General features: G+C 40.8%; 3 protein-coding genes and 1 pseudogene across 9 annotated transcripts in view; 2 read left to right on the top strand and 2 right to left on the bottom strand.

Annotated features, from left to right (window-relative positions):
- The window catches only part of PROSER2 (proline and serine rich 2), a 44796-nt gene extending 31317 nt beyond the window's left edge, over positions 1 to 13479 (top strand). Inside the window, exons 3-4 of the mRNA XM_080679411.1 lie at positions 8706 to 8958; positions 10601 to 13479. Of these exons, the coding sequence (XP_080535537.1) occupies positions 8706 to 8958; positions 10601 to 11631 (1284 nt within the window). The 3' untranslated portion in view covers positions 11632 to 13479. The remainder of the gene's footprint in view (positions 1 to 8705; positions 8959 to 10600) is intronic.
- Positions 13480 to 69669: 56190 nt separating this feature from the next.
- On the bottom strand, positions 69670 to 202507 carry UPF2 (UPF2 regulator of nonsense mediated mRNA decay; the record flags this gene model as incomplete). 6 transcript variants are annotated; one of them, XM_080643569.1, is made up of 22 exons in its annotated part: positions 201824 to 202507; positions 197833 to 198212; positions 191297 to 192076; positions 181010 to 181170; positions 174081 to 174278; positions 164207 to 164359; positions 161334 to 161437; positions 151791 to 151876; positions 130287 to 130395; positions 123724 to 123837; positions 121474 to 121590; positions 117457 to 117642; positions 115403 to 115606; positions 114280 to 114555; positions 111789 to 111972; positions 105751 to 105890; positions 102902 to 103006; positions 102518 to 102616; positions 97695 to 97862; positions 87177 to 87318; positions 84943 to 85063; positions 69670 to 71883 (listed from the first exon to the last, which is right to left on the bottom strand). In XM_080643569.1, exons 2-22 carry the CDS (start codon positions 198192 to 198194, stop codon positions 71874 to 71876), a joined length of 3819 nt encoding a protein of 1272 aa, XP_080499695.1. In that variant the 5' UTR covers positions 198195 to 198212; positions 201824 to 202507. The 6 variants fall into 6 exon arrangements, with proteins under 6 accessions (XP_080499695.1, XP_080499694.1, XP_080499696.1 ...); XM_080643568.1 differs by having other exon boundaries at positions 202372 to 202507; XM_080643570.1 differs by having other exon boundaries at positions 164207 to 164356; positions 202372 to 202507.
- On the top strand, positions 139845 to 140420 carry LOC308254332 (peptidyl-prolyl cis-trans isomerase A-like; annotated as a pseudogene). Its single transcript has one exon. The product of its transcript is annotated as a peptidyl-prolyl cis-trans isomerase A-like (transcript).
- Positions 202508 to 202984: 477 nt separating the features above from the next.
- LOC308240618 (D-3-phosphoglycerate dehydrogenase-like) lies at positions 202985 to 215061 on the bottom strand (the record flags this gene model as incomplete). Its single annotated transcript, XM_080653945.1, is given in 4 exon segments — positions 202985 to 203061; positions 213537 to 214302; positions 214306 to 214656; positions 214660 to 215061. Coding segments are annotated over 4 exon segments (1596 nt in total).
- Between the last annotated feature and the right edge of the window lie 17583 nt (positions 215062 to 232644).

Here is a 232644-nt window from a genome sequence, read left to right as displayed (position 1 = left end):
AGCTTCATTGATATATAATTCACATACCGTACAGTATGTATGCCACTCAATGGTTTTTAGTAATTCAGAGTTGTGCAACCATCATCACATTTAGAACATTAGAACATGTCCATCACCCCCAAAGAAACCCAGGGCCAGTTAGCAGTCACTCCCCATTTCCCTCCAGCTCTCTGGCTCTGTAGATTTGTCTGTTCTCACAGACTTGCTTTCCGTGCTCTAACTCTTCTCCAGGGCCTTCCTTTTTAATGACTTGATGAGAAGGGCAGTGCCAGCATCTCCAGGGAATGGGAGGAGTAGGTAGGGACTTTATTGGACAAGGGCCAGCTGCCCCTTTTCTGGCCTTAAATCTCCTGGTTCCCTCCCCTTGGTACCAGGATTTTTCTGTTCCCGCTTTTTTCCCTCTACCAGGTGCAAGCAGAGTCTGGGTTCATTTGGAGGGCTGCTTCATAGCTGGGGAACTAGGCAACAGGCTGAGCCCACAGCATTTTTGGCCCTGCTGCTTAGGTCAAGGCTCAAGGGTAGACTGAAGGTATCTGGGGATACATTCCAGTCACCCCGCGTATTTTCCAGCCTCTAACCTTAGAGAGAGAGGCTTTGAATAGGTTGAGGATGCAGGAATCTGCCTTCCAGGACCCGGGACTCTGATCACAGAGCAGTCTGGTTAGAACTGACTGGTATCTCATGTTGCACAAGAACACTGAGGTAAAACTGTGAGCTTTCGGGAAAATGCCAGGATACGATGTATGCGACCTGTGTGGGTGTCCAAGCGTGGGTCTTGGATTAGTATGTGATTAGAAAGGGAAATAAGTAGAATAAAACAAAAAGCAAGCATAGTACTAGTTCTGGTCTTGGCCGCTCTATGAAATAGTCTGCAGCCCTTGGGAAGTCATTCACTGCCTCTGAATCCAGTTTTCATATCTTCAGATGACGGAGCTGGACCGATTGATCTGTGTGTTGCGTCTCTCAGCCTGTGAGTCCTACACTTTGTCACAGAACATAAAACGGTTGTGTAGGACCTCCCCTTCCTAAGCCTATTTTCCAAATGAAATCTTAGGTTGGGATTCCTTGCTTCTTTAGGTTGGATTAGATGTGTGAGTTATATGCTCGCTTCTTATTTGCGTCCCTTCCTTAATGTGAGAAGTTGGCATGTGTCTTAAGTTGTAGGTCTATTATAGGCCAATTGCCCATTGAATTCTACTGTCTAATACAACAAAGGGAAATTAATACCTAACCAAGGTAGATTATAAAATACTTGTCAGTAGCCCTATTGAAACACTGAATTGGGAAGTCACAGTAGGAGGAAAAAGGCAGAGAGCATTATTTCCCTAGTGGTTGGCAAACTGCGTGGCTCGCGAGCCGCGGTTTGCCGCTCTGTTGACTAATGAGTTTGCTGACCACTGCCTTAGGGAAAAACACTTAAAAAACATTTTAATAATGTACTAATGTCTTTAACCTGAAGTCAAAACTTCTGGGTAAGGGTAATGCCTTAACTCATTAGTCAACAGAGCGGCAAGCCAAGGCTCGCGAGACGCATGTGGCTCGCGAGCCGCAGTTTGCCGACCACTGCCCTAGACTTTTAATTCAACAAATAATTGTGGTTACAGAGTTGTTGTTTTTTTAATTTATTTGTGGGTTTTTTTTGTTATGGTTGTTATTATCATGTTATCCTAACAACATCCATGATGGTTGTAGTTGTTGACTACAAGGATATGTTATGCCAACAGCCCTAATAATTTTTAGTTGCAAGGATTTTTTGTTGAATCACTGTGGTAAACTACTCCGCACGGAAAGAAGAAAAGGTGAAATGAATCTGGGAGAGCAGCAGAGTTAGGAGCAGTGCGCTGAGTGGGTGGGGGACAGCAAGAATAAGTTACGCGGAGAAAAGATAAGGCAGGAATCCTCTGCACCGCACAATGTGACCCTCCAGGTAATCCCACCAATCTGCAAGAAAATCTAGAAAAATCACTAAATGAATAGTGTCGCTTAATTTCTTACGGAAGTTTCATGCTCTGGTCATCAGAGGGCCAAAACAGACAGACATAGTGAGGTGGAGGTTAACATTTTGGTTACAGTGACAGCCGTGCAGAAAGGACTGTAAATTGGTACAGCCTCTCAGAGAACTATTAGGTTGTATCTACCAAAACATACACGTATCTTATGACCCAGCGATTATATACAGATTTATATCCAATGGATATATATTGCTTATCCGTTCTATCTGCTTACCTAACCCATGCTGTAGAGAATTTCCTAAGTCATCATTCCTTCAGCTCATATGACCAGGCTAGTTTGAGAAATGTGCATGTATTTTTGTGTTCATCATCTCCCAAACAAATGTATACTATGCTTTAAACTAAAGAAAAGCCACTCGCCCTAGCCGGTTTGGCTCAGTGGATAGCGTGTCTGCCTGCAGACTGAAGGGTACCAGGTTTGATTCCGGTCAAGGGCATGTACCTCGATTGCAAGCTTGCTCACATGCAGGAGGCAACCAATCGATGTGTCTCTATCACATAGATGTGTCTCTCCCTCTCCCTTCCACTCTGTCTAAAAATCAATGGAAAAATATCCTTGGGTGAGCATTAACAACAAAAACAAAAAGACCTCAAATTGTGAAGATTACAGACCCTGGAATTTAGATGCTTGGGTAGGAGGGCATGTGAGTGCCTCTGGATCACAGCAGGTAAAGCATTGCTCTGTACCAGGTGGAGCAGCTCTTAGTCGCCTTTGCTTCCACCATAGTTTTTGCTGTTATATCAAAGTTCATGAGCACAGTATAGAGTCTAATAGTTTCATAAGGTTTATGAAATGCATCAGTCTTCCATGAATACTTCTACCATCTCCCACTCACCATAAGCAATGACTTTTAATTCATACCTGTTTCTTTGTAATTTACCTTCCTTTCCCCTCATTTTTGACATTTGACTATATATCCTTTAAGTATCCTTAAAGTATCCTTTAAGTATGTGTGTTCATATTAAGTATGCATACATTTAAATTAAATCATCAAAACAACTCTTTTTTCTGTATGCATCACTTTCACTAAACATTGTATTCTTGAATTTGTAAAAACCAACTAATAAATATAACTATCACAGTCAGTAGTTACTAAGAGAAGACTACATATAAAAGTAATCATAATAACTATACAGGTAAAAAGCAAAATAATAATAACTTGTACATGTTATCTATGCAAAATATATATGCATGTGGGCAAGGACTTGAAGGGAACAATGAAACATGAAAATTATTTTTTTGGGGGGGAAAACATTATATTCTTTTGAAAAGACCATTTTAAATGGCTATATAATATTCCATCTGTGAATGTGCCACGATCTACTTAATCATAGTACCTAATTATTGGACATTTTAGTTGTTTCTTGTTTTGTTTTCTTGCTACTATAAATACTAATAGAATTAATATATCTGTGTGTTCCTGTGAGTGTGTGTTGCTACAGGTAAATTGACTCGTAGATATATGCTTTCTCTCATAGCTTTAAATGTTTTTCTATGGTTCATAATTGTTTCCATTTTATTTGCTATCTTCACGTTCTTTGTAGCCCTCTGGCCTCCTCTGAACTAGACTGGTTATTCACTGCACAGCTGACATCCTGGGGATGCCACCATTGTCCAGGGATTCCCTCTCATTCTCCTGTTTCCTGGCTCCTTTATCTTTTCCTTGGTTTCCTCCTTTGTCTAGGGCAGTGGTCGGCAAACTGCAGCTTGTGAGCCACATGCGGCTCACGAGCCGTGGTTTGCCACTCTGTTGACTAATGAGTTTGCCGACCACTGACCTAGACTCTCGATTCCAGTAATTCCAATGTTGTTGTTCCTTATGATTAAGCCCCTAACCCAGTGGTCGGCAAACTCATTAGTCAACAGAGCCGCAGTTTGCCGACCACTGGTCTAGGAGAACAACCTTACTCCCCACTCCTTGCAGTAGCTTCTTGACAAAGGCCTGGCATTTCTTAAAAACATCTTCATTCAAACCTAACCTAAATTTGGTTAGGCATAAAATTTTAGTTCTGAATTCATTTGGAATTTTTAAAAATTCTAAGTCATTTTTTTTCAATTACAGTTGATATATAATATTATATTAGTTTCAGGTGTGTACCCCAGTGATTAGACATTATATAACTTACTAAGTGATCATCTTGATAAATTTTGTACCCATCTGACACCATACAGTTTTTACAATATTATACTGTACTTTACATCCCTATGACTATCCTGTAACTACCAATTTGTACTTCTTAATCCTTTCACGTTTTTCACCCATCCTCACAGCCCTCCCCCCAATCTGGCAACTGTCAAAATGTTCTCTGTATCTATGAGTCTGTTACTGGTCTGCTTGTTCATTTATTTTATTTTTTCGATTCAATTGTTGATAAATATGTATTTATTAACATATTATTGTTCATATTTTGATTTTTTTTGTTCTTAAAGAAGGCCTTTTAACATTTTATGTAACAGTAGTTTGGTGGTGATGAACTCCTTCAGCTTTTCTTGTCTGGGAAGCTCTTTATTTCTCCTTTAATTTTAAATTAGAGTCTTGCTGGGTAAAGTAGCCTTGGTTATAGGTCCTTGCTGTTCATCACTTTGAATATTTCTTGCCAATCCCTTCTGGCCTGCAAAGTTTCTGTTGAGAAATTATCTGACAGTCTTATGAGAGTTCCCTTGTAGATAACTAACTGCTTTCATCTTACTACTTTTAAGATTCTCTCTTTGTCATTAACCTTTTGCATTTTAATTATGATGTGTCTTGGTGTGAACCTTTTTGGTTTCATCTTGTTTGGAACTCTGTGCTTCTTAGACTTGTATATCTATTTCCTTCACCAGGTTAGGGAAGTTTTTCAAATAGGTTTTCAATTTCTTGTTCCCTCTCCTCTCTGTCCAGCATCCCCATGATGAGAAGGTTGGCACACTTGAAGTTGTCCCAGAGGCTCCTTACACTATGCTCATTTATTTTTTTTTTATTTTTTTGCTGTTCTGATTGAACGTTTTCTGCTTCAAAATCATTTATTTGATCCTTTACTTCATCTACTCTAATGACTCCCTATAATGTATTCTACATTTCAGTTATTGTATTCTTCATTTCTGACTGGTTTTATTTTTATGTTTTCTATCTCTGTTCTTATGTTTTCTATATCTTCTTGTTTTGTTTTCTTTCCTATATTTTTGATGAAGTTCTCACTGAGTTCTTTCCCTAAGTTCATTGAGCATCCTTATAACCAGTGTTTTGAACTTTACATCTTGTAGATTGTTTGTCTCCATTTCATTTAGTTCTTTTTCTGGAGTTTTGTTCTGTTCTTTCATTTGGGTCATGTCTCCTCATTTTGGCAGCCTTCCTGTGTTTGTTTCTATGTGTTAGGTAGAGTTACAACATCTCTGGGTGGCAGAGTGACCTATTGTAGTAGGGGTCCTGTAGGATCCAGTGGCACAACCTCCCCGTTTGCTCAAGTTGGGTACTCCAAGTGAGCACCCCTATCTGTGGGCTATGTAAACCCTCCTGTTGTAGTTCAGCCTTGATTGCTGTTGGCAATCAATTGGAGGGATTTATCCCCAGGCCAATTGGCTGCAAAGACTGGCTGTGACCATCAACCACTGTGGAGGATCAACTGTGCTAGGGGCTCACCCCACGGAGCAGGATTTACTTCAGCAGGACTCTGGTGCCCACTGAGTCCGCCTCTTCAGTGTGCTGCTTATGGAAGTGGTTAGATGGTGACACTTTGACTCAGTCTGAAGCTTTCTACTGGGTGTGCTGGCTCTGGGGCCTCCCAGGAGATACAAGCCAGGGTCAGCTACCACCTGTGTTCTGCCCAGGGCCACTGAGCATGAGCTACAAAGCGGTCTGCAGGTGGCTGTTACTTGTGCTGGGCTTGGAAGTGCCCAGGAGGGGCCAAGCTGCAAACCAAGGTGGGCTGCCACTTCATGAGAGGTACAGGGCACACTGAGACCAGCTGCTGCTTATTTGAGAGATTTTAGGAAAGTCTGAAGCATGAGCCACAACAATCCATTTGTATGGAAAAAAAAAAAAAAACACTGGAAACAATGTGGGTGGGCCCACAGGCTGGGTGGTGACCGGGTTTCAGGGAATCACCAGGGCAGGACAGTGATGGCCAGGTTGATGGGGTCTCAGATATGGTGCCCACCTGCCAGCACTGTGAGTGAAGGGCTCAGAAAAGGAACAATGGCCTCTGCCAGCACTTCTGTCTGGGAGAAAGCTGCCCCTCCAGCTCTCACCCTGATGCCAGACACTTCAGTCTCTCCCTGTAAGTCCCTTTCAAGCTGCTGCCCCAGTGCTGGAGCTCAGAGAGAGTGAGTTCAAGTAAGTCTGTTTGTGGGCCCTTTAAGAGGAACTCCTGGGGCCCTGGCCAGGTAGTTCAGTTGGTTAGAGCATCATCCCCCAAGGTTGTAGGTTTGATCCCCGGTCAGGGCACATATAAGATCAACCAATGAATGCATGAATAAGTGGAACAACAAATCAATGTTTCTCCCTCCCTCCCCTCTCTTTTTCCCTCCCTCTCCTTCTCTCACTCTAAAAATCAATCAATAAATAAAGTAAGAAAAATTTTAAAAAGAGACACTCCTCATACTCCAGCACCACTCCCCTCACTCAGCCTCACTTCCTGCTGGTTTTTACAGCCAGCAGTTATGGGGACTTCTCTACCGGGCACTGGAACCCTGGGCTGGAGGGGGCTGGTGTGGGGCTGGGACCTCTGGCTCCTCAGCGGGGACCTCGCCTGGCAAGATATCCTTCCCCATTTTTACCCATCACACATGGGTGTGCAACCAGCCCATACCACATTCCACCCCTCCTGTCAGCCTCAATGTGGCTTCTTCTTTATATCCTTAGATGTAGAATTCTGTTTGGCTATATTTCAGGCAGTTTTGAATGATGGTTCTGTAGTTTAGCTGTAATTTTGATTTGGTTGCGGGAGGATGTGAGTACGACATTTACCTACACTGCCATCTTGACCGGAAGCTCTATAGATCATTCAGAATTTTGAAGGAATGACAATATTATCTTCTGGTTTCCAATACTGCTGCTGAGAAGTCTGGTGCTGTTTTGATTCCTGATCTCTTGTTATGTGGCCTCTTTTTTCACTGAGAAGCTTTTAGGATCTTTTCTTAGTCTTTGGTGTAGTGAAATGTCACAATGTTATTCTATGTTATTCTTGTTCTTTAGTTTATTCTGATGGCCCCTTTTGATCCTTCTGTTTGGGAATATTTTCTTGCATTATTTTACTTATTTATTTTGATAATTCTTTCCCCTCTTTTTTTTTTCTGATTTCTTTTTCTGGAACTTTCATTACGTGGATGTTGGCCCTCTCACACTTACCCTCTAGTTTTCTTTTCTTCTCTATTTAAAAAGATTTTTTTTTTTTTTTACTTTTGTACTTTGCCAGTGTCTCTATTTTCTAGGCTTTTATTTAGTTTTCCATTTCTGCTGTCATAATTTTAATTTCTAAGAACTCTTTTTTGTTTTTTACTTTTTAATAGCATTATATTTTTATCTCTCAGGATATTAATGATCATCTTTTTGAAATTTTCATCATTCTGCATAGTTTGTTTCTTATAATTTGCTTTATGTTTTTTGTTTTGTTTTGATATTGTCTCTCATGTTAGAGGTTTTTCTCAGCTGCTTGCAAATATTTAAGAGTAGAATGTTAAGAACCTGACTAAAAATTCCCTTTCAGGTTTTGTTGACTGGTCTGCACTGTAGAGCAATCTGGCTGAGCTATTTCATTGAGGACCTGTGGTCTTAGCATCTTTTGGCCCTTGCATCATTCAAATCCCCAGAGAAGACTCTTCCAATCTTTTGTGTAGAGTATTAATTTGGCTTCATTTACTCCCCATTTTCAGTACAGTCCTTCACTCTCAACTCTGCTTCATGTTTCCCACTTCAAATCCCTCTTTTATCTTATTTAAGAAAAAATATTTAGTTTTCTACCTGGGAAACATAATTACTTCTCTTTCAGCCTTTTAACCTGTTCTGCTCTTGACAATGTCATCTTGGCCATACTTCCAGAACCGCTCAGCACCCCAGTGCCTGGGCTTCAGAGGATCCCCAGGCTGAGGGAAGCCCTCCGGTACTCAGCAGGTTGAGTATTGGCTTTCCCTGCTGCTGACTAAAATTAATCTTTCTGAGTCGGTTACACCTGTCCTGCTATCTAACTTCCCATGTGGGTGTTGCTGTCACAACCTTTCCTATTATTTTTGTGTTTGTGATTTGTGCCTTCTTAAAGAAATAAATCCCATTTTTGTTTTCTTAAGGTTTTCAGAGGAAGACATAAATATGTGAGTTCATCACCTTTAACCAGAGATGACCCACATTGCTATTAGGGAGAAGCAGGTGTGTCTGAAAGCAGTACGTGCTAACAGCGTTCCCAAGGAAGCACTGGAGAAGAATTGTTTTCTCGTCATTAATTCACTAGGAACCACAGGACTAGAGGGTCTAAGATCTTTTGTTTCTGTACCTTTTTGGCAGCCTCCTTTTTCATATAGGTAAAAGGGTGAGGGACATAGAGGCACAGGTTTGTCAGTGAGCTCATCTGAATGGCAGACTCTTCCCAAGTGGGAGATGTTAGAGTGCTGTGCATCTACCCTAGGCCCTGTACTGACCTAGACTTGGTCCTGGTTTTCTCCTTCACTGAAACCACTGTTTGTTTTCTCTTCCATTCCCAACCCCCACACCTATTCTATAGGATGACGAGAGCCTGAAGTACCTCACACATGAGGAAAAGGATGTCATCCTGTTTTTTGAAGAGACTATTGATTCCCTGGAGGACGACTTTGAGGAGCAAGTCCCGTGTGACAGTGGGGTACACTGCCAACCCCCAAAGTCTCTGGAAGGGAGCACTCCCGGTCACTTGGAACCAGAAGATGTCATTGACTTAGTGCAGCCAGCATATGCAGGTGGGGAACCTGAGCGCCTCCCGGATGTGACTGAAACAGCAGGTGAGGAGTGAAGCGCCAGTCCCCAGACTCTGGCTTGCTCTGTTAGTGTTTTACAGGACACAGGCACGGCTTTCTGTGTCTGCCAGCGTGGAGCTGTTGGGACTTACCAGATCTTTGTAGGTTAGAAGCATCATCTTCATAGTTTGTACAACTAAGTAGATGTTTTCTTAGCACATTAGGATGACAACACATGAAGGGAAATTCCAAAAGGGCTAGAGTTAAGGTTGAAACTATTTGTCATACAGATAAACTTTATATATATAAAGAAAATCGAAAATGGCTTCAGGTAACAATTCATTATAGAAAGAAAACATACCATAGGAGGTACTTGTATTTTAGCCCTTGAAGTTTGATCTCAATTTTTGTGCAAGATTATATCCCTACAGCTGTAGCATGGATGCCGAGGTGGGAGTGTTTAAACTGAAAAGTCAGCTGGTTCAGGAAAATAGGAAATGATCAGAAGGAAAATTCAGCTCGCCATCCTCTTTGTACCTTGCCTAACTCAGGGCGGCATCGAAAGGGAGTTCTGTTCACCAAGTCCTGTGGTAGAACCAGAGGCACAAGGAGAAAATTTTCTTCCATTTTCCTTCCTAATTGGAAAAAATATTGGAAATAAATGTGGTCAAGGGGGTAAGGATTAGTGATGATGAGGGAAAAAAAAGAAGAGAAAATTATTTTGCTCGGCTACCTACAAAAGACTGCCATTTGTCACGAGCCTCTAGAAGTATTTTTCCCTTTTTTTATTTGTAAGCAGGGCTGCGTGTTACACAAAATTTTACACACTACGGTTATAGATTCCAAAGATGGAGCTTAGTTTGCAGCCATCTCTTCAAAGAAGAGACTTAATATGAATTCCCCATTTTTATCACACTTCTTTGAAGTATAGTTCCTAAAATAAATTTGAACTAGCTGTTCCTTTAAACATGTCAGATCAGAGGTTGGCACCAAGGAAAACACATTTTGAAAATAAGCCACCTTGCCCATCAATTCCCTAACATGACATTTTCATAGCAATTTTAAGGGCCTCCTCTTTGGCAGGCATTGTGTGAGACTCTGCAGTACCAAGGTAAATAAGGTGGCCTACGGTTTTGCAGCTGGAGACAGGGGTAGAAACCTAAGTTCAGAAAAGTATTAGGTGATCTGTGACGAATGTATGTTCAGGATCTAGTCAAGGCTCCAAGGCTGGCATATTAAGCTCTACCTGGGGCTGTCATGAAACATTTCTATTTCATGGAGGAAAGCGATGGGGTTGTTGATGTGCCACATCACCTCCCCTTCTTCATTTCCCCTTTGTAAAAATCCCTGCTAAGGCAAGTTACTATTTCTTCCTATGAATGGCTCAGGCGGATGGGTCATAAGGAGCTTGCTTTTATGGTATACATCCCAGGCACTGGCCATTTCTGCCTTGGCAGTCTTTCACCATCACTGGTTCATTCTTCTCATCCTGTGGTTATGAGAACCATGTATTCCGTTCTCTCTTGTTAGTCCAGGGGACAGGGATAGAGGAAGTTCAGTTTACAGGAGGCAATGTTGAAGTTGGTATTATGTCCCTTTGAGACCCTTTTCAATTCAGGGAGAAATGCAATGTGTTTATTTTTACATAAGGTTACGTAAACTTATGAGGATTCTGCCTACTTCTCAGGGGCTGGACCTGTTGGAAAGGAAGACATTGCTGTCCTGGAATGCGGGGCCCAGGATGTGGAGGCTTCTCCCCCACCAGGGTGCACAGGTCCAGAGGCCCTTCCTCGGCCACCCTCCCTGCCTGTCACCACAGCGCCAGCCCACCCCAGGAAAGAGCAGCTCTCTTCTTCTCCTCCAGCGGAGCACCCAAAACTGCCCCGTTCAGTTCCTACTCCGCTTGTTATCGCCCAGAAAATTTCTGAGAAGTTGGCAGGAAATGAAGCACTTTCACCCACCTCCCCCTCCAAGGAGGGCAGGCCTGGAGAATGGAGGACCCTGACTTCCGTGGCCCCTCGAAATGGAGACCACTTGTTGTGGCACAGACATACGGCACAGCCTGCACCCAAGATCCACCGCTTCCCGAGCAACATCAGTGTGACCAACAGCGCTGGGAAGGAGTTCAACAAGACCATCTCCAAGGCCGCGGTCAACGTGCAGGAGCGGAAGGCCCAGGTCCTGGCCAACATTAATGGAGTCTCTTTCTTCTCCATGGGAGAATCGGAAGATAGGGCCCAAAAGGGTGATCTCCCTGAGCAGAAGAGAAGCGTCTCTCCAGAGCAGGGGACGTGTGGCCAGAGGAGGCCAGGCCCCGTCCCGGAAGCTGTGTCCACACAGGCAGGAGGACAGACCAGCAGTCAGCAGTCCAGAGGCGTGCAGACAGAGCAGACCCCACCACTGGAGAATGGCTTCCAGAACATCCATGATGTCCTAAAGAGTGAGCCCGGTGCCTTTTTCTCTACTGGGAAAACTGTCACTTTCCGCCCGGACCCGGCTCTTACCAATAAACTTGCACGCCAGAATGCCAGCAAGAGCTTGTATGAGCACCGGCAGCCGGACTGCAGCCAGGATGCTAGGAAGCGATCGGGTTCGCTGCCCAGGGCCGTGGGGTTTAGACCCCAAGGCATCACCGTCCAGTTTGCTGGTCGAGGCTCCACTGAGGAAGCTCGCCGGGAGGCCCTGCGGAAGCTCGGCCTGCTGAAAGAGAACTTGTGATGGAGAATGAGTGGGGGCTGGAGGCTGTGGATGGCCAGGTTTGTTTGGCCTAAAATGGCTGTGCATCGTAAAGAGCAATCACAACAGTCCCAACAGCTCTGCCCTGCTGCAGTCTAACAATGACGGGTACCAGGACACAGCAGTCCAGGCTGGGTGCCCGACCCCTCCCATCCCACCTTTGAACTGGGATTTCCTTCTATAAACAAGGGCCAGCACTAGAGCTTCCTTTTTCTAAGAACTCAGATAATAACCTTGAAGACCTATAGGTTTCTATGATTTGTAACTGCCATCTATTTTGTAGATTCAGGAGAAGGGGGATTGGGTCCAATTTGCTATTCTTGAGTCTCTAACCTAGTCTTTGATCCCAAGCAAATGGACGTGAAGGCCAGTTTAGATCTCTTATACTCAATTCTCTAAGCTAGGGATTTCCTCTCCTTTTCTAAGAAAATATTAAAACTGAGTGTTCAATTTTCATAGTGTCTTACAATACATGTTTGGTTTTTTCTTTTTGAAGGGCATAGGGTAATATGTTAGCCCTAAAAATGCTTTTGTTTCTTGATATAATTTGGTTTGCCTAGTTTTTTTTATTGAAAATTGAAATGAAACCTTTAGAGAATGATGCACTATAAGTTTGAGTTATGTGAGTGGAATAGAAAGATTGAGTGTGGAAAAGGTGGTAATTTCAAGGAAGCAAGTCTCATCACGCTGAAGGGTCTCTGTTGTTGGGGGATATGTGCATGAGCATCTATTGTGTATATACATGTATAAAATACGTTTATAGAAACATGTTAACATATACATATATAGGTATTGTGTTGGCACATATACATTTATCATTACTTATATATAAACTTCTTAAAACCCTATACTCTTGATAGACACTCAGCATGGGGATAGATGACATAGAAATTGTTACTTCCTAACATGGAAGTCTTTTAAGGACACAATTCCAGGATATTTCGGTGAATCCAAGTGCTTTTTCCTCCGCAATGTGTGTCCTGTTCCCAATTAAAGTAATATCCCGAGTAAGGTTGCAGATAAGCAAGATAGTTTTTAAAAAATTTTAATGAGCATTTTCAAAGATTTAATTTATCACCTGGTTTTAACCTAATTTTAATTTATGACTTAATTTTAGTTCTGCATGTTCCAAGGTAGCTAGTAAACAGGAGGAAACAAAAGATTCTTCAGATCCCCTGTGTTCTGTGGGCAAGGTCTCAGGATTAATTTAAAAGGGAAAAGACAGTGAACTAGATGACAGCATGAAAAGAGCTGGTTTACTCCCAGACTGTCTTACATGCTGAGTTGTAACCACAAGCATTATTATCAAACTATTTAAGGCTGGCGTCTTTAACCTCTAAAAATAGGCTGGGAAGGGCCACACTTAGATATCACGCCCTTTTGTTATTATGGCTCAGCCACTGTCACAGAATCTGTTTCTTTCCTGGTGAGTATTATTTAAATTCAAATGTGATGTGAAAGACATTTTTTCATAGTGTTCAATTTATTTGCCTTGTAAGTTACAGAAAATGATTGTAATTTCTTTTCCTTAGAATTACAGTATTTAGTATCTCAGCCAGTTTCTTGATGGTCTTATTTTAAATAGGTATTAAAGTAGTTTTTATTTTACTTGTTTATATTGGATATGGTTAAAGGATTATTGAAGGCTATATTATCTTTTTACAAAGTGAGATGCCATACACAGTGTTTAAAATAGAGAGTCTTGATATGGCTGATTTATTTTTATCTTATCCTATAATGTCATTTGATTAAGGTGAACTTGACTATATGTAGTATATTTGTTTTCATAATGATAATTTTGAAAAATAAATTTAGATTTATCTTATATACAAACAACTTTTGTTTTGCATTTTATACTTATTTTCAATTATTTTCTTTTAAATGTTATATCCTTTCCTTATATTTATTCATAATTTCTTGTATTTACTTCTACCTATTGCTCTGGTCATTTCTTGTGTTCAAACCCTAGAAATTAAAGCCATACATTTTGTTCGAGGTTCAAATTATAGTTGCCAATGAAGTAACTAACCTGTCTGTGTATGTATCGTGTTAACAAAAACAACTAATTTGCTGAAGGACATTCATTTTCTTGCCATACTACATGATAGGACACTCTTAAAGGGTCACCTTCAAAGAAATTTTAAGAACCATAATTCAAAGCAAAATTGTAATCAAAAAGAAAGATGAATTTTAAGTGCCCAGTTTTTTTTCAAGTGATATTTGTAAATCAGTCTTTGAAACTCTTTATCTTAAAATGAGGGGGGAAATTCTTCTGCCTTTAGAAAGGTATGTGTAAATGGCCCAACTAGAGTCTCCTCTGCAGACTGTAATACTTTGCAGTTGCCAGGGTAACAGGGTCTGTTCAGTCTCTCCTCCTCCTCCCCCTCCTATGTTTGGTTCTTGGTGTGCATACTTACTTTCACAAAACGAGCAGAAATGTGGATTTGTGCTGTTCTCTCCAGCCCACATTCTCCTTCTGTGGCCCCTTGGCTGCATGTCTCTGAGTCTCAGGATGTGCACAGCCCAGGCCCCACCCGAGCTGTGTGCTGGCTCCTTGTCCTGACTTTGACAATATAGGCTTCTTCCCTCAGAATCCCTGATGGGAGGTGAGCTCCCCACTTGAAATGAGCTTTCATGAAGAGCTCCATGTAGTTGATAAACAAGGCCTTATGGAGCCCTTAGGATTGACGTTTTTATTTGTAAAAAATCAGAAAAGTATTCTCTTTATTAAATTCCTACATCTCTAGCTATGTGAAATTTGACCTTTCAGAGGATTTGATGGTGATGTATTTGTACAGAGGACCTAAAAAATCAGTTCTTTATGTTTATTCAAGAGTAATGAAGAGAGCCGAAACCGGTTTGGCTCAGTGGACAGAGCTTCGGCCTGCGGACTGAAGGGTCCCGGGTTCGATTCCGGTCAAGGGCACGTACCTTGGTTGCGGGCATATCCCCAGTAGGGGGTGTGCAGGAGGCAGCTGGTCGATGTTTCTCTCTCATCGATGTTTCTAGCTCTCTATTCCTCTCCCTTCCTCTCTGTAAAATATCAATAAAAATATATTTAAAAAAATAAAAAGAGTAATGAAGAGAGAGAACTAAGATAAATATGAAAACAATTTATTGTTATCAAGAAACTTGTAACTGCTATGCCATTTCCCTAGTGGAAGTGGCAGAATGAGGCACTGCTTTGGTTTTATTTTAAATTTATCTCTATTGTTGAAAGTTTACAGATGTCCCCTTCCCCCCCCTTCCCCGCCCCCCCCCCCCCGCCCCGCTCCATTGCCCCTCTCTACCCTGCTCTTGCCCCTTCCCCAGGCCTTCCCCCGACTATTGTCTATCCAGGGGCTATGCATATATGCCCTCCCTTCACCCCCCTTCCCTCTGAGAATCATTGGTCTGTTTCATGCTTCAATGTTTCTGGATCTTTTTTGTTTGTCAGTTTATTTTGTGTATTAGATGGAACCTAAAAAAACAAGATCTGACTGGCTTATTTCACTTAGCATAATACTCTCCAGGTCCCTCCATGATGTTTCAAAGACAAAGAAATCCTTCTTTTTGCCCTAGCTGCTTTGGCTCAGTGGATAGAGCATGAGCCACACTTAGATATCACGCCCTTTTGTTATTATGCAGACTGAAGGGACCCTGGTTCAATTCTGGTCATTGCTTCCGGTCATTGTGGGCGCAGTCCCCAGTAGGGGGCATGCAGGAGGCCGCCAATCAATGATTCCGCCATCATTGATGTTTCTATCTCTCTCTTCCTCTCCCTTCCTCTCTGAAATCAATAAAAATATTTTTTAAAAAATAAAATCCTTTTATAATGCTGCATAATATTCCATAGTGTAAATGTACCACAGTTCTTTAATCCATTCATCTACTGATGGGCACTTGGGCTGTTTACAGATCTTAGCTATTGTAAATAACGTTGCTATAAACATAGGGGTGCATATATTCTTTCTGATTGGTGTTTCTGGCTTCTTAGGATATATTGCTAGAAGTGAGGTCACTGGATCAAGTGGCAGTTCCATTTTTAAATTTTTGAGGAAATCACACTGTTTTCCATAGTGGTTGTACCAGTCTGCATTCCCACCAGCAAGAGTACCACAGTTCCAGTTCCTTTTTCTCCTCGCCAGTACTTGTTTGTTGATTTATTAATCATAGCTATTCTGGCTGGTGTGAGGTTATATCTCATTGTCATTTTAATTTGCATCTCTCTGATGATCAGTGACCTTGAGCATTTTTCATGTTCCCCGGCTATTTGTATGTCCCCTTTGGAGCAGTGTCTATTCAGGTCTTCTGCCCATTTTTAAATTGGGTTGTTTGTCTCTTTTATTGAGTTGTATGAGTACTTTACATATTCTGGAAATTAACCCCTTATCAGATATTTCATTGGCAAATATGTTCTCCCATAGAGTGGGTTCTCTTTTCTTCTTCTTTTTTTTTTTTTTTTGAGTGGGTTCTCTTTTCATTTTGATGCTGGTTTCTTTTGCTGTGCTGAAGCTTTTTATTTTTATGTAATCCCATTTGTTTATTTTTTTTTCCTTGTTCCTCTTGCCCTACGTGATATATTGATGAAAATTCTGAGATTTTGCCACCTATGTTTTCTTTTAGGATTTTTATGGTTTTATTGCTTACATTTAAGTGTTTTATGCATTTTGAGTTTATTCTTGTGTATGGTGTAAGTTGATGGTCTATTTTTACTTTTTTGCATTATCTGTCCAATTTTCCCAACACTGTTTATTGAAGAGATAGCTTTTACTCCATTGTATGCTCTTGCCTCCTTTGTCAAATATTAATTGAGGATAAGGGTTTAGGTCAATTTTTGGGTTCTCGATTCTGTTCCATTGGTGTATATGCCTGTTCTTGTGCCAGTACCAGGCTGTTTTGATTACAATGTCTTTGTAGTATAGCTTGATATCTGGTATTGTGATTCCTTCAACTTTATTCTTCTTTCTCAAGATTGCTGTGGCTATTTAGTTACATATACATTTTTGGAGTATTTGTTCTAGATCTGTGAAATATGCTATTGGTATTTTGATAGGAATTGCATTGAATCTATAGATTGCCTTCGGTAGTATGGACATTTTAATGATGTTAATTCTACCAATCCATGAACATGGTATATTCTTCCACTTGTTTATGTCTTCTTCTATCTTCTTTTTCAACGTCCTGTAGTTTTCCAAGTATAGGTCTTTTACCTCCTTGGTTAAGTTTATTCCTTTGTATCTTAATTTTTTTGTTAAAATGGTAAATGGGATTTTTTTTAGTCTCTTTCTGAGAGTTTATTATTGGTGTATAAAAATGCCATCGATTTCTGGGTGTTAATTTGTATCCTGCTACATTGCCAAATTCATTTATTAAATTTAATAGTTTTTTGTGTGGAATCTTTAGAGTTTTCTATGTACAGTATCATGTCATCTGAGAACAATCACAATTTTACATCCTTCTCTCCAATTTGGAAAATCACATGATCCTATCAGTAGATGCAGGAAAAGCATTAGACAAAATCAAACACCCATTTTTGATAAAATTTTCAGCAGAGTGGGAATAGACTTGGGGGTGGGGAAACTTTTCTCTGCCAAGGGCCATTTGGGTATTTATAACATAATTCAGGAGCCATACAAAATTATCAGCTTAAAAATTAGCCTGCAATATTTGGTCAGACATTTCATTAACTCACCCCTAATGCCTTGGCAGGGCCAGACCAAATGACTTCTTGGGCCTTCTACTGCCCGCGGGCCAGATGTTCCCCACCCCTGGAATAGAGGAATCATACCTCAACATAATAAAGGCCATATATGACAAACCTAAGCCAACATTACATGGGCGGGGGTGAGGGGGTCCATAAATTTGCCCATCAATGGCCAAAACTAAAATGATTTTCCCTAAGAACAGGAACAAGACAGGGTTCACCACTTTTATTCAGCATAGTACTGGAAGTCCTAGCCACAGTGGCCAGACAAGAAGAAAACATAAAAGGCCTCTCTGAGTGTATTTTATCCCCCTGACAAGACAAGCTTAATAAACTGCTCCCTTGGGTTCTTAAATGTTTGCACCAAATCCTTGTGTCCTCTGAAGGAGCAGGACTTGTTTTCTGTTTTTCTTCCTGCCCCCCCCCCCCGCCCCCGCCGTGACCTGTGCTCCCCAGCTCCTCGGCGGCAGGAGGAAGGGGAGGAGCATGGGGAATGCTCACCTGTGAAAGGTTTGTGTTTTCGTTGAAATGACAAGTCACCAAACAGGTTTTGTTTCTTCTCTTCACAACAAGGCTTTTTCCCTGCTTTAAAGTATGGGGAACAAGTTCCATATCTTTTTCTAATCTACTCGCTGGACAAGCCCTGTATTCAGATATCTGAGAAAAGAGAAAGCCGAGCTCTGTGGTGCCTTATCCTGGGAAAACTGGAGCTCTGTGACTGAATGTGAAACAGAGGACTGCCTGGGCGCGGGCACCACTGACCCAGTCCCTCCCCAGCTCCTGCCTTCCTTCCTGAGCCAAAAATGCCACAATCACCCTCTTCTCTGATAGTAAGAGCTCGGGGGCGGGGGCGGTGAGGTGGTAAACACCCACCTGTCTACACAAGTAAAGTTTAATAACCAAAGTGCACTCCCTGTCCTACACTTTTCAACATAAAAATAACTAGCCTTTGTGTGTCTCTTTATTCAAAGAAAGATAAATTGTATACATTCCAAATTCATAGGACTTAAGAAATGCCAGTCACTGCTGTCACTGGCAGGCTCACTCTCCCTCCTGGTTATTGTCCTGCTAGGGGGTCACCAATGACCCTAGGAGCAAGGTAGGGCCTGCCCCATAGGGTACCATCACTTCAATCCTGGTCACCTTGCTCTGTAAAGATTTACTTCAGGCTTGCTTCTTATCTAAACAACATGAACTTTCTGTTCAACAATGAGCTAAAAAGGGGGAACATGGTGGTTTCTAGAAATGACCTGGAAAGCTTAAGTGACAAATGCAGTAATTATCTGACCTGGGCGGGAGCTTGGGGGTCCATAAATCGCCCTAAGGAGCAGGAGGTGGGAGCAGCACCCATCCCCTGCAAGAGAATTGAGCAATCCTCCCAGGATGCTTTTCACCTCCTGGTTCCTTGGCAGTCCCCTAGGCCTGTCTGCCATGGCCCCACAGGCCCTTCTGCTCTGGACACACTGGGATCTAGAGCAAAGCCGAGTCAGGAGGAATCCCCGGCCTCACTGGTTGAGTTTAATGTAGGTTTTCCTGATTCCCCCTGCTCTCAAAGATCATTGAGGCCAGCTATTTCCCCAGCAGAACATGGCTTCTGAGTGCGGGTCAGCGAGCATTTCCAGTTTTTTGTTTTTGTTTTGTTTTTTTTTTTTTTAATTGATTTCAGAGAGGAAGGGAGAGGGAGAAAGAGAAACATCAATGCTGAGACAGAATCATTGATTGGCTGCCTCCTGCATGCCCCCCACTGGGGATTGAGCCTGCAACCCGGGTATGTGCCCCTAACTGGAATCAAACCCAGGACCGTTCAGTCCGCAGGCTGACGCTCTATCCACTGAGCTAAACCAGCCAGGGTCATTTCCAGTTTTGAGGAGGGCCTGGGGTCTCCTTTCTGGGTGCTGGAGCTCCCAGTTTGGTGACGTAGTTCTGTTTCGGTGATCACCTGTACTCCTCCTCCCGCCTCCAGAAAAGGTGGCAGCTGTGCTGGTCTGACTGGGCGGGAAGCTGAGGTTAATGGAGCGCAGTCATTGATAAACAGATCACACTTCATAAACTTCAGGTATTTGTGTGTGAAGCAGAGCTGCCAAGGGGAGTAACCTAAGTTCTGGAAATACTTGTAAGGGGTGGGGCTAAGTGAACAAGGAATCCATGTGTCAGGCGTAAAGGGCTCCAGAGAACAGGCAGCTCTGTGCACGTGTCTGTGTGCTTGCACGTGTTACACACTTGCACATTCCCGCACACTGCCTCCTTCAGAGACTGGCTGGTTTCTGGCCTTGGCATTCTGATTTGTTGTTGTTTGCTCACCCTGAGCATTGAGACCTGCAGCAGAAGCCTGTCCTTGTCACTAACAACAGGCCCAGGTCTCTGGCTGTTACAGAATTAGGTAATTGCTCATAGAACCCACACCCCTGACAAGTTTTCATTTTCATAATGTAAAAAAGTTGTTTGAAACTTGTCTGCATTTGTGAAGCTACATGGTCTCTTGGACATCCAACCAGCTCTCCTGTTGTACAACAATTTCCTGGGCCATGAATTAGGACCAAATTTATCCTTTTGCTTGGCCATTTGTTTGGTGTCTAAGCATTTTAAATTTTGGGGAAATAACTCTGTCATATAAAGACCATTTCAAAGAGTTGGGAGGCTCAGGAGGGCCCCTCCCTTCCCGGGTGGGATATACTGACAGCTGTGAGGGCTCTGATGGCCCAGGCACCTGGTTTGGAAAGTCAACTCAGAGCTCGGGGTGCGCTTGGTCATGCTCTTCCAAACTCACAACCCGGTAAACCTAGTAAAGCTCTTTATTTTTCAGTCCAACCCTAAAAGCCAAATGAACTGAATTAAGATATTCATAACGTAAAAAAGTTGTTTGAAACTTGTCTTCATTTATGAAGCTTAGGAGATGAAACTGAAATGACATTTATTCATTCACTCAGCCCATTGTTTCCATCTGCTGTGAGTGGTGCTGAATGCTGCCTCATGACTGCCTGCGAGGCGGGGCTGTAACACCCATCACGATGAGGAAATGCAGGCTTCTCTCCTCTTCCTAAGCGTGTGGGGCTGAGCTCCTCAGTGTCATCCAGACTGCCATCTTGTCTCTTCCACGGAGCCTTTCTCATCTCCCATGGAGTCATTTCTGGACTATCCTCACACTCTACCCGCCACTCACTATGACTCTTCCCTGATTTGTACTTACGTTTCCTGCTGATAGGGACTGGGGACTTGTGTTTAGGGATAAGAAGGAAAGACAGGTGAAGAATGGCTGCAAAGTCAGGCTTGGTGGGAAGAGCATTCCAGTGGGCAGCACAGAACTAGAAAGAGGAAGGGAGCAGTTCCCGGGGGAAGTCGCCCAGCCTGCTCCTTGGCAGCCCTCCGAAGCTGTGCATGTTACTGCAAAGGCAAGCAGGCTTCAGTGGGAAGCCCAGGGCCTGGCCAACTGAGCAGGAGTGCTCCGGGCAGGGCAAGCAGAGCAACCACTGCCCATGCCAGGCCCCAGCCTCACCCCCACAGAGGCCACAGCTCAGGCAAACACCTCAGCACGGTGCTGGCTAGCCTTGCTTTCACCATTTTAAATCTCGAGCCACAGCCTAGCCATGACACAATTGCAATACAAACTGGTGCGCTCACTCCAGTCATGTCATAAATTATTACAACTCTGCTAATATTTGTAAGTGGCACTGTTGAAATTTTTGTCTATGTTGTACCAGGAATGTGCCTGCTTTCAGAGAATAAGCATCTCCTTGCCTTGCAATGTTCTACACTTCATCTAGTAATATTGCTATTGTTTAAATGATGGTTTTGAAAAATTCTTCAAGGAATTTCAGTGCCAGTTTGCTCAACTTTATCTTTTCAACTAAGTTTTTTCTCAGTTCAGTCATCCAATTCAGTCTTATTTCCAAATGACCATTTGCTCTTTCTAGAAAACAGATCCACCTTCAAAGCTTTATTTTGCTCTAAGTGTAGTCTGCTCGATCCCAGGCTCACTGAGACCTGTGGCGCTTTAGAAGGAGCAGGGACAGCCGAAAGGACTAGCTTCTCAAACCTGCAAATAGAATGTTTCAGAGGCTCTGAGAGCCGCCTCCAGAGGCTTAAAGGGCTGTCGTAAATAGATAATTCCGTGTGGCCACAGAGATGACGTGGAGAAGTTTCAGCTCCATGTGGGAATTGTATAGCATTTAAAGCTGGCTGAAAATTGAAGAGCTGCTCACCAGATGTGAGCTCCCACCTCCTCCCGGGCGGTGGGAGGGGGGGGGGGCGGGGGGGAGGAGGGGGGGTGGTGCAAGCAGACTGGTGAGTGCTCTGCAAGAGGAAAGCAGCCAGAATTGGACTCAGGGTCACCTCTTCCAGTTCTGGTATTTTCTCATGGGTTCATACAGAGCAGGCTTTGTTGTTATCCCGACCTGAGTTTGAATCCCAGTCCTACAATTGTGAGTTATGTGACTTAACCTCTTTGAGACTCACTTTCTTCATCTGAAAAAATGGGGACAAACCATACTTGCCTCCTAGGAAGTAGTAAGGACTGAATGCGACCAATATGTCAAGTGTATGCCTGGCACACACCTTCACTATCATCTCCTCATCACCACGATTATCATCACTATCGTCATCACCATCACTGTTATCAACACCATCGTCACCATTATCTCCATCACTATCATCATTACCACCATCATCACCATCACCCTCACCGTTCCACCACCAGGAACACCATAATTCCTATACAGCCTCATAAGGCTCCACGGATCACACAGCCCGTTCTTACATGCCGTCCAGTGGTCACTTCAATTACTTCAGCAAGAAGTAAGTTTTAGATTTAAGTTCCACTGCCTAGTGGGAAGCAGGGTTTTGCCACTTTCTAAAAATAGGTCTTCAGAGCTTATTTTCCTTCCCTGAGGCTGGCCAGGTCTGGCTTCCTGCTTAGATACACAACATTGGAGGACTCCCCCATCCAAGCTCACTTTGCCATGTCTGTTTCCTCTGTCCTCTCAGAGCTGGGCCCTTCCTCTCCAGCCTCCTCCCAGATGAGGAAGTGCCCAGCCCAGCCTAGCGCCCCAAAGGCTCCAGGGAACACTGGAGGATTGTCCGGCCAGAGCCACTTGGCCGCCTTGAGGCTGCCGAGGAGGAAGTATTTATTTTGAGTTGCTGGGCTGGCCGGGCTGCGGCCCTCAGACTTTCCACCCCATCCAGCACACTCTGAGCCAGCCCTTGGGAGAAGGTGCTGGGGCAGTACCTGGAGGAGGAGAGTGGCCTTGTCAGCCAGAACTCAGAGAGGTCTCTGAGAAGCAGGTGGAATAACCCAGGCCCCAATTAAACCTGCCTTGGGTCAGTAGGTCCCCCAGCATGCCCCCTTCCTTTGCAGCATCATCTCCACCCTCCTCGCCTCCGTGATCTAGGTAAAGGGACCTATAGCTCTTCCTCCAAGTGGCTGCTTCTCAACCCATATCCAGTTCTCCCTCCAGGATGGAGCAACAGACTCTGCCTCCCTCCCTCCCCAGAAATGCCCTCCTGGAGCCTTCCGAGCAGACTGTTCAGAGGCCACCTGGGACCACTCCGAGCAGACAGCATTCCATGGGAAGCCTCAGGCTTAAGATTTGACCTTATCTCTCACCACTTGTGTGCAATTTAGGTGCTTGGGTGAGAGATTCAAAGACTAAATGAAACAATGGATGTGCAAAATTTCTGGAAACAGAAAGAGCGGTAGGGTCTAGAGGGCAATAGTTCGCATGGTGCAGTCCCCTAGTAGGCAAAATAAACATCATTAGGACATTTTTATAAAAGAAAGTTAGCAGACTCACTCCAGATCCATGGAATGAGAAACTCTGGAGCAGGAACTCAGGAATACAGTTTTAACAAATTTCCCAGGTGATTCTGATGCACGGACTAGTAAACAGAAAACTGGTCCTTTCTTCTAAGGTGCACAGTTGGGCAGAGTAGTCTAAGATGCAGAATAGGTGCTGCACTATAATCTCTGGGAGGGTAGGGACCAGGTCCTACCTATCTTTGCTTCCCCAGTGCCTAGTGTGGCATCTGGCACACAGTAGGTATTCAATTAATAGCTCTTCTATTGAATAGGTGTGTGAATAGTAAAAGAAAAAAGTAGTTCATGAGTCTTATAAAGATACTAGAGACCTGGTGCACAAATTCGTGCATGGGTGGGGTCCCTTGGCCTGGCTGGCGATCAGGGCCAATCGGGGCCATGGGAGGTTGGCCGGCCAGGGGGAGGGGCCACAGAAGGTTGGTCAGCTGCAGGAGGTTGGCTGTGGGAGCACACTGACCACCAGGAGGCAGCTCCTTCATTGAACGTCTGACCCCTCATGGTCAGTGCGCATCATAGCAACCGGTTGTCTGGTCATTCGGTCATTCAGTTGTTTAGGCTTTTATATACTAGTATACAGATATGTTACATTTATAATTTAGAAAGCAGATAATGCTATCTGAAGAAGGGGATAGGGAAAGAGAAAAAATAAACTTGGGCCACTTTCTTAGTCCTGGGATAGATGATCAGGGGAACCTTCAACTAGACTAGGGCCTGCATCCCCCACTGCATTCCTGGGTCTCGCTGAATGGATGAAGACATCATATGTTATCTGTGGTTGCCATCCATTGATTCATACTGCGAGTATTTGAGCACCTATTATGTGTGCTCCAGGGGCTGAGGATATAGTGGTGACCAGGGAACACATGGTCCCATCCTCCCAAGCTGGCAGTAGAGGGAGAAAATAGACAAATAAAGTATTTGCAAGAAGGCATGACTATACCATAAAGGGGAAATACAGGGGACAGAGGAGTGGGGAGCAATCAGGGAAGACTTCTGGTCAGAGAAGGTAGCCAAGCTGACTTAGAGGGTATGCAGGAGTTAATGGGACTAAAAGTGAGGAGAGTGTTCTAGGCAGATGGCATGGCCTGTGCAAAGACCCAAAGACAAGTTGGAACTAACGCAATTAGGATGGGCTGCATCTGTTAGGTGCAGTCACTGGTATAAACCCTGTGTGAGGTAGGGCCAAGAGCGAAAGGTGCAGTCCCTGATCACCTGCAATCTGGCTATCACTCAACAAACACTCGGGTACCTTTCCAGACATTGAGATACAGCACAACAGAAACAAAGACAAAATAGGCCTACTCTTAAGGAGCTTACATCCTAGAGATGAAGACAGAAATAATAGCAAAGCCAAGAACAGTGCTTGGGAGAGAGATGTGAATGAAATGCAGGATGGGTGGGCCCAGCACGGGGAAGGCCATGTCATCACCAGGTAGGTAGAAGTCAGGAATGAGCCAGCTCACCCCTCATTTCACCCCACCATTCAGGGCTTCAGCCAGATGGTTCTAGCATCACAGTTTGCAATCAAAGAAATGGAAAATCACCACATTTGGCGGGAGGAAGGAACAAGACAAAAAGGGTGCTATGCTATGCTGTGCTGTGCTATGCTAAACTAATACTATATTAGTAACATTATTATATTAGTACTAGAGGCCTGGTGCACAAAATTCATGCACGGGGGGTGGGGACTGTCCCTCAGCCCAGCCTGCACCCTCTCCAGTCTGGGACCCCTCTCACAATTCAGGACTGCTGGCTCCCAACTGCTCACCTGCCTGCCTTCCTGATTGCCCCTAACCACTTCTGCCTGTCAGCCTGATCACCCCCTAACCACTCCCCTGCCAGCCTGATTGCCCCTAACTGCCCTCCCCTGCAGGCCTGGTCACTCCTAACTGCCCTCCCCTGCTGGCCTGGTCCCCCCCAACTGCCCTCCCCTGCAGGCCTGGGTCCCCTCCAACTGCCCTTCCCTGCCAGCCTCATCATCCCTAACTGTTCTCCCCTGCTGGTCTGGTCCCCCCCACCCCAACTGCTCTCCCCTGCAGGCCTGGGTCCCCCCAAACTTCCCTCCCCTGTAGGCCTGGTCACCCCCAACTTCCCTCTTCTGCAGGCCTGGTCCCCCTCAACTGCCCTTCCTTGCAGGCCTGGTCCCCCGCAACTTCCCTTCCCTGAAGGCCCAGTCACCCCCAACTTCCCTCCTCTGCCAGCCTGGCCACCCCTAACTGCCCTCCCCTGCTGGCTTGATCACCCCAACTGCCCTCCCTTTCAGGCCTGGTCCCTCCCAACTGCCCTCCCCTGTTGGCCATCTTGTGGTGGCCATCTTGTGTCCACATGGGGGTGGCCATCTTTGACCACATGGGGGCAGCCATCTTGTGTGTTGGAGTGATGGTCAATTTGCACATTACTCTTTTATTAGATAGAATAATATACACATTATACTATACGTACTACACTATGCTATACTAATACTATACTACCACACTATGCTAATACTATATTATGCTACCTGTATTACACTACATGTACTATATTACACTATACATATACTATATGTGCTTGCTATACTATGCCATACATATTATACTATACAAAATAGCCTAGGCCTGACTCAAAATCCACACTCAATAAATGTTTGTGGAACTGAGCTAAGTTTCTCCAGCTGTGAATGGGGCCCTCTCTCTTCTGCTTGGCCTTTGAGGCCTGTGACAGAAGAGAAAGTACATATATTGGCCTCAGCATTTGGTTCCTGGCACAGAGTTCCCAAAAAAGAGCACTAGGAGCATCTCTTGTTCTGAAGTTTGCTCTTCGATTCTGTCCCTGACATGGCACTCCCAGACCCTTACAAATCCCTAAGTGGTGAGAGCACCAGGAGATCTCCCAGACCTCGTCCTGTATTTCTCTTCACCTGGCTGTCCATCTGTGTCCTTTATCATGTCCTTCAATAAACTAGTAAAATGTTTCCCCGAGTTCTGTGAGTCACTCTAGCAAATTAATCAAAGCCAAGGAGGGGGCTATAGAAACCTCCAATTTATAGCCAAGTCAGACAGAAGTTGTGAGTGGCCTGGGGCCCTACTCCTCACTATTGGCATCTAAATGGGGGTCAGTCTCTTGGATGGGACCCTTAACCTGTGGGGTCTGACGTGGCCTCCGGGTAGATCTAAGTGTCAGAATTGAATTAAATTGTAGGACACCCAGCTGCTGTCACAGAGTTGCTCAGTGTAAGGAAAACTCACACCCATCTGGTGTCAGAAGTGCTGTGTGTATGGTAGCAGTGTGAGGGCAAAGGGCAGACATTGCAGGAAAGAACTGAGTTTTTCTAAGAGAGGCCCCAAGCGCTGTGCTCTGAGAGTGTCACTTCCAAAGCTGGGTCTCTCTCCATCAGAGAACCAGACCTACCCCAGTAAGTTGAGAGCAGTGATAAATGACAGGGCAAGGGAGGGGTGCTTGTGGAAGAAACCACAGCCAGGCTAATGACAGTTAATGGTAGATTTATTTCCCAGCACCAGCTGTACCTGCTGATCTTCTAATCAGAAGATGTTTGGTGGGTTTGCCTGCTGGCTGGTACCTCTGAAGGACTCACTATGATTGGGCCCCAACCAGTTATTCTCTGAAATGGGGCGTTAAACAAAACCCACCTCAAAGTCACACTTTATTTCTGAAAAACTGTAGGGGGAGCCAGTATGTATGGGGAAAATGAAGATCGGATCTTGGCCTGGCCCTGCCACCAACAAGCTATGCAACCTGGCCCACGTCACCTCCCACATCTCAGTTTCCTCACTGAATTAGTCAGCATAGCTGAGGCTATGCTGTGGTAACAAGTAAAACCCATGATCTCAGTGACTTCATGAAATAACAGTCTATTTTACTCAAAGGCACCTTGTGGGTCAGGCACCTCTCTATCATGACCACACTCCCAGGAACACGTGGCTTCCAGGGTCCCTGCTGCTGCCGAAGAAAGAGGTATCTGGAGGGTCTTGTCTGAAAGTGGCCAACATCCCTCCTACACACATCACATGACTGAACTCATCACACGCCACACCTCACCATGAGAGGGCCAAAGTGCAGTCCCTGCCTAGGAGAATGTGCCATGTCACCTTCACCCACTCAGCTGTTAAATCCATGAATTCATTCATTACATTTGAGGAGGGGCACCTAATCTCTGCCAGGTATTGTGCTAAGTGTGGAGCTACAAAGATTCCCCTGTCCTCAAGAAGTTCAGTAGGTGAGACAGACAGAAGGATGTAATGCTACAGTTCTGTGGGAGCAGCAAAGGAGGTACCTGACCAACCTGGACAAGGTGGTGGGCAGTGTTATGCAGGCTAGTGTTTAACAACTGACTGAATAACCATGTATATATGCTTATACGTGCATGTGTTTTCTATGAAATTTACAGGCATAAAGCATGTGTAACACACAATTTACAAATAATGCTGAAATATACAATACTCTATACTGTAAATTCCACATAGCCATTGGTTCTCACAGAATGCATTCAATTTTTGCCAAACCTAGGATTTAACAAATGGACTTGCATCACCATCAGCTTTTCCCCAATAAATGTATTGTCCTTAAATCTTGGATGTGATCTGCAGGTAAACTATTTCTCACTTTAAATGAAACCTCTTTTGGGTTCAGCATTGTGAATTTCATAATTTCACTTATTTGTTAATGACATTAGCAACTTCTTTGCTGATTCTGATAACAGTTTCCAATGCCAGGAAATATTCCATTTATTGCTCATGTTATTCACAATGTAATGACTACAGAAACAATATGCTTTTAAGTTTAATCTGCATTATTAACATTTTCTGTCTTACATGTATAGACAATTATCAGAACAATAAATCAAGCCCCATTGTAAAGCATTTGCCAATGGTCTGACTCCTCACTGTGGCCAATTTCCAGCTACCAACCTGACGTCACTGAACACACAGTTGGGAAGACAAGCAAAGTAGTCAATCAGTCTGTGCTATTTCCACCAGACAGACACAGGGGACATAAATAAGTAACACCAAGAACATGAAAGTAGCAATGAAATTAGAAAATGATTAATTGAGAGCATTTATTACCATATTTAATTATAAGTTCATCTCATCTAATTTTAAGATGATGGCTGTGCTGAACAGCTGGCCTGTAAAGTTCCTGAAAATGTAATAATTGGTCTAGCCAGCCAAGATAACCTGGCTCAAGTGACTAGGAGAGGTCAGAGGAGGCAGGAGCTCTGCCTGCGCTGAGTGGAAGCAAGTGTTGCAGTTATTCCAGAAGGAAAAGGGAGAAAGACCGTGCAGGCTGGTGAGAGCATTCACTGAGTGGTGCTGGAGCGGGGTGACCAGATAGCCTAGTGTGGCTGGGCAGTCCCTATCTGTGCTGGTTGGTCCACAGTTCCTTTTATTTTCAAAAGTACCTCATTTTGGATGAAAATTATAGGACTTCCCCCTACTAGTTGAAGAGCCACAGATCTTCTGGTTCCCTCGGCTTGAAGCAGGAGTGGGGGAAGAGAGTCTGATGGGTGGGCAGAGAAGCTAGGCTGGGGGTGAGGAGACATGGAGAAGGAACAGACGTGCAGGAAATGGCGGTGGGGAGCCTGGAGGGCACGCATGGGGAAAGGGGGATGAAAAGAGAAGGCACTGGGGATGACAGGCTGGCACCTAGAGAGGCTTTCTTTCCAGGAGGAGCTGAGCTTGTGGGCCCTGCCAGGGCCTGAGGTAGGTGGCCTCCGCCAACGATGTCTGTTGCTCATTCTTGGTGTCACTAGGCTGGCCCAGGAAGAAGGCAGAAATGCGCATGCAGTTCAAGTGCTTGAGCACTCAGCTTCTGGCCGCAGGGAAGAGGTGGCAAGGTGGCCCGGTTGGGGCGGAGGGGCGGGGGGGGGGGGGGGGGGGGGGGGGCGCTGGGGTGGGGGGGAGGGCGGGAACAGGAGGGGTCAGAATTCTCAATGGTAGGCAGCTTCAAATTCCCAGGCTAAAGCCAGAGCCACCTCCCAGCTAAGAGTCTTCTGAGGCTGGTGTTTGAGGCTTTTCCACAAGCCGATTCACAACCACCCCACTTTCCCAGCCAGCAAACATTCCTAAATCCTTATCCCTAAACCCTAATCCTAATCCCTTCCAAGTCATCCCAACCTCTCCTTCCCCCTCTCCAATTTGGCCTCCCCCGGCCACACACACTTCTGTGTGCACATCAGGGCTGGGCCTGTGCTGCTCCTGGCTCTCAGCTCCAGAGCCAGGAAGGGCCACCTATGCCTCCCGCAAAAAAGGTGTGTGGCCTGGGGAGGCCAAATTGCTCCCTGGAAAAGCAGCCCAGGACAAATGATCCTAGAATTGAAATGGTCTGAATCCCTTATAAGTCTTTCAAACCTTCCCTAAATAAGGCAAAAAACTTAGAGAACAATCTTTGGCCTTGAGGAATGAGGGGAAGAGCAAGAGCTGCAGGACATGTGACTTTCATGGCAGCATTTCATAAAGAGGGCTAAGTGGATAGAGAATATGTCTGAGTGCTGTTCTGGGGATGCCTTCTGTGTTTCCTTCAGTGTTTCAGATAGATGGATGATAAGTATGTAGGTAGATAGATGGTAGATAGATAGATAGATAGATAGATAGATAGATAGATAATAGATGACAGAGTTCATATATATAGATGCATGTATTTAATCCTCACATCAGCCCTTGACTGGAGGAAACTGAGGCACAGAGAGATTAGATACCTTCAAGTTCCACACTGGTAAATGTCAGAGCTGAGAGTGAACCCATCAGCTTTGCCTACTGTGACACTGAGCTGCTTTCCCACACACAGGGTCCTGTCACTGGGTCCTTTCCCTTCGGGACTCAGAGGGGTGGGAGTCATTAGGTCCAGGGCTGGCCCAGATTGTGGGGCCTGCAGCTTAGACAATTTTTTTTTTGGGGGGGGGGCCTTCTTTAAGACAAAGACTACAAAATTGTGACTCCTATTGGCACGGGCTTTGGAAGTGCCCATGTCAGCAAGGGGCCCTGAATTTTAAGCTTCATTGGCCTCATGGAAATGGGCCCCTGACTTGGTGACCTCCAGGGCTGCCAGTCTCCATCAGTCTCAGATTATCTCTACATGATCTTCCTGGAGTCTTTTCTGTCCTCTGGCACCTGGTTTATCTCCCTCCTCTGGGAAAGAGAAACTATATCCCAGAAGGGCAAACTGTAAGAGGATCTGAGGGAAATCCTAAAACAACCCAGCCCTCCCAGCCCCCTGTGGCGACCAGCACTGGAATCTGGATTCCTGGGAGCCCGTGCTGCAAACGTGAAGAAGCTTAGATGATTCAGACTAGAAACTGCTGGCACCAGGCCTGCTTTCAGAAAGCATGAATAACCAGGGGAAGACATGGAAAATTTCCTGACTAGCCCTGAAGCTGGTAGATCATAAAGTGTAACGAGACCTGAAGCTAAAGTGAAAGCACAGAAGGAGAAAAAGACCTGTTCCTTTCCTGAGTGCGTACAAGGCTATTCTTTTTCGGAAGCACAGGCAGGGCCGAAGATGAACCCAGCCATAAAGCCTCCGTCCCAGAGGGGCAGCCGCGTGAGGTGTCACCACAGGTTTCTGGTTTCACCCCTGACTAGCATGTTCTGTGCTATCAAAGGCACTCATAGACTCTTCCACCCTCTCCCTTCCCTCACCACGTTGTCCAAAAACCATAGGTGGGGGCCAAGGAAAGTTAGGCATCCGTGGGGCTGGGGGCACGATGTCTAACAGGGAAGGGGGTTAGGAGAGCTGTTGTGGAGCAGGTGGCCTATGACAGGTGTCAGAGCCTGGGGAGGGCAGGTGTAGGGATGGCATCCTCATGGAGGAGGGAGCAGCATAATGAGAAGTTAGTCACATACAGAGGGAGTGATAAAATAAGTCGACCTATTAAGAATAATGGGAGCCAGCTTTCTCCCTACCTGAGCAGTGGGCTACAACATGGCAAGGAGACAACTAAAATGACCCTTTGGTGTTGGGTTGGAAATGAAGATGTTGATATACACTCAAGGTTTTCGATCTACATTGATAGAAGTAGTAATAAACATGGATGCAAATGTGTGTAGATGCATGTTCCCAAGCTCAATCCACTGACAATGCAATATCCATGAGCACACTTGGTGCCCAGATACTGGCTTCTGAATATCATTGTGAAAGAAAAAATGATTCGTGACTCTTGTTGGGGATAGTAAGGCAGACCATTCAAGGAGAGCTCCTACAATGGAGATGTATAAAAGGGGAGAGAAATCAGACTCAAGTCCAATTCCAACAGGGTTAAGTGGGGGTTTATAATCCAGGAGCAGGGTGGAGGTCAGAGGATGGAAAATTACTAACAAAAATACCAAGGGGAAGGGGCATTCCTGCTGGACCAACTCAGTTCGGTCCTTGCTGAAGGCATGCCAGGAAATAAGGGAGAAGGAATCTGATCAGATATCGAAGGTGGTCAGATACCGAGGGGGGTAGGCTTTTGACATTCTGACTTAGCAGGGTTCTTGCTCAAATTGCATTCTATAAGGATAGAGTGGGGAGTCCAAGCACTGAGGAAGGAGCCTGATTAAGTCAGACCACTGGTGCTTCACTAAAAAGAACCAGCGCTCCTAAGAGAGATGACCTGTTCCAGGGCTTGCACAAGGAACCTACAAGATGAGCCTAGGACATTTTTGTGCCAGAGAGTCAGGAAATGTTCAAAGAATGATAGGGAGATGTCAAAAGCATACAGATGCCAGCTTAAATGGGCTCTGCCAACTAAATCTGGAACAATTTGGGCATCAAGATAAATAATAATAATAATGAGTCATGACCCATGGGATGAAATAGAAAACTATGAGTCCACACATATGTTAATTGATTAATTATGTTAATTAGATATATTTAGAATTATAGTTAGAATTAATTAACTGTACTTATTTGATGAGTAACTGTGCATTCACAGAGTTTCAATGTACCTCCTCACAAAATACTTAATAATTACAAATAAAAACTTGCTTCATTTGAGAACCTAGCAGACAGACTTTAATGAGGGGATCACTTACATGAGTGATAGAACCAATGGAAACCATGCACCAGCTGAGAGGACCCCATGGGAGCACAGCACCATGTCTGAGCTATTCCTACCCAAGATTCACAACCTGAGTCTAAGTCAATGTCAGAAAGCTCAAACTCTATTAACAACTGAGTTTGCAATGCTCTGAAGTGTAAAGATTAATAACTTTCCATCAATAAAAGACCCAGGAATACATCTCAGATTGAAGGAGACTAAAGAGATGTGACAAATAAATGGGACACATGATTCTGTGCTGTATCCTTTTGCTAAAGAAGGACATTATTGGGAAGACAGGAAACTTGAGTAGGAAACCATGGTTGCATGGTAGGAATGGAGCAACATTAACTTTTTTATTTGATGGTTGTGTTGTGGTCATGTAGAGGAATGTCCTTGTGTGTAGAAAATACAAGCCAAAATATTCAGGGATCTTGGGGCATCATGTCAATAATATATTCCCAAATGGCTCTGGAAAAATTCTTACATCCTACATGCAACTTTTCTGTAGAAGTTTGAGGTTGTCTCTAAGTGAATAAGCCAAGAGAACTGCCATCCTCAAATGGCAGGGAACTCAAGAATCAAACAGCCTGGAAGGGTTTTATTAACCTCCTTTCACAGAAGAGGGAGCTGAAACAGAGCAGGTGTTGTAATGGGCCTTTGCTCATGCATGTCGTACATGGGGCAGAGGAGGAGACAGTGGGGAGCTCCTTCCACTCTGACCCTCCCTTGGCCAGGAAATTCCACAATGAAAGCAGAAAAGGGAAAGTAATAGGATTTTGGCATGGACTTGACGGTCAGGGCTAAACCTGGGTGAATGAGAACCTTCCACCTATTTTTCAGGTCCTCTGGGCAAGAAAAGCCCTTATACAGCCTGTTTAGTCACTCTGGAGGAAAGGTCAGGTGTAGCAGGAACTCATCAGGAAAAGCCTTCTCCTGGAGAGAGGTAAACATTACTTATGAAAGGACAATGAGACAAAGACATCCATTTTAGGGTAGGGTGGTCTCTCAGAGAAGCTAACATGAAGTGGGAGGAAGGAAGGCCACCCACTCTGTGAAAAGCAAGAGGAGACACATGTGGCTGTCAGAGGGAGGTCATCTGCTCTGGCCCTTGACCATAAGAGATTGTTTATACCATTTTCCTTTTCCTATTCTTTATTCTTATATTTTCTCTCCCTTCTTTTCTTTTATATTCCTTTTTCTCTCTCCCCCCCTTTTATTCTTCTTATACATACTTTTTCTTTTATTATTTTTTTTCTCTTTTCTCTTTCTTTTGTGGTTGTTATTGTTGTTTTTGTAGGGGCCTTGTATATGTTTTTGTTTTGTTTTGTTTTGTTTTGTTCTGTCAGCACCTGCATGACAGCTCGTACTATGTGGTCAGGGTTGAGCCTCACAGTCAGCCAGCCTGAGGGGAGATCCCACCCACAAATGGGACAACAACAATCAAGACCCAGTTACAACCAGAGAGCTGAAATAAACCACACATGGGACATTCCTAGAGCATCCAGCTTAGAAGATCAAAGAGACTGCACCACTGGGTTCCATAGGTTACTTATGATATATGGCCACCCCACAAAGACTGCGGGGCATAGAAGTTCTATCTAATACATAGAAACAAATACAAAGGGATGCTAAAAATGGGGAGACACAGAAATAACCCCCAAGTGAAAGAAAGGAGGAAACTGCAAAGAAAGAGCTGAATGAAATGGAGGCAAAAGATATAGAGCTCAAAATAATGGTTATAAGGATCCTCAAGGAACTTCCTGATCATTACAAGAAACTTAGTAGGAACTACAACAGCATGAAAAAGGAAATAGAAACTATGAACAAGAACCAGTCAGAAATGAAGAATACCATATCTGATATCTAGAATACACTGGAAGAATCAAAAGTAGATGAAATGAAGCAGAGGATCAAATCAGTGATTTGGAAGACAAGGTAGAAGAAAAAAAACAATTAGAGCAGCAAAAAGAAAAAAGAATTAAAAAGCAAGAGGATAGTTTAAGGGAACTTTAGGACAACATGAAATGTAACAACATTCCTATCATAAGGGTATCAGAAGGAGAACATGAGCAAGGAATAGAGAACCTGTTTAAGAAAATAATGACAAAACTTCCCTAACCTGGTGAAGGAAAATGTCATACAAGTTCAGGAAGCACAGAGAGTCTCAATCAAGATGAAGAGACTCACTCCAAGATACATCATAACTAAAATGACAAAGGTTAAAAACCAGGAGAGAATCTTAAAAGCAACAAGAGAGAGACAAAGTTAACTACAAGGGAATTCCCATTAGAATGTCAGCTGATTTATCAACAGAAACACTTCAGGCCTGAAGTAATGAAAAGCAAGGACCTGAGTCCAAGACTACTGTATCCAACAAGGCTATCATTTAAAATTGAAAGCAAATTAAAGAGCTTCCCAGACAAATTAAAAAACAGGGGGTGGGGGTGGCTAAAGGAGTATATTACCACCAAACCAGCATTGCAAGAAACGTTAAAGGAAGTGCTTTAAGAAGAAGAATTCGAGAATGAGAGGAATATAGGTATAAAGAAAAATGTGGCAATAAATAAGTACCTATCAACAATAGCCTTAAATGTAAATGGACTAAAGTCATAGTAGGGGACTTGAACACCCCACTGACATCACTGGATAGATCTTTCAGATAAAAAAAATCAACAAGGAAACAGAGACCTTAAATGACATGCTAGATCAGATGGATTTAATTTATATTTACAGAATATTTCATCCCAAAACTGTAGAATGTATATTCTTCTCAAATGCACATGGAACATTCTCAAAGATTGACCACATGTTAGGACATAAGATAAGTCTAAACAAATTCAAGAATATTGGAATTATATCAAACATCTTCTCGGATCACAATGGCATGAAACTAGAAATCAACTACAATTTAAAAACTCAAAAACATTCAAACACACAGAGACTAAATAGCATGTTATTAAACAATGAATGGAATACCAATGATATCAAGGAAGAAATAAAAAAACTTCCTGAAAACAAACGAAAATGAACACACAACCACCCAAAATGTATGGGACACAGCCAAAGCAGTCCTGAGAGGGAAGTTCATAGCATTATGGGCCTACCGCAAGAAAAAAGTAAAAGCTCAAATTAAAAATTTAACCCTACAACTAAATGAATTAGAAACAGAACAAGAAAAGCACAGAGTGAGTGAAAGGAAGGAAAAATAAAGCTCAGAGTATAAATAAATGACATAGAAACTAAATAATAATAATAATAATCATAATCATAATCATAATAATAATACAAATGATCAATGAAACCAAGAGCTGGTTCTTTGAAAAGATGAACAAGATTAATAAACCTTTTTTAAAATCTTCACTCAAAGATATTTTTTTCATTGATTTTTAGAGAGAGTGGAAGGAAGGGAGGAGGAAGAGAGTGAGAGAGAAATGAATGTGAGAGAGACACATCAATTGATTGCCTCCTGCAACCAGGGCTGGGGAGAGAACCTGCAACCCAGGTAAGTGCTCTTGACTGAGAATCGTACCCAGGACCCTTTGGTCCATGGGTCGATGTACTAGCCACTGAGCAATGCCAGCCAGGGCAAGATGATGAACCTTTAACTAGACTTAACAAGAAACAAAGAGAGAGGACCCAAATAAATAAAATCAGAAATGAAAGAGGCAAAGTAACAACTGACATCACAGAAATACAAAGGTCTGTAAGAAAATACTATGAACAAATATATGTCAACAATTTGGACAACCTGTGTGAAATGGACAAATTCCGAGAAATACACAATCTTCCAAAACTTAATCAGGAAGAATCAGAAAACCTAAATAGGCTAATAACAACTAATAAAATTGAAGCAGTAATAAAAAAAAAAAAAAAAAAAAAACTTCCAGTAAACAAAAGCCCTAGACCAGATGGCTTCACAAGCAAGTATTACCAAACATTCAAAGAATAACTAACATGTATCCTCTCAAACTATTTCAAAAAAATTCAAGAAGAGGGAAAACACTACAAAGAAAGAAAATTACAGGCCAATAATCCTGATGAACATAGATGCTAAAATCCTCAACAAAACATTAACAAATCAGATCTGGCAATACATTAAAAAGATCAAACACGCCCTGACTGGTTTGGCTCAGTGGATAAAGCGTCAGCCTGCAGACTGAAAGGTCCCAGGTTCGATTCTGGTCAAGGGCATGTACGTTGGTTGCGGGCACATCCCCAGTAGGAGGTATGCAAGAGGCAGCTGATCGATGTTTCTCTCTCATCAATGTTTCTAACTCTCTATCCCTCTCCCTTTCTCTATGTAAAAAATCAATAAAATATATTTATGATAAATAAATAAATAAAATAAATAAATAAATAAAATAAAAAGATCAAACGCCATGACCAAGTGGGATTTATTCCAGGGATGCAAGGCTAGTACAATATTCACAAATCAATTAACATGATATATCATATAAACAAAATGAAGCATAAGAATCACATGGTCATATCAATAGACACAGAAAAAGCATTCAACAAAATCCAGCACCCATTTTTTATAAAAACTCTCAGCAAAATGGGAATAGAGGCCATATACGACAAACCTACAGCCCATATCATATTCAATGGGTAAAAACTAAAAGCATTTCCCTTAAAAAAAAAAAAGGAAAAAAAAAAAAAGGAAAAAGCCCTAGCTGGTGTGGCTCAGTGGATAGAGCGTCGGCCTGCAGACGGAAGGGTTCCAGTTTTGATTCCAGTCAAGGGCACATGCCTGGGTTGCAGGCTCAATCCCCAGTCGGGGGCGTGCAGGAGGCAGCCAATCAATGGTCTCTCTCATCATTGATGTTTCTATCTCTCTCTCCCTCTCTCTTCCTCTCTTAAATCAATAAAAATATGTATATTAGTACTACTATTTGTAATACCTTAAACAATAAAATTTTTTTAAAAACCTAAAAAAAAAATATATATATATATATATATATATTAAAAAACAGGAACAAGACAGGGATTTCCACTTCACCACTTTTATTTAACACTAGAGGCCCAGTGCATGAAAATTCATGCACTGGAAGGCGGGGGTCCCTCAGCCCAGCCTGCCCCCTCTCACAATCCGGGAGCCCTCAGGGGCAGGAGGCGACCCGGTGATCAGGGGAAGGTGATGCCCCCATCACACCTCTGCTGCTGCCACTGCCGGCAGCGCAAGCCTCGGCTGGCCCTGGTTACCTGAGCCTCAGGCAGCCCTGGGCAGCTGGGCAGCCACCATCTGAGGCTTGCCTGCACCTCGGGCTGGCCCTGGGGGGCTGGGGGGCTGAGGGGACTAGGGGACTCCAGAGGCAAGCGTGCGGAGCGGCTGGACCTACTGGGGGCCAAGCCCAGCCGTACCACATGCCTGCCACCCCAGCAGGGCTGAGGGGATTGGGTGCCACCATCTTGTGGCTGTGGGTGCCGCCATCGTTTAGGGCGTGGCAGTCAATTAGCATATCCCCTCCTTATTGGCTGTGGGTGCCACCATCTCTGTGAGGCCATGATGGTCAATTAGCATATTCCCTGTTTATTAGATAGGACTAGAGGCCCAGTGCACAAATTCGTGCATGGATGGGGTCCCTTGGCCTGGCCAGTGATCAGGGCTGATGGGGGGTCTGGCCAGCCTGGGGGAGGTACCATGGGAGGTACCAATGGCCAATTCCAAGAAGAATTGGGCTTCCTCATCCTTCCTGTCTGTGTCTGGGGTGTGGGTGAACCAGATTCATGGCTGTCCGGGCCCCAGCAGCAAGGTCTGGGTCAGTGCGCATCATAATTAACGGCCGGTGGTCCAGTTGTTCCAGTCATTTGGTCATAACAGTTGCTCAGGCTTTTACATATATAGATAGTACTGGGAGTGCTAGCCACAGTGATCAGAAAAGAAGAAGAAAAAAAGGCATCCAAATTGGAAAGGAGGAAGTAAAACTGCCATTATTCACAGATGACATGATATTGTACATAGAAAACATTAAAGACTCCATCAAAAAACTACTAGATTTAATAAATGAATTTGGCAAAGTAGCAGGATACAAAATTAACACCCAGAAATCAATGGCATTTTTATACACCAATAATAAACTCACAGAAAAAGAAACTAAAAAAACTAATCCCATTTAGCACTGGAACAACAACAAAAGATATTTAGGAATAAACTTAACCAAGGAAGTAAAAGACCTGTACTCAGAAAACTATAGGACATTATAAAAGGAAATAGAGGAAGATACAAATGGAAGTATATATCGTATTCATGGATTGGTAGAATTAACATCATTAAAATGTCCATACTACCCAAAGCAATCTACAGATTCAGTGCAATCCATATTAAAATACCAATGGTATATTTCACAGGTCTAGAACAAATATTCCAAAAATGTGTATGGAACCAAAAAAGACCCTGAGTAGCCTCAGCAACATTGAAAATGAAGAACAAAGTTGGAGAGATCACAATACCAGATATCAAGTTATACTTCAAAGCTACTGTAATCAGAACAGCCTGGTACTGGCAAGAGAACAGGCATATAGATCAATGGAACAGAACAGAGAACCCAGAAATCAACCCAAGCCCTGATGCTCAATTAATTTTTTACAAAGGAGGCAAGAGCATATAATGGAGTAAAGACAATCTCTTCAATAAATGGTACTAGGAAAACTGAACAAGTACATAAAAAAAATGAAACTACTAGTAGACCACTAACTTACACCATACACAAGAATAACTTCAAAATGGATAAAAGACTTGAATGTAAGTTGTGAAACCGGAAAAATCCTAGAAGAAAATATAGGCAGTAAAATCTCAGACATCTCATGTAGCAGAATTTTCACCAGCACATCTCCTAGGGAAAGGGAAACAGGAAAAAAAATAAGCAAATGGGACTATATCAAAATAAAAAACTTGTACACAGCAAAAGAAACCACCACCAAAAAAAAAAATGAGTTGTGGAAAAATGGCGGCGGAATAGACAGACGTGTCCTGAGCCTTGTCCCAGAGCAGAAAGAAAGAACAGCTGAGGGTTGCACGGGGAGTGTCTGTTGGAGAGTTAAGGGACAGCTATACTCCAGGAGAAGGTGGTGGACTGCTGGACGGGGGTCCCCTGACCGGTCAGCCCCCACTGTTGCTGGGTTCCTTTCCGGAGCCACTGGCTCGGACGTGGAGAGCGCACCATCTTGAAGGGGAAAGTGGATGTTATCTGAAGCCCGAAAATCTACAACTTTGGCACCCACCGAACAGCTGCGAACCCCAGAGCACCAGTCCCCAATTGGCGCAAACACGCAGATTCAGAGGAGCTCTACACTCCACCACAGAAAGGTCAGATTTCACCTGGGATAAGGTGAGGTCTCTGGTCCCGGCAGGACAGAGAAACATGCGCACTGCGGGAGCTGGAGGACCGGGGGGAGTCTGCACCTAGAAAAATCCATGGCTGTTGGGGCTGGCGTGATCCGTGAATGTGGAAGGGGGTCCTCAGAGCTGCTAACAGAGGGGATCTCTAAATAGCAACCCATTTTGATCTGATGCAGAAGGACAGCTTAAAAATTTTGGGAGTGTGCCGGCTGCTTGGACACAAGGGGGAAAAGGGGATTGCGCAGGCTTGTGCTCAGACCCGGAGTTCGCACACTTGCGCTTTCTCCTCTTTGAATCCTTGCTTCTGATTACTGAGCCCAATACATAGGATCACCCAGTTGGGGACACCCTAGGAGACTCCAGGGGAATGTTTTTCTGGAACCTGGGGATTAGAGCGGGAAGTGACCATCAGAGAACCAGCTCTGGGGCAGCCCACTCCCACAAACTGGTACTGAGTGCCACAGGGAAAGCAGGATAGAGAGGACCTATAGACCTGGAGGTCAACCCAGAAACACTGCCACCCAGGGGCTGAATCACAAATTGACTCTTGTGTAATCACAAATTAAGGAATACAAGAAAGTAAGACACACCGCCTGCTTAAAAATCAGAGCTGGCTTACAACAGGAGCAGTGGAACACAGGGAACTGCAATACTGTCCTGACTGGGAAACAGGTGTGCCAAACAGAACAATAGAGGAAGTGAATGACCTTCAATACTGCACATTTTATTTTATTTATTTATTTATTTTTATTGTTTTATTGTTTTTTTCTTTTTCATCTTTTACTTAAGAAACTAATTTTTTTCTTTTTTCCTCACTTGATTTTACCTTTTTAATGATTACATTTTTATTTTCAATCAATATTATTACTACTACTACTTTACCTTTTTTAAAAAAAGTGTCATTTTATTTTCTCTTTATTTGACTTTGAGATTAGTGTTCTACATTCTATTTTTATCTTTCCTTTAGCATCATTCTACTCTATCTCAACTCTACCTTTATGCCATCACTCTCTTCCTAACTTTTGCCCTTTTGTTGTCCTCTTTCTTTTACCCTTTTCCTGCTTTAGATTTTCCCTATTTTTTCTTTTTACCCCTGTTAAAATTTCACCCTACTTATATATCTAATTTCCAATCCCCTGCTCCGAGTTCATACACACCTCTCTCTTCTCTGTCTTCACTATCCAAAAATTGTTTTTCTCTCTGTCCTTTTGTTGTTGTTTGCTTGAATGTTGATTATATCGATTTTTTATGCTTGTTTGTGAGATTGTTTTGATTATTCTTGTTTTGTTTTGTTTTGTTTGTTTGCTTTGTTTTTGTTTGTTTGTTTGCATCTGTTTTTCCTTGCCTCACTCGATATTAATTGTTGTTTGTAGTTTGTATTCATCTCCAGGTACTTTTGCTGGCATTTGCTGGGATTAGTGGCTGTTCTATTGGAGTTTTCCCCCCATATATATAGTTTGTTCCCCTTTTCTTTCTTATTCTCTTTCCTTCCTCTCTTACTACATTTTTCCTTTTCCCAATTTCATTTTGGCACTCCTTTCTTTCTTTGTTTTTTCTTTTTCTTTTTTTTTTCTCTTCTTCTTTCTCTCCTATCCCCTAATTTGCCTTTCTGTGGTGGTCACCTTTATTTGGGGTTATTAATAACGTGAATACATTTCTGTTCAGTGCCTGTGTGTTGTACCTGGTTGTGTTGTATTTTGTGCCTTTAAATCAGTGCAGGAGAGAGAGAACTGCATAACCAGACACCCGGAGAAGAGAGACCATGGGGAGACAAAGAAACAGCCCGCATATGAAAGAAAAGCAGGCATTCACCAGAAAAGGAAGTAAACGAAATGGAGGCAAGTAACCTGCCAGAGAAGAATTCAGAGAAATGGTCATAAGGTGGCTGAAAAGAATGGAAGACAAATTCGACAATATGAGTAAGAACCAAGAGGAAATGAAGAAGAACTAAGAAGAAATGAAAAATGACATCGCTGCTATAAAGAACTCAATAGAAAGCATCAAAAGTAGACTAGAAGAAGCAGAAGACCGCATGAGTGAGCTAGAAGACAAGGTAGGAAAAAATACCCAAGTAGAGCAGCTTCTAGAAAAAAAATTAAAAAGCAGGAGGAAAGCCTAAGGGAACTTTGGGACAACATGAAACAAAACAACATATGCATAATAAGGGTTCCAGGAGGAGAGGAAACTGAGCAAGGAATAGAAAACCTGTTTGAAGAAATAATGACAGAAAACTTACCTGACATAGGGGAGAAAAAACCCATACTAATCCAAGAAGCTCACAGAGTCCCAAGCAAAATGAACCCCAAAAGACCGATGCCAAGGCACATTATAATTAAACTGGCAAACACCAATGAAAAAGTAAGAATCTTAAAAGCGGCCAGAGAGAGACAAAAAGTTATCTACAAAGGAACCCCCATCAGACTAGCAACTTATTTCTCAACAGAAACTCATCAGGCCAGAAGGGAATGGAATGAAATATACAAAGTCATGCAAAGGAAGGGACTGAATCCAAGAATACTGTACCAAGCAAGGCTATCAATCAAAATTGAAGGTGAAATCAGGAGCTTCACAGACAAAAAAGGGCTAAAGGAATTTATTACCACCAAACCAGCAATGCAAGAAATGCTAAAGGGTCTGCTGTAAAAGAAAGAAATAGGAAGCCAAGAAGAAACACAGGGGTAAAGAATAAAAATGGCAACAAATAAGTACCTATCAATAATAACTTTAAATGTAAATGATTTAATGCCCCAATCAAAAGACATAGGGTAACGGATTGGATAAGAAAACAAGACCCATATATCTGCTGTCTACAAGAAACCCACCTCAGAAAAAAAGACGCACACAGACTGAGGGTGAAGAGATGGAAAAAGGTTTTTCAGGCGAATGGAAATGAAAAAAAAGATGGGATAGCAATACTTATATCTGACAAATTAGATCTCAAAGTGAAGGACATAACAAGAGACAAGGAAGGCCACTTCATAATACTAAAGGGAGCAATCCAACAAGAAGAAATAACTCTGGTAAACATATACGCACCCAATACAGGAGCACCCAAATACATAAAAATACTCCTGGAGGATATCAAAGGAGAGATCGACAGCAATAAAATCATAGTAGGAGACTTTAATAGCCCACTATCACCATTGGACAAATCCTCTAAACAAAAAATCAGCAAAGAAACATCAATCCTAAATGACTCACTAGACCAGATGGAATTAATTGACATCTTCAGAACATTTCACCCCAAGCCACAGAATATACATTCTTCTCAAGTGCACATGGATCATTTTCAAAGATAGACCATATGTTGGGTCATAGGCAAAGTCTCTTCAATTTCAAGAAGATAGAAATCATATCAAGCATCTTCTCACATCACAGTGGCATAAAACTGGAAATCAACTACAATAAAAACTATCCAAAAAAATCAAACACATGGAGACTAAGCAGCATGCTATTAAACAATGACTGGGTTACCAGAGAGATCAAGGAAGAAATAAAAAAACATCATGGCAACAAATGACAATGAAAACACAATAATCCAAAATCTATGGGACACAGCGAAAGCAGTCTTGAGAGGGAAGTTCATAGCTCTACAAGCCTACTTCAAAAAACAAGAAACAATGGTAATAAATTACCTAACCCTACAACTCAAAGAATTAGAAAGAGAGCAACAAGAAAAGCCCAGTGTAAGCAGAAGGAAGGAAATAATAAAGATCAGAGGGGCGATAAACAACATTGAGACCAAAAAAAAAAAATACAAAAGATCAACAAAACCAAGAGCTGGTTCTTTCAAAGGATAAACAAGATTGATGAACCTCTAGCCAGGCTCACCAAAAAGCAAAGAGAGAGGACCCAAATAAACAAAATCAGAAATGAAAGAGGTGAAATAACAACAGACCCCACAAAATATGAAGGATTGTTAAAAAATACTATGAACAATGCTATTCCAACAAACTGGAAAACCTGGAGGAAATGGACATATTCCTAGAAAAATATAACCTTCCAAAACTCAATCAGGAAGAATCTAAACATCTCAATGGGCCAATAACTATGGAAGAAATTGAAGCAGTCATCAAAGAGCTTCCAGCAAACAAAAGCCTGGGGCCAGACGGCTTCACAGGAGAGTTTTACCAAACATTCAAGGAAGAACTAAAACCTATCCTCCTCAGACTATTCCAAAAATTCAAGAGGAAGGAACACTTCCAAGCTCCTTCTATGAAGCCAGTATCACCCTAATACAAAAACCAGATAAAGACAACACAATGAAACAGAATTACGGGCCAATATCCCTCATGAACATAGATGCCAAAATCCTCAACAAAATTCTAGCAAATCGGATCCAGCCCTACATCAGAAAGATAATACACCATGACCAAGTAGGATTTATCCAAGAATGCAAGGATGGTACAATATCCACAAATCAATAAATGTGATACATCACATAAACAAAATTGAGAGATAAAAATCACATAGTCATATCAATTGATGCAGAAAAAGCCTTTGACAAAATCCAACACCCTTTCTTGATAAAAACTCTCAACAAGGAGGGAATAGAAGGATCATACCTCAACATAATAAAAGCTATATATGATAAACCCACAGCTAACATCATACTCAACGGGCAAAAACTAAAACCATTTCCCCTAAGAACAGGAACAAGACAGGGATGCCCACTCTCACCACTCCTGTTCGACATAGTACTGGAAGTATTAGCCATTGCAATTAGACAAGAAGGAGAAATAAAAGGCATTCAAATTGGAAAAGAAGAAGTAAAGCTTGTCCTTATTTGCAGATGACATGATATTGTACATAAAAAACCCAAAAGACTCCATCAAAAAACTAATAGACTTAATAAATGAATTCGGCAATGTAGCAGGATACAAAATTAACGCCAAGAAATCTATGGCATTTCTATACACCAATAGTGAACTTACAGAAAGAGAGACTAAAAAAGCAATCCCATTTACCATCACACCAAAAAAATTAAGATACCTAGGAATAAACTTAACTAAGGAGGTAAAAGACCTATACACAAAAAACTACAGGACACTGAAAAAAGATATAGAGGAAGACGTAAACAGATGGAAGAACATACCATGTTCATGGATTGGGAAAATAAACATCATTAAAATGTCCATACTACCCAAAGCAATCTATAGATTCAATGCACTCCCCATTAAAATACCAACGGCATATTTCACAGACCTAGAAAGAACTCTCCAAAAATTCACCTGGAATAAAAAAAGACCCCGAATAGCCACAGCAATCCTGAGAAAGAAAAACAAAGTGGGTGGGATCTCAATACCAGATTTCAAGCTGTATTACAAAGCCACTGTTCTCAAAACTGCCTGGTACTGGCACAAGAACAGACATATAGATCAATGGAATAGAATAGAGAACCCAGAAATCGACCCAAATCACTATGCTCAATTAATATTTGACAAAGGAGGCACGAACATAAAATGGAGTCAAGACAGTCTCTTCAATAAATGGTGTTGGGAAAATTGGACAGATACATGCAAAAAAATGAAACTAGACCACCAACTTACACCATACACAAAAATAAACTCAAAATGGATCAAGGACTTAAACATACGATGATAAACCATAAAAATACTAGAGGAATCCACAGGCAGAAAAATCTCTGACATATGCCGAAGCAATTTCTTCACTGATACTGCTCCTAGGGCAATGGAAACTAAACAGAAAATAAACAAATGAGACTACATCAAAATAAAAAGCTTTTGCACAGCAAAGGAGACTATCAATAAAACAACAAGAAAGCCCACTGTATGGGAGAACATATATGCCAATGATATCAACGATAAGGGTTTAATCTCCAACATTTACAGGGAACTCATGCAGCTTAACAAAAAGAAGATAAACAGTCAAAAAATTAAAATTTAAAGTCATCAAGACTGCATTATAAAATTTACAAAAGCCTCCATTAATCAAAAAAGGGGGGATAGAAGGGTAATATCATGTAAGGAAAAATATCCTATAAGTAAATTACATCTAGAAAACTTTTACTTTACAAAATTAGTTTTCATTTGTAATGCTAACAGCAAGACACCCATGAAAAACACACATGGTGTCTAAATAAGACAAAGGAAAATCGTTTGGGCAAAAATAAAAAGGATCCCAAATCAATTATATAGAAAAGATTCCTTTATTAACTTTTGGTCGAGAATATGTTTGTATATTTTCAGAAAACAACTCCAAGACCATGTGGATTCCTGCAACAGAGAGGAATTGACAGGTCTGCTCCAACCACGAAGACAAGAGGAGAAACAGTCCAGAGATGGAAGACGTTGACGACGCCTTGCCACGCTAGCAGTCAGCAGCTGTGCGACGCAGCAGGTTGCCTAGGACCAAACCAGAGAGGGTCGGACCTGCATTGCCACCATGTGCCCACCATCCAGATATCATTGCTGACATGTACACATAAGGAACTGTTTGACATTGAAATGGGGACTCAGAACTGTTGTACATGGAAATTGGGACTCAAACATTTTTTGTTATTATATATTTATTTCTAGTCTGCAGAGGCAAGATTTTTTAAAGGAATGAAATGGGGAAAAAATAGATACAGAGGCAAAGAAGCATTGAACAGACTGTCAAACTACAGTGGGAAGGCAGGGGAGGTTGCGGGGGGGGGGGGCTGTAGGAGATCAACTGAAGGACTTGTACACATGCATATAAGCATAACCAATGGATAAAAAACACTGGGGGAGGGGGCAGGTAAAGGCATGTACTGGGGGGAAGGGGAGACCAGGGGAAGGTCAATGGGGAAGGAAAAAAAAAAGGAGACATATGTACTACTATTTGTAATACTTCAAACAATTAAAAATAGTAATAATAAAAAAATAAATAAAAAATAAAAAAAAATTTTAAAAAAAGAAGATAAACAACCCAATCAAAAAATGGGCAACTGATCTAAATAGACACTTTTCGAAAGAAGACAGAAGGAAGACCAAGAGACATATGAAAATCTGCTCAAAGTCACTAATCATCAGAGAGATGCAAATCAAAACAACAATGCAGTACCATCTCACACCTGTCAGAATGGCTATCATCAACAAATCAACAAATGACAAGTGCTGGTGAGGATGCAGAGAAAAAGAAACCCTCGTGCACTGCTGGTGGGAATGCAGACTGGTGCAGCCACTGTGGAGAACAGTATGGAGTTTCCTCAAAAAACTAAAAATGGAACTCCCATTTGACCCAGTGATCCCACTTCTAGGAATATATCCCAAGAAACTGGAAACACGAATCAGAATGGTTATATGTTCATAGCAGCACAATTCACCATAGCTAAGATTTGGAAACAGCCTAAGTGTCCATCAGCAGATGAGAGGATTAAAAAACTGTGGTACATCTACACAATGGAATACTACGCTGTGGTAAAAAAGGAGTTCTTACCATTTGCAACAACATGGTTGGAGATGGAGAGCATTATGCTAAGTGAAATAAGCCAGACAGAGAAAGATAAATATCACATGACCTCACTCATTTGTGGAATATAATGAACAACATAAACTGGTGAACAAAAATAGATCCAGAGACAGAGAAACATCAATCAGAACGTCAAACCTTAAGGGAGGTAGGGGAGGGTGGGGGTAAGGGAGAGAGATCAATCAAAGGACTTATATGCATGCATGTAAGCCTAATCAATGGAAACAGACAACAGGGGGGTGGGGGCATGAATGGGAGGTGAGGGGTAATGGGGGAATAAGGACATGTATGTAATACCTTAATCAATAAAGAAATTAAAAATAAATAAATAAATAAATAAATAAATGAAATAAATAAATGAAAAGGGAACCCACTGTATGGAAGAAAAACTTATTCACCGATGATATATCTGATAAGGGTTTAATTTCCAAAATATACAAAGAACTCATACAATTCAACACCAGGAAGACAAACAATCCAATTGAAAAATGAGAAAAGGACCTAAATAGACACTTCTCCAAAGTGGACATGCAGATGGTCAAGAAACATGAAAAAAATGCTCAAAATCACTAATCATCAGAAAGATGCAAATTAAAACAACAATGAAGTATAACCTCACACCTGCCACAATAGCTACTATTAATAACTCAACAAATGACAAATGCTGCCTTTTTTTTTTTTTTAAGCGCTGGTACATTAACACAATGGAATACTATGCAGCTGTAAAAAAGAAGGATCTCTTTCCCTTTTCGACAGCATGGATGGACCTGGAGATTATTATGCTAAGTGAAATAAGCCAGTTAGAGGAAGGCAAATGTCAAATGCTCTCATTTATATGTGGAATCTAATGAACAAAATAAACTGACAAACAAAATAGGTCCAGAGGCATGGAACAGAATGATAGATCTCAAAGGAGAGAGGGATGTAGGTGAGAAAAAGAGATTAACCAAAGAACACATATGCATAACCCATGGACACAGACAATAGTGTGGGGAAGGCCTGGGGTGGGGTGGGGGCTGGGTGGAGGTGGGTAAAGGGGGTGATGAGGGTCATCTGTAATACCATACTGCCAACAATAAATAAATAAATAAATAAATAAATAAATAAATAAATAAGAATATTGGGGTGTCGACTAGCAATTCTGCTGTACCAGTAGTGCATTTTAGCTGCTCAGAATGAGCAGGAAAGTATTTTTCTCCAGCCTTAGCACTTTCAGGTCTCAACTGGACCCAATTTTCTCTGCTCAGAATTGCAATCTGGATCCAAGCCAGACTGGACTAGTGTCCCCCTGCTCCCAGAACCTCTCAGGAGTCGGCCTTAATATTTCACACCCTCCCTGTTGTCTAGTTCACATCTATTCTTCTTTGGGTTCGGCCCCTGGGGCTTCCTGCTCTGCCATCTGGGAGAAAAGCTGACCTGGCACCTCCTTCTGCACACAGAGACACTACCTGCCCCCATCTGGCCAGGGAGGGGTGATGACAGAGGGGTGGCCCCCCCAGGAGAACCAAGCCTGTGTTGGCCAAGGGTGACTTCCCAAGCTCATCATCCAGCCCTCATGGCAGCCTAGGCTGTAGGCAGGAGCCTGAGCCAGCCCCACTGGCAGGTAGAGAAAGATCAAGATGCCCAGGTGTGGATCCAGTGTCAGTGGCAGATGCCCAAGAACAGTGGGGACACCGTCCTCAGAGGCCAGGCTGAGGAGCCTGCTGTACTCGTGGCTGGCAGCTGCATTATGCGTTTTCTTTTTTTTTAATGCAACCAGTCTGAAGCATCCTTCCAGACTTAGGGAGGCCCCATTTGGCCTCAGACCTTGGTCGTTCATGATCTGTCAGTAGGAGACAGACCCAGGAACTCGGAGTCCTGTGTTTGCTGACTCCCTGATCTGCAAAGCAGTACAGCACAGCAGTGAAACACATGGACTTTGGAGTCAGCATTCCTAGATTCCAGTCCTGGCTCCAATGTTGATTGGCTTGGAACTATGGGTAAGTTCCCGGGTGTCTCCAGTCTTGGTTTCCCATCTATAGAACTGAGATCCCTGTGCTTCTGTGATGGCATTGGTGAGTAATAAATGGGCTAACACATGGCACTGCCTGGCCTGTAGTAAGCTCCTGATGGACATTAGCCACTCCTTTCCTTGATCTCTCAGCCTCAGTTTCTTCATGATAGAAATAAGGACCTACTTCTGCGCTAGGCACAGGACATTAATAATTAACTCTTGCATCAAGAGAAGGTTCTCCGTATATGCATGTTTTCCTTCTTTTTTCTTCTTGGCTCTCCTGTGTCTGGCTTTTCTATAAACAAGGGGGAGAAAAATTATTATCCCCGCATGCCCCCTCACCTCCCCGAGAATTCACAGTCACTCAATCCAGAGAGGGGTCCTACGAGTACCTGGCTGGTCCATTTTGCTTTTCTTCCCATCGTGCTATGTTCTGGCCAACTTGTGACCACAGGAGTGACAGCACAGCCAGAGCCAGAGGAGTGGAAGGCAGGGCGCTGCTGTGGGCTAGAATCAGATGCTTCGGGTGGGCAGTGTGAAGCCCTCTAGGCATCACAAAGAAACGTTGTCACCATCAGCCCTGGAGCGGGGGTGCTGAGGGGACGCTGGGTGGGGGGTGCTGGGGATTTCAGGAGGAAAAAGGAGTACTTCCAAAGGATGGTTCCAGTCACCCTGCAGGGGTTGATTCCGTCCTTGTTCCAGTTCCAGGAATGGGCTCCAGAAGTGAAATCAGAGGGAGTCCTTAACAAAACCTTAGTGTGTTTGTATTTACTTATCTCACCATAAATGCAATTAATCTCATTCTTCCAGTATCCATTACTAATTATAATATTAGAAATCTTGAGAGCAATACATAGTCATCTGAGAGTAAATAGAAGCTTTGGGAAATAAAAGCAGATTCTGTCAAAAGTCAGTCACTGTGGCTTTGACTTTGAAACACTAGGGAACTTTCTCCTTTCAAAGATGCACCGTGTTTGCAGCAGATGTGGGTGTAGAATGAGGACAGGTCCTGGGTCCCTATGGAACCCCCGTCACGACAGGCTCCTGACAGCCTTGATTGCAGCTTCCTGACTCTTCACACCCTGCTGTTTGACCTGTCTGGTGGTGGCCCTCTCTCTTGGTTGCCAAGCATCCTTCTTTTGCTTTAATATTCGTAGTCCATCTTTGTGATCCTTGTAGTCTTATTTGTCCTTGTAGCCTATGCTCTCCACTTAGGGTTCATTAACAGTTTTTCCCTGTGATTTCTCAGTTTTACACCTGGCTCAGTCACGTTTGCACCTCTTAAAACTTTTAAGTCTTTAAGGAAACACATGCTCAAAAATGCAGAACATTCTTGTGACTGCCCTTTAAGCTCTGTGTTAGGTTCAGAATGGATGATATGAGTTTACACTTATAGAAGGTCTAACCTTAATTTTTAAAATATTTCATAAATGTTCAGAAAGGCAGATAAGTCTTGTATACCAGCAGTCACTACCAACCCATCATCTGCCAACAAGATTGGCAATGACAGGAGGGGGTTGTCTTGCCATCACAGAATGTTTCTACAGTCAGTGGCCGGAGTGGTCATGTGGGAACTATGCTTTTCTGAGTCTTGAGGAAAATAAATTTAACTGCTGTCTATGGAGTTAAGATTTTTTTATTTGTCTATATAATTCAGGCAACTTTTTTCTACTCTATAACATATTTGTAACTATTTCAAGAGATAATTGTTTTCTCATCACCTAATAAAATTGATGAGAAAGGTGTCCCAGGTTATCCTACAGCTTTGTTTACCTCCTGGCACATTACCAATATCCCCAGAGATTCATTATCCCAGTTTCAGAAACCCAAGACTAAGGTCATGTCAAGGTTGCAGAAAAGATAGAAAGGGAAATAGAAAAACACTGAAGTGCGGCCAGTCGTTTACACTATGTGTAAATGCACCCCCACCCTCACTCCTGCCGCCTTTCCTGAGGAAAAGTTTCAAGGTCAGGAGAGAGGAGAAAGCAAGAGGATCATGCTGGGTAAGGGCAGCAGAAGGGACAAAGAGGAGGAAGGGAAGCTGGGATTAGCAGTCAGCCTTCACCTCTGCATCTGGCCTGGGGCCAGCCTGAGCCTCTGACATCACTGAGCAAGCATTTGTAGCATTTGTTACACACCTGCTGGTCCCAGAACATTCCATTCTGAGTCCCCTTGCCAGGAGAAGGCATGGAAGCCCCAGGGAGACCAAGACCCAGCTGGGACCTGGCTGGGAGTTCAGGCCACAGTAATGGTCAGCCTGGGCTGCTTCCCCTGGAAATCCTTTCACCTCCAGGCACCAATCCTCCTCATTAAGCCTCAGCACCTGGGCTGCCTGGGCCCCACCCTCAGGGAGGAAGCGGCCTTGGTACAGGTGGCCAGGCCACGCAAAAGGTGACTTACAGGCCGGGCCAGAAATGACATCACAGCTCCTGGTCTTGTGGATTTAAACACAGGACCCAGAGGACGGATGCTGGAAAGCCCCTCTCCTGCCACCTGCACTGTCTCCACTTGTGGCTGCTGCATCCATCCAGGTGGGGCTGCATTTCCATTTCTCAGGGGTCTGGGAAGGGATCAAGCTGGCTCCTTTGAAATTAGAGCAGCCTGTCGAGTGTATCACTGGGACCCCAGGAGCCCTTCAAGATGTCTTTGGGCCTGTTGGAAAGTGATGGGGTCTTACTAACGCCCCTAGGCCTCAGTCTGCAAAGGGGGCAGGCAAGGAGTCCACTTGTTCAAGCCAAGTTTATGGTTTAGGGCCAACAAAGCCCCCTCCAAGGTAAGACTGTGCCAAAGTCCCTAAGACTCCATCTGACAAAGCCCTCCAGAACCCCCTACATTCAGATGTAGACTCCCTGTCTTCCTTGCCCAGTGATACTGCAGACATCTCAGACCCAGTCTTGAGTCCACCTGGACCGGTGATTAATAGGCGCTGCACTAAGGCTTTACATGGGTCACCTGAATTCCTTCCCATGACAAGCATGTGACACTGGTTGGAAGTTAAAGTATAGAGAGACCAAGGTCCAAGGTCAGCAAGTAACCAAGCAGGACTGGGCACAGAACCTGTCATCTGACACCAGCTTCCCCCACCCCACCCAACACCCTGTGGGTGGGGATCAAGATACCCTGGGGGACATAATGGGCTGGTGAGGCTGCATCTACAGATCTAAGGTCAAAGGGCTGGGCGGGGGGCACCCTCCAGATAACCTGCCCCATCTGGGTAACATGTTGGTCAAAGGCATACAAGAGCTCATTCAAAGAGGTTACGTTCTCCATTCCTGCAGCTCTGAGATCCAGGTCACACACAGGATGGAACCTGGGGGGCGGGGGCGTGGCAAAGTCACAGCTGTGCTCGCAGGGGCACACAGACCCCAGTCAACAAAGCAGCCCTAAGGATGGAAACATTCTGCCACTTCAGCAGGAAGCTGGCCGACCCCTGCAGAGGCCATTCTGCTCATTGCACTCACTTCTTTGGTAAACCAAACCCTGTGGAATGAGCACTGCGCACCCTTGACCACCTTTCCCAAATCAACAGTCTTTACCTGGAGCTGCCTCCCGGGACAATAAGGCTGAGTAAAATCCAAAACCTGGTCCTGCATCACTAGACATCATGCCCCCCCCACTCTCCTCCATCCCCCCCGCCCTGTGTCAGTTCTTCATCTGCCAGCTGGTGAAAGGCAACCCTTCCATTGAAGATGTGGTGTGGGGTTGGGCGTGGGGTCCCACAGAACATGACTTTCTCTCAACCCCATAAGCAGGCTCTGAGAGAACTGATTTGTGTTCTGCAAAAAAGTCTTTTTGAATCTCTTTATAAAGCGAGAATGTGATCTATGTTAGCTGTGCCCTCACAGGTGTGTGTGTGGTGTGGGGTCCAGCGATGCCCTTCCTGACTCTGCCTGTCTTTCCTAGTCTTCTCAAGGGAGGCAAAGGTTTTGTTACACTGAGTTAGCAAATACTGAGCACAGGTCATAACAAGGCTGTACCAAGAACAGACCGAGTGATTCTTAGATCTTGAGGTGACCTCTCCAGAGACCATGCTCTCCCCTGCAAGTCAGGGGTGATGATGTTCTGAATGGCAGTCACTCTCATTACCCAACAAGTCAGAATTTCCTATATTCTTGAAAATGGCATTTGTGGGTCTGAAAGGGATTACCCAGGTTCGTTTTCTAATGAAAATATTTTCTTATCCACAACAAGAAGTCTTTTGGGCCTGGGTCAGTGCAGAACTTTGCTGTCAGGGGTGTGTTGTGAGGATAGAGGGGCAGAAGGAGAGAGAGAACATTTAAAAGAGGAAGTTAAGGGTTGACACACAAAGAGAAGTCCAGGAGAGCACAGAGCAGACAGAAAAAGGACGCCTGGATGCCTGCAGTGGAAATAGGGCTCTTAGCTGGACTGTGGCTGCTCCTCCCTCTTTACCCCTGGCCCCAGTGGAGGACCCTGACCTGGTCCCAGCTCCTCCTGCCTGCTCTGGCCTGGCCTTGCCCACCCAAACATTAGCTCCATCTACAAATACTAACAGGACAACTTATCTGCATTGCCTAACCAAGGTAAACAGCCCTACATATGCCCAGTCACTGCCTTCACCCCAAAGGGCAGTTGCTGGGCCAAAGGTATGCACAGGGACATTTTTTTCAGTAACTATTTCCTCCTGGCAAGACTTCTGGATTTAGATGGTTTCGGTTGAGTAGTTAGTTAATGTCGTCATAGAAACCTGAATCTAGAAGGATTTTTTAAAATATATTTTTATTGATTCATTTCAAAGAGGAAGTGAAAGGGAGAGAGAGATAGAAACATCAATGATGAGAGAATCATTGATCGGCTGCCTCCTGCACATCCCCTACTGGGGATCGAACCCACAACCCAGGCATGTGCCCTGAGCAGGAATTGAACTGTGACCTCCTGGTTCATAGGTTGATGTTCAAACACTGAGCCACGCTGGCGGGGCTAGAAGGATCTTTAAGCAGTTATGAAGTCTATTCCCTGCCCCTTTCCCAAACTTTCTGCCATTTTTGGAGGAAGAAACCCCGTAATTGCTGCTGCCCACACAGTGATTCACCCCTTTTTCAAACAGGAAGTCTTCCTGAGGTTTAAGCTAAATCCTCCAAGTTTCAGGGTGGGCCTGTCCCCCTCTGCTCTTGTCTCTCACATAATCACCCATAGCAGGCTTCACTACATACAGCCCAGCAGGGCACACCCATAGCAGGACTAACCAGCTGTGTGACCTTGAGCAAACCTCTCTGAGCCTCAGTTTCCTCATCAGTAAAATGAGGAAGGAGGCTGGATTAGAAAGTCTCTTGGGCCCTGTTACAAACTGAATGGATCCCCCAAAAAATATAATTCATATTGAAACCCTAAATAAACCCCCAATGTGACTCTATTTAGAGATGGGGCCTCCTAGGACATAATTAAAGTTAAATGAGGTGGTTTGGGTGGGGTTCTAATCCACTGGCTGGGATCTTTATAAGATGAGAGACACCAGATTTCTCCCTGCTACACACACACACACACACACACACACACACACACACACACACACACACACACAGAGGAGAGGCCATCTACAAGACCAGCAGAAAGGCCTCACCAGGGCCCAGCCCCACAGGCACCTTGATTCTGGACTTCCAGCCTCCAGAACTGTAAGAACTAAATGTCTATGAGACTTGATTATAGCAGCCCAGGTAGACAGGCCCTTCTCCTCTGTCATTCTGGAGTCGTTGAGATGGCTTGAACCCTGGCGGGAAAATCAGCAACCCCCAGCCCCTCCAGAGATTCTGAGCAGGAGCTCTGTTTTTGATATTGTCTATGTCAGTGAGTTTCTTCTGCAGTGTCCTTTCAGGTATAGATCAACTGCCGTCCTTCACCAGCCCCTACTCACCACCCCAATCTCTCCACTGACAAAGGGACCCTGACCCGGAGACATGAAGAACTGAAGGGCTAGGGTACCAGAGCGAGAAGAAAAGCGAGAGACTAGTGTGTGTGTGTGTAAGGGTGGTTCACTGCATGCTTCATCAGTGCCCCTCCCCGGGAGGTCTTTCCTGTCCCCCAATCCATACCTCAAAGTCATCTCTATGACAAGCACTATGGCCATGTCAGTTTGGTGATCTCCTTCAAAACCTTGCTGGTTACATCTTTTGGCCCAAAGCAACTACCAAGGCTTTTAGCTAACAGAGGCCCATCCCCCAGTTATGACCTTGAGTACCACTCCCTTGGTCCACAGCTGACCTGGCCCCTCCCTTTTTATTCTCCCTGAGTGGTTTATGAACCTGGGCTCTGGAGAGCAGCTGACTTAACTTCTATCAAGGCCCCAGAACCTGGTAGCTGGACAATGTCAGGCCAACTACAGACCCTCTTGAAGTCTTGTTTCCTCATCTTAATGTAGGGTCCCCTGCTAAGGTTACTGGGAGAATTCCCTATAATTACATGTGTAAAGCACTTAGCACAGTGCCTCTATAAATGTTCTATAGATTCTATAAATGTTCTGTAGATTCTATAAATCTATAAATGTTCTATAGATTCTATTTACCATTATGACTTCCAAAAATAGGCACTGTGATTTTAGTTGACCATTAATTTTAAGTATAAAATTTCCTTACTCACTCAGAGATGTGGGGACGGGGCCTGACTTTGGGTGCCTACCTAAGCTGGGTTCTCCAACTTTCCAGTCAGTCCTATGAGCCTCCAGTACACTGACATAACCAGAGCTGGTCCCTGCTGTTTGTGACTACACCTCTGGAGCCCTCACTGGCCTCAAACTCCTTCAGCCCCAAACTCCCATATGCATTGTGCTGCTGCCACTGGCTTTTACCCAAGGTCTCTCTAACTGTGCTCTTCTTTATCCAAATAATTCTCACTTACTCGTTGAAAGCTCTCAAGGGTCCTCTCCTTCAGGAAGCCCCTTGCCTGCTCCCTTCTTCTGAGCTCCTGTAGAACCTGCACACATAATATGGGGTTTATCAATCCCACTAGGCTCTGGGGTCCCTGGGGAGTGTGGAATGAAATTGGGTTTTCTTTATCCTTTCCTAGCATCTGGAGCACAATATTTACTTAATAAATGTTAGTGGATGGTGGACAGATGATGGATGGATGGACAGATAGATAAAAAATAACTGTGTCTCTAGTTGTCCCTGCTTTGTCTCTCCTTTGAGTGATTTTCAGCTAAAGTCTGACTTGGCTCACTTCATGGCCCAAATACCTTCAGAGCTTGTGCACTGCCTGCCAAATACAGTTCAATCTCCTCAGTCTGGAATCTGGCCTCCAACTACTTTTTCAGTTCTTCTCTCCTCTCCCCCTATTCTCCAGCCAAATCATATAAGCTGTTCTCTACATCCTTGCTACTTAGAGTGACCCTCCAACCTGCAGCATCAGCTTTACCTGGGAGCTTGTCGACACTCTCAAGCCCTATCCCAGACCCATTGTTCAGAATCTGTATTTAACAACATCTCAAGTGGCTCATGTCCAATGAGAGTTTGAGAATCACTGCTCTAAGGTATCCCCAAAGTTCCTGCCAGTTGTCTGTCAAAATCCTATACAACTTTCAGTGCTCAGCTTGCCTGTGCTCCACTACCTGTAACCCACCCCATCCCACCTGCCCCAACCAAGCCCACCTACACAGACTTACACAGGCGGGTACACACACATACTGTTTCCTTCCCTGGAACTATCATAGTACTTGATTTATGCCTCTCTTATCACAGAGCTCACATTGTCCAGGGGTTTAAGTACCTAGTATTTGAAACTCATCCCTCTGTTGTAAATTACAAAGGTCTGAATAAGGACCTTGTTAGTCTATTTTTTCCCATATCATGCCTCAAAAGATACCTTGCACCTAGCTGGCTTGGATAAGTGCATTAAAAATGTGAACAGATTGTTGGAGTTAGGAACAAATGAAGGTCAGGTTCTTAATACAGAAAGATCCACAGAATCCCCATTGGTGGCAGTTGCCCCAAGCACCTGAGGACAAGAGTTTTACATGCTTTCTCCTGGGCATCCTTCCCTGGAACAATGGGGAGTTTTCCCATCTGCTTCATCCTGGAGTGAAGGGGAGTGAGATACAGCCTATGGTGGCAAAGGACCCTTTGGAGGCTGCCTGGCTTCCCATTCATGGGGACAGGGTTGGGGGGAGATAGAGAGGAGAGCTACCTTGTTGGAGAAGCACAGCAAACCTGCACTTTATCAGCAGTACTGAGTTCAACCTCTTCTGTTGTCAGTTCCAGTACTGAAATGTCAGGACACTCACAGACTTCCTGGCCTCAGTGAGTTCATGCACCTCCCAACTCATCTCTTTGGGAAGGCTTCCCAATGCCCTCACCCAACCACTGCCAGGGCTGACCAGCAGACTCTGAGCGATGGATGAACAGATTACTCCGACACAGGTTTCTGTGAAAGAGAGGCTAAGGGACTATTTTACTTGAGAAGTAAAAGCAGCCCTGTTCGCCTGCCTCGTTGGCTTTTTATTGTAACAACAGCTTGAACTCAAATTAACCTCTAATATAATCAGCAGGGTAAGTATCCTTGAGAAAGTATATGCTTCTACAAGGTCGGGTCTTTAAACATAGAGATTCTAGCAAAACACCCGGGAGATTGGACTTGTTTGGAAAAGTCAAAGTAGGGGCTGCCGCCTTCGATAAGGTCCCCTCAGAGGCCCCTGACCTTTCAGAGAATCCTCCTTACAGACATTCCAACCAAGTCCTGCGCTTCCCCACAAACCACCCCTTTTTGTTTTGCTGGCCTGTAGAAGACAGAGGGAGGCAGCGAACTTTCTGCTTTGGAAGGTTGGGGTCTGCAAAGCGAATTCACTGCTCGAGTTCTGATTTTGTAGACTATAAGAAAAACAAATAGAATCACAATAACAGCAATGGTTAGTCTGATCAGATACCAATTGGTTTTAGGAAACCATGTGGTGGGGTCTATCTACTCTAAATGCTCCTTTCCGTATTCCAAGTAGTAGGCTGCTTTTTATGTTCATTGATAGCAAGTAAGGACTCTCTAATTTGCCTTTGCAACGTGTTTACTTCTTTAGTAAGGTTATCATGAAAGACTCCCTATAGATGCCTTTTAACATCAATCCAGTGATGGTGACTATTCTTCTATTTTAAAGGGGTGACACATATGTGTTTATGCTCCTAATCACAATTAAGCACTTGCCTGTATACTATAGGGTCCTGTATTTTCCCTAGATATTCAACGACTGCCTCTATTGCCTGTAGTCTAGCTAATATTTTTTTATTTATATGCTGTTGTATAGTGAATTCCTTAGTTATATCATAGGCCATCTTGTCTATAAATGTGGCCATCTGCATAGACTCAGAAAGGGCTGCTCCGGTGACGCTGGCAGTAGTAAGAATAACATCAGCTGAGATGATGGCTGCAATGAGCATTCCCAAAAACCTTTTGGGCGGTAATTGGCTCAATGCTCTTTCTAAGACTTTGATAGCTGATGAGCCTTGCCATTCCCTGGTGAGATTAACAGGTATCAGGATTTCTGCTTGTCTTCTAAGTACCATAATAGTGCTGATGTTCAATGAAGTAATACTCTGGGTGGTAATAGAAGATGCAAAAAGATAAGCTCCTTCTCCAACCTGTATTAGAAAAAATGAACTATGGTTTATTAGTAGATTGGGGCCCATAACAAAGACATAGGGGTGAGTGGTGCAAGTCAGGCTATTGTCAGTAAGATTATTAGCAAAAGTTATACTATCGTGGCCAGAGGAGTTCTGGGAGTCACCGTGCCACAATTTCAAAGGGCTGAAAACATGGCCTAATCTCTACAAAGTTTCCTGAACTGGAACACCTGGTATTTGAGGTCGTGGGGAGCTCATCCCTCCCTCAGTCCAAACCTCAGGTATGCCTGCATAACCGATGTAAATAACTAGCATTGGACGTATGGTATACCAGAATGTCAATGTGGTTGGCTTGCAAATGACCATGTAGGCTCCAACCTGTTGGTCTCCTGGACCGTCATGGGTATGATTTCCTTGACAAACTTCCCAATGGGACACCTCAGCAGAGGGGTCCCACCCCTTATTTTGCTTACACAGAGGGATGGGAGGCACAGTAGCATTAGTCAGATTACCACAGGCCAGACTGCCTGCTGAGAGAAATATTTAATTTACTAAATTGTTTTAAAAATGCTTCCTTATATCTGAAAAACTAAAAGTTTAAGAATTAGTAATATTTTTAATAAAAGTTTCAAAAACTAATCATTTTCTATTTATTTAGTTCTATAATAAAATTGTTTATTCTTGCAAAACACAATATTTCATAATATCATAACTTATAACAATAGGTATAAATGAAAGCCAGCGACCGGACGCCAGAACGACCGAAACGACTGGTCACTATGGCGCCCACTGCAGCCAGTGAACCAGCCCGACTGGGGGACGGGACCAGCGGCCAACCTCCCCACGGCCCTTCCCCACCCCCCCCCACTGGCCCCACCCTTGATCACCTCCCCACCCCAACAGGGGGCAGGGCCAGCTGGCCGACCACCTGCAGCCCCTCCTCCAGCCAGCCCCACCCCCAAGGGGCCCCCACCACCCTGATCAGCCTGCAGCCCCTCCCCCTGGCCGGCCCTGCCCCTGATCGCCCCCCTCTGCCCCAATAGGGGGCGGGGCCAGCCAGCCAACCACTCATGGCCCCACCCCAGGCTGCTGGTCCCCAATCAGCCCCCCATCCCATTTGGGGGCGGGGCTGGCCAGCCAACCTCCTGCAGCCCCTCCCCCCACCTGGCCCCACCCTAGATTGCCCCCCCCACCCTGATCAGAGGCAGGGCCGGCCGGATAACTGCCTGCAGCCCCTCCCCCTGGCCGGCCCACCCATGATCGGCCTGCCCCTGATCGCCCCCCCCACTCCGATCAGGGGCAGGGCTGGCCGGCCAACCACCCATGGCCCCTCCCCCAGGCTGCTGGCTCCCGATTGGCCCACTGCCCACAGCCCCTCCCCATGACCAGCCCCAACCCTGATCAGCCCCCCCCCACCCTAATCAGCCCATGGCCCCTCCCCCCAGCCAGCCTGGCCCTGATTGGGCCGATTGAGGCAGGCTGGCCAGCCAACCTCCCGCTGTCTCCTCCTCCCAACAGGCCTGGCCTCGATCCACCCCGATCGGGGCCAGGCTGGCCGGACCCCACCCCTGCACGAATTTGTGCACTGAGCCCCTAGTATACATATAAAACCTTTGCTTCTGAGGTAAATACAGGAAAACCCTTCTTTTTTTCCTTTACTTTTAGAAATAGGCTTATTTTTCTAATGGAAAACATACTCATATTCTTAAGAAGCATCAGAGATAGCATGACCTTGACAACTTTCAGGAGGCTGGAGAAAGGGAGGGTGTGTATGGGGGGAGATAGCAGGTCCTGGGGTTTGTTCCCAGGACTGCAGTAACTCCTGGGCCTTTAACCACTTTAGTGTAAAAGTAGCTTTTTTTTTTTCTTTACAAGGGGAGTCCTCCCCCACCCCCACCTTACTGCTGCTGCCACTTCTGCAGCTATTCAAGGGTATTTCTGTAGCTCTAGCCTTCTAGGATAAATTTTTGGGGAGTTTAAATAATTATTTCCCATATTTTTTTCTCTTTTTGAATAGATTAACAATATGAAATTTTGAATATAAGGAGAGATTTTAAAAACAGAAACAAAAAAACATACAGTAAATAAAGTACTCACAAAAGGGTGGACTGGAACATTAGTCTTAGAATTTTATTTTATATGAATCTAGTATATTAAATAACATCAATCAGTAACCAAGTTATATTACAGACAGACAAGAACTTCTACTAACTAAGAGTTTCTAACTGATGTCTTGAGAGGGAGAGCAGGAAGGTCCCCAACAATAAGAGTTCTCGGCAGTTGCTGGGAAGTTCTTGTAATCCCTATCATGAGTTCAGCTTGTTACAAGTAGCTGGGGCCTCTAGCAAAGTGAAATATGCCTCATTTTTAAACAAATTAAACCAAACAACAAAGACACAAACCAACAATTAACAAAGACACTCTATGAGCAATATTAATAGACACGCACAACCTAACAAACCAGAGTCCTTTCCATGGATTTTTCAGAAGATGTCTTTTAGTGCCTGGGAATTACAGCTAGAATGCAGCCCAGAGGCTCCTGGGTGGGTGGCTAGTGAACACCTACAAACAGCCTGCTGTGCACAGATCTCATTATATTCTGTTCTCCATAAGAGATGTTGACTGGCGTTGTGAGTTGTTTTTGCTAAAGTCTGCCGGTCCCAAGGAGTCATGTGATAATTTTCAGACAAGGCATTAAGGAGTCCTTTTGTAAATGGACTGGTAGCCCCATTTTCTCTAACACTTTTCCTTATTTCTTTAAAGGTATTAAAGGAGAGCGGCTCATAAATTCTATTACCTTGTTGATCTTGCATAAACTGAGCAAGCCAAAAGCTCTCCTTCTAACATGGCTTGCCTGGCACAGGACCCCATAATTGAGGATTCAGTTGATGAGCCTTCCCACACCGGAGGCGGAGGATCAGGAAATATTTCCTCCAGTGGCAGGGCTTTGGATATTACAGGCTCTGCTTCAGGAGGAGAGGGCAGTGGTAAATCCTCCTGTTGCTCTGTAGGTTTTTGATCCTCCATATGAAGTGGGCATAATGCAGCTCGAACAAGATCTCACATAGTTAATGATGATAAGGGCACTCGTTTTCCCTGAGCCTAATTTATTTTTAAATTCCTGCCCACTTGTTTCCAGAGATTAAGGTCTAGCATTCCAGCATCAGGGAACCAAGGATTATAAATCATAACAAATTTTAATAACTTTTTTAGTTGTTCTTCTGTAACACAGGCACCACCTGCTTTTAATAACTGTTTCAGCACTGTGATATATTGCTGCTGTTCTGTGGACAACTGTTGTCCCATTATGAAACCTTAGCTGAGAAAGAATTCCCTTGAACTTGGAAATCCAAAGCAGGCTCCAATGACTTACTGCACAGTTACATTCCTTTTCTTCCTCTTCATTTTCGAGGTTTTCACCGCGTTTCATTGTGTCCCTGGCCTCCTCACACAGGGCACCAGCTGCCGGGGCTGACCAGGTCCTGAGCGATGGATGAACAGATTACTCTGACACAGGCTTCTGTGAAAGAGAGGCTAAGGGACTGTTTTACTTGAGAAGTAAAAGCAGCCCTGTGCACCTGCCTCATTGGCTTTTTATTGTAACAACAGCTTGAACTCAAATTAACCTCTAGATACAACCAGCAGGTTAAGTATCCTTGAGAAAGTATATGCTTCTACAAGGTCGGGTCTTTAAAGACTAAACATAGATTCTAGCAAAACACCCCAGGGAATCAGACTTGTATGGAAAAGTCAAGGTAGGGGCTGCCACCTTCGGTAAGGTCCCCTCAGAGACCCCTGACCTTTCAGAGAATCCTCCTTACAGACATTCCAATCAAGTCCTGTGCTTCCCCACAAACCATCCCTTCTCAGGACCCTCGTACTGAGTACTTGGTTTTCTCTGTGTTAGCACTTGAATTAATAGAGTAAAGAATATCTATTGCCCTTCCCAATGTGGACATCTTGCAATTTGTTGAGGGCCTAAATAGAACAAGACGGTGGAGAAGGGCAAATTTGTTCTTTGCTTCACCTGAGACATAAATCTTCTCCTGTCCTCAGACATGGTGCTCCCAGTTCCAGGGCCTCCAGATTCAGACTGAAATATACCACTTGCTTTCCAATATCTCCAGTTTGCAGAAGGCAGATTATGAGACTTCTTGGCCTACATCATTGAATAAACCAATTCCTATAAATCTATCTATCTATCTATAGCCTATTCTTTCTGTTTCTCTAGGACCTCGAATATTCCAGGTAACAAAGGATAGCACATCACAGCTCCTCTCTGGCAATGAAACAGTTCTGTATCTAGATTGTAATGGGGTTATATGACTATACATGGGATCATATTATGTAGAAACACAAACATACTTCTAGCCTGATGCAGGTGAGCAAGGATCACAGACACCTTCAGCTTGGGCCGCTTCTGTTATGTCTCCAGAGTCTCTCAGGAAAAGAGGCAAAGCAAACAAACAAAAGTCAAATTAAAGGAAAAGGAAAATCCAGGTCAGGCCCAACAGAGTGAGAGATCAGTTTACAGTCAGCCCCTTTCTCACCAGTGACCCAGCATTACCCTCACTCCTCAGGCCCGGGCTCAAAGAGGACAGGCAGGGCCTAAGCTCTAAAGGCTTCACATAGAACAGTAGTTCTAAAAAAGAGCACTCCCACCCCCTTCTTGTACCTCCTTTCCCTTTCCCAGAGCAATGTCATCTCAGCTCTCTGGCCAAGACCTTTGCCTGCCCACCTGCAGGCGAGGATGTCTCTAGGAACCAGGTCCATTTAACCATGGCCATTTTCACTGGCAGCTTGTAAAAACATTAGGTATGGAGCCAGGCTATGCAAATTACTCAAATGGAGGAAGCGGGGGCCTCCTGACAGCTCTCCCTTTCAATAAGTGACACCACCTGGGGACTGTCTGTGTGCACTCCTTCTCAATACCCCATCCACTCAATTGCTCAGGCCAGGAGCCCAACAATCCCTTCATACCAACCCTGCTACACAGACTGCATCATCAAGTCCTCTCAGCTCTACTTGGGAAATATATCTTGAATCTGTCTCCTTCTCTCTACCATCATACCCATTGTCTCTGGTTGTTCCCTCCTCATAGGTCTCCCCAATCCTACTAGCTCCTTCAATTTCCCTCTCCACTCAGCAGCCAGAGTGATCCTTTAAAATCAGATCAAATCAATTGTATCACACCTAGAAAATCCAACTTTCTCATCCTGGCTAAGTCCACTCTGATAAGGGCCCTGCCTCTCAAAGCTCTTCCGATTCTTTCTTCCACCTTTCACTTTTCCCTCAGTTACTCAAACAAGCCATGCTCTTCCTTTTCTCCCTCATCTTGCCTGGGATGTGCTTCCCCATCTTCAAGACAGTCCAGCCTGTCTTTGCAGAGAGGACTCTTTCTCTACAGGCCCAATCTCAGGAAGCCAAGCAGTCACAGCACCTCACCCAACAGAGCACTTGTGTTGCAGTCTGGGTCTCAGGAAAGCAGATCCTGAGAGAAGTTGAGAGCACAGGATGCTCTTTAGGGAGCTCTTGTGGGGATCAACAACTGTGGAAGGGGAGCAGGAAGGGGGTCAGAGGGGCAAGTTGGCTGTGATATAGGCTCAACACAGCTCCCGTGTGGAGCTCTGCAGTTGGAATGACCCTGGACTTGGATCCAGGATGGCTAGGTCTTTGTACTTCTATACTGATCAGTCTTTGCATGTGGGCCTTCCCAGGCCATCTCCAGCAACATCTGTGGCTGAGCCCATCCCAGAAGGAACTGACAGCTCAAGGCTGCTTGCCAACAGTGCTCCCAGAACAAGGCCTTCAGAGAAGACAGTCTGGGTGGCACATCACAGTACCCATCATAGCTTATCTCTACTTGCTATTTTTCTGAATTTTTCATTATGTATGTCTCCCTCTCCTAGAGTTTAAGTGCCATAGAAGCAAGATTTTGCCTTGTATATCGCTGTGACCTCATGAGTGATGAATGAATGCTTCCCATTTAATTTTCACAACCACCTAGAAAATTCATAATTCTCTTCTCATGGTACAAATGAGTTAAACAAGGCTTAGGTTAAGAAATTTACCCAGTAAGTGGCAGGACTAATCAGCTCTGTCTAGCTCACAGCCAGCACCCCACCATACTGGGATCATGGTATGGGGCAGTGTGGTAGCTGGTCTTGTGTTGATGTGGGAGGGTACACGTTCCCTGTGTGGCTTTGAACAAGATTATAAATTACTAAAGGATTTGGATCATTCCCTACAATTCCTCCTAGTCTCAATGCTTAATCAATGGCCCCTCTGCACACAGAAATCCTAGTAAATGTGGGTTCACTGATTTCAAAACCAATCCCCTCAGGCCCTTGTGCTAAACACACAAGCAAGGGGTCAAATTGATTAAATTGAAAAACAATTCTGCTTTCTTATGTCAAAACTGCTTCCTGGTTGGCTCCTTTCACTTCCTGTTCTTTGCCAATGCCCTCAAGAAGCCCAGCAAAAATCCACCTCAATCTGAAGATGACTTTGGGGCATTTTCCTGGCCCTCTCTGTCTGTTAATAGACAAGTCACCAGCCTATATGGTTTTGAGGATCCCCATCTCTTCCAAAGGGCATTCTGGAATTTTGTCCATCTGACCACCATCCATGATGTATCTTAGAAAAACCCTCAGGGTGGTTTGACCCAATAGCTCACTCTTATTGGAGATACTGGACTCAGAAACTGCCATGATACTTTTAGAGTCATATGAACTAGGATTACCATGCATTTTTCTTTAATATTCAAATCAAGCACCAACCCCTGTTATTGAAGAAGAAACATACAGGAAAAAATTCATGAGAAAATAAAAGGTTTATGCTTGAATCTAAGTGGTCAGTGATTTCTGGGGAATGGGGACATTATATCTCTATTTGGCAAGGACACAGGACTCGGTCCAGTTCAGAGTGACCTGAAAGGTGGCATTCCTGCTGCTTGCTGTTCAGGAACATTTTTCTGTGGGCAATCAAGTATTGTTTACTGGAAATTATTATTATTTTTTTAAATATATATTTTATGATTTTTTACAGAGAGGAAGGGAGGATAGAGAATTAGAAACACTGATGAGAGAGAAACACCAATCAGCTGCCTCCTGCACAACCCCTACTGGGGATGTGCCCACAACCAAGGTACATGCCCTTGACCAGAATCGAACCTGGGACCTTTCAGTCCGCAGGCCGACGCTCTATCCACTGAGCCAAACTGGTTAGGGCTGGAAATTATTATTGAAGTTCATATTCACTCTTTGCACACCTGAATGGTTTATGAATTCTTCAAGGGCATGTACCTTCAAGGGCAAAGTCGGCTTGGTCAACTTTGTATCCAACACTGTATCTGGTACATAGAAGCTGTGGTAGTAATACTACCACTACTATCAGTTAACCTTTACTGAGCACTCACTATACAACAGCCACTGTATTAGGGCCCTCATGTCCATTATCCCATTGATTCCTCACACAACTCTAATAACTTATCCTCTTTTTACAGAAAACTGTGGTCTATAGGTTAATAACTACCCAAGGTCATACAGGCAGGAAATACTGCAGCTGGTGCTCAATAGACATCTATAAGTGAGTGAATGACCATAGTTAGCCTGGTGCCTTCACTGCCCCTCAGAACCTAATAGGTATCTCTTGCCTCTGGGCCTCTACTGAAAAAAATGTAGCAGACCTGAGTGCTCCCTAATAGCAAGTGTATACAGGTGCCCAGAGCTCTGGGGGAAATACATGAAGCTCACTTGTTCACCTCTTCCATTACAAAGCAAACAGTTCATGAAACTAGAATGACATTCTCTACCCATCAATCCAGATGAGAAATCTCCTGCCAGCACTGACCCGGAAGTTGCCTTGCTACCATCCAGAATCAGTGAGAACCTGGAAATGGCAGACTAGTGGGACCTGTTACCACTTTCCAAATTCCTGAACTCAACTGATGAAGCCAGACAAGGCAAGTAAGAGCAAAGGTCAGGCAGAATTTGGGTCAAGGGCAAAAGTCCTGTTCTGAATGTGGCAGGGGTAGGTGGTTCAAAACATGGCCACGCGCGTTTCCTGGGGGTTGAGCAGATACTTCAGAATTCCCATCGTTTGGAGGGAAGCATTTGCTGAGCACTTCACAGGGATCCTCCATTCCTAGCCTTGTACTCCCAAATAAAGGGCTCTGCTTGTCTCTTCTGCAAAACAGCAGCAGAGCAACCACACTTCATTAAACCTCATCTACTCCCTCCCTGGGGTGGGCAGGCAGGCAGAGAGGCATTTTTAATAAAGCTCAAGTAAAGCACCTAAATCAAATGGTGACTAGTGAGGACATAGCAAGGTTTCCTAGAAGAGGCAAAGTCTGGACTGAATTTTGAGAGGCAAGTAGCATGAGCCAAGTAATACAGAACAGGGTATTCCCAGCAGAGGACATAGCAGATGCAAATGTGTAATAATAACAGTAGCTATCATCAAACAAATCCTTCCTATGTGCCACTCCTTGCAATAAGCACTTCACAGGTATCATCACTAATTTAACTGAGTGTTTCATGTTTTGTCTGTTTCCCCCATTAGAATGTCAGTTCCATGAGGACAGGGATTTTTTCCCCACCAGTGTATCCCCAGTGCTTATATCAGTCTCTGATACAGAATGTACCAATAAGTATTTGTCAACAAATCTTTCTCTTCCAATGGTTGCCAACTATTTATATAAATATTTTGGTCTTATTTTATTCTTAATTAAATTTATTGAAGGTAATGTTGGTTAATAAGATTATAGTGTACATTCCTATGATACATGATCTATACATATTACACTATATGCCCATGCATCCCAAATAAAAATGACTATACAGTATCATGTAGGAAGCCAAAAAAAAGGGTAAAACCATGAGTCCTTATACACATACATGCACACACTCAACAGAATTTGAAATGCTTTTCCAATAACTATAAAGTAGAAACACTTCCAAGGAAACAAACATTTGAAAAGTAATCCAACCATTTTCAGTTACTCCTCCAGAAAGAAGCATATTTAAGAGATAACAGAAGATGGTCAAGTTTCCTTTGGACTTACAAAGTAAAACACACACACATACATGCACGCGCACACACACTTAAATAAAAATACCAAAAATATGATTTTACTTGTAACATGCTAAGGATTTCTAAATTTACTTTACATTGACTCCACCTCCATTTTGTTTTAATGTCTAGGGAAGAACACCAGATTGAAAGCCGGGACAACTACACGCAGCGGCCAGCCATAGAGTAAAAGGGATGTTTTAATGAGAGCTTGTACTGATAAAAAAATTCAGGATTCTTTAAAAACCAAGCTTGAGAAAGCTTACAGCTATGTGGAAAATCCACATTTAAAACCTGAGAGAGTCCCAATTTTGCATAGTGAGTGTAGGAAGTGGCCCTCCCCAGGTAATTATGAAGGATCCTGGAGAGTGGCCATACCACCCCCTTGACCACAGATCACTGGTCCAAGGACAGACACCTATGCCAAGTGGGACGAGCAGTTCTGTGGGTATGCAGATTTTGCTGCAGAGCACCTGTCACTTCTGTACCTGCAAGACATAAAAGTCAGGGACATTTGGCAGCCAAGTTTACAGTTAGTGTTATGAACTGAATTGTGTCCCCCCTCCCCTTGCTTTAATTCACTGGTTGAAGCTCCACCCTCCAGTGTGGCTATATTTGGAGATGGGGCTTTTGAGGAAGTAACCAAGGTTAAATGAAGTTATGACGGTGGGTCCCTGACCCGATGGGACTGGTGTCCTTTGCAGAGAGAAAAGGCCATATGAGGACACAGTTGAGGAAACAGCCAATTGCAGGCCAAGGCTTCACCAGAAACTGATAATGCTGGCACCTTGATCTCGAGCTTCCTGCCTCCAAAACTGTGAGAAATTAAATGCCTGCTGTTTAAGCTGGCCAGTCTGTGGTATTGTTATGGCAGCTAGAACAGACTAAGACAGTGAGGAAGAATAAAGCTGAGAAACAGAAAGCACACATGAGAGTTCAGACTGCATTTAGTCATTTCTAAAGCCCAACAATATTCTTGTCTTGGTTTCAAACTTTAGGATTCTTACAATAACCTCCCATGAGTTTAATAGAATTTAAATTGGGCATCTTTCATTTGCAACTAAATAACATACTTGATTCTGGATAGTTGGAAGTAAAAAACTGAATGTAAAAAACTTTAAAGCCATTTTGGAAGGGAACCTGAGATATATTTCCTCTCTGCCTTTTATTTTAAAATATATTTTTTAAAAAAGAAAAAAACAGCCCTAGCCTGTTTGGCTCAGTGGATAGAGCATCGGCCTGCGGACTGAAGGGTACTGGGTTCGATTCGGTCAAGGACACATGCCTGGGTTGCAGGCTCAATCCCCAGTGAGGGGTGTGCAGGAGGCAGCTGATCAATGATTCTCTCTCATCATTGTTTTTTTTTTTTCTCTCTCTCTCTCCCTCTCCTTTCCTCTCTGAAATCAATAAACACAAAAACAAAAAAAAAAAAACACAAAAAAAACCACCAACCATTACCTCAGGTTTTCCAGTATGAGTAATATAAAGGTATTTTATGACATGGCTGTAGTTATTAAGAAATCTGAGGTCTGCTTTTCTTTGCTGGTGGCCTCACCACTCTAGGCCTATTTCCTTCTTTTAATGAAGTTATTTCTATTAATTACAAAAAACTCTGACATCACCCATGACTGATCTCACAGCACTGAAAGGAGTTAAGCCCTCACACCTCTGCAAACTGAGGGTTTCTTCTAATGCTAACATTCCACCCGTTCCAGGACCACCACCCCAGGGCCTGGCAAGGTCTGGGCCAGGATCTCTCCTCTTTATATTTCTGTGTTTTGCTTATGTGTTCACTTTGCTAGTCTTGCTTCTTGTTTGGCTCTTCCAGGTACTGTGTGCTATGTGTATCCATTCTTCTGTCTAGCCACCAGGTTTTTTCCATGGGTCAAGTATAGAGACTAAGAATATGCAAGGGCCTGGGCAGCTTTCACTGGGACAGACTCTTAGGTTCCCAGAGGTCTTTTTAGCTTTGCCCTTTAATCCTTTTGGAATCAAAGGATTAAAGAGCAGTCCAAAAGACTGGCAAAATTATGAGAATAGCAATATTTTCTAAAAATCAGGCGGCTTTCCCCTCATTTTTTTTTTTTTTTTTTTTTAATATAAGCAAGCTTCTTGGTGGTTAACACAGAATCTACCTTACATATCACTACTCTTTTGGTCACCAGTAAGCTATTTTTGTTATAGTAATCTAATTGAATAATGTACCATCTTATTTGATCTTTCTTTATGGTTCCCAAAACACACTACACTTGTTCTTTCTAGATGACATATGAAAGGCAAATGAAGGTGAATTACAGCTGACTTTCACATATCCTCTGAGTTGTGCATAATATATAGTATAATTATCTCTGGCTCCCCCAAACAATTTAAAACAGAAATGACAAAACTTGTCAACCATTTTCCCCAACACAAAATAGTAACAAATAGCATGTAGGTCAGCAATGAAGCTGGTGAGAAGTGTTGGAGAATAGGGTTAACAGTTGTTAAGGACTTTAGAAACTTTCTTTTAAAATTAAAATTCTATTTCTTTTCAAACTCTAATGACTCTCAGCTGAATTTAAAAATTTTTAGCAATAGTGATTACAGGCACTCCTTTGGATCATGTAAGTCAGCCCTGGAATGAAAACCTAGAAAGAAATGGAAAACAATGGTTCTTGTGATTTCTTTCTGAGTTGCCTGCCTTACAAAGGCTTTTATCACCCAGGTTTGCACACATTCTGGTAAAAACATAAACACTCCTCATGTTAGACGTGCTGTGCCAACGTTTTCTAATTAGCTTTAAGCCTATTTATTCCACTGGACTCCACAGACTACTTTTTGTACTGACCCAAAGGTAAGCTAATAACTCAGGCACCCAGGAAAACAATGGAAATACAGAATGCTAAAGTGAGAGCAACAATACTAGTGACATGCTAAAGAAATCATCTCTGAGACAACTTTATAAAGGATAAAGATGACCTTGGAAGATACTGATTTATCCATTTAGTAGGTTTCCAAAACCAAAACCAAATAAAACCCAACTACAGCATATCTAAATTACAACACTTTATTGCAGCATCGGCAAAGGTCAGATTTCTGAAGCTGGTGAAGATTGGGCAGCATTTCCATGTGAAATGTTACAACTTTACAAGTTTTGTTTCTTATTTAATTCTACATGCAGAAACTGAAACATGGTAAAAGAAAAAATGCAAAACAGCTAGAAAAAAGATGGAATCAAGTTGTAGCATACAGATGTGCTCTTTAACTAAATTTACTATGCCTATTGAAAAGCAAACGAAAGACAACTATCCTAATAAATTAACAGATTGCCAGAAACAGACTAAGAACCCTCATTTCTATTTGGGGGGAGGGAGAAGGAACAAAACTAAACAAAAACAAAAGCAAAATAAAAGCTCTACTGTTTCCATACTTTGTTTAGAGACAGAGGCTGTAAACCCATGAAGGTCAACAAAATCTTCTGATCCACTTCTTGCTGTCCTTCGTCCATTTTCTGTGACATGCTGACTGGCACATTTGTTTTCAATGATACTTACAATGGGCTCAGAATCCCTCTTCTCAGACTGGTGTGACTTCCCTAAGTCATCTGAATCCATGCTCTTTGTAATACTAACAGTCTTTCACATTTTTCTTTTACCCAAATAGGCAATTTTATATCACTGACTCTGATGGATAAAACTGATTTTTGTCCCTCATCCCTTGTTCCTCTTGAAACAAATTCCTAAACAAAAGCCTTCCTGGTGGATTATCTGGCACTTTGATATTTTTCATCATTTTGTTGTCCTGCATGTAAGTTTTTACTAGAAGATTTTACTGCTTGCGCTATACTTTCCTACTGTAGTTCTGGAGCCCCCAAATGTATCTTCTTCCAACATGGGATGTTCAATTCAGAGACACTGTAACTCAAATCAAGTTTAAAACTCAAGTTCATTTCCCCCTTACCATTACTATTACAATCACTTCTTCTCAGGCCCAGTCATCTCACTGACGCTCTTCTGGGTGTAACTGCTCAGTAGTCAAGTTAACCATCTCATTTCTTGACTGCCATTCTCAGAGAAGATTAACCCTCACGTGATTTCCATTACAAAAGGCCGTTTATGCCTTATCTGGAAGCGGCTTGTTCCGGTGTTGGCAGAGGCTGCTGTTTCTGCCTCATGGCCCCAGCCTGTCCCAGGTTGTTCAGATTCGCAACTCTCTAGACCGACATGCTGAGATGTGTCCACTGCTCTCATTCAATTGCTGGAGGACTCCACTATCCACAACATCAGATACAGGACCTAATGAAATGACACGTGCTGCTGGATCAACGTCTCCTAGAAGCACAAACAGGGCAACGTTAAAGAACTAGAACTGAGGACAAACCTCTGGTAAGAAAAGAACCCTTAAATACCACCAGCCATTGATTACTGCAAATTAATCAGTGCTTTTTAAAGATTAAGACAATAGAAGCCTGAAAAGGGGCACTAAAAAAAAGCAATTCTGACAGTGATCAGGGTATCTTTCCTACAACTACTTTCTAAGATGCTGAAAATTCGTGATTTTTGTTATGGTTGAATTGTGTACTCCAAAGTCATGTTGAGGTCTAAATTCCTGGCACCTCAGGATGTGACCTTCTTTGGAAACAGGGTCATTGCAGATGTAATCAGTTAAGAAGAGGCCATATCAGAGTAGGATGGGCCCCTAATCCAGTATAACCAAGTCCTTAGTACAGTGGTCGGCAAACTGCGGCTCGCATGCCACATGCGGTTCTTTGGCCCCTTGAGTGTGGCTCTTCCACAAAATACCACGGCCTGGGCGAGTCTATTTTGAAGAAGTGGTGTTAGAAGAAGTTTAAGTTTAAAAAATTTGGCTCTCAAAAGAAATTTCAATCGTTGTACTGTTGATATTTGGCTCTGTTGACTAATGAATTTGCTGACCACTGCTGTAGTACAAGGGGGGTTTTGGACACACACACAAGCATAATGCCACATGAAGATGAAGGCAGAGATCAGATGATGATGGAGAAGCCAAGGGGCACCAAAGATTGCTGGCAAGACATCAGAAGCTAGGAGAGAGGCATGGAACAATTCTCCCTCACAGCCCTCAGTAGGAACCAATTATGTAGATACCCTGACTTTGGATTTCCAGCCTCCAGAACTGTGAGGCAAACAGTTCTGTTGTTTAAGTCACCTAGTTTGTAGTACTTTCTTATGGCCGCTCTAGCAAACTATTAGTTTTCCACAAGACAAGTACATTAGCAAGAAACTTTCCAAGGGAGGAGGATCCAAGATGGCGGCGTAGGTAAACACCTAAACTGCTGCCTTGCACAACAATTTCAAAACTAAAACTAAAAGACAAAACGTCTATCACCCAGAACCACGGGAAAGCTGGCTGAGTAGAAGTTCTACAACTAGAAGGAAAAAGAAAAGAGCATTGAGACAGGCACAAGCGCTGAAAAGCTGAGGTACGGAGACGCGCGAATCGGGCTGGCGACGGGTGACTGGGAGCGCTGCTGTTTTCAACCTGAAGGGAGATAAGCTCCCGATTACTCCGAACTCTAGTTTCTGGGAAGACGCGGGGGACCCAAACTCCTACGGGGAGAAACTGGACTGTCTGCCATGGGGTCGGAAAGTGAGGAAGGCTTGCTTGCAGGGCTGCGCACAGAAATAATTGTTTATTGTGCTGAGGCGCGGGACAGGGGGACGCGGTTGGAGACGCAGAGCCGGCTTATTGGCAGCCATCGCTGTTTGCCACACCCTAGCCTAGTGACACCCTGAGACCCTGCCCACACAACCTACAAACCCACCCAAGCTCCAAGCAGCGGCTTTAGCATATGAATGGCCTGCCCTATCGCAGCTTAACATAGCAAACTTGCAGCCCGGGTCAGACAGCTCCAAAACCTCCAAACCACAAGCAAAGAGGAGAAAACTGTAGTTCTCACTGTAGCGCCTGCTGGGTGGCCTCAGACAGTAGCTGACCTGCACCCCATTGGAGATCCAGAAGCCAGTGTACCTAGTGGTCAGTGTGAGACACCAGATTTCAACTCCTCACATCCATAAGTGACACATTCAAGAGGCAGACTCAGTGAGCACCAAAGCCCCACTGAAACAAGTCCTGCACCATAAGCGTGTCTCCAGCACAGCAGTTCTTCCATTACAGACACCGCGGGTCCTCAAAGCCAAGTGGCCTGGAGGTCAATTCCTCCCAATGTACCAACAGCAATCAAGGCTTAACTACACCAAGACTTTGCACTCAGCCCACAAAGGGGTGTACCAAAGGCGTCCACCTCAGGTGATTGGGGAGGCTGAGCTACTGGCCCCCATAGGTCACCTGCCACACAAAGCAACTCCATCAACACAAGGAAGCAGCAAAATGCAGAGACAAAGAAACATGTCACGAAAGAGAGAAATGGAGAAAAGCAAACTACTGGACGACATAGAGTTCAGAACCACATTTATAAGGTTACTCAAGAATCTTCTAAAAACCGCTGAGGAACTTAGTGAGACCTTTAAGGATCTTAATGAGAATGCCAAAAAAATGGAAAAGGAGCAGTCAGAAATTAAGCATACACTGTCTGAAATAAAGAATATACAGAAACTCAACTGTAGATCAACATACCCCAAGAATCAAACCAAAGATCTGAAATATGAGGAAACAAAAAACACCCAGCCAGAAAAACAAAAAGAAAAAAGAATCCAAAAATATGAAGATAGTGTAAGGAGCCTCTGGGACAACTTTAAGCGTACCAACATCCGAATTTTTGGGGTGCCAGAAGAAGAGAGAGAGCAAAATATTGAAAACCTATTAGAAGAAATAATGACCGAAAACTTTCCCTACCTGGTGAAAGAAATAGACTTACAAGTTCAGGAAGCACACAGAACCCCATACAAGAGGAATCCAAAGAGGACCACACCAAGACAATCATAATTAAAATGCCAAGAGCAAAAGACAAAGAGAGAATCTTGAAAGCAGCAAGAGAAACACGGTTAGTTACCTACAAGGGAGCACCCATACGACTGTCAGCTGATTTCTCGGCAGAAACTATGCAGGCCAGAAGGGAGTGGCAAGAAATATTCAAAGTGATCAATAGCAAGAACTTACAGCCAAGATTACTCTACCCAGCAAAGCTATCATTCAGAGTTGAAGGTCAGATAAAGAGCTTCACAGACAAGAAAAAGCTAAAGGAGTTCATCACCACCAAACCAGGATTACATGAAATGCTAAAGGGTGTTCTTTAAGAAGAGGAAGAAAAAGAAAAAGGTGAAGATAAAAATTATGAACAACAAAATGACATCAAATACATACCTACCAACAAGTGAATCTAAAAATCAAGTGAATAGCCGAAACCGGTTTGGCTCAGTGGATAGAGCGTCAGCCTGTGGACTGAAGGGTCCCGGGTTCGATTCCGGTTAAGGGCATGTACCTTGGTTGCGGGCACATCCCCAGTGGGAGGTGTGCAGGAGGCAGCTGATCGATGTTTCTCTCTCATCGATGTTTCTAGCTCTCTATCCCTCTCCCTTCCTCTCTCTGTAAAATATCAATAAAATATATTTAAAAAAAAAAAAATAAAAAATAAAAATAAAAATAAAAATCAAGTGAATAAAAAATCTGAAGAACAGAATGGACTGGTGAATATAACAGAATCAGGGACATAGAAAGGGAGTGGACTGACAATTCTCAGCGGGGAGGGGGTGTGAGGGGTGCGGGAAGAGATTGGACAAAAAGCTTACACCTATGGATCAAGACAGTGGTGGGGGGTAAGGGCATGAGGTGGGGTGGGGAATCAGGTGGAGGGGAGCTATGGGGGAAAAAAAGAGGAACACCTGTAATAAGCTGAACAATAAAGAGTTATTTAAAAAAAAAAAAGAAACTTTCCAAGAATAAAATCCAAATATAAAAAAGTACATATTCTTCTGGATATATCCATAATTCATGCAGAACTGAACTAAATGGTAAAAAGGACAATTAACACAAGTATTCCCTGAGAGAAAGAGAAGATAAAATTCTCCTGAAATCAAGAGAAAGCAATGGTATAAAATAGAATATACTTTAAGTACAGGAAGAGGAACAGAGTTAGAAAACCTATTTGAAGAAATAATGTCAGAAAACTTCCCTGATGTGAGGAAGAAAAAAGTCACACAAGCACAGAGAGTCCCAAACAAGATGAACCCGAAAAGACCCACACCAAGACACATCATAATTAAAATGGCAAACGTTCAGGACAAAGAGAGAATCTTAAAGGCTGCAAGAGAGAGGCACAAAGTTACATACAAGGTATTTCCCACTAGATTATCAAATGATTTCTCAACAGAAACACAACAGGCCAGAAAAGAATGGAAGGAAATTTACAAAGTGATGCAAAGCAAGGGACTGAATCCAAGAATATTCTATCCAGCAAGACTATCATTCAAAATTGAAGGGGAAATAAGGAGCTTCACAAACAAGAAAAGGCTAAGTAAGTTTATCACTACTAAGCCAGCAATCCAAGAAATGCTAAAGGGACTGGTGTAAAAAGAAGAAATAAAAAGGTAAGGAACACAGGAACAAAAAATAAAAATGGCTACAAACAAGTACCTATATACACTAATAAAAGAGAAATATGCAAATTGTCCGTACTCCGCGATGCCCACCAGCTAATCAGGAGTGAATATGCAAATTAACCCAACAAAGATGGCGGGTTAATTTGCATATGCCGGCCTGGAGCAGCCGGGTGGGGCAGGACGCCTGCAATGAGGGGGGTGGCGGGGGGCAGAGGGAGCTACAGGAGCGGCACTCCAGCCAGGCGTGAAGACTTGCAGGTTCCTGGGCGGCCAGGAGCACGGACTTGCAGGATCCTGGGCGGCCAGGGGCGAGGACTTGAAGGCTCCCGGGCGACTGGGAGCGAAGCCAGGGGAAGGAAGCCCTATTCTTGCACAAATCTTCGTGCAACGGGCCTCTAGTCAATAATAACTTTAAACGTAAATAGACTAAATGCTCCAATCAAAAGATATCAAGTGGATGAATGGATTAAAAAAATGACCCATATATATGCTGTCTACAAGAGACCCACCTCAGAACAAGGGACTCACACAGACTGAAAGTGAAGGGATGGAAAAATATCTTTCAGCCAAATGGAAATGAAAAAAAAAAAGCTGGGGTAGCAATACTTATATCTGACAAAATAGACCTCAAAGTGAAGGCCATAACATGAGATAAGGAAGGCCACTTCATAATACTAAAGGGATCGATACAACAGGATATAACCCTGACAAACATATATGCACCCAATGCAGGAGCACCCAAATACATTAAAAAAAACTCCTGAAAGAGATAAAGGGAGAGATAGACAACAATACAATCATAGTAGGAGACTTTAATACACCACTGACATCACTGGATAAATCCTCTAGACAAAAAAATCAGCAAAGAAACAGCAATCCTAAATGACTCACTACAGCAGATGGATTTAATTGACATCTTCAGAACATTTCACCCCAAAGCCACGGAATATAAATTCTTCTCAAGTGCACATGGGACATTTTCAAAAATAGACCACATATTGGATCACAAGCAAAGTCTCCCCAAATTCAAGAAGATTGAAATCATATCAAGCATCTTCGCAGACCACAATGACATAATAATACTAGAAATAAACTACAATAAAAACAATCCAAAAATTCAAACACTTGGAAGCTGAACAGCATGCTATTAAACAATGATTGGGTTACCAAAGAGATCAAAGAAGAAATTAAAAACATCCTGGAAACTAATGACAATAAAAACACAACAATCCAAAATCTATGAGACACAATGAAAGCAGTCCTGAGAGAGAAGTTTATAGCTCTACAGGCCTACCTCAAAAAAACAAGAAAAAATGATAGTAAATCATCTAAACTCCACAACTTACAGAATTAGAAAGAGTGCAGCAAGAAAAGCCCAGAGTGAGCATAAGGAAGGAGATAATAAAGAACAGAGCTGAAATAAATGATAGAGACAAAAAAATAAAAATAAATGAACAATACAAAAGATAAATGAAACCAAGAGCTGGTTCTTTGAAAGGATAAACAAGATTGATGAACCTCTAGCCAGGCTCACCAAAAAGCAAAGAGAGAGGACCCAAATAAACAAAATCAGAAATGAAAGAGGTGAAATAACAACAGACCCCACAAAAATACAAAGGATTGTTAAAAAAATAATATGAACTATTCTATTCCAACAAACTGGACAACCTGGAGGAAATGGACATATTCCTAGAAAAATACAAACTTCCAAAACTCAATCAGGAAGATTCTAAAAATCTCAATAGGCCGATAACTATGGAAGAAATTGAAGCAGTCATCAAAAAGCTACCAGCAAACAAAAGCCCGGGGCCAGACGGCTTCACAGGGGAGTTTTACCAAACATTCAAGGAAGAACTAAAACCTATCCTCCTCAGACTATTCCAAAAATTCAAGAGGAAGAAACACTTCCAAGCTCCTTCTATGAAGCCAGTATCACCCTAATACAAAAACCAGATAAAGACAACACAATGAAAGAGAATTATGGGCCAATATCCCTCATGAACATAGATGCCAAAATCCTCAACAAAATTCTAGCAAATTGGATCCAGCAACACATCAGAAAGGTCATACACCATGACCAAGTAGGATTTATCTCGGGGATGCAAGGACGGTACAATATCCACAAATCAATAAATGTGATACATCACATAAACAACATTGAGATAAAAATCACAGTCATATCAATTGATGCAGAAAAAGCATTTGACAAAATCCAACACCCTTTCTTGATAAAAACTCTCAGCAAATTGGGAATAGAAAGATCATACCTCAACATAATAAAAGCCATATATGACAAACCTACAGCCAACTTCATACTCAATGGGCAAAAACTAAAACCATTTCCCCTAAGAACAGGAACAAGACAGGGATGCCCACTCTCACCATTCCTGTCAACATAATACTGGAAGTACTAGCCATTGTGATTAGACAAGAAGAAGAAATAAAAGGCATCCAAATTGGAAAAGAAGAAGTAAAACTGTTCTTATTCGCAGATGACATGATACTATACATAGAAAACCCTAAAGACGCCATCAAAAATTATTAGGCTTAATAAATGAATTCGGCAATGTAGCAGGATACAAATTAATGCCAAGAAATCTATGGCATTTCTATACACCAATAGTGAATTTACAGAAAGAGAGACTAAAAAAGTAATCTCATTTACCATTGCACCAAAAAAATTAGGATACCTAGGAATAAACTTAACTAAGGAGGTAAAAGACCTATACGGGGAAAACTATAGGACACTGAAAAAAGAGATAGAGGAGACATAAACAGATGGAAGAAGATACCGTGTACATGGATTGGCAGAATCAACATCATTAAAATGTCCATACTACCCAAAGCAATCTATAGATTCAATGCACTTCCCATTAAAATACCAACCGCGTATTTCACAGACCTGGAACGAACTTTCCAAAAATTCATCTGGAATAAAAAAAAAAGACCCTGAATAGTTGCAGCAATCCTGAGAAAGAAGAACAAAGTAGGTGGGATTTCAATACGAGATATCAAGCTGTATTACAAAGCCACTATTCTCAAAACAGCCTGGTACTGGCACAGAAACAGACATATAAATCAATGGAATAGAATAGAGAACCCAGAAATCGACCCAAACCACTATGCTCAATTAATGTTTGACAAAGGAGGCATGAACATAAAATAGAGTCAAGACAATCTCTTCAATAAATGGTGTTGGGGAAACTGGACAGATACATGCAAAAAAATGAAACTAGACCACCAACTTACACCATACACAAAAATAAACTCAAAATGGATAAAGGACTTAAACATAAGATGGGAAACCATAAAAATACTAGAGGAATGCACAGGCAGCAAAATCTCAGACATATGCTGAAGCAAATTTTCACCGATACCGCTCCTAGGGCAATGGGAACTAAAGAGAAAATAAACAAATGGGACTACATCAAAATAAAAAGCTTTTGCACAGCAAAAGAAACCATCAACAAAACAACAAGAAAGCCCACTGCATGGGAGAATATATTTGCCAATGTTATCACCAATAAGGGTTTAATCTCCAACATTTACAGGGAACTCATGCAGCTTAACAAAAAGGAAGATGAACAACCCAATCAAAAAATGGGCAACGGACCTATATAGACACTTTTCAAAAGAAGACAGAAGAAAGGCCAAGAGACATATGAAAACATGCTCAAAGTCACTGATTATCCGAGAGATGCAAATCTAAACGACAATGCATTACCATCTCACACCTGTCAGAATGGCTATCATCAACAAACGACAAGTGCTGGTGAGGATGTGGAGAAAAAGGAACCCTCGTGCACTGCCGGTGGGAATGCAGACTGGTGCAGCCACTATGGAGAACAGTATGGAGTTTCCTCAAAAAAACTAAAAATGGAACTCCCATTTGACCCAGTGATCCCACTTCTAGGAATATATCCCAAGAAACTAGAAACACGAATCAGAAAGGACATATGCACCTCTATGTTCATAGCGGCACAATTCACCATAGCTAACATTTGGAAACAACTTAAGTGTCCCATCAGCAGATGAGTGGATTAAAAAACTGTGGTACATCTACACAATGGAATACTATGCTACGGTAAAAAAGAAGGAATTCTTACCATTTACAACAGCATGGATGGAACTGGAGAGCATTATGCTAAGTGAAATAGGCCAGTCAGAGAAAGATAAATACCACATGATCTCACTCATTTGTGGAATATAATGAACAACATAAAGTGATGAACAAAAGAAGATCCAGTGACAGAAAAGCATTGATCATACCATCAAACCTCAGAGGGAAGGTAGGGGAGGGTGGGGGTAAGGGGGAGAGATCAAGCAAAGGACTTGTATGCATGCATATAAAGCCTAACCAATGGACACAGACAACAGGGGTGTGAGGGCATGAGTGTGGGGGGGGGGGGGCGGAATGGGGGATAAGGACAGATATGTAATACCTTAATCAATAAAGAAATTTTTTTAAAAAGATCATAAAAAAGAATACTTTAAGTAAATTCAATGAATGATAGGCAAAAAATGTTTCTGGTCCTTGGTAAATAAGACATACTTATATCATTTATAGTATAGGGGGTGCCACTTGACTAGTATATAAGCAAACAATGATTCTGAGAGATTTAAAAATATAAGAGCCCAAAAAGTACTTACAATTTACACTCTGGATTCCAGAGGGACTCTATTTTTAACAAAACTATCACTTACTTAATCTTACAATAAGAACATAAAGAGAGTATCTAATAACATATGCACACTCTCCTTAAGATGGGTTAAAAAAAGTCTGATAGTGTGTAACCCTTTGCTACTCAGTTTTGCTATTACCTGGGAGCTTGTTAGAAACTAATCAGAACCAGAAGTTTAATAAAAGATTATTAAAATACATATTTTAAAGTTTAAGGAGCAGGGATGTAATCCATATGAATTTGCAGCATATAAACCACATTAGTACTAACACCTACTAAAGATGCTAAGTTGCAGTTTTTTCAACACTAGCAGAGTGGAAAACAACCTTGTTCTGCACTATAAGATACCCAGATAATTGTTTACTTAGAGCATTTCTGCTATTTTAACTTGTTATAAACAAATGCTTATAAAAAAATGTTAGAGCATTACTACCCCATGAGAAAGACTGAGATTTTAACTTATAGCCCCTTTCAATCCTTATTAGAAAATGAAAAAAACTATAACACCTCAGAGCCTTATCAAAATCCACAGGTAAGAAAAACATTAAGCTGCTTTGATAACCAGTTTCTAAATAAACTTCCCTTTATCTGCCATATAACATCAACAATATTAATAACGTTTTTTAAAAGCACTAGCCAAGTTAGGAGCCAAATTGAAAACAGTTTTTGAGACCTCATTCACAGAATTTTCTTTTCACTCCTTTGTATAGGAATTCCCCACTCAGCATGTTCTCCTGAAGACATCTGGTGAACCACTGCTCTACATATACATCTTTCTGCTAAGTCTGGCCCAGCGTTAAAAATAAAACAAAGAGGTGCCAAACTACCAGGAAAATCCACCCCATCAGTTAGTATTACTACATTTGTTCACTTAAAAACAAGTTTAAAAAACTTTTGGTGCTCAACAGACTAAAAAAACTCATATTTATATGTCTGCTTGTTCCTCTACGCTGCTATCACAAGGACACTGTAACATCAGCACTGGCTTTGAAAATATCACAATAGTTGGCAGAGAGCCATTTTCAAGAGTAATGGACAAGTTAGGATTTTGTTTTTTGAGTTATGATTTTAAAAAGATATTTAAACCATGTACAGAGGGTAGCTCAAGAGTTGGGATTCTCACAAAATCAGGAAATAAGAGGGAGAAGAGCTAGGGAGCAGAACATGTGGAACAAGTTTATTAAATGACTACACATAGACTTGTAAAAGGCCCTTTGTCCATTCAACAAGTATTTACTAAGCATCTATGTGCTAGGCACTAAAAGTTTTGCCTTTGCCCCCATTCTTCAACCTCACGGGGAACACAGGCAAGCTAGCAAGTGATTGGCAGTGTCTTTGGAAAGACTGAGCCAGCGCAGCAAATACATACTGACCTATGTCAGACTTTAGAATACCAAGGAGACACCTGCTAGAGGAGCAGTGTTGCCCAGGGATAAAGCATGAGAGGAGGTGAAAAGATGATAAAAGAACCAAAAGGCCAGCTTGGTTGGGAGTGGGGGCGGGGGGGGGGGGGGGTGGAAATAGCAAGAGATAAAACCAATAAGGTAGTACACTCTCAACATGATAACCAAGTGGAGGAGTTTGGACTTTATCATACAAGCCATGAGGACCCACTGAAGAGCTCACATAATCAGACAGAAGATTTCATTTTAGAAAGAACACTATGGGTACAGCAGAGACAATAAAATAGAAGGGGTTGAAATTGAAGACTGAGAAGTCGATCAGGAGGCTGCTGGCAATAATGCAGTGGTGATGGTAGCTAGATCTAGGATCTTCAGTAGAAGTGGAATAAAATTGGGAAGTGTAAGAGCCATACAGCAGTAGAATTAGAGAATTTGTTAATTAACTAGATACGGAAATTGAGGGAGAGAGGAATCTAAACTAAAAACCTCCATTTGTAGTCTGGACAACTGGATGGGCAGTGTTTCTATTCACTAAGCCAGAGAACAGGGAAGCAGAGTGGCTTGGGGGTTGGGGACACACTGAGGTTTATGTTCCTATGAGACATCTAGGTGGCTATCTAGAAGATAGTTGGATATATAGTCAGAAAATAAAGACACAGCATCTCTAGGTAGAGGCAAGTCCAGAAAGGAGTAAGGAGATAGAAGTAGGATGAGTCAGTGAAAGAAAAGGAAGACCAGAAGACAGCAGAGCCAAGTGAAGTGAAGAGAGTGTGCCAAGAAGAAAAGGTCCATATGCTAAGTGCTCTGACAGCCTAAAACACTCCTGAATGAAGCATTCAGAGGCAGCTTGGTGGCTGAAAGGCAGTTTCAGTGAAAAGGCAGGAAGACAGCAGACTTTAGTTAGCCTCACAATGTGAGGTGAGAAAGAACAAATGTGGCCAATTCTTCCAAGTTTGCCTAACTAGGGGCAGGCAGAACTGGAGGGAGGAAAGAAAAACAAATTTTAACAAAAAATTTTGAAAAATGACTGAAAAACTGGTGCCAAATTAAGAAAGGCATGCCTTTGTGCTCATATATACATCCATTATAACATATAAGTTTACACTACTGTTTTCCAATATTTTTGTTCCCTACTGCATAAGAAATGTTTGGTACTTAACAGACTTTCAATCAATGATTTTTTAAAGAAATATATGACTAGGGCAGAATTAGCTCTCTCAAGTTACCTGTACTTGGTTTTCCCAGTGGACTATATAAATAGACTGAGGGTTAACACGTTTTTTCCCCCTGACTTTTCAATTTTCCATAGTGCAGGACTGAATCCCTGGTAGGTGCTGGATGCATGTAAGTTGAGAGGAGCAAACCCTACTGCAGATATCAATTGTGTATCACCCAATGCATTTAGAAATTAGGAAGATGCTACACTTGCAATATGGACAGGTGAACTTAATAGAGAACATCAAGATAAGAATATTCTAACAGTTCTTTCCTCCAATCACAAGACAAAAAAGGAAACAGGTATTATCAAGAATACTATGGTATATATTTAAAGCTACTCTAAAAATAATAAAAGCAGGAAACTAATATTTCCATGGCATGTTAACCTAGCTAGCTGCTTCTACATTTTGGCAGCAATAAAAGGTTTTATTAAAGAACTTCAGTGAAATTTGGATAATTAAATATAACCTAGTATCTTATTATGCTTAATTAGATGGGTTTGTATAGCATTTCTTTTCCTTCCCCCAACCCCAGCATTTCTAACTTGAATTTCTAAAAACATTACAGCTAGTAGACGTTAAAAACAGATCCCTAAACAGTCATGACAAACCAATTTTCTAAATTTCAATTTGATTCAAGTTGCCTGAACATACAGTTCAAAGAAAACCATCATCAGGAACACACAAGTATATTAGTGAGTAAAAGATATAGGCTTAAAGAACATCTGCATTTTCGAGACTCTCCTCAACAATGAGCTACTCCTACTACTACTCCCAGCACACTTCCTTCTACACCTGTTCATCTGGCCCCCAAAACAAGGTGACATCTTGGGTCTGTTGTATATCCTCAGCCTCAACACTAATACTCAAGAGCAGCAAAGCCAATGGCACTTTGGGTCATAACCCAACAACAAGAAAGAAAAATGAGTTGATGGTATAAGTTTTAGATGAGGTCCCAGAAAGTCTTTAAATAATTTTATTCTTTAAAAGTAGATTTAAAAAAGAGGCTTTATTAGGGAACATGTTCTATGTGAAATTCCTTATAGTGTTTTAATTATTTAAGGTTTAGCAATTCAAGTTCAAGTAGAAATGACATAAATCCCAGCAGGACATTTCATCATTTAACAAACAAACAAAATAACTCAAAACAAACTCAACCTGCTTGCTTGAAAGTATAGCAAGCAGGTTTTGAGTTTTTATAAACATTAAGATGACTAAACAGTGACCTGAGAGATCCTAACACAAAGCCTGTGATTTCTCTCAGACTAATCTATAAACCAGTCTTCTCTATAAATGCGAAAGAAAAAAACTTAAAAACAGAAAAGACCCCTTGGGAGAGTGAAAGCCAACATCAGTATGGCTGAAATCAAGACTTAAGAAAAAACCAAAAACCTGTAACTATTTTATAAATAGGATTTCTTTTCTCAAATACTTACAACACAAAGACTTTTCTATTTTGCTAATAATTAGGTCTTTATCATGAACTATAATCCAGAATTACCTAACTTACTCACAGAAGAGCTAAGGGAGAAATGAGAGAGATGGTCCTACCTCCCACCAGTCTTAAAGATTAGATCCGCATTAGGCGCTCCCTTTGGATGTTGGTAACGGGGCCTCCGCTCACGATTGGTGTTTGCTGGAGCTGGGCGCTGGGCAAGAGACTGCAGCATTTCTATCATGAGGAGCAAAACAGAAAAGGTGGTGAACTCTGGTAAATGTTCTCTCCCATGAAGCATATAACACCCTAGAGAGATCAAGTGTATTAGTTCAGTCAGGTTGCTGACTAAAGAAAAATGACCATTAAACAGATTAAAATGATTAAATACTGAAAGATCACATCAAGAAATGAGATGCGCTCTTTAAAAACCAATGTCTCCCTTACTGTCAATTTGGCCTCTATGTAAGTATCTTGTGAGGCAGTAAAACAGTATGAGATGCAGTATAATACAGTAATTACAAGCATAGTGTTTTTGGAACAGGATATTGGTTCAACTCCCAGTTCTGCTGTTAATTAGTTGTGGGACTTTGGGTTCAGTTTCCCTAAATATAAAATCTGGATAATAATCGTTTATAGAATTGTGAGGATTAAATGCTTTGAAAAAGTACATAAAACAGTATCTGGCCCATAGTTATACTGAGTATTAGCTATTATTGTTTACTAGAGGCCTGGTGGGGTCCCTCGGCCTGGCCTGCGGGGATCAGGCCAAAACCAGCTCTCTGACATCCCCCAAGGGGTCCCAGATTGCAAAAGGGTGCAGGCCAGGCTGAGGAACCCCGCCAGTGCACGAATCCGTGCACCAGGCCTCCAACATCCCCCGATGGGTCCAGGATGCAGGTGAAGCAGATTCGGGGCCGACAGTGCCCCAGAAGCAACCTAACCCACAGCCGATTCCGCAAGGAATTGGGCTCCCTCCTCTACTGGTCAGAGCATCTGCTCCCTGGAGGTCATTGTGCATCATAGCTACTGGGCAAATGGCCAAATGGTCACTTAGGCTTTTATATGTATAGATTATTAAGAATGCTGTCTATCCAGACAATGGGGGGGGGGGGGGGTAAAGGTCTGGGGTGAGGGTGGGCCTGAGCTGGAGGGGATCAATGGGAGAAAAAAGGGGACATATGCAATACTTTCAACAATAAAGAATTATATTATTGAAAAAAAGAATGCTGTCCATCAACTGGAAGAGGAGATGCTAGAAGTGGGATTTAAAGACAGAAAACTGAGTATTTATTTACACAACAATCTCTTGCACAAAAAAGCATTTTGTCAGCCTGGCCAGTGTGGGTCAGTTGTTGAGTATCAACCTATGAACCAAGGAGGGCACAGTTTGATTCAAGTTAGGGCATATCCCTGGATTGTGGGCTCAGCTCGCCAGTAGGGGGCATGCAGGAGGTAGCCAATCCATGATTATCTCTCATCATTGATGTTTCTATCTCTTTCCCCCCTCCCTTCCTCTCTGAAATCAATAATAAAAAAAATTCTTTTAAAAAGCAGTTTGTCGGTACAATATTATATAAACAATCATATTATGACTCTAAAATCTGGGTGCCACAGAGATGCCAAAAAGATGGCTTATGACGTATTCCATGGATTCTTTGCATAAGGTTCCAGTTAATCCAAGAATGTTAAGTATCTATAATAATAAAAGCATAATATGCTAATTAGACCAGACATCCTTCCAGACAACTTTCCAGGTGAAACTGAGCTGACAGGGAAGCCCAGGTCCTGGGTGCCTACTGGTGGCTGGAAGGAAGCTCAGGTCCCAGTTGCTGAAGGTAAGCCCAGGTCCCAGGTGTCAGAGGAAAGCGGTGCCAGCAGACAGGGGAAGGAAGGCCTACTCTTGCATGAATTTCGTGCATTGGGCCTCTAGTGTCTACATAAAAGTAGAGCCCTAATTTGAGCATACCCTCAAAAATGAAGGAACATGGGTTCCTCAAGACCAGGATTCCCAAACAGGCAAAAAAAGGTAATAAATATTGGTTGAGTTAATCTGCTCATAGTTTGGCTGACATGATTAAAAATTGATTATCTCACTTGCAAACATAGCTCTATTGATATGGAATCTAATTGAATTATGGAATTAGCAAATTATGATGACAATTATTTTTATTTTACAAATAGGTGAGAAAAAAATGAAGATAGAATGGGCTACAAAAAACATTCAACTTCTCAGACTAAATATATATAAACACGGTATGAAAAGGTCAACATAACATTTATATTCTATATTTTAAAAGACCTAAAAGAATCAAATTTTTCTACTTCTGTCCTATAAATGATTTTATACCTTGATAATCTTCTTGTTCTTGTCGTTCATTGATATCTAGAGTGAGCTTTTTCATTCTCATCCTTTCTTCTTGTTCTGCCTGTTGCTGGTTCCAATGATTTGCAGCAAGTTGGGAAGACATGGGTACATTAAGGATCTTAAACTGAGGGGGGGAAAAAAGGAAATCACAAATGACTTGAGAAAATCAAGAGGGAAAAAAAAGATTTCAAATAAAATAACAAAAAGAATTCAATGAATTTAGAAAAAAATGTCTTTCCTTTCCCGTAAGTCAGTAAAGACAGTAAAATCTAAGAACATATACAGAAAATAGTACTACTTTATTAGAGACAAACCTATTAGATTTGGATGGGAAGTGGAGGCCATCAAGTTCAACCTCCATGAAAAGCAGAAGCTCCTCTTCCCTGCACCCTGCTTGGCAGCACACACCTAGCAATGAGAGCATTTCCATTTTGTAGACCTTCTCATATAATAGTCAGAAAGGCTTTATGTAGCAAACTGTAATATGTATCCTTTTCATTTCTATTCTCTGGAACCAGTTTTGCCCTCCTGAACCATACTGAACAAATCTAGTCCAACTTCAGTATTAACAGACCATCATAGTTCTCAAGATAGCTGTGATGTTGGAAAGAAGAAAGAGTTAAGGAACTGACATACAATATCTATTTCTGTTATGGAAGAGAGTCCTTATCTATGGGATGCTTTTGTTTTTAGCAGGATGTCCTTGGTTTAAAATTACGCAAGGTAAACAAAATAAGATAAAACCTATGAATTTATGGGCTCCCTGGAAATTGTTAAGTAAGCTATGCAACTACCTGAGTAATAAATGGAAATGTTTTGTAAACTAAATTCTCTCTGCTGTGTATAATTTGCACCCCTCAATATAAAGACTTCCTCTAACACTCTGAACCAAAGGCATGTCTGATGCAGAAAGGAAGGGCATGGAGAGCTGTGCTCAGTATCCCGGACTTCTGCCTGCGTGACCTATGCCTTTTAAATGCCTGCATCCTTAAAATTATTAGTAAAGCTTAAAACTGCATAAGAATGCTAATTCATGCCCTAACTGGTTTGGCTCAGTGGATAGAGTGTTGGCCTGCGGACTCAAGGGTCCCAGGTTCGATTCCGGTCAAGGGCATGTACCTTGGTTGCGGGCACATCCCCAGTAGGGGGTGTGCATGAGGCTGCTGATTGATGTTTCTCTCTCATTGATGTTTCTAACTCTCTCTCCCTTCCTCTCTGTAAAAAAAAAAAAAATCAATAAAATATATTAAAAAAGAAAAAGAATGCTAATTCATTTGAATCTGAGTTGACAATTCGATTCTCTGTAATATCTCAGATGTCTTTTCTTAGTATTTATTCTCTTTTATGATGTACATAGTCAATGTTTTTTTTTTAAATGTTAATACCCAGAACACTAAGGCCAGATACAATGAAGTGAAAAATATTAAGTGCAGTCGTGAAACTATAAACCCAACTAACTACATTTTGTATTTATCACAATATAGACAATTAAGTATCCCACATAGCGAAACAAAAATATATTTAAGGTAGTCCATTTAGCTACCAGCATAGACCTCATCCCTTCTCCCCAATGAACTAAGTTTGATAAAACGAACTCTTTGCAACTATTACTCTCTATTATGAGCTCAAATCATCTTTTTAAAAAAACTTTAGCCGAAACCGGTTTGGCTCAGTGGATAGAGCGTCGGTCTGCGGACTGAAGGGTCCCAGGTTCGATTCCGGTCAAGGGCATGTACCTTGGTTGTGGGCACATCCCCAGTGGGAGGTGTGCAGGAGGCAGCTGATCGATGTTTCTCTCTCATCAATGTTTCTAGCTCTCTATCCCTCTCCCTTCTCTCTGTAAAATATCAATAAAATATATTTTAAAAAAAAAACTTTAGTGAGTTATACTTAACATACAGTAAACTGTACATATTTTAAATGTACACTTTGATGAGTTTTGACATAGGCATACACATGAGATAATGAGCATATTCATCACTTCTAAATGTCCCTCTTGCCCCCCTTTATAACCCACCTCTTCCTCTATCCTACCCCCAGGTAACTGCTGACCTGCTGTCACTATTGATTAGTTTGCACTTTCTAAAATTTTACATACATTATACAATCTATATTGTTTTATCCAGCTTCTTTTTTTCCTTTTTTTGTTAATCCTCACCTGATGATATTTTTTCCATTGCTTGTCAGAGAGTGGAAGGGAGGGAGGGGAAGACAGAAAGAGAGACAGACAGACAGACATCAACTGATTGTCTCCTGCACGCGCCCTGACCAGGACAAGGGGCGAATCCACAACCCAGGTACATGCCCTTGACTGGGAACTGAATCTGAGATGCTTCAGTGCACACACCAGCTCTCTAACGACTAAACCACGCTGGTCAGGGCTATCCAGCTTCTTTTACTTAGCACAATGATTCTGAGATGCATCCATGTTGTTGTATGTATCAACAGTTCATTTCTTTTTATTGTAGAATAGTATTCCCTAGTATAAATATACGACAATTTGTTTATCCATTTGCTTGTTTGATAGCATTTGGTGTTTCTAGTTTTGGGTTATTACAAATACAGTTGCACATTCACGTACAAATGTTTATTGTACACATTTATTTTCTTTTAAATGAAAAATGCTGGAACAAGCTAGTGTGTTTTACTTTTTAAGAAACTGTAAAAATGTTTTCCAAAGTGGCTGCACCCTTTTACATTCTACTAGCAGTGGAAGAGGGTTCTGGTTCCTGCACATCCTTGTCAACACTTAGTTATTTTAGCCATTCTAGTGAGTATACAGTAATATTTTCAGTTTTAATTTTCTTTGCCTAATCACCCAAATCATCTATTTTAAAACTCAATCTAGAATTATGCTAAAAGTTGACATTAACTTTATTGGACGGTATAGTTCTCATAATTTATTTTTCCTGCCTTTTGCAAAAGAAAATATTTGTCCACTATGAATCTTTCAGTCCTTGAGAATATAATTTGTTTATGCCTGATAACTGGGACTCATTTAAAGCAAATAAATTATCCCTTTTGACACTATGTGATTGTACTCAATCTTTAATTTGCCCTTTCAAGTTGAAATCTTTGTTCTTGATAAAAAAGGAAAGTGAATGGTGTTTTTCCCACACCCTCTCCACAAGCAGTGGGATTTACCCTTACTTGTCCCCATGATCCTGGACACAGCTTTTTAAGAAAGCACCTCATTTTCTTGAATCATATCACCTTTAAAAATTGCTGGTTGTAGGCTGCTTATTTCCCAATTCTAGTGTATATGGTCTGATGATAATCAATTTTTCCTTCTTTCACAGTTATGAATTGTATACTTTCTTTTTTTTCTGTCCCTTCTCCAACTTTCCTTTCATTTCTACATTACAATCAGTTTTCATGAAATACATACTTGCCAGGCAGTGCTGGATTTTTGTAGTCAGACTGGGTTCATACCTCTGCCCTATCACTTATTAGTGTAACCTAGTTAATCAGTTAAGAATGTTCTTTCTCTCATAGGTAAAATGAGGAGATCAATACTACCTTTTAGGGTTGCTGTGAGAATTAAATGAGTATGTAAAAAATATGTAAAGTGCACAACATAGTGCCTAGGACATAATGGGTACTCCATAAATATTACCTATTAGTAATGCATTTAAATGTATTAAAGTTCAGAATAACAGTACCCCTCACTATTTCCTATACATTCTAAAAATAAAACTACTAGCAAAATAAACCCACAAATCACTTTTTAAAAATCACTTTCTTAGCAAAATGAGATTGACAACCAACAAGCAGAAGCTGAAATTCTTAACTAGGTCCATACGCCTGTCCTTAGGTCTGTGTAGTGATCTATAGTAGAATGCACTGTATCTGACAGAAGTTGCCCAAGTTAATGAAAAAGTTCAGCTCAGAATGAATTGTTTTCAGCACTATTTGTGTGGAAAGCATTCTGTTGCACCTGTATTTCAAATTCAGATGCTATAAACTATTGTTAGAAAAAAAGCCTCATTAAAGTAGACATTGTAAAGAGAGCTAGGCCAAATTACTATAACACAAGAGGGAATAATGTCAAATTCTAAAAAGGAAGACTATAACTATGAGAACAATTTCCAGAATGTGGACTTGAAGTAATTTCTTAATAGAACCATTGAGAAATCTGGTTAGCAGATATATCCGAGGTACAGGTAAATAAAACGTAGCTTGTTAGTATAAGTCAATAAAGACAGAGCTACATAAATATATTAATTTTAATGATTGCATATAAAAGAACATCTAAAGTATAGTATGAAATCAATAAATTTTAACTTACTGTTCTTATCACAATTACTTTGTTTTTATTATGGTAGAAATTCTAGGCAATGTTGAGTATTGACTCAGTAAAATATAAAATATCTATTAATCAATAAGCTTTTAAGACATTCTCTGTTCCTAGTATCAAATGACTTATTTGAGATGGCAAGGGTAAATATATGTAAACACAGAGCAAGTGACAGAGTACTGTTTTACAAAATAATCATACCACCCCAATAAGATGTGTAGATGGATAATTTCTTGATCACCATGAAATCACAAGCTGCAATTCTAATATGCTTTTATCTGTTATATTAACACACTCAGAAAGAAAATAGAGTGGCCATTTTCCCCCCTTATTAGGTTCCTGATAACAACATTTAAAATATCCTTCATAAATGAGTAATGTCAAGCCTAATGATGATGGTACCAAGCATACTAATGAAACAGCATAAAATACTGCAAAACAATTCTGGAATGATCTGATAAAAAATGTGAAAAATATAGGCTTTCTATTCATTTCTAAGACTAACAATTTCTTCTAGAAAGTTAAGTATCTTCTAAAGGGAAATAATCCTATATAATAAAAGGATAATATGCAAATAGACCGAATGGCAGAACAACCGAACAACCAATCAAAGTGTAATATGCTAATGATATGCTAAGGCTGCTCAACCACTCGCTATGATATGCACTGACCACCTGGGGCAGACAGTCGACTGGTCAACCAGTCACTATGACGTGCACTGACCACCAGGGGACAGATACTCCGACCAGTAGGTTAGCTTGCTGCTGGGGTCCAGCTGATCGGGAGTGAGCGAGATGCCCTGGAGCCCTCCCATGGTCCCTCCCCAGCCCAGTTGTGCACAGGTGAGGTCCCTCAGCCTGGCCTGTGCTTTCTCGCAATCTGAGACCCCTTGGGGGATGTCGGAGAGCCGGTTTCAGCCCGATCCCGCAGGCCATTCCCCTTAGGAGGGCACCAGATGCAGGGCTCATGACTGGCGAGTGCTGCTATGGCAGCACGAGCCTCTCCCGATCAGGAGCAGCAGTAGGAGTTACAGGCAGCATTATACTGCGGGTTTCGGCCCGATCACTGTAGGCCACCCAGAGGGACCCCACCTGTGCACGAATTCGTGCACCAGGCCTCTAGTCCTATATAATCCTATATAATAAAAGCCTAATATGCTAAGTGTATGGTCAGCCATTAAACCAATCAAAGCGTAATATGCTAATGAAATGCTAAGGCTGCTCAACAACTCGCTATGACGTGCACTGACCACCAGGGGGCAGACAGTCGACTGGTCGACCATGATGTGCACTGACCACCAGGGGAGAGACACTCTCCAACCAGTAGGTTAGCTTGCTGCTGGGGTCCAGCTGATCGGGACTGAGCGAGACAGGCTGAACATGCCCTGGAGTCCTCCCGCGGTCCCTTCCCAGCTGGGCAACCTCCGTGTCCCTCCCTGGCCCCGATCGTGCACTGGTGGGGTCCCTCGGCCTGGCCTGCACCCTCTTGCAATCCAGGACTCCTCAGGAGATGTCGGTTTTGGCCTGAGCCTGCAGGCCAGGCCGAGGGACTCCACTAGTGCACAAATTCATGCATCGGGCCTCTAGTTATAAATAAAAGACAAAAACACTTTATGACCTGACACAAGTTTTACAAAAGGGAAAGTTCTCAAGTAGTATGTGCTTTAAAAGAATAGAAAAGAGACAGTAATAAATACAGGGAGCACAAGAGACAAATTTCCTGATGCCACCCTCTCCAGTGCCTTTACCATAAAGCTGCTAAGATACTTTTATTTTTTTTTTTTAATATATTTTATTGATTTTTTACAGAGAGGAAGAGAGAGGGATAGAGAGTTAGAAACATCGATGAGAGAGAGACATCGATCAGCTGCCTCCTGCACACCCCCCACTGGGGATGTGCCCGCAACCAAGGTACGTGCCCTTGACCAGAATCGAACCTGGGACCTTTCAGTCCGCAGGCCGACGCTCTATCCACTGAGCCAAACCGGTTAGGGCTGCTAAGATACTTTTAAAAGAGAGGTTCTACTTTATAGCAAATTAAATGGCAAAAACTATAGTCATTCAACTAGATTTCCTGGAATATGATAATGGGTAATGGTGATTTACACTGTATTTTAAAGCTACTTCAATTAATAAAATAAACTGATGAACAAAACAGGTCCAGAGTATGGATGCATGGAACAGACTGATTTATCTCAGAGGGGAGGTAGGTGGAGGGGACAGAAACAGATTAGCCAAAGAACTTATATGCATATCTGTATAGCCCATGGGTATAGATAGCAGTGTGGTGAAGGCCTGGGGTGGGGAAGGGGGCTGGGTGGAAGAGGAAAAGTGGGGGGAAATGGGGAACACCTGTAAAACTGTCAAAATAAAAAATAAATTTAGCCCAGTTGGCGTGGCTGAGTGGCTGAGCATCAACCTATGAACCAGTAGGTCACAGTTCAATTCCCAGTCAGGGCACATGCCCAGGTTGCAGGCTCGATCCGCAGTGTGGGGCATGCAGGAAGCAGCCGATCAATGATCAATGATTCTCTCATCACTTATGTTTCTATCTCTCTCTCCCCCCTCCCTTCCTCTCTATAATCAATACACATATATTAAAAATAAATAAATTTAAAAATAAAGCTACTTCATAACTGTAGCTGAAATGGGAAAAAATTCATATATGTATCCAAACACATATATATAATCCCAAGTTACTATGACAGATAGTATCAGTTACTCCAGTCAAAAGATACGTAAAACAAATAATGATTCCTTATAAATATTAACTGAAAAAAGGGTTGTTTACAAGTATTAAACTATAATAAATATAGTGTGCATTTGTTTAAAATAATTAAATAGTTTTAAAATGTCATGATTTTATTCATTTAAAACATTTAAGTAATCAAAACATTTTATTTCAACTCAGTATTCTAATTTATAAATATTTAAACCTAGAAATAAATTACAAATAGAATTATCCTTCTTTCTTTCTACCTACTTACCTCAGTGGTATAAATTTTTATTTTCCTAATGACTACAGGAGAAAGTTATTTCTGAGCACAAATTTGTACACAAAGAGATCTTTCACTTAAGAACCAAAGATTCCTATAAAGGCAACACATTTCACATTTCTAGAAAAAACGTTGCACCAAAAGGGCCAACACCCAAAACTCAAATAAAGAAATAAAAACCTGAACAAAATATATTTTCTTTTTCAGACCACAAAAGACCAGTGATGTATCTTCAAATAATGTTCATAAAGTTGAACCTTTTCCAAAATTCCAAATAAAGTTTGAGTTGAAAATGTACTTAATAACCAAGTATTCTGAACTCTCATTTCATGTTTGAGAATGTTTTTTAATAAAGTTCAATAAAACTGTTTTCTTAAAAATTAAACAAAATTTCACATTTTAAGAAGGACTTCTACTCATTTTGTATAAAGTTACATGGGTTACACAGTATATAATCTACCCACTTTAAACTAAAAATATTCCTTTTAAGAAATAAGCACACTGTCTTATTTTGAACCATATGAGTTAGAATTTAAGTCTGCTGAAATAAACTTATTGTTCAAAGCTCAAAAGTATTTTTAAGAGAGGTTTTTATTTCATTTATGCCTATCCATTCTGAAAAGGTCATATGGCGTAAACAAGTTAACAAAGGTATAATGAATTTTCATGTGTGCCTCACAAAAGGGAGGGACAAATGAAAAACTTATTTACTCTGTGTAATTATATTCCTTCAGTAGCTGCAAGAGCTACAAGGGAATAGGAACCAAGGTACTGCTAACTGAAGTTGTCACGTATTGCCCTTCACAATAAAAAACACACCTTTTTAACAGCAATGATACATTTATACAATGGAAAACTACTCAGCCATAAAAAGGAAGCAAATTTTACTCTTTGCAACAACATGGATGGACCTGGACAGTATTATGCTAAGTGAAATAAACCAGGCAGAGAAAGATAAGCAACATATGATTTCACTCATATGTGGAATTTAATGAACTGAACTAACAAGCAAAATAGAGACAGACTCACAAAAAGCAGACAGACAGTTCTGCTGGGTGGCAAGGGTGTTGGGGAGATAGAGGTATTGAGCAAAAAAGAAAAAAATAGAAAAAGAACTCATGGACACAACAGTGTGGTGATTGGGGGTGAGGATAGGTGGAGGTGGAAGAGGGTATAGGGGATAAATAGTGATGGGGATGGAGGTGGAAGGTGGGTATAGGGGATAAAAGAGGGGAGGGGAAGGGAGGGGAGGGGAGGGGAGGGTAAGGGAAGAAACACCCTTTTTTTGGCGCCCAAACATCTGATATTAAGAACTGAAAGCTTTTAAAGAAAAATAAAATGAAGCAGACCTAAAATGTGATGATAGAAATAGAAAAGTCAATCACAGAGAACTTAGTCCCAAGAAAAGCAAGAAGTCTGAACTTTGAGTATCCTGGTAACTGTGGTAAACTAGCGGTTCCATGTGCACTGAGGACAGCAATTGTGCAAAGTTCAAAGAATTCCTAATTTTTCCAGAGAATGAGTGGAGGACAAGCGAGAGTTTAACCTTGACCTGAGGGTGAGATAGGGTGAAACTTTCCTGAACGCACCATAACTGAAGAATGAAGAAAGACCTTATGACTGGAAAGGAATTATGAACACAGTGTCTGAAAAAGTTACAGCAGGGCTCTGAACCTAAGTCAAAGTTAACTATTAAAATGAGTCATGATGTAAATCCTTTCCAGTGTTCATTCCACATTCTAATTAACATATAGTTCTTGAATCACAAGATTTACCTGCACTACAGCAAAATAATGGTTAACTGTGCAACTTCGATCCTTTGTGTAAATATGAAATTAGATAACAAAAGCAGAGATAAAATTTAGGCAATCATCTCTTTGAGGGTGCACTGGTAGGGAGGGAACAGAATATCCCTTCCATCACAGGTGATACCTTATTAGAGGTCTTCCCTGATCATCCACCTAAAATAGCTATCTCCCTCTCAAGGCCCAACCCAGTCAATTTCTATCCTCTTATCTTGCTTTATTTTTCTTCATAGCAATTTACCAAACTGACATTATGTATTTTATTGTCTGCCTTCCACAAATAGAATGCAATCTCCCAAAGAGAGGAGGGACTTTGTTTGCCTGCTGTATGTCCTGCACATAGAATAGTGCATGGTGTGTAGCAAGTAAACAATAAATATCTGTTAAATGACTATTTGAATGAGTGTGGGAGCCAGGTATTGGACTCTAAGAGAAGCTGTGGTAGCTACCCTATTTCATAGAATCTAAGATTCTTATTATAAGATTATTTTACATACCACTAAACAGGAAAATGCTGTCAATTATCACAAGATTCTATCAACTCTAAGCAGCAACTTGATTTCAAAAATGTTCTTACAGCATTGGTAATGCATGATATATCTTAGAGTTGTGTCTGAGAGCTGGGCTTTATTTTCTTTATAGCACTTTTCACTATCTGCAAGTATATGATGTTTGTCTATCTCCCTCAACAAGATGTAAGCTGTCAATGTATGAATCCCTGAAGTAACAGCTTAATAGTCAGGAAAATGATTCTGAGGGCCATCTGTGAAGTACAGGAAAGAAGAGGGAAGCAATCTAAGGAGAATGGAGAAGCATTCAGGGTCAAAAAACAATTATTTTTAAGAAAAACTGTAACAATTGAGCATTTTCCTTTTTTTCATTATCAACATATTTCATTTTTTAAAATTTTTACTCATTTTTTTCTTAGAGGAAGGAAGAGGGTGTGTGTGGGGGGGGGGAGCGAGAGAGCGAGAGCGAGAGAGAGAGAGAAACATCAATTTGTTGTCCCACTTATTTATGCATTCATTGGCTGATTATTGTATATGCCCTAACTGGGGATGGAACCCGCAACCTTGGTGTATAGACAACGCTCTAACCAACTTAGCTACCTGGGCAGGGCCTGAGCATTTTCTTGAGATGTATCTGTCATCTTTTCCTTTCCCACTATGAGCATACTTAGGAACCTTTCCTACTGAAATAAATGTCCTTTCCATTCAAAAATACCATTCTGTACAAGTCAGAGATGTGTCTTACGAATATATACTAGATGAAATTATTTCTACCACTGAATACTTGCAACTCTTTTCTCCTTGTAGGCAAAAAACAATTTAGAACCTAAAAAATATAGTTATTCCTTATACTTGATAACTATCAATTATGGAAACAGTGGGCAGTTTTCTTACCTGTTGTTTATTGCCTTTTCTAGTTAACATGACAAATGGCATTGTATCTGCAGACTCTGCCTCTCCTTCTCCACCACCAAGTGGGGGCCCTTTCCTCAGCTGACTTTTGAGATGCAAGGGAATAGCAACATCAAGTTGGTGCACCTTAACAGATTCGCCACTTCGTTGCTTAAAGACAGAAATGAAAAAATATAAATAATGCAAGGCACACTGATATATGTCAATATAAAAATGCAAACAATTCATTCAGTGTTATATTTCTTCAAACACAATCATTAGAGTCTGAGTAATCTTTGTGAAATGCAGATGAAACCACTGGCCCCCAAACCTTTAACCCGTGAAGAACTGTGACTTGGCTCCTGGTTATCACTCCAGCCCCTCCATGCCAAATACTCAATGTTGTTGCTTCTACTAAATTTCCCTGTTCCTCTAATGTACTGTGCCCTTTCATTCATAATCACAGCATACACCTTCCCTCATAATTTTCGTATGTCATAACTGCCTGTTTGTCTGTTGAGTCTCCCCCCAAGACTGGTGGGTTTCATCACTGTATATGCCCTTTTCCTGAGTGTTCTATAGTGATGCTTTACACACAGCAAGTACTAAATTCAAATTTACAAATAAATGGAATCTATTAATGCTCAGATTAAGTTCCTATTTGTTAATATCAATTATTTTTAATATTTACACTAGATTTATCAACCAATTTATTTAAACAAATCTTCACTGAAGACTTAGTGTGGTAGGCTTGGAGATATTAATAGAACAGTCTCTACTCTCAAAGAACTCATTAATTAAATATGATTCATCCAAGTTATATAATCTGTGCTGGAGATGGAGTTGACTGATTGGGAATGGATAGGTGCTGAGATGTCACAAAAAGTTGAATAAAAATGGGACATTTGACAACATTAAAGACCTCATACGACTTCTTCTGAGCAGATGGGATATAGAGGAAATTTAGGCACCGAAAAAACAGGTACAAAAGTAAGGATATGAAACAGCACAGTGCCGTTTAGGGAACTCCAAATAAACCTCTATGTCTGATGAATGGAGCACAAATGAGGAAAAAGCTAAATATGATTATTAAAAGCTAAGCGGGTAATGCTGAAAGGCCATGAAGGTTTTCAAATGGCTTTACTACAATTTAAATAGTCTTTTAATAAAGGCTCAATATTTGCAAGAGACTTGCAAATCAAGCAAAATGATAATAAAGACTATTGTTTTTTTATTTCTAAGTTCTAATTTGTTAGATTTTCTTGAAGTTCTCCTAGGTCAGTGGTCGGCAAACTCATTAATTAGTCAACAGAGCCAAATATCAACAGTACAACGACTGAAATTTCTTTTGAGAGCCAAATTTTTTAAACTTAAACTTCTTCTAATGCCACTTCTTCAAAATAGACTTGCCCAGGGCGTGGTATTTTGTGGAAGAGCCACACTCAAGGGGCCAAAGAGCCGCATGTGGCTCTCGAGCCGCAGTTTGCCGACCACTGTCCTAGGTTCATAAGATTTATAAACTTTTTTACTTAAAATTTGAAAGGATCATGTTAGATGAATCTTGATTTGTAAATTATCTATAAACTAGAGGCCCTGTGCATGAAAATCCATGCACTCGGGAGGGGATGGTGTGTCTCAGCCCAGTCTGCACGCTCTCACAATCCGGGACCCCTCAGATAGGGTCCAGTCCCATCGCAGCATGGCTCTGGTTCCCCAGGCCTGCGGGGCGGGGCGTGGGGGGCAGCCGGGGCCCACAGATCCCTCCCACTGCCACACGTGGGCGGCCGGGACCCAGGACTGACTCCCACCACGGGTGGCTGAGACCCAGGACTGACTTCCGCCACAGGCAGCTGGAACCGTAGCCTGGTGTTCGGTCGTCCATCTGGACGTTTAGATTGTGATGGACCCTGAGTCTATATATTAGGATTACACATTGGGGTTCCTGAGGGCTCAACTCTGAATCTGCATCTCTCTACTACTCTCCACACTTTACACCTGAGTGATTCATTCATTGCCATGGCTTTAAATATGCTCTCACAATCACTCCATTTATGTTTCTCTTCTGATCTCCAGACATCTCCATAGGCTTCTCAAACTTACCATGGCCAAGTGGAATGCCTGCTCACTCTGCCCTTGTTGACTGTCAGAGAGACTAGCAAGTGGCCCAAGCTAAAAAAAAACTGAGTGTCATCCTTGAATCCCCATCCCCTACACCACTATCCAATCAAGCACCAAATAAATCTAGCTCAAATCCAGACTTCTCTCCAGGTGCCCTGGCACTATCAAACAGATGACCATCATGTCACACACCACAACAGCTTCCCTGATCAGTTTCCCTGCTTTTAGTTTGTCGAAGGCACCTCCATATAGGGCTAGACCACTCCAAAGGTGTCCCATTCAATAATCCATTCTTATGCTGTGCCACCCTTCCACAGATTGACGATGTTCCATTAATACTGACCTTCTGGTTCTTTTCTGCCTCAGGAACTTCAACAAATCATTCCCTTATTTCACCTACATGACTCCATTTTACCTTTCTTTTCTAAAAGTCATGATCTCAGCCCTAGCCGGTTTGGCTCAGTAGATAGAGCGTCAGCCTGTACTGAAGGGTCCCAGGCTCGATCCCCAGTAGGGGGCATGCAGGAGGCAGCTGATCAATGATTCTCTCTCATCATTGATGGTTCTATCTCTCCCTCTCCCTTCCTCTCTGAAATCAATAGAAATATATTTTTTAAAAGAAAATATCCTATAAATAACCAATAAAATTATTTTAAAAAAATAGAAGTCATGATCTCAGAGATGCCTTCCCCGATTATCTTATCTAAAGAAGGCCCTTTCCCTTACTTTCTACCAAAACACTGTTCTTTTAATTCTTGAATATTTATCACAATTTGAAAGTATGTGTTTGTTTAGTTGTTAAATATCTGCCTTGCCCATAAAACTACATTCTAAGAGTAGAAAGCAGGTCTGTTTTTTTTTTTTTTACGTACTACTTTATAGTAAACCTGTTGCTGCACAGTGTTAAGCACACAGTAGGTGCTCAATAAATACTTGCTAGACAAATGAATAAGTAAGTGGCTTCTGACTCATGTAAGACAGGAAAAGTTACTTTATAAAGTAAATTGTTTTATTATCTTATCACATGGAGTATCCTATATAATAAAGAGGTAATATGCAAATTAACCCTCACAAGATGGCTGTCTACGACCAGGCTGGCAGGGGGATTAATGAGGGATGACCAAATGATTGAACAAGCAGACTGCTTGGGGCAACCAGGTCGGCAGGGGGGTTAGTGAAGGACAACCAAATGACTGAACAAGCAGGCTGTGTGGGGTGATCAGGCCAGCGGGGGGGGCTGTGAGAGGCGACCAGGCCTGCAGGGGAGGCAGTTGGAGGCAATCAGGCCGACATGGGGGGCAGTAAGAGGTGACCAGGCCGGCGGGGGGGGAGGGGAGCAGTTAGGGGCAACCAGGCCGGCAGAGGGGGGGCAGCTGGGGGCGATTAGGCTGGCAGGGGGGGCAGTGAGGGTGATTAGGCTGGCGGGGGGCACTAGGCCGGCGGGGGGGCAGTAAGGGGTGACCAGGCCGGTGGGGGGAGGGGGGCAGTTAGGAGCAACCAGGCAGGCAGGGAGGGGGCAGTTGGGGGTGACCTGGCCAGCAGTGGGGGGGCAGTTAGGGGCGACCAGGCAAGCAGGCAGGTGAGCGATTAGAAGCCTGCGGTCCAGGATTGTGAGAGGAATGTCCGACTGCCGTTTAGGCCCGATCCCCGGGATCGGGTCTAAACCAGCAGTCGGACATCCCCCAAGGGGTCCCGGACTGGAGAGGGTGCAAGCTAGGCTGAGAGGACCCCCCACCCGTGCATGAATTTCGTGCACCGGGCCTCTAGATTATAATGATTGTTTTATTTGATTTGTGCTCCTAAGTGACATGAATAAGATTTATTTAATAAATTAAGAGCTTTCTAGATATATGAACAAATTTTTATATAGGTAGCAAGAAGCAAATTGGCCTACTATACCTTTAATAGTAATTTGTACATTATCATAACTTTCAGCCTTAGTAGCATCAATATAAGTAAAATCCATTACTTTTTCTCTAAAGGATTATTCCCCACCAATATACAGACTCTAATATTTTTTTCCTAATATCTTTAATCTCAATAATAATCCTCCTCTTTTAACTCTGGCCTTCTTTAGCTACCTCCCCATTTCTCTTCCCTTTCTAGTAAAACTCCTTAAGAGTTAGCTACATCTGTTAGCCATCATTTTCACCTCGTCCCTTCTCATTTTCCATTAAACCCACCCCAAGTAGCTTTCATCCCACCAGTCCAACAAAGGCACTCTTGTCAAGTCACTAAAGTGTTTAACAACAGCTAGTATGTATAGGGCTCAACAGTCTATGAGATTTCAACTCTATAGGAAAACATAATTACTCTAAATTACTGGCATAATGGAGCTTTTTCTAAAATCCAGTGTATTAATGTCATGAATACATTAAACAATTAACACTTCTTTAAGCATCAAATAACTAATATTCCTCTAAATATTTGTTATTCAAATTATATATCAAACTTAGGAATTTACAAAAGTTGTTACAATGAAATTACTCTATTCCAAGTCTTATATTTACTACATTTATTCCCACACCATCTTAAAGGTACGAATCAGAACATGAAATCCAAGTACTGGCAGCTGCAAACTGTACAAATAAGGAAAATGCTGCAGAGGCAAATGTTTAGATAGTAGAGCCCTTCCTATTAACCAGAACTGAATGTGCTGCAATGTTTTATATTGATAAGATATTTTGAACTAGAACAACATTTCATACCTGAAGATTTTCTAACATCATTTTATCCAGAGCTTGAATGAAGTCCTCATCTTCTACACAAGGTACATGCTTAAGTCCACCTCCTTTGATCATCACCTCCTTATTAAAACAAAACAAAAATAAGAAATCAGACCAGAAATTGTAACATTAATGTTTTATATAACAAAGACTTTTGTATTGATAACTTGTTTAATATACTTAAGGAATGCATGAGTAAAATATATAACATTATTAAATATTAAAAGAACTTGTTAAAGAAAAGTATTTAAAAAAACAAACTGAAAATAAACACCTAAAGAAAGTTTTCAATAAATATAAGAAATAAACTGAAATATTATGAAAGTGTTGCACAATTTGAAGAAGCAAATTTTCAGCCATACATACAGTATTTTCTTCATCAGTTTCATTCTCCTTATTTGAATCTGTAAGATAATCTGTATTCTCTTCCTCTTCTTCCTCTCCTTCTTCCTCATCATTATCAGAACCCTCCTAAAATTTAACATTAGATGATTAAAACATTTTGAAAGGCTTATTACATTTTACATGCCTTAAAATGATTTTGAAACGTCTGTATAATTGTTTATTATTCCCAAATGTAGGGCAAAGTCAGCGGGAAACAGTTACTACATACCAGCAGCTGAAATCCCATTTCACTATCTTCCACTGATCTAATAATACAAAGATCCTTTGTAGAATCTCTTCCATGAATTCCACAAAGAATGGGTTTCCTGAACCTTGTGTATTTTTCTCCTCCCTAACTAACTTAAGAGCCTGAATTTGTCATAATTGGTTTTTAATATCCATCCAATTCTGCAAAGAAAAGCAATAATTCATTTTAACATCATTACCAGTTGAAAGCAGTGACTCAATTTTATAAAGCACTACACTGTATAAAAGCATCTCAGTTTGGAAGGTGCTCTCACATACTTCATTTTGTTTTTGTTTTACCCAATTCTAAAGAAGGAAGGATAAGCTTTACTGTCCCCATTTTTATACGTGAAAAACCCAAGGCTCAGAAAAGTTTAAATAACACTTCTAAATTATCATACTCTCCTAAATGCTTTAAGCACCCAAGAAACACACACACACAAAAAATACACCTTAATATTAACCTTAATAATTATAAATTTATGCTTATACTAAAACAAATGAAAAAGTGCTAATTCCAAGGTTTAAATTTTATTTTCATTATTTTTTATTCTTATGCATCCTGCTTTTTATTTTTTTTAACTTTCTAATTTAAGTATATATAATAGAGACAGAATACTTAATGAACCCTTAGTTATGCATTTCACAACTGAACAACTATTTGCTCATGATCAGTTTCTAGTTTCTTCCATACCCCTAACATTCCCCAGTCTACCTCCAGATGATGAAGCAAATCTCAGACATTCTATTATTTTAGCTGAAACTTTTAAAACCTAAGCAGGTTTAGAAGTAAAAAGGAAAGGATTAAAACTATTAGCTTAACCTATATAAAAAATGACATTTTGGTAGGTCCAAATGGTAGAAGATCAATTTCATATGGTTTAGCCTAATAGAGTCATAAAAACAACAGGGCATGTTATCATAGTGCATGATGAATTTCAGATTTCATATACCATTATATCTGAGAGAAAAAAAGCAAAGTTCATTAATATGTAGTCAGTAAATTTTTTTTATAAAACCCACAGGTTAAAAGTTCATATTCAAAAGTGAGATTAAGATACATAGGAGAACAACATTTTACTTCAAATTGCTTACTAAATAAAAATCCTAACCATCACCGAAACCGGTTTGGCTCAGTGGATAGAGCGTCGGCCTGCGGACTGAAAGGACCCGGGTTCGATTCCGGTCAAGGGCATGTACCTTGGTTGCGGGCACATCCTCAGTGGGAGGTGTGCAGGAGGCAGCTAATAGATGTTTCTCTCTCATCGATGTTTCTAGCTCTCTATCCCTCTCCCTTCCTCTCTGTGAAATATCAATAAAAAAAAAAAAATCCTAACCATAATAATACATGTCCATAGACTGTACAACACCAAGAATGAACCCTAATGTAAACTAAAGACTTTGGGTGGTAATGATGTGTCAATATAGGTTCATCAATGTGCGAAATGTACCACTCTGGTGAAGATTGAAGGAAGAGGCTGTGCATGTATGGGATACTGCATGGAGTACATAGGAAGTCTCCTTACCTACCCCTCAATTTTGCTATAAATCTAAAACTACTCTAAAAAGATAAGTCTTAATAAAAACAGCCCAGCTGGTGTGGCTCAGTGGTTGAGCATCGACCTATGAACTAGAAGGTCACAGTTCAATTCCTGGTCAGGCCACATGCCTGGGTTGTGGGCTTGATCCTCAGTGTGGCAGTTGATCAATGATTCTCTCTCATCATTGATGTTTCTATCTATCTCTCCTTCTCCCTTCCTCTCTGATTAAATAATAATAATAAAAATAATCCTATGATCAGTATTTACTTCTTTAAAAACCCTTAATTAATCCAGAGATTTTATATCAGAGATACTATTAATTACATCCTATATAATAAAGAGGTAATATACAAATTAACCCTCACGCCCTCACAAGATGGTTGCCTATGACCAGGCTGGCAGAGGGGTTAGTGAGGGACAACCAAACGACTGAACGAGCAGGCTGTGTGGGGCGACCAGGCCGGCAGGGGGGTTAGTGAGGGATGACCAAACGACTGAACAGCAGGCTGCGTGGGGGTGGGGGGGCGGTGTGAGGGGCGGCCAGGCTGGCAGAGGGGGGCAATTGGGGGAGACCAGGCCAGCGGGGGGAAGGGGGGGAAGGGGCAGTTAGGGGTGACCAGTGACCAGGCCGGCAGGGGGGGGGGGGGTGGGCAGTAAGGGGTGACCAGGCCGGCGGGGATGGGGGTGGGGGCGCAGTTAGGAACAACCAGGTTGGCAGGGAGGGGGCAGTTGGGGGTGACCTGGCCTGCAGCGCGAGGCAGTGAGGGGCGATCAGGCCAGCAAGGGCGGGGGCGGGGGGGCAGTTAGGGGCGACCAGGCAGGCAGGCAGGCGAGCAATTATGAGCCAGCCGTCCCAGATTGGAGAGGGTGCAGGCTGGGCTGAGGGGACCCCCTCTCCCCCGTTCATGAATTTCGTGCACCAGGCCTCTAGTTTATTATAATACAACTGAGGGGTAGATTTTATTTTATAAAGGAAATTTTTGCTCATATAGTCAAAATACTCTAGTACAAATGTACCTATTTGCTATAAATAAAAGTCATCACCTCTTCTTCTGGTTCATTTACTTCACTTTCATTTCCAGATTGTTCTTCTGTTTCAGCTCCTCCTTCTTCTTCTTCTTCATCCTCTTCAAGATTTTCTCCTTCTGTCATAGAATCTTTTGAATCTTTGTCATTTACTAGGCCTTGCAGTGAGAAGAAAGTAGAAAAATACATTTTAAAAAGATAAAGGCAAGTTTTCAATACCACTTTATTTAAAAGTATGTATTAAGAAAATTCAATAGCCATTTTTTTTCAAAACAACAGTAAAATAGGAACAGAATTTAAAACTATCTTGATAAACATTTTAAAAATTAAACAGAACTTCATTTCAGCTGATATATTTCTTAGTCACCCCTTTTCTAGGGCTTCAAACTGTTTATCTCAGTCTCAAAAAAAAACAAAAGCAAAATGTAGCAGCACATAAGATGCCACCTCAGCCATATAAAATGTACCTCGATTCCACTTACTTTTTCCGTTCCACATTTTAATCAAATATTTCAAGAATCTCTAAAAACTCAGATATAAAATTGTCACTTTAATGGAGAAATCACATTTGACGATCTATTTGAATGTCTGCAAATTAAGACTAAGGAAAGGCAAAGCAATATGGTGACACACCTAGCAGCTGTTTCACCACAGAACTTAGTTTTTTCGTTCAGTAACAGCATTCTCCTCCTGAGGGAACTCCCTGGCTTGAATTTGCTTCTACCTCCCCATGTTCATCCACATTTTACTATCTACTCAATTCCTCTTATCATCTGAATGCCAAACTACCTCTCTACTTTCAAGAGGCACATAATATGGCTTCATCGGATCTCTTTCCCATTGTTTCTCCCATTATAGCCTTCTGCTATAGTGAGGTCAGATTCTTGTCATTAAAAAGCACACTACCTTGCAATCTTGCTCATCAATCCTCTTCTCAATATAAAATCCATTACTTTCCCCCCTACTTGCTTTTACAGCACTTGGAGAGTTTCTCAGAGCACTTTACATTTAAGAATATATGTACTATGTAATATTTTTTAAAATTTCAGAAGTGTTACATTAAATTAGAAGATCCTTAAAAACAAAGAACTTCTTTTATACGTACGTTCAAAACTTATCAGAGGCCATATATTGATAAATACACAGTAGGTGTTTAGTAAATAGTTGTTTACTCACAGAATCTTAGCCAATTAGCACAGAAAGAATGATGTGATTTAACCCTTTCATTTTATGAGGAATACTGAAGCCCAGAGTTTTAATAACCCAACCAATAAAAGTAAAAAAATTACTCCGATGTCCTAAGTCTAAGCAATTAATTAAACACTGACAAAGCCCGGCCATTGTGGCTCAGTGATTGAGCATGGACCTATGAACCAGGAGGTCATGGTTCAATTCCCAGTCAAGGCACATGCTCGATTGCTGGGTCAATCCCCAGTAGAATCTGTGCAGGAGGCAGCCAATCAATGATTCTCTCTCATCATTGAGGTTTCTAGCTCTCACTCACTCTCCCTTCCTTTCTGAAATCAATTTAAAAAATAATTTTTTAAAAAAAGCAGAAAAATATAGAAGTACAGTGTGATTAAAGTAGATACATTCAAGTTTGGAAATTTAAAAAAAAAAATTGAGAAGATGGATGAAGCTCAGTGAGATCTACTTTACATGAAAAATAATACTCAGATTTAAATTCCATTTAACTTAAATATTTTCTACCTAGTACTTTTTAGTTTTCATAGAAAGAAATAGACTTTATATGTAAATTTTATTTGTTTATAGGGACATGAAGAAGCAAAATATTGGAAAAGTTATCAGGGACAAAAGTTATCAGGACTGTATAAAGCTAAGCATTCTCAATAAAAATATCACAGTGGTGATAAACTCACATACCATCACACACTTGTTATATCCATTTAAAACAGGCATCCTCAAACTACAGCCCGCAGGCCACATGCGGCCCGCCAAGGACATTTATCCGCCAAGGACATTTATCTGGCCCGCCGGGTGCCGCTGCCTGTCCTGCTTAGCAGCTGACTCGTCCTGGGCCCGCAGTGCGCATAGGAATTTGTTCATAGTTTTTTTTTTAAACTATAGTCTGGCCCTCCAACGGTCTGAGGAACAGTGAACTGGCCCCCTGTTTAAAAAGTTTGAGGACCCCTGATTTAAAATGTGTCATGGGAAGAACTATATTGTGTAAGTCTTTGTTTTGATAGCCACACTTCTAATTTGTAAGGAAAATACATCATACTATTTAATAACATTTTTATTTTCATTGCAAGTTAGTTTCAAAAACAATTTATAAATATTATATTCTGCATTTGCTAAACTATGTAATGGTCCAGTTGCTGAACCATAAGTCACTACAATCTAAAGTAAACAATGTAGATTAAAATGTATATATAAAAAACAGAGATGACAAAATGCAAACTCTAGACAGTAAAATATTTAAATGTGTGTCAGAATTAAGTGTACTTGGAGATAGAAAACAAATACTGTCCTCTTAAATTTGAGCTGCTTGGTGCCTCCATTTTCATGCTCATAACAGAGATGGTAATAAACTATAGTACTTCCTTTCAGATTGTGTTTTAATTTACATTTCTCTGTTTACTAGACATGCTGAGCATTTCCCCCATATACTTAACATGTCAGAAAGAGCAGAGTTGACTTGATTGCTTAACCTAGTATTTTGATTTGGGCTTTACTTAAAACTCTTGTCAAAAATCAGTAGCATTATCTTCCTCTATCATTCTGACAATCAGGCAGTACTCAATAAAAACACCAACTCTTCCCTGCTCTCCCTTATTTGATTATGCCCTGTTCATTTTTCTATTGGGGTATTCTATTTTATTACCAATTTACCTGTGTTCTTTATGTAAGTGCTAACAACCTAGCAAGAAAACTATTTTCATATTAATTTTTTATTGTATACTAGTGGCCGATCAAGCCCCACCTCTTTGATCAGGCCCAGAGATAGGCCTGGAGATGCTGACTGGCATAGAAACCGACCAATCAGAACCAAATCTGGGTGAAGTGCCAAGAGCCAATGGCTGCCTAGGAGGTGGAGCTTTTGACACTGACTGGCATAGAAACTGACCAATCAGAACCTAATCTGAGTGAACTGCGAAGGCAGAACTCTCTGGTTCCGAGGTGTCTCACCTGAGAACTGCAGCTGCCACGTCATTGCAGCTCGGCAGCTCCTTTGTTGAGCGTCTGCCCCCTGGTGGTCAGTGCGTGTCATATGTACCAGCTGGTCGGGTGGTTGGATACTTAGCCTTTTATATATATAGATGTTTTAAAAACCTAAATCTATACGTATGCTTTCTTCTATCATTTTAAATTTGAGAAAATTAACTTCAGAAAATATTTGATAATCAGATCTATTTTTAACTTTGAAAAAGTAAATATTTAACTCTTTAATCCATACCTAGAGTTTGGTGATATAAGATGTGGCTCTCTATCAATTTTCCTCCCAAATGCTCACCTGTTACCCTCATCCTATCTTTAACATTCCTGGCTCACCATAAATTATTGTTCTGTATTTAACTGGAAAACTTCTGGGCCTTTTATCTATCCTACTTATTTTATTTCTAATTTATGAAATACACTCTTTAAATTTATAATATAATTTATTCTATGGCTTTCCTATTTTACTTTTATTTTCCTCTTTTTTGTTTAATTTATTATAATACTAGTTAGAACTTCCAAACCAGAATTAAACAATATTGCTTATTACCATCTTAATTTTGTTCTTAAATTTAAAGAGAATGTCCTTGCCAATAATTCCGTCTATACTAAGAAATCAAGATGCACAAGAAAAATAACTCAAGTGTGTTATTTATAGTGGTGCAAAATTTGAAATAATCTAAGTGTCAACAGGAATTAAACAAAGTATGGTACATTTATAAGAAGAAATATAGCCAGTTTTTAAAAAATATAATAAAGATTTAGAGAAATACTTCTTGTAAGGAAGAAATTTCATAATGTATTATGTGGGGGAAATCCACTTACAAAACTGAATAAACATGAGGAAAAAATTTAAATAAAAGAAAATATATCAAAATGTTAATACATATTTATCCTTTAAGTATGGAGTATCAGTGATTTTTGACTTCTTGGTATTTTTCAAAATTTCTGCCATGAACATATATTACTTTTAATAATATTAAAAATTATTTAAAACTAACATTAAGCATAATAATAAGAGAAATTTTTAGTGTTTTCCCATTAACTATTATGCTAGAATTTTGTTGCTATAAAACTGAGATAATGAATTTGCTAAGTGCTTGAACCAAAAAAACTAGCAAAGGCTCTTGATACTGTATTATCTTCTGGATTTAATTAACAGGAAATAGATTTAATGTAGATTTATTCCTGTAGCTCTTCTTCCTGATACTTAGACTGTTTAAAACAGAATTAAATTGGGACAACTCCATAGCATAATTTCCAGTTGCAACCATCTTTAGAGTTTCACTTACAAACGTTGACCTATTTTTCCCGTTCCATATTCTAAACAGACTCCTCAGGAGAGTCTGAAGTCCTTTAATTTAACCTTCAGTCAATAAAGGATAAAACACATTGCTCTCTTTACTGCTACCAAACTGGGTGTCAAACTAGTATTCCCTCATGCCCACTATACAGAGCATCATTCATAAAGGTCTTTGAGAAACAAGACTAAGACTCAACTATTTCAAAGCATAAAAAGTAAATGAAATAAATAGATAAATAAGCACTTTGCTTAAAATGATAATTTTATACAACTACAAGTCTAAAAAGGAAAAGAAAGTAGATAATTTGGGACAAAGTACAAAAAGATGCACATATGTCTTTATGGGTTGAGTAGTAAGAAAAGTTAATAGTTGCATAATCAGAAGCACCTTTAAAATTAATGCTCACATAGGTAACAGCAATCATATTCTCCAAAAGAGGGTTTACCTATGGAAAAAGAAACCCTACTAATATGCTGGATGTAATATAAAAAAATAGTTTTAGAGGGGAAAAAGTACCAAATGCTTTCACCATGAAAAGTAGTTTATCAGATATGCAATGTAGTAAATTTATACAATTAATATAATTGGTAAAGGTAAGAATCTCCTAATGACAGACTTATAGGTCCCAAGTGCTAGCAGGAAATAAAATACTAGCTTAACAGCCTCAAAACATGTCACTTTAAAATGACTAAAATGAAACCTGCTAACAACTATCTGCAAGTAAATCAGAGTAGTAGGTTACATGTTCCAGTTATTTCCACTGACAAAGTTAGTTAGCTCTTACAGTCCCTCGTGAGAGTTATTAAAGAGCTAACTCCTACTCAGCCAGTGTGGGTCAGTAGTTGAACATCCACCCATGAACCCACAGGTCCTCAGTTCTATTCCTGGTCAGAGCACATGCCGGCTTGTGGGCTGGATCCCCAGTAGGGGGCATGCAGGAGGCAGCCAACTGAGTTTCTCATTGATATTTCTACCTCTCTCCCATCCTCTCTCTTTAAAATCAGTAAGCATGTTGTTGTTTTTTAAAGAGCTACCTCTTCTTCTACAACAATCTCAAAAGGACACAGAGAAAGTAAATAGACCAATTCTCCTGTAGCACATTTCTCACATTTTCTCCAGTCCTTAGAAATAGAGACAACTCTCCCAGTGAATAAGGTCTGAAATTCTGTAGGGTAGTTCCAAACTTCTAACAGGTATTCCCCTTCTATAGTTTCTAGCCTACAATGTCTTAAGAAATAATGCTTGTTACAATTACATACTGTATTGTAAGAGGTGCTCTAATTAAAATTAGATTTTATATTAGCAACCAAAAATTCTAAAATTAAGAGAGGCCAACAGGATTGTATTTATTCATCACTACCACTGGCTTCAATTCTTACATAAGTATTTACCTCCAATTTGGGATTATTTAATGAAATAAAAAAATGTCACCCATATGTCTTACCTAATATTATGTAACACTCAATATAAAACTGAAAAGTATACAAAGGTAAACTCTGATAACATTATAAAGCAAATTCTAAAAACAATCTGCCAAATATCACCTTCATTGTCTCTCTGTAATTAATTGCTTACCTAGTTTTATTAAGAATTCTCGTTCCAAGTCTTGTACCTGCCTGATGGATTCTTCCAGAGAATTACAAAGTTTGATCTTTGGTCTTAGCAGTTCTAGTGTATCACTGATCATGTAATCTATGTCAATAGGAAATGGATGATCTTTTGTCCAAACCTCCAAACTTTTCTTCCACCAAACATAACGCTGATGACAAATAAAAAATAAATTTAGCTATAAAATATTAATAACAAAAATATTTTAAATAATAATCTGTAATGTGATGTTAACTAACTATAACAACTAAGCTAAAAAGTTGTACAAGACACCTACCATTTTCATTAATGGTCGACAGCAATGACCCTAATTCCAATTATTTCCCTCCATCTACAGTTTCTAAGCCATTTGGTGCCTTGAATCTAAATATTGTTTTATTATAATTGTCATAATCTTTTTAAAGACAAGGAAAAATTGTGAATAAAATACCAAATGAATTTTCAGATAATGAAACAAGTCAGAAACCCCACTCCCAAACTGGGTTTAAATGTTAAGTTTACAAAAACCACCAGATAAATGTTCATTTTCCCTATAATACCTGCTTTGATTTTTAAAAAGGTCAATTAAAGTATCTAAATGTATGGGTGTTTTAAATATAAAAATTAATCAACAATCATTTATTGAACACCTACTGTGTATATGGCACTGTTTGGATATTTTCCCTCTCTTCTCCTACCCTGGGTCCCTCGTTCTGTTTCATACTTTGTAAAGTTAACAATAATTGAAGTGCACAACCCAGGAATTTACTTATGTATAAACAGGTAATCCTCTGGGTGCTTCACTCTTCTTCCCCAGTTTGTTCTAGTTCCTTGCTACTCAAAATTGCAGACCTCAACTGGAGCTTGTTAGAAATGCATAATCTCAAGTCCCCACCCCAGACCAATTTAATAATAATCTGCATTTTAATACTATTCCCAGGTAATGTGTATGCACATTAAAGTTTAGAAGCACTGCTATGGGTGATCCTTTCTACGTGGCCTTCCAATACATAACTGTTCACTCTATATTCTAGGCAGAACACACTGACCTCATCACCAGACCTCACTTCTTACTCCATCCCCTCAGGTTTAATCCTGCTGCATATTTCTGCTGCCTGTTAATCAATGTGGAAAATGCCTCTCTCTTTGTCTCTTGGATATTTTGGGATAGCTCTTTTCTCTCCACCTGGGATGTCAGATTAAATGCAAATAAGGATTCTCTTCTGAAAGAGATTCTACTTTGGATGCTGACAATTACAGATAACACTGCAGCAAAACTGGATTTCAATATAGCCAGTCTCCAACCTAAGACAGTCCTTAGAGACAAAGGATTCTGATTCTCAAATGTGCAATCCCCTTCCTCATAGTAGGATAAAGTTAATAAACTGCTCTTCCCCAAGAACATTTACCCTCCCCCCTTAACACCAGCCATTATGTAGATGTTATTTTTTATACCTCCAGTTTTAGTTTTAAATATATTTTCTTCATCAATGGATGAATGAAAACAATACTAGAAATAGAGATCATATAGACTTTAATGGTACTATTGATACCTTCTTTCAATAACATCTGGACAATTCAACAGTGAATTGTTCACCCTACTCAGTATTTTATGGGAAATAGTGATTGGGTTCCAAACAACCAACCTACAAAGTTAACTTCTGGAACAGCTACTTTAAAGGAATTGTAGAAACATCTCCGTTTTTGTACCTGAATTCAATTTATACTATACTTGCTCTAAATCATAAGCTTACATAATTAACTAAAATTAAGATATGAAAAGCACAACTCAAGAGTTTCTTCCTGTGTTAAAAACATTTTTCCCAGAGTGACAGTTTTTCTTTAAAAAAAAAAAAAGTTAATCATTTAAAAATAAGAATTTTAGATGTAAAACCAAAACACAGATGAGTGATAAAAATGTATATATAAAAATCACAAGTTTTTTAATTCATAAGTTACTGTACCAAATATAATTCATAAATTACCATTCCCAATTTATAAAGTATACCAAAATAACTTTCAAAATTAACAGTCAATCATATGAAAGTTACAATGCAATTAGAATGTTTATATGATAAAATTCATCAATTTTTTTAAATCTCTAAAGCAGCCGAAACCGGTTTGGCTCAGTGGATAGAGCGTCGGCCTGCGGACTGAAGGGTCCCGAGTTCGATTCCGGTCAAGGGCATGTACCTTCGTTGCGGGCACATCCCCAGTGGGAGGTGTGCAGGAGGCAGCTGATCGATGTTTCTCTCTCATCGATGTTTCTAGCTCTCTATCCCTCTCCGTAAAATATCAATAAAATATATTTTTAAAAAAATCTCTAAAGCATCCCTGCAGGAAGAATAAATCAAATTTAGTCTAATTATGAACATATCTCATATGTGATATGTGAATGCTATAATGTTTCTGCTTGAATATTTTTGTAACACAACCAATGTATTAAATGGTGTCAAACTGCATATTTCAGCTTATATACCTGAAAATATACAAGGAAGCAATCAAGTTTTCGTTTACTGGAACCTCTGTCAAAGTACTGGCCACAAGTATCCAAAATAGTACACACTAGTCTAATTCTGAAAAGGTGCTCAGGAGGGTCCAGTGAACTTGGAGAGCCATCAGGATTAACACCAAATGAAGTAAAAGAATAAAGAGTTCTAAAAATAACAGCTGATTCCACCATGCGGTAATTATAAAGTTCCCCTAAGAACTTGGCACTGCTGATACGTCTCTGATTAAATTTAGGTTGATTAACCTAAAAGAAAAAAAACAACAAGATTTGCATTAAAGAATAGTAATGTGGTTGAAAAGAGGCAAAATTCCCCTCTGTCACTTGACAGTATCAATTACTGAAGAAACACTAAACAGAGAAAAATGAACGGGTTCTTTGCTTCTTTTCTAATAAGATGGTCACTTGTGAGTATCTTTTTCTCTCTTTAGGAAATGGGTATCTAAAAAACGTTAAAAAAAAAGTTGCCCTGATTGGTGTAGTTCAGTTGATCCCATGCACAAAAGGGTGGCAGGTTTGATTCCTGGTTGGGGCACATGTGGAAGGCAGCCAATCAATGTTATTCAAATAAATATTTTTTAAAGTTTAATAAAAAATATGTTAAATATTAAACTTATTAAGCTATCATTAAGTGAATTGATTTGATAGTCTATTAAACAATTAAGATGTAATTCTCCCTTATCAGCCCCATATAACTTATTTTCTCTATAATCCATGAATTAACAATAAGCCTACAAAAAAAAAAGGGATCTGCTTACAGGAAATTTTACCAAATGATTAAAATTCTTATAATTAATAAATTTATTTTCCCAATAGTAACCCAGAAATAATAAAAATGTACTATATTCTTCCCAAATAAGCTTAACTGTACTTGAGAAAAAGAGGCAAAATAAACCCCAGGGTTAGCCTGAGAGAAGCATAGTAAATCTAGTACAGCAGGGTTTAAGAAACCACTAATTCTGAAGAGATAACAGTAAAAGATACCATATAGATAAAAGAAGGTCTTCAAATTATTTTTCAATAATAGAATTTAAAAGTTATTTAAATTCTTCCAAAACTCCAATTTGACAACTTTAAAGAAAGTCTATGTTACCTCCATTCCTAATCGAATATCTTCTAAAACTCCATCCACAACATGGATTCCAACATCCTCTTGGTAGAGCACTAGTCCTGCTAAGAGGTTTGCCACACAATGAATACTATTATATTTCACATTCCAGATGTTTATCATACAACAAATAACATAATCTTTCACTTCTTGGTCCTGCCAGGGCAACTTTCGCATCTGTCTCAAAACCTAAACAAAGAGAATTTTGTTTAAATTACTAGACAAGTATATAATCCAATATACCCAATAGTATAGATATGGTATTATGATTATGCAGATAAAGACTTTTGAAATGGGAAATACTTCAGAGATCCTCTATCAGCTTTTTCAAGGTAGGATTAAACATGAGATTTTTCTAATTATTGACAAAAGGTATTCACATCTTTCCTCCATCTTTCTATAATGTCCCTATATTTCCTGAGTTTCTAGGTCTTCAATCAAGCTAACAGTATACACTCATACACTAAGGTCACTGAAAGAAATTCCCAAGATTCACCAAAAATAATGTTTCTTTTGTGCTTCATTTAATCTAAATAATCTTAGATACTTCTTTTATAAATCAAAAATTTCCAATAAATAAATAAACCCAAGGCAAATTGGTTAAAAGATCACTTAAAATGGAGACATAACATCAAGACTGACATTAGAGTGTCCTGTTTCCTCATATGTAAAAGGGGGGATAATAAAACCACTTACTAGTTTGTTGTAAGGATTAGACAACTTAAAAACATGTGAAGTATGTAGGAAAGTGTCTGCCACATTGTAAATACCCCATAAAAGTTAGGTATTACAATTTCAAAGACCCTACTGTCAATAAGATAATTAGCAGAGCTCTACCTATCATCAAGTTCTATCCATTTTGATTCTGAAAGAATATAGATATTATTCGCAGACTGCAAAATATTCCTTTCATTTCTATATCCACAATCGATCTTTTAAACACTAAATATTTTCTCCTATCAGCTTCACTGGCAATTTTAATGTCATCTCAACTTCATAAGCATTCTATATTTTTCAACTTCTAGTCAATTCTAAAGAGCTATCAAAATCCTTTTGGTTCAAACAACGATTTTTCAAACTCTCTGAAAGTTGGTTTCAATTTTCAAAGCTGCACTATCATTCCTATTACCTCTTATCCCACCCATGTATTATTTCATGCCTTTTATCCTCCCCAGATGTGTTCTCTTTCCAGAAGTTAATTTCCATTACTTTATCTCCTAAAAAGAAAAAAGTTCTACATTGTATTGTTTCAACTTGCAGAATAAACCAAGAAATGTTTTGCTCAACTTATCTTCCTTAAAAGTGAAGTTTCTAGCAAGGTAACTACAATAATTCAATTAATAGATCAGTGGTTCTTAAACTTTTCTGGAAAGTGACTCCTGCTGAGAATCTAAAGAAAGCCACAGACTTTATCTCCAGAAAAATACAGACAGCCCCAGAATTCAAAACTATTAAATTTCAGAGGGCCATGGGCTTCCTAACACCCATTCAAGGTTAAGATCCCCTGCTCTCAAGAAAAATATGTAAAGGCAAATTAATTACAGAATATGAATATATATACACAACATCAAAATTCAATTTAGAAGAATGGCCCTTTTAATTAGAGTAAGAAGTTATTATCATAATAGAAAAATAAAACATTGTCCCATATATTATGTATCACCATATGAATTATTTCTTAGCGTGATTTGGATAGAGTCAATCATAATGGAACTTGGGATCTAATCCCAACTCTCCTAAACTTCACTCTTGAGACTTGAACAGCTCTGCTTTAATTTCTCCATTTACAAAATGTGAACAATGCAAAGTACTTGCATTTCTTATCTATAATTTATGAGACACTGAAGCAATTTATAAATAAACTGATCTAGGAAAACTGAAATATATGTCCCTGACCTAAAATTTCAGGCACAGGCTAGAAGGAAAGTGCACTGCTTTTAAAACTATTATCATTAGGATGAAAAAGAATTTAGTTGAATATTACATAACTACCACAAATCTCAAGTTGACCATTATTCCATGATTCCATTAAGATTTACCTTCTCAGTGGTGACCTTGGAGAGATCCTTGTACAAAAGTTTCCGGATATATTCCTGGAGAGGAGGACGTTTCTTTTTCACTGTTTTTTCGGCTGGAGGTGGGTTGCAGTAGTAATATGCATTCTCTACCATTGTGACATATCTTGCATCAAGATGCATTGCTTGTTTCTTTCTCATCATTTGTTCCTAAAATAAAAAGTCTACACTAGTCAAAATACTTTCATTCTAAGGTTTCTTTATTCCTAACAAAACTACTATTCTCAGTATTAAGATTTTAGGATAAAGGTCTAGAAAAAGAAAAAAACAACTAGTTGGTATTTCTAAGTGTGTGCAAGCAGACTAATTATTACACCACTGATCAATTGTTTATAACAAATTAGCTAATAACTGCTTGGTCTTAGGCCTTTACTCAGAGAACTTTTGCTACAAATGTAATTTATAACTCTGCCAAACTACATGAACTCTAAGTATGACAAGTTTCATATATATGAGTGATTGAAATTAAGAACCAAAAATATGAATAAACGGGTGCTGGCTGTCCCACATACAAATGAGGAAAAAAAAAAAATTATTCTCAGAGCTTGTGCCATTCAATACTGTACCAGATAAATCTGACATGTCTCTATAGACAAGAAAACTAAAAGCCTCCAAGGTCTTATAAACACAGATCTAGTCAATAATCATCTACTTTAGGCTTTCTGAACTTGACAATTTGGACTGGATAATTCTTTGCTGTGGGGGAATGGGGGCTGTCCTGTGCATTGTAGGATGTTTTGTGCAACCTTGACCTCTACCCACTAGATGCCTGTTGAGAACCACTGACTAGCTGAAGATCTTAAAATAGCACTAATTCTTAAAATAGCATCATACTAAGCACTAAGATTACTGAATTTGTTCAGTCATTCAACAAACATTTTACTTAGTGCTAGACACTATTCCAGGTGCTGGAACTTACCAGTGCATAAGACAGACATGATTCCTACCTTCATGAAGCCTAACAGTCTGGCGTAAGAAGACAGAATAAACAATTCAACAAGAAAACTAACCATCTTTTAAATAATAATTGTAATCAGTGGTATGAAGGAAAATAATACAGCACTAAGATGAGTACCTATGAGCCTACTTTATACTTTAGGTAGAGGGGGTTAGGGACGGCCTCTCTAAGAAATTGAGATCTAAGTTATGACCTGAAAGATGACAAAAGATTGAGAAGAGCCATGGATAGAGCATTCACAACAGAAGCAATAGCAAGATCAGAGGCTCTGAGGCAATGGAACTAAAAGAAGGCCATTGAGGTGCCCACATGAAATTAGATATGAGAGGTAGAGAGGGCCAAGTAATAACAGACTCTGCTGACATGGTAAGAACTCTGGGTTTTAAGTATGTAGAGGGAAATGGCTGGTAAAGGACTCAGGGCTCTTTTAAACTCTAGTTTGTTGCTTGCCTCTCCAGTTTTATCCGCAACTGCTTGACTAGATGTGTCTTTTCTTCTCTGCCTTGAAGACTCAGATTAGTCTCTAAAATAAACACCACTTTTCCAGGAAACTTACCCTGACATACCAAGACTAGATTAAGTGCCTCTTTTATCTACGCCCTATATTGCTTTTACACCATATATTCCAATTGCCTATTTACTCCTCTGTCTGACTTAGTAGACTCCAGGAGAGCATGGACTATCTTTTCATCTTTATACCCTACTAGAGGCCCGGTGCAGGAAATTCGTGCACAGCGGTGGGGGGTGTCACTCAGCCCAGCCTGCACCCTCTCCAATCTAAGACCCCTCTGGGTTCAGGCCTAAACGGGCAGTTGGACATCCCTCTCACAATCCAGGACTGCTGGCTCCCAATTGCTCACCTGCCTGCCTGCCTGATTGCCCCTAACCACTCCCCTGCCAGCCTGATCAATGCCTAACTGCCTTTCCCTGCTGGCCTGGTCACCCCTAACTGCCCTTCCCTGCTGGCCTGGTCACCCCTAACTGCCCTCCCCTGCCAGCCTGGACACCCTAACTATCCTCCCCTGCAGGCCTGGTCACCCCTAATTGCCCTCCCCTGCTGTCCTGGTCACCCCTAACTGCCCTTCCCTGCAGGCCTGGTCACTCCCAACTGCCCTCCCCTGTAGGCCTGGTTCCCCCCAACTGCCCTCTCCTGCAGGCCTGGTCACCCCTAACTGCCCTCCCCTGCCAGCTTGGTCGCCCCTAACTGTCCTCCCCTGCAGGCCTGGTCCCCCACAACTGCCCTCCCCTGCAGGCCTGGTCCCTCCCAACTGCCCTCACCTGCTGGCCTGATCGCCCACAACTGCCCTCCCCTGCTGGCCATCTTGTGGTGGACATCTTGTGTCCACATGGGGTGGCCATTTTGACCGCATGGGGGCGGCCATCTTGTGTGTTGGAGTGATGGTCAATTTGCATATTACCTCTTTATTATATAGGAGGATGTGTCTGACATAAGAGTTTGTACTCAGTGAATACCATGAAGCTGTTAGGGAAGATATTTCTTGATTCATCAGTCGAGCTTAAGTATCCCCTCCATGAGCCCATAATGTTCTCTGCATAGCTCTATTAAAGCACTTACAACATTGTATTCAAATTAGCACTAGATATGGACCACTTTGGCAATTGTATTCTTTGTACCACTTCTCCTAACCATGCCTGACACATAGGCCTCACAAAAATGTTAAATGATAAATAAGGTTCCTATCCAGAAAGCAAGAGACTCACTAATAAAGGCTAGCTTCTTTTGCTGTAAGAGGGGAAAAGGTCCACTGAGCCAAGAAAACCAGTCAGACAGGAAGGACTCTGCTTTTCAGTAACGTGACGTTCATCCATACTACCACAATTAGTAAATATTTTCCCCAGCAAAAAGTAAATATTGAGGATTCAATGTTATAAATAAAAAGTAGATAATAAAAACTAAGCTTCCCTAACATCTCTATTACATTTTTATTTAATTAAATATATTGGGTAACATTGATTAATAACAACATGTTTCAATTAATACAGTTTTATTTGCAGTGTCTCATTTAACCTTATGAGTATGAGCCAAAGAGGAGGAAGAATTTTCTCCTTGTTACAATTAAATTTGAACTTGGAATAACTATTATATGATTAATATGATATAAACTTAAAGAGAATTTGGAAATCAATTCTATTTGATGGCCTTCACATTAATATTTTTGTTTAGGAGAAATAAATTCTCATGTTTCTTCATTTTTAAATATTATTGGCAGAGAATTCAGGCTTACAACTGGATTCTAAAAAAATAGGTAACCTAGAGAAAATGACACAATCAAGACTTTTATAACAGCAACAGTGATATAATGACAGTGTATGCCCAGAGCTCTCTTGAACACTAATACCAACCCTGCAAAAGGCTATCAGCAAATTGCATGAATATTACCAATAAGCATAATAACTTAATTGATTAATAAACTTGATAGTCATTAGGCATTCTAATTAACTTAAGAAATAACTTCTCCCACGAGGTAATTTTTTAAAATTAGACTTATATTTTATGTTTTTTAATTTTTAAATTTAATTATATATGTTAAGTTTATAATTTATGTGCTTATGGCACGCCAATCTAACGTAATAATATTAAGAGTACCTGCTCATTTGTATCATTTGTCAAAAGTTATTTTTGATTAGAACTTGTATGCATATGTGCATAACCCATGAACACAGATAATAATGTGGTGAAGGCCTGGGGCAGGGGCGGGCAAGAAGGGGTTGATGGGGGAAAAAGGGGATATCTACATCTGTAATAATTTCAACAATAAAGATTTTTTTAAAAGTTATCTTTGGTTAAACTTAACCCTCATTCACAATATTGTTAACTCACTAAGAGCCAAGTGAGAAAAATACCAACGGCTGTCCAGAAATGGCAGCTCATATATATAGGATGTTCTAGTTAAGGTAGAAAACTTTATGTTTCTATGACAGAGCAAGATAACAGGCAATGTTTTTAACCCCTGAAGTAAATCAACAACCTCAAGGTCTTACTAGGATTCTCAAACCCTTACCAAAAGCACACTGGTCCTCAAGTGAGATTCTGGAGATCTGAAAAGAAATCTTCCACATGTTTCCAATAGGGTACATGCCATTTCAATATGGTGATGGGAAAAGTCTGATAGAAGCATCTGTAATAATAATAATGATGAAAAACCACAAAGACAATACTTCAAGCCTATTAGAGAAAAAAAATATATTTCTAATGTGTGTAACAATTTTTAAAATGTCAGTATAAAAAACAAAAGCTAGTCTTTTAGTTTAATAGTCCTCATCGATGGACATCTTTTGTGGTTTGCCATAAAAATCTTTTCTAAAACCTTCAATATATTTAATGTTTTTTGTTCTAGATAGATATATGGAAATTAGTATCAAAGCCCTTTCTAAATGTACTATTAAATGCCACATATTTAAACACATCACATACATAGCTTACATTCTCTAAATTATTTTTTTTGTTTAAATAACATTTATTTTTGAAGTTCTGACTACAAAAGACTTATTGTATAAAATTTATAAACACAACACATTACCACAACATTTTAGTAGTATTTATTCTCCTAACCTATTTCTATGCATATTTTCTAAACCAAAATAGATTCAGACATATCACATCATTTGATATCTTGTTTTTTGTTTGTTTTGACTAACATGAATATTTTTCCATGTAAATTCTGAATCTCTTGGGTATAGTGCCAAATACATCAAGACTGTTAATTGTGCTGTTCAATTCTGTATATATAGTACTTACAGATTTTATCTGCCTGTTCTTTCAGCTCTTAAAGTGTTTTCAAGTCTCTATGATTGTGGATTTTTTTATTTCTCTTTTATTTCTTTACTAGAGGCCAAATGCATGAAATTCGTGTACGATAGGCCTTCCATCCCCTGGCTGCCAGCATCGGCTTCCCTCTGGCACCCAGGACCCAGGCTTCCCTTGCAGCCCCAGCTTCGTCCGGAAGGACATCCAGTCTAACTAGCATATTACGCTTTTATTATTATAGATTTCTTTTGTCAATTGTTTCTTTATATATTTTGAAGCTACATTACTGATTCAGGAAGTAACACTTTCGTATTAAAATGACCTCTTCGTTGCTATCAACTAACCTTCTTTATTCGTTTTTTTAAAAATATGTTTTTGTTGATTTAAGGGTGGAAGAAAAGGGGGGGAGGAGTGAGAGAGAAACATTGATGTAATTGGCTGCCTCTTGCTCGACCCTACTGGGGACTGAGCCCACACCTGAGCATGTGCCATGATGGGGAATCAAACTAGCAACCTTTTGGTACATGGGACAACACTCAGCTAACTGAGCCACACAGGCCAGGGCCAACTAACCTTTATTTCTAATACAGCTTCATCCCTTAAAGTCTACTTTGTCTGATAATAATGAAACCAGGTGTCTTTTAAAAAGTGCTTCCACGGTACATTTCCCCCATCTTTTTACTTTAGCCTTTCTGATTTTTATAAAGGGGTGGGCAAAATAGGTTTACAGTTATACAAATAAATAATACAATAATTAATAAATAATACAAAGATAAACTCTGTGTTTCTCATATTCAAACTGTAAATATACTTTTGCCCAACATTATATTTAAGAGTATGTCTCGCCCTGACTGGTTTGGCTCAGTGGATGGAGCGTCGGCCTGCGCACTCAAAGGTCCTGGGTTCGATTCAGGTCAAGGGCATGTACCTTGGTTGCGGGCACATACCCAGTAGGGAGTGTGCAGGAGGCGGCTGATAGATGTTTCTCTCTCATCGGTGTTTCTGACTATCCCTCTCCCTTCCTCTCTGTAAAAAAATCAATAAAATATATTATAAAAAAAAAAAAAGAGTATGTCTCATAGGTAGCATACAGTGGTGGTGGCGTTTTTTAATTTTTTTTTAAGCAAATACCTTTGTAAAAAATACATTTTTTTATTGATTTCAGACAGGAAGAGAGAGGGAGAGACAGAAACATCAATGATGAGAATCATTGATCAGCTGCCACCTAAATGCCCCACACTGGGAATTGAGCCTGCAACCAGGACATGTGCCCTGACCAGGAATCGAACAGTGACCTCCTGGTTCATAGGTCAACCACTGAGATAAGTCAGTCGGGCTATTATTTGTTTTCTATTTTGCTGACCTGTTTAATGTTCCTTTTTACCCCCTTCTTGCCTTCCTTTGGGTAAATAAAATATTTCTTAATTATTTCACTTTTTCTAGCATCTGTAACAAAAACTTTAAATTTGTCTATTAAAAATAATTCAAATAATTCAGCACTAACCTTTAAACAATGCAGTGTATCATTTTTTGTGAACATCTTAAATTTAGTTAGTTCTCCAATAAAACGAACAGTTTTGTTCTTTGTTTCAATATTGATCTGGTCCTTTTTTCGTACCTACAAATTAAAAGAGATACTGCTTAGATAATTAACACTTTGAAATCTCTGGTAAGAACTGTTATTTTAATGAGACTAAACTCACTCTAAATAGTTTAAATAAATTTGGTATAATTTCCTGCTATATTCAAATTGTTTTACATTAAGGCAAAATAAGCTCTGTATAACACCAGTGCCAGAATGTGCTTTGCAAAAACAGTTCCATGGTCAAATAATGCATTTTGTAAGGCTAAAAGGGATCACAAAATAAGAAATCTGTTTAACTTAATTTAATTAAATGTTTCTCAAATTTATTTGGCAACATAAATCCCCCTTTTGAAATGTTAACAATGACTAGTTAAGATTCCATTATATTAATATCATAAGGAACACACTTTAGGAGATGCTGCTTTATAAATAATGAACATCAAAAGCTCATTTAAGCAAAAATATTATTAAGGCTCAGTTAGTGTATTATAGTGACAAACTATATATTGCATTTTTTATTATAAGTTCATTATAATGAAATTTCCAATATAATAACTATTCACTTTTATCACTAGTCACAGCCATATATCAAAGTTCAACTCCTTTGCAAATACAACCTCCTACTTAGGCACACATTTGAAGAAATACTAAATATGACAAAACCCTATTACAGCAATACAATGTGAAGAGACACCTTGGATTTAACCACAGAATTACATTTTCATCAGAAAACCAAACCTAGTTTGGTTTCTATTTTCTAATATTAAACAAAATTATACTGAATAAACTTGACTGTTTTAGCCTTGCAATTTAGAAAAGAGTACAGCCTTCATAAAGACCCTTTCACAAATATGTCTGATCAAATTTTTAATTTTTCTTACTTTGTGAACTCCTAGGAATTACAAATGTGGACCCTGGGCAAGATTTGCTGGGTTTAAATCCAAGTTCCATAATTTACTAGCTGTTATTTAAATTCTATGCCTCCATTTCCTCATTTGTGTAATGGAAATAATAAAAGTAACATGCCTAGTAGGGGTGTTGTGAGTCTTAAGTGAATTGGTACATGTACAGCACATGCAACAGTACTTACAAAGACCAAGAAGAGTCCAATAACTATTAGCTACTATTAATTTTATCTATATTTGTATATTTTTATCACTAATACATGGACATTAAATGTTTACTGAGTAAACAAATAAATGAAAATGCTTAATGTTTATGCATATATTGCAGAAATGAAAGAACAAAATATCTATGGTCAGAACATCTCAGCCTTTATGGTCACTCTATGCCATTTTTTGAGGGTATATGATCTTAGACAATTCACATAAACCCCCTGAACCTGTTGGTTCACTTGGTAAAATAAGGATAAAAATAAGGATGATGATGATGATGGTAGTGGTGGTGGTGGTAATGATAACTACATTTCACTTGATAATAAGCAAGCAATATACAGGACAAAAGATTATACAACCTTTAAAATGATACATAAGAAGTGTTTTAAATGACACTGTAAAATGTTTCTGCGTGAGAAATAAAGAATGGAAAATTGTACATACAATATAAATTCATCCATGAAAAACTAAGGAGAAATAAAGGTAAAGAAAATGTACTAAAATATTACTGGGGTTTGCTTTTAAGTGATGAAATTATGTGGTTTTTCTACCTTCTTTCTACTTTATATGTTTATATTTTCTAAATCATGAACACTGAGCATGTGTTTATTTTAGAGTTAAAACAATATAGAAATTAAAAAAAGCGTGTAAAAAAGCATTTCAAAAATGATACACTGACGCTGAATATTTAGGGGGAGTGGGGCTGGGAAATACATATATGTTTTTAAAAATCTCCTTGGGTGATTCTGGATGCACAAGCTCTTAACAACTGCAGTGGAGTATCATACAATTTTAAGTATTACTGAGCATTACAGCTTTCAAAACATGTAACATAGTGTATTTTCCACAATTACTCTTAAACATTATTGAAGTTAATGAGATACAATCTCACTAACATAACAAAATTATAGAATTTTTAAATGAAGTATTAGAAATCAATTATCTCATTCCCTCATTTTCAGATGGAAAAAAAAAAAGGCTTTTCAACAGACTGTAACTTATAAAAAAAGACTAACTCATTCTGAATCCTCATTCAATATTTTCCGGTCTCATTTGTTGACTCCTTTAGATCAAAAAGTATGTCAAAGCACTTCTGCAAAAGTACAGATGAATTAACAACATATAATTTTTATATATATTTTAGCTCAATGTCGCATAAAATTTTACTTATATAATTAATCATCTTTAACAAAAATGGTGCTTACAGTTCATTTATTAATGACAGATGAAACTGAGATTGAGTAACTAAAGTCATATGCAATATTAATAAAAACTCTTCAGATATGTCAACATATAAAAAGAATTTCCAAGGCCTATCATTCATTATTCTCCTATAGAAAGAATACTCGCACCCCTAAACGTCATCTTAAGTAGACATTATAATTTCTATTCACCATAATTTGCTCATTTTGTTTTATATAAACTTTACTTTTGCAATGACTCAACTAACTTTTTGGACAATCTACTATAGGCCAAACACTAAGTAGGCACTAAGTCTATAAGTACATTTTCCTTTAAAAAAAATTTATTCTGTGGACCACTAATCTACAAAGTAGGAAGGGCAAGACTCTTGATCTACTAGGGTATGGCATATTGGAACTTCTATTTATATTTTTGTTTTTTATATAATAATTTTCAGTGTACTTTTATATGTTTTAGAAAGTACATAAAATATTTGGTACAATTGTAAAGGCATACTAGTTTATAAATAAATATACCTATACTGGAATATGTGGTTAACTTATTCTACCGAGAGGCTTACTTAAAAAGCTAAGAGAACACTAATTTTAAAAATGTCAAGCAGTCAAACAACAGTGTGGTGATTGCAGGGGTGGAGGTGGAATAGGGTATAGGAGAGATTAATGGTGATGGGGGAAAATTTAAAATTTTTTAAAATGCCTATCAGTGAGGGTGATATGTTTATATTTATGTAAAAGTTGTCCCCTCCGTTATCAAAGAAGCAGACTCTGCTAAAAACTTAGAGAACTAGAAAAGAAAAAATATTTCTCACTATTCAAAGACAGTCATTGCTAACATATTGATAACACATCTTAACATAACTGTAAGTTTATTATGTGTAAGATTTTATAGCTTGCTTCCCGCCCCCCCCCCGCCCCCCAAAAGTGCTTTCTCTATGAGATGAAAACTTTTTGGTAAATACCACTTTCAATGGCTCTATGTCATTTTCTTAATCCATTGTTTGGCTTTTATGTTATTTTCTGTTTTCTTTTTCCTATTACAATTCATAATGTGAATAAAGCTTTGGGAGTATATAGAATTTTTAGGACAGATTCTCAGAGTTGTCCAATGTATGAATACCTCTAAGGATTTTGAAACATAGTGCCAAATTCGTTCTCCAAATTTCGATCACAGTATATGTGAATGGTTTCATTTCTATTAGCTTTACTATTCTATTAGTCAAATTAGCAAATCTGTGGTTTTAACTAGAATACTAGAATTTCTTTGACTACTATATGTATTTCATAAAGTTTTGCTAACCAGCTTTATTTCTTAGGCGAGATTCTTTAGCTAGGTCAAATAAAATCAGATGTGACAATATGATGGAGCTAGGTAGAAGGCAGAGATGGGGACACCTGGTTAAAAAGCTATTCTCATATTTCAAGCTCTGGAAAATGAAAAGCAGTGGCAGTGGGTATGAATAGGAGACCATAAATTTGAGGAGGTGTTTTAGAAAATAGTATCAATAGAATTTGGTGACTACTGGCTCCTAAATGTCAGAGGAGCAAAAATTGAGGTATTTCCCTTAGTGATCAGATAAAATATATTACAAATTTACAGGGAGAATATAGAAGTTGATGTAAGGAAGAGAAGGATAAAGACATTTTTTAGAAGAAATGAATGAGTTTATGAACATATTTAGCTAGACGTACATGAGAACTTACTAAGCACCAGGAGAGAGGTTCTGGCAAGAGATATGTATTGGAGGTTGCTGGGAAATAGATGTTAACTGAACCCCAGGTAAAATGTGTTCCATCAAAAAGGAGGGTGAAGGAAGAAAGTCTGGGGAACACCAACACATAAACTCAGCTGGAAAAAAGAGCAAAGGACATTGAGAATGGTAGTCATAAGTAAGAACTAGGAGAAAGTGGTGGCAGAGAAGAATTATTATTATAATGATATTTATGTCCCGGCACTGTGGGATCAACTTTATATGCATTATCTCATTTAATCCACAAAAACAATTGTTTTAAAAGATATAACTATTATCCCCATTTAATAGGCAAGGAAACTGAAGTTTTGAACACTTAAGTAACTTGGCCAAAGTTACAATACTAGCATGTGGTAGAGCCAGAATGACAGTTTCCTAAAAAGCAGAAGAGTCCAGCAGTTTAGAATTTGCAGAGATATCGACTAACATAAGGCAATTAGGAAGACACTGGTGGTCTGTGCCAGGGTGCTATGATAGAACAAAGGATAAATGTCAGTAGTAGAAGAGACAAGTATACTTTAAAAAACTTGAACAAGAGGGAAATGAAAGAGAATGGGGGGAGGGAGATTGTTTGAGGTAAGTTTACTTGTTGCTATTATTTTATTTTCATTTAAGGATATTAGTGTTAAGCATATTTATAGCCTAATAAAAAGTCATTGGCAAAGTGTGCAGATTTGGGGGTAGGGAACAAACAGATCTTGGAAAAAGTAGGTGTTTCTTCTCTTGCCCCAAATACCCCCAAGAGCAGTGGTTACCAAAGTATATTCCTAACACTGATATTCTTCTAGTGACAAAAGTATGCCAGTTCCTTCAACTCTCTTCCCAATTTTTAAAGGTGAGAGGGGAAGTATACATGAATAGAATTTTCTTAATTTTAAGTTTCTCACCAAAAGCACTAATTATGCTTGGTATAGCAACTTGCATTTTATTTAATTTTGGATTTGGTTAAGGGTGTATGCATATAACTCAATACAATACAATCATACTATCTGCTAGTAAAAGTTTCTTATTTGTATGATGAGATTAAGTATATCAACAAGAATATCATGAATTCTGATGTATCTGTCCTTGAACTAGCAGCATTTATCAAAGTGTGTTCTTTGAGTGACTACCTATTTAACACCCCCAGAAGGTTCACAATGCACATTACCCTATCAAAGCTTTCAGTCTTATAATGAAACAAAAACAAAATAATTTAACTTTCTTGATCTCAGTGTTTCCAAACTTCTTTAAACATAGAAACATGCCATTACTTAATACTATGAAAATATGAAATATACTTTAGCAGAAGCGGCCCAAAAATACCTTAACCACAAATATCCTATTAACAGGTTAACTCCTAGAACAAGAAGCCCATCACTGACACTTGCTCCTTCCTCTGAACTCAAGGTAATGACTCTCAAACAAGTCATTTGGCAATTAAGCATGCAATTCCTTATAATATCAAATATATTTAGGGTTTACATTTTTATTTCTCTCTTGCTTCTGTGAGTGCTTAGTCTTATCTCCCCAACTACAGGTGATATTCCTGACCTCAGGAATTGTTCTCTAAGTGCTCAGCAATAGTGAATTGTGCAAAGCAAGTGCAATAAAGTGCATACTGAGCATAGCAAACATTTATTTGCATTCCAAGCAACTCACTATAAAGCTAAATTTTGTAAACACAATTTTTTCCATTGGTGAACAACATAAACACTTGAATTTCACGTCGTTTCAAAGCCTACCAATGCTCACTTTCAGTCACCTCTAACATATCAATTTACTCTTTTCAGGACTATATTTGAAACTTTATCACCTCCACAAGATGACTACGTAATAGGAGTTTTTAAGAACCACTAACAGGCAGATTCCTGGGACGAGAAAGGGAAGGAAGGTGGCTACTAACAGGTCCCTAGTACTTTACCAGGGTACTTTTTAAAGAATTCACCACTATCTAAGGTAAAGATTCTTAAGGCAAGAATCAATAAAAACATGGGCTACAACAGCATTCACTGAGGTCATATCCTCTGTTGAACCTCATGTGCCCCAAATATTTGGACCCCCAATACCTAAACATGCATCCTATAGGCACTGTGCCCTGACTGGTAATGGCCAATCCTATGTTTCTTCTGGGAAAACCTGCTGGCTCTCTTGAAAATGTTTACTTTACAAAAGCAAAAAGGGCAGTACCTACAATGGAGAAATAAGACAGCAGCAGCAGCTCAACCCCAAATTGTAATATCACTTAATCATTTCAGGCTTTGTTGAGTAAATTTATATTAAAAAATTTAGACCTATATTCTGAACTGTTAGGCCACTATCAGATTTCAAAAATATGCTTACCAATAATAAATCATACTCTTAAACTAAAGAATCCTCACTCAACTTTTAAGTATATGTATCTATGTAAATTATAAAATAAATGCTTAAATACATACATGAAATCTGAAATCCCCCCTCAGCATGGAACAAAGATCCTCTGCTACATCAGACATGCAGGGATGCAATGTAGCAACCAATCTTGCATAAAATGGTAGCAAATCCAACCTGCAAAAGTTATATGTGATAAGTGTAAAAAGAAAGACAGAAGAAATAATTCATTAAAAAATTTAAACTTCCTCAGATATATTCACAAATAATTAAAAAACTAATAATCATACAGACATTCTTATTTATTGCCATCATAATGAAGTACACATTTACTTTGCTTTGTGAAAGCTTATTAACAATATAGTATTTTCCACCCAGTGCTTTAATCACACATTTGCAATTTTACTTAGTATGCAATTTTGATAGAATATCAAGTGAAGAAAATACTTAGTTTTTACATAGGCTAAATTTTTAACCACATAATTACTAAGTAAACAAAGCTAACTTAAATAGTGCAAAGCAGAATCCTTTTAAACCATTTACTTTACTTATCCATTGATAAGTTATTTGGAAACCTCAATGTCTAAAGTAAAAGGGTAACCAATAACCCAAAAGGCATCTAAGGCAGTGGTTCTCAACCTTTCTAATGCCGCGACCCTTTAATACAGTTCCTCATGTTGTGGTGACCCCCAACCATGAAATTATTTTCATTGCTACTTCGTAACTGTAATTGTGCTACTGTTATGAATCGTAATGTAAATATCTATGTTTTCCCACGGTCTTAGATGACCCTGCTAGCGGTTCTCAACCTGTGGGTCTCGAGCCTAAGACCATGGGAAAACACTGCTGCTGTAGAGCCTAAGACCATGGGAAAACACAAATATTTACATTACGATTCATTAACAGTAGCAAAATTACAGTTACGAAGTAGAAATGAAAATAATTTCATGATTGGGGGTCACCACAACATGAGGAACTGTATTAAAGGGTCGCGGCATTAGAAAGGTTGAGAACCACTGATCTAAGGGTCAAAACCATATCACAACCCACATACTAACTTATGTATTTTAATCACTATAGAACCCTCTCAAACTCTTGTGCAGTGCCTATTTATTCTTACTTTAGACAATAAATGGCAAATATGTAGTTATCAGTGCTGCCACCCCATTTTATTATCAGAGCACTTTCTCATCAAACTTGGATGCAGCTCCATAATCCTGCTTAACACAACACTCCAGGCAACCACCACCAATCAAAACCAAACATGAGCTAAAATTTAGTTTTCATTCCTGCCATAAACATCCTATCTAATAAAAGAGTAATATGCAAATTGACCATACCTCTGCTACACCCACAAGCCATGCCCACCAGCCAATCAGGAGTGAGTATGCAAATTAACCCAACCAAGATGGCTGTGGCCACAGAGAGAGCAGGAGGCTTGAGTTTCCCTGGCAATGGAGGAAGCCAAGCTTTCCACCTGCCCTGGCCTGTCTTGGCCTCCGCTTAAGGCTACAAAGTTTCCATTATAGAAGATGAATAAATCCCATCAAAAATGGCTGCGGCCACGGAGCAAGCAGGAGGCTTGGCTCCACTCAAGGCTACAAAGTTTCAATTATAGAAGATAAATAAATCCCAGATACCAGGGCCTCCGCTTGGGTCACCAGGGGGCGTGGCCAGCCTGCAAACCACCACAGGCCCCTCACCCAGGCCACCCCAAGCCCCAAGGGAACCCCCACCCTGATCCGGGACACCCTTCAGGGCAAACCAGCTGGCCCCCACCCGTCACCAGGCCTCTATAATATCTAATCCTATCTAATAAAAGAATAATATGCAAATTGACCATCACTCCAACACACAAGATGGCTGCCCCCATGTGGTCAAAGATGACTGCCCCCATGTGTATACAAGATGGCCACCACAAGATGGCCAGCAGGGGAGGGCAGTTAGGAGGGACCAGGTCTGCAATGGAGGGCATTTGTGGTTGATCAGGCCAGCAGGGGAGGACAGTTGGGAGGGACCAGGCCTGCAAGGGAGAGCAGTTGGGGGGACCAGGCCTGCAGGGGAGGGCAGTTAGGGGTGACCAGTCCTGCAGGGGAGGGCAGTTAGGGGTGACCAGGCCTGCAGGGGAGGGCAGTTAGGGGCAAACAGGCTGGCAGGGGAGGGCAGGTAGGGGCAAACAGGCTGGCAGGGGAGCAGTTAGGCATCAATCAGGCTGGCAGGGGAGTGGTTAGGGGGTGATCAGGCTGGCAGGCAGAAGCGGTTAGGGGCAATCAGGAAGGCAGGCAGGCGAGCAGTTGGGAGCCAGCAGTCCTGGATTGGAGAGGGTGCAGGCTGGGCTGAGGGACACCCACCCCCCATGCACGAATTTTGTGCATTGGGCCTCTAGTTATTTTATAAAACTTGATTTTCCAATGAATCAACACTCACCAGATTAGACACTGAAAATTAGAAGCAGCCAGAAACTAATCCTATATAATAAAAGCCTAATATGCTAATTGATCGGTCAGCCATTCAACCAAAGCATAATATGCTAATGATATGCTAAGGTTACTCAACTGCTCACTATGACATGCACTGACCACCAGGGACAGACAGATGACCAGTTGCTATAATGTGCACTGACCACCAGGGGGCAGACGCTCCGACCAGTAGATTAGCTTGCTGCTGGGGTCTGGCCAATCAGGACTGAGGAAGATGGGCTGGACATGCCCTGGAGCCCTCCTCCCATGGTCCCTCCCCAGCTGGCTAACCTCCCTTGTCTATCCCCAGCCCTAACTGTGCACCGGTGGGATCCCTCGGCCTGGCCTGTGCCCTCTAACAATCCGGGACCCCTTGGGGGATGTCTGAGAGCCAGTTTCAGCCCGATTCTGAAGGCCAGGCCGAGGGACCCCTCTGGTGCATGAATTTGTGCACCGGGCCTCTAGTAAACAAACAAACAAACAAACAAACAAACAACTGCACTGACAGCAGCAAGTAATGGGAGCTGACAGTGAAGGAAGCTGAAAACTATAAAAATTCAACAAAACAGCCCCAAAATGACAACAGCCTAAAGCCACTTAGACCATAAACAAATAATCCTATGTTGTAATTATCCCGGAATCTATCACTATAGAGTATTACATGAAAATGGTTTGGTCATCAGAGAAAAGTCTGAATAACATGAAAGGCTTAGAATTAGATTTTGAAAACTCCCAGCATGGACAGATTAAGCTTTAGCTGGAAGAAGGGACAATAGTGAAGGAAGAAAGACTGCAGATAAAATTTGAAAGGTGAATACTCTGGTTTCTCTTCATATCGCATAGCTCTTTTGCCTTTTACTAAAGATTTCTGTGGGGGGAACAATTAAAAAAATTTGGGGGCGGGGGGAGATGGGGTAAAGAAAAGGAAAGTGCTCAAATTCATGCCTACGAGCCTCAAAAACTTTATATTTCTTTTACCATTAAAATTTCTTTTAAAAATTAATATTTATTTAATTCTTACTAATCTGCCAGGTCCTGTCTTAGGTATCTAACACACATTATTTAACTTGTTCATTCTATGAGGTGGACACATTATTAATTACTATTTTAGAAAGGAACAGGTATTGAAAGAAGTAAACAACATGGTGGCTTTGTAGTAGGTAACTCAATAAGCTTTTTAAATGCATCATAAGAAACAATGAAAAATACAATCCATTATGTAAAATTCTGAATCAAAACATTTAATGGTAAATTCTATTTAAAATGTTTTCTAAAAATTATTTTAAAAGTTTTATCAATTTATGAGGTCACAGAAGTACTATTTGAGAGATTTAGAACCCAAGTCTCCTAACTCCTAGCGCATTGCTCGTCACAGAAAATGCACATATGTGGGTCACATTATTCCTTGATATTACAGAAATGAGATATTACTGTAAGATACTCTCATAAATATGTAATCATTTTCTGAATGTCTACTGCTACCAAAAAAAAGCCTGCCTGAGGCAAATATTTACTTTTCTTGCATAATAAAGTGATACATACTAATACCAAATCTACTTTCTAAATTTTCAAACTTTAGTTAGAATGTCATATTATAATATATTCTATCCGTTAGAATATTAGGTTTTACTTTTTTTCTTTTTCACATTATCAATTGCCAAATACAAATATAGGCTTTAAATGTATGCTTAGGTTCATCACTTCTAACTGCCACAACTACAGGTAAGAAAAATTAAGATGACTTAAAGTCATGGGATAACAAAGAGTAATGTGCTAGGAGTTAGGAGACTTGGATTCTAAATCTCTCAAATAGCACTTCTGTGACCTGATAAACTAATCTGACTTCGACTATTATCTCCTGCTCAATGCTCTCACCAGCCCCTCACTAATTCTCAACACAGCAGGCAAGCCCTTACCTCGGAGCCATCACACTGGCTGTTCTCAGTTAGCTGCAGTACAGTTGTAATTCCCCAAATAACTATTCATGCTGCTTACTCCCCTAGGAAGCAAGTCAGCCCTAATAACACCTCCTCATTGAGACCCACTGTGAATGCTCCCTTGAAACTGGAAATTCACCCAACCCAATCCCTGTACCCTGCACTGTTTTTTAAAAATAAAATTTATCACCTTCTAACATCTATATATATAAAAGCCTAAGTGACCGTTCAACCGTTAGCTATGATGCGCACTGACCACTGGAGGCAGATGCTCAACGCACAGGCATGGAAACATGGAACAGACTGATGAATCTCAGAGGGAAGTGGGGAAAGGGGACAGGAAGAGATTAACCAAAGATCTTATTATATACATACTAAAGGCCTGGTGCATAGATTCATACACCAGTGGGGTCCCTCGGCCTGGCCTGTGGGGATCCGGCCGAATTCGTGCACCGGGCCTCCAACATCCCCCGAGGGGTCCCAGATTGCTTTTGAGAGAAACATCAGAGCACGGGCCAGGCCAAGGGACCCCACCAATGTACCCGGTGTATTAAGTAATTTACTTACTTGTTATGTTTATTGTTATCTTGTTTGTCAACCTTCCCCATTAGAATGTAAGCTCCATAAGAGACAGTTTACCAGCTCTCAAAACAGTGCCTAGATCATAGTAGGTGCTTAATAGACACTTGTTAGATAAATGAGTTTCTCACAATTAAGTATATTGTTAACTTTAGTCTCTTCTTCACTATGTTATAAAACATCATCCTATTTTTGTAAGAATATTAAACTTGATCAAGTTTCATATTTTGTCAGATAAAAGCTCATTTATCAAATACCTTTTATGCAATTAATGGGGGAACTAATTATAGGCCCTGACCGAGTAGCTCAGTTGGTTAGAGCATGTCTCATCCTGATATGTCAAGACTGAAAGTTCAATCCCTGGTCAGAGCACATACAAGAATCAACCAATAAATCAATAAATAAGTGCAACAACAAACTGATGTTTCTCTCTCTCAAAATCAATACAAAAAAATTTTTAATAAAATAGTCACACAGTTCTCACTACTGGTATTATATAGATCAGGGGTGGGCAAACTTTTTGACTCGAGGGCCACAATGGGTTCTTAAACTGGACCGGAGGGCCGGAACAAAAGCATGGATGGAGTGTTTGTGTGAACTAATATAAATTCAAAGTAAACATCATTACATAAAAGGGTACGGTCTTTTTTTTTTTTTATTATTTCAATAGTTTTATTCATTTCAAACATTTTAACAAGAAGAATGTAAACACTAATTATTATAATCTGAAACTTCAAAAAATGGAGGAATCATAACACAATAACATACCTTATATTGAAGATGGCAAAAGCAAAATAAAATTGCCTAACAAAGGAAAGGTACAAAAGCCTTTCTAATTAAACTTAAATATAATAAAATAATTTAAAACTAAAACAAATAGAAAAGAACAAAATGTGTAAACAGTAAATTAAACATTTTCTTTAGTGCAACTTCCAAATTATGCCCGGGACGTAGATGTAGATGGCAATGTAGACTGGGTTGAAAGGTTTTTGGTCTTTAAAACATCAACTTCAGTGGGAACAGTGTTGTTGGTCTCCTTTTTAGCTAATGCTCTGATACTGTGCTCTCCAGGGGCGTGTCTCCCTACATCACCACGATAACGTGTCTACGCATTCCCAGGGTGATGTCGGGGGACGCGTCCGCGGGCATTACAAGGAGCCTCTGGAAGATTGAGAGGTTGTTTCTTCTACTGAATGGACGGATATAAATCCGCCCACTCAGAAGAAGAAGCTGCGGCTGTGTTTCCTGACGTTGCCATGTTAACACTGCTGCTGGTGAAGGAGCGGAGGGGAGAGCAAGAGAACCCTCCGCTCTTTTGGCTCCCCGGGCTGGATAGAACAGCTGAACGGGCTGGATCCGGCCCGCGGGCGTAGTTTGCCCACGGCTGATATAGATTAATAGGTTTCCTATTTAAATATCTTTTCATTCCTAAAGTCAATCCTCTTTGATCATGCTAGATTTATTTATTTACTTACTTACTTTAGTCCTTATGTGAGGATATGTTTTTATTGGTTTTAGAAAGAGAGCAAGGCGACAGAAAAATCGACGTGAGAGAAACATGGATTGCCTCCCGTATGCACCTGATCCAGGATCAAGCCCACAAGCTAGGTATGTGCCCTGACCTGGAACTGAAACTGCAACCTTTTGGTGTACAGATGACAATCCAACCAACTAAGCCACCAGGTCAGGGCTAGATTTTTATTTTTAATATACTATTAAATATGATGTTAGTGGTTTACTTAGGATTTTTATAACAAAATTCAAAAGTGAGATTGGTCAATACTTTTAACTTCCTGGCTCTTTTTTTGTTATAAATTTTGCCTGTTTCTTCATATTATAATATGACAAGTTTTCTTTTTCATGCTCTGGAATGAACAATATAGCAAAATTACTTGTTCATAAAGGCTAAAAAAAAAAATCAATAAAAGCTATCTAGTCTTAATCTATTCAAGACAAAATTAACTAATAATTTTTTACATTTTTCCCCATGATGATTCATCTATTTTGTCTTGAATCATTCTAAAAATGTGTATTTATTCCAAACAATTATCTGTTTCACTAAGATTTTCAAGTGGTTTTTAAATATCTCTAGCATATCATCTGGCTCATTTCTTCAACTTTTAATGTTCTTTTCTTTTATGTTTTCTAAATGCTTCTATATTTAGATTTTTTGAAGAACTAGCTCAAGTTTTTAAATTTTAAAATTAATCGTGGTTGTCTTTACAATGTATTTGTCAATAAAATTTCAGATTATAACTTAGCATCAAAATTTTTTTTACCTAGGTCATTTCCTTTTTCTTCTTTTCCTGGGCAAGACACTTACACTTTGCTTCATTTTTTTTTTTTCCAATTAGCTGAATCAACTTCAAAGTTTTTTCCCAGCCCCAAAAGAAAGGTAGGTATAGCTATTTATTTTAAAGTAAAGCAGTGTATGCTATCCCTTCAGGCTACCATCAGTACACTAACAACACAGGTAAGTGGTTTCAGCTTCAGTAGGGATTTAAAACATAGTTTAAGGATTCCCTAGACAGTGGTCGGCAAACTCATTAGTCAACAGAGTCAAATATCAACAGTACGATTGAAGTTTCTTTTGAGAGCCAAATTTTTTAAATTTAAACTTCTTCTTACGCCACTTCTTCAAAATAGACTTGCCCAGGCCGTGGTATTTTGTGGAAGAGCCACACTCAAGGGGTCAAAGAGCCGCATGTGGCTCGAGAGCCGCAGTTTGCCAACCACTGCCCTAGAAGATCTGAACTGTTTTAAGCCTTTCCAGCTAGTTAGTAATCCTGGGTTTTGTTTCTATTGGAATTGGCTACATGTAAGTTCCATTCTCTCAGAAACCTCTACCCCCTGTTAAACTCAACAAGTTCTCAAACTAACAAGTTCCTAATATCCCTCTTTTTCCATTCCGCTTTCACAAATAGTTGAAACTAAATGTCATCCTGCCCTATTTAAATCTTCAACTTTTATGATTCTTCATTCATTACTTCACAAAATAAAATTCCTAATATCATAAATAATATATTGTTTAATGTTAATCCTGCACAAGTGTACTTTTCTGTCTTTTATACAAATATGAGCCTGAAAGAAAATGGAGTGCCAAATTCTATATCGAGCACATTAAAGTTATTTAAACATAAATAGAACATTTTAATCAATTTAAAGAGCAAATTTCTGTTAAAATTTAAGCTAGATTTATTATTTAATTTGACTCTTCTGAAAGTCAATTAGAAACTAAACTTACATCCTTTCTTTGAAAATTGAATTTTATAATCTTGTGAGACTGATAATTATTTTACCAAGAGTTAATGAGTGAATCTTTTAAAAGGATGTTTTTCCTTATAAAACCTTGCTTATACTGTCAAGGTCTCCTGAATCATACATTTAAGTATCCTCCTAGCAGTTAATGATCATCAAGTTAGTAAACATCCAGTCAAGTAATAGTACCAGTAACAATAAGAATGTAGAAACAAACACACACGTTACTGAGAGGGGAAAAGGCATTCTTAAAGGTTTTTATCTCAAAAACAGTTTTCTAAAAGAAATTTCCAGTTTTTTTTCTTTTTAAAATCTAAAGAATTTCCCTATGCCCATCAGCAGATGAATGGATTAAAAAAACTGTGGTACATCTACACAATGGAATACTACGCTGCGGTAAAAAAGAAGGAGTTCTTACCATTTGCAACAACATGGATGGAGATGGAGAGCATTATGCTAAGTGAAATAAGCCAGGCAGAGAAAGATAAATATCACATGATCTCACTCATTTGTGGAATATAATGAACAACATAAACTGATGAACAAAAATAGATCCAGAGACAGAGAAACATCAATCAGAACGTGAAACCTCAGGGAAGGTAGGGGAGGGTGGGGGTAAGGGGGAGAGATCAACCAAAGGACTTATATGCATGCATGTAAGCCTAACCAATGGACACAGACAACAGGGGGGTGGGGGCATGAATGGGAGGTGGGGGGTAATGGGGGAACAAGGACACGTATGTAATACCTTAATCAATAAAGAAATTTTAAAAAAAGTATTTCCCTGGCTGGGTGTTGCTCAGTGGATTGGGCACTGTGTGTGCAATAAAAGTTTGCCAGTTTGATTCCCAGTCAGGGCATTTGCCTGGCTTTCAAGCTCCATCTCCAATAGAGGGCATGCAGGAAGCAGCTTATCCAGTCTTAATTTCACATCGATATCTCTCTCCCCCTCTCTCCCTTTTTCTCTCTCTAAAAAAAAAGAAAGAAAGAAATTAAATCAAATCAATGCAATCTAAAGAATTTAACTGTTGGAATTATGAATTTTATGTGTTCAAAATGTCTGGGAAAAAATAAGAGACAACACTGTTACCAGTCAATTAGGAAACACTAAAGCATGAGATGATTCAAAAAAACATGAAATATAATATACAAAAGATTGGAGTCATTTACTCTGAAATCAATATCCAAATGCTGAGACTTTTTTCAGAATGTTGATGTTCCCAGAGCAACAGCGCCATCAAGTGACATAACATACTAATAGATTTCCCACAAACTCAGTTTTTTTCATATTTCCGAATTGAGCAAGAGGGAGGGGAGGTTCAATTAGAATGTCTCTCATAAAAACTCCAGCAAAATGGCTTTGCAAACGCCGCCGCCCCGGAGCTGCCTGTGACCAACCCTGGTGAACCCCACAGTTTCTTCAACATCGCCATCAACAGTGAGCCCTTGGGCCGCATCTCCTTCGAGCTGTTTGCAGACAAAGTTCCAAAGCAGAAAACTTCCGTGCTCTGAGCACTGGGGAGAAAGAATTTGGTTATAAAGCTTCCTGCTTTCACAGAATTATTCCGGGATTTATGTGCCAGGGTGGTGACTTCACACGCCATAATGACACAGGCGGCAAGTCCATCTATGGGGAGAAATCTGAGGATGAGAACTTCATCCTGAAACATATAGGTCCTGGCATCTTGTCCTTGGCAAAAGCTGGACCCAAAAAAAAAGGTTCCGTTTTTTATCTGCACTGCCAAGGCTGAGTGGTTAGATGGCAAACGTGTTCTTCGGCCAGGTGAAAGAAGGCATGGATATTGTGACAGCCATGGAGCACTTTGGGTCCAGGAATGGCAAGACCAGCAAGAAGATCACCACTCCTGACTGTGGGACAGCTCTAATAAATTTGACTTGTGTTTTATCTTTAAAAAAAAAAAAAAAAAACTCTCCTAAAAAAAAAGTTGGATCAGGAAAAACTGTTTAAGAATCAAGGGGGAACAAAAGAAAAAAAAAGAAAAAAAGAAGAATCAAGGGAAGCATTCCACCTCTGAAGAGTATTGTTTATATTAATCTAAAGAAAGTCTGAATGTCCATCTGCTAAAATCTGGTTAAATCTATATGGCTTCAAAGTAACTAAACCAATACCTGAGGTTTGCCTATATTTAAAACAAGGAACTAAGAGATTCTTAGGTACTTTCTCTGATTCTGATTGACTTTATACACAGAAGTTCGCTTAGGTGAGGGAGCTTTCTGAGGTGCTAGGAGTGGTTCTAATCTTTATACATTTATGATATAAACACTTCTGAGAAATTTCAATTATGTATGTGTATAAATTAACTATAAAATAATATCCAATTAAGGGAAATTCTAGATTTCATTTCTGTGGAGTCCTTCAAATTAATAGGCTGAGAAATAAAATGCCAGCCTTTTGAGATTATTTTAACCACTTTTTTTTATTATTATTCTAGAGAGGGAGGAACAGGAGGGAGGGATTGAGAGAGGGAGGGAGAAAAAAAGGGAGAGAAGGAAGGAGAGAGGGAGGGAGAAAAAAAGAGAGAGAAGGCAAGAGAGAGGGAGGGAGAGAGGGAGGGAGGGAGGGAGGGAGGGAAAGAGAGAAAGAGACAGACAGAAGGACAGATATTGATGTGAGAGACACTGATCTATTGCCTCACGTACATGCCCCAAGAGGGAATCAAACCTGAAATCTAGGTATGTGCCCTGACCAGAAATTGAACTCATAGCCCATCACTGCACAGAACGACACTCCAACCAACTCAACCAAACCGGCCACGGCTAACCACTATTTCTTTAATGAAGGAAGAACACAATTGAAAGTTAAAAACCTTTAAAAATTGTAAAGATGGATTAAATCAAATTTTAAAACTTGTAATGTAACTGATACCAAGAAAGTAAAAGATAACTCATAAAATGGGAGAAATATTTGCAAATTATGTCTGATAAGGGACAGGTACAAAATATAAAGAACTCATAACTTAACTAAAAAAGGCAACGTAACTAAAAAGGGGGGCAAAGGATTTAAAGACATTTCTCCAATTAAGATGGCCAATAAGCACATGAAAAGATGCTCAATATCATTAGCCATTAGTGAAATGCAAATCAAAACCATAATGAGATACCACTTCACACATAGTAGGATTGCTATAAGCTAAAAGAGACAACAGGCAGTGGTGAAAAATTGGAATCCTCAATCATAGCTGTTAGGAATGTAAAATGGTGCAGCCACTGTGAAAAGTTTGGCAGTTACAAAAATATTAAACACTGAGTTACCAAGACACAGAAATTCCACCCCTAGGTATATGTACCCAAGAGAATTGAAAACATAAAATGTACACAAAAACTTGTACACAAATAGTCACTGCAGCATTATTCACATAGCTAAATAGAAACAACCCAAATGTCCAATAACTGATAAATGAATGGGTAAACAAAATACAGTATAACTATACAATGAAATATTATTCAGCCTTAAATAGGAAGGAAATTCTAATCAAGGCTACAACATGAATGAATCTTGAAAACATATTAAATGAAAGAAGCCTGGCACAAAAGGCCACATACTATATGATTTCATTTATATCCAGAATAAGCAAATCCATGGAGACCGAAAGTAGATTAGTGATTTCTTAGGGCAGAAGAAAGGATGGGCAGAGAGAGAATGATTGACTGCTAATAGATATAAGGTTTCTTTTAGGGGGACAAAAATATTTTACAATTTGATTATAGTTATGGTTGCATATATTTAGAACACTTAATTGTATACTTCAAATGGTGAATTGTATGATATGTGAATTATACCTCAATAAAGCCTTTTTTTCCAAAACAACCTATAAAGAACATTATGAGTTATACTAGAGGCCCAGTGCATGAAATTTGATAGGTGTCCCATCAGCCCAACCTGCACCCTCTCCAATCTGGGAACCCTCGGGGGATGTCCGACTGCCGGTTTAGGCCCAATCCCCAGGATTGGGCCTAAACCGGCAGTCGGACATCCCTCTCACAATCCTGGACCACTGGCTCCTAATCGCTCACCTGCCTGGTCGCCCCTAACTGTCCCCCCCGGTCGACCCTAACTGCCCCCCGCTACCGGCCAGGTTGCCCCCAACTGTTCCCTCCCTGCCAGCCTGGTTGCTCCTAACTGCCTTCCCCCAGCCGGCCTGGTCACCCCTTACTGCCTCCCCTGCCGGCCTGGTCGCCCCTCACTGCCCCCCCTGCCAGCCTAATCACCCCCAACTGCCCCCTCTGCCAGCCTGGTTGCCCCATGCAGCCTGCTTGCTCAGTCATTTGGTCGTTTCTCACTGCCGTCCCCTGCTGGCCTGGTCGCCCCACAGAGCCTTCTGTTCAGTCGTTTAGTCGTCCCTCACTAACCCCCCCTGCCGGCCTGGTCGAAGGCAGCCATCTTGTGAGGATGTGACAATCAATTTGCATATTACCTCTTTATTATATAGGACTAGAGGCCCGGTGCATGAAAATTCATGCACTGGGGGGGGGGGGGGGGGTCCCTCAGCCCGGCCTGTCCCCTCTTACAGTCTGGGAGCCCTCAGGGATGGGAGGCAACCGGCAATCAGGGGAAGGTGACGCCCCCATCACACCTCTGCTGCTGCTGCCACTGCTGGCAGTGCAAGCCTCAGCTGGCCCTGGTTACTTGAGCCTCAGGTGGTCCTGGGCGGCTGGGCAGCCGCCATCCAAGCCTTGCTTGTGCCTCGGGCATTGGCTGGGCAGCCGCCATCCGAGGCCTGCCTGTGCCTCAGGCATCGGCTGGGCAGCTGAAATCTGAGGCTTGCCTGTGCCTCGGGCCAGCCCTGGGCGGCTGAGGGGACTGGATATAATAGGATAGTTTAGTGCTTCCTAAACCAAACTACCAGTACACACACTAGGTAAGATAGCTAAATTCTCTACCACAGACTATTTATAGACATCCTATCCTATCTGATAAAGAGGGAATATGCTAATTGACCCTCACGCCATCACAAAGACGGCAGAGCCCAGCCAATAAGGAGGGAATATGCCAATTGACTGTCACGCCCTCAAAGATGGCGGTGCCCAGTCCCCTCAGCCCCGCCGAGGCAGCAGGTTTGCAGCAAGGCCTCCAGAGTCCCCCAGTTCCCTCAGCCCCCCAGGCGCACAAGGCCAGCCCAAGGCGCAGGCAAGCCTTGGATGGCGGCTGCCCAGCCGACGCCCGAGGCACATGCAAGCCTCAGATGTCAGCTGCCCGGCCACCCAGGGCCGGCCAAGGCTTGCACTGCCAGCAGTGGCAGCAGCAGAGGTGTGATGGGGCGTCGCCTTCCCCTGATCACCAGGTCGCCTCCCGCCCCTGAGGGCTCCCGGACTGTGAAAGTGGGCAGGCTGGGCTGGGGCATCCCCTTCCAGTGCATAAATTTTCATGCACCAGGCCTCTAGTCCTATGTAATAAAAGGGTGATATGCAAATTGACCAACAGCAGAACAAACAGTCGCTATGGCACGCACTGACCACCAGGGGGCAGACGCTCACCGCAAGAGCTGCCCCCTGGTTGTCAGTGTGCTCCCACAGGGGGGAGCGCTGCTCAGTGAGAAGCTGGGCTCATAGCTGGCGAGTGCAGCAGTGGTGGCAGGAGCCTCTCCCACCTCCGTGGCAGCGCTAAGGATGTCTGACTACAGGCTTAGGCCCGCTCCCCAGCTCCCAGACTGTGAGAGGGTGCAGGCCAGGCTGAGGGAGCCCCTGAGGGTATGAATTTCGTGCACCAGGCCTCTAGTACAAATATAAGACTTTTGGTTTCTCATACTCCTAGGCACTCAAATAACTATTAAATAATTCATTCTTGTTTTGTTAGCACATGTTTTTGTCAACTCAAGCTGAAGGAGCTGGATGGATAAAGGAGGAAATCCTGGCCACAAAAAAGAATAAAGATATTCAACAGGATTCATGTCATTTAGGGAGGGTGTGGGAGAGAAAATGCCACACACAGAGGGAGGCACAGTTTACTAAAAGGTCCTTCCTACAGAGACTAGGTGGGCCTGGGAGGAAAATGAAGCTAAGTGGAAGCAGGAGCTAAAAGAAGTTTTCCCTTGCCTCTCTCTTCCCAAAGTGTCCCAGCTTGCCCCTAAGTCCAGAGGCTCACAGAGTAACCTGCTACTACCCCTAATACCACCTAACTGGCTACCCAGGAGAATATTCTAGGCCTGTTCACTCTAGGCCTATTTTGTTCCCTTCTTACCTCTCCCCCTGAAGACTATCAGTCTTCTCTTGTATTCAAAGAATGGAGAAAGGTCTATGAGTATATGGGGGTGTGGAAAAAGGGAATGAGAAATAGAATGAGAAGAGACTTAGTAGCAGTTGACTACTATCTTACCATTCCAGCCTCCCTAAGGCAGTGGTCGGCAAACCGCGGCTCGTGAGCCACATGCGGCTCTTTGGCCCTTGAGTGTGGCTCTTCCACAAAATACCATGGCCTGGGCGAGTCTATTTTGAAGAAGTGGCGTTAGATGAAGTTTTAAGTTTAAAAAATTTGGCTCTCAAAAGAAATTTCGATCGTTGTACTGTTGATATTTGGCTCTGTTGACTAATGAGTTTGCCGACCACTGCCCTAAGGGTACAAGTTATAATCCTCAGTGTCAAGCCAAATTTTATAGGCAAGGTAGAAAGACACCTGAGGATCAAGGACAAAAGATGATCTTCAAAATTAAAGACTTTTCTGACCAAGCAAAAAGTCCACAGATATATCATTCTGAACATACAAAAACTCAAGGGTTATTTCTTCTTGAGAAAATTACTAGGAGATGAACTTCAGCACAACAACAGATAACTGGGGAAACCAGAGAAAGAGGACTGACAGAGAGCATAAAATGTTTTAAACTTTAGAACTGAGATAAAAACAAATGAGAGAGTTAGAGTGACAAATTAGAATGTAAATGCTATGTTCCAATCAGGATATGTAATCAACATAGAAATAAAACGAAGGGAAGGAAAATGAAAGAGATGGGAAGTCAGTAAGTCTGCCATGCCTACTTGTAATGCAGTAAAGTTCAATATCATTCAAAGCTGACAAATAATACAAGTAGAAGCACATTTAAGAGTAAAAAAATAGCCCTAGCTGTTTTCCCAGTGGTTAAGAGCATTAGCCTGTGGACTGAAGGGTCTCAGATTCTATTTCAGTCAAGGACATGTACCTTGGTTGCAGGCTTGATCTCCAGCCCAAGTCAGGGCACCTGCAGGAGGCAACCAATCAATGCGTCTCTCTCACATTGATGTTTCTCTCTCTCTGTCTCTGCCCCTCCCTTCCACTCTCTCTAAAAATCTATGGAAAACATATCCTCAGATGAGGATTAACAAAAAAAACAAAAAACAAAACAAAAGAGTAAAAAGAATATTAAGGAAGATAACATTATTAATTAAAATCAGATGGGTGAGGAGAGAAAGTGAGAAGAGAAGGAAGGGAACATAGGCTATTTTATCATCATACTCATGGTGGCAAACAGTAAGACTGTATAAATCATCATTAAGCAAACCTATAATCATGGAAGTAACTACTAAAACAAATATACAAAAACCATCCTAAAATCAGAAAACATATAAACCTACATGTAAGACAATACAAACAGATCACATGACTTTAAAAAATTAAATTGAAAAGACAAATAATATAAAAGAACTCAATTCTTATGTGTCTTAGTAAAAATATAAAATAGTCTAACTTATAAGAAACATTTTCAGAATGGATCTCAAAGTAAAATTCAATTCAATAATATACAAGAGACTCAACTAAAATAAAGTGATTCTAAAAGACTGAATATAAAAGGGCAAAAGCATACAGGAATAAATGAAAAAAAAAGGGCAGAAAATCATAACCTTAATACCAGGTAAATTAGTGTTCAGGCCCAAAAAAGCATTAAACAAGACAAAGAACACTTTATAATGAAAAAAATATGAGATATGTTTTATCTTCATATAGCAGTTACCAGAAAAAACAACACATATCAATTGTATTCGTCTTCTATTCATCTCTCTCAGCCCATAACCCAGCAAGTGGACAAAAAAAACAGTCAAGAAAACACAAGACCTTAATAAAAGTTTTTTAATAATGTAAACCTGCCTGATAAATCCATTTTAACTCAACAACATTAAAAAAAAGAATGTAACCTTTTAAAAATGTGCTCAGAGTATTGATAACAACTGACTATATAATAGGCCACGAAGAAATTTCAAAAAATTCAAAAAAAGTAAAAATAATTAGAGAATAATACTAATTAGAGAATTAGTATTCTCTAATTGAAGTGCAAAAAGTATATAAATTATTAACCAAGTCAGAAAACAAAACAAAAAGTCCCACTATCTGGAAATTTCAATTCTCTCTCAAACATCTCATTAGGTAACCAAAATAAATAGGCAAATAAAAATTTTTTAAAAAAAGAAACTAAAATTGGAGAATTTCTAGAAAACAAACATAGAAATCACCCCATGTCAAAACTAAGAGATACAGCTAAAACCATGCTCAGAGGACAACAATATATTAAATATCAAAAAAGGAATAAAAAAATGAAAGAAACTAAAAAAGAAATTAACCAAGACAAAGGCCAAAAATAATGAGTAAGAAAACAGTAAAATAGTAGAGTAAGTACATAAACAATAAACTCAGAAACTGTTTTTCTTTATTTCTTTTGGTTAACAAAAATCTAAAATGAATAAGCTACTAGCTAACATAAAATCAAGAAGAGAAAAAAAGAAAGGGGAAGTACAAAGACAACATTGTAATGGTAAAGATTGGAATGTCCAAAATAGTTAAATATAGTACATACATAAAAAGAAGCAATGTATCTTTAAAAGAACAAGGGAAATTATGTATTGATCTAAAAAGATCTCCAAGCTATGTTGTTAGGTGGAAACAGTAAAGTTCAGACTAATAGGTACAACAAGTTGCCCCTGTGTAAAAATCAGGAAATATAAAAATCTATAATTGCATTTTCTTGTCCTAGCTGCAAAAGAAACTTTGGAAGGATACAAAAGAATCAAGATAGTGGTTTCCTATTGGGAGGAGTAGAAATTAGGTAGATGGGGAGACAAGGACAGAAATAACACTTTTCAGCATGTAATGTTTTATACTTCTGGGTTTTGAGCCCTGTGGATGATTACTTATTTTTCCAAATAACTAACATAAACTCACCAAATATCTTCAAGCACTTAACCTGGTACCAAACACTACAATTGGTGTTGGGGATGTACAAAATGAAAAGGTCTAGTCTTCCCTTTTAAAGAGCTTATAGTTTTTACAGTTTGGTAGGGATATAGGCGGCAAACCAACATTGTGGTATTTCTTCATATGAAGACATGATGGAAGTGCTATAAAAGAGCACCTATATATACATAAAAGAAATAAGGACAATTATTCAGCGAAGATGAATATTATTTAGCTCTGATGCTAAATAAGACTTAAAGGCTGAGCCAGAGATTTTCAGAAAAATAATAAAGGATATCCCACAGATAGAATAGAGAACAGATTCTTGGAAGTAGAGAGAGCAAAGGGTAGTCAAATCATTACAGATCAGGATTTTACAAGATCAAGAGTGGCTAGAATTAAGACTGAAGAAGTTGAAATGGGGCATTAAATATCATCTTCTAGCTGTCAGGCAATGTGCTACATGCTGGAGATAAAGAAGTAAACAGGGCCAAAAAAATAAAATAAAATAAATAAACAGGGCCTATTTCCTGCAGCTTATTCCAGATGTCAATGTCCAGAGAAACCAAGAAAGAGGTTTTGCAGTAGTTTGATACCAAGTCTCTGGCTTTTGCACATACTGTTGCCTCTATCAGAAATGCTCTTTCAACATTTCCTTTCCTCACCCACCCATTCCTTTCTCAGAACTCAGATTAAATGCCCTTGTTCCGGCCAAGCTGATGTGGCTCAGTGGTTGAGCATCAACCTATGAACCAGGAGATCACAGTTTGATTTCCGGTCAGGGCACATGCCCAAGTTGTGGGCTCAATCCCCAAGAGAGGGCATGCAGGAGGCAGCCTATCAATGATTCTCTCTCATCACTGATGTTTCTATATCTCTCTCCCTCTCTCCCTTCCTCTCTGCCCTTGCTCCAGGCAGCTTTCTCTCACCCAAGAATAAATCAATCAGTTCCACTTGCTATGTACTTGAAAGCACACTGTGATTCTTCTTGGTAATTATACTTAGGCATCTTTATCTTTCTATCCAAACTATAGTCTGCATGAATACAAGAGTCAAGCCTCTCTCGTTCACCACTGTACCTAAGCACTCATCATGGTATACAGCAAACCCTTAATGCAGCGATTTTTCAACATTTTTCATCTCATGGTGCACATAAACTACTAAAATTTTGCGACACACCAAAAAATGTATTTTTTGCCAATCTGTTAAAAAAAATTGGTATAATTCTGATTGATTTACACCAGACAGCTATTATGTTGGCTGTTGTCATCTTGTTATTTGACAATCTAAGGCAGTAGTCGGCAAACTCATTAGTCAACAGAGCCAAATATCAACAGTACAATGACTGAAATTTCTTTTGAGAGTCAAATTTTTTAAACTTAAACTTCTTCTAACGCCACTTCTTCAAAATAGACTCGCCCAGGCCGTGGTATTTTGTGGAAGAGCCACACTCAAGGGGCCAAAGAGCCGCATGTGGCTCGCGAGCCACGGTTTGCCGACCACTGATCTAAGGGAAAAGAGGTCAGTGTCCCTGACTAGTCAGATATTGCATGTTTTGTTTTAAAAATTCTTGCAACACAGCAGTTGAAAATCACTGTCTTAATGAATTAATCAATGAGTGAAAAAATTTTAGAACACAACCCTGCTGGTATGGCTCAGTGGCTGAGTGTCAACCCAGGAACCAAGAGGTCACAGGTTTGAGTCCAGGTTAGGGCACATGCCGGGGACTGCAGGCCCAAACCTCAGAGTGGGACATGCTGGAGGCACCAGATCGATGGATGATGTTCCTGTCTCATCGATGTTTCTACCTCTCTACCCCTCTCTCTCCCTTCCTCTCTCTCTAAAAACCAATTTTAAAAATATTTTTTAAAAAATTTAGAACATAATCTTTCCTGATCACTTAGGCCAGTGGTCGGCAAACTGCGGCTCGCGAGCCACATGCGGCTCTTTGGCCCCTTGAGTGTGGCTCTTCCACAAAATACCATGGCCTGGGCGAGTCTATTTTGAAGAAGTGGCGTTAGAAGTTTAAAAAATTTGGCTCTCAAAAGAAATTTCAATCGTTGTACTGTTGATATTTGACTCTGTTGACTAATGAGTTGGCCGACCACTGACTTAGGCTGATTTATAAGAAACCTAACTTAGTGCTGTCTGGATTGCTCAGTATCGTCCAGTACACCAAAAAGGTTATGGGTTTGATTCCTGGTTGGGGCACACACGGGAGGCAACTGATCAATGTTTCTCTCTCACATCGATTTTTTCTCTTTCTCCTTCCTCTCTCTCTAAAATCAATCAATCAATAAAAAAAAATTCTCAGGTAAGGATGTAAAAAAAACCACCAAATTATTATATGTATACATTTCAGATATGTAAGATTATGTGGTTTCTTCCTCGTGGCTCCAGAATGTTATACATTTCATTTTAAGTACTTGTATCTTTATTTTTTTCTCCTCTCAAACTATAAATTGTCACTTCCTATTACTTTCAAGTCTATGTTTTCTAGCAGATTCCAACTATTCCTAATTTGCAGAAATCTTCTAAGCTAAAAGCACATAAATTCAGCTATAAAGAAATAACTGGCATAAGAACCAAATAGTAGCACATAGCTTTTGAGAACTTTTTCTTTTGGAGACAGGAGCAGGCAATGGTGGAGTAGAATGAAATGGGGATACAAAGAAGCAAGATACTCTTTTATAAGTAAACTACTTAAATATCATTGCATGATTTCTTTTGTTAACAAAGCCTTTTATTTTTGCTAACTTTGGTTTATTCTCTGTTAAATAATTCCAGACAATTGTTATACATGTTTCTGCATTCAAATAAACAGTTGAGCAGAAAAATATGAAAGTAAACATTCTATTGTATAAGGTAAAAAGAAAAAAAGCATTATTTGAAAAAATTTGGTCCAAGATAATGGGGAAAAAAATATTGAGTTCTCATCAATTCAAGGTGCACTTTTTCCCATTTAAAAATACAGGGTGGGGCAAAAGAAGGTTTACAGTTGTTCATATGGAAAATAATACAATAATAACACAAGAATAAACGAGGTGTTTCTTGTACTCATAACTATAAACCTACATTTGTGTGTAAGAAAGTGAAATATGCTTCTTAATCAAAGCCTTAAAATGGCAATATTTTTCTCTCTTAGTTGCACATAAAATAATGGTACACTTTATAACTAATAACATCTTGCATTTAATGAAATATATAATTTTATGCAATAAAAACATTGATCTTTTTTACTTTCTAACTAGATAACTGTTATCTACTCATGATATTAGCACATTCCATCTCCCTTTCCCCACTAAAATAAAAAACCTAATGCTCATATTAATGATGCTGAGAAGAGATTAAAAACCAATACAAAAGAAAAAAGAAAAGCAGTGATTTGGTTTCACTGAGAAATCTTACCATTAAAAGATAATGGGCCCCTATTAATGAATGAACCAAATTAAAATCTTGCTTAAAAAACCTTTAATAAAATCCCTTAGAATTCTTATCTTTTGTATCTATCTTGGCTATGTTATATGTAGTCATCATTATAGTTAACAAAATTCTTTAATAATTTATTGTTGAATAAACAGAAATAAATCTTCTCCAGGTTCCTAAGGTGAATAATATATAAGTAGCCCTGAAATTTGCAGATGAAGTAAGGCATTAAATTTAGTGTAATTTAGAGCATTAGAATTCTCTAAAAGCATAACACACACAACTGAATATACTACTTGACTTCTCAGCAACACATGCTAATGTGACTTCCAATTCTAAACTATCATAATTACAAAATAACTTGAAATTTTTCATTTAAATACAAAGCAAGAACTGAACACACTCAATTAGTGTAATCTTTACACAAAATAAAACTCTCCAAAAAACTTATATACCATTTATTATTTTTTTCTCCTCAGAAGCAAAAATGTAAACCAACTGCTTCTAGCAAAGATTATCATTTCTCTTAAAATAGGTTATATTTTCTCTTAAAATAATAGGAAAGCATCAGAAGAAATATTTCCACTTAGAGCTAATGACAAAAAGAACAAAAATCAATGAGAAACAAGTTACAGTAATAATGTCTGTTGACAAGGAATATTTTTAAAGTAACTAAATAAAAACTTTGACCTTACAATCATCACTCAAGTAAAAACACTAACAAATTACTCTTCATTTAAAAAAAAAAAAAATACCTACCTTTGTCTGGGAACTATAAAGAGTGCCCGTACCAACTTCTTCCTATTTGCTTTTGTGTTCATGTTCATGCAAAAATCCATTGCTGCCTATAGGAGAAAGAGCAAACTTCTTCTTAAAAAAAAAAAAATCTTTATTTAGCTACTAAAAACAGAAACCCTGGATACTACAACGGATTTCCACTTGTTCCTAAACATTTCAAATGGTTTTTAAAACACTAGTATTGTAAGCATATCCAAACTAAAAGATCACTGAGCTTAAACTCCTCTGTCCTTATGTTATCTCAAAATACATGTTTCATAAACTTTTAAATTGCAACCTAGTGTTAGAAAAAGAACTTTGAGTGGGTAGATTGATGATCATGCAATGTTTGGCAAATAATTACATTAAATGCACAATCAATGTTTTAACCTCATTCAAGTTAAAAAAATCAATGTTGATATCAAGAAAAGTTTTCTGCAAGAACAGTTACTAGGAGCCAAATAAATTACTAATACTAAACCAGATAATCAAAAAGGAAAAAACAGCCGAAACCGGTTTGGCTCAGTGGATAGAGCGTCGGCCTGCGGACTGAAGGGTCCCGGGTTCGATTCCGGTCAAGGGCATGTACCTTGGCTGCGGGCACATCCCCAGTGGGGGGTGTGCAGGAGGCAGCTGATCGATGTTTCTCTCTCATCGATGTTTCTAGCTTTCTATCCCTCTCCCTTCCTCTCTGTAAAAATATCAATAAAATATATTAAAAAAAAAAAAAAAAAGGAAAAAAGATAAAGTAGGTAAGAGAGATAGGCATAGATTATTCCAAGGAACATGTAAGAGTAAGTGCCTCAACAATGACTGAAAGGTTCAGGGTCAGCAATCAGATTTAGTAACTTAATTAAACAAACCATATCACAGTACTATAATACCCACAACTGTTATTTAGTATAGTACTCCACTGTTCTATATTTTAATAACAAAAATACGTTCAATATTTCATCAACATGTCTAACATCTAATATTTGTGTAAAAGAACAAAATAAATCCAAAGACAGAAACATGAACAGACAAGAATCTAGAGGAGCCCTAGCTGGTTTGGCTCAGTGGATAGAGTGTCGGCCTGGGGACTGAAGGGTCCCGGGTTCGATTCCGGTCAAGGGCATGTACCTTGGTTGCGGGCACATCCCCAGTAGGGGGCGTGCAGGAGGCAGCTGATTGATGCTTCTCTCTCATCGATGTTTCCATCTCTCTATCCCTCTCCCTTCCTCTCTGTAAAAAATCAATAAAATATATTAAAAAAAAAAAAAAAAAGAATCTAGGGGAAGTCAGACGGGGAGGGAACAGGGCGGGTGGGAAGAAAAGATCAATCAAAGAACTTATATACATACCAGTAGCCCTGCGCACGAATCCGTGCGCTAGCAGCTGGCCAGTAGCTCGCTGTCGCCCTCCAGTAGCTCTCGGCCCGCTGACCCGCCCTCCTGTAGCTCCCCCGCCCCCACTCCCCCCCTCATAGCTTGCTGCCTCCTGTAGCTCTCCACCGCCCACTAGTAGCCAGCAGCTCACTGCCACCCTCCTGTAGCTGCCTCTGCCCCCCCCACCCCCGATAGCTTGCTGCCCTGCCACCTCCTGTAGCTCTCCGCCACCCGCTTGTAGCTTGCTGCCCCCACCCTCCTGCTGATACGTGATCTGGTCGTTACGTGGTGTAACGACCATTTGCATAATACATCTTTATTATATAGGATATGCATAACCCATGGACACAGACAATAGTGTGGTGAAGGCCTGGGGCAGGGGGAGAGGATGAGCTAGAAAAGGTCAATGGGGGAGAAAAGGGATATCTGTAATACTTTGAAAAATAAAGATAAATTTAACATTAAAAATAAAAAAGAGCCCTGACTGGTTTGGCTCAGTGGATAGAGCGTTGGCATGCAAACTGGGGGTCCCAGGTTCGATTCTGCTCAAGGGCATGTACCTTGGTTGCGGGCACATCCCCAATAGTGTGCAAGAGGCAGCTGATCAATGTTGCTCTCTCATCGATGTTTCTAGCTCTCTATTCCTCTCCCTCTCCCTCCCTCTGTAAAAAATCAATAAAATATTTTTAAAAAATAAAAATAATAAAAAAATGAAAAAGAAAGTCTAAGAGAGGTATATGTTCTGGGAAACCACTGGAAAACGACAACATGAAGTAACTGGTATTTTTAAAATGTAGGCATGTATGTTTTTTAATTTTTTAGAAAATAACAAGTTTGTTATACTTTAAAAAGGAATATACTATTACCAAATATCCTTTTGGGTTTCTCAAATATTTTCCTTCCATAGGCTCACATGATTATTTTATTATCCATACCAATCTTCAGGTAGATTTGAAGATCATATACAAATAAAAGATTCACAGATTTTCCTGAATTGGATTTCTATTCTTTACGGTAGATGATAATATAATGAAACACCTCCCATTTGGTTAAAACTTTTGATGAAATAAATAGCACAACTGAGAATGATAATGTTTAAACTTAGGAAACCAGCTCACATTGAAAATATCCACCAAGACTAAAACTTTAGATCAATATTAGTCAAGAGAGGAAAATCTATTTATTTTTTTCTTCTGCTTATAAAGGAAGTGTAATAAATGCCATTGAAGTTTACATTTTTAACATTAAAGATTATAGTTAATGAGAATAACAAAGAAAAACTGAAAATTCAAGCAATTCACTCAAATTAAAAATTCTGAATCTACTCAGAAACCAAGATGGCGGCATAGGTAAGCACCTAAACTGCTGCCTCGCACAACAATTTCAAAACTACAACTAAAAGACAGAATGGACACCATCCAGAACCACAGGAAAGCTGGCTGAGTGAAAATTCTACAACTAGAAGGAAAGAGAAAAGCTCACAGAGAATTAAAGGTACGGCAAAGGGTCTTTGTGCGCGCAGAGGGAAGGGCGGCTGAGAGCCTGGCTGACTTTCTTTGGCGGAAGGGGGAAGGTAGCCCCCAACCACACTGAACCTCAGTTCTGACTGCACTGAACCCCAGTTCCGGGCGAGCCCCTGGGGACCCACGCTCTTACGGGGGGAGTCTGGACTCTCGGGCAGAGACTCAGGAGCCGGGGAAGGCAGAGGTTTGAAGGAGCACGCGTGCCAGTGTGCACAAAGGCTGCGGAGGTTGCCACAGGCTTTCCCTAGTGGAAGGGAGTCGGAGGCTCCTGACTGCACTGGGCCCCAGTTCTGACTGCACTAAACCCCGGTTCCAGGCGAGCCCCTGGGGACCCACGCTCTTACGGGGGGAGTATGGACTCTCAGGCGGAGACTCAGGAGCCAGGGAAGGCAGAGGTCTGAAGGCACGCGCGTGCCAGTGCGCACAAAGGCAGCGGAGGTTGCCACAGGCTTTACCCAGTGGAAGGGAGTCAGAGGCTCCTGACTGCACTGAGCCCCAGTTCTGACTGCACTGAACCCCAGTTCCAGGCAAGCCCCTGGGGACCCACGCTCTTGTGGGGGGAGTCTGGACTCTCGGGTGGAGACTCGGGAGCTGGGAAAGGCAGAGGTCTACGCGTGTGCGCAAGGGCAAAGTTGACTGGAAGCCAAGACTGTCTGCTCCGCCCTGAGACTCCACCCCATCCAAGCTGAGCACAGAGGCTATTGCAATTTGGTAAATCTAATCCTATAAGGCTGTCTCCAGCACTGAACTTCTCCCAGTATAGACACAGCTGATCCTCACAGTCAACTGGCCTGCAGGTCAAGTCCTCCCAGTGATACCAATAACAATCAAGACTTAACTACAACAAGGCTGTACACACAGTTCACAAAGGGGTGCACCAAGAGTGTCCACCTCAGGTTAACTGGGGAGGCCGACCCACTGGGCCATATAGGAAACCTAGCACACGAATTTACCCTACCAACTCAGGGAAGCAGTGAAAATGCGGCGTCAAAGAAACAGATCACAAACGAAAGAAATGGAGGAAAACAAACGACTGGATATAGAATTCAAAACCACGGTTATAAGGCTTTTCAAGAATATCCTAGAAAAGGCCGATAAATATAACGAGACCCTCAAAGATATGAAAAAGGACCAACTAGAAATTAAACATACACTGACTGAAATAAAAAATATTATACAGAGACCCAGAAACAGACTAGAGGAACACAAGAATCAAGTCAAAGAATTGAAATACAAAGAAGCAAAAAACACTCAACCGAAAAAGCAAAAAGAAAAAAAAAAAAATCCAAAAAGTTGAAGATAGTGTAAGAAGACTGTGGGACAACTTCAAGCATACCAACATCAGAATTATGGGGGTGCCAGAAGAAGAGAGAGAGCAAGATACTGAAAACCTATTTGAAGAAATAATGACCGAAAACTTCCCCCACCTGGTGAAAGAAATAGACTTACAAGTCCAGGAAGCCCACAGAACCCCAAACAAAAGGAATCCAAAGAGGACCACACCAAGACACATCATCATTAAAATGCCAAGAGCAAAAGACAAAGAGAGAATATTAAAAGCAGCAAGAGAAAAACAGTTAGTTACCTACAAGGGAGCACCCATACGACTGTCAGCTGATTTCTCAACAGAAACTATGCAGGCCAGATGGGAGTGGCAAGAAATTTTCAATGTGATGAATAGCAAGAACCTACAGCCAAGGTTACTCTACCCAGCAAAGCTATCATTCAGAATTGAAGGTCAGATAAAGAGCTTCACAGATAAGAAAAAGCTAAAGGAGTTCATCACCACCAAACCAGTATTATATGAAATGCTGAAAGGTATTCTTAAAGAAGAGGAAGAAGAAAAAAGTAAAGATAAAAATTATGAACAACAAATACATATCTATCAACAAGTGAACCTAAAAATAAAGTGAATTAAAAACCTGAGGAACAGAATAATCTGGTGAATATAATAGAATCAGGGGCATAGAAAGGGAGTGGACTGATAATTCTCAGGGGGAAAGGGGTATGGGGGGTTCAGGAAGAGACTGGACAAAAATCATACACCTATGGATGAGGACAGTGGGGGGGAGGTAAGGACAGAAGGTGGGGTGGGAACCGGGTGGAGGGGAGCTATGGGGGGAAAAAGGAGGAACAATTGTAATAATCTGAATAAAGATTTATTTTAAAAAAAAAATTCTGAATCTACTAATAAAAATCCCAAAGGTCATGTACTCAGAAAACTAGAAAACTTCACACACATACACACACACCCCAAAAGAAAAAAGAAAAAACACCTTGCATATCAACATCTTTGAAAAGTATATTTAAAAAAAATTTTAATGACTAATAATGGCCTAGGTTTCAACATAATTAGGAAACAAAAAATAAAAAGTACTTCAATAACTATTTTAGACATTATCTTTTAAGTATAATCTATTTTATAAAAATAGATTAGCCAATAAACACTTCTCCTACCATAATAAAGGCCAGTTAGATGAAAAACAAACAAAAAACAGAAAACCAATATAATGTTCAAAACTTGCCACAGATTACAAGTTGGTAAAGCGTATCAATGCCTGGTACACACAATAGGTGTCCAATAAATGTGTCAGGTAAAAGACTACAGGAGTGAGAAAACTGCCAGAATTAATAAATTTGAAGAAATTTAAAAAGAAAAAAAAAAGCTTCACATGTATATTAACTCTTAGATTTATTTAACTGGTTCTGCCCTATGGGGAGAAATGAAAGCAAAAGTTGCCTTGGTTACAACTGCTGCTTTACAACTCAGTAAAAAGTTTTTCAAAAACTTGTTTCAAAATGTTTTAGGTAAATGAAAGAAAGTTCAACACCTTTTTTTATTTTATTTTATGAAGTAAAAATAAATTCTTCTGATCATCAAATGCATGCAGAAATAAGCAATACCAAGTGACCTAAAAGAAATCTTCATTTTGGGTTATATAGTTTACCTTAATTATTGAGTTAAAAAAATTCTTAGATGTTTCTACCTATTTCCCAAATACTTTTCCCTCTTAAGCCATTTGGACCTTTGACAACATATATGGAAGAAATTCCTGTCATGAGAAAGCTGACTCCCAGAAGAATCCACCAGGGTCCAATCCAACAGGGAAGCGTGGCCCCCTATTTTTCATTTGACCCTCAGAAAGCTAACTTAGAATTTAATATATGGCTATTATTGGCCACAGCACTTAATACTGAGCTGGGCACTAAAGGATACTTTCCAATAAAGATTCATAACAATATTGCTACTAAAATACAAAACTGATGACATCTTTCCAACCTTCAGCTTTCATTATAGTACTCAAAATGGACTTTGGGAGGTGGAGCAGGAGTTATCAAGGTATTTCTCTTTCATCCTCTGTTTATATGCAATAAATAAATTAAAATTTAGCAGGGGTAAGATTTAGTCATATTCCAAACTTAGAAAAATGAGCAATTGTTTAAGAGGTGGTTTCTGATATACTCTATAAAAGAAAGAAAAAAAAAAAGGCTTTTTTTTTTTTAATCCTCACCTGAGGATATTTTTATTGATTGTTTAGAGACAGATATAGGGTGAAAGAGAAATATCGATGTGCAAGAGAAACACTGATTGGTTGCCTCCGGTTACCCACCCTAACTGGGGATCAAACACGCAACCTTAGTGGTGTACAATCAGCTGAGCCATCCAGTTGGGCTAGACTACCTAAAACTGAAATAAATCTGTAATTACAGTTTTGAAAACATTGATCTAATCAATGCAAAAAGGCAATTTAAGAGTTTAAAGCCTGTTTGATTATATAGTTATTTAAATACATCTAAATTATCTGAAGAAGAGATGCAGAAACCAAAAGTAAAAAATAACCTAACTTCTGTAGTTCTCTACGGGGACCCTCAAAGCACTATGAGGGGGAAAAAAGGATAAAAGATTACATTACACTTTGACAAAAACACGGCCTAAAGCACCAATTTTCAAGCTTTGGGTCTCCAGAGCCTTTTATGCTCTTAAAAATTATTAAAAACCCAAGCTGGCCAGTGTTTCTAAGTGGTTAGAATGTCAGCCCTCGCACCAAAGGGTCATGGGTTTAATTCCTCCTGGTCAAGGGCACATACGTGGGTTGCAAGTTCAATCCCCAGCCCCAGTTGGGGTGTGTGTGAGAGACAACCAATCAATGTGTCTAAAATCTATGTTTCTCTCTCTCTCTCTCTCTCCCCCACATCCCCAACCCTACTCTCTCTAAAAATCAATGGAAAAAATATCCTCAGGTAAGGATTAACAACAATAAAAAATTATTCAGGACCTGAGAGAACTTCATTTATGTGGCTTATATTTATTGGCATTTACTGTTAGAAATTAAAACTGAGAAACTTTAAACTTATCAATTCACTTAAAAATACCAATAAACCTATTAGCTGTTAACAGTTTTTGGAAATAACTATATTTAAAAAAATGTTGCCCTGCCCAGTGTGGCTCAGTTGTTGGTTGGGCACCATCCTGTGTACCAAAAGGTCTTCAGTTCAAGTCCCCATCAAAGCACATACCCAGGTGGTGGGCTCGATCGCTGGTCAGGGTTCATTCGGGAGGCACCAGATCAATGTTTCTCTCTAACATCAATGTTTCTCTCTCTCCCTCTCCCTTCCTCTGTCTCTCAAGTCAATAAAAGACCTATTTAAAAACAACTAAAATAAAAATAAAATAAAAATTTAGGGACAGACGAGTGGCGTCTTTTAGAAGATAACAAGTCTGATATCTATTATGCATGCAATCTGTTGTGATGTGTTTAGCTGAACTATATGAAGAAAATCCAACTTTACACATATATATAGCTGGGAAAAGAAGTGAATTTTAATATCCTTTTCGGGATTTCTAAATATTCTTTGATAAGTGGTAGGTTCCTAAGGGTTAGGAGAAATGTGGAATCTGAAATCTTATCAAATTTCCATGCTGTTGGATTAAAATCTACCTTGCACTTGTAGTGGATCTTTAACAACCAAGCGATACTTCGTTAGCACTGTGCACTGATCACTCAGGACAATGGTTCACTGAGTTATGCTGGTCTTCTAAACACATACGTGCTATTTTTAAATTACATTATTTAATATCACCACCATATCTATCAGAAAAATCTCATGGATAAAGTCTCCTCAGAAAAGAACTGGGAAGCTGTCAAGCTTATGGTAGTGGACTTAAGTTTTCCAAAATTCTAATTTTTGTTGACAACTCAAATGTGTTCGTTGGCAATAAATACTTTTAGTTGTTTTCCTTGAAGTGTAAGATTCATCTTGTTCATGTTAGAAAATTGTCAGCTATTCTGAGTTTTGTGTTTTTTTTAATCCTTACTCAAGGATATTTTCCCATCGATTTTTAGAGAGAGTGGAAGAGAGAGGGAAAGACAGAGAGAAATATCAATGTGATAGAAATACATCGATTGGTTGCCTCCTACATGCACCCCAACCAGGGCACGGCCGGGAAGGAACCTGCAACCCAGGTACATGCCCTTGACTAGAATCGAACTTGTACCCTTCAGTCCTCAGGCCGACGCTCTATCCACTGAGCCAAACTGGTTAGGGCCATTCGGAGTATTTTAACAAAATAGACTGGGAAATTAAACTAAGAAAAGCTTATAAATTGATGGACTACAATCCACTTTGAAATAGATGATTACATTAGATACCTATCATTAGATAACTTATATTATTTTCTTGGGATCAATAAAATTTTACTGATCTACATTCTGTTTTAGTCTGTTTCAAATAACATATCCAATTCTAAACATCATTAACTATAGGCAATGAGTGACTTTGACATCTATTCCAATTTTTTCAGAAATTTTTGGAGTGGAATACAAGATTATTTTAATGGTTATCGTGATTACAAACAGAATTTTATCATAATCTTTAAAAAGAAACAAAAGAAAAATGTTGGCTAAACACCCAAGATGGAAAAAATAATCACAGTTCTTCCATCAGTTCTTTCAAGTAAAAATGGTATTCTATGAAAAAAAAAAATTAGTTCAGCTCGCAACTCAAACAAAAGTAGTTTTTCCCAGAAAACTTTAAGAAAGCAGAAGTGCTTTACCTATCCTCCCATTTTGTCAGATTAAAAGGACAGGTATTCAAAAGTTGAAATGAAATAAAAGCACTAATTTGTATGGATTCATCAAGGAGATTCTTAAGTGAAAGTGGCATTTTTTTAAAAAATTCAAATGCATGGCAGCAAAGACTACAAGGGCTACAAGTACAGCTTACTACCACTTCATTTTGATTTGTGTAAAAATGTCAGCGGCTTTATCCATAATCATTTTTGTAAATATTGAAAACAGTGAAAAAGGAAAAAAAAAACACCTTAATATTAGTATGAAAAGAGTTTTGACCTTATAGACCCCCATTAAGTGCCTAGGAAGACAGCAGTACTCTACAGAGCTTTTAAAAGTTTCTGTTCTACTTTCCAAACTGTGGGGTCCCTATGTGATGAGGTGTCAAGCAAACAGGATTTTAGGGACAGTTCCACTTCCAAACTGAACATCTACAGATTGGCTCCAAATTTATGTGTTTATTTTGGATACCAATATAAGATCCCAAAAACTGCAGAGATTATTAATTAGAGTTATCCTACATGGCGTGTGTGCTTCAGTAAAGTTATACTGAGACAATCATACCTTGTCTATCAGATCTCGGTTCACACAGTTGGGCAATTGCTGGAGAAAAGCATCTACTATGAGCTTCAGATGAGATCCAGTGCTGGTTTCTTCATCCTCTTGTTCTAGGTTTAAAAAATACAGAAGCAATATAAGAATAAAAATATGCAATTATTAGTTATTTGGGAAATAGAAAATCTAGAGCACTTTTCTTACCAATGAAAAAAATGAAGCATTTTTTGAGATTTGGCCCTAGAAAGTTGGGGTATCTCAAGAGTCACAACCCCAAGTCACTACATCCTTTCATATATCAACAATAAATTGACTAACTTTTGCATTAGACACAAAACATTAATTATAAATTGCATGTAGTTTTATGGTAAATCTGTTACTTTTATCTACCAAGCATCCCTTCCTGCGAGTCTTCAATTAACAGCACTCTCATTGCTGCCTTTTGAAGAAAGTCCATGGGATTCTGATGGGGAAGGGTGCTGCCAGATCACAGCACACCTCCATTTCCCCTGGGTCACCAGCTAAGTCCTTCCATGACACTTATATAGACAGTGGAGAGAATTTCTTTCCCTTTATATCACTAGCTGGTATGATTTGAGCAAGAGGCACCCACCCTCTATTCATGACACCGGGAAAGAAAATCTGCAGCAGTAAACAATGAAACCAATAGAGAGAAAAGTAATACTGACAGAAGATATCCTTCTAAATAAAGAATCCCATCTAATAAAGAGGGAATATGCTAATTAACCATCACTCCATCACAAAGATGGCTGCACCCACAGCTGAGGCCAAGTTCCCATAAGGAGCCTTAACAAGCAATCAGCAGGAACCTGAGGCTACGCCCTCTCCCACCCCGTGGGGCTTGACAGGGGACCTCAGGCCATGTTCCCCACCCAGCAGTGCTTGACAGGGGACCTCAGGCTGCACCTCCCGCCTTGGCGCTAGGCTGGGGGACCTCAGGCCATGCCCCCTACCCGGTGGGGCTTGATGGGGGACCTCAAGGTGTGCTTTCCGTCCTGGTGCTGGGCTAGGGGACCTCAGGCTGCTCCCCCCATGCCAGTGCCAGGCCGGGGGACCTCAGGCCACACCCCCCACCAGGTGGGGCTTGACAGGGGACTTCAGGCCACGCCCCCCACCCCGGCACCAGGCCAGGGGACCTCGGGCTGCACCCCCCACCCCAGCACCGGGCCAGGGGACCTGAGGTTGCGCTCTCCTGCCTGTTGGGGCGTGACAGGGGACCTCAGGCCGTGCTCCCCACCCAGCGGGGCTTGACTGGGGACCTCAAGGTGCACCCCCAGTGCTGGGTCGGGGGAACTCAGGCCGCAGCCCCCACCCAGCGGGGCTTGACGGGGGACCTAAGGCTGCACCCCCCTGCTGGTGGGGCTTGACAGGGGACCTGAGGCTGTGCCCCCCTCCCAGTGCCGGGCCCAGGCACCTGAGGCTGCACCCCCCTGCCTGGCGGGGCTTGATGGGGGAACTCAGGCCATGCCCCCCGCCTGGCAGGGCTTGACACAGGATCTCAAGCCGTGTCCCACACCTGGCAGGGCTTGATGGGGGACCTCAAGGCACGCCCCACGCCCTGGTCTGGGCTGGGGGACCTCAGGCCATGCCCCCCGATCTGGTGCCGGGCCAGGGGACCTGAGGCTACATCGACTGCCCAGCGGGGCTTGACAAGGGTGGGACTGGCCAGGTCTGGATCTAGCCCAATGAGGGGGGTGGGTGGCCAGGTCTGGATCTCACGTGATTTTGAGGCGCATTGGGTGGGCGGGGACTTGACTCTGGGTCCCGTGGTGTGGCCCAGACTCTGATAGGAGGAAGGTTTTCATATATATTTTACTAATTTTCTTTCATCTCTGACAATTCTATTATAGAGAAAGGGCAAATAGCAATATTAAATTATTTCCTCTAATTAATCCCCTTTTAATGTGCACTAATTTTGTGCACCAGGCCACTAGTCTTAAATAATAAAACTAACAATATTTTTTATTATTGAATATAAAACATTACTCAATTATAAATACAGGTAAAATGATCACAGATGAACTGATCTACTAGTTGTCTTTTATTTCTAACCATTTTATTTAATTTATTTTTTTGGTGCCCTGGCTGGGAATCAAACCAGCAACATTTCAGTGCATGAGACAACACCCAACCCACTGATCCACACCGGCCAGAGCTATCTCTCAACCATTTCTGAATAACTCTCAGATACATTTATATTAAGACTAGAGGCCTGGTGCACGAAATTCATGCACTGGAGTGGGGGGTGCCTCAGCCCGGCCTGCGCCCACTCACAGTCTGGGAGCGCTTGGGGGATATCCAACTGACGGCTTAAGCCCGCTCCCTGCAGGGAGCCGGCCTAAGCTGGCAGTCAGACATCCTTAGTGCTTCTGTGGAGGCGGGAGAGGCTCCCACCACCGCTGCTGCACTTGCTAGCCATGAGCAGCTTCTGGCTGAGCAGCACTTCCCTTGTGGGAGCGCACTGACCACCAGGAGGCAGCTACTGTGTTGAGCATCTACGCCCTGGTGGTCAGTGCACGTCATAGCAACCAGTCATTCCACGGTTCAGTCGATTTGCATATTAACCTTTTATTCTATGGGATTGTGAAGATTATATTATAGAATTAAAATAAATTCAGAATAATGCTAGGAAGTAGAGAAGCATAAGAAATATCTATTAAGATAGTTAGAATTTAAATGATCATTAAAGCTTGCAGTCATACAAACTGGAACATACAATGTTTCAGACCTAAATCAAATTCTGAAGCAATAATAGCTTGGAAACAAAAGGAAAACAGGAAATAATGAGTAAAGATCCACATTCTTAGGCTAGAGCTTTGGGAAGAAAAACTAATTAAAAATTTTGGCAAAATAATGCTTACCTTGCTCATCAAGAAGTTTCTTTGTAAGATCTTCAGCTTCATCTGCACCCTCTAACTCCAAGGTGTCATCATTAATTTCTAGATTCTCCAACTCAAGTTCTAAATCATCAGGATTTGATACCTCCTTATTATCTTTAGGTTCTTTTGCCTCTGCTTAAAGACAAAGAATCACAGTCTCTGAATTAAAAGTCATATTGAAATCCTGCTTCAAAAAAAGATAAAAACTCACAAAATTTACATTATTTGTCTTAGAATCTACATATATACTGGCAACATTTGAGCATAAATTTAATATATTCATATTTTATAAAACACATATGCTCACTAAGAAGCAAGACCATAACTTCTAAATGGATGATGGATGGAGACATAGATGTATGAGGATTTGTGGTAAAGATGAGGGGGAAATAAAGTTGATTAGATAAAGTAGACTCAGCTTAAGGAGGGCCTCAAACTCTAAGATGAGTTCAGACGTTTTCTTTTACGCACTATAACCTTTGCTGGGTCATGAGAATAACATTTAAATGTGATGTAATATGAAAATTAACTTATCAACAATATACAAGATAAATTTGAAAGACAGAAAAAAATAGTATATAGAGAGACCAATTAGGAAAGTATCCTTATAATTTAGATGTCAGGAGTTAGGGGAAATAAAAAAATTGCAACAAAACAAAATGGCCAGGAATTATTTAAAAACTAAATGAATAGCAAGGATAACAAAGAAAAAGAAACTGAACCTAATCAACAAGATTGGCATAATGTTGACAATTACTGCTCGATAATTAGACTTACTTTATGTTTGAAATTTTCATAAATAAAAAAAAACAAAAAATCCTGAGTTCAAGAATTTATGCTTAAGAGTAATGAAGTTACAGTATAAATCAGTGGTCGGCAAACTCATTAGTCAACAGAGCCAAATATCAACAGTACAAAGATTGAAATTTCTTTTGAGAGCCAAATTTTTTAAACTTGAACTATGTAGGTAGGTACATTGTTATTAACTTAATTAGGGTACTCCTAAGCTGGCCTTTGCTAAAAATTCAAGGGGCCAAAGAGCCGCATGTGGCTCGCAAGCCGCAGTTTGCCGACCACTGGTATAAATGAAATTGTTACATTTCTCAGCCTCATCTTCTCTTACAGTCTTCCAATCCCATAATTTCTGCACAGAAAGCAGAAATGTTTTACTGATACTTAATACCATACCATATTTGAGAGAATCAAAACTCTAGTATAGACTGGTTTTGCTGCTTCTAAATGGAGACTGAAATTTTCTCATTCACTCTTCCTTTCATTCAACTAAAATTTCAAATCCTACTACATGCTAAGTAGTGTTCTTAGCACCAAGACAAAACCCCTGCCCATATGGTGCATATACTCATTCTCTAGTGTTCCCTGATGTCTGATTATCAAAAACCAGTATTTGCTGACTAGCCATTATGTATTCAGAACTATATTAAACTGTTGAACATTTAGAAAAAAGCTTAAAATCTGACCTTTGTTCTCAAAATATGCACAGTCTATCTGAGGAAATTAAACCAATATGAACTTGAGAGTCAAGTGGGGTATAGTGAGGAGAGGATTGCAAGCAGAAAGTAGAACAATGCATAAAGGCCATGAAGCAAGAAGACTGGCTGTGCACAGACTTTTTGAAAAGGAGAAAAAAGAGCGATGCATTAACAGATACAGTTGGAGAGGAAGACTTTTTTTTTTTTTTTAAATATGTTTTTATTGATTTCAGAGAGGAAGGGGGAGGGAGAGAGATAAAAACATCAATGGTGAGAGAGAATCATTGATTGACTACCTCTTACACAGCCTCTACTAGGAATCAGTTTGATATGCCCTGACCCCGAATCAAACTATAACCTCCTGGTTCATAGGTCGATGCTCAACCAATGTGCCACACTGTCCGGGCAAGAGGAAAACTCTAACCAAACTATGCAGGGTACTTGAGACAATGTAAAGTTTACATTATACACCAAATAAATGTAAAGTAATTGAAAAGTATTAGGAAGAAGAGTAAAAATCATGTTTTAGAATGCATAAAGGGAGCAAGAGCAAACACAGGGCAGCCAGGTAAGAGGATAAGAAATGATGGTAGCTTAGATTAGAATAGTAGCAGTAAATATAAAGTACATCTGAGGTACATTTAAGAGATTAAATTAGCCCTAGCCGATTTGGCTCAGTGGATAGAGCATCATCCTACAGACTGAAGGGTCCCAGGTTCGACTCCGGTTAAGGGCACATGCCCAGGTTGCGGGCTTAAATCCCAATATGGGGCTTGCAGGAGGTAGCCGATCAATGATTCTCTCTCATCACTGATGTTTCTGTCTCTTTCTCCCCCTCTCCCTTCCTCTCTGAAATCAATAAAAATATATATCTTTTAAAAAGAGATTAAATTAGTAGACTTGATTATTAAACTGACTATTCCCTCTTCTTCCACTGGATCCTAAGAAACACTGACATTTAACAGATATATGAAAGTGGAAGCCCAAGTTAAGTAGAAAGAAAAATCAGGAAGGTTTAGTATCACAGAAGCCATAGGGAAGAAATGATCTGAAAAGAAAGCAGTAAACTTCAATGGCTTGAGAGATCAAATGACACAAAGACTGGGAATTGCCCTAGAGATACAGCAACATAAAAATAATTGGTAACTTTGGGTAGAGATGTTTAAGTCAGGTTGGAATGAATTGAAGAACGAGGAAGAAAGTTAAGACTTCATGTATAGCCAATTCTTTCAAGAGGACTCAAAGAGCTACAAGAAGAGTAGAGGCCCAGGGGGTTTCAAAGTATTCACAATTTGATTTTATCTTTTTGTTTTGTTTTTAAAAGATGAGAAAATGTTTGTATACTAAGGTCAGGATCCAGTATAGACAGAGAGAGAAAGTGAGAAAAATTGATACTAAAGACATAGAAATGGGATAATGGATTATACAGGGTTCAGGAGAAACAGAGAGACAAGACTCACAGTGAGAAAATGGACTGGCCTTTGATAAATGTAAAAGTTCACCATATCACCCAAGGAAGAAACATTATTTAAGTAACTAGAGGACTGATGCACAAAATTTATGCAAGAATAGGTCTTCCTTCTCCTGGCTGCCGGAACTGGCTTCCCTCCAGCACCCGGGACCTGGGCTTCCCTCCAGCTGCCGGCAGGCACCCAGGACCCGGGCTTCCCTCCGGATTCTGGCAGGCACCCGGAACCTGGGCTTCCTTCCAGCCACCAGCAGGCACCCGGGAACCAGGCTTCTCTCTCAGCCCTGACTTCATCCGGAAGGTTGTCTGGAAGGACATCCGGTCTAATTAGCATATTATGCTTTTATTATTATAGATAAGGCCGGTGGATTTATAAATATCAGGGGGAAACTGTCTGATAGTTTCTACCTTCTCTATGATGTAGTGTATCATGCATAATCTTCTGCTAAGGAAGGAAACAGAATAAAAACTAGAGAAAGAATAAAAATGTGTTATGCAGCATGAAAGAGTGAGTTGAAAACAGATATGCTGTCAAGTTTCCATGCAGTGTTGAGAACCTGGTTGAGACTGGTGATCACAAATTTATAAAGTTATCAACCTATCGAACTTATCATCTTTAGAAGATCTCAACAATTTGGATACAGAAACCAATATGGTCATGACTAAGTTTATCCAGGGTTGACATGAATAAAGGAAACAGAAAAATATACGACAGAGATACTAAAGATGTACAATACTAATATAGGAAAGAAGGGCCCACCCCCAAATCTCATCGAAATCCAAGTCAAGCTTCAAAGTCTGTCACAAAGGTCCATCTATCAAGGGTTTTATCTGACCTCCAACCATGTGAAATGACTCCACTGTCTTGTCACAGTACTTTGTACTTTTTTTTACAGCCCTATTCCTATCTGCTTCAAATTATAATTCTTTGAGTCCCACCAATCTATATATATAAAAGCCTAATATACAAAGTGTCCCCTCAGGAGTTCAACTGACGGGAGTTCGATCGCTCGCTATGACATGCACTGACCACCAGGGGGCGGCACAGAACAAAGGAAGGCCCCAGCCAGCAGTCACTAGGGACCCTACCATGCATGAATTTCATGCACTGGGCCTCTAGTGTGATTATAAGTACAGAGATAACATGCTCATATTTGTCTCTCCTGTGGTACTCAGTACCTGGTCTCAAAAGAGAGACTGAGTCCCTGAATTCACTTCCTGAAAGAGAAATAAATATTAGAACCCTTCAAGTCAAACTTCCATGATAGGGAAAAACCCAGACATAGCAGAAATCATACTTTTTCAAACTCTTAAAACTGGAAGAAATATTGAGGTGACTAATATTGTAGGAGCTAGTCCTCACAGTAGGTAGGGGGAGGCTTCAACAGTATATATGAGGAAATACCTTTTTTTAAATTTTAACTGACAAACTACATAGCAGGTATCTAAAATGAGTATTTTATAAAATATACTATTCCTTTCACTTTTTTACGTACTTGAAATATTTCAATACTACTCTTCATAAAGTATAAAGTAATTACCTTAAGATAAAACTATCTTTGAGATCAATAAAGAGGTTTCAATATTTCAAAGTATCACAAGGGCCTCTTGTAAGGTTCTCTCACTGTAAGATGACCACACTATCTTTTTCACAAAAACAACTACTTTAAGATTCAATGTATTTTAACTTAAGATTGTGAAGAAGAATGTTATAAAAGAAATTGTTTTACTGTTCTTCTAAATTAGCAATCCTAACAAGCACCAAAGGACAAAACTAATCCCTTTTTTTTTTTTAATTTAAGTTAAAAACCTTTGTGTTTAGGTAATGATATGCTGATATGGGACAGTGGAGGATGTTGTGCCTGTATGGGGTGGGGGAAAATGAAAACTCTACACTTTCCATTTAATTTTTCTGTGAAGCCAAAACTGCTCTAAAAAATTAAGTATACATTAAAATAAAAACCACTTTTCTGCATCAATGAATAGTATCAAGAAAGTAAAAAGACAATCTTTACAATGGGAAAAATATTTGCAAGCCATTTATCTGATTAGGGTTTGGTATTCAAAATATATAAAAAAATTCTTACACTAAAAAGGCACCCCAATTAAAAAACAAGCAAATAGACATTTCTACGAAGAAGATATGCAAATGGGCAACACACATATGAAAAGATGTCCAACATCACTAATCATCAGAATAATGTAAGCAAAACTACAATGAAGTACCACTTCACACTCATAAGAATGGCTATAATCAAAAAGAAAACTGGACAATAGCAAGTGTTGAAGATATGGAGAAACTTGAACACTTGTATATAGCTGTAAAAATGTAAAATAGTCACTGTGGAAAAGTTTGGCAGTTCCTCAAAAAAGTTTAACACAGATTACCATATGACACCACCATTCTATACCTATGTATATAGTGAACAAACTGAAAACAGGGACTCAAACAAGAATGTATACATAGCAGCACTATTCACAATAGCCAAACTATGGAAACAGTGCAAAAAAATCCACCAATGGATGAATGGATAAATTGTGGTATACACACAAAATGGAATATAATTCAGCCATAAAAAGAAGTGGAGTACTTGTAAAGGCACAATGTGAATATACCCCCAAAACATGATGTTAAATGAAAACAGACATAAGCAGACACACATTGTGCGATTCCAAGTTATATAAAATATGCAAAATAGATAAATTCATAGACACAAAAGGCAAATTGGTAGACATCAGGGGTTGGAGGAAGCAAGGAATGGGAAGAAACTGCTTAATGGGTACTGGAGTGATGAAATGTTTTGGACGTTTCTATATATATAAAATCCTAAGCAACCAGAACAACAGGAACAACTGGTCGCTATGAGGCGCACTGCGGGGGGCAAGGCTGGCCAGCCAACTTCCTGCGGTCCCTTCCCCCAGCCTGCCAACCTCCCTCAGCCCCTCCCCCCGGGTGGCCCAGGCACTCATTCACCCCCAACCCCGATTGGGGGCGGAGCCCACCAGCCAACCTCCTGCCATCCCCTCCCCCCAGCTGGCCCCAGCCCCAATCGACCCCCCACCCCAGTCGGGTGGGGCCAGCCAGACCCCACCCATACAAGAATTCGTGCATCAGGCCTCTAGTGTGTTATAATATTTATACATCAAAAGCAAAGTATAGTACTTCCTAATTTTAGTATAAAACATAAAAATTGCTAATCTTAAGATAATTTGAAAAGTAGTATAACACAGCAATTAAGTGCACAAGCGCCCAACCGGTGTGGTTCAGTGGCTGAGCATTGACCTATGAATCAGGAGGTCAAGGTTCAATTACTGGTCCAGGCACTTGCCCAGAATGCCGGTAAAATCCCCAATGGGGAGCATGCAGGAGGCAGCCGATCAATAATTCTCTCTCATCATTGATGTTTCTCTCTCTCTCTCCCACTCCCTCTCTGAAATCAATGAAAAGATACACATTTTTTAAAAAGACCACAAGTCACCCTAGCTGGTTTGGCTCAGTGGATAGAGCGTTGGCCTGCGGACTGAAAGGTCCTGGGTTCAATTCCAGTCAAGGGCACATGCCCGGGGTGCAGGCTCAATCCCCAGTAGGGGGTGTGCAGTAGGCAGCCAATCAATGATTCTCTTTCATCATTGATGTTTCTATATCTCTCTTTTCCTCCATTCCTCTCTGAAATTAATAAAAATATATTACAAAAAGAAAAGAAAAAAGAGCACAAGTCACTGACAGTCTACTAGCTGTGTTAAAATAGGGATAACAATAGTAGGTGCCTCAGAGTTATTATGAGGATTAAAAAAATTCCTATGTATATTATAAAGTGCTAAAATGATATTTGGCACAAAGTGATTATTAAATAAAAATTATTAGCTATTATTTTTTAAATGGGTTCCCTAATAAATGCAACAGAATATAAAATTACTTTTATTTTTTTTCTTCCCTCAATTTTTTTTAATTTAATAAATCTTTATTGTTCAGATTATTACAATTTTTCCTTTTTCCCCCCATAGCTCCCCTCCACCCAGTTCCCACCCCACCCTCTACCCTTACCTTCCCACCACTGTCCTCATCCATAGGTGTAGGATTTTTGTCCAGTCTCTTCCCGCAACCCCCATACCCCTTTCCACCCGAGAATTGTCAGTCCACTCCCTTTCTATGCCCCTGATTCTATTATATTCACCAGTTTATTCTGTTCATCAGATTTTTTATTCACTTGATTTTTAAATTCACTTGTTGATAGATATGTATTTGTTGTTCATAATTTTTATCTTTACCTTTTTCTTCTTCTTCCTCTTCTTAAAGAATACCTTTCAGCATTTCATATAATACTGATTTGGTGGTGATGAACTCCTTTAGCTTTTTCTTATCTGTGAAGCTCTTTATCTGACCTTCAATTCTGAATGATAGCTTTGCTGGGTAGAGTAATCTTGGTTGTAGGTTCTTGCTATTGATCACTTTGAATATTTCTTGCCACTCCCATCTGGCCTGCATGGTTTCTGTTGAGCAATCAGCTGACAGTCGTATAGGTGCTCCCTTGTAGGTAACTAACTGTTTTTGTCTTGCTGCTTTTAAGATTCTCTCTTTGTCTTTTGCTCTTGGCATTTTAATGATGATGTGTCTTGGTGTGGTCCTCTTTGGATTCCTTTTGTTTGGGGTTCTGTGCGCTTCCTGGACTTGTAAGTCTATTTCTTTCACCAGGTGGGGGAAGTTTTCGGTCATTATTTCTTCAAATAGGTTTTCAGTATCTTGCTCTCTCTCTTCTTCTGGCACCCCCATAATTTGGATGTTGGTATGCTTGAGGTTGTCCCTGAGGCTCCTTACACTATCTTCAAATTTTTGGATTCTTTTTTCCTTTTGCTTTTCCGGTTGAGTGTTTTTTGCTTCTTTGTATTTCAAATCTTTGACTTGATTCTTGCATTCCTCTAGTCTGCTGTTAGGTCTCTGTATAATATTTTTTATTTCAGTCAGTGTATGTTTAATTTCTAGTTGGTCCTTTTTCATATCATCAAGGGTCTCGCTAAATTAATCGGCCTTTTCTAGGAAATTCTTGAAAAACCTTATAACCGTGGTTTTGAACTCTATATCCAGTCGTTTGCTTTCCTCCATTTCTTTCGTTTGTGATCTGTTTGTCTCCGCATTTTCACTGCTTCCCTGAGTTGGTAGAGTAGCTTTGTGTGCTAGGTGTCCTATAGGGCCCAGTGGCTCAGCCTCCCCAGTTACCTGAGGTGGACACTCTTGGTGCACCCCCTTTGTGGACTGTGTGCACAGCCTTGTTGTAGTTAAGTCTTGATTGTTGTTGGTATCACTGGGAGGAATTGAACCCCAGGCCAACTGGCTGTGAGGATCAGCTGTGTCTATGCTGGGAGAACTTCTGTGCTGGAGACAGCCTTATGGGACAAAACTTGCAAAATTGCAAAAGCCTCTGTGCTCAGCTTAGATAGGGCGGAGTCTCAGGGCAGACCAGACAGCCTTGGCTTCCCGTCAGCCCTGCCTTATGAGGCCCCTGGGTCTCAGTGTCCCTTGGTTAATCGCTGCAAGCACCTCTGAGAGAAAGCCACCCTCGAGTTTTGCCCGCTGCCAGTCCAGTTTCTCCCCCAATGAATCTGGATTCCCAGATTCTCGCCCGGAACTGGAGTTCTTCCATCTCCCTCCCACTAGAGAAAGCCAGTGGCACTTAGCAGTCAGTCCTCTCTGCACGCCTCCAGACCTCTGCCTTTTGCGGCTCCCCTGAGTTTCCGTGAGCTTTTCTCTTTTTCCTGACAGTCCAGATCCCCCCCGTATGAGTCCAGGTCCCCAGGGTCTCACCCAGAACTGGGGTTCAGTGCAGTCCGAACTGGGGTTCAGTGCAGTCGGGAGCTTCCGTCTCCCTCCCGCTAGAGAAAGCCAGCCAGGCACTCAGCCGCCCATCCTCTCCGCGCACGTCTCCGTACCTCAGCCTTTTGCAGCTCCTCTGAGTCTCCGTGTGCTTCTTTCTTTCCTTCTAGTTGTAGAATTTCCACTCAGCCAGCTTTCCTGTGGTTCTGGATGATGTCCGTTTTGTCTTTTAGTTTTAGTTTTGAAACTGTTGTGCGAGGCAGCAGTTTAGGTGTTTACCTATGCCGCCATCTTGGTTTCTCTAAAATTACTTTTAAAAACGTTATCTGCTCTCTCTCCAAATCCGTCACCACGCCCTTCCATCTCTTCTTCATTTCTATGGTTTCACAGAATTCCCTTTAGAAAACATGGTGTGACTGGCATTCAGGACCTTCCACCCTACTGATAATCTCAAAATTTCTACTTTTTCTAAAGTAGCTCTTCCTCACAAAGAGAGATATCTAGCCTAGAAAGAGCATTCCACTAAAACAGCACTAAGGAACTAACACTGTCCCTAACAATCCAACTAGGGGAAATTTAGATCTTATCAAGAACTCACATGAATTCACTGCATTATAAACAAATATATTCAAATTATTTCACATTAAATTGTTTGGACACTATGAAAGTATATCAAACTCCATTCCATATTATTCTGTCATGCCTTTAATCTAATGAGTCAAGGTTCATATTATCAAACTAGTCACTAGCCCTAGCCAGTTTGGCTCCAGTGGATAGAGCATCGGCCTGCGGACTGAAGGATCCTGGGTTCGATTCCGGTCAAGGGCACGTGCCCGGGTTGGGGGCTCGATCCCCAGTAGGGGGTGTGCAGGAGGCAGCCGATCAATGACTCTCATCATTGATGTTTTTATCTCTCCCTCTTCCTTCCTCTCTGAAATCAATAAAAATATTATTAAAGAGAAAAAGTAGTAACTAAAAAATATTTTTTTACAAATAATATTATTTACAAATAATATTATTTACAAATAATATTATTTACAAACTAATTTTTATAGCACATAATGTAAAAATTTGTCCTCTAGAATTTACCTTTAGAATCATCTTTGTTGGACTCTTTATTCTGACAACTTTTTTCATTATCTTTAAATAAGATGGCTGGAACAAAAGCTTTTAAATCAATGAGGTTCTCATAGAAATTCCGAGCATCTTCATCTTCCCATATACCACCTTCCAAGTCATATTCTCCAGGTTTACCAGGTGTAAATATATCAATTCCAGGCCCATGCTCTACAAAAAAATAAATCACAGAGAATTAAAACTATTTCAGGTTAAGCATGCTAAACATCTCAAGATACTTGACATTTTCAATTTTATAACTAATGAATCTTGAGTGTTCAACTAACAGAAGCTTCTTCAATCAATAAGCACTCTGGACTATTCACATAACCATCTTTAACATCCAATCACAAATTGTTTTAGATAAAGCTCTAAACAAGGACAGACTAGAGGATAGCATAGGATAAAGATGATTTTCTCTTCAATATTTTAAGCAATTAATATGAGAGTAAGTAGCCACTTGATATATTAAGCCTACCTTCATGAAACTTAAAACCAAGATAAAAAATATATAACCCTGGACATTTCTAAAACATCCAGCTTCAAGTCTCCTCTTCTCCATTAAGCATTTTTTATGATTCACAATCCTCTTATATCATAATTATCTCCCCACAGAGACCATAAACCCTTAATTAAAAAGCATCTTCCATATGCACCCTTTTGTTCATTGCAGTGTAATTTACAAGAGCCAATATATGGAAGCAATCCAAGTGAACAAAAAAGTTGTAGTACATACATACAAAGGAACATTACTTGGCCATAAAAAAGAATGACATTTTACCCTTTGCAACAACATGGAGAGACCTAGAGGGTATTATGCTAAGTGAAATAAGCCAGTCAGAAAATAAACAAAACTGAAACAGACTCATAGACACAAAAAGTGGACTGGGGGTTGCCGGAGGGGAGGAGGTGAAAGAGGTAAAAAGATTAAGAAGTACAAAATAGCCCAGTGGATGTGGTTCAATGACTGAGCGTTGACCCATGAACCAGGAAGTCATGGTGAGGGCACATGCCAGGGTTGTGTTTTGACCCCCAGTAGGGGGAATGCAGGAGGTAGCCAATCAATGATTCTCTTTTATCACTGATGTTTTTCTGTCTCTCTCCTTCTTCCTTCCTCTCTCTGAAATCAATAAGAACATATTTTTTAAAAGATAAAAATAAAAAATAGCCGAAACCAGTTTGGCTTGGTGGATAGAGCGTCGGCCTGCAGACTGAAGGGTCCTGGGTTCAATTCTGGTCAAGGGCATATACCTTGGTTGCAGGCACATCCCCAGTGGGAGTTGTGCAGGAGGCAGCTGATCTATGTTTCTCTCTCATCGATGTTTCTGGCTCTCTATCCCTCTCCCTTCCTCTCTGTAAAATATCAATAAAATATATTAAAAAATAAAATAAAATAAAATAAAAAATAGAAGTACAAAATAGTTACAGGGATGTAAAGTAAGCATAGGGAATATAGTCAATAATCTACACTAGCCCTAGCCAGTTTGGCTCAGTGGATAGGCCATCGGCCTGTGGACTGAAGGGTCCCAGGTTCGATTCCATTCAAGGGCACATGCCCAGATGGCGGGCTTGATCCCCAGTGGGGGGCATTTAAGAGGCAGCCAATCAAGGATTCTCTCTCATCATTGATGTTTCTATCTCTCTCTCCCTCTTCCTTCCTCTCTGAAATCAATAAAAATGTATTTAAAAGATAATAATAATCTATACTAATAAAAGCACCAAAACAAGACATGCTGACAATTATAGATGACTAGAAACAAAAGTAGGAGATAAAGCAGAATCAAATGTTATCAGAAAAATGTGGACTAGGTGTTAAGAAATAAAGCAGGAGATTGGCTTGTAGATTTCTATGAAACCTACAACTTGTCCATCACAAACACATGCTTCTAATAACCAAAAAGATGACTGTATAAATGGACATCATGGGATGGCTAATAGAGAAATAAAGCGGACTACGTAACTGAAAGCAGGAGAAGCTGCATTCTCTCTGCCAAAACAAGACCAGGAGCAGACTGTGGTACTGACCACGAACTGTTAATTTCAAACAGAGTAAAGGTGAAGAAGAGCACTAAAAAAATAAAATGTAAATAACATGCCTGATGGATTTAAAGTCCACATTAAAAAAAAACAAAAAAAATTGGCGCCCTAGCTGGTTTGGCTCAGTGGATAGAGCGTCGGCCTGGGGACTGAAGGGTCCCGGGTTCGATTCCGGTCAAGGGCATGTACCTTGGTTGCAGGCACATCCCCAGTAGGGGGCGTGCAGGAGGCAGCTGATCGATGCTTCTCTCTCATCGATGTTTCCATCTCTCTATCCCTCTCCCTTCCTCTCCGTAAAAAATCAATAAAATATATTTTTAAAAAAAAAATTGGCACTGTTAAACTTCACTGGCCAAAAACCAGAAGAACAGTGAACTGAAACTGGAAATATTCCTAGGGAAGAATTAAGACAATGAAGGAAGAAAAAGGGGAAGGAAAAATTGAGGTGGTAATGGAAGAAATACTAAAAATTGTTAGAGACTGATGAAAGGCAAAAGTAAAAGGTGACAAAAGCAGGGTTAATATCCAGCATTCAGTTTTTCAACAATTATCACATAAAGATAAAGAGAAGGAGATAGAAGAGAACAACAAAAAAGGAAAAATAGATCTCTACCAGAGGATTAAAAAATTAAAGGGAAATTCAAACGTAGATTAGGAATGCTAAACAAACCAACAAGGAATTACACTATCTGACCAGGAGAGAAAAAAGGGAAGGTGGAAATAGTATACTGAAAAGCTATACAGAAGAGACAAAAGGATGACAGATACCTTTGAGGAAGATTACTGTGAGAAAGAACCTGTAATTCTAGAAAGTGAAGTGAAAGCTGCCCTCAGTGTACTGAGAAGAAATACATCACCACGGGTAAATGAAATACCAATGGAATTATTTCAAGACACAAGTGCTAAATCTGTTAAGATTCTAACAAGATATGGCAACAAAATGGCCTACAGACTGAGAACATTCAATATACAGGCAGTCCTTGGGTTATGTCAGACTCGACATATGTCATTTCGTGGTGACATTGCCATCTCCCATTTATTTATTAAAAAAAAAAAAAAAGTTCCGTCATTTTGATGTATGTACATATGTGCTTTGTTTTTTATTATTTATTTACCACAAGTAAAGGTCAGGAATTGTTATCTTTCTTTTAAATTTTTTTTACTGTTTCACTTCATTACTGCTGTGTATGTGCTGCATGTGAGTGACGTACGTGCTTATGTAAGTGGGTTCTGACTAATGGCGAAATCGAGGTACATCGCGCCGTAGAAACAGATCTCGGACGTAACCCAAGGACCTACTGTATAGCACAATCATCAAGAAAGGAGATGCCAAGGAGTACAGTAACAATAGCACCGTTGTTCAAATTTCCCATACAAGTAAAGTGATATGTAAGGTGATCCTATATAATAAAAGCCTAGTATGCTAAATGTCCAGTTGTCTGGTTGGCCATTCAACCAATCAAAGCGTAATATGCTAATGAAATGCTAAGGCCGCTCAACTGCTCACTATGACGTGGACTGACCACCAGGGGGCAGACAGTCAACTGGTCGACCAGTTGCTACGACGTGCACTGACCACCCAGGGGGCAGATGCTCGGACCGGTAGGTTAGCTCACTACTGGGGTCCAGCCAATCAGGACTGAGCAAGGTAGGCCGGACATGCCCTGGAGCCCTCTCATGGTCCATCCCCGGCTGGCCAACCTCCTGCATCCCTCCCCGGCCCCGATCATGCACCATTGGGGTCCTTAGGCCTGGCCTGCGCCCTCTCACAATCTGGGCTGAGGGACCCCCACCCCCAAGTGTATGAATTTTGTGCACCGGGCCTCTAGTACAATAATAATGGCTTCTACCTTACAGAAATGCCAGATGTTCAAGATGGATTCAGAAAACGAAAAGGTATTGAGATCTAATTGCAAGCATTTGCTGGATAATAGAGTGCTCCAAAGAATTTCAGAAGGTTAGTCTATGTGTCTTATACACTATAATAAAGGCTTTGATTGTGCTGATGATGAAAAGCTATGGGTTGCTCTGAAAGAAATGGGTGTGCCTCAGTATTTGATTGTCCTAATGAATAAGCTGTATCTTGAACAGGAAGTCACTATCATGACAGAATATAAAGACAGAATAATCTCCTAGAGGCAAATGTGTCATACAAGGTTGCATTTCAACTATTTGTTTAATCTCTATGCAGAACATATCACATGAAAAACTGGGCTAGACTCAGAGGAAGGAGGAATGAAAATTGGTAGAGTAAATAACAATAACTTAAGATATACAGATGATACTATCTTACTGGCAAAAAGTAGCAACGACTTCTGATAGACGTGAAAGAAAGTGCCAACGCAGGACTGCAGTTGAACATTAAAGACAAAAATCATGACTACAAAAAAAACACACAACTTTAACGTAGACAATGAAGTCACTGAAATTGTTAAAAATTGTGCTTACCTTGATTCACTTATCAATTCAAATGGAGACTGCAGCCAAGAAATCAAAGAAGGCTGAGACTCAAAAGGGCAGCAATGTTAGAATTAGGAAAGATCCCCAAGAGCAAAGATGTGTCATTAGAGACCAAGGGTAAGGGTCATCCACACCCTTCTCTTCCCAATTACTAGTAAAGATGAGAAAGTTGGACAATGAAGAAGTTGACAGGAAAAAACTGATTCATTTGAAATTCAGTGTTGGAGGAGAGCTCTACCAATACCTGGACAGCCAGAAAGATGAACAAGTGGGTCCTAGAGCAAATTAAGCCTGAAACATCACTGGAAGCAAAAATGACAAAACTGCAACTGCCCTACTTTGGTACATCATGAGAATGCAGGGTGCTTTGGAAAACACGAGTGCTGGGAAAAATAGAAGGCAGCAGGAAAAGAGGAAGACCACATATGAAATGAACTGACTCCATAAAAGCTATGGCCCTAGCCAATTTGGCTCAGTGGATGAAGCGTCAGTCTGCAGACTGAAGGGTCCCTCCCAGGTTCGATTCCAGTCAAGGGCACATGCCTGAGTTGCGGGCTTGATCACCAATGGGGGGTGTGCAGAAAGCAGCCAATCAATGATTCTCTCTCATCATTAATGTTTCTATCTCTCCCTCTCCCTTCCTCTCTGAAATCAATAAAAATGTTTAAAAAAGAAGCTATGGGCATGAGTCTATAGGAACTGAGCAGGGTGTTGAGAACAATACACTGAACATCACTCATTCAGAGTCACCAGGAGTTGGAGCTGGTTCGACGACACATAATACACACACTGTACAAATACTTCCTGTTAAAATTTTTAAGTAAATAGGATTGCCAAATAGTTTTAAGATTAATAATTTATTTCAAAAATAAAAAGATTACTAATTTATTAATATTTACCTACCTAACATAAATAAAATTATTTTATCAAGTAGTTAGTGTGACAGGTTAGAGCAATATATTAGAGAACCTACCAACTTAAGGACAATCAGAAAGGAAGTTTAAAACACCTTTGAAATAATATGAAAAATAACTCCTCTCATAAATCATAAACAGCCCTGGTAGGCATGCTCAGTGGTTAGAGCGTTGGCCTGCATAGCAGGTCTCAGGTTCAATTTCCAGTCAAGGGCATGTACCTGGATTGCAAGTTCAATCCCCACCCATAATCAGGGTGCATGCTGGAGGCAACCAGTCCATGTGTCTCTCTTACATTGATGTCTTTCTCCCTCTCCTCTCCCTCTCTCTCTTCCCTCCCCCGCCATTCCACTCTCTCTAAAAATCAATGAAAAAAATACCCTCACTAGTTGGGTGAGGATTATAAATAAGTAAATAAATAAATACATCATCATCATCATCATCATCATAAACAATTTATATCACAAACTGCAAGGTAAGATTTAGTTTTAAATAACAATTTAAGATAATATATCATTGAAAACAAACAGATTAAAAACAAGGATATAGATGTACTAGAATTCCAAAGGTCAAATGCATTTTATCATCTATCCTATATAATAAAACCCTAATATGCAAATGGACCAAATGGCGAAACATCTGGTCGCTATGATGCTCAAAGCAGATGCTGTCCCTGGTGGTCAGTGTGCTCCCACAGGGGGAGCGCCGCTCAGCCAGAAGCTGGGCTCACGGCAGCGCTAAGGAGCCCGGCAGGCGGGTGGTAAGGAGCAAGAAGTCCTGAACTGTGAGAGCCCCGGACTGCGAGAGGGCCTAAGCCAGCAGGCGGACATCCCCTAAGGGGTCCTGGACTGCCAGAGGGTGCAGGCCAGGCTGAGGGCCTCCCCGACCCAGGGAACGATTTTCGAGCACCAGGCCTCTAGTTTGGTAAATAAAGTAAATCTTTCTTTTTTTTTTTTTTTTTTTTTAAATATATTTTTATTGATTTCAGAGAGGAAGGAAGAGGGAGAGAGAGATAGAAACATCCATGATGAGAGGGAATCATGGATTGGCTGCCTCCTGCAAGTCCCCCACTGGGGATCGAGCCCACAACCTGGGCATGTGCCCTTGACCGGAATCGAACCTGGGACCTTTCAGTTCGCAGGCCGATGCTCTATCCACTGAGCCAAACCGGCTAGGGCGTGAATCTTTCTATAATTCAAGTATGGTTTACAAAAGGCCCCTTGGATATAAACCAAGGACATTAGTTACAAAAGAATTCAAAGGAACTCATCATAATATTATGAGTTTATTATTCTCTAAATTTAAAACCTTTTACATTCAGCAGAGCATTTTAAGTAGTTTTTCAAGGTTATTAGGTCTTATTACTACCACATTTACAAATTTTTAAAGGCATGTGAAAGGCTTAAATTTTCAATACACATCTGGCAAATAATACCCTTTAGTGATAGTACTTACTAAAAATTATAATATTTGTTTTTAAGAATATCTTACCTTCTGGTGTTGGTTTGTCTTGAGGAAGATCTGGCATATTTTCATCCAAAAGATCTGCTAAGGATTGAGAATTTGCCAGCAGCTTCTGATAAGACATAGCAAATTCCTCATACTGTTTATGTCTATCTTCACTTAGCTCCCCTTTAGAATGCAGAATACGCCTATTAAAAAAAATTAAAACTGATAATCCTATCAAAATGTAATGATCATGTAATGTTCCATATATCACACAAGCTTATTACCACAATATTCTTTGACAACATATTTTTATTATTTAACATTTTCAAGATATATCTAAAAATTAAAAATCTGTATACAATTCACCTAAGCAATTACATTTTTAACACTGGTTCTTCAAAGAATAAGTATGATTAATAATTATGCTGCAAACATAAAATTTAACATTATGCCACTAAGTAAAAATTATTTAATCTTATTACAGCCATACTCCCCTCAGAAACACAGTTAATCAAAAATACTTAAAATAACTCCTGACATAACCTAAATGAGTTCGTTTTCAAAAACAAGTTATACTAGTAGAAAGAACCAGTATCTTTAAACATTCACAAATATTTGAATCAACATTATCTTTTAGAAAAAGCACTTATCTTCCACATAGCCAATTCTTAATTTACTGTGCAAGTACTGGTTATTTATCCACGTAACAAATATTAACTGAACAATCCACTTAACCAAGCCCAGGTCATCTCTAGGAGCAGAGGACACAACTTCTCTTCCACTCTGCAAACAGTTTACTAATAAGCCACCCTTAATTAGAAATGCAAAACTATTGAAAATTTTCAAAATATATAAAGTGAAATAAAAATCTTACTATATTAGTATAGATGGTTGATATGTCTATAACTGGATCTAGTTTTTTAAATAATTAAATATTTATGTAGTAGTGTAACATTTGAAATTTATAAATCTAAATGCAAATATGACAGATTTCACAAAGTCAATTATAAATTATACAGTGATTTTCAAAAGCAATATCTATAAAGTTGTTTTAGCTCCTTGTTATTTGAGTTTTCCTATGAACAAGGAAGAAAATGCTTTAGAAGGTTTTTTGTGGTTATGTTCTTAAAAGTTACAAAAAATAAAGTAGAAAGACTATGCCTACATTTATTCACTCCTGCTTATTTGAAACAATTTCCAGACTTCCCCATCTTACTCCATTCCTACCTACTTTTGTGTAAATCTTGTAACATTCCAAATAACATTTTCTATTTTAAGAATATCGGTTCCCATTACAAGCACAAGATAGATCAATGTATATATATTAGTTACTATTCATTAACTCCAAATTTTTTTTCCAAAATATGGCCTATTAGGATCTAAAATGAGAAATTGTCTATCATTTTCTTATGATTTGATTAGACCATATAATTGTATGGACAGATTAGTAAAATATCAAAATAGTTAATCCATAATAACTAAAAAACATTTCCCTTAAAATGAAAAATACTGTCATAAATTAGTTTCTCTCTCCACTTATTTCAGACTAATAGGCAAAAACAAAGTTTCTTTTGGTTTTATGGTTAAATTTTAACTTAAAACAAAAATCCAAAGCATTTAAAAATATTGAAACTACGAAAGAAATGACTAACATTACTTTGAATGAGCTTGTTAGAACTTTCAATTACAATGTCATTTTAGAAGTTTAAAAAAGTCACTATAATTAAATAAATTAAATGATTTAATAAATACTACTCATATGTTCTGCAATGTATTATTAGGAAAAATGTTAATTAATAAAAACTTAAGTGTTTATGCTGAAGCAAATTATGTTAAAAGGGATAAGAATTGCCCTAGCCAGGTGGCTCAGGTGCTTGGAGTGTCGCATACATAGGTTGCAGGATCAATCCCCAGTTGGGGTGCAACTGATAGATATTTCTCTCTCACATTGCTGTTTCTCTGTCTAAAAAAATCAATAAAAGCATATCCTCAGTAAAAAAAAAAACACAACAAAACAAAAAAAACTAGTGGTGGACCTAATCTGGCCTATGGGCCAAAGTTTGCCAATCCCTGTCATAATTGGAGTTAACTGAGTTAGTATCATTATTAAATGTATTATAAATGAGCTCATTCTCTCTCATATCACATGATATGAAAAGCAATGAAACAATATTAATTCCAAGTCATATTCATTATAACAAAAATACAAGAAAGTGGCCCTTCACCCAATATATGTAAGAAATCATGGTCTGAAAATACCCGTAGGGTACATCAATCCTTGATTTCTGGAGTGTTTTTATATTACTAAAGCTGACAGAAAATAGCAAATAGTCCACTCTTAAATCAAGCATTTTCTCATAAATCTTGTTACTTCTTTTATTTTGTATACTGTTTACTATTGTTTTATAGTTTAAAAAATGAATTTTTAAAATGCAGTTAGCATACAAATTTTCAAATCGTAAGATGCACAAAGAGAAATTCTCATTGAAAAATCTTACTGGTCCTAGCTGGTTTGGCTCAGTGGCTACAGCATCGGCCTACAGACTGAAGAGTCCCCAGTTTGATTCCAATCATGGGCACATGCCCGGGTTGCGAGCTCACCCCCAGTGCAGGCATGTAAGGAGGCAGCCAATCAATGATTCTCTCTCACTGTCGATGTTTCTATCTTTCTCTCCCTCTCTCTTCCTCTCTGAAATCAATAAAAATATATTTTTAAAAAATTTCTAAATAATTAGGCAGGCAATATATTAAGAGTGAACTAACATTTATTGTATACTTACAATGAGCCAGATACTATTATTAAGTGCTTTCACACACATAAATTCACAAAATCTAGGACTTAAGCCCAAGCAAGTCTGGCTTCAGACTGTACTTACTGCCTTTCAAATTAAAATTATCTACTTGGTACTTAATACTGAAATTAGAAGGTCTCTCAAATGCATATGTCAAAGGCAAGCTTGCAATATATTGAAGGTGCTATATCCTTTTTTGGGTCCTTCTTTTGTTTGGATATGTCTTGGTAAGTACTGAGTGGCTAATGTAGTTACTAGACACTTTAAAAACAAGTACAGGTACTAAACGCAGATGAAGATGACTACTAAGGAAGATGTGTTTGTTTTTTGTTGTTTTTGGGGTTTTTTTGGATCAGAAGATGTGAATAATACAGTATGAAGAGGTAGGAAAGAAAGTGATTCTGTCACTTGCTAAATCACACTGGGCAAGCTCTTTAATCCCTAAATCTGATTTATCACATTCAAAATAGAGGTATTTCAAGGGTACTGTGATCATTTAAGAGCATAACATCAATATAAAACAGTATTTTCCTAAGGGGGAAAAAAAAGCCAGAGCCCACTGTTGAAAAGGCAAGAACCTCAATGCCAATATTATTTTGATCTTCTATTACTCAAATTAAAAAGAAAAAAAAAATCATCACAAGAACAGAAAATCCATTGTAGCTTTGACCTATGGAGTCATTCAAAATAACACAGAAGACATGGTTAAAATCTTGAAAAAGTAATCATGAAGCAGACCCATAAAAAACTCCTAGAGCCCGGGTGGTGTGGCTCAGTGATTGAGCATCAACCCATGTATCAAGAGGTCTCCAATTCAATTCCTGGTCAGGGCACATGCCCTGGTTGTGGGCGTAATCCCCAGTGGGGGGCGTGCAGGATGCAGCCAATTGATGTTGATGTTTCTCTCATCAATGTTTCTTTCTCCCTTCCTCTCTCTCTGAAATCAATAAAAACATATTTTAAAAATTAAAGAAAACTACTATGTTTTACTTTTCATCTCCTTTAGCACACTGTCAAATTTTCACAAGAGTAACTAAATTTCATGAGTATTAACTTACTTTTTCTTTTGGTTTCATTTTAGAATTTGGTTTTTTTATAATCTTGTGTGAAAAGAAACTAGAGCACAGTTAAAGACATAATCAAATATATATATGTATATATATATATATATATATATATATATATATATATATTTTTTTTTTTTTTTTTTTTTTTTTTTTAAATTTCAGAAAGGAAGGGAGGAGAGACAGAAACATCAATGATGAGAGAGAATCATTGATGGGCTGCCTCCTGCACCCTCCACACTGAGGATCGCGCCCACAATCCAGGCATGTGCCCTGACTTGGAAGTCGAACTGTGACCTCCTGGTTCATGGGTCGATGCTCAACCACTGAGCACGCTGGCTGGGCAAATATCCTAGCTAATAAAGAGGGAAGATGCTAATTGACCATCATGCTGTCCCCTCATGCTGTCATAAAGATGGCGGCACCCACAGCCAATAAGGAGGGAATATGCTAATTGACTGTCCCACCCTCAAAGATAGCGGCACCCACAGCCAATGAGGGAATATGCTAATTGACTGTCATGCCCTCAAAGATGGCAGCGCCAACAGCCAATAAGAAGGGGATATGCTAATTGACTGTCACACCCTCAAAGATGGTGGAGCCTAGAGCCACAAGATGGTGGCACCCAGTCCCCTCAGCCCCGCTGAGGCGCCTGCCTCCGGAGCCCCCAGTCCCCTCAGCCCCCCAGCTGCACAGGGCCGACCCAAGGCGCAGGCAAGCCTCGGATGGCTGCTGCCCAGCCGCCCAGGGCCAGCCTGAGGTGCAGGCAAGCCTCGGATGGTGGATGCCCAGCTGCCCAGAGCCATCCAAGGCTCAGGTAACCAGGGCCAGCCGAGGCTTGCCTGTGCTGCCGGCAGTGGTAGCAGCAGAGGTGTGATGGGGCATTGCCTTCGCCTGATTGTTGGGTCACCTCCCGCCCCTGAGGGCTGTGAGAAGGGGCAGCCCAGGCTGAGGGACCTCCCTCCAGTGCATGAATTTTCATGCACTGGGCTTCTAGTATATAGCCCCTGTGGTAGGGGGTGGGGAGTCCCTCAGCCCGGCCTACGCCCTCTCGCAGTACAGGACCCCTAGGGGTATGTCCGACTGCCAGCTTAGGAGTAGGCCTAAGCCAGCAGGCGGCCATCTCCTGAGGGGATCTTAGCGCTGCCGCAGAGGCGGGATAGGCTCCCACCACTGCCTCTGCGCTCGCCAGCCGTGAGCCCGGCTTCTGGTTGAGGGGAGCTCCACCTGTGGGAGTGCACTGACCACCAGGGGGCAGCTCCTGCATTGAGCGTCTGCCCCCTGGTGGTCAGTGCACGTCATAGCAACCGGTCGTTCCACCGTTCGGTCGATTTGCATATTAGGATTTTATTATATAGGATTTTTAAGTTCTCACCTGGGGACACATTTTTATTGATTTGAGAGAGAGGAATGGGGGTTGGGGGTTAGAGAGAGAGAGATTGATCAGTTGCCTCCTGCCCACATCCCAACCAGGGATCGAACCCACAACCTGGGCATGTGCTTTGACCAGGAATCAAGCCAGCCACCTTTGTGTATGGGACAATGCTCCAACTTAGCCACACCAGCCAGGACAATCTAACATTTTTAAACAACAATGTCAAAGTCACTGAATCAAAATCAGAGAATATCTACAAGAAGGTAACAATTTTAAAGCAGTTACAAAATTGTTAAAGCCCCTGAGTCTAATAAAGCACAATGACATAACATCTTAATAGTGCTTAAATACTACACAGTTTATCGAACAATCTACCTGTAAAGGTAAGGTACAACTTACTTGGAAGTAAAGTGAAAGGTAACACTATTTAATTTAAGGTCAATGTATAAGTTTCAGCATTAGTAATATCTCTTTAATTTGCATTAATAATAATAAAAAAACCTCCAGAGTTTAACAATGGAGGAAAAGCCTACATCCTACCTACATTTCTTTTTTTTAATAAACTTTAACGCAAATCACTTATTGCTGCTGAACTCTGTTTGCAATTATGAAGGTTATAATTCACCAGTATTGAAGAGAAACTTGCCACCATTCCCATCAATTAGGAGGGAAAAAGGAATTAAGACACTTCAAAATTATTCAGGCAAAAATTCTGACATTCCACTATACTGCAAGGAACAATTGTTACACAATTAACATTAAGTTATATTAGGTCATATTACTTCTATGAGAATAATATCTCAAAGTACAAAGTATATCTCAAGTATAGAGCATTGAATATAATACAAAATCTACCAAGCAAAATCTACCAAGTAAATTGGAAAATATTACTAGATGATGTTTTTAAATGTACAAATATTATACTCTCCAGATCACTTAACCAAAATGTATTTTTAAAAGTATTGTTTTAAGTACAAAAAGCTTATAAACTTAAATTTAATAGAATTCACCCAACCCTAGGGTCAGCTGTATCGATTGCTAATATATAAATCCCTCAGGGGCTTAGAAACAGAACTAGCTTTCTAATACCTATGGTATCAGCCCAGATAACATGAGAAAACAGCAGCTGGGACTCAGTGAGTCTCATTCAGTTACTGTACTGGCTTTCAATCATTCATTAATGTCTTTAAGAAAATATCAGAGATGTTTTTACTCTTTTTTTAATTGGTTGAACAAAAATTAAATATTGACTTTAATGAGCATAGACTAAGACTTCACAACCTAAGAATAGTGCCATCTCCCAAGTTACTTAAAATGACGAAGAGCACTTGGGATTTATAGACTGAAAACGGTATATTTGATTTTTTTTAAACCATCATTATCAGACATTGAATAAAGGCTTAAAATAATTTAACTGTATATGAGTCTTAAATATCCACTTAGATTACTAGCATTATCATGCTTAAGAGAAACCATACTGGGGGAAACTACTGCCCATAATTTATTCCCATGATGTAAAATCACCTCAAAACACCTACTAGATAATGATTAGGAGGGAGAAAATGTTGGAAACTGGTCATTTTAACAGTACACTGTAATATGCCCTCTTAGAAGTAAGGAGACTAACATTAGACCAAGTAGGGACTCTGCACTAATCCATTCTTCAAGTCTTCTTTGCTCAGTTAGGTATTTAAATCACTTTACGAGAGGCTGCTCCAAGTGAAGATATCCTAAAGCAGTGGTCAGCAAACTCATTAGTCCACAGAGCCAAATATCAACAGTACAATAATTGAAATTTCTTTTGAGAGCCAAATTTTTTAAACTTAAACTTCTTCTAACACCACTTCTTCAAAATAGACTCACCCAGGCCATGGTATTTTGTGGAAGAGCCACACTCAAGGGTCCAAAGAGCCGCATGTGGCTCGCAAGCCGCGGTTTGCCGACCACTGCCCTAAAGCGTGAGTTATTTATTGAGCCAAATGCCAATTATTTTCCATATTGTGATTAAGATTCTCACATCCCCCAAACTATTACATCTAAGTGGACAATCTCCCATGACAAAATGACTATTACACTGCTAAGATCAATTTATACTAAATAAATAACCTCCTCTAACAGGTTAATGGTTCTGTATTTAAATGTGTGAAAGTTTCTGGAGAAAAGCCACAAAACTATGCTCTTTAACACTACTATATCCTGCTGTACAAAATTCCCATGTGACTTGAATAATGAAAAAACAGGTCTGCTTATCAAGCTGCAAGTGACCAGTGGATAAGTACACTTAACAATACACATATAATCAATGTTCAAACTTATCATTAGGTTAAAATGCTATGCCAAAAACATCTAAATAAAGTTTACAAGAGATAAGTCTGAAATTAGGTTTAAAAAATTATTTCACTAGCTCAAGATGAAGAAATGGCTTGGCAACAGTTCATTTAAGAAAGTAGGCTTTAGTGCTCGCTTCAGCAGCACATATACTAAAATTGGAACGATACAGAGAAGATTAGCATGGCCCCTGCGCAAGGATGACACGCAAATTTGTGAAGCGTTCCATATTGAAAGAAAGAAAGAAAGAGAGAGAGAGAGAGAGAGAGAGAGAGAGAAAGAGAGAGAGAGAAAGAAAGAAAGAAAGAAAGAAAGAAAGAAAGAAAGAAAGAAAGAAAGAAAGAAAAGAAAAGAAAAGAAAAGAAAAGAAAGTAGGCTTTAGCCCAGCCAGTGGTTGAGCGTTGATCTATGAGCCAGAGGTCACGGTTCGACTCCAAGTCAGGGCACATGCCTGGGTTTCCAGCTCGAACCCCAGTACGGGGTGTGCAAGAGGCAGCCGATCAATGATTCTCTCTCACCACTGATGTTTCTCTCTCTCTCCCCCTTCCTCTCTGAAATCAATAAAAAATATATTTAAAAAATAAAAAGAAAAGTAGGCTTTAGATGTATATAAGCCTAACAAAAAGTCCAAAGAATGACAAGGCAGCTATAAAACTAATGGAATTACAGGTCCTAGGCAAAAAACAACGCATCCAAAACAAATGTCCTAGAACAGTGAAGTATCTGAAAATCATGGAGCAAACTGAAGGAACTAGATGTATTTAGCCTAAAGAACATGAAAGGCAAACATCTGAGCAGTTTGCAAAGACAGGGTGGGACAAAAGTAGGTTTACAGTTGTTCACATGGAAAATAATACAATAATTAATAAATGATAATACAAGAATAACTCATAACTTTATACCTACTTTTGGCCCATCCTGTATTTGATAGTCTGAGTAATATCTGAATAAGAAGTCTGTGCTTCTCAAACTGTGATAAAGGAATCACTTTTTTCCAGTCCTTACAGTCACATAAAATACAGTAACAATAGCAAGACAATGGAAAATTGCTATTAAAATGTCTAAATGCTTAGTCTCAGTTTCTGTACTTAAGTCACTGTGAACAGGTAAACAAGTCATGGCCCCTGTTTGAGTAGTTTTATTCCATCTGTACTAGAAAAAAGTAGTAAGTAAAAGGGAACCATTTTATGGGGAGTTAAATTTCAGCTTGAATGCCTAGCAAATACATGTGTCCAATACTGGAATGGCTCAGAGCACTAATCTCCTTGGAGAGGTTTTTAGAGAAAAAATTTGTGTCACATAACCTGTAAAATGGATTGCTACACTGGAAGGGTGATTAGGTTAAGTCATTGTAGAATCTCTCTAGCCTTTATGCTTCTGAGAGGCCAATCAAAAGCAAACACATACATAAAATCCTTAAAGTAGCCAATAAAAATAAAAGCATACTTAGAAAATCAGTTGTGATGTATTAGAACATATGTGAAAAGGAAAAAGATGGAAAAAGGACAAAACACTATGTAAACCATAATTAAGAAACCTTAAATATGTGAGATTTATTAATAAAGGACCACTGTTTTCCTTTTTAACTCATTACTATGTAAATACATTCTGGTTGCCCCTTCAAAGTTTAAAACAGTCCTCACTACTCAAACCACAAAACAAGGATTAATTTTAAGAAATATTGAGGAACACCACTGCAATCTTAAATTCTCACCTCTGAGTAACCATCAACCACCGAAAGGTTTACCCATATAGCCTCTGCACCTATCTTGAGACCCTGACCTAACTGTACTATTGGCATGAACAATATTAGCCCTTTCTGGTTAAATCATTCACTTTCTATTGGTAACTACTTAAATGAGTCTGTCCTTCCCAACTGCAGTCTTAAGGAAATAGAAACATGTACTCCCCATATTATTTCATGATCAATAGCAATTTCACACTTTCAACCATAAACGTTAAACAGTTGCAAAGTATTCAGCCAAAAGCTATTGCTATTACCTCCTTTCTGTACCCCCTCAGTCCTCCTCCAAATCCACCCTCTGTAGAAACTGACCTAATGGCCACCAACTATTATCAACTTGTAGTTTGTTGAGGGCTCTTAGGTACAGATATTACACAGTAGTCTATAATATCTTGTAAGAACAAAGGTGGCACCTAAATCAGGTGTCTTCACTAATTACCATATGCACATACATCATTTCTCTAGAATTATAAACGGATATCCTTAGAAGAAAGACTTCTATAAATGCAATTCACATTGTTGTATTTTAAATTTTTTTTCATAGTGAATTTGGTACACTATTTTCTAAATTTCTGATCTAAAATACCACCGATAATGAACAACCCATCTTTTAAAAAAGAGCAAGTATCAATAGTGATATCAATAAATTAAAATATAAAACAATGAGAGCAAAGAGTGGGAATAGTTAAACACACAGAAAAAGAATAGCAGGTAAGTTAAAGTGATAGAAAAAAAGGAAAATTTATCCCTCAACATTGAGTTTTTAAATCAAAGAAAACAAATCCAAAGTAAAAATCACCATATGCTTGCCAGCTTTCTTTTAAAATCAGACTCAAAACCTATGAATAGACTCACATTTAACATGAGTACTTAATTTGTTACACTTTGAAATTTTCCTGGAATGTTAAGAAATCACCTGCAATGAGCCCTTTTCCACAAGTTCTTTCAGAGGCATGAAGACTTTAAACATTTTTAAGTATGAACTCCAAAATAAATTCTCAATTCTGAGAAACATTTGAAAATCACCTGTTTTGCCTCTCAGTATTCTGTAGCTCCCTGTGGTCCCTTTTCAGATGTTTGGTCAAAGATGTAAAGTATTCTTTTAAAAGATTCTGGAAAGGTTGTTGTTTCTCTGGACTAATTATCTCACTAGGAGGAAAAGTCAAATTAAACTTCTCTGCAGCACTCTTTACTTTCCTTGGTATAAGTCCAGCAATATCATCTCCACAATGTCGACAAAAACTAATCACCACAGAAACATGAGTATGTGATTCCCGATCAGCATTAATAATATTTTTAAGCTGTTCATAGATTAAAGAAAGACCTTCCTTGTCAGTGAAAATCCCAACTATTGTCAATTCCGCAATAAAACGTAAATCAGTTCTTAATTTGGTAATGTTAGGTGTTTTTTCTTCTTTCCTTGCTTCAAAATGTTTTTTCCAAACCTGCAGAAGTGATGGAGCAAAGTCGACATAGCGCTGGTGAAACAGAGAGCATAAGTGCACAGCACAATTCACATCAGATATTTTTAGCTTTGCTTCCACAATAGAAGCTACAGCTTCTGCAATGTATTTACTTAAATTTAGGCCACTAAAATCATGGGACAAGGAGTCTCGCTGTTGTTCCGTGATAGTTTTTAGTTTCTTGACAAAAGCGGTATTTTTCTTCAAACTTGAGTCTAGTCGGCTAAAGAAATTTTCCTCTGGTCGGTTGTCTGGAGCATTTTGGTTTTTGCTACGAAGTTCCTTTCTTAACTGATGTCGTTCCCATGCTTCCTGATGAAGCTGAAGAGATTCCTCTTTCTCTCTATATAAAAAAAAAAGCAAACAAGTAAAATACCCTGTTTACTTCAAAGCATCACTGCCAAAACCCATAAAGGTGAAAGTCAATGAAAAAGTAATCACATAAGCATCACAATCTTATAAGAACAAAAAATGCAAAAGGCCCTTTCACTACTTTTAAAGGTATTTTATTAATGACTTAAGATAATAAGAACTCTGTACTGATAATACGATATATGGTATAGGAGATGTTTTAAATAACTAAATTAAAAATCAGTCTGCCAACTGGTAAGCTAAATGGATAAAGCACTTTTATTTGGCATTTATACCTTAATAAAGCTGACAAAAATAAACAGATAAAACACATGATGCTTAATATGAAAAATCCTCCTATATTATAAAAGCATAGTATGCAAATTGTCCCCTCGAAAAGGAGATCGTCCAGGAGTTCGACCAAGGGGCAGGGCTGGCCTGGGGAAGGGAGGAAGGCCCCAGTCAGCAGCGGCAATGGCAGGCAGCCGGGGAAGGGAAGGAGTCCCCAGCAGCCACTAGGGACCCTATCAGTGCACCAATTTTGTGCACTGGACCTCTAGGATATAATAAAAGGCTAATATGCAAATTGTCTCCTCGGGAGTTCAACCGACTGGGAGTTCGACCACTCGCTATAACATGCGCTGACCACCAGGGGATGGCATGGAATGAAGGCAGGCCCTGGCCGGCAGCGGTAGCTGGGGTAAGAAAGGCCCCTTGTGCCCTGATCGCCGGCCAGGCCTAGGGATCCTACCTGTGCACGAATTTTGTGCACCAAGCCTCTAGTATAAAATATGCTTGCTAAGGATAAAAAACCTAAAACTGCCCTCACTGGTGTTGCTCAGTGGTCAGAGCATTGGTCTGTGCACCAAAGAGTCTCAGGTTCAGTTCCCAGTCAAGGACACATACCTGGATTGCAGGTTCTCAATGCCCAGCTCCAGTTGGGGCTGTGCAGGAGGCAACCAATCGATGTCTCTTACATCACATCAATGTCTGCCTCTCTCTCTACCTCTACTCTTCTCTCTTTCCTCCCTCTTACCCCCTCCCTCCCTTCCACTCTCTGTGGAAAAATTTCCTTGGGTGAGAATTAACAAAATACATTAAAAATGTTTATTCGGGAGGAGAAACCAAGATGGTGGCATAGGTAAACACCTAAACTGCTGCCTCGCACAACAATTTCAAAACTACAACTAAAAGAAAAAATGGACATCATCCAGAACCACATGAAGGCTGGCTGAGTGGAAATTCTACAACTAGAAGGAAAGAGAAAAGCACAATGAGACTCAGAGGAGCTGCAGGAGGCAGAGGTACTGAGGCGCGAGCGCGGAGAGGACTGGCAACTGAGTGTGCGGCTGGCTTTCTCAAGCGTGAGGGAGACAAAAGCTCCTGACTGCGATGAACTCCAGTTCCGGAGAGACTCTGGGGACCCAGACTCATACAGGCTGAAACTGGACTGTCAGGAAAGAGAAAAGCACTCTGAGACTCAGAGGAACTGCGGAAGGCACAGGTACCGAGGCGCGCACGCGAAGAGGGCGGGCAACTGAGCACGTGGCTGGCTTTCTCAAGCAGGAGGGAGACAAAAGCTCCTGACTGAACTGAATTCCAGTTCTGAGAGAGACTCTGGGGACCCAGACTCATTTGGGGAGAAACTGGACTGTCTCGCAGCAGGCGGAACTTGAGGGCAGCTTTCTCTCAGAGGTGCTTGCAGCGATTACCATGGGACACTGAGACACAGGGGCCTATTAGGGCAGGGTTGATGGGAAGCCAATGCTGTCTGCTCCGCCCTGAGACTCTGCCCCATCCAAGCTGAGCACAGAGGCTTTTGCAAGTCTTGTCTCAAAAGGTGTCTCCAGCACAGAAGTTCTCCCAGCATAGACACAGCTGATCCTCACGGCCAATTGGCCTGGAGGTCAATTCCTCCCAGTGATACCAACAACAATCAAGGCTTAACTACAACAAGGCTGTGCACACAGTCCACAAAGGAGTGCACCAAGAGTGTTCACCTCAGGTAACTGGGGAGGCTGAGCCACTGGGCCCTATAGGACACCTAGTGCACAAAGCCACTATATCAACTCGGGGAAGCAGCCAAAATGTGGAGACAAAGAAACAGATCACAGATGAAAGAAATGGAGGAAAGCAAACGACTGGATATAGAGTTCAAAACCACAGTTATAAGGTTTTTCAAGAATTTTCTAGAAAAGGCCGATAAATTTAGCGAGACCCTCGAGGATATGAAAAAGGACCAACTAGAAATTAAGCATACACTGACTGAAATAAAAAAACAAAATACAGAGATCTAACAGCAGACTAGAGGATCGCAAGAATCAAGTCAAAGATTTGAAATACAAAGAAGCAAAAAACACTCAACCGGAAAAGCAAAAAGAAAAAAGAATCCAAAAATATGAAGATAGTGTAAGGAGCCTCTGGGACAACTTCAAGTGTAACAACATCCGAATTATGGGGGTGCCAGAAGAAGAGAGAGAGCAAGATACTGAAAACCTATTTGAAGAAATAATGACCGAAAACTTCCCCCACCTGGTGAAAGAAATAGACTTACAAGTCCAGGAAGCGCACAGAACCCCAAACAAAAGGAATCCAAAGAGGACCACACCAAGACACATCATCATTAAAATGCCAAGAGCAAAAGACAGAGAGAATCTTAAAAGCAGCAAGACAAAAACAGTTAGTTACCTACAAGGGACTGTCCGCTGATTGCTCAACAGAAACTATGCAGGCCAGATGGGAGTGGCAAGAAATATTCAAAGTGATCAACAGCAAGAACCTACAACCAAGATTACTCTACCCAGCAAAGCTATCATTCAGAATTGAAGGTCAGATAAAGAGCTTCACAGATAAGAAAAAGCTAAAGGAGTTCATCACCACCAAACCAGTATTATATGAAATGCTGAAAGGTATTCTTTAAGAAGAGGAAGAAGAAGAAAAAGGTAAAGATAAAAATTATGAACAACAAATACATATCTATCAACAAATGAAGCTAAAAATCAAGTGAATAAAAAATCTGATGAACAGAATAAACTGGTGAATATAATAAAATCAGGGGCATAGAAAGGGAGTGGACTGACAATTCTCGGGGGGAAAGGGATGTGGCGGGTGTGGGAAGAAACTGGACAAAAATCGTACACCTATGGATGAGGACAGTGAGGAGGGTAAGGGCAGAGGTTGGGGTGGGAACTGGGTGGAGGGGAGCTATGGGGGGAAAAGAGGAACAATTGTAATAATCTGAACAATAAAGATTAAATTTTAAAAAAAGAAAAAGAAAAACACACACACACACACAAAAAAAATACTTTTTCGTATTTAAGCATTAACCAAACCTTTAATTAAGTACCTTGCTCCATTTGGGTCTTAAAATTCAAGTGTAACTTTAAAAATTTGGAAAGGAACTAGAAGAAAATTATATGGTAAAAGCCCTACAAACTCAGTTTATCCTGAAAAGAATAGTTAAAAACAAATCTACCTATATTTCTAATAAAAAGATGAAATGTGTTTAAATTGCAGAAATAGTAAAATAGCTTGGGCAGGAGTGGAAGAGTGGGGATAATCTGACTTTGAGGTTTCTAAGATACCAAAATACGTAACTTTTAAATACTTATTCCTTAAAAAGTAGATTTTCATCTTCCTGAGATAACTATCCTTGAGCTACCTGTAATTCTGATTTTTTTCCCCACTACAAGCCACAATGTTAACAAAAGTTGCATCCATCACTGGGAACAGGGATATGTGAACATTTCTTGGAAGTCTCCCAGCCACACACAAACACAGGATTAATAATGAGTATACTTTAAGAAACTATAACTTGAGCAGGAGTACAGCATATATTTGCATTAAGTAACTGAATTTTCATCAGCATTAAAAATACTTTAAGATATAGAATGAAATACATACAGGTAAAATGATGTGATCTTTTAAAATACTCCATGGGAACCCTGGCCGGTGGGTTAAGTGGTTAGAGCATCAACCCTCAAACCCAAGGGTCACAGGTTCAGTTCCGGTCAAGGGCAATCAAAGGGGGGTCAAGGGCATGTATCTGGATTGTAGGTTCCCCACCCTGGTTGAAGCATGTGTGGGAGGCAACCTATTGATGTGGCTCTCTCACATCAATGTTTCTCTCCCCTCTCTCTCCCCCTTTCTCCTCCCTTCCACTCTCTCTAAAGTCAATGGAAAAAATATCCTCCAGAGAGGATTAACAAACAAACAAACAAAAAATACTATGGGGGGGGGGAGTACATAATTGTTGGTGCTGCACAGATCGGGGTGCTGGGGAGGGAGTATTGGTTCATTATTCCATTCTACTTTTGCATATGGTTGAACTTTTCCAAAAACGAAGTTGGGTTTTTGGTTGTTGTTTTAAGCTCTTTGTATTTGAGGGGAGAGGGAACAAAAGTTACAGTGGAACTAAATAGCTTTGTGAATTTTTAAAGAAAAGGAAAATATAAAATAAGCAAGAAGCACCACCAGTGTGGCTCAGTGGTTGAGCGTGGACCCATGAACCAGGAGATTAAGGCACATGCCCAAGTTGCGGGCTCAATCCCCAGTAGGTGGCATGCAGGAGACAGCCTATTGATGATTCTCTCTCATCATTAATGATTTCTATCTCTCGCTCCCTCTCCCTTCCTCTCTCTGAAATCTTTAAAAAACTATTTTTAAAGAATTTGTTTTAAAAATAAAGGCAAGAAACTCTCAAGAATCATGGTTCTGAATATTCCAAACCTAGAATACATTACTATTGCCTTCCAGACTTAAGGGTCAATTCCTCATTAAAAATAGAAGTACTGCCCTGGCAAGTGTAGCTCAGTTGATTGGCCGTGGTCCCATGCACTGAAAGGTTGCCGGTTTGATTCCTGATCGGGGCACATGCTCAGGTTGTGGGCTCCATCCCAGGTAGGGGGCAGGCAGGAGGCAGCCAATCAATGCTCTCACATCAATATTTCTCTCTCCCTCTCCCTTCCTCTCTCTAAAAATCAATAAAAATCTTGTTTTTTAAAAAATAGAAGTACTGTACTGAAGAACTTTTGTAAGAAAGTAGATGGCTGAGCTACTCCAGAGATCCATAACAACTCATGTTTGCAAACAGCTACATATGTAAAGAGAAGAGCTCCTGCCATTCAATAACTGTCATTTGCGCTACATCCTAGTAGTCTTCCTATGAAGACTACCTCGTTTTTCACCATTTACTATATTATTTGCATAGATTTACAAGGTTAAAAATAAATTTAGGTAAAGGTAAGAATGGATGGCATTATAGAATTATACTTAAGGACAAAGGTTCAAATCCCAGTGCACCACTGTTTACTATGACCTCGGGCCAGTTACTTAACTTCTTTAACTTTTATTAATCTGTAATATAAGGATCATAAAACTTCATTAGAACTGTCTTAAGTATATGTACTGATACACTTCCTAGTGCTTAGCACATAGTAAGAACTCAACAAATAGCAGCCATTAAGAACTAAAGATTTTTCAACTTAAAAAGAGAATGTACCATAAAAAAATTGAAACTTTTAAAAAACAAATTAATTCAGATTACCCTCTATCTCAAAAAATACAAAGACTACTATTTAATTTAAAGAATTAAAGCACCATAGGCATGCCTCTAGTCAGTGAAACTAATAATATACAAGATATTCCCAACTCTTAAAAAACTGCACTCCCAAGTTTTATTTCAAATAATCACTTTTTCCAAATATTTCCACCTTCCCATTTCTCACATCATTAAAATAATGTTCTTACTTCAACTGGGCAGCTTCTTCCTCTTGCTGTCGTTTTGCCTGCTCTTCCTGCTTCTTTCTCTCTTCCTCTTCATGTTTCTTTTTTTCTTCTTCCTCTTTTTTCTTTAATTCCTCTTCTGCCTTTACCTTTTCTTCTTCTTTTTTCTTGCGTTCCTTGTCTTCTTTTTTTCTCTTATCTTCTTCCAGTTTCTTCTTTTTATCTTCAGGGACCTTAATAACCTCTTTCTTGGCAGGGAGCTTGATCTCGTCTTTTGGTTTCTCCCTGCTGCTCACTGGCCGCCTTTCACCACAATCTTTTTCCTTGTTGTTTAGCAAAGATTCTTTTTCTTCCATACTTGCCGGCTTTTTACGCTCAGCTGGCATTATGTTACCCAGGACAATCTGTAAGAGTAAAAGAATGTCAGTATTGTAGATGCAGTGACTTTTTTTAGCAATATGACACTATTGTTTTAAGCAGAACATATTAATGCAATTTGGCAATTGTGAGAGATTAAATAAATGCATGCAAAATGAATACTATTTCTGTGATAAAATAATTAGTCGCTTTCCACACTCTATGATTAGTTATGCCTATGTCTAAGTACTTTTTTATTAACAAAAAACTCAAACAGAAACAAAAGTAGAGAACACAATATAAGGAGCTTCAATATACTCAGCACCCTAATTCAATCATTATCAACTGCAAAATAACATATCATTTAATCATTAATATTTTAGTAATGCATCAGACAACATTTTGAATCAGTATTAACCCCAACATTTCACATCCTTTAAGAGATCCTAGTGACACTATTTCACATAATATTCAATAGAAGAATTTAAATTGGAGCATAAATCAGTTCTTGCCCCCTACAAATCAACTGACAAAATAGAGGACTCACAAATGTTACCTCATTCTTCTAACCTCGTGAAACTTTCAAATTCAAAAACTGTCAAGTATCTCAAATGAGACTAGACTTTTAATCTCTTCATTAACAATAGTCAAACTCATTTCTAAAAATAAATATCTCTACTTAAAATATAAATTTTTATGGACATTTCTCCATGTTTTAACTCCTAAATCATGTGAAAGTTGTATGAGGATATCAAAACATTTTCTATTTAACTTGCTAGTACTTTATTAAAAACTAAAGACTTACACAGTATTCTTAAATATTTTCAAATATAGGTTTTAAATTAAAGCAATAAAAACTATTTTATCAAACAAAACATTTGCAATAATAAGTATTTTATTACTTACTAACACACAAAGCATTTATTTCAGCACTCTAATAAAATGTTATCACAGAAAGACAACCCAGGCCAGCAGAAGCACTTGAGTAATTTTTGAAGGCACATGTCATTCTGTACCTTTTCTGTCACCTCTTCCTTCCCTTTTTTCTTTTATTCTCTTACTTTCCTCCATGTTAATCCAATTTAAGCTATCATTGCAATATGAAAGAGCATAACTTACACATGTGGCAAGACCGTGTTAACATTTATATTATCTGGAAAGTATAGTTATCAATTCTTACACCGCTTCAATTAAATACTCATCTTTAATGTGAAAATATTATGCCCTAAAGCAAGCAAACTTTTCAAGGAGGTAATACTAATAGCTACCACTCACTGGTCCATAGTAAACATACACTTTATCTCGTTTAATACTGAAATCTTTATGAGGTGGGTATTATTTTCCCTATTTTATAAATGCGTAAACTGAGACTTGACCAAGTAACCTGACCAAGGCCCCTATAGCTGGTGACAGAGATGGAATCTGATGAACCCATATTCTTAACCAAAGTTATTAAGAACCTTGAGAGTACTAAATGATGAGTTGGAAGACTTCATGATAGATATTAAGAAAAATCACAGATGTATCTCAGAGTAGAAAGAGTCCCTGATAATGATTAAGCAGTTTTTACATTACGTTTTTAAATTTTGGCAGATTCTACCTTAATAGTTCGGGGGCAAGTTAATTCTTAAGGTACCAATACAATCTTATTTATGATATTCATCATTATGTGTAAAAAATGTTTACAAAGAATTTGTATTTTTATATTAAGCATCAACAAACCACATTTCAGCAATACAAGGAATAAAATTAATAAATTTACAATTAATGTCTCATTTTTTAAGATAAAATTAGATAACAAATACTCTTGAAACATTAAAAAATTCACTTGAAATCTGACAAATTCATACAGGATAAAGGATTATCATTTATTAGCTCAACAAAGTCTCCCAAATGTTTGTGACTCTCTACAGTTTTCACTTTTTTAAATAAAATTTAAGTGCCTACTACACCAAACTGTAGTAAGCATTCATAAATTAGATACTGTTCTAGAGCATACTAAAACAGACTCTAAATAAGACCCTTAATTCTTGGTACTGGTATCTTCTTTGTATCATTTTATTCTTATATTACAAACATATACTCCAAGTATATACTTGCAACTAAATTTCAGTGAACAAAAAAATATGACAAGAATCTAAAGGTTCATGTAAAGGTATCAATGCAACATGTAAAAAAATAACATAGGCTTTGAAGTCAGTAAAACTTTAAGTGTGCATCCCAACTCTGTAACCTGGAAACTGGGCAACAACTTCTGAATCTCTTTATTAATAAAATGGAGATATTGCTACCTTTCTTAGAGACCTCTTAAACTTCTAACATAAAGGAGGCATTAATAAATATTTATATTCTCTCACACAGAACACTAAAATTCATTATGAGAGATTTTTAGAGTTAGGACTACTAGATTTTCATTTATTCCAGTTCTCAATTTTTACACTGAGGTGGCAACAGAAGAGTGACATGCCCAAGATTACACAACTAGTTTGCTGGTTGGGTCAAGTCTCACTGTCCAGTGCTCTGTTGCACTATATACCCTGACTCTAAGATTTAAAAAGCCAAATAAAGTAAATATACAAACAATATAATGTACATCAGTGTGTTTATATTATGCCAATTAAAAAAAATTAAACAGCATTAAATTACAGTTAATGAAATGCTAAACTTCTTTTAAATTATTTTAATAAATCCATGTTCAATAAAGAGCCAAATATTTTATCTAAAGTGTTTCAAAAAGTATTTCAACTAAAAACTAGAACTTCAAATAAATTCTACCTCAAAATAATAGATAAAAATTAGCAATCTTTTAATTAGAATTAGCTCTTACAAGTTATTTTACTGACTACAATTACATTCATACGGTCCTTAAAAGGAACCCATACTTTAAAACCACCTTTCTAGCTCCCAAAATAGTGTCTTGGCCCTTGGGCTTTGTTTTATTTGGTTTTCTAAATATATTCTGAACTTGCAAAAAAAAGTAAAACTACTTCACTAGTAAAGCAGGTACCATTACAGTGTACTGGGGGACAGAGTGCAGAGCAGGGGTGTTTGCCTTTTAAAAATACCATATGGACTCTGTATGAAATCACAATCAGACTGCTCTGAAAATACTCCAGAGTAAGAGAATGCTGCTTACCTTTTAATTCTGTGTTATTCAAATGTTCTAAGGGTGTAACAGCAAAGGGGCATTATTTACCAGACTTTGAAGTAAAGACCATCCTTAGTATAAAAGACTCAAAGTTTTTACAAATGTCACTGGTGTTCAAAAATGGTTCTCCTGATCAGCTGTACAATTTTTATAAACACCTACAAACTATGATAAATGAGAAGGGTGAGTTTCACTTTGGTCTGAAGCATCACTATGTACAAGTCCTAAAACAAGAGCTGAAGGTCCGGTCCAGTGTGTACCCTCAAGCCTATCAGCTGGCTCTGCTTGGCCAACCTGGAAACCAAATATCCTGTGATCATCTCCTTCAACAGTACTAACAAGAGTACCAGGAGCCATGGGATGAAGGCAAAGTGAAGATTCACCAGCTTACCAGACTAAAAAGAAGCAAAACATTTAATCTATGCCCACCATTCCTAAATACACCAAAACCCCTTCCCCTAAACACGCATATCCCACAAACCCCAGTTCTCGCTCCGTTCCCATACCTACCACGCTTCCCCGCCGTTAGTTCCCATCCAGTGGGTATCCACGGTCACCTTCGACTACCATCCTTGCCCCAACCCTAACTTCACACCCCACACTCCCTCACACCGAAGACCGAAACTCTCCGGCTGGTCTCCCTACTCCACATCCTCCCACACAAGCACCCTCCCCACTTCCTCGCCCTCGCCTCCCTCCCGGCTCCTAAAGAGCTTTCCCCAACCTCCCCCGCTCTACTCCACACCCCCAAACACCTTCACCCCGACACAGCAAGCTCCCCGCCTCCAGCCGCGAGGCCCAGCCCCGGCATGTGGGGCAGGCGCCCCTCATGCCTGCCCAGGGTCAGAGGCTCCGGCGTTGGTGGGAGCCTCCGAGAAAGAGGTCTGAGGAGGACGACGCTGGACCCGCGGTCCGTCTCCAGCTTGCCGCCCCCGGAGCGCTGGGGTGAGGAGTCGCCTCTTGGGTACCACAGGGAGTAGGAGTCCAGGCCGGTGCTCCTCAGACCCACTTCTCCCCGGTCGTTGGAGCGGAGGGGAAGGGGGTTCTCCGGGACTCACCTCGAGCCTGTTGTCAACATTAGCCCCGGGTTTCCCAGCACTAACTCCAGCTCGGGCTCTCCCCTCCCTTCCCCCCACCTATCTCGCAGCCGAGGGCCCGCCTTCCCTCAGCTCCCCCTCCTCCCTCCGCCCGCCCGCCCGCCCGCCACTCACCAGCGCGGACAGGCTGTGAGTGGGGGCGGGGCGGAGAGAGTGGAAAGGAAGAAGCTCTCTCCTAAATTGCCAGATCGAACACAGTTCGGATCGCCCATCCTCCAGCATACCGCTACCCTTAGCTTAGCTACGAGGTGGTAGATAGCGAGCAATGGCTCAGATAAGTGCCACACACTTATGGCTCGTTCGAATTGTCCACTTGATGAGAGGAGAAAAAAATTTTTTAGACAGGCAATCAATAGGACAGCCACAACCAGCACCTCGAGCCAGGACCCCAGCTGAGGGGAGGAGTGTTCCGAGAGCTGGAGGCAGGAAGTGGATTGGTCGCCAGGAAAGGGAAGGCGCCTGTATTGAAGATGCGCAAGCGCAGGCCTATGGGAGAGGGGAGAGGGAGGGGAAGCGAGAATGGGCGGGGCGGGACTAACTAGGAGGTAAGTAAGGGCGTGGAACAGTAGGAGAATTACGGAGCGCCGTGAAGGACAAGTTTGGCCACGTGATTCTCGTGGGACTTTCCTGGAGTAAATACAAGGAAGAGGTCTAAGAAGGGAAAGTTTGATTGTACTAATTCGAGGAATGAGGGTGAAGATTTAGGAAATTGGAAACTGGAGGAGCTAAGAATATAGCTGGTGAGGAAGGTAGGAGTTGGTTAGGAATGGGTCTAGATTTTAGAGTGACCTGGAGAAAGTACGAAAGTCCCGTGGGGAAATTTACAGGAGCAGTTTTAGGTGTTCGACATAGAAACACCTCAGCGTGAAGAATCAAGGCTCTTTCCATACAGGTTTTCTTTTTAAATATACTTTTATTGATTTCAGAGAGGAAGGCCGAGGAAGAGAAAGAGAGAAACTTTAATGATGAGAGAGGATGGAGTAGAACCGTGACCTTCTGTACCTTCTGGTTCATAGGTCCACGCTGAGCCACGCTGGCTGGGCTCCATACAGGCTTTAGAAAGTACCGGGTTCTAGCAAACAAATTTTAAAAATTACGATGGAATGACTTCCCTTTGTTAATTGAATTAAGTCATTGGAGTGTTGTTTTTAGTCTTGTCATTACTTCCAAATGCGAACCCAAGTCGACTCTTTAAAATGGTTTCATTTTATCCACACAACTTACTCTCTCTTAAATTACTAAATTTGTGCATCTGGCATCCGATTTTTATTGAAACAGTGCGAAGGTCTGCCAACATGATCTGACTAGGTGTTCGTACAGTCGGTGGGCTTTGGCTAGTCAGGAGCCAAAGAAACAAAGGTGCAAAACTGGTCTTGATTCTTTTTTTTTTTTAATTCTTTATTGTTTAAAGTATTACATGAGTCTCCTTTTTTCCCCCATTGACCGCTCACCTCCATCCCCTCACCCAAGCACAAGCCCTCACCTCCCACTTGCTGTCTGTGTCTATTGGTTTTGCTCATATGCATGCATATAAGTCCTTGGTTGATTCTTGCTTGAGTGCGGGGCCCCACCCGGTTTCCAGTCCCACAAAATGAGCTGCTATATTTGAGGCAAGTGTAGTTTTCCACTTATTCAGCTTCTGCCCATTTGCCTCTCTGTAGTGTTTTACTTCCCATTTATTCTTAGCAAATTGCCTCCCAAACTGAATGTTGATTCTTCCTGTACATATTTAAGTTTTAGTGTTTTTTTACACTACTAATAGGTTAATCATTGAAAGGGGAATAAAAGAGAAAGACAAATACTGCTGTCAGTACCATTGATAACTAAGAGAGAACTGTACCCAAACACTGGTGATAGCTACCCACATTTTAAATATATTTTTATTGATATTTAGAGAGAGGGGAAAGGTGAGGGAGAGAGAGATAGAAACATCAATGAGAAACAGCAACATTGGTTAGCTGCCTCCAGCACGCTTCCTATCCCTGCTGGGAATGTGCCCTGACCAGGAATCTAATTGGTGACCTCTTGGTGCATGGGTGGATGCTCAACCACTGAGCCACACCATCCAGGCACCACCCACATTTTTAAGTTTTTTTTCCCCATTTTGTCTGACTAACTTAGCATTTACCCCAGTGATTGATAAATAAGTCCCTCTTATCCTCGATTAAGTCAATCTTTGCATTTCATCAGGTGTTGGAAGAGGGCATTTTTATTGAGCATTTGTTATTTTACATGTGTTATTTTAACTAATAATCACAATAATTCAGTAAATATTATGATCCCTATTTATAGAAACTGAATCATAGAAAGACTAAGTAATTTACTCGAGATCACAAAACTAGTAAGCATATTATCTAGTAGTACTATATTCAAATCTAACTCTAAAAACGCAAGTTCTTTCTGATATATTCCACTGCCTTTATGTAGGCTTTTACATTGACTGACAATGCTGGCAATCATTTTTTTTCCAAAGAAAGGATGTCAAGCTAGCCACCAAAACCCTTATGATGTAGCATATCATTGCAATTTGTAACTGGAAGAAAGACTGCTCTGAAGAAACCATCATTTTTGTATTTTGATAATATTCAAACTTGACTATTTTCTGAAACTACATTATATTAAGTTTTAAATGTTTAGCCGAAACCGGTTTGGCTCAGTGGATAGAGCGTCGGCCTGCGGACTGAAAGGTCCCGGGTTCGATTCCGGTCAAGGGCATATACCTTGGTTGGGGGCACATCCCAGTAGGAGGTGTGCAAGAGGCAGCTGATCGATGTTTCTCTCTCATCGATGTTTCTGACTATCTATCCTTCTTCCTTCCTCTCTGTAAAAAAATCAATAAAATATATTTTTTTAAAAAAATGTTTAGCCGAAACCGGTTTGGCTCAGTGGATAGAGCGTCGGCCTGCGGACTGAAAGGTCCCAGGTTCGATTCCGGTCAAGGGCACGTACCTTGGTTGCGGGCACATCCCCAGTAGGAGGTGTGCAGGAGGCAGCTGATCGATGTTTCTCTCTCATCGATGTTTCTAGCTCTCTATCCCTCACCTCTCTCTTCCTCTCTGTAAAATATCAATAAAATATATTAAAAAAAAATGTTTAGATATTTCATTATTTGAGAATATTCTCAAAATGTCCATTCTTGGATCTCTTACCCTTTAAGACAACATGGAGGGACCTGGAGTGAAATAAGCTAAGTGAAATAAGCCAGTCAGAGAAAGACAAATACCACATGATCTCACTCATATGTAGAATCTAATGAACAAAATAAACTGATAAACAGAGTGGATCCAGAGACATGGAAGCATGGAATAGACTGAGGAATCTCAGAGGAAAGGCGGGGGAGGCTGGATGGGTGGGAAGTGAACAACCAAAGACCTTGTATGCATAATATGCATAACCCATGTAGACAAAAAAAATGTCTATTCTTTTTGCCTGCTTCAATTCACAGAACTCTACCATGTAAAAAAAAGAAACAAAAAACATAAACATGAAAACTGCTATATATACATATATTTTTCTTTCATGTCATACTATTTTCTACTTAAAACCTGGTTATAATTCTGCTTCACAGAAGAAAGCAAACAGCAAGAAAAGAGATTATAATCATAGGGCATGACAAATGCTGAATGTAAAAAACAAAAACGGGCCTTATGTGAGATGGACTATATGGTCCTCTGCTGGGTGCCTGTTGTTAATATAAACAATTCTAGCTGTGTTTTTAAAGCCAGTGTTGAGTTTAGCTAATTTAAACTAGGTTAAACTGGTTTTTTTAAAATATATTTTTATTGATTTCAGAGACGAAGGGGGAGAGAAAGAGAGAGAGAGAGAAACATCAGTGATGAGAGAGAATCACTGATAGGCTGCCTCCCACATGCCCCACACTAAGGATCAAGCCCACAACCCCAGGCATGTGCCCTGAACGGGAATTGAACTGTGACCTTCTGGTTCATAGGTCGTCGCTGAACCACTGAGCCATGCCAGCCGGGCCTACCTGTTTTTTCAAGCAGCCATCTCTTTACGGAATATCTCTGGTGGAAATTTTTCAACAACTTGACCTCTGTCTCTTACTAACAGTTTCTGAAATGAATGTGCTGAGCTGTATCCATTCAATAAGAAATCTAAGTGTAGTCCTGGTTGGCATGGCTCAGTGGTTAGAGTGTCGACCTGCAAACTGGAGGGTCTCGGATTAAATTCCCGGTCAAGGCCACATACCTGAGTTGCAGATTTGATCTCTCAGTGCACCTATGGGAGGCAAACCAATCGATGTGTCTCTATCACATTAATGTTTCTCTCTCTCCCTCTACTCTACCTTCCACTCTCTGTAAGAAGCAATGGAATAAATATCCTCACTTCTCGGGTGAGGATAAAAAAAAAGAAATCTAAGTGTTGAGGGTACATTAAAACAAATGTAAATGTTAAGTATATGAAACATATACTAGCTATCAAACTATATTGAAATTTCTCATGGAATTGTAAGATTGAAAATCAGTTTACTGGGGTGGGGGGGGGGCAATGGTAAGATATGTACACATACAATACCTTAATAAAAAATTTGAAAAAAAAAATCAGTTTACTAACTCCAGCTTCTATTAATTTCACCAAAAGAGAAGTGAGGCATTGTGGGGTTAATTTTTTTTTTTAATAAGCAAATTAAAAAGTTAAATGGCCCTGGCCGGAGAGCTCAGTTGATTAGAGCGAGGTCCCCATATGCCAAGGTTGAGGATTTGATCCCCGATACAAGAATCAACCAATGAATACATAAATAAGTGAAACAACAAATTGATGTTTCTCTCTCCTTTCTTCTTTCTCTAAATCAATAAATAAAAAAATATTTAAATAGGTTATTTATTCAAAATTTAAATAATAAAATAAAATGTTAAACAATAAATGCTGCAGAGAAAATAAACAGGGAAATATGGAGAGGAACAGGCAAGAGAAGAATGCGGCTATTGCAGAGTGATCAGGAAAGTCCTCTTTATTGGTGCAAAATTTTGTCTAAAACCTGAAGAATTAGAAGGTCCCAGTTATCCAACTACAGATATCAAATAGGTAGTTGGAAATCAGAAGAGAATTTTGGCCTAGAGATGACATCAGAGCATCATCAACATAGCTAGTATTTAAAGCCATAAGAAAAAAAGATCGCCCAACTGGTGTGACTCAGTGATTGAGCGTCAACCTATGAACCAGGAGGTCCTGGTTGGATTCCAGGTTAGGGCACATGCTCGGAGTTGAGGGCTCAATCCCCAGTGTGGGACATGCAGGAGGCAGCCAATCAATGATTCTATTTCTCTTTTCCTCTCTCTTCCTCTCTGAAATCAATAAAATTTATTTTTTTAAAAAAGGAGATCACTAAAGAAAATATAAATAGAAAATAGGGTCCAATACTGAGCCCTGAGAAACTAACAAATAGAAAGGTTAGGTCTCTAAAAATGTCCGTGAGTAAGGAAATCGAAAACCTGGAGAGTATAGTGTTATGTAAGCCAAGAAAAGACATCCTTCAGGAAAGAGAAAGTGATTAACTGTTTCAAATATTGCCGAGACAAGTGCTAATTGAATTAACCTCATAAGGATCAATATTGACTTTGTAGGAGGCAGTTCAGTGAAGTATTTTGGGACAGATTGGTATCTGAGAAATTTTATGGTGAAGAGCAGCAGAAAAATATAATTCTAGTAGAATGTGAGTTCAGGGAGGTCTTGTTTGTATCTTTTTATATCTTTTTAGCATTTAATGATAGATATAGAGAATGTATACTAATGGGAATGATCCAATAGTGAGGGAATATTAATGACATAGGAGAGAGGAAAAACGATAATATAGAAGCAAAATACTTCTGGCAGTGAGAAGGAATGGAATCTAAGGGACAAGGGAAAGAGTGCCTTTGAGAGAAGCAGGGGCATTTCTACATGATATCAAGAGAGAAGACAAAGAAGATGGAGGCTTGTACAGATTGGCAAATAGATTTGGTGGGGGAGGGACTATAAAGGACAACCTTCTTGATTGGTCCTATTTTTCTCAGTAAAATTGGAGGCATGTCAGCAACTAAGCTGAGGGAGAGACTGTGGAAGGTTTGAAAAAACAGGACAAAGTATGAAAGAAACACCTTGAAGAGTGTGAACATAGTGGAGAGGTATAGTAATGGTTACCAGGTCATGCTGGAAGCTACTTGAGGTTTGTGGTATGAAATGAAAGTAAAACCATCCAGCTTACATATGCCAGTTTCTCCAATTAGGTTTTTTTTGTTTGTTTCTCTCTTTTTTAATATGTGTTGATTTTAGAGAAAGAGGAAGAATAGTAGTTTTTCATAGGGTTTTGTGGATAGTAAACAAGGTAATTCAAATAAAATCACTTAACACAGAGTTCATAGTATGTGCTGTGTTAGCTATTACCAAATCATTTTTGAAACAATAAACACAATTTAAGTGGCTTTGCAATTTGAATAAATGGTGCTTCAAAACAGCCCTTTCTTTGTCCTAACACTGGTGTGAAAACAGGGCACCTGAAAACTTTTACTCCAGCATTATAAATTTTGCTAAGACAATGAACTTTATTTTTTATTTTTTTTTAATTTAATACATTTTTATTGTTCATATTATTACAATTGTTCCTCTTTTTCCCCCCATAGCTTCCCTCCACCCGGTTCCCACCCCACCCTCTGCCCTTACCACACCGCCACTATTCTCATCCATAGGTGTGCGATTTTTGTCCATTCTCTTCCCGCACCCCCCACACCCCTTTCCCCCCGAGAATTGTCAGTACACTCCCTTTCTATGCCCCTGATTCTATTATATTCACCAGTTTATTCTGTTCATCAGATTTTTAATTCACTTGATTTTTAGCTTCACTTGTTGATAGATATGTATTTGTTGTTCATAATTTTTATCTTTACCTATTTCTTCTTCTTCCTCTTCTTAAAGAGTACCTTTCAGCATTTCATATAATACTGGTTTTGTGGTGATGAACTCCTTTAGCTTTTCCTTATCTGTGAAGCTCTTTATCTGACCTTCAATTCTGAATGATAGCTTTGCTGGGTAGAGTAATCTTGGTTGTAGGTTCTTGATATTGATCACTTGTTGAATATTTCTTGCCATTCCCATCTGGCCTGCATAGTTTCTGTTGAGAAATCAGCTGACAGCCGTATGGGTGCTCCCTTGTAGGTAATTAACTGTTTTTGTCTTGCTGCTTTTAAGATTCTCTCTGTCTTTTGCTCTTGGCATTTTAATGATGATGTGTCTTGGTGTGGTCCTCTTTGGATTCCTTTTGTTTGGGGTTCTGTGCGCTTCCTGGACTTGTAAGTCTATTTCTTTCACCAGGTGGGGGAAGTTTTCGGTCATTATTTCTTCAAATAGGTTTTCAGTATCTTGCTCTCTCTCTTCTTCTGGCACCCCCATAATTCGGATGTTGGTACGCTTGAGGTTGTCCCTGAGGCTCCTTACACTATCTTCAAATTTTTGGATTCTTTTTGCTTTTCTGGTTGAGTGTTTTTTGCTTCTTTGTATTTCAAATCTTTGACTTGATTCTTGCGATCCTCTAGTCTGCTGTTAGGTCTCTGTATAATATTTTTTATTTCAGTCAGTGTATGTTTAATTTCTAGTTGGTCTTTTTTCATATCCTCGAGGGTCTTGCTAAATTTATTGGCCTTTTCTAGAAAATTCTTGAAAACCCTTATAACTGTGGTTTTGAACTCTATATCCAGTTGATTACTTTCCTCCATTTCTTTCATTTGTGATCTGTTTCTTTGTCTCTGCATTTTTGCTGCTTCCCTGAGTTGGTAGAGTAGCTTTGTGTGCTAGGTGTCCTATAGGGCCCAGTGGCTCAGCCTCCCCAGTTACCTGAGGTGAACACTCTTGGTGCACTCCTTTGTGGACTGTGTGCACAGCCTTGTTGTAGTTAAGCCTTGATTGTTGTTGGTATCACTGGGAGGAATTGACCTCCAGGCCAATTGACTGTGAGGATCAGCTGTGTCTATGCCGGAGAACTTCTGTGCTGGAGACACTCTTATGAGACAAGACTTGCAAAATTACAAAAGCCTCTGTGCTCAGCTTGGATAGGGCGAGTCTCAGGGCAGAGCACACAGCCTTGGCTTCCCATCAGCCCTGCCCTATGAGGCCTCTGGGTCTAAGTGTCCCTCGGTAAGGCCGCCCTTGAGTTCCGCCCGCTGCCAGACAGTTCAGTTTCTCCCAGAATGAGTCAGGGTTCCCAGAGTCTCGCCCAGAACTGGAGTTCAGCACAGTTGGGAGCTTCCATCTCCCTCCCGCTTGAGAAAGCCAGCCATGCACTCATCCGCCAGTCTTCTCCACGTGTGTGTTTCCGTACCTCAGCCTTTTGCAGCTCCTCTGAGTCTCCGTGTGCTTTTCTCTTTCCTTCTAGTTGTAGAATTTCCACTCAGCTAGCTTTCCTGTGGTTCTGGATGATGTCTGTTTTGTCTTTTAGTTGTAGTTTTGAAATTGTTGTGCGAGGCAGCAGTTTAGGTTTTTACCTATGCCACCATCTTGGTTTCTCTTCACATTTTTTCTTTTTTTTTTTTAATATATTTTATTGATATTTTACAGAGAGGAAGGGAGAGAGATAGAGAGCTAGAAACATCGATGAGAGAGAAACATCGATCAGCTGCCTCCTGCACACCTCCCACTGGGGATGTGCCCACAACCAACGTACATGCCCCTGACCGGAATCGAACCCGGGACCCTTCAGTCCGCAGGCCGATGCTCTATCCACTGAGCCAAACCGGTTTCGGCGGCTCTCTTCACATTTTTTCAAGACAATGAACTTTAAAATGAATATCTATCCTATATAATAAAAGAGAAACATGTAAATTGACCATACCTCCTCTACGCTCACCAGCCAATCAGGAGTGAGTATGCAAATTAACCCAACAAAGATGTTGGGTTTATTTGCATACACAGGCGCCAGGTGGAGAGCAGAGCAGGAGAGCTGGTGGCTTGGAGGACTTGGCAGAGTGGGAGGCCGTGGGACAGAGACAGAGCAGGAAGGGAAAACCAAGAATGCTGGGAGCACCAGGAATTCTGGGAATAGTAGTTCTGGTGGCAGCCCTAGGACTGGAAGCAGAAGCCTAGAGCTCGGGGAGCACCAGGAATGCTGGGAATCATAGTTCTGGTGGCAGACGGATCTCCTAGACACTAGAGCAAAGTGAGCCTGGAGCAAGTTACTGTTGCAGTGGGGGATGGAGGGAAAGCAAAGGTGAGAGACATAAGTAAAATCAGAGTGTCTAGGAAAAATTAAAGGGACGATATCCTAAAACTTCCTGGAAATCTCCACCAATGAAGCAAAGAAAAAAACATGCCTCTATTATTCTGTGAGCAACAAACCAAACTGAGTTGGGGTCTCACACAATTCGCTTATATGATTGCAAAGACAGACAGAAACTCCTGGATTGTAGAGGGCTTCCCTGAGGGCTCCCATATTGGAGAGGGTGCAGGTCAGGCTGAGGGACTCACCTCCTGTGCATGAATCTTTGTGCACCGGGCCCCTAGTATTCATATAAAAGCCTAAGCAACTGGAACGACCAGTCGCTATGATGTGCTCTGACCACCAGGGGGCAGATGCTCAATGCAGGAGCTGTTCCCTGATGGTCAGTGCGCTCCCACAGCCAACCTCCCCCAGCTGGCCAACCTCCTGCGGTCCCTGCTGGCACCTGGACTGGGACAGGGAACCGGAGGTGGGTGGTCCCATTCCCAGGGGGGCCAAAGGCTGGCTCCCTCTGGTGCCCAACCTCCGATGCCCCATCCCTCCCCCTGGCCAGCAAGCCCCGATCAGCTCGCTGTCCCCCACTGCAGTGGTGGTGTGGTGGTGAGTGAAGGAGAAAAGGGGGAGGCAGGGAACCTCATGGTGGCGGGGTGCTGACAATGTCGGCATCCAGCATCCATTCCTTCTGCACCCAGCCCGGTGACCATTGCCTCCTCTCCGGCCCGGCCCGATCGGCCTGGCTCCCATTGGCCCTGATCGCCAGCTAGGCCTAGGGACCTGACCCATGCATGAATTTCGTGCACCAGGCCTCTACTTAATAAAAAGTGAAAAGTCACATTGCTGCTTATAATTTTATTTATCATTTAGAGGCCCAGTGCATGAAATTGTGCACTCAGTGGGGCTGGGGGTGTCCCTCAACCTGGCCTGTGTCCTCTCACATTCCAGGAGTCTTCAGGGGATGTTCGACTGAAGGCTTAGGCCCGCTCCCCATGGCAGTCGGACATCCTTAGAGCTGCACTCAGGGCTACTGGCTGAGTGGCGCTTCCCCTGTGGGAATGCACTGACCACCAGGGGGAAGCTTCTGCATTGAGCATGTGCCCCCTGGTGGTCAATGCACATCCTAGCAAGCAGTCCTTCTGCCGTTTGGTCGATTTGCATATTAGCCTTTTATTATATAGGATTTAATTATCTTACAATATTATTTGTCAATTATATATCAACTAGAGGCTGGGGGCACGGATTTGTGCACATTGAAAGGAAATTAATTGGAAGGTGGCCAGCAGGGTGGGACTGGGCGAGACAGGCCGACACGCCTTAGAGCCAACCTCCCATGGTCCCATCCCGGCCAGCCACACCTGGGGCGGTGCCCAGGCTCAAAGGGCATCTGTGGAGTGAGCAGGGTCCCTCCGGCAGGTGGGGTGCCTTGGCCTGGCCTGCAGGGATCAGGTCGAAACTGGCAGTCCAACATCCCCTGAGGGGTCCCAGACTGCGAGAGGGCACTCTGCAAAGTTGCTGTCGCTTGGCAGCTCCTGCGTTGAGCGTCTGTTCCCTGGTGGTCAGTGTGCATCATACCTACCAGCCAGTCACTTAGCCTTTTATATCCTATACTAGTGGCCCGGTGCACAAAATTCATGCACAGAGGGGGGGGTTTCCCTCAGCCCAGCCTGCACCCTCTCCAATCGGGGACCCCTTGGGGATGTCCAACTACCAGTTTAGGCCTGATCCCACAGGGGGTGAGATCAGGCAGGCAGAGGCAGTTGGGGGTGAGATCAGGCCGGCAGGGGAGGGCAGTTATGGGCAATCAGGCAGGCAGGCAGAGGGGTAAGGGGCAATCAGGCAAGCAGGCAGAGGCAGTTAGAGGCGATGAGGCAGGCAGGCAGGTGAGCAGTTAGGAGCCAGCGGTCCCAGATTTCGAGAGGGATGCCCATGACGTGCCAGGTATCCCCATTGGACACCACCGAGGTCTGGTAGGACAGCAGCTGCACGCCTGCCTCTGCCAGGAGCCCAATCATGGTAGGCAGCATGGTAGGGTTGGAGGGCTGAGCCTGGAACAGGAGCAGGGGCAGACCCCTGTGGAGAGGCACTTCTAGTCTGAAGGCAGCTCCGTTGAGTGCCTGTAGAACAGGTGTGGTGCCCTGGACAAAGCCCACAGCCTGGTAGGGAGCACTTGCCAGGGCCACGCTCAGGAAGCCTTCCCCGCATCCTTGCTCTCCTGGCACAGTCGGGTTATGGGAGGTGGTTACATTGAGGCCTGCCTCCTTCACAAGCAGCTTGGCGTTCACCAAGTTCACATCTGCATGATTAGAAGAGTCTTTGAGGAGGCCGACAGTGACTACGGGGCTCAGGCAGTTCCCGGCATTCTTCAGGGATAAGCCCTGTGTTACCACCTGGATTGTCCCTTTGGGGGACCCTGCCCAGGCTCGCATCAGAGTCCCCACAGCTTCTGCCATACTGATCCAAGGTTTGGTGTGCAGAAAGAAGGTGCTGGTAAGGGCCTGGGCATTCATGACTCCCACGAGGGCTCTCCCCTTCACCATGTCCACGAACTGAACAGCAATCTCCTCCTTGCAGCGGCTCTGAGCCTTGGTGCTGGCATCCAGGAGGGGGTAGCTGTTGACATTCTTGTGGTCCACCAAGGCATGGTCCCAAGGCGGCTCCTCCATGAACGCGTACAGTGCTGCGCCCGCACACTACCCCAACTGCAGGGCCTGGAGCAGGGCGCCCTCGTCCACAATCCTTCCATGGGCACAATTCACCACGCACACGCCCTTCTTGTACAGAACAAAGGTGCTGTCATTTAGCAGGCCTGTCGTGGAGGGCATGAGAGGGGTGTGCACAGTGATGAAGTCACAGAGGGGCCAGATCTCCTCCAGGGGCAGCTGCTGAACACCGAAGGATGCCGAGACCTCTGGTGAGACCATGGGGTCGTACCCTTCAGTCTTCGTTCCGAAGGACTGCATCCAAACAGCCACCTCTCTCCCGATCCTCCCCAGGCCAAGAATTACCAGGATCTTTCCATTCAACTCGGTTCCCATGAACTTCTTTCAGTCCCATTTGCCATCCTTCATTGCAGCCGTTGCCTGGGGAATCTGCCTGGCCTGACACATGATCATCCCACAGGTGAGCTCTGCAGCACTAAGACTGTTCTCATTGGGAGTGTTCATGACCAGGATGCCCTTCCTCGTGGCGGCTTCCAGATCCACGTTGTGCACGTCAGTGCTGGCCCTGCCCACCACCTGGAGCTTCTCTGCTGCGTTGATGACATCGGTGGTCAGCTTGGTGGCCGAGCGGACGATAAGGCCTTCACAGTCCTGCAGCTCGGTTATCAGCTCCTCTTTGCTCAAGTTCTGCTTCTCCACCACCTGCAGCTCTCCATCTTGTAGGATCTTCCAGCAGCAAGGGTCCAGGCTGTCACTGATGAGCACTTTCTGTAGATTTGCGAAGGCCATTGCTGGAGCTGGCCTCCAGATGCCGCTCTCCCTGGACAGAAATACCTCTAAGCCCCTAGATTTGGTTCTGATTGGTCAGTTTCTATGCCAGTCAGCATCAAAAGCTCCGCCTCCTAGGCAGCCATTGGTGCCTCACACTTCACTCAGATTTAGTTCTGATTGGTCAGTTTCCATGCCAGTCAACGTCTCTGGGCATATCAACGGGGCCTGATCAGAAAGGCGGGGCTGATCAGCAGCCCTGGTGGAGTCCTGGAGAGAAATGGAGGTGTGGCTGCTGGCCAGACTGGGAGAGAAAGAGAGAGGCAAGTGCTGGTCAAAAGCTGCCACCGAGGCCATGGATCAGTCCCTGCTTCTCTCTTCAGGCCTCTCTCTGGCTCTGATTCGCAGCCCCCTCAGCAGTCTGTGCTGGGGCACCCTGCCTGCAGCCAAAGGCAACCCAGCACTGACTTACGATCTGGTCGAGCTTCGGTCGTAAAGTCATTACACCCTGCCTCTTTATTATGGAGATAATAAAAGGCTAATATGCAAATTGTCCCCTCAGGAGTTCAACTGACTAGGAGTTTGACCACTCACTATGACGTGTGCTGACCACCAAGGGGTGGCATGAAACAAAAGGAAGGCCTTGGTTGGCAGCCAGTAGCCGGGGGAAGGAAGGCCCTGGCCAGCAGCCGGAAGGCCCTAATCAGCCCTGATTGCCAGCCAGGTCTAGGGACCCTACCCACTCATGAATTTCATGCACCGGGCCTGTAGTTTAGTATAACGTCCCATGTCTCAAAATTGATGTTTCTTTTTTTTTTTTAAATGAATGTATTTGGGTGGCATCTATCCTATATAATAAAGATGTAATATGCAAATGGTTGTTACACCATGAAGCATAACACCGAACATGTAACCACTGTATCACGGATGAGCAGGAGGGTGGGGCAGCGAGCTACAAGCAGGCAGCGGAGAGCTACAGGAGGGGCCAGGGCAGAAAGCTATGAGGGGATGGGGGGGGGGGGGGCGGCGGGAGCCATAGGAGGGTGGGGCAGTGGGCAGAGAGCTACAGGAGGGCAGCAGCAAGCTACTGGCTACAAGCAGGCAGAGGAGAGCTATAGGAGGGGGCAGGGTAGAAAGCTATGAGGAGGGGGCAGGGGAACCACAGGAGGGCAGGGCAGCAGGCGGAGAGCTACTGGAGGGCGGCAGCAAGCTACTGGCACACGGATTCGTGCACAGGGCTACTAGTATATATATAAAAGCCTAAGTGACCAAACGACTGGTCAACTGGTTGCTATGATGCGCACTGACCACCAGGGGGCAGACACTGAATGCAGGAACTGCCCCCTGGTGATCAGTGTGCTCCCACAGCCAACCTCCTGTTGCTGGCCAACCTCCCGCGGTCCTTCCCCCCAGCCCGCTGCACCAGTCGGTCCTGATCAGGGCTGGGCGAGATGGCTCTGATCACTGGCCAGGCTGAGGGACCCCATCCGTGTACAAATTTGTGCACCAGGCCTCTAGTATATAGATAAAGTGTTAAAAAAAAAGGAAAAAGAATGTATTCTCAGCTATTATCCTATCCTATCTAATAAGAGGGAATATGCTAATTGACCATCATTCCGTCACAAAGATGGCTGCACCTACAGCTGAGGCCAAGTTCCCATAAGGAGCCTTAACGAGCAATCAGCAGGGACCTGAGGCTACCCCCTCATCAACCCCTGTGGGGCTTGACAGGGGACCTCAGACCACACCCCCCACCCTGGTGTCAGGCTGGGAGACCTCAGGCCGCACCCCCCAGTGCCAGTGCCAGGGTACCTGAGGCCACGCCCCACGCCTGGCAGGTCTTGACAGGGGACCTCAAGGTGTGCTTCCCGTCCTGGTGCTGGACTAGGGGACCTCAGGCTGCTCCCCCCGCCCTAGCCATGCCCCCCACCAGGTGGGGCTTGACAGGGGACTTCAGGTTATGCACCCCACCCTAGCACCAGGCCAGGGGACCTCAGACCGCACCCACCGCCCAGCGGGGCTTGATAGGGTACCTCAGGCCACTTCCCCCGCCCCAGCACCGGGCCAGGGGACCTGAGGCTGCACCCCCCTGCCTGGATGGGCTTGATGGGACCTCAGGCCGTGCCCCCCACCCAGCAGGGCTTGACAGGGGACCTCAAGGTGCACCCCCAGTGCTGGGTTGGGGGAACTCAGGCCACACCCCCACCCTGCAGGGCTGGACGGGGGACCTGAGGCTACCCCCCATCCCAGATCTGAATCAGGGGACCTGAGGCTGCGCCCCTCTGCTTGGTGGGCTTGACGGGGGACCTCAGGCCACGCCCCCCACCCAGCGGGGCTTGACAGAGGATCTCAGGCCGTGTCCCCCACCTAGTGGGGTTAAATGGAGGACCTCAAGGCACACCCCCCATCCCAGTCTGGGCTGGGTGACCTCAGGCCACACCCCCCGTCCTGGCACCAGGCCAGGGGACCTGAGGCTATGCCCCCTGCCCAGCAGGGCTTGACAAGGGTGGAACTGGCTGGGTCTGGATCTAGCCCAATGGAAGCGGGGGCGGCCAGGTCTGGGTCTCACGTGATTTGGAGGTGCATGTGGGTGGGCAGGGACTTGACTCTGGGTCCTGTGGTGTGCCCCAGACTGTGACAGGAGAAAGGTTTTCATATACATTTTACTAATTTTTTTTCATCTCTGACACTTCTACTATACAGAAAGTGCAAATAGAAATATTAAATTATTTCCTCTAATTAATCCCCTTTCAATGTGCACAAATTTTGTGCACCGGGTGACTAGTATACAAATAAAACTCTAATATGCAAATCGACCGAATAGCAGAACAACCAGTGGAGCAACTGATCACTATGATGCACACTGACCACCAGGGGGCAGACGTTCAATGCAGGAGCTGCCCCCTGGTGGTCAGTGTGCTCCAACAGGGGGTGCACCGCTCAGCCAAAAGCCGGGCTCATGGCTGGCAAGTGCAGTGGCGGTGGCAGGAGCCTCTCCCGCCTCCATGGCAGCGCTAAGGAGTAGCAAGCCAAGTGGTAAGGAGCAGCAAGCAGGCGGGCAATAAGGAACAAGGGGTCCCAGACTGTGAGAGGGATCCCAGACTGCGAGAGGGCGAAATTCGTGCACTAAGCCTCTAGTAACCAATAATGACAGAGGTTTATAAATGTCATCTCTAAGATCAATATTACTTCAATTTGTCCAGCAAAATAACCATTCTAAATATTCTTTGGGGAAACTAATGGATAAATGGTGAGAAAGCTAACCCTATGTATGTCCTCTAATTGATCTTAATTCTTTAATTCCTGACCTATATTACTAAGTCTTTGCTGTGGGGTGTCTGTGATGAAATATTCCACACACTTCAAACCTAAAGTCCAAAACTTAACTTAATATTGGTTTAACTTCATCTACTTCTTTTTTAAAAAAAATTAATAAATCTTTATTGTTCAGATTATTACAATTGTTCCTCTTTTTCCCCCCATAGCTCCCCTCCACCGGGTTCCCAACCCACCCTCTGCCCTTACCTCCCCCACACTGTCCTCATCCATAGGTGTACGATTTTTGTCCAGTCTCCTTCCGCACCCCCCACACCCTTTTCCCCCTGAGAATTGTCAGTCCACTCCCTTTCTATGCCCCTGATTCTATTATATTCAGCAGTTTATTCTGTTCATCAGATTTTTTATTCACTTGATTTTTAGCTTCACTTGTAGATAGATATGTATTTGTTGTTCATAATTTTTATCTTTACCTTTTTCTTCTTCCTCCTCTTCTTAAAGAGTACCTTTCAGCATTTCATATAATACTGGTTTTGTGGTGATGAACTCCTTTAGCTTTTTCTTATCTGTGAAGCTCTTTATCTGACCTTCAATTCTGAATGATAGCTTTGCTGGGTAGAGTAATCTTGGTTGTAGGTTCTTGATATTGATCACTTGTTGAATATTTCTTGCCACTCCCGTCTGGCCTACATAATTTCTGTTGAGAAATCAGCTGACAGCCATATGGGTGTTCCCTTGTAGGTAATTAACTGTTTTTCTCTTGCTGCTTTTAAGATTCTCTCTTTGTCTTTTGCTCTTGGCATTTTAATGATGATGTGTCTTGGTGTGGTCCTCTTTGGATTCCTTTTGTTTGGGGTTCTGTGCGCTTCCTGGACTTGTAAGTCTATTTCTTTCACCAGGTGGGGGAAGTTTTCGGTCATTATTTCTTCAAATAGGTTTTCAGTATCTTGCTCTCTCTCTTCTTCTGGCACCCCCATAATTCGGATGTTGGTACGCTTGAGGTTGTCCCAGAGGCTGCTTACACTATCTTCAAATTTTTGGATTCTTTTTTCTTTTTGCTTTTCCGGTTGAGTGTTTTTTGCTTCTTTGTATTTCAAATCTTTGACTTGATTCTTGCATTCCTCTAGTCTGCTGTTAGGTCTCTGTATAATATTTTTTATTTCAGTCAGTGTATGTTTAATTTCTAGTTGGTCCTTTTTCATATCCTCGAGGGTCTTGCTAAATTTATCGGCATTTTCTAGAAAATTCTTGAAAAACCTTATAACCATGGTTTTGAACTCTATATCCAGTTGATTGCTTTCCTCCATTTCTTTCATTTGTGATCTGTTTCTTTGTCTCCGCATTTTCCCTGTTTCCCTGAGTTGGTAGAGTAGCTTTGTGTGCTAGGTGTCCTATAGGGCCCAGTGGCTCAGCCTCCCCAGTTACCTGAGGTGGACAATCTTGGTGCACCCCTTTGTGGACTGTGTGCACAGCCTTGTTGTAGTTAAGTCTTGATTGTTGTTGATATCACTGGGAGGAATTGAACTCCAGGCCAATTGGCTGTGAGGATCAGCTGTGTCTGCGCCGGGAGAACTTCTGTGCTGGAGACAGCCTTATGAGACAATACTTGCAAAATTGCAAAAGCCACTATGCTCAGCTTGGATGGGGCGTAGTCTTAGGGCTAAGCAGACAGCCTTGGCTTCCCATCAGCCCTGCCATATGAGGCCCCTGTGTCTCAGTGTCCCGTGGTAATTGCTGCAAGCACCTCTGAGAGAAAGCCACCCTCAAGTTTTGCCTGCTGCCAGACAGTTCAGTTTCTCCCTCATTGAATCTGGATTCCCATATTCTCGCCCGGAACTGGAGTTCAGCGCAGTCGGGAGCTTCCATCTTCCTCCCGCTAGAGAAAGCCAGCAGCACACTCAGCAGTCAGTCCTCTCTGCGCTCACTCACGCGCGCCTACAGACCTCTGAATTTTGCAGCTCCCCTGAGTTTCCATGTGCTCCTCTCTTTTCCCGACAGTCCAGACTCCCCCGTATGAGTCTGGGACCCCAGGGTCTCGCCTGGAACTGGGGTTCAGTGCAGTCGGACCTGGGGTTCAGTGCAGTCGGGAGCTTTCGTCTCCCTCCTGGTAGAGGAAGCTAGCCAGACACTCAGCCGCCCGTCCTCTCCGCACACGTGTCTCCGTACCTCAGCCTTTTTCAGCTCCTCTGAGTCTCCCTGTGCCCCTCTCTTTCCTTCTAGTTGTAGAATATCCACTCAGCCAACTTTCCTGTGGTTCTGGATGATGTCCGTTCTTTCTTTTAGCTGTAGTTTTGAAATTGTTGTGTGAGGCAGCAGTTTAGGTGTTCACCTATGCCACCATCTTGGTTTCTCCACAAGAAAGGACATTCTGACCTCTCACCTACTTCTTTTTCTATTTTTATCCTTTTAGTTAATGGTGCTCAAGGGAATTGAGATATACCATCAAAAAAAACGGGGCCACTTCATAGTAAGGATTATTTTGAGGTAAAGGCAATCAAGACTAGATGCAGGAAAAGTTCTCTGGAATTCCCATTTATCTTCCTAAAAACAAAAGCAGGGTGTGAATTTATCTTTGTGGAGGTGTCTACCCCCTTACTCCCAACTCCCTATCAGGAAGAGGAAATTAACTCTTATCAGGCGAGATGGAGTGTCAACAACCAGATGTGTTTACATAAACATTTTATGCAAATAAGATAATATTTCCTATCTACTTCCCTATGATTTGTCATCCCTTGAAACCCAAGCCCCCTGTCCTTGGTTAAAATAGTATGTAAGCCTGCTTTAGCTGGTTTAGCTCAGTGGATAGAGCGTCAGCCTGCGGACTGAAGGGTCCCAGGTTCAATGCTGGCCAAGGCATGAATCAAACATGCCTGAGTTGCATGCTTGATCCCCAGTAGGGGACGTGCAGGAGACAGATGATCAATGATTCTCTCTCATCATTGATGTTTCTATCTCTCTCTTCCTCTCTGAAATCAATCAAGATATATATTTTTAAAAATAGTATGTAAGCCCCAAGTCTAACCATCTCTTTATGTTTTGCTTCTTTTCTGTGAACTTTGTACATCAATAATAAAATTATATGCTTTTTCTTTTGTTAATCTTTCTTGTTAGTTTCATTCCTACCCTCCCACTGAAAGAGGGTAGAGCAAAAAGATTTTTCTCTCCTGCAAATACTTTCTTAGAGGAAAGAAAAACCTGTATACTGATACAGGCATGTGTAGGATTAAATCAGAGTGAAAAGAGCAGAATATTTTGGAGGAAACCATCCTAAATTAGGGTTTCATTTTTGTTTACCAAGCAATATACCAATTGTTAACAGTCCAAATACAGGACTCCATACCCCTTTTATGTGATTTCCATTTAAAGATAATTCAAATTTGTAACACTGAGTGTTGAGTGGATGAATAAAGAGAAATAAACAGATACTTCTTTCTTAGTGTGTGTCAGGCATTAATCCACCCAATGAGTCTATTTAGAAGATACTGTTTTCTTTGTTTTTATAGGTAGGAAAACTAGGGTTTAGCATGGTTAAATAATGTGCCCAGGATGACACAGCTACTAAATAGAATCTCTGTTTAGGACTGCCCGATTCCAAAGTTCATGCTCTTATGTAATATTTCCTCCCATTCTAAAATATTTTCCCTACCTTATATAACCAAATATAGGCACACATAACAATACAGATATCCCCTTTTACGTAATCAGAATGTAGAATAAGAAAAGACATGATTTTATAACCTAGTTCAAACAAGATGGAACAATATATATAAACAAAAATGTCTGCATAAGTCAGACAGTGTGCTGATAAATCTGTGCCTATGATAGCACAAAGGAAAGAAGACTGGCCTGGGTATTAAAGACCTAATGTCCCGTCTTAGAGTCTGGCTACTGCAAATGTAACATAGTGAAAGGAGGGCAAATCATTTGTAACCTGTCTGTGACATGGAAACATCATTTAAAAATGAGTAGGTTACACTTTATGATCTCCAATTTTATTATTTTAATTTAATTTTGGCAATATACCTTATTGTTTCCAAGTGTTGACAAATCTAAATGAAAAATGGTTGCCTTCATAACTCAGGATGATAATGTCACATTGAGAAATATAACTGGAAAAAAAGTTATTACTCAGAGAATCTTCTGGCATCATTTCAGTTCTTGTATCAGTTGCTAAGAGGAAGGTAAAGGAATGGGTGTCATTTCTAGCTATTTTTTCTTCTGGAAGGGTCTACACTGCTGATATAAAAATACATTATACTTCCCTAAGTTTTCCTCATGAAATAGTCATTTCACTGTGTATACCCCATTCCAATTTAATGAAAGACTCATCTAAATAGGGGTGCCCCTTTGTAGTAATCTTTTCATACCCAGTATCAATCTATACTAATAATAGAGTAATATGCAAATTGTCCAGGACACCATCATAGTAACAGTAACAACTGAACAGCAGGTTGCGTGGGGCGACCAGGTCGGCAGGGGGATTAGTGAGGGACGACCAAATGACTAAACAGTAGGCTGTGTGGGGTGACCAGGCTGGCAGGGGGGACAGTTGGGGGTGACCAGGCCGGCGGGGGGGGCAGTTGGGGGTGACCAGGCCAGCAGGGGGGTAGATAGGGGTGATCAGGCCAGCAGAGGGGAAATTGGGGGCAACCAGGCTGACAGGGGAGGCAGTAAGGGGCAACCAGGCTGGTGTGGGGGTCAGTTAGGAGCCAGCGGTCCTGAATTGTGAAAGGGATGTCCGACAGTCAGTTTAGGTCCAATCCCCAGGATCGGGCTTAAACCAGCAGTCAGACATCCCCCATGGGGTCCCGGATTGGAGAGGGTGCAGGCTGGGCTGAGGGGACCCCCCTCCCATGCATGAATTTCATGCATCGGGCCTCTAGTCCTAATATATAAAAACCCTGGGTTCGTCACATCCACAACGACCAGGAGGCTCGACCAACCGGAAGTCAGTCCTGCAGTCAGTGCTGGGTTCCCGTGGTGATCCAACACTGACTACTACGGCTTCAGGCATGGTGACCCAGCACTGACTGCCAAAGGGGCTGCGAATCAGGCCTGGAGAGAGGCCTGAAGAGAGAAGCAGGGTCTGAACCGTAGCCTCTGTGGCAGCTGTTGATCAGCACTTGCCTCTCTCTTTCTTTCCAGGCCTGGTCAGCAGCTGCACCTCCATTTTTCTCCAGGCCTCCACCAGGGCTGCTGATCAGCCCCGCCTTTCTGATCAGGCCCCATTGATAGGCTCAGAGACACTGACTGGCATAGAAACCGACCAATCAGAACCAAATCTGGGTCAACTGTGAGGAACCAATGGCTGCCTAGGAGGCGGAGCTTTTGACGCTGACTGGCATAGAAACCGATGAATCAAAACCAAATTCGCTGGCAGCGAAGGGCAGTTGGGGGCAAGATCAGGCCTGCAGGGGAGGGCAGTTGAGGGCGAGATCAGGCTGGTAAGGGAGGGCAGTTAGGGGTGATCATGCAAGCAGAGGCAGTTAGGGGTGATCAGGCCTGCAGGGGAGGGCAGTTGGGGCGATCGGGCCAGCAGGGGAGCAGTTAGGTGTTAATCAGGCTGGCAGGGGAGTGGTTAGGGGGTGATCAGGCTGGCAGGCAGAAGTGGTTAGGAGCCAGCAGTCCTGGATTGTGAGAGGGATGTCTGACTCCCTGTTGGGCCTAAACCGGCAGTCAGACATCCCCCAAGGGTCCCAGATTGGAGAGGGTGCAGGCTGGGCTGAGGGACACCCCCCCCCAAAGTGCATGAATTTCATGCACCAGGCCTCTAGTTTAATAAGCTAATAGCAATGGCTATCATTTTGGGGGCAGAATGTCATAGCAGCCAGTAGAAGAGTTACATGAGAGAATATGTGATTGACAGGCCATAAGGAAGAATGCTGTGCATCCTTCACTTGTGCATGTCTAAAAATGGTCACAAGGTATGGTAGGTGGCTCTAAGATGGCCCTCAAGGATCCATACCTCCTAGTATTCATGTGTTTGTGTAATCCTCTCTCCTCAAGTGTAAGCTAGATTGAGTGACTTCTAGTGAATATATGCAGAAGAGGTCATGGGGCATTAGTATCAACATTAATTTACAAAATGTTGTAAATTCATTTTGGGCTCTCTGTCACTTAGGGCAGCCTGTTGCCATGTTGTGAGCTACTCTTTGGAGAGGACCACACAGCAAAGAATTGGGAGGCTTCTTGCCAACAGCCAACGAGGAACTCAATCCTGCCAACTGACTGAGTAGAGGGAAAGTTGAGTCTCCCCCAACTGAGCCATCAGATGATCACAATCTCAAACAACACCTGAATGAAACCTCCTGAGAGGCCTTGAGCCAAAAGCACTAAGCTAAGCTCTGTCTAGATTACTGACCTATAAATTCTGTGAGACAGTGTATGGTGGTGGTTTCAAACTACTACATTGTGGAGAATTTGTTACAATAGATAATATGATTATTATTTTAATATTAAATGTTATATACATATACTTATATAAATATATTTTATAAGTATATATATTTCACAGTGTTGAGGAGGGGAATCATGAGGACAAAGAGAAAACCCTGAGTATTAGCCAGAGGAAAGAAAAGAAATTAAGAAGAGGCTATTTTTAAAGGAATTTCTATTACTCAGGGAAGAAAAGAGATTAAGTACTAGCAATAGAGAAAGGATGTTATTTTTCAGCTGGTCATGAAAAATATTATTCTTAACATCTCCAATAAAAGTGGGTAGGGGTAAGGAAATAAAGTGAAATTAGTCAACTTTGGTGATAGATGATATTTGGTTTATAGATAATATGTAATAACATAGTATGTGTTCCATTATCATGATAATTTGAAAATTCTGTTTTTTAAACATATTTTTATTGATTTCAGAGAGGAAGGGAGAAGACGAGAGAGATAGAAACATCAATGATGAGAGAGAATCATTGATCATCTGCTTCCTGCATGCCCCCCACTGGGGATCAAGCTCTCAACTCAGGTATGTGCCCTGTCTGAGAATTGAACTAGAAACCTTTTCATTCATAGGTTGACACTCAACCACTGATGCACACCAGCTGGACTGAGAATTCTTTTTAATGAAATGTTGCTGGTGGAAGAAATTAGTCTAGCTTCAAAAGTATAACTTCTGGTATGCTTCAGGCTTTAAAAAATAAAGCCAACAATAAGAAAATATCATGGACTGAAGGGTCCCAGGTTCAATTACAGTCAAGGGCACATAGCTCAATTGCAGGCTCAATTCCTGGACCTGGTTGGTGCTCATGCAGGAACCAACCAATGGATGTGTCTCTCTCACATTGATGCTTCTCTGTCTCTTGTCCTCCCTTCCACTCCCTAAAAAAAAAAAAAAAAAAAAAAAAAAAAAAAAAAAAAGTCAAAATGGAAAAATATCCTCAGGTGAGGATCAAAAACAACAAAAATGAATAAATAAATATAAAAAAATCATAAAGTGTTTTACCTGTAGTATACCAATCCTATCAGATAGATACTATTACAATTTCCATTTTACAGATAACGAAACTGAGGCTTGGAGAGAGTTTAACTAACTTGACCATGCCTATTGAGTATAGCACCAGACAGTTAAACTCTGGGACCATACATTTACAGGAACAAATGTTTGAATACAGACAGTTAAACTCTGAGACCATACATTTACAGGAACAAATGTTTCTGGGATACCTATTTTATGCTAGACACTATCCTAGGCACTTAAGATTCATCAGTGACCCTAGCTGGTTTGGCTCAGTGGATGGAGCGTCGGCCCGAGAACTGAAGGGTCCCGGGTTCGATTCTGGTCAAGGGCAGGTACCTTGGTTGCAGGCTTCTCCCTGGCCCAGGCCCTGGTCAGGGCTCATGCAGGAGGCAACCATTGATGTGTTTCTCTCACATCAATGTTTCTCTCTGTCTTTGCCTCTCTCTTCTACTCTCCCTTTAAAAATCAATGGAAAAGTAACCTTGGGTGAGGATTAACAACAACAACAACAAAAAAAACACAACAGTGAGCAAAGCCTACAGAGATCTTTGCCCTCGTGGAGCTTACATTTTAGTCAGGGGATAAAGACAAAAAATGATAAACAGATTTGTGGTATGTTAAGAGATGACACATGCAATTGTAAAAATTAAAAATAGAACAGAGCAAAGGGGACCAGAAATATAAAAAGTGATGAGGTTAGTTGCAATTTGAAAGAAGGATATTAGGTATATCTCATTGAGAAGATAACATTCTATTTTCCTAATTTTCTATTTTAATTCTTAAATTTTTAAAAAATATTTAATCTAAATATTTTAAAATGCTGAAAAGTATAATCATAAATAAATATGCATGATCCCACCATCCACAATTAAACAAATACATTTTGAAAGATTTTTTTCAGAACGTTTCAAAGTACTAAAACATTGTATAAATAACTAAATCCCCTGCACTACCCATCCTCCCTATCCCCCCCATCTATAATAATAAAAGCATAATATGCTGATTAGACCAGATAGCTGAGTGACCTTCTGGATGTCATTCCAGATGTCCTTCTGGACAAAACCGCAGCAGTGGGAGCCGAAGCAGAGCTGGTTAGGGACGATCAGGCAGGCAGGCAAGCAGTTAGGGGTGATCAGGCAAGCAGGCAGAGGCAGTTAGGGGCGATCAGGCAGGCAGAGTGGTTAGGGGTGATCAGGTAGGCAGGCAAGCAGTTAGGGGTGATCAGGCAGGCAGGCAGAGTGGTTAGGGGTGATCAGGCAGGCAGGCAAAGGTGGTTAGGGCAGTGGTTGGCAAAATTAGTTAACAGAGCCAAATATCAACAGTACAACAATTGAAATTTCTTTTGAGAGCCAAATTTTTTTAAACTTAAACTTTTTCTAACGCCACTTCTTCAAAATAGACTTGCCCAGGCTGTGGTATTTTGTGGAAGAGCCACACTCAAGGGGCCAAAGAGCTGCATGTGGCTCGTGAGCTGCGGTTTGCCGACCCCTGGGTTAGGGCATCAGGCAGGCAGGCAGGCAGACTGGTTAGGGGAAATCAGGCAGGCAGGCAGGTGAGTGAGTGGTTAGGAATGAGAGGTCCTGGATTGAGAGAGGATGCAGGCCGGGCTGAGGGACCCCCTCCCCCATGTGCACGAATTTCATGCACTGGGCCTCTAGTATAACCATATTTACTGAGATTGGTAGTCATTCTACCTATCCATATATTTATACTTTAACTACATATGCTCATATCATTAAAATATATACTAGTAGGTCAATTTTGTATATTTTAAAAATTTATATGAATATCATTTCTATCTCTCCTTCTCAATTGTATATTCTTGGTGTTTATTTTATGTTGAATGTGTAGATCTAATTTATTTTTAACTAGAGGTCCGGTGCACGAAATTCATGCACTTTGGGGGTGTCCCTCAGCCCAGCTTGCCCCCTCTCACAGTCCAGGAACCCTCAGGGGATATCCTCTGTGGGAGGCGACCAGGCTGATCAGGGGAAGGCGCCACCCCCATCACCCTGCTGCTGCTGCCACTGCCGCCAAGGTGTTTTCATCAACACGGACTCCAGTTCTTTCACCACGAAAAAATGACAACTTTCTTTAGGCATTTTCAAGATGTGTCTTTCACAGGATATGACATTTCTTTATTATTATTTTTTTTTATCCTCACCTGAGGATATTTTTCCATTGATTTTTAGAGAACGTGGAAGAGAGAGGGAAAGACAGAGAGAAACATCAATGTGAGAGGCACACTTCGATTGGTTGCCTCCTGCATGAGCCCTGACCTGGGCCCCAGCCAGGGAGGATCCTGAAACCTAGGTACATGCCCTTGATCAGAATCAAACCCGGACCCTGCGGTCCGCAGGCCGAGGCTCTATCCACTGAGCAAAACCAGTTAAGGCAGGATATGACATTTCTTAGCCCCTCCAGCAGTGGACCTTTGTTTTTTCCTCCAGGAGTGAGGTGGAAAAACCCTAGATCACTTTCTTGGATTCTTATTACCCAAGGAAGTGGTGTACCACAAGCTTAGCCAATGAGTGGTCAGAAAAGGTGTTTCCTCTGCAGCTCCTGAGCAGAGGCAGGACTGCTGACGTGCCGTGGCTGCATGGTTGCTGGAGGTCAACCCCCCTGCAGGTTTGTGTCTCTGTTCTGGCCCCCAGCAGCCCAGTGCTGCAGCCTCAGGGCTGCTGGGGGCTGGGTTTGTGTCTCTGCTCCAGCCCCCAGCAACCCAGATCCACAGCCGCAGGGCTTCTTGGGGCCAGGCCCCCCTTCAGGTTTGTGTCTCTGCTCCGGCCCCCCTGCATGCTGTTCTCTCCGGCTCTGGGGCCAGGTGTGGGCCACCCTGTGTGTTGTTCTCTCTGGCTCCTGGCCCGCGCCTGGACCCTCCTCCTGAGCTGGTCATGACCATTATGGCATCCTGGCCTAATTTGCATACTATCTATCTCTCTCTCTTTCTCTCTCTCTCTGTCTCCGTCTCTCTCTCTCTCTCTCTCATATATATATATATATATATATATATATATATATATATATATATATATATACACATATATTTCTGTGTAGAATTCCATTGTATGAATAAATAAAGCCCACATTCTCAACTTCTCATCTACTGAGCCCACATTCTCAACTTCTCATCTACTGCTCCTTTTACTTTTTATATTAAGCTTTAGAATAAGAAACATTTAGAACTTGAAGGAACCTTAAAACAATGTAGGCTATGAGAAAATAAGGAGCTTTTGATCTCCCAAGTTCTCAGAATTCCAAGGTCACATAGCCAATCAATGGAAAAGATGGAATTAAAACCTGATAGCCCAATACCCAGCACAGCACTCATTCAACTACAACAGCATTTTAATTCTAGATATCTGTAATATCTGTATAAAACTACTAAAGGCCCAGTGCATGAATAGATGCACAGGTGGGGTCCTCAGCCTGGCCAGTGATTGGAGCCAAGCAGGGCCATCTCACCCAGTCCTGATCAGGGCCGGCCAGCTGGGGGAGGCACTGTGGGAGGTTGGCTGTGGGAGTGCACTAACCACCAGGGGGCAGCTCCTGTGTTAAGCATCTGCCCCCTCGTGGTCAGTGTACATCATAGCGACCAGTCTACTGGTCATTCGGTCATGCGGTCGCTTAGGCTTTTATATATATAGATCTATAGAACTGTTTTTATATATATATATATTTTTTTTTATTGATTTCAGAGAGGAAGGGAGAAGGAGAGATAGGAACATCAATGATGAAAGCGAATCATTGATCAGCTGCTTCCTGCACACCCCCCACTGGGGATCAAGCCCGCAACCCAGGCATGTGCCCTTGACCAGAATCGAACCCAGGACCCTTCAGTCCTCAGTCATCACTCTATCCACTGAGCCAAACCGGCCAGGGCTATAGAACTCTTTTTATGTAACTCTATATATCTATAGTCTAAATAGAAATAGCACAGTAGTAAAAAAGAGAAAAAAATACTTAAAATTTCCAGGAATAATAAAACTATTAAACTAAATTATATTGACTATAGTTTTATAACAGCATTAATAACCTATTCATGATTAAAATAATTCTTTCTCCTCAGTTGGCTATGCAAGTTTTTTTTTTAATTAAGTGCTCTTATTTTAAATCATTTGTGTCTGTGTTTTGTTTTTATTTAGAAAATAAGAACACCAGACTATGAGATTGTAGAACAGGCTTGAAGACAGGAGTCAGTCGAAGTTCTCTCCTAGTTTGAGCAGCAGCAAGGGCCCATGGAATTACAAGGCATAATTCTAAAACCTAGTTCTCCCAAAGCTAATATGGGGGAGCTAATCCTCTCTTCTCTTACCATTTAGTTTCCCAACTGTTACCTACAGGTGTGTCTTGATTGCCTATTACATGCAAAGGACTATAATTCCAAAATCATTTCTTAGAAGAAAGAAATAGTTTTAACATCTATGCTTTATCTTATATTCCCACCAGCAGTGAATGAGAGTTCCTGTTACTCCACAAATTTACCAAAATCTGGTGTTGTCAGTGTTTTGCATTTTGGTTATTTTAATATGTGTGCAGTGGTATCTCATTGTTCTTTTAATTTGCATTTCCCTAATGACATATGATGTGGAGCCTTTTTGCATATGTTTACTTGCCATCTATGTATCTTCTTTGATAAGGTGTCCCATTTTTTAAATCACATTGCTTATTTTCTTATTGTTGAATTTTATGAGTTCTTTGTATATTTTGGATAACAGACTTCTATAAAATACGTCTTTTTTTTTTCCAGACTTTATATTTTTAGTGCAGTTTTAGGTTAACAGCAAAATTAAGGGGAAGGTACGAGGTTTCCCAAATATCTCTGCCCGTACACATGCGCAGCCTTCCCCATTATCAACATCCCCCACCAGAGCGGTACATTTGTCACAATCAACAAACCTACACTGACACATTGTAATCACCCAAAGTCTATGGTTTACATTAGGGCTGAATCTTTATTTAAAAACTTTATTTATTGATTTTAGAAAAAGAAGGGGGAGGAGGAGGGGGAGGGGAAAAGGAGGGGGAGAGGGAGGAGGAGGAGAAGGAGAGACATCATTTGTTGTTCCACTTATTAATTCATTCATTGGTTGATTCTTGCCCTGACATATAGGGGCGATGCTCTAACCCAGTGGTTGGCAAACCGCGGCTCGCGAGCCACATGCGGCTCTTTGGCCCCTTGAGTGTGGCTCTTCCACAAAATACCATGGCCTGGGCGAGTCTGTTTTGAAGAAGTGGCGTTAGAAGAAGTTTAAGTTTAAAAAATTTGGCTATCAAAAGAAATTTCAATCGTTGTACTGTTGATATTTGGCTCTGTTGACTAATGAGTTTGCCGACCACTGCTCTAACCAATTGAGCTACCTGGCCAGGAAATAAGGTTCACTCAGGTCTTTGGCAAATATTTTCTCCCAGTCTGTGGATTGTCTTCTCATTCTGAAAGATAACACATCAGATAGTGTCATCCATCTAATTTTTAATATGCAGCTATATATCCATCATTATTTTAGAAATAAAAATACAAAAATGAATAAGGCACTGTTCCTGGCCTCAAGGAGCTCACAATCTAGTGAGGAAGATGGGCAGAAACTGATGACAAAATTGTTTGAAAGGCCCACCATTATCCTAGGCCATTTCATTGTTCATGTAGAAGACCCTGTCCTGTACCCTAACCTCATTGGACTTTAACTTTAGCTCTGACAATTTTAACCTTTGTCCCTCTTCAGCAAGTCCCTCCAATTACCATGCCCAGGCAAATATTTCATTTCTAAAATCTCAGATGCCAACATACTATTAACTGAGAACTTTCAATCCTTTAGTGCTATCTCTCCTCTGTAGCCTCATTTACTACCTTAGTAAGATAAGCCTCTTTGTCCTGATTTTCTCTCAGTTTATCTCCCTGCCTTGGTTTACTCCCTGTTCTATTTACTCCTCAGCATATGGGACTCCAACTTTTCAATCACTTTCTTACTCATATTAATAATTATAATGATGGTAGCTACCATTTATTGACCATGTACTATGTTCCAGTCACTGTGAATTAGGTGTTTTATAGATGAGTATATGGACTAAGAGTTTAAGGCTTATGTAGGGAAGGGGATCAAGGCATGCCAACCCACAATATGCCACTGTGGTGTATTAATTATTTTGAGCCTAAGGAAACTGAGAAACAGTAAACACAGGAGGAGCTATTTGCCCTTCCCCTTGCTGCCCAAAAGCAGGGCATAAATTGCCCTTTGTAAAGATGACATAAAATTCCATTTGTAAAGGCTCCCCACTCCCATACCAGTAAGAGAATTATACTTACCACGGGAAATGACATGAGGCTACATTAAAAAACCTTACTAAACAACCCTTACCTACCATAGAGTTCCTAGTCATCTTTCACAATTTACTATCCCTAGGAGTCACAATTTACTATCCCTAAGAGCCCAAACCCCTTTTCCTTTGTCTAGCCACTTCTCCACTAGCCTTTTGTTAAAATGGTATATAAGCTCCCAGCTCTAATCACTTCTTTGGGTTTCTACTTCTTTTCTGTGAAGCTCCTGCAAATGTAGAAATACTAACATCAATACAAACATATGCCCGTTCTCCTGTTATTCTGTCTTTTCTCAGTTTAATTCACATGCCTCCAAAAACAGAACCTGAGATGGTAGAGGAAAAGTTCCCTTCTTCCCTCGGGTGTTAAATAGCAAGGCCTGAATCCAAATCCTGATCTCTCTGACTCAGAGCTCATATTTTTTTTCCCACCAGGCCACACTGTGTCTATATCCTTTGAAGACATATTAGATTCTGGGCAGAAAAGCATTATGCAATTTCATATCAGTACATGAGACTAAGGGTGAATTATTGCCCTCAAATAAAGAACTG

The sequence above is a fragment of the Plecotus auritus genome (assembly GCF_963455305.1).
Source record: "Plecotus auritus genome assembly, chromosome: 1".
Taxonomy (NCBI): domain Eukaryota; kingdom Metazoa; phylum Chordata; class Mammalia; order Chiroptera; family Vespertilionidae; genus Plecotus; species Plecotus auritus.
Note: the sequence above shows the minus strand (reverse complement) of the source record. Positions and strands in the feature narration are given on the sequence as shown.